The sequence below is a fragment of the Mauremys mutica genome, chromosome 1 (genome assembly GCF_020497125.1).
Source record: "Mauremys mutica isolate MM-2020 ecotype Southern chromosome 1, ASM2049712v1, whole genome shotgun sequence".
NCBI lineage: Eukaryota > Metazoa > Chordata > Testudines > Geoemydidae > Mauremys > Mauremys mutica.
Genome location: NC_059072.1, coordinates 47,835,399 through 48,123,756, shown reverse-complemented (window position 1 = coordinate 48,123,756; position 288,358 = coordinate 47,835,399). Strand labels below are relative to the sequence as shown.

Sequence of the window (288,358 nt, the reverse complement as noted above, 5' to 3'; positions counted from 1 at the left end):
CCCACTGCAACCCCAGGGCAGCAAGCATCCCAAACCCCTTATCCCTGGCCCCACTGCAGAGCCTGCACCCCCAGCCGGAGCCTTCATCCCTCTGCACCCCAACCCTCTGCCCCCGCCCTGAGCCCCCTCCCACACTCTGAACTCCTCATCCCCACTCCACAGCCCAAACCCCCAGCCAGAGCCTTCACCTCCCGCACTCCAACTCTCTGCTCCAGCCCTGAGCCTCCTCCCACACTCCAAACCCCTTGTCCCCACTCCCGCCACACATCACCTCCATATTGGTACACATAGCAAAATTCATTCCACACATGGATGGGGAAAAATTAGAGGGAACATTGTGTAGGACTGGAAGGGACCTTGATAGGTCATGTAGTCAGTCCCCAGCAGTGAGGCAGGACTAAGTATTATCTAGACCATCCCTGACAGGTGTTTGTCTAACCTGTCCTTAAAAACCTCCAGTGACAGAGATTCCACAGCCTCCCTAATTAATTTGTGTCAGTGCTTAACTGCCCTTACAGTTAGGAAGTTTTTCCTAATGTCTAACACAAATCTCTTACTGCAATTTAAGACCATTACTTCTTGTCCTGTCCTTAGTGGTTAAGGAGAACAATTTGTCACCCTCTTTATAGCAACCTTTTACATACCTGAAGACTTACCGTGTCTCCCTACAGTCTTTTCTTCTCGAGACTAAACAAACACACTTTTTCAATCTTCCTTCATAGGTCATGTTTTCTAGACCTTCAGTCATTTTTGTTACTCTCCTCTGGACTTTCTCCAATTTGTCCTCATCTTTCCTAAAGTGTGTCAGCCAGAACTGGACACAATACTTTAGCTAAGGCCTTGTGGGTGCTGAGTAGAAAGGAAGAATTACTTCTCAAGTCTTGCTTACAACATTCCAACTAGTACATCCCAAAATGAGCTTTGCTTTATTTGCAACAACATTACCCTGTTGACTCCTATTTAGTTTGTATTGTAGTTTATAATCCCCAAATCCTTTTCTGCAATACTCTTCCTAGGCAGTCATTTCCCATTTTGTATTTATGCAATTGATTATTTCTTCCTAAGCGTTGTGCTTTGCAGTTATCATTGAAATTCATCCTACTTATTTCATACATTTTTTCCAGTTTGTCAAGATCAAGTTCTAATCCTGTCCTGAATAGAATCAGACCCAGGACTGATCCCTGTGGGACCTCTCTTGATATGCCCTTCCAACTTGATTGCAAACTATTGGTAACTGCTCTCTGAGTATGCTTTTCCAACCAGTTGTGCACGCATCTTATAGAAGGTTCATCCAGGCTATATTTCTCTAGTTTGTTTATGAGACAGTATCAAAAACTTTACTAAAGGTGAGATATATCTCATCTACTGCTCGCCCCTCCCATTCACAAGGTTTCTTATCCTGTCAAAGAAGGATTTTAGGTTGGTTTGGCATTATTTGTTCTTGATAAATCTATGTTGACTTATACGTATCACTTTATTTTCTTCTAGATGCTTACAAATTTGTTTGATTATTTGCTCAATTATCTTTCCAGATATGCAAGTTAAGTTGATTGTCTATAATTCCCCGCATTGTCCTTGTTTTCCTTCGTGTAGATAGGTACTATATTTTCCCTTTTCTCTCCCATCCGCCACATGTTATCAGCGATAATTGCTAATGACTTAGAATCTCTTCAGCCAGTTCCTTATGTATTCTAGGATGTATATCAGGCCCTGCAGAGTTGAAGACATCCAACTTGTCTAAGTAATTCTTAACTTGTTCCTTTCCTATTTTAGCCTCAGAGTCTACCCCATTTACATTGATGTTTGTGTTAGAAGTCCAATTACTGCTAACTTTCTTAGTGAAAACTGAAACAACAAATGGTATTTTTGGCCATTGTTTTATTTTCTGTTATCTTTCCTTCTTCATTGAGTAATGGGCCTACCCTGCCCTTGGTCTTCCTCTTGCTTCTCATATATTTGTAAAATGTTTTCTTGTTAACATTTATGTCCTTAGCTAGTTTAATCTTTTTTTTGTTACCTTGGCCTTTCTAATTTTGCCCCTACATTGAGGATTTTTTTATATTCTTCCTTTGTAATTTGACCTAGTTTCCACTTTTATGTAGGACTCTTTTTTGGGTTTCAGATCATTGAAGATCTCCTGGTTAAGCCAAGGTGGCCTCTTCCCATACTTCCTATCTTTCCTATGCATTGAGTTAGTTTGCTCTTGTGCACTCAATAATGTCTCTCTTAAAAAAAACTCTCCTGAATTTTTTTTCCCTTAGACTTGTTTCCCATGGGATCTTACCTACCATCTCCCTGAGTTGGCTAAAGTCTGCTTTCTTTAACTCCACTATCTTTATTCTGCTGTTTTCCTCCTATCATTCCTTAGAATCATGAACTCTATCATTTCATGATCATTTTCATCCCAGCTGCCTTCCATCTTCAGATTCGCAACCAGTTTCTCCCTGTTTGTCAGAATTAAATCTAAAAGCCTCTCCCCTAGTTGCTTTCTCCACCTTCTGCAATAAAAAGTTGTCTCCAGTGCATTCCAAGGACTTGTTGGATAATCTGTGCCCAGATGTATTATTTTTCCAATAGATGGCTGAGTAATCGAAGTCCCCCATCACCACCAAATCCTGTGTGTTGGATGATTTTGTTCATTGTTTAAAAAAAAGCCTCCTCATCTCTTCTTCCTGGTTAGGTGGTCTATAGTAGACTCCTAACATGACATCATCCTTATTTTTTTTACCCCTTTTGTCCTTACCCAGAGACTTTCAACAGTTCTGTCTCCCAATTCTATCTCAACCTCAGTGCAAGTGTATACATCTTTGATATACAAGGCAACACCTCTTCCCTTTTTTCCCTTGCCTGTCCTTCCTGAACAAGCTGTATCCTTCTATACCAATATTCCAGTCATATGAATTATCCCACCCAGTCTCTGTGATGCCAATTATGTTGTAATTGTGATTATTCACTACTATTTCTAGTTCTTCCTGTTTTATTCCCCATACTTCTTGTATTAATATTTAGACATCTAAGATCTTTATTTGACTCCTCCTATATATTCCTACATGTCTCTCCTTTGTCCCTGCTATGATTGCCTATGTTCTCCCCAGATTCCGACCCTTTGCCCGGGTCTCCATGTTTTGGACTTACCTGTGGGCTTCCGTCTCTCCTGCCCCCATAGAACCTAGTTAAAATCCCCATCTCACTAGGTCAGCCGGTCTGTATCCAAAAATACTTTTCACCTTCCTTGATAGAGGGACCCCATCTCTGCTCAGCAGTCCTCAGAACAGCATCCCACAGCTGAGGAAGCCAAAGCCTTCCTGGTGACACCATCCACGTAGCCAACGATGTTAACTGGTGAAAAGATACAGAGACCACTCAATACCTGGTTACTGGTGTGAATCTGCCCCAGGCCAGTTATCCTTCCATTATGCCTTGCACATATTAGGCCAAAATCTGCTCTCAGATACACAAGTATACATTCAGAGAGATGCCATTGACTTCAGTGGAGTTATTGCAAATTTATAGCTGTATACCTAAGAGGAAGGGTGGTCCCGTGGTTAGAGAACTAGCCTGGACCTAAGAAGACCTGGATTCCAGCTTTCACAGGCTTCCTATCTTCAGCAAGTCACACAGGTCACCAGATCCTCAGCTGTCAATTGTTATAGCTCTATTTCACAGATGTGAAGCCAGGCAGCGAAAGTAAAAGGCTATGGATGCACATCTCATAGAATCATAGCAGTGTAGTTTGGAAGTGACCACAAGAGGTCATCTAGTCCAGTCCCCTGCACTCAAGGCAGGTTTCATCAAGCTAGCACAAGCATAAACAGCAGGGTAGCTGCACTAGCATGGGTAGCAGCTACTGAAGTACAACTTAATGTCCATGGGGTACAGGTGGGTTTGTGCTCACATGGCTCTACCATGCCTGTGCTATTGTGGCTATACTACTATTTATATTTTTCTAGCTCATTGAGAACTAGCACAAGTATGTGTACGCAAGCAGGGCTATTGTGCCCCCCAGCTCATAGTGTAGATGTAGCTTAAAGGGATGGATCCTCTGCCCCCATTGACTTCAACTGATCTGTGGCAATTTATATCAGCTGAGGGTCTTCCACTTAGGTTTTCTATGCCTCACTTCCCATCTGCAACAAATGTGTTGGGAGGATAAAGACATTAAAGATTATTGTAATGGGTACAAATAAGTACCTCAGATAGATTTATATTTATGAACTGTCAGTTTAGCTCTGCTAGGGAAATAGTTTCAGAACCATGTTTTACATGTGGAGGCTATTCTTATTTAAAAAGCATACTAACCTTAATTTGTCTTATTCTATATTTGTCCTTTAATATACAGAGGGCTTTAACCGACCTCCTCACATGAGTTGTTTAACACGGTCCTTTGCATCTGATTTATTGTAAAACAAATATTTTATTGTTGCATGTAGAAAGAGGTTGTTACATTTCTATCTTCCCCCCACCCAATGTGTTCTTTAATAAAACTGAGTTTGAAAGAAATCCTAACAGGAATATTGATTTACGACTAAATAAAAACCCCTTACACCCTCCCCTCTCCCCCGCCTAATGAGTATACTTAGGCACACATGGTTTTTTTCAGAGATAGCTGAAAAGTTCAGGACACTCCTGCAGTTCTGGCGCATTGGACCACACACTTATATCTTGTAGAAGCCAAAAAACGATAACACCATTATTTGTACTGGGTGTGATCTTCCCCCACCTGCAGGGATAAACTGTTGCTGTAAAGTCACATGAAAAATACATGTTGAAAAAGAACAGTCTTTGAGAAAAACAAGTTGAACAAGGTCAAACACTGGACACTTCCACCAATATTGTACACTAACAGAGTGAGCATAAGAAAGTTGGAGTTAACTGCAAGAAGTTACAGTAAATGCTCTCAACCTGCAATTATAAAAGAGGTGGCAAGTGAGGTGCTGTAGATGCACATTATGTTCTAGCTAAATCACCACAGCAAATGCCTATTTATTGATTTCAAACCCAGCAATTGGCAGGCCACCTAGTCTTCAGCTGAATGAAATGAATATGGTTATGACATAAATGTTTTAATACAAGAATAGCTTCCCCCTGGAGATGCTTGTACCTAAATGAGTCTTAAGTAACTACTGTAAAGATTTAATTGACTATTACTCTGACCTTGAACAACACAGAGTAATCACTTGGCTAGAGATAGGTATAAAATACAGTTTCCTGTTATGCAACATATCCTCCTCCCATTGAAGTCAATGGGACTTTTGCCACTATCTCCAGTGGAAATGGGAACTTCCCTGTCTGTATTCATTACTTTGGACCTGATGCAAGACAACATGGTATTTCTAGCTATTAAAAAAAAGAGAGAGAACTCTGCAGCAAACCTGAGAAAAATATCCCTATATTTTGGCCTGCTTCTGAGAGTGCCTAGAAAATGTACTTTTTTCCTTGGAGAGATTTTTCCATCAAAACCAAAAACCTTTCTGCTTCCCAGAATAATTGTGTTCCAGTCGAGGTGATGCTGACAGTCATCAGTGAAATACAGCTTATTTTGTCAGTTTGACCTCAATCTGAATACTATCAATACCAAGTATTCACCTTGTAGACTAGCAAAGGCTTGATGATATAGTGCAAGTGCTGAATGAAGTGTTGAAGGAAGCTATAAGACCAAAGTGGGTTAGCCAGTTGCATTATATAATTCATGCTACAGCAACTGTAGCAGCTCATCAGTTTATCATCAAGCCAGCAGAGGATGTGAACCAACAGAAAACTTGCTATATTCAAAAACCTCCATGGAAATGAAGGTTAAACAAGAAGATTAAGCTGTTACATCACAATATCAGCCTATTGGATGAATTTGGAAAAAAAACATTTAAAAATAAAAGAGAAGCAAACAGCCCTGGAGATGAAATGTGAATGAAAGGGATGTGAGAGTTGTGAAGGAACAATGTAAACAAAAACTGACCGTACTGAGTCACAGACTTGAAAAATATTCAGCATGAAACTGTCAATGTCAAGAGAACAGATACTCCATGACAGACCACAGAGATTCTTTGATCAGATCAACTTTAAAAGCAGAATAGGAAAATGTAGAGAGACAATCAATAATGTGGAAGAGTTTCAGTGCTACTGGAAGGAACTCTGGTCAAAGGATGTACAATATAATCCAAAAATGTAGAAAACACACAATAAGGGAACACACAGGAATATCAAAGAAAGAAATAGCTGAAATATTGAAGGGAATTAAAAACTGGAAAGCACCCAGACCAGGTGGGGTGCATGGATTCTGGCTGAAATGCCTACCAACTCTCCATGATTGTTTACCTGAACAACTTAATAAATGTTTGAAGAACAGATAGCCAAGATGGATGGTGATGGGGAGAACAGTCTTTATATAGAAAGAAGGCCACAGTGATTGTATGGATTATAGACTGATCACATGTTTACCAACTATGTGGAAATTTCTAATGGCTATTCTGTCCAAGAAGATCTGAATAGTGCTAGCTCCTGAGCAAAAAGGCTGCACAGTAAACATGAAAGGTACAAAAAAAACCTCAGACTGAACAGAAGGATCACAGAAGAGGCAAAACAAAAAAAAAGGAAATCATAGAGATGGTGTGGATAGACTACCATGATAGCATCCCACACTCATGGATAATTAAGACACTGAAAAGGCACAAAGATGATTTCCTTTCTGCAGCAATCTCTGGTTAACTGGAACACTCGACTCATTGATGAGGTCCAAATTAAAAGAGGAATCTTTCAAGGGGATACCTTATCTCTAATGCTGTTCATGGCAGCAATGCTGCTGCTGTCATGGATGCTCCATGAAATAAATTGTGGTTATCATATCAGCTAGGAGCAACTACCAGCTAACCATTTGTTATACACAGATGGTTTGAAACTATATGGACGGTCACAAAAGGAGATTTAGAGATTGATGACTTGTAGAAAAGTTTGGTGAAGATATAAAGCTATGGATTGACTTGGCAAAATGCGTGTCTGCATCTGTAGAGGGGCGCACTGGTACAGCCAGAAGGCATACAAGTTAACAAAGATACTATCCAAGATATCTCCCAGCATCATGGCCCCTACAAACTCTTTGGAATCAGGGAACTGTCAGAGCTACAACATAAGGAAACCAAAGAAGAAGTTTGGAAAAGAATATTACTCTAAGAACAAAATTCTGCTCAAAGAATTTGATCCAAGCTAGCAATCTTGGGCGATATAAGTAGTACAGTACAATACGAGAGTAATCTAGTGGAAACAAGAGAAGAAAACATCTGACATCCAAACAAGAAAGCTCCTGGTGATGCATAAAGTATAATGAATATCAATCAAGACTTGGGCAGGATGTACATAGGACAATGTGATGGGGGAAAAGCCTGCTATCTGTGGAGGAAGCAATTGACAATGAAGAATATCACATCAAAATATATGAGGAGTCAGCCAGAGTATAAGATGATCTGGTCTTGATAACAAGTGATAGGTGAGCCTACATTCCAGCACAAGGAGGCATAAAATAAAGGAGAAAGCAAATCACCAAAAAAAGACTTGAAAGATTTACACAGAAATCAGTGCACAGGTAATGGAAAAAGATCAAACCCATTAGTGAATGAAGATTAACAAACTCTTAGCTTGTAGGATACCTCAAAAGAAAGACAGGGAGTCTCGTTATCAGTGCACAAGAGCAGTCTTTAAAGCTTAACTACGTTTAAAACAAAATTGACGAGCAGAATTGCTCCCCAAACTGCAGAACACATTCCGAAAAGGAAGAGCCAGTGGAACAGGTATTCATTACCTGCATGAACCTGGCTGGGAGAGTCTATATGAACAGACACAATAAGATCACCAAGTATCTCCATTGGAGCCTCTGTGGCAAGTACAGATTTGAATGAACCATGTGGTATTATGATCATTGAACTCACAGTGCTGTAGAGAATGAAAAGGCTAAGATTTTATGGGATCTAGCCAGTGTCACAGACCAAACAGGGCAGGCAAGCAGCCCTGATATAGTTGTAAAAAAGAAGACCAACAAGACCATGTTAATTAATATCGCATTACCAGTAAGCAGAAACAACAAAAAGGAACAAGGAGAAGATAGTGAAGTATGAAGAATTCTGCTATGAAGTGGAACCATTATTAAAAACTAGAACAAAGATGATCCCAGTGATAATTGGAGCACTTGGAGCAATCCCAAAGGGTATGAATGAGCAGCTCAAGAACACGTTATGAGTGCAAGGCATCATGATCAGTGTCCTCTACAAGACAGTGCTTTTAGGCACTGTGAGAATTTTAAGGAAAGTCAAAGGTGAACGAGGCAGTTGAGCACCTAAAAGGCAGGAAATGCAGAAAGTTTAACAAAACTCTTGACTACCCAAATGAATGGAATAAGTTCATGGTCAGGATTTTTTGGTGACTCATGGGAATACATTTTAGATAGTAGCTTTCCTTTTTTATGCTTAAAGATCTTGTATGTTGTGAAGCCTATTTGGTTTTTAAAAAATCCCCATGATGTAAACTGAGGAATAATATATAGCACTTCTCATCTTTACATCTCAAAGCCTTTTACAAAGAAAGGCAGTACCATTATTCCCATTTTACAGATGAGGTGACATACCCAAAGTCACCCAGCAGGGCAGTGATAAAGCTGGGAATTGAACCAGGTCTCCTGAATTCCAGACCAGGGTCTTATCTACTGCTGTTTAGCAACAGCTCTCTCACTGGGGCCTATATATGTAGTATGGGGAGGGGAATTTTGGCAGAGGAAAGAGTCCATGTTGGAGTTAGAAAAGTAATCTGAAGAATGTACTAAAGCAGGTGCCTAAAAATGCACCTTCTTGAACTTTGTCAATTCTGCTTGTGTTGTTCCTTTAGTTGTGCTGCTTCTCTGCAAAAGCCATTGTATTGGCATGAGGGGAGGCTGTGACAGGGAAAATATACAAAAGAGAGTAAAAAAATAATAATACCCAGCAATGAGAAAAGAATAGGGATCAGAGAGCTAAAAAGAGGGTGGATGAGTTTGCACTTAGCAAAGACTAAGTTCCTCCTGGAAAAGAAACAAAGCAAAAGGCAGGAGCAGTCATGATCGGAGTTGCAGCATCTCTGTCCATTGTGGACACATCCAATACCTCCTTTAACTGCCTGTGACTCAGCTGTAATTCTTGTGGTAATGCAAAGACACAAGCAAATGGGAAGAAGGAAGCAGCCACAGCCATACTATCAGACCAGAGTGAATTTTGGAGAATTTCTGCAAGCAAGAGGGAGATGCTATATATTCCAGTTATTGTATCTGTCTGGGTATTTATAGTATTCTCATCCCCATGGCAGCACACAGGATGGTACACAGTTTTTGTTTTTTCATACATCCCACTGAGTGAGCAACCAATGCAAAATGATTTGCCTGATATCTTCCATTTGCCACACTGCAAAGTCACATTTGCTCATGAAGTTGTATAGGCCTACAGAAGCAGCTACAATTTCACTTAATATAGAGTCTGGCTCTATTATATTTGCAGCTCTCATAAACTGTGACTAACAGTATATAAACAGCTAAACTAAGAAGAATAGACAGAGCTGATCCGGAGAACAAAGGGTTGTGCTGTCTGCCGGGAGCTAAGGTATGGGATGTTGACCTGAGGAGGAAGAGGATCCTAATGGGAGCAGGAAAGAATCCACTGATTGTCTTTCATGTGGGAACAAATGATACAGCTAGGTTCCCACTGGAATGTATCCAGGGAGACTATGCCAGGTTGGGAAAGACGCTTGAAAAAATGGAGGCAAAGGTGATCTTCAGTGGGATTCTACCTGTCCCTAGAAAAGGAGAATAAAGGTGAGACAAGAAACTGATGGTCAACAGATGACTCAGGCGGTGGTGCTATAAGAAGGGCTTTGGGATGTTTGACCATTGGGAGGCATTCATGGACAGAGAACTGGTCTCATGGGATGGACTCCACCTGAGTAGGGAGGGAAATAGACTTCTGGGATGGAGGATGACCCAACTGATTAAAAGAGCTTAAACTAGAAACTTGGGGGAGACATTTGGAAGATTCTAATATAATCCTATTTTAACATTGAGAGGGGGAAAATCAAATAAGAAAGGATATAGCAATGGAGAAAGGAACAGCATTGGGTAAGAGAATGGACATTAAGAGGAAAGATAGTGCTGATACCAATGAAGCTAACAGTCAGATAGGTGATACTGGCAGTAGAATGACAATTCCTTGCCAATCAGGCAAAGAATGTGGGTGAAGCCAAACGGCAGCAATTAAGATGTTCACACACCAATGCAAGGAGCCTGGGTAACAAAATAGAGGAAGTAGAACTACTGGTGCAGAAAGTGAAACCAGATATTATAGGGATAACAGAAACATGGTGGAATAGTAGTCATGACTGACTGGGGTACAGGCATTGAGGGGTTTGTGCTGTTCAGGAAAGACAGAAATAAAGGCAAAAGTGGTTGAGTATCATTGTATATTCAAGATGAGGTAGACAGTAAAGAAATTAGAAGTGATGGAATGGATAAGACAGAGTCTGTTTGGGCCAAAATCACTTTGGGGAAGGAAGCTACTAGAGGTTCCCTTGGGCAAGTGCTCAGGGTATGCTACAGACCTCCAGGATCCAATTTGGATATGGATAGAAACCTCTTTAATGTTTTTAATGAAATAAATACTACTGGGAATTGTGTGATTATGAGAGACTTTAACTTCCCAGATATAGAATGGATGACAAGTGCTACTAATAATAGTAGGGCTCAGATTTTCCTGGATGTGATAGCTGACAGATTTCTTCACCAAATAGTCACTGAACCAACAAGAGGGGATGCCATTTTAGATTTGGTATTGGTGAGTAGTGAGGACCTCATAGAAGAACTGGCTACAGGGGGCAATCTTGCTTTGAGTGATCATGAGCTAATTCAGTTTAAACTTAATGAAAGGATAAACAAAAATAGATCTGCAACTAGGGTCCTTGATTTCAAAAGGGCTAATTTTAAAAAATTAAGGGAATTAGTTAGGGAAGTGGACTGGACTGAAGAACTCATCTGAATGTGGAGGAGGCTTGCAGAAACTATCTGAAGCCTGCATCCCAAGCAGGGGGAAAAAATATGTAGGGAAAGGTTGCAGACCTACCTGGATGAACAAGCATCTCAAACAGGTGATTAAGAGAAATCAGAAAGCCTACAAGGAATGGAAGATGGGATGGATCAGCAAGGAAAGTTACCTCTTGGAGGTCAGAAAGTGTAAGGATAAAATGAGAACTACCAAAGGCTAAGCAGAATTGGACCTTGCAAAGGGAATTAAAACCAATAGAAAAAGGTTCTATAGCCACATAAAAAAGAAAACAAGAAAAGAAGTGGGACTGCTAAGCACTGAGGATGGGGTGGAGATTAAAGATAATCAAGGCATGGCCCAACACCTAAACATATACTTTGCCTCAGTTTTTAATAAGGCTAATGAGAGTTTAGAGCTATTAGCAGAGTGGCTAATTGGAATGAGGATATGGAGGTAGGAATCACCACATCTGAGGTGGAAGTCAAACACCAACAGCTTAATGGGTCTAAATCAGGGGGCCCACATAATCTCTGTCCAAGAATATTAGAACTGGCACACGAAATTGCAAGCCCAATAGCAAGGATTTTTAATGAATCTGTAAGCTCAAGGGTCTTACCTCATGACTGAAAAATAGCTAATATAGTACCTATTTTTAAGAAAGGGGGAAAAGTGATCTGGGAAACTACAGAACTGTTAGTTTGACCTCAATTGTATGCAAGGTCTTGGAACAAATTTTTAAAAGAGAAAGTAGTTACGGACATAAAGGTAATTGTGATAAAATGCAACATGGTTTTACAAAAGGTAGATCATGCCAGTCCAACCTGATCTCCTTCTTTGAGAAGATAGCTGATTTTTTAGACAAAGGAAATGCAGCAGGATTTCAGTAAGACATTTGATACAGTTCCACATAGGAAATTATTAGTTAAATTGGAGAAGATGGGTGTTAATATGAGAATTGAGAGGTGGATAAAGAACTGGTTAAAGGGGAGACTGCAACGGGTACCAAAAGGTGAACTGTCAGGATGAAGGGTGGTTACTACTGGAGTTCCTCAGGAATCAATCGTGGGACCAATCTTATTAAACATTTTTATTACTGGCATTGGTACAAAAAGTAGAAGTGTGCTAATAAAATTTGTGGATGACACAAAGTTGGAAGGTATTGCCAATATGGAGGAGGACCAGAATATCATACAAGATGATCTGGATGACCTGGTAAACTGGAGTAATAGAAATGGGATGAAATTTAAGTGTAAAGTACAAGGTCATGCATTTAGAGACTAACAACAAGAATTTTTGCTATAAGCTGGGGACAAGCTATAAGCTCGGAAAAAGCAGAGGAGGAAAAAGACTTGTCTGTATTGGTTGGTCAAAGGATGACGGTGAGCCGCCAATGTGAAGCGGCTGTGAAAAAGGCTAATGCAGTCCTAGGATGCACTAGGCGAGGTATTCCCAACAGAGAAAGGAAAGTGTTAGTACCATTATACAAAGCACTGGTAAGACCTCATCTGGAATACTGTGTGTAATTCTGGTCTCCCATATTTAAGAAAGATGAGTTCAAACTGGAACAGGTGCAGCGAATGGCTACTAGGATGAGCCAAGGAATGGAAAACCTACCTTATGAGAGGAGACTCAAAGAGCTTGGCTTGTTTAGCCTCCCCAAAAGAAGGCTGAAGAGAGAGATGATTGCTCTCTAACAGTATGTCAGAAGGATAAATACCAGGGAGGGAGAGGAGTTATTTAAGTGCCAATGTGGACACAAGACCAAATAGATATAAACTGGCCATCAACAGTTTAAGCTTGAAATTAGATGAAGGTTTCTAACCAAGGGGAGCAGTGGGGGCAAAAAACCTAACTGGCTTCAAGACTGAGTTTGTTGAGTTTGTTAAGTTTATGGAGGGGACACTAGATGGGGAGGGTTCTGAGTTACTACAGAGAATTCTTTCCAAGGTGTCTGGCTGGTGGGTCTTAACCACATGCTCAGGGTCTAACTGATTGCCGTATTTGGTGTTGAGAAGGAATTTCCCCCTGGGTCAGATTGGCAGAGACCCTGGGGGTTTTTTCGTCTTCCTCTGCAGCATGGTGAGGTATCACTTGCAGGTTACACTAGTGTAAATTGGGGATTCTCAGGAACTTGAAGTCTTTAAATCATGGTCTGAGGACTTCAGGAACTCAGCCACAAGTTATGGGTCTATTACAGGAATGGGTGGGTGAGGTTCTGTAGGTTCTGCGATGTGCAGGTCAGACTAGATTATCATGATGGTCCCTTCTGACCTTAAAGTCTATGAGTCTCTGACTATAACCGTTGAGCACAATGGCTCTACATTCTTATAGTTTTGTAAGAAATATGGACAATATTATATTTAACAGGAATAAGAAGATGTAAATACAGCATCAGGGAGATCATTGCTGGAATACAGTGCTAGTTGTGGTGTCCACATATTAAAAATATGTTGACAAATTGGAAAGGGTTAAGAACAGAGTAACTAGAATGATTCAAGGTGTTAAAACATGTCTTACATGAGAAGCTCAATCTCTTTAGCTTATCAAAGAGACGGTTAAGAGAGGAATTGATCAGTGTCTATGAGTACCTCCACAGAGAGATTTGATAATAGAGGATGTGTTAATATAGCAAGGCACAACAAGTTCTAATGCCTGGAAGATGAAGCTAGAAAAATTCAAACTGGAAATAAGGTGCAAATTTTTAACTATGAGTGTAATTAACTGTTGAAACAATTTACCACTCATGTGGTGGCTTCGCCATCACCTGTAGTCTTTAAATCAAGAATGGATGTCTTTCTAAAATACATGCTCTAGCTCAATCTGAAGTTATGGCCTTGATGCAGGAATTATCGGGTGAAGTTCTATGATCTGTGTTATGCAGGAGGTCAGACTAGATGATCACAATGATTCCTTCAGGCCTTAACGTCTGTGCATCAGGGAATGAGACTACATTGTAAACAAATCCCCATGCTTCATGCCACATACCAGTTGGGGCCCCATATCCAAAAGAAAAACCCCATAAAGAAGGTATTAATGGCTGAGCTTCTCATCCATTAAAAAAAACACTAAAGCCTGTGCATAACTTACAGCACATGAATTGTCCCATTGAAGACATTAGAAGGTGGGATTCACACAGGTATTTCATTCCCAGGTGAGTTAGGCACCTTTGTGAATCCCACCCTAAATTACTTTAAGTGATCTTCTTATGAACCCTCTCCAAAGTGTTTGGCTTTTTTTAGTACTGCATATGCTGAAGGTTGCCTACCGATAGACACTGTTTTAGAAATGAAATAAACTGGCTAGCTTCTGTAGAAAATAAATTTAAAAGAAATACATTGCCAGCGGCTGATTCTGATCTCAATTACACCAGAATATATTAGGAATAGTGCAGATGATGGCACTGGAATTACACAGGTGTAAAATAGGTGTAAATGAGATCAGAATCAGACTCCTACTGGGCAGTTATACACTTGTAGTTAACTGTTATATCTCAGTCTCAGACATTGCTGCGTGGAGAGTATTTTACACTCTGGTACCTATTTGGTAGAGTAGGAAATCATGCTGGGTATTAATCTAGAAGCATATAACACAAGTGCCGAAAAACCTTCTGCTTCTAAAAATGAGAAGTACTGCCAGTGCTCGGCAAGTATTTTGTTCAATTCTACACTTAAGTTTCAATCTTTCGGAAGGTTTCCATAATGTTTATATATATATATATATATATATATATATATAGTGACAGACCCAGGCCAGTGGGGTACAGGAGTCTGGTAGAGGGCAAATATACTGGTCACTGGGTGAGTAGTTTTCTGTTCCCTGAGTGACCAGAGCAGGGGCTGCACTAGAGTAAACAGGAATCTGCTAGAACCAATTAAGGCAGACAGGCTGATTAGAACACCTGTAGCCAATCAAGGCAGGCTAATCAAGGCACCTGGGTTTAAAAAGGAGCTCACTCCAGTCAGGGAGGGGGGAGCCAGAGGAGAGGAAGTGTGTGAGAGGAGCTGGGAGCAAGAGGTGCAAGGATTGGGAGTGCTGCTGGAGGACTAAGGAGTACAAGTGTTATCAGACACCAGGAGGAAGGTCCTGTGGTGAGGATAAAGAAGGTGTTTGGAGGAGGCCATGGGGAAGTAGCCCAGGAAGTTGTAGCTGTCATGCAGCTGTTACAGGAGGCACTATAGACAGCTGTGATCCACAGGGCCCTGGGCTGGAACCTGGAGTAGAGGGTGGGCCCGGGTTCCTCTCAAACCTCCCAACTCCTGATCAAACACAGGAGAAGTTGACCCAGACTGTGGGGAAGATCACTGAGGTGAGCAAATCTGCCAAATAAGCGCAGGACCCACCAAGGTAGAGGTGGAACTTTGTCACAATATATATCTCTCTTCAGATAGTTTTTCAACAACAGATTGTCCCATCTGATGAACAATATAAACCATGCTGGTTGTTCTTTTGCTCAGTCATGTTGCATCTCTGGATCCACATTTGTGTTGGCTGGTTTGTTTGATTGATTCTTATGAAGGTGATGGTGTTATTGGAAATGGACACATTCCTTGGACCCTACCCATCCCTACAGATATGCCTCACACTCAGAAGTTGTTAGCATCAGTGTAATTTTCGCTTTGTGATTTATTCTCTCTTGGCATTTAGCTTTAAGCAGTAACTTGTATACTCACCAGATACCATAGTTCATTTCAACCCCTAAGTTCCTTGATCTGGAATTCATCTTGCAATGTGTATAAACTCTGCCAACTTTGAAAAATGTTTGTACTGCAGTGGTGCTGCAGTCCTACATGACTTCTTTACAAGCTTCCTAGAAACAGGTTTCTTCTGCAGAATGTAAGAACTCTGGGTCCATGTAGACTTTGGAGTTAACAAATGTATCTTTAATTTAGTCATCCTTAAGGTATGCAACAATGCTGCATAATGCTTCTAAAACTTCTGATACACATGTCTGAAACTGACTAATTTAAACATTCCTAACTTTTAAAACAATGACATGTTCTTCTTCAAATGCAGATTGGTTTTAAAAAAGTTTAGGCAAAGTTTCTACCCCAACGAATTATGCACAAAAAAAAATATATTAACAAGATCATATTTGAAATGAGAACCAATGTGAAGCATGGAAAATATCCGCCCTGAAGGAATTTGCTTGATAAAATTATGAGCACTTGAAAAAGAGGGGAGTGAAAAGAGGGATAATTTACCATTAACTGATGACCCGTCCCTCACTTATGACTATCACGATAGTATGTTTGAACTCTATTTTCATTTGTAGGTAATGAACTTTATAGGCTATTTTACAGCATTAAGCCAATGTTTACATCTAGTTTTCTTTGTGCAATACTCTGTTAAAGGACATGTTTTAAAAGGTCAGATTATCTCTGCAAACGTTTAACAGGAAATAACTGATCGTTCCAACACAGCGAAATCTTATATAGCAAAACAAGGAATTAGTTCCTAGCGGTGCAGTGCCTTTGTAACCATAAGCAAAGGCACTTCAGACCTACAGAGTGCTGAGCATTGTTGTTATTTATTATTAATAAAACCGAATCTCTCAGTTACCGTGGGGTTTCGATTATAAAGAAACCCCATGCTGAAAACATTACAGCGTTTACCTCAATATCTCGTCTTTAAAAATCCCGGAAGATAATACGCATGGCCAACAGGCTACAATATGTTAGCATGGATCATTCTCCTCTCAGAAAAAAATACAGTAAAAGCGCGGACTTGTTAAATATTTGCATAGCTGTGAAATGAATCACTCGGAACAATTTCCCTCTTGCAACCCAAAAGGACCCCAATTTTCCACAGTTGTTCTTGTATGTAAACTATTGTCAAAGAAAAATACAAACTCCTCACTTTGATTTAGATGTGAAATACAACTACTCTCATTACTTTCCGCTCTGAAACATTAAGGCAACCGTTTTAGTACACACTATCTGGTGATCTGAAACAGGATTCATGAAGGAAACGGGAGGCTTCTGACTGCGACCAGAGAACACAGAGACAGCTCCGAAGAGCTTGTCATCCTAGGGCTAATATTTGGTGCCTTTCCAGCACCACCGCCCTCGCAGCATGCCGACGTGCTGCAAAGTGAATACATCGATTTTCCTTTTCGAAGCAAGCAGCAGCCTAACTTGGATCGCTGTGTGGAGTGGTTGGCAAAGCAACCTCGCCCCAGGTTTCAAAATTTGTACAGGCAGAACAAGGTTGGGAAAGTCCAGTTTCAGGAATTTTCCCCCCCTTTCCACCCCCTGCTGCTCCCAGAGCTTTGGGGATGTGCCTAGACCCACCATTGCTGTCATCCCAGCCAAAAACAAGCAGAACAAACCCTGGCCGGCGGCCAGCTGTCTCACTTATAGCTACCTCCCCCTCGCTTGCTTTTTACAATACAGGATCTTCCTTTCTCAGCTCGTCTAAATTGTAGCGCAGTGAAACCTCAGCCAGACTCTCCACCAAGCCCAGGACAGCATGTCTGGTAGCCAATACGTAGACTCAGAGGTAGGATTTTCCTTGGGATCCTTTCAAAAGTCAGTTTCAGTTCAGATACTTCCCGTTCCTGCTTCCTCCTGCCTCCAAGTACCTGCTTCAGCTATCGCTGGCTTGGCTTCTCCGGGCATTCTTGGCACTTTTCTTTACTGATCTTGCTCTTGACCGTCCGTAACCCCTTCCAGCAAAGGAGATAGGCTGGGTGCTTGGGAGGGGTGATTAGAGATAAGGATAGCGATCGGGGGTTATTTGTCCATGTTGCTGGCTCTCCGAGGACACCCGATTATTATTCGGCACCTTTGGGGAAGTTCCTCTCCCCATCCAGAGCCGATCGCTTTCCCTCCGTCCGGCTCTTTAGCTGGTATTTGTAAACGTCTCTGTAGGGAACCGCGTCGCTCCGCAAAGCGAACGCGTCAGGTGAAGCGCTGACAGCTTGTTTCGTGGGCTGTTAATGAAGCAGCGCGGTGTTTTCCAGCCAGCACTAGTGACCTGTTGCACAAGGAGCAAAGGGCCCCACCTGAGCAGGCCGCTCGGCCCGCCGCAGCCCTGTGGGGAAGGGGTGTGCGCTGCCCCGGCAGCGGCTCCTTGGCGGCCCTGGGGAGGAGTATCTGACAGGGGCTCAGGTGCGATGCAACGTGGGACTCGCCCCAGGGGGCTGCGGGATGAGCTCAGGGACTCGGAGCTGCAGTGGGCTGGGCTGGAGATGGGAGCCCAGTGAGGGACCCGGCGCAGAGCCCCAGGTTGGAGATCGGCCTGAGACGGGGGGACAGACCTGAGATCCCGGGCTAGGGACTGAGGCAGGCCCCGGGGGCTGGGCATGGCCCGGCTCAGAGAGCTGGCGCTGCCGGGATGGGGGGGGCGGGGGCTGGGGCATGGAGCGGGCGCGGATGCAGCGGGGCCGGGCACATTGGCCTCAGGGGCGAGGGCGCGGCGGGCGGGCGGGGCGGGCTGGGCGCCGGCTGCCGGCACGCGCTGGCAGGGGACCCCTGGCGGTGGGAGTCGGTGCTCTGCGAGCGAGCGAGCGAGGGGTGGGGTGTGGGCAGCTTTTATCGGTTTAAAAAGCCAGCCGGGGGGCAGGCTCGGCGCTGAAGGGTCCCCGGCTCCGCGCACGCTGCAGCCCCGCCGCTGGAGGAGCTCGTGACACTCCCCGCCGCCGCCCAGCCCCGGGGAGTGCCTCATCTCTGCCGTCCCGTCCCGTGCCGTCCCCAGGGGCTGCTGTACACCGCGCCCGTCCGGGAGCAAGGGAACATCTACAAACCCCACAACAAGAGCATGGCCGAGGAGCTGAACGAGAAGACGATGCACGACGTGCACACCAAGGAGATCGACCTGGTCAGCCGGGACCCCAAGCGGCTCAACGACGACGTGGTCAAGGTAAGGATGAAAAGGCAGGAAACGCCGGAGATCCGGGGCTGGGGGCAGAGAAGCTGGGGCCGTTTCGTTGTTATGGGGGATTGATTGATTGATTTTGCGACAGCAGCGCCGAGTGCCGGGGGCAGGGTGTTTGCAGAGGTGCCAGGGACGGAACTGATACATTGGTGACAGTTCATTGCTTCCCTTCTCTCCACCACCTGCTGTCCCGGCGGGGGCACTCTAGTGCATCGGCTTAAATAGCCTCCTGTCAGTCAGTACGTTACTTGTGGCCATTTGGGCTAGCTGGGGAGCTTGCAGCTGGTGGGAGCGCAACAGACTGGGGGCGGGGGGGCACCCGCTAAGTGAATGAACCCGCGCTCCGTGTTCCCTAGCAATGGAACCTGTTGCGAGAACGCAGGGGAAGCAGGGCGTTCAGCACCATCCGCACCGCCTGCTGCCCAGCCAGCGTGTTTTCTGGGCAGCTCTAAACGGTAACCAACTAGCTACTCTAGCTTTCGAGCCAGTAGTGCAAGCTGAACAAAATGCAGCTATAACTGGAGTCGGGGGAGGAATGCCCCATTACAGAACTCACGGGCTGAGTGAACTGTCCTTCTGTTGCAGTCAAACTAGCTGCAAATGCTTGTTGGTAGTGGGTTGTGGTGTGGTGGGGGTGAGACATGGAACGAACATTACCATATTTAACCCAGGAAGGGAGATTTTACTGGCCAGCAATGATTCCTATAAATACCTTATAAAGGAATGGCCAAAAAAGAAGGGGGGCCAAAAATCAGGTGGAACTCAGATTACACTGTTAAGGATTTCTCTACACTGCTTGCCTGTGGAACAACTTTTCCCTGATCCAGATGCACACAGCTCACTTCTCCTAAGCCAATTGTTTGCAAAACTGTAGCTCCTGGTTATTTTTTTTCTGCAGTACTGAAATGATAAAAACAGGCAATAAACAAGCAAAAACTCAGTGTGACTGTGCCTGAACCTCTGGTCAGATTTTTAATTCCAATTTTGATCATTTCAGCAAATCTGGGACAATGGACATTGTTGCCTGGGCCCATCTGGGTCAGAGAAACCCTGGAGTTGATCCCTCATTAGCAGAGGAATGTCCTTCAAGTTTGTTGGAATCTGGGGAAACAGCAGATATCCACTCAATGCTAACCTGTTTCAGATCCAGAGTCATATAGTGCAATCCTAGTTCATCCTGCCTCTAGGATGGGAGGTAAAGCCTGTATATTCAGGTACTTTCAAGGAAACATTTCATTCTCTCTGTATCAGAAGAATTTCACTTTTGTTGATTTTCAAGACAGGTTGGTGAAATGATTTAGACCTCTAGGGCCGCTAATCCGGAAAGGTACAGAGCGCTCTTAAATCTCCCTGACTGCAACAACATTTGAAGGCACTCATCACAGCAGAGGCTCTCTGCCTTGCTGGATCAAGCCCTAAAAGTTTTTGCAGGCAGATGGTATGCTCATAGAGCTATTTCCATAACTTTGCCTTTACAATCTAGAAACAAAAGAAGTTGAATTCTGTACACACTGAAAAATGGTCTACAAAAGATACAGAATGGTGCAAATCTTAATTTACAAGCTAACTTGTTTTTATAAACTGAGAATTTTGTTTTCCTTTTGGTTGTGGAAGAGGCACTGTAGAGGGAGAGCTATGTGAGAGTTCAGAGAGGAGCATGCTAGTGCTCATGTAACTCACATACCTCCAGGGTGTGGTGTTTTAGCCCATCTAGTGGCACCCAGCCCACTTAGAGAGAGCGATTAATGAGTCTGTTCTACAGCCTTAGCTAAGGACCACATGACTTTTAGCTGATGTAGTAGAGGCTCATGCATTTAGCTCCAGAGGTCCCCAGGTTTGATGCTGCCCACCAATGACCAGGGACTGTCGGTGTTACACTCACTATGTGATGCAGCAGTGGTAGTAGAAGTCCCCTGCAACTAAACCTTCTGAGTATGAGTCATAGCCCCCAGGCAGGCTGGAATCTGGATATCCACAGTACAGAACTAAACAGAGAAAGAAAAATCCTACTGGGAAAAGAAGCAGATCGCTGATGGGGGGGGGGGGGAAATACATAGCTGTCTTAAAGGAAACTGAAATTTACAAAGCACATCCCTTCCACCCACCCACAGGGACAAGCCCTGCGGATGGTTGTTTGTTACTCCCAGTGACCCAAAATAAAGTTAGAACAGGGCCGCCCAGAGAATTCAGTGGGCCTGGGGCAAAGAAATTTTGGGGGCCCCTTCTATAAAAAAATTGCAATACTATATTCTCCTGAGGGCCCTTGTGGGGCCCACGGCAAATTGCCCCACTTGCTCCCCCCCACGGGTGACCCTGGGAAAAATAAACCTTCCGCATTTCGGCACAAACCCAGTTTTGAGAAAACTTCTTTACAAGGTATCACTGGTTCTCAGCATCAGCTAGTGCTAAAAGGCACTAAAGCTCATTAAAAGGATTGGACAAATATTTTCCATCAAAAATTTTTCTGGATCGAAAACTAGGGGTTTTTAAAAGGCAGAAAAAAATCACGGACAATGTCTGCTTTCCTTCAAAATTTGTTGTTTTTTTTAATTGAAAAGCTGAAATTAGTCTGCCAAAACCTGAACATGGTTTGAGGTTTCAGAAGTGTGTGGCCAAATATTTGCTACTTGCTGTGTTTGTTTAAAGAAACAATAAAAAAATTCTGCTTAAAAAAAAATCCAAAACTTTTGAACCACCTCAGTTTGTAACCAAACACCTGAGCCCATCCAGGCAGAGATTTTTCCAGGTTTCTGATACTCTGCTGGCTTCCTTGACTCGTATCTGTCTCCATAACTTTGGGTTCATTTAGGTTAGAACATAAGAACAGCCATACTGGGTCAAACCAAAGGCCATCCTGCCCAGTATCCTGTCTACTGATGGCGAATGCCAAGTGCCCCAGAGGGAGTGAACATATCAGGTAATGATCAAGTAATCTCGTTCCTGCCATCCATCTCCACTTTCTGAGAAAAAGAGGCTAGGGACACCATTCCTTACCCATCCTGGCTAATAGCCATTAATGGACTAAATCTCCATGCATTTACCTGTTTCCTAGAGACTGGCTCCATGTGGTCCCTCACAAACTGGAGACGGTTACTGTGGGTTTGTCTTTAGTATAGCTTATGTACATACTCCACGAACTGAGCATTTGAGCTTGTTCCAGAATCTGGGATGAGCCTATGTTGTCAAAACTGAAATGCTCAAAATAGCACATGCATGTGAATGGACACAGGGTGCTAAAATTAAATTAATCCAGGGGTTCTCAAACTGGAGGTCAGGACCCCTCAGGGGGTCACAAGGTTATTACTGGGGGTCGTGAGCTGTCAGCCTCCACCTCAAACCCTGCTTTGCCTCCAGCATTTATAATAGTGTTAAATATATAAAAAAAAGGTGGGGGATCACACTCAGAGGTTTGCTATGTGAAAGGGTCACCATGACAAAAGTTTGAGAACCACTGAATTAACCCCTCTGGAGCCTCAGGGAATGCAGGGGAGGGAGGCCTCCCTTGGTAGTGTTGGGAAGGATATTGCTCTTCTCATGTGATCCCTCCCCCCAGTGGCTAATTTTAAATGAAGCTACCCTCCCCTGACATGAATCTCCCTATGGCACTGAAATTAAATAATGATTATAATTTGGCATTTGAGAAGTGAAAGGGATGGTAGCCCTAATGGAAAAGCTAACAGCTTGGCTCTTCTGCAAGCCTCAAACTGCTGAATGAGCTTTAGGGTAGGGAAGGCTGTGCCTCCCCAAACAGCCTGGCCCTGCCCCCTATCCGACCCCCACCGACTTCCTGCCCCCCCCTCAGAATCCCCAACCCATCCTGCTCCTTGTCCCCTCACCGTCCCCCAGAGACCCACCACCACCACCATGGGACCCCATGCCTGCTCCCTGTCTGCCCCAACTCCTATCCACCACCCCCGCTGAGTCCTGACAGACCCGCCCCCCCGGAATGCCCACAATCCAACCCGCCCCATTCCCTGCCCCCTGACCACTCCCCCAACCTCTGCCCCCTCTCTGTGCCCTGACTGTCCCCAGGACTCCTTGCCCCTTAGCCAACCCCCCTGGCCCCAGCCTCTTACTCCCGGCTCCCTCCTCACCCAGAGCCTCAGTGCCTCGCTGAACAGCTGCAGCGTGTCTCCGGCGGGGCCTGAGCTCCGCCCTGCTCAGAGCCGCGTGGTGAGGGGGCGGGGCTGTGAGCTCCACGCCGAGCGGAGGGAGCTGAGCTCAGCCCGGAGCTCACAGCCCCGCCCCCTCACCACGCGGCTCTGAGCGGGGTGGAGCTCAGGGGCCCCGCCGGAGACACGCTGCAGCGCTGTCTGAGGACGCCGCTTGATGCGCTAAGGCTCCAGCAGAGGGTCGGAGGCGGGAGCCTCAGCTGTTCTCTTGGGGGCCCCTGCGGAGCCTGAGGCCCGGGGCAAATTGCCCCACTTGCCCCCCCTCTGGGCTGCCCTGAGTTAGAAAGTAAGAATTATAGGAATTTTAAAAAATCAAAACCTTTGGTCTCTCTCTGAAACAATCTGGATCCCTCTTATCCACAAATGTGCCACTTGCAAACACCCTAAAAGTCCCCACCAACCAACCAATCAGAAAACTGATATTGCTTTCAAAGTATGCCCATCCCAGTGAGTGAGTGACAGGCAATGTCAGTCTCATATCAAGACAGTGTTCAGATCCCCACTTTCAGTAACGTTTAGAGAGATAAGGTGGGTGAGGTAATACCTTTTTTTGGACCAACTTCTTTTGGTGAGAGAGACAAGCTTTCAAGCTACACAGGGTATCCAACTTTTGTTTTTTTTACTAACAGCAACATTTGCAAAATTCATAGGGCAATTGGAAAAACAACATTTTCCCACCTAGTTACAAAACAGGCAACAATTTATTTTGCTGTTTATTTCACAGATAGGTCCAATTTGCAAACTTTAGATCCAAATTTCCAGGTTCTTTGGCTACTGCTTTTTAAGGGGCAACCAGAAAGTTCATATCTAGATCAGAGCTTTCTGAAAGCTTCTGGAGAGGCAATGTAGTCTCGTGGACAGGACTTGACTGGGTGTCAGGTGATCTGGGTTCTGCTCCTGTCTCAACCACTAGCTGGCTGTGTTGCCTTGAGCAAGAAATTTTGCTTCTATTCCCCCTGCCATTTGTCCATCTCATCTACTTAGCTGTTCAGGGCAGAGAGTGTCTCAGGGCAGCAAATGTGTTTGTACAGTACCTAGCACAATAGGGCTGCAGTCTCAGCTGGGGTCTCTAGGTGCTACCATACAAGTAATAAACCATACAAGTAATATTACAATACAAGTAATACACAAATAGTACAATTTCAGGGATGTAAGGAGTCAGAGTTGTGATTCAGGCCTATCTCTACTTTGTTTAAAATATTTGTGTTTCACCAGATTCAGAACTTTCAGCCTTTTACTCAGCATCCATGCATCTCTTGCCACTGTGCTATGAGAATCAGAGAGTAACATGGGGGCAAGTAAATCAACCATGAAAAGTAAATGATTAGACAGAGAACAAGGAATCCGCTTTTTAAGCAGCTCTTAAAAAGGCCTCAGTGTTGCCTGCACTCAAAAAAAATCTCATAACAAGTTATAAAAATAACCCTAGCTTGTGAGAAGCAGGGGATGTGTTCCCCTGGTGTACATCATGCTGAGCCTGCCACACAGTTCACTGCATTTGCACAGTGTCCTCTGCACCAGATAAATAGGCTGTATGGAGCACAGCGGTAAAGCAAGGTGCTATCAGATAGGTAGGAATCAAGAAAAGGGCATACCCCTGCTCCTGATCTGTACTGACACTGGAGGATTGTAGGAGCTTGACTCTAAAGCTAAAGATATTGGTGACCTCAGCTTCAGTCACACTATGACTTTAAAAGATCTGTGAAATGGAAGCTAAGTGCCATACTAATTCATGAAAAGCTGACTAAATGACCTGATTTATTTTAGCATTGGGGTGTATATTAGAACTCACTGTACCTAAGGCCCTCTCAGTTAAGGCAGCAGGGTGTGGGATTCTATGTGGCAGCAAAACCGCTGGAGGAAAGGAGGAGGCGGCATTGAAACACCTCAGATTTGAGCCTCAGAGCCTAAGGTGATGTCCCCCTTATAAGTACCTTCAATAGTTAGCATTACCCCTGTCCAATCTCTGACTGTGGGGTAGGAGTGGGGGGGAGAAAGAATCTTTCAACATCTGGCATTTCCTCATGCTCACGAAAGGCCACATTCTACAAGATGCCAAGTGCCCCTGACTGGGCAACATAATGCAGTATGAGGTTCTAAATTAACTGCTACGCTCAAATCTCTTCATGTGTGTACAACATTGTGTATTCATGAGGCTGTGTGAGAGAAAAACAACTTGCTTTAAGCAGTGCCATGAGTTGCCTACACCGCACCATTTGGATTGAACTACCGCAAGGGGAATACTGCAAAACTTTTCCAGGGGTATTCTCAGTGTTGTCAATGAATTAGCTTCAGCCATGTGCTCAGCTCTCATGTCAGCTTTCAGCGAACATTCACGTGATCAAATTTTATTGGCATGAATGTTCACGGGACATGAATTTCATAGTTACATGCATGAGTAGTTCCCAAATTGAATTTGAAAACTGACATGCAGAAGTATTGGTGTGCTTCCACACTTGTCAAATCAGGGAAGAGAAACAATACCACATGACTTATTTCATAGACTTTAAGGCCAGAAGGGCCTTTAGGGCCTGCCCAATCCCCACTAACCAATAGAGCTCAACTAGTGTATACTCATACTAAGCTGTTTGATGTCCTTGGAGTTAAAAAATTGCCATAACATTCATAAAATATTTTCAAACAACAAATACATCTAAAAAAACTGCAACATTTGTGGATATTTCATGAGCAGAAAAATATCTGCGACATTTATCAAATATATTTGTTGTTCCAAACTTTTTACTCAGCTCCAAATTGAACATTGTTGTCTCATGTTATTTTTTGAAATAACAGTCCTTTACAAATAAAGCAGTCAGCACCTCTGCAATTTTATTTTTCTTATACACTCAGATACAAGTTTGTAAAGAGGGAGAAAATAAAAGTAATTGCGTTTGCTTGCCACTGAGTGCCAGATTTTCCTGGTTTATTTGCTGCACGGTCTACATTATAAAAAATGACCGCTAATTTTGTGTCCAGCCCCTGGGTACCCACTTGAGAGTCTAATTTATGAGTGCTGAGCACCTTTACCTCCTATTTGAAGTTGTGGGTTCTCAGTGTCTCAGAAAAACATGCCTTGATGTCTCAGGTTGGACACCAAAATTGAGGCACCAAAAACTAGTGGTTCTTTTCAAAATGTAGGCCTTCCCTAGTATCTATATTAAGTTCTTCTTCCATCATGCAGATCTATTACAATTTATTCTAAAGTTACAATTTTTCTGAGAGGATGTTTTTCATCCACTTAGAAAAAAATGGGGTAAAATGCTTAGTTACATGTGTGCAACCCCACTGAAGTCAATGGAATCACATACATGGAGGAGAACCAAATTTGGCTTGTCTTTGTTTATGCTTTCTTTTAAAAACTTAGCTCAATTTGCATAACGAATTTAAAAGTGAGTGTTGGTGCAACATTTTGATATATAGAGATATGAAGATATGCTGGAATCTCATGAGTATGTAAAGATGCTCTGCTTATCAGAATCTAGATCAGCTGAAGCCAGACTTTACATTTCAGCTGAAGCCAGACTTTACATCTACAAGAAGGCACTTTCTGAGGGTTAAAGCCTATACTAATTTCTTCAATCAGAAATCATTTGGGGGTAGAGGTATAGGAAGGAGGGGTAGAGTGTAACCTCAACCTCCTTGTGAGACCCACATAAGTCCAGGCAAAACTGTAGTCCTTAGCACCCAGCGGCAGGACAGAGAATGCTCCCTCTCTGTTTCCTCTGGGATGAAGGGGAGCAAGCTAGAAGATGGGGTAATGGCTCCATCTACCTGACAGTGGAATTGGCTAGCCAGCTGGAAGGTAGTAATGAGTTCTAGCAGCAGGCGTACTGCCTCTGCACCTAGGAGATACTGGGGACATTCTGTAGTACACAGAACAGCCTTACAGCTATATAGCTCATATATCACAATTGGCTCTGAGCTGTACTCTGTGCTTTCTATGCCATGTTCTTCACCTCTGTGAGAGGAGACACAACCGTTAATGTGTGTATCACAATAGTGACCTTTCTCACAAACCCCTAATTGTTCTCATCTGCCTTTTATCATTCCCCCAGGGGCCAATATTCACCTGTGGCTGGCTGAGGTGGGAGGGGTGCGTTCTCCATGAGGACTTTCTCACTCTCTGCACTTCCCAAAATTGTGCCCCACAACACACTCTGATTTTTTTTTCCATCTTAGGGCCAAATTATGGTCCTGAAATCCTCTGGAGTACTGTGGCCTGGGGAATACTTTGAGTGCTCCAGCAGTGGTGGAGGAAGACATTCTGCCTGCATAAGGCATAACGACTTCACTGGTGCTGGGAAAAGCATAGCGATGAGCAGGTTTCTTTGCACCTTTAAATATATGTAGCCTACCCTCCTCCAGCTATTCCTTGTTTCTGACACAAGCTGGGTGGGCTATGTCCAGCCTCCCAGCCCACTCAGCCATGCCACCTCAGCACCAGTACGCACTACCAGCAACGATACAGCTATCTGGTTCCCACTCCTTGGTCATGAGCACAACCAGCCAGATTATGACTGTCCCCTACAAGGGTGTGTTAGATAAGAAATGTCCATTGTACCTTCTGGAAAACCCATGCAAGGCCATCCACAACTTGGTTTTTATTTTGTTTTTAAAAAGCAATGACCACCAACTATTTACTGCCTGAGAGACCCTTCTTTCTGGGAAACATCTCCTGGCTTTACTACAGTTACAAACAACAAGGAGATTTTGCACCTAGTTTAATTTGCAAAAGTGTTTATCATTGTTGCTCAAATACAATTAAGTATTCAGTCCTTCCACTTCAACAGTTTATTCAGCTCGATGCAGTTCAGCTCACTACAGGATCAAACATATTCCAGAAACTTTGATCAGATGTGACCAAACATCACATACATCATTTACACTGGTATCAGGGAGGGCACTACTATTCAGTCTGTACAATGAGCCATGCTGGCCTGGCCCTCCCCCTTTATGTATCTTAAAACAAGACTTGGCAGAATTTGATTTTTTTTAGATATAATTTTGACAGATAATATCAGTGTTTATTTGTAAACATTTTTTCTATTTTTATTTATTAAAAATTTCACGGTTGTGGGAAATTATGTGTGGGGGTGTCAGGCAATAGGATAGGTCAGACAAGAATAATTTAATGACAGTAGACATTGATTTCAAAAAGTTAAAGCTGTATAACCATTAAAGTAGAAACTGTCAACATCACGTCAAAATATACAGAGTAAATATCCTTAAATCAAACTCTCCTAAGTTCTCGCTCAGCATTTTTCTTACTTTGCCTATCTGTACATTTCTGTTTATTATCAATGGAAATATTTTTCATTAGTTTGTGTGTGTGGTGAAATTGACATTTTACTGCCATTTACAGATAAAAATCTAATCCTTCCAAGCCTACTTAAAAACATTTATGACTCCCATCAATGGCTAAAAAGAGAGAGTCAGTGCTGAAGGCAATATTAAGTCAAAATAATCACCTCATCTAATACTTTGCATCTAGGCAGTCAGGCACCTTTGTGTTGAGTGGAGCATGAATACAGAGAGAGATGTCTAGACAGACAGAGCATCTTCCATCTAACGATTGAAAGAATATCTTAGTTCACAAACCTTCTGTGAAGAAAGTCAGTTTTGTCATCCATGTTTTACAGGTGGGAGAGCTAAGGCACAGAAAGATTGTGGCTTGTCCAGAGTCAGTGACAGAGCCAGGAATAGAATCCAGGGGTCAAACTAGATGAAATAAGAGAAAATCCAGAGCTCAGCCAGGACTTTTCTTCCATCAGGAATGGATGAGATTTAATATACAGTCCTTTTCCTTTGTTTCCGCACAGTGCTGACAGTTTCTTAATGTCAAATATTAACTTGCAAGTGTTTATTTGGTTCCTTAATTCTACATAGTCCCAGAAGTTTGGACAAACTTTGCCTACCCATACACTCTGGTGGCCTTGTTAAATGACGCTTCCCTAACTAGTTCTGGATTCAGGGGGTAGGGGACTGATTCACCACTGCAGTACTCTAGTGCTATATCAGGATACATACACTGGTTTGGAACTGGAGTAATGTAGCGAGGGAATCGAGGCAAAGCGCAGCTCTTTCGAAGCATCAGTCTTCCTTTACATGGAAAGCAAGGAAGTATTGGGTACTCTTTTGCTGGACTTGGAAGTTTAATCATCCGTAAGGATTACAGTGGTTAACCAGTAATTGTGTTTATTCTGATCAAAGCCTCTTTTTGAAATATTTTGTTTATATTTAAGCTCTCACCATAATTAAACCCTTATGCATTGGCTTTCTGTTTAACACCAATGAATATGATTCATAACTCAATAGGAAAATGTTTATTTGTTTGCTATGGCGACATAACTAACTATTCAGTACCGATGCTTATTGTATTAGCATTTTTACACTGCCCCAAATTATAGCAGGTGCTTCACAGAAGGCAAATGTTATAGCCAACATAATTTGACAGATTTCATGTAACACATGAACTTTAAAAACACATTGACAAGCTCAAGTTGGAATTATCAGTGGGTAAATGTCATTTTGGGGCAGAATTTCCTGTATGATGCATAGTGTTGAACTCTTTAGCTCACAATTCTTCATTAACAAAACTGGGAGTTCTGTTACATGAACATGTAAGGAGTATGCAATAGAGAGATCTCCACATCAGGTCCCAAAAGAGTATTTTACACTTTGACACTTTTCAAGCAATAAGAAGCAATACGCCATACTAAACTGGCTTGGATGAAGCTATAGAACTAGGAGCGCCTGCTAACTGAAGAAAAAATCCATATCAATTAAGTTAATCCCAGTATTTCTCTGTACCCTCCAATGGCCAGCCTCTTAATAACTTTAAATGGTAGCCCTTTTTATAGGCAGAGGGGGCAATTTCATCTGTCGTGTAACTCTTTGACTTCAAGGGAATTGTATGTGGGATGAGTTTGGTCCGTAGTCTTATGTTTATCTGGCACACATGCTATGTTTTCAGACAAGTGGGAACTGATAAATTCAGCTTCTCAAATAGAAAGCGAGAAGACAGCATCACAGCTTAAGGTGAAAGCATCACATTCCCTATTCAGACTGCTGCTGTGCTCAATTTAAACTGGGATTTTCAAAAGAGCCCAAGGGAGCATCAGTGGGGTTTGGGCACCTACTTCCCGCAGGCTCCTCTGAAATCCCCTGCCCTCACTCCCAACAAATAACAAGACGCACACTCCATTTGCACACCACACACAGTTACTATTTCCTATCGGCCCCATTTCTCTGCTCCCAATTCTTTTATGAGCTCCACACAGACAGATCTCTGTTCCTGTGCAGAGCTCATTGCAGGAGCAAGGCCCTAGACTCACAGTGTCATCTATAGGAATTATAGCAATATTTAAAAATAAATAGTTTAAACACTGTTACTTGAGGATCTGTAATTTAAGGCCTTCCATAAAAAAAAATTCTAACAGAAGAATGCAGAGACACGTATTTTTAAAAGGATCAGAAAAGTTAGACTTTAAACAGCTCTATGCACCTTGTATTAATGCTACCTTCAGTTCTAGGCATGGCAGGTGAAAAACAGGGAGGGGGCACTTGAGGGGAAGAAGAGAGAGAAAATTGTTACATATAATTATGGCAATCAAAGGGAAATTATTTATTTCAGTTGATGTAGTGTGGCTACCCAGTGGAAACTGGGTGTTGGGAAATTATACTTCCTGAAATCAATGGCAGATTTCTCATTGACTTCAGTGTTGCCTGAATTTTACCTCATAACTATATTTTTTCTGAGTAGGAAACATTTTCAGATATCCTTGGTGTAGGTGGTTGAATCAGATGTATCAAATGATGGAGTGTGAAACAAAATAATACAAAAAAAAGTTAAAGTTAGTTGAGAAAAGTTTCAGTATGGGGGAAGTGTAATGACCTAACCTAGCTTTCAGAACACCAGATTCTAGGAAGGGAAACAGCAGCTTTGTTACCTCTATGACAAATTTACTCTGGCAACATCAAAGTAATTTTCCTAGGGAATTGGCTGGTAGGAATACACCACCTGCACAGGACGTATAGCAGTACTTCAGATAGATTCAGATGACTCCTTGGATGGATATTTCATCATATCTCTCAAGCTATATTGAGACAGACCAGGTGAGAACTTGGATAAAGGCCCTCTAAAGAACGCCTAGTTGTTGCAAGAAATTATGTTGGTAAAAGCAGGTGGAATTCTCCCTGCATTCACATGCATAACTTTGCTCTCAAGAGTAGTTACAGTGACTTCAATGGGACCGCTCAACCTATCAAGTTAAGCATGTACTAAGAAGTGTATGCAGGCCTTGGGTTTTACTGAATTAATAACTCCACATAGTGTCAGGGAACAAGATGCTATCTTTTTGGCAGGACATACAATTGGACCTGGGTGAATTAATAGCAAATAATTTATTTGAAATGTTCACAAGCAAATCATAATTTTCTCAGATTTATTCATTATTCAAAATTACTTACTGAATGTATCTGTAGATTGTTTACAAGCAGCCCATTGGAATGATTTGATATTCAAAACTGAATATTTGAACGGTATTGGTCAGTTTTGATTGGTTACTTAGCATATTTCTCTTTGCCGACTGGAGGAGTGTCAACCTTATAATCAGGATTCTTATTTATGAATTCAGCATTTGCTTTCTGTGAATACTCTCAAGTACTCACTGAAGATTCATTATTTCCATGAACATTCTTGCCAGGAAACAAATTTACTAGACTAGTGTAGTGCAAGTGAACACAAAAAGGGAAGGAAACACAATCAAAGCAAACTCACTTACAAGTTTGAGCACATATTTGTGGGATATTTTTATTTATTTATTTGCAGCATTGGGCCAGTTTTATATAAAACCAAGATTCTGACTATTTGAGATCCTCATGTTTCTTTTTTTATGCAAAAGGAAAAGTGTGATCCAGGGGGGACCTGGCTGGCTTCTATGAAGGCAGTGGGCTCTGATGTACTGATTTCAGGGCTGGGAGCCAAAGTGTAATCTTGACTTTTGTACATATTGGTCGTGTGGTCAAAGGCAAGTTACCTCTTTGTCTCATGTGCTGGAAGAGACTCTTGATACATTTCTTCCACCAGATTACAGGTCCAGGTGATTTCCCTGTTTCTGATAAAAATTATACCATCTCTGGATACTGCTAGAGATTCCTAATCTCTAAACGTCCTTGTCAAAGTATGAGGGTCTGTACTTTTGAATAGTAAGATTTTTGCCTTTGTCAAGTACCAGATTGCACCAAATGGCCAGTAGTTAAAAGAGTTAGTAGTGGGAAGCAGGACACCTGAGCATACGCATGCTTTGTGTTTTCAGGGACAAAATATAAACATGTCCCCAGAAATGCAGGTGAATATGTTTGTTTGCCAGATGGTGCTGCCTCCGTCCTTGGTTCTGGTATGACAGCAAGTTTTTGTTTAAAATGGAAAATGAGTGAAAAAAATCCTCAGTTCCTCCTCCTCCCCCCCCCCGCACCCAGGCACTTGCAGGGGAATGTATTACAGGTCAAGGAGCGAGATATCTGTTGGAGTTTCTTGTAATATGAACAGCAGCTCACCATGCCTGTTTCCTTTTCATAAAGGCTTTGAAGCTCTGAAGTGCTATGTATTGTCAGTGCTCCAGTTTATCATAAAATCAAAATCAGTAAAATCACATGATTGCTAGGAGCCCAGGCAAAAGAGGGGAAAAGCAGCTCAATGACACATAACCCTACTCCATCTGCTTCAACCCCAAACCAACCCCATATCCCTCTTCTCCTCTCCTCACATTCTGCAGGGATGACCTAATGTGCTTTTCCAACTTCTCGGTTCCTACGATACATAGGAATAACTGTCAGGAAGGCAGTTGGTTCTGTGTGTGGAATCATGTATTTTGCAAAGGAAGTGGGAATGTTTGAGTCCGGGAAGCATTTAAAAGTTTGGATGCATTTTATCTGCAACTATCGGGAGCTTCTTGCATAACTTTTACCTAGTTCCCAACCACCTAACAATGTTCTCCAGATTTTGTAACAGTGAATTTTCAGTATCCAAAAAGTAAGTGGAAGTACAAATAGCTAAGAACAAAATCCTCTTGACCTCCCATTAACATATTCACCAGTCTGAACCACCTCTGGTAAAATTGCATCTGTCATGGAGCTTCTCTCCCCTCCCAAATGTGACTCATAATGCAGTGCGGGGCTATGGTCTTCTTGGGACTATATGCATCTTTGCTTCAACTGAATTGTTTTTAAAGGAAGTTGAGTACAATGGAAAAAATTAAATGATAAACTGAGCACAATAGGGAAAGATCTTATCTGCTTCCTGCTATATGCTTGTTACTAGTCTTGTAAGGATACCATATAATCTCGCAAAAATAGTGGGTTTTATTTAATGTGAGGAAAAACTTGCCCTAAAACAGCAGAGTTCTGGCATTAAAATCAGCCTCAACATTTCACATTAGACATGTTTTAAAAATATAAATAACCCATTTTATGGCTTATATAGAAATATATTCATGCATGTAAATTGCTCATTAAGCACCTGGCTTTTGATCAGGCCCCACAGCCCAGCAGAGCATTTAAGCCCATGATTTCAGTGGGACCATTAATGTGCTTGAAGTTAAGCACATACTTAAATGCTTTGCTAGACTGAGGGCTTAAGAGTTCAGTCATGAAAGGGGCTGAATGCTTCCATAAGGAGCTGAACATCCTCCCACTGACATCAGTGGAAAACTGAGGGCTTTTAGCACTTCATCATGGTGCTCAGCACCTTGCTCAGTTTCGGTGTGAACTAGCATCAGTGGCGTATGTAAATTGGATCTTTTGTGGACACAAGCAGTAATGCTTCAAAAACATGGCAGTGGTTTTTGGGGGCATGCATAGTTATACCTGCAGAAATGTTGGCCGGATTGAAACCTCTGTGAAAATGTGGCCTTTAGGTATCCTTAGTTATCTTCCTAGCCAACACCACATGGTAAAGTTTGCTTTTCAATGGGTGATGTCTCAAAGATCAAACTTTTAAAAGGAGCAGCAATGTTAGCTGGAGGTTTGGGATTGGAATGTGTAGGAAACGCCCCCTAACTCAGCAGCTTTTGATATATAGCTCACTCTTGCACCCATCTCTATTTTCACTTATAAAGAGTGCACATTTCTTCATTGAGCAGGCTGCTCCTTCGGAACAATAACTCCTATCTCAGACACTAATTAATAGAGGTTTTCTTTAAACAAACCTTGAAAGAGTAGACAAGTTCTTCATATCATTTGCCCCCTTGCAAATAAATCTTTGTTCAAACATACTTCACTCACTGATAAACTAGTTTAATAAACACATCCAGGGCAAATGAAGCTGCAGTATTTCTCTAACAAAAGCTACACGCAATGTAACAGCTGGCTTTACCAAACTGAATAGTAGGAAACAAAGAACCGCTGAGGTCAGGAAATTTATTGTAGACGTAGAACAGAAGTTGGTAATGTTTAAAAATCTTTGGCCTAAACAGAAGGTTATTTTGAGTTATTAGCACCCTTTAATTGGTCAAAGCCCATTTCCTTACCTTGTGTACTTGTCATCATAACATGCCTGTATTTTCATTAGCATTGCAGACATGTCATGGCCATGTCACAATACACCCTAGAGGCTGTAGAATAACAAGTACCCTGGTGTACATGTACTGCAGTGAGGGAGGCCTCTGCCTAAATCTGTGCCTGACTGCCTGGAGCTGCAACAAATTCTTTACAGGCTAACCTACGTTTGGTATATTTGACAAAAGTGGAACCCAAGTAAAGTTTATCTTATCCTCGTGAGCCAGTGAGTTCCTCTACTAAAAGCTATTGGGAAACTTTGCTGTATCTCCCCTGCCCTAATGTCCATATTTCGGGCCACTTCACTCCGATTTTTACATGGCTTGGTTCACTTTGGCTCTCGTTATCAGTCTGATGACACTCACCATCGCAGAGTGTTACTGGACTGATAACCAGAAGGGAAAGCTAAAAGACATGAACATGCTGCAGGAAGAGTGATGTAGTCAGAACAATGGAAATGATAACAGAACCTAGAATTGTTGATAATAAAATGCATAGGTTGCCTAGTGCATATGCTGCTTGTACAGGGTTGATCCCTATGCTACGGGCAGAATCTGCTCCTCACAGGAGGGATCAGGGTGATAGTTATGACTAAGGCTCCATGTTTGTCATGGCAGTCACACAAGTCACAGATTTTGTGACTTTCTGTGACCTCTGTGACTTCTTCAGCAGCCTGTGTGACTGGCCCAGCAACTGCCTGAGCAGCTCAGGCAGCCCTTGGGACAGGCGCACCATCTGTTGCTGTGGCTGTCTCGGGCTCCCCGCATACACACACCCCGCAGCAGGTGTTGGGGGAGCTCAGGACTGGGGATTGGCATGCCAGGTGGTGCTTACCTTGGGGGGGGCTCCCCAGAAGGGCAACAGGAACTCCCCTCCCTCAGCTCCTAGCTCCAAGTGCTGCCTCCGACCGCAGGCACTGCCCCCGCAGTTCCTATTGGCCACGATTCCTAGACAATGGGAGCTGCACAACCCAGCACCCGTGGTGCCTCTCTCCCCTCCCCATGGGCCATGCTCCCCCACGCCCTGAGTACCCACTGCACTCCCCAGGCTGTTCCCCCCAGCACCCGCGGTGGTCCCAGAGCCGCTCCCCTGAGCTGCCCCCCCCAAGTTTTAGTCAGGGGTATATAGTAAAAGTCCTGAACAGATCACGGCTGTGAATTTTTGTTTATTGCCTGTGACCGGTCCATGACTTTTATTAAAAATACCCATGACTGAAATGTAGCTTTAGTTATGACCCACTCCCTGATCCTGTGGGCTGATCTGCACTGGCTGCACTGTGAGTTAGAGCACCCTTGGGGTTGCTCTATGTTATGCCAGCTGGCAAAACTCCTAAGTGAACATATAGCAGCTGAGAATTGGTGGAGCCCTGCTGTGCTCCCTTAATAATAATACTTCCTTCCTCCCACACTTTGCCTGTCTTGTCTATTTAGACCATAACCTGCAATAACTGTCTCATCCTATGTGTTTGTACAGCACTTAACACACTGATGCTCCAGTCTTAGCTGAGGCCGCTAATCACTTATGTAATTTCACTACATTTGGGGCCTTGAGCAGACTGATGTCTATATTTATTAATACTGTACATGACTGAAAGTCCCCTAATTTGACATGCTGCTTATTGGTCTCTTCACTGTCAGGAGTCAGGTTAACATCCCTACTTAATCACTGTGGAGCAGCTTGGGACTTGTGGCCAGTGGAAAAGTGAAATGGGAAGATGTGGCAACGGGACACTGACTACAATTCATATGAGATGGTGTTTTCAGTATTGTGCAGTATAATCTAAAATTGATATAAAAGTTCCCATGTTTGTTAAAGCTAGTCTGGAACAGTAATCCCTCCCTGATCGTTGGTGGCATGAACTAATCATTGTTTAGCCTCTCACAAACATAACGGTTCCTATGTACTTTTAGGACATTTGTGTGTGACTTGAGCAGTGCCACCATGGTATAGCAAGTACCATGACTCCATGACATCATCTTCATCTCTTACACTTAGAACAGGCATGTCTGCCAAGAAAAGAAATATGGCCTGATTCTCCTCTCCTCAGGAGTCACTCCACAGAAGACAGTACAATTAGGCTAGTATTGTAATACAAGCAGTTACTGAGACGCAGGCCTAGAGAGAACATTCACTCTTGACTTTTCAGCCTGAAAAGCAATGAGATTGCTTTGGAGTCATATTTTTAAAATAAATATTTCACCATTGTAATGAATTATATGTAAATACATCTGAGCACATGGGCGATTCTAATAATTTACTTTAACAGCTTTATGAGTTCCATATAAACATATAGTTTCTTTTTTGGGGTGCCAGAAAGATAGTCTGTTTTTAGCAAAAGGGTTATGCTTGACTAAGTTAAAGATGCAGCCTCAGAAAGGCTAAAGGGCTTCCGTGCAAAGTTAGTTTCCCAGTAAGATTTAATGTTTCTACTATGAGCCAGTTGAAAAAATAAATTCTCCTATAAAACAGCCAGCCAGGACAAACTCAATCCTGTGGTCCTTCTAGATGTGTGTAAACACTTTTGGCCTAATCCTAAAAACCCTTTATGCACAGGACGACCACTGAACTAATTTGAGGAGTAATTCAACTCATTGCAGAAGCAAATAAATTTATGTTGCTGAATACATTTTGTGTTTCACCCACATTAGTATAATGTGATACAAAAGTGAATGTTGATGACAGGTTTTATGTGCTTAACTAGAAAATCCTTGTATAGTTTTGGGGAAAGGGCTACTATAACCTAAAACTTATCTTAACTATTGTAGAAATGTCTTTTTAACAGCATGTTTTTATGTTCATGAATGAGGCAATATACACATTGCATAGATTCACACCCATATTTTCCACTCTCTGTTAGGAAGATTAGCTCTAGAAATCAGTGTTGCAGGTCTTGGAATCACCTAAATTCCAGTACATGGATCACTAAACTCCAAGTTTTCTATTGAAACTGAAATATAATATCCAGACCCTGTCCTAATGGAAATGATGCTTTTTTTTTCACTTCTGCATGTATACATTGTTTTTTGTAATGTATTTGTCCGGATTCAACACCACCTTACAGTTCATGTTAGCTAAACAATGTCACAACACATCAAGCAAGGATTACTTTTCTTAATATATGTTGCTAGATTTTGGTTAACTTGTACTTACAAATTCATAGATTTATTTTATGGGCCAATGTGCTGCACAAAAGTATTCAGCACCATTTATAAAAGTCCAAAAGTATAAACCATTCAATCCTAACAAAGCTTTAATGGAAATACAGAGAAATTGGAGTATATTTCTTTCTTTCATGTCACTCACAAGATTGCCAGCATAGCAATATGTTTCATTCATTACAGTTACACAAATTTCCATTTTCCTATCTTTGATGGTATTGAACTTGGATGGCTGTATAACTTTACAGGAGAAAAGCCCCTAGTTTTCTATACTGATTTCACAGGGAGTTATTCTCTAATATGAGTTAAAACAAAAATGCATTTATATGAGCTACAAAACCATACGCTGTTTGTTAATTCTTATTTGAAGAAAAGACATTTGCCAATCCTACCTTTTAAAGTTGATATTTTTATTATTATTATATTTTAAACTAGGTCAAGTTACATTTTACAAACTCCTTATAAATTTCTGGCTCTGCACAGCTTCTATAAAAAATACATAGAGTTGTGTCTCCATTGCACGTATAACACATTTTCCTAATGGAAGATTGATTCCGTGGATGAAATCCTGGCCTCTTTGAAGTCAGGAGGAGTTTTGCCATGGACTTCAATGAGACCAGAATTTCACCCTATATGCTGTTGAATTGGTTAGAAAACTTGTTTTCATTTGGTGAAATAATTCTTTTAGAGAAGTACCAAATATCACTTTTGTGCTCTTAGAGCCTTCTTCAGATTGGCAGATGATCAACAAGTATCATTATAGCTTGCTATTTGCAGAACCAGGGAGAAGAATTAGGCTGGGAATGGAAACCTACAAGTAGCCAGGGCTGGGGAGAAGTCTTAGGCTTAATAACACACCAAATTAAGCTAAAATGATATTATCCATCCTTAACCGACACTACACCAGGAAGTTGTATCCATTTAAACAAATCAATTTAGAAACCGTTTTAAATGGTTGGAATTTCTGAGTGAAACCCTGGCTCCATTCAAGTGAATGGCAAAACTCACACTGATTTCAGTGGGGACAGGATTTCACCATCTGTGTGTAGATCAGCTGTTGGTTTGAGGATTAGACAGTGTTATTTTGGAATTTTCTTTTTGTGAATAAAATCAGATCCCCCATGGTGGTGACATGGCAGCTAATGACTCTAAGGCGAGAGTGTGGCTTGTGTCTGGAGCTGGGTGGAGACTGCACTAATTTACAGGGATTTACATGGTCTCCATGGAAATACAATTTTAGCTGGTTATCCATTTATGTACATGATTTGTCATCTTTACAGGTATTACAGAAGAGGTGAATGATTACATTCCCTATCCCATAAGGTGTTAAAAATATCAGACTCCATAACCATTGGGTAGAGTAGGATGCTGCTGAGAATAGTGTAATTAACAAATGTGCTGTGCCTTAGAAAAGCACATTGAAGAACTCTTGCTCAGTGTGTGGCATATTAAGCCTGATCCAGTAAACTCATACTCTTGGCAGCAGTCTCATTTGGAGCAGCTCCTATGAGTGTATTGTTCTTTCCACCAATTTATATAATTGTTTTAATTTCTTGCAGTGGAATACTATTGTGATGTTCATTTTTCCTGTTGACCTACTCTGCTTGGTTATGTTGGCCACACTAAATATCCTGTGCCATGGATTATATCAAACACATGTTTAGCTTCTGTGACATGGGGCTGAACTATTATGTCTCAACATGTTTCTGTTAATATTCTAATGGAAATGTTATGACAATTAAGCTTCCTGGATATTTTGGCATTTCAACAGAGACTTGTAAAATATGCATCCTTTATTGTAGCACTTCTTTCAAGTGAGTTTTTGCACAGGTTGGCTATAATAGTCAAAACTATGAAATGTGTACAAAAGGGTATTTCTTCTAAATATTAATATATTAGCCTGGCCAGGTATCTTACTAAGAGTGTCAACCCATGATCCGTATGGGCAAGAACCAGACTACAATGAAAAGATGTTCCTAATGATTAACTCAAACTGAGAACCCCCTGACACTTCCAGAATGAAAGAGATGAATCATTGGGTGCTGATATAAATATGGCACATTAACAACTATTTGTTTGGTTTTAAAGCACAAGTTTAAAAAACTGCCTTCCCCACACACTGACTGTGAAAATTCAATAAGGGTACTAAGGGTGACATTAGAAAATTCAGCCAAGAGTGCATGTCTTTAAGTTAGAGGACTGCATGATGTGGCATGAATGGATGTAATCACTATAGATGGCTACATACTTATTTTTTTTAGGAGAGCTCCCAGAAGGTTGTGTTGGGCACTCAACACACTGAAGATGCCATACTATGTCTCACAATTTCCCCCTCTCAGATACTTTGAATATGAAGGGGCTAAGATTGAAACCTGTGTCACTCCACACCCTTGGGAGGAAGGAGCTGCTCTATGTCTCCTTTTCATCAGGCCCAGACAGAATCATTTTCCTGGTCTGCTAGGTTCTGATTTCAGTAGGAGCTGGATCAGTCCCTTAGAATCTGGAGGAGAGACAGGTAAATATGAATGAAAGCCAGATAGATCTCTTAGACTCACTTTGGATAAGATAAATGTGATGCATGTTGGAGCAGGAAACATTTTGTAGAATTTGCATAGACTGTGGCTGCTATCTCTATTGAAGGCATCTGTCCACCTATTGTCACAATGCTTTTGCCATCTCAGTAGGCTTTAGTAGATTCCTCAGCTCCCAGAAGGTCAGAAAAATCATTGTCTTCCTCAACTGACTGAGACACTTCATTCTTTCCCTTGAGATGCAAACCTCACTGTAACCGTTCATGCCTTTATCATTTTAAGGTTGGATTTTTGTATTACTTTATCAGGGGATAGTCAGAAGGCCCATTAGACGCTTCTACTCCTGTAAAATGTGGTTTCCCATCTTCAGAGCAGAGCATATTGCATCTGTGGCTCATCATATCCACTGGCTGCCAGTTCTCTGCTGGGTGAAATATAAGGTGCTGGTTACTATCTATAAAGCCCTAAAAGTTCTAGAACCCTGTTATCACAAAGGCCAGCTGTCCCTCTGTTCCTCATCACACAATGCCAACATTTAACAGAAATGCTTTCCCTGCCTATCAAGGGTGAATGGGCCCTGGAGCTGAATGTTCCGAGCAGATGTTCCTCATTTCTAGAATTCACTCCTGCCAGAAGTGAGCTGGAGCCTGGCCACTTTTAGAACATGATATAAGATGAATCACATTAGTCACGTCCTCCACAGACTGCAGGTTCTGGAATCCCCTGATATATGGTTTACCAATTGGTCTTCCCCACCTTTCAAGAAGTTGGCTTGGTTACCATGGGGGTGATTATGTGTGTGCTTCACATGATTGGGGAAATGTTGTTTGCTCTTGATTTAAGCTACATAAAATGTGTCTAGATTCTGAATACCTCAAATACATCTAATAAAATAATAATTTATATCTAGGGTTTTTGGTTTTCAATTTACATTGAGCTGTCAACATTTTACAAACCATTAAATTGCTGTCATCTTAGGATGTCAAAATGACTGCCTGATTCAAATGCACCAGAAGACGTCCCTGTTGCACTGTTGAAGTCTGGAGCTTGGTTTCATGGTAACATATATGTCACGATGTGAAATGGCTGGAATTAAGGGTCCAGTCATTCAAGAGGTAGAATATGCAACATGATTCTGTTCGTTACAGTAGGAATTGAAGACAAGCAGCACCTTGCAGGTTAAACCCTTACATGATCAGGAGATATGAAAATGTTGGGTTGATATTTAATGGCTTAAATTTGTTTCTCTCAATATTTGCTCCTCTGTAATTGACTTCATAGGGAAAAAATGAGGGAAAGATGCACTATTATTTGAAAAGCTTTTACTGGGGTTTTTAACCTCATTCTATTAAATTAAAACAGATTTTCCAAATGCACTAAAATTGTCTAAATAATTGACTTGTATTAATTTCACATAACCACATAATGCTCCACTCACGGTGCTTTAGGAAAGCAACTATTTTGTTACAAAAATTTAGACTTTTAAATGCATAGTATTCAATTTCTCATTCTAAGAACATTTTCTTCTTTAACAAACAGATGAGCCCAGTGTCAACAGTGATGTTTTTTATTAGAATTCAAAGGAAATTACACAAAATGTATAACTCTTTAACATCAATACTTTGTCACTTTCCTAAACCCAAGAATAACTTGTTTCACTATTAAGAGGGGCCTGAAGAGACAAGACAGTAATTCACTGTCTAGTGTGATTAAGTCTAACATTATGTAAATATTCTAAATATTTTTGCAAAATGGAAGGCTTTGCATGGAAATCTTTACTACTGTTTATAAGCCATTCATTCTACAGTATTGCATATTGTGATTTTGCAATGGAGAACTGCTGCTCCTCTTTTTAATACTAGTTTTCTATTCCAGAACATTGCATATTTACATTAGACTATATGGAGCCTAATCTTGATCTCACTTCCCTGATCATATAAATTAGGAGTAACCTCAGTTACGTCTATGAAGTTTCACTGTTGCAAGTGGAAAGCAGATGTTTGTGAACCAATCTTAAAGAACACAAGAAGATACAGCAGACAGTCAGACAGCAGCATTTCTCTACAGTGTGATTCTCCATATATCCATCGGAGGCCTGAGAACGGTGTCCCCATTTGTTCTTCTTTTTACTCCTTCTTTCGGGGTCCATGACCCAATTCCCCTGTGTCCAGCATAGGAGGAAACTCCAGGCCACGAATCTGAGCTTCCATTCCAGTTACATGAACAGATCTGCTAGCCACAACTAGCAGAGACTTGTTTTATATTTTAGACACACTTACATGCAAATGCTTCACACAGCCCACAAGATCAGTGTTTCTCAAACTGGGGTCGCCATTTGTGTAGGGAAAGCCCCTGGTGGGCTGGGCCGGTTTGTGTACCTGCCCCATCCGCACAGGGGCAGCTCTAGCCATTTCGCTGCCCCAAGCATGGCGGCATGCCGTGGGGGGGCGCTCTGCTGGTTGCCGGTCCCACAGCTCCGGTGGACCTCCCGCAGGCATGCCTGTGGATGCTCCACCGAAGCCGCGGGACCAGCGGACCCTCCACAAGCACGTCTGCGGGAGGTCCACCGGAGCCACCTGCCGCCCTCCCGGCGACTGGCAGAGCGCCCCCCGTGGCATGCTGCTCCAAGCATGCGCTTGGCATGCTGGGGCCTGGAGCCACCCCTGCGTCCGCAGGTCTGGCCAATTGCGGCTCCCACTGGCCGCGGTTCAGCGCTGCAGGCCAATGGGAGCTGATGGAAGTGGCGCGGGCCGAGGGACTTACTGGCCACTGCTTCCAGGAGCGCCCATTGGCCTGCAGCGGCGAACCGTGGCCAGTGGGAGCAGGCAGGTAAACAGACGGGGCAGGTAAACAAACTGGCCAGGCCCGCCAGGGGCTTTCCCTACACAAGCAGTGACCCCAGTCTGAGAAACACTGCACAAAACTGTTCCATGCAATTCAGAGACTAAAGTCCTGATTCAGCAAATTATTCAGGCAGATGCTTGACTTTAATGATATGAATAACCCTACCTTTAGTCAGAAAAACTTAAGTACATGCTTAATGTACATATGTGCTTAAATGTCTAAATAAATGGGACTTGCATGCTCAAAGTTAAGCACATGCTTAAGTGTTTTGTTGAATCGAAGCCATAATGAGTAGATCACTGTTAAGACAAAGGGTATTTGGAATCCACACGTCTGTCGGTTGTGAATATCTGTCTAACCTGCTTTTGTCTCCTCTGCCTTCAGATTGATTTTGAAGATGTCATTGCTGAACCTGATGGAACACACAGTTTTGATGGGATTTGGAAAGCCAGCTTCACCACCTTCACTGTGACAAAATACTGGTTTTATCGCTTACTGTCGGCAATCTTTGGTATTCCTCTGGCTCTCATCTGGGGTATCTACTTTGCCATTTTGTCATTCTTGCACATCTGGGCAGTGGTGCCATGCATAAGGAGCTACTTGATTGAGATCCAATGCATCAGCCGGGTCTATTCTATCTGCATCCACACATTCTGCGACCCATTATTCGAGGCCATCGGCAAAATGTTCAGCACTATCCGGGCAACAGTACGAAAAGAAATATAAGTGATTCTTCAAGGACAGCTCTCTGTCTGGAGAGTCTTTTTGTGTGCCAATTTCAAGGTTCTTAAATCAATCTGCAGTAACCGCTGGTGAATATACTGGCCCAAAACAAAGAATCATTTATTCAGTTTTCATTACTAATATTTATCCCTACTGGATTTTTTTTCACTCTGCATTTTTCAAACTGATCTTGAATTGCTACTCTCCCATTCCAGCCGCATATCATTTTGCTGACCATTTGATAAACAGATTAATGTGCTTTTGTCGGGGGGTTTTTTAGCCCTCCATTCATTCCTTGCAAGATACATTCACAATGATATAATAAAGAACTGCAAAAATGCTTTTCAACACTGTCATGCCATTCATTTTATTGTGGGCAAACAGTATAAAGCTATTGCAGCAGAATGAACCTGACAAGTTGGCAGGTTTTAAAAGAATGTTCTTTTTTCAATTGTATTGTCAGTTGACTACAGCCATTTACTGTAATGGTCAGATATGGTCTACTATGAAAAGACAGATATAAATAAATTACTTAACTAATATATGTTCTGAAAATCTAATGCCTTATCAGATCAGAGACTTTGACACATAAAACATAAAAAATGCTGAATGTCCATAAAAAGCTACAGTTAATGCCTTCTTGTGTCATACTAGCTATCCTGAAAGTTTGCTGCCAACTGTTTGTCAACCCTTCACTATAATTACAGAAGCAAACTGAAGATCAAAGCTAAAAAATATTGTTATTAAAATGTTTTTCTGGCAGTGACTTATGATGTGTCTCTTAGCTAATATGTAGGTGTTTATCGCACCAGTAAATATCACAAATGTGTCTGAGATGACACTGGCTTAAAAAATGAATAATCCAGGTGCGCCAAACTCATGCCATAACATGCCAACTATGAGCTGTCTCTGAGAGAAGCCAGCTTTAAAAAACCTTCCTGTCAGCCGAGGTCAGCATGCTGTTAGCTCACAGATTATTTTCAGGAGAATTCACGCTTTGCTGAGTCCAAACTAATCCATCACAAGAGATGCTTTAGAAACTCCACATTGTGTTCCACTTTTTTAGCTGAGCTGCAGCCATCAGGAAGTCTTAATGGAGGGTATTGTGTGAAACTGTCAAATGTTGCAAAGCATGAGCCCTTGAAAATAAAGCATTTGCAACATATTATGCTGTGACCCCTGGGAGCCTTTGACCTGATGTTACTGAGTTTAGAGGATATCCTCATAAAGTTTGCATGAAGCATTTGAACCCTTAAAACCCGAAATGTACATAAAGCTGCCTGGTATAGTCAAAGCTTTATGCCTAGTGCTGAGATTCTGCATATTGCTTTATATGAGTCAGGGGTGCCTTCCATTCTATTTCTGCCATAAGTGCATTTAAAATCTGATTGGAGGATGCAGCTACTTCTTCTTCTCTCTTTTTTTTTTTATAGGCACATACATTACAAACCTATTAACTACTTTTGTTTTGCATTTAAAACAGACACTGGTATGGGAATAGTTTTATGTTTTTACTATGTACAGAACTGAGAGTGTACTATTATAGAGATTTTGCAGTATTAAAAACAAGCAAGATTGTAAACAAGAAATATTTTATCTTTATATGAGGAAAATCACTTTGAAAAGGCCTCCTTGATTTATCATGTAAACTGTGTGTCCTGACAGATGTCTGTTCACTTAGACTTATTAGTCCCTAATCCAAATACATTGCTGATCCAAGACATTTACATTGCTATTATATGCTTACAGATTTAACCGACACCTTTTTTTTATTTTGCATGTACTGCAAAGGCTACAATCTACGCAATAAAAAATGTTTAATGGTAGCTCCAGTCTGAATTATTCTTTACCTAAAAAGTCATTTTCACAAATCTCACATCCTTAAGAAGTAAGACCAAACATTTCCCGAGTAAAAGTCAAATAAATCCATGTAATGATTCTTGAGAAAGATCCTGTAAATAAACCTTGGGTGATGACTCGGTGTTTGTTATGAGTAGGTTTTCACAATAGTAAATGATGTTTCCCTCACTGTTATACATTGACATTATTTAGCTAGTAGATAGCACGCTGCACTGGGACTTGGGAGATGTGGCTTCTAGTCCCAACTCTGCTACTGGGTGAGCTTAGGTAATTCACTTCACTTTACTGTTCCTCAGGCATCGGGATAATGATACCTAAAGTGCTTTGGAGCTGTCCTGATGAAAAGTGCTACGTCAGAGCTAAGTATTATTGTATATTTCATTTGACATAACAGACATTGTGCCTGATCCTGCCACACTTGAGCCCTTTGGGAGTTCTGCCACTGACTTCAATGGGAACAATATTGGTCCTACCAATACCATTGTTTATCGTAACCATTTTTTGTATTATTAGGTACAGTACTATGTACTGTACCTTCTCCCCAAGCACGCCGTCGCCACTTCACTTCTCCTGCCTCCCAGGTTTGCGGCACCAATCAGCTTAGGCACCGCAAGCCTGGGAGGCAGGAGAAGTGAAGCAGCGATGGCATGCTCAAGGTGCCCGTGCATGGAGCAGGGGTGAGCTGGGGTGGGAGGGGTGCCTCAGGGTGGGGAGCTGCCACAAGGGGGCGCTTCAGGGTGGAGAGGGGGAGCTGCCGTTGGGGGGGGGCGCCTCAGGGCAGGGGGTGGGGCGCAAGGTGGAAGTTTTGCCTAGGGCACAAAACATCCTTGCACTGGTCCTGCAGCCAGGGCTTTGTCAAGCCTGACCTTGAAAACCTCTAAGGAAGGAGATTCCACCACCTCCCTAGGTAACCCATTCCAGTGCTTCACCACCCTCCTAGTGAAAAAGTTTTTCCTAATATCCAACCTAAACCTCCCCCACTACAACTTGAGGCCATTACTCTGTCATCTGCTACCACTGAGAACAGTCTAGATCCATTCTCCTTGGAACCCCCTTTCAGATAGTTGAAAGCAGCTATCCAATCCCCCTTTATTCCTCTCTTCTGCAGACTTCAATAATCCCAACTCCCTCAACCTCTCCTCATAAATCATGTGCTCCAGCCCCCTAATCATTTTTGTTGCCCTCCACTGGACTCTTTCCAATTTTTCCACATCCTTCTTGTAGTGTAGGGCCCAAATTCTTCCATCCTAAGTGCAGGACTCTGTACTTGTCCTTGTTGAACCTCATCAGATTTCTTTTGGCCCAATCCTCTAATTTGTCTAGGTCCCTCTGTATCCTGTCCCTACCCTCCAGCGTATCTACCACTCCTCCCAGGTTAGTATCATCTGCAAACTTGCTGAGGGTGCAACCCACGCCATCCTCCAGATCATTAATGAAGATATTGGACAAAACTTGCCCCAGGACCGACCCTGTATAATGTGGGACAGTCTGAACAGCAGCTAGCCAGCCAAAGAAAGAGGCTGCAAACATAAAGACTGGTCAGTTTGAGGGAGTAGACAACAGCCGATAGGCCAAGAGTCAGGGGTGTGCACAAGGAGGGTAAGCAGGGGCACAGGACTTCTCCGGCCCAGGGCCGCGGAACCAGGTAAGAGCGAGCTCCTGCCAGGGCCAGTGCTGGAGGGGAGGGTAGAGAGAGCTTCTGCCGGGCTGGATGGGGAGGCGGGAGAGCAAGCTCCTTGTGGGGCACAGCATGTGCTCCGCCAAAAGGGGCCAAATTTAAATTCCTCTGCACACCTCTGCCAGGAGTCAAACTTGGGGCCAATGCAATGTTACTCAGTTCAAGCACTGTATGCAGCCGCAGCCCCACCCCCAGTCTCCAAATAGCTGGATTGTCACAGGACAGCACTGGCTATTTCAGAAGGAAGAGACCAGTGCACCTGTGAGTGGTTAGCTGCCTCCCAGCTGAGGTTAAGGGAAGGCACCTGGGCCACATAAATGGGGAGAGAGTGAGACAGTGGGATCAACCGGGAAAAGGGGCCTGTGAGAGCTGCCTGACAACAGCTGAAGAGAGTCAGAAGGTGGACAGGTGAGTGCTGCCTGAGACCAGGAGAGTCAGGAAGGAGCAGCAGAGAATTACCCGAGGGAAAGAGTTGAAGGAGGGCAGAAAATATGAGCTGCTGGTTAGGAGCTTGGAAGAAAGCTGTTGGTGACAACTGGCCAGTGCTGGGGACCCCTAATTAGGGTGACCAGATCACCCAGGTCAAATATCGGGATGCGGGGGGGCGGGGCGGGGGCAGAGGGGGAAAAAATGGCGGCAGAGCAAAAAAAAAAAAAATCCCCCACCCCCGATTCCTCCTCCCTCCGCAAGCGCTGGAGGGAGGCCCGGGAGACTCAGGGGAGCACGGGGCTGGGGTGAGTGTGAGTCCGGCCTGGCCCCGAGCAGGCAGGACTCAGGCACGGTATCTGGAGGGAGAGTACGGGGTGGCCTGCGGGGCCAGGCAGCGGCTGTTCTCCCCACCTGGGCAGCAGGACTCGGGAGCAGCCGCTGCTGCAGCTCCCACTGCCGCAGGGGGAGGAAGCGGCCGCTGGCCAAGCTCGGCAGCTGCGGCTCTGGCGCCCACGAACCCCCCGAGCCCGGGCCTGCTGCGGGGACCCAGCGCGCACGCTGCGCATACCCAGCCCCTGGCCAGTCGCGTCTGGGCTGGCTGCCCAGCTGGTGCAATCCTGCGGGCGGCCTCGGAGTGGGGGCAGCAGGCCCCAGCCCCCCGCATCCTGCTCGGGTCCTGCAGGGGAACGAACGGGACTGGGCTGCCGATGCCTCCGCCACGGGATTGCACCAGCTGGGCAGCCAGCCCAGACGCGACTGGCCAGGGGCTGAGCGCAGTGTGCGCGCTGCCCCGCAGCAGGCCCGGGCTCGGGGAGTTCGGGCCCGGGCACCAAAGCTGCAGCCGCAGAGCGCCACGTGCTTGGCCACTTCCTCCCCCCGCAGCAGTGGGAGCTGCAGCAGCGGCTGCTCACGAGTCCCCTGCCCAGGTGGGGAGAACAGCCGCCACCTAGCCCCACGGGCCGCCCCCCTACTCTCCCTCTAGGTACCGCGCCCGAGTCCTGCCTGCTTGGGGCCAGGCCAGACTCACACTCACCCCGGCCCCGCACTCCCCTGAGTCTCCTGGACATGGCATGCTTGGAAAGAGGCGGGGATTTGGGGAGGGAGACAATGGGGCAGTGAGGGGGCGGGGATGGGGGCGAGGATTTGGGGAAGGATCCAATGGGGGAAGGAAGGGGCGGAGTCGGGGCAGGGGAGGGCGCGAGCCCTTCGGGCTCCGGAGCCTTTGCTTGTTTGTCCAGTGTCCCGACCTAACATTAGTCGGGACGCGGGACAAACAAGCAAATATCGGGACAGTCCCGATAAAATCGGGACGTCTGGTCACCCTACCCCTGATGAGCAAAAGGCTTGTGCAGTCCAGCTTGGTCACGCAAAGCTGAGTGGGAAGCAATAGGCTTGTTGTAGGAGGGTGGATCTCTGAGCAGGGGCAGGATCCCAGGAGGAGGAATAGAACATTGTTGGAAGGGGAGCCCTTGTAGTGCAGACCTGAGTGGAGGGTTGTGGGAAGACTGGTCTCTCTCTGGTAGGGAGGTCTGGAGAGTGGGACTCTGGCTCAGGGGAAAAAGGGAGGTGCTTACACTGAGAGGAGGAAAGGGGAAACTAAGGCAGGTGCACCTGTTGCACTCTGGCCTGCTGCAGGAGGTGGCCCCAACCAGGGACCAACTTGTGACATGGACAAATGTACTCAAATGATCAGCTGCAAAACAGGTCACAATGATGATAATTAAATTATTATAATTAGACTTCAGAATCAACATCCCACGGAAGTGACTGGTGGCTCACACCTCTCCTGCTGCTGGTATCTCAGTCAGTCCCTGGTAAGACAGGATTACACCCAATCAACATTTGGAAGGGGTTTTTTTTGCTAGCGTAACACCCTATAGAAAGTGTACTTTGCAGAAACTGATGGGGGCCCCCCAGAGAAGATCCCAGTATGTCATCCCTACCATAGGCTCCTTAGAAGTGTCCCTTTTTGTTGGAAACAACGATGGACAATTAGCTGAAATTTCCAAGCACAGATCCTTCCCAACCACTGATGCTGATAATGGATATAGCCAAAACAATAGATAAAAATATCAGTACCAACATGGTGCACAGAATCTTCCAACTCTCACTGTATCAAGTTATTGCAAAGACGGTATCTGATTGCAAGGCCTCCGGGGTGGGGACCAGCTTTTTGTTCTGTGTTTGGACAGCGCCTAGCACAATGAGTCCTGGTTCAAGAAATGTGGTTCCTAAGGGCTACAGTAATACAAATAATAATTATCCTCAGGTCCCGGAAATCTGATTCACATGTGCTACCCAGGCAGCCTTCAAGACCAGAATACCATGCTCCATTTGCTGAAAAACTCCCACTGAAAAATCTTACAGAAAAAAGTTTAAAAGCATTTCAAAAAAGGGCAAAACACTCCCTTTTCAGCCTGGAATGTTTTGAGTCTCCATTTTCAAATCATTTTTCCATTTTTAATTTTATATGCTGTCAAACTTTTGAAAAGTCAAAATTAGAATGAAATGTTTTGATTTTATCCAAACAAAACATTTCAACTGACTGGATTTTTTTATTTTGGTTCATGGGAATTTTGATTTTTTTTTTCATTCCATTTGACAACGGTACTTTTTTTTTTTTTAATTGCAGATTATCACACAAAACGAAAATTCCAGTTTTCATCTCACTCTTCTCATCGTCTCAGTATCTGAGCTCCTCCCAAAGAGTTAAAACTCAAATTCACAAACAGCCCAGGGCCTGCCTACTGACCCCCAGGCAGCCAGGCAATTTTGGTCTCTCTCTCTCTCTCTTGCAAGCTCTCCCAATCTCTCTGCATGATAATTACAAGTGATAGGCACAAATTATAATGGAGCATCCAGCTTGGACCTTGGCGTCAGATCCCGGCTCATGGTAGGAGTATACACACTGTATTAGCCCTGGAACTGTTGTATTTTGCGTTCCTCTGGGTGCCCAGCCCCACAGGACAGGACAGAGAAAACCTGGGTGCTGAGCTCATGGATGTGATTGTCCTTGGCCCTTGCGCAGGATATGCAATGTGAGGGAAGGTTGTTTGCACCTTGCAGGGGCCGGGAAAATCTGGCTCAATTAGCAAGTAACATAATATTTGGCATAATTTTGTGGATCTTCCCCACTTTTTGCAGAAATCACGCTGTGTTTGCCAGTCTTTTATTCTACCAGACCAAATCCGTTCAAGTGTATCGCACACATCGTGCAATTTTTCCATTTCCCTTGGTAACCACTAAAGAATTCAACTTTGCTTCTTCGGTCCTTTCTTCTTTTACTGATGCTGGAGCTGCTCCATCTTTCCTGCTGGTGACATCAGGTTGAAAAGTCACCATGAGCAACATCTGCGTAACGCTAGTACATGTCAATAAAATAGCCTGGACCTATTTTATCTAACCTACCAAGGAATTTATCACCCCAGATCTGAAAGCCTGACAAAAATTAGCAAAGTAACCACAGGCAAAAATATCCAGGGTTACGGATCCTCTTTAAAATCACACACAAATTCCTACATGGAACAAAAATTCCGCAAGCAAAGGGCTCTTACGTTTATCCTGCATTTTGAAAATGTGAACGGCTAGTATTCTTGTTTTGTAATGAAACTGTGGGGCAGCCATACTAAGTTCTCTCCTCCCTCCCTTGTATAGGCCAAAATCCAGTTCAGAAATAGCCAGCTTAGGTTATTGAACTGCCTGAATGCTCAGCCTACTGTGGTAGTGGAAGCAAAGTAATGACATGCAACAACTCCCAACTAAATCAAGTAAACTAATCTTGTAGGGAAGGGATGTTAGCAAAGGAAAGTTTCCTTTAAATGTCCCAGTGGTGAAAGAAGCCTTATTAAAGCAAGGATTAGACATGTTCACACATGTACTTTCCAAGGGGTGATCTATATGCATACATGCTGTCCAAGCTGACTCTAAAGCCCGGCTTCTGGTCAGCCAGCAGCAGCACAAGTTGACCTGTGAGCCTAGCGACATGCCTTCATCCAAGATCTCTACCAGCCTGCAAAAATCCTCCATTGTTCCCTAGCTTCAGCATGTGACAAAGATTCTGATAATAGGAACTGAGACTGAAATAGGGCCTGGTTGTAGAACAAGGAACAAATTATTATAGATTCAGGTGAGTTACTGGCCTACAGAAGAGCTTTTTCCATTCAGTTCATTTGGATTATTAAATCCCAGCTGTAGATTCCTGTTCAATAGCTTTAGGGCTCTTCTCAACAGAATTATCTCCTTTTCTTAAGATTGTGCTGTGAATATTGTTATAACTAGGGTCAGGCAATAATTAAACTGGGGTTGAAATCAGCTGAAGATGCCACCTGTTTCTTCTGTGCTGAGTAACTTGATCAGTCTTAGCCATGAAGAATCACAGATAGCAGATCTGACTAGTAACAAAAGCAAGATTTGTCATATTTGTCTGCATTAAGTTTTAACAGGACTGGGTCTCGGTGTAAGGTTGGGTAAATTTGCGCCCTCATTCCAATGGCTAAAGAAAAGAACCTGAGACCTCTCTGGCTTGGCATCTTTCTACCTCCCAACCTGTAAGCAGGACCATTTAAGATATGGATTTACCTTTATGGTTGGTTGTTCTGACATCTGACCCATAAGCAGCTGAGCTGAGCATTTCTCTGTAGTTCAGAATAGCTATTATGGAGTCTTTTTGGAGAATTCTCCTAGCAATCTATACTCTTCTCTGCACCAGTTCATTCCTTTGGGGATTGTAGGGGCTGGAACTATTACATTTGAAATTATACTGTACCCCAAAACTTTGAATTCAGAGCTAGAAAACTGTGGCCAAATCAACAAGACCACCAGTGGCACCGTAAAACAGATTTATTTGGTCATAAGCTTTCGTAGATAAAAAAAACGAGTGTTTTTTGTGGATACAGACTAACACGGCTACCCCTCTGATACTTGTGGCCAAGTCAGTGGATATTCCTCCAAAAAGACCAAAATAAGAAAAAATGTCTTTTAAATTTTCTATAACCTCTTGATTCATGGGTCTAGTGAGATGTAGGATTTCTACACATCACTTGTAATCCTGCTGCCGAGATTGTCAGCAGTAACAAGGGCTGGGTTCAAATGTCTATTGGGTTTTTCTTAAAACTAACAAACATGGACTACCTGAGCCCCCAGAAATCTGGTAAAAACTAAAAACCTGCCCTGGGCACCTTAACAGGCAACGTTTCCCCCGCACACACACACACTGGCAAGCAATGAGTTGGCATATACAACGAGCGAATACAAAATCAGCTTGGGAAAACAAAGCACCAATAAATTAACAGTACAGCTATATGAATAATAAAAACACCCACCCTCATGGTATCTTTGGCAGTAGTCCTTTAGCTTGTTTCCCCACCCACTGATGTGAATGTCCAACATGCACATATTTCTTTGATGTGTCTCCTCCCTCTGTTATACCCCACTCACTCTTTAGTGTCAGTGATTAGCATAGCCCCAGCGTCAGGAGTTTCTCCGGCTCTTAGACAAAGTGGTGCCTGGTCCAGTCCTGAGGTTCTATCACCTAACCCTGCCATTGTTGTTTCAGCTTTATAGGCGCTGGGTAGCAGGATCCTCACTGGACTTCACTCAGCTCCACTGCCGTTCTGTGCAGCTTCAGCAGACAGCCACGTCAGTGCTGCCTCTTGCTGTAAAGCCACCTGGGTTAGTTCTTCCCACAGTTTTCAGTGGGGGGGCATCAGTGCATATGGGGCCATTGAGCAGAATCCTTGCCACAGGGTTAGACCCCCTTTTCCCTCCCTCTCTGCTCATTCCTTTTACCCCACCAATTCAGAGTTTGTGTACAGCAGAATCTATACTCTGGGGCAGTTGTACATTAGAAATAGTTGTGTAACCAAGACTGGTAAAAAAATGTACTCTCCATACTTAAGTCCACATAAAGAACATGACTGTTGCAGGGAATTAGTCCACATCTTGTTTTTAATACATCTTAAAGTGGATTCGATATTCTTGAAAGATGGCAGAAGAGAGCTCTTCAGGAATGAGTCCTCTGTTTCCAGAACAAATATGGTACAGGTGAGACAGCAGAGATGCAATTTTCCCCATACTGCCTTACAAAAATGTCTAATGTCCGTCCTGGAGAAAGCAGCCTTAAGGGCAAGAGGATAATTCCATGGACATTCAGTTTTTGGCTCTGCTGAAACTGACAACTAGGAAGCTAATGCAAGTTCATTGTGTCGGTGGTTTCTGTGATATGTGTGGAGGTCTGGTCACTAAGAACTACTACACTGAGACCACAAATCCATTTCACACAGGCCATTAAACAGTGATTAGACAGTAATGTCTTTTTTCCTCATGAATCTAGTATAGATTTAAACCAGGTACCTAGAAGTGAAATTTTGCATAGAAATACTTTGGTTATTAACAAAAAACTTTTTTTAAATTAATCATTTTCAATTTGAGGCTTTTGAAAATGGAAATCGTTTTGGGTTTTAGAAATACATTTTCTGCAACAAAAAAAAAATGTTCCAAAAGAGGCATTGTAGTGGGGCGACCACCCGCTCCAGCCTGGAAAGGATTAGAAAAGCCCTGCTGGGGCTGGGCAAGGTAAAACCCTGGCTGATTGGGGGAAGTGGCTGCAGCTGGGGCCACACCCCAAACTGAGCAACAGGGCCTTATAAGAAGGCCAGGGAAGCCAAGAGCAAAGAGTCACTCTCTAGCTGTAGAGGGAGATGGGTCTGGCTGCAGGGAGCTAGACACAAAGTACCTGAGTGATACAGGGCTGGGGAAAGGCAGGGGAGCTCCAGCCTGGAAAGCCCCAGGATGTGGCCTAGCATTGGGCTAAAAGGTACTGGGGGTTGCAGAGGGCATCCCAGGGGTAGGCCAAGGCCGCAGGTCCAAACCCAGCCTTGCCAGTGATGCATAGGCTGATACTGCAGTCTGCCCCAGGGCGCAGAGGCTAGACAACAACTGGCAGTAGCCATATACTGAGGCAAGGTGGGGATAGAGGATGGGGTTTCCCAGGGAGGGGAGACCCAGAGAGAAAGGGGTTACTGCCAAGGGGCAGCACCCCAGGTAAAAGGGCATCGGGTCCAGGGAGGGACAAAGGGGCCAGAGGACAGGCGGATCACCCGCCTGCAGAGGGTGCTCCAGAGCTGGAACAAGCTAATTCCCAGGAGTCACCAGCAGGAGGGGCCACAGGGGTGAGTCTGCTTGTCTACAGGCATTTTTTTTCACTGAAAGAAGTGTTCAACTAAAAAATCTGGAACAGCTGTATCTAATACCAAGCTACTAAGCCATCTAAGTCAACATATAAACACTTTTTTTATAAGAATAACTCCTGTACTTGGTATCTTTTAGAAATCCTCTGTTGCCACAAATTCACTCAGTTGATCTCTTTGCACTTTACAATTTCTATCAGCTATTCAACCATTTCCCCACCAATATGCTGATTCAGCAAGGTACTTAAGAACATGTTCTACTTTAAGTACATGAGTAGTCTCATTGAGTTCATTGGGATTCTACACATGCTTGAATTTATGCATATGTGCGCTCAAGTCCTATCGGCCATTGGTCCCTGTATGTTAATGGTACCATACTTAATTCTGAATGAAAGCGGAAAGTGGAATTCCCATTAAAGTAAATGTTGCATCTATACAGATGAATGTCTTATGAACAGTGCTACTACAGGGCATGTTAAATACCTTTAAAACACATACTGAACACACTCTTATTAAGACAAATAGGAGCTAATCCAAAGTATCCTATGGTCCATTTAGTCATCTGACCAAGTCCTTTTGTAAAATGTAGTATCATTAGATGATATAGGTTTCTTGCTCCCATGAGAACTTGTGCTTTCTGTACTTTTATCTAATTATAAAATTTTCCTCCTGAGTCGTCTTGTTGCTGAAAATATACAGCCTGATATAACAAGAACATGTTTGATTCGTGTTGTTATCCTATATTTGGCAGACTGAGATATGAAAACAGTAGCGATCCATACAACTGGAAGTCAGGGCTGTAATATGGAGCCTTATAAGTGAACCCAGCATGTAATGTCCCTCTCATTTTTAATACTGGTTCTTTCTGATACACTTTTCAACTTCACTCTTAGGAAAGGAGGTAGACACTGAAATATACTCTTTACGTATAAATGGTGCTCTCTGAGATTTAATTAAAACTGATTTATCTTTAAACATGGAGTAAATCCTGTCTGGAATGAGATCTACAACAGTAGAAAGGGAAGAGGTGGATGATACACAACATGCCATAGTCTGAGTAAGGGGCAAAAAATTGGAGTGTAACCCTATGACTATATTTCATTTTGACATCTAAATCTTTGCTGGCCGAAACCCACCCCACATGGCCTGTGAGCTGGACATTTTTTTCAGACTGCATATAAGTAGAGCCCTAAGTCTCAGACAAAAATGTAGGAAGACTAAGACCAAAGAGTACAAAGTTTTCTTTCTTGAGGGAAACATTTTTTTTCTCAAATAGAGACACTTCCAGTCATAACTCAGCTTAGTGTGTGATTTTTTTTTTGTCAATTCACAACAATGATGACAAATACAAGAGCTGAAGGAACCTTTATAATTTCTGGAGTTCAACTGTACAAAATCAAACAGCTCTCCTATTTTTAAGACACCAGCGTCAGATGCTTGAAGACACTGGAGCTGCATTAGGGACACATTTGGCCCTTATAGACATTGTACCTTGTATTTTCCAACCTGCCAAAGCACAAATATCTGACTCTGGGCTGGTCTACACTATGGGGGGAAATCAATCTAAGATACGCAACTTCAGCTACGTGAATAACGTAGCTGAAGTCGAAGTATCTTAGATCAAATTACCTACCGTCCTCACGGCGCAGGATCGACGTCCGCGGCTCCCCATGTAGACTCCGCTACCACCGTCCGGGTTGGTGGAGTTCCGGAGTCGACAGGAGCTCATTCGGGGATCGATATATCGCGTCTAGATGAGACGCGATATATCGATCCCCGAGAAATCAATTGCTACCCACCGATACGGCGAGTAGTGAAGACGTACCCAAAGTCACAAAATGAGGGGGACAAAGAGTATCCATGTGGGATTCACTCCTTTAATGTAAACAGCTCTGTCTACAACCACTGTTTCATGAGTCTTTATTTCTGATGTAAATAATTTTCAGCATCAGAAGTGATGGGATAACATAGGGAACTTTGAGGAACGTCACTCATTTGAGTCCTAAAGTGAGAAACATTTCAGAGGAATCTGTATCTTGTATAGGGTGACCAAATGCCCTGATTTTATAGGGGCTTTTTCTTATATAGGCACCTATTACCCATCCACACACACCCACCCCCTGTCCTGATTTTTTACACTTGCTATCTGGTTACCCTAATATTGTATATCTATGGTGGGCATTTCAAAGTACCAAGGTTGGCCTGACTTCTCCCACTGAAGTCAAAAGAGTTTTACTGTTGACTATGGAAAATCAGACCCCAAAACTAGTAATTGAGCCAAATCTTGCTCACTTTACTGATGTCAGCTGAATCATTGAAAGGTGTTACTGGCATGAGTAGGGCAAGCACATTTGTCACACCATTTCTCCTCTGATTTGCACCATTGGCCCTGTTCTTCTGAGATTCAAGAGTTACACCAGCTGAAGATCTTGCCCTTAGTGTCCAAAAATGAGAACATAGATGAAACCGGTCACCTCATTTTTATTCCAGTGTGATTCCACTGACTAAATTGGAGTAACTCCTGATTTACAGAAACAAAATCAGGCTCATGCGGTTTAATTGGTTTCGAGCCATCGGTCTGTTTTTTCTTTGTGGTCTGAGATGAGATTTGAGGAAATCACTCTCTGGAATATGAGGCTCACAGCTAGTGGTGACAAAATGATAGATCACCTTATATAATAGAGCACTTTCAATTATTTTTTTCTCCTGAAATTCATTATAGTAAATGTTCTACAATGGAAAAATAACTACAGATTTTATTTTAATGTTCTGTAGTGTAAAAATAAAGGTCTTTTAGCAAAATTGCAGTTGAAAGGCATCTTCTAATGCATTTACGACTCTGTTAAATGAACTGTAGTTGTGATATTCCAGGAGCTGACAAAACAAAATTCTAAAGCTGTTTTTTGGTTTGTTTTTTTTAAAGGCTCCTATTGGATTATAATGCTGAGACTGCCATCTACTGGCTGCCTACAAACCAAATAATAACATCCCTGCAGATCAACTGGTTAGACATAGAGAACTAAACTCTAGAGTTAGATCTAAAAATGAATGTGTATTTATAGATTTTTTGCAACATTTATAGCAGTGGCTCTCAACCTTTCCAGACTACTGTACCCCTTGCAAGAGTCTGATTTGTCTTGTGTACACCCAAGTTTCACCTCACTTAAATACTTATACAATCAGACATAAAACTACAAAAGTATCAGAGCACACTATTCCTAAAAAATGGCTTACTTTCTCATTGTTATCATATAATTATAAAATAAATCAATTGGAATATAAATATTGTCCTTACATTTCAGTGTATAGTACATACAGCAATATAAACAAATCATTGTCTATGAAATTTTAGTTTGTACTGACTTGGCTAGTGCTTTTTATGTAGCTTGTTGTAAAACTAAGCAAATGTCTAGCTGAGTTGATGTACCCCTTGGAAGTTCTGAGTACCCGCAGGAGTATATGTACCCCTGGTTGAGAACCACTGATTTATAGTACAGATAAAACAATAGTTAGAACATGTTCATATATGTACCAATACAGGAAAATACTTACATGCTAACTCCCATTAATTTCAGTGGGACTTAAGCAAGCACTTTAAGATATGCACATGCTTACCTGATTTCCTGAATTAAGGATAGTTATGAACATACATGTCGGAAAACAGCCAACTTCACAAGAGAGTTTGCATTTCATCTAGTGAAACAAATGTTTGTGAGCCACTTTACCAATGGAATGGTGCCCTCGGCTTTCATCCTAATAAAAGTCTTCTTCCTCTGTGAGCGTGAAGAGGAGGCAAATCTAATCTAATTCTCCCCACAGTCAGGGGCGGCTCTAGGCATTTTGCCTCCCCAAGCACGGGAGGTCCGCCGAAGCCGCGGGACCAGTGGACCCTCCGCAGGCAAGCCACCGAAGGCAGCCTGCCTGCCGCCCTCGCGGTGCCGGCAGAGCGCCCCCCCGCGGCTTACCGCCCCAAGCACGCGCTTGGCGTGCTGGGGCCTGGAGCCGCCCCTGCCCAGAGTGCAGCGAAAATGGATACGCTGACATTCTGCTTTGAGTGGAATGCACCTGTACACAGAGCTTGCACACTAGGAAAAGGCACCCAGCAAGAAAATAAAGCATGAAATACACATAGGAAAGCAGAGCTCCTATCTGCACAATTGTTGATTGGGTAGAGAATCCAAGCAAAGCAATATTACCCTGGGTAGGAGATATTTCCTGTGGGGTTTCTTTTTAAATCCCATTTTGGACCAGGCTGACTGATGAGCGCTGGACATACAAAGCAGCTGTAAAGCAATCTGAACTGAATGGTTAACCCATAACTGAATTGCTTTGTATCACTGGAGTACTCTGACCAAAGTGGTGTTTAGGGAGTTGTAATGAACAATCCAAAAATAAAAGATTGTTTTTTCTTGTAGTAATTGTTTTAAAAATTAATTATTCTAAGAGTATCTAATTATTCTAATTAATAAATCTAAGAGTATCTTTGGGAAGCCCTGTCTTTTGAACAAGAACTGTAAATAATGATACTGAGGACAAAAATCCCTAGACAGTTCAACCTGAAAGGGGAGTGAGAAGGGGAGACTTTGCGCCAAATTCTTAGGCTGTGGCTACACTTAGCACTTCAAAGCGCTGCCGCGGTAGCGCTTTGAAGCGCTAAGTGTAGTCAAAGCAGAGCTCTCCCAGCGCTGTCCATACTCCACCTCCCTGTGGGGAATAACGGACAGCGCTGGGAGCCGCGGCTGGGGCTTTGACCACACTGGCGCCACCTCCCTGTGGGGAATAACGGACAGCGCTGGGAGCCGCGCTCCTAGCGCTGGGCTTTGACCACACTGGCCAAGACCTCAGATAGGTAGCTTCTGGCTGTTTTGTGCTTCTCTAGTGTTGCAAATCAGCCATAAACACAGTTTACCCAGCCAGTTATTCAGTGTACAGTTGCTTGACATTTCAAGAACAGGACAAAGCTGCAGGAGCAGATTGGTGCTTAATATTTATAAATAAATAAACGTAGTGCTTTGAATTTGTATAGGCTTTTTCATTTGCAAATCTCATAGAGATTGCCAAAGAAGGGTAAGCATTATTTTCCTCATTATACAAATGAGGAAACAGGTCATACGATACGTCAACAGTAGAGCCTTGGGCCCCACGCTAGACAACAATTGCCCTCCTTGATTAACTACCACACTCCAGCAAATCTACATTAGCCAAAGGAATGAGGTCCTCACCCAAAACAAAGCCCTTTAGGCCTGATGATCAAGAACAATGCTCAAAACCTACCCTCATTATCTCACTGTTTATCGTGGAAATAAATACAGTAACTCCTCACTTAACATTGTAGTTATGTTCCTGAAAAATGCGACTTTAAGCAAAATGATATTAAGCGAATACAATTTCCCCATAAGAATTAATGTAAATGCGGGGGTTAGGTTCCAGGGAAAAAATTTTCACCAGACAAAAAACTATATATTATATAGATATACACACAGTATACGTTTTAAACAAACAATTTAATACTGTTCACAGCTATGATGATTGTGAGGCTTGGTTGAGGTGGTGAAGTTAGAGGGTGGAAGAGGGTGGGATATTTCCCAGGGAATGCCTTACTGCTAAATCAGTGGTTCTCAAACTTTTGTACTGGTGACCCCTTTCACATAGCAAGCCTCTGAGTGTGACACACACCCCCAAAATTAAAAATACTTTTAAATATATTTAACACCATTATAAGTGCTGGAGGCAAAGCAGGGTTTGGGGTGGAGGCTGACAGCTCACGACCCCCACATGTAATAACCTCATGACCCCCTGAGGGGTTCCAACCCCCAATTTGAGAACCCTTGTGCTAAATGATGAACTAGCACTCGACTGAGCTCTCAAGGGTTAACACGTTGTTGTTAATGTAGCCTTTCACTCCACAAGGCAGCAGGAATGGAGGGGAGGGGAGATAGCATAGCAGACAGAGGCAGACACACACCTTGTGTGTGGGAGGGAGAGAGAGAGAGAGAGAGAGATGCACACTGCCCCTTTAAGTAAGGTGGCCCACACTTAAGTGCGTTGTCTTTTTAAGTGGATCAGGAAGTTGAGAGAGCAGCTGCTGCCCCAGGCTCTCTCTGTCTCTACCCTGCTCTATATAGAGAAGAAGGGGCATGTGGGGGGAGGGGGACGCCCTGACATTAGCTCCCCCTCTTTCCCCCCCCCCCCCGCACAGCAAGCAGGAGGCTCGGGGAGCAGCTCCAAGGCGGAGAGCAGGAGCAGCACATGGCAGTGGAGGGAGGGATAGCTGCAATTGCTAGCCTGCTGGCAGCTGCTGCACAGGGAACTTAGGGGAGCATGGAGCTGATAGGGGGCTGCCAGTCCACCCTGGTTCCAAGCCCCCACCAGCTAGCTGCAACAGGCTGCTCTTCCTGCAAGCAGGGGACAAAGCAGGTGGCTGCCACAGGACGTTAGAAGGGAGCATTGCACAACTTTAAACGAGCATGTTCCCTAATTGATCAGCAACGTAAGAGTGAAACAATGTTAACCAGGACAACTTTAAGTGAGGAGTTACTGTAAAACATGCTTTCTGCATATTTTTTTTTCCAGAACGAAAACCAACCATTGACATTTTTAGGTCAAAACATTTGCAGTTTCCCACTTTTCATTTAATTTCCATTTTCATTGCTTTTCAACACAGAGTTGCAAAATAATCCTTATCTTTGTTGGTCATGTGTTCAAATTTACTAATCTGATATATGGAGTGCGTGTTTTCATTGAGAGATGGCCCTTTTTAGAAAGTATTAAATCTGAACATTTGACTAGTGACATTATATGGATATACTTTAGGCTTAATCTTTTCAAGATGCCTTCACAACTATTAAAAACACAGCCTAACTGATAACAAGGAAGAGATGGACTGCATGTATAATTTGGTCATATTACAAGGTTTGAAGTAATAGCTAACAGAAGCTCTATGTGAGTCTGGTTATTGTATGTTAAACTATAAACTCAATGAATGTTTCACAAATTTTTCTGCTTTTCAATCTAATACATGAAGCTGGTGTCTTGCTAGAATCTCTCTGCAAAATATACATAAAGTGAATCTTAGTTACGTTGTTTAGTTCATTGAAATTCTTTAATACATACAATAGCATGTCCTTTTGGCATGCTTGCATTGTATTCCCTGTGTTTTTCTAAATGCAAGATATGGTGATATGCACATTTTACATTAGAATTATGTTTTTGTCCTCAAGGGGAGGAACACATTTTCAGTGTGTGCATGCAACTTCCATTCATGTTAGAGAATGTTACACACGCACACACATACACATGCATGTAGGGAGAATAAGCCTTTTATTATTCAATATTGGCATTCATTACCTGTGATGTTACACTCCATGTTCTTTATGAAAATATGCTTATGATATGGATATGACATAACAGAGATACTTTATGCAAGGTGCTCATGTAAGATATAATTGGAAAGGTTATGAATTACTGAATGTGATTATCCAATTTGTATGCCTGTATCATTTCTGTATCTGAAGTTAGGAATATGGACCATGTAGCTGTATTTCAAATGTGCTACTTTGGGTGTCATCCACAACTAACCTTCAGGTCAGGGGTGAAAGTAACTTAAAGGACTTACCAGTATGCCAGAGTCCTGAGCGGGGGCCTGGCCACAACTGGAAGAGACAGGGCTTTTCAAGTTTAAGGGCTCGGGGCTCCAGGCCCTTTAAATCACCACAGGGCTCCCTGCTGCCGCTACCCTTGGGGCTCTGGCAGTGATTCAAAGGGCCCCGGGGCTCCGGCAGTGATTTAAAGGGCCAGAGGCTCCGGCTGCTGCGGGGAGCCCTGGGCCCTTTAAAGCGCTGCCAGAGCTCCGGCAGCAGGGCTCGGGCGGCACTTTAAAGGGCCCAGGGCTCCCCGCAGGGGCCAGAGCTCTGAGCCCTTTAAATCCCCACCTGAGCCCGGCTGCTGGAGCTCCAGCAGTGATTTAAAGGGTCTGGGGCTCCCCATAGCAGCTGGAGAAGCCGGTCCAGTCCGGCACGGCGTACCGGCTTACTTTCACCTCTGCTTCAGGTACAACAATGAAAAAGCCAGATAGGGTTGATGGCCCATTAGCAAAGACAATAGACTGTAAAAGGGCTTAGTCTTCCTGTGGATGCTCCAGACAGCCTGTGAGTAATGGCTGCCACAGCCCTGCAGAGACATGGGTCTGGGTCACCTGGTATTGGACCCACTCCTTGGAATGCCAGTGTTTTCCCACTGGAAGACAAAGGGTTCCCACCATACACAAGAGCTATATAAGGCAGAGGAGTGACATCATCGTGGTTCTCCTCTGCATCCCCACCAAAAGAGATATCGAAAAACACCTGGAAGGAAGAATGGAACTGAGGGGAGAAGGGTTGAGCCCAAGCTGAAAGGGCATCTGGCTTGTGAGTAATAATACCTGAAGTCTCAAGCTGCAGGCCAGGGCAGCTGACTTTCAAGATTTTCTGTAATCTGCCTGTGACAATACTTCGAGGGTGAGAAATTACTATTTGTGGCCAATTTCTTTAGTGAATCAAGCTTAGTTTGCATGTTTTGTTTTATTTGCTTAATAATCTGCTTTGTTCGGTTTGCTATCTCTTTAATCACTTAAAATCTGCCTTTTATAGTTAATACAATTTGTTTTGTTTATTATTAAACCCAGTTTATGTAACTTCTAACTGAGGGGGGAGCAAGAAGTCGTGCATATCTCTCTTCACATTGAGGAAAAGGATGAAATTTTATGAGTTTGTGCTGGGCAGATTTTTCTATACAGTGCAAAACAATATACTTTGAGGTGTATCTCCTAAAAGCGGTGTGCACATGAGTGCTGGGTGAACCTTCTCACACAGAGCTGATTTCAGCTGTCTGTAGCTGGGTGTGGCCCTACCTGTGTGTGTGTGCTGCAAGATAGGGAGACGGAATCAGGCTGGTGGAGCAGGAGAGGCTCAGCTAAACCCCAGTACATCAGGTGGCATCCCAGGGGGAAGGAGGCTCCAACCTGTCACATTACTATCAGTCAACTTTTAGAGACGTATGGAAAATAGTGGAGTCAGTCCAGTTTCTAAGCCATATCATAACACCAACCATCCAACTAGAACCCAGGTTGGCAATCTCAACAGTCAAGCTGAGGACTAAATAGACAAGGATTCAAAATTACCTTTCCAACCTTTGATATTTAATAAAGCATATCATGATCTGTGGACCTGAAGTCACAGCCTATGTTCCCTGGAGAGGCTGCTATTGATGGGACACCAGGGAACACAGGAAGTTGGGCTGGAAGCAATTTAGCCACATGGACAAAACAGTGCACAGGGTTTAATAAAGTTCCACTTATTCAATTTATCCTGTATTCAGCTTATTTCTTTGCTAATGAAACAGAAAGGACTGAGGTGTATTCTCTGGGAAGGAAGACGTTGCCTTTTAGGTGCTAGACTTGCAGTGCCACTACTCTACTTGTTCTGTAAATACAACGAGGAGTTCGGTGGCACCTTAAAGACTAACAGATTTATTTGGACATAAGCTTTTATGGGTTAAAAAAAACAAAGTGAGTTTTTTACCCACAAAAGCTTATGCCCAAATAAATCTGTTAGTCTTTAAGGTGCCACTGGACTCCTCATTGTTTTTGTGGATACAGCAGGGCAGCCCACGGGGGGGGCTAGTGGGGCAATTTGCCTCAGGCCCTGGGCCCCACAGGGGCCCCCACGAGAGTTTTTCGGGGCCCCTAGAGCAGTGTCTTTCACTCGCTCCGGGGGCCCCGGAAAACTCTCGTGGGGCCCAGGCCCCCGGAGCTGCTTCTGCTCTGGGTCTTCGGTGGCAATTCGGCAGCAGGGGGGTCTTTCCGCTCCGGGACCCACCGCCGAAGTGCCCCGAAGACTCGCGGCGGGACCCGCCACCAAAGTGCCAGGTCTTCGGCGGCAATTCCCCGCTGCGGAAGACCCCAGGCCCCCTGAATCCTCTGGGCGGCCCTGGGATACAGACTAACACGGCTACCCCCTGATACATGTTCTGTAAATAGAGCATTTCAGTCTCCAGTGCTGGCAATCTGACAGCTTTTACATGCACTAAAGTTCATTTAAAAATGATACATTAAAGACAAACAATTAGGCACCTCATAAAGACTTTACTGATCCAATGTATTTTCATATTTAGAATATTAAAATCAGCCAGATCTAAAACACACTAATATTAAAGCCTGGAAATGGATTCAGCTCCATACAAAGTCTATCTAAAGTCCCCTCCAAATAATAAGATCAGCATCCAAATATAAATATTTCCAATTCTTCCCACTGAATGAGGTCATTTGGGGCACCCTTCACAATGATAATGATGTAAGTGGCATGACATGTCATTGATTCTGTAAAGAATTCATTTGGAACGGACAGTTTTAGTGCCCACCCTTGCCAATGTTTGTTCACAGCAGAGACTTGACACACATAAGTAGTCCCATTGATTTCCTGTTCTACGGATAAATGCATAATTGACTTCAATGGGACATTCACGTGCGTAATGTTACTGATGGGCTCACATGCAGGATCAAGGCCTAAAATTGCAAAGCTTAAATCTTCCTTTTGCGAGACATTAATTCAGGACATCAATTTTGGGTGCTATGGTCCCTTTCAGCTAAGTGCTTAAACACATGCTTGATTTTTATTTTTTTTAGCATCTTTTGAAGTCCCATTGATTTTAGTGGGAACTAAGCCCATACTTTAGTGCTTTGCTGAATCAGTGTCTACATCTGTTGTTTGTCTCTAGTAACATTCAAAGTGGCCAAGACATTCCAGGTGTAACTCAGGGCTGCCACCCTTCCTTTATCAAATGCCATAGTGGGTAGGGAGGCAAATGACATGGATCATTCACAAAGTCTAGGTCTTCATTTTTCATTTCCTGGGCTCTGTTGCTTTACTAACAATCTCTACACCATTTCTTTAAAATGAACTTCATCCTTGTGAATGATGTACCCCTGAATACTGAAGTCCTTTGTTTCTCGTGGAACAGGTGCAGCATACAGGATTGGCAGAATTCTGTTGGGTGGGGGGGAGGGGTCCTGTAAATTCAACTGTTAATATTGATGTTTATTTGTAACCTTTTCCCCCCAATTTTGATCAATATTAACAAATTTCCACAGTTTCAAAGCTGGGCTGCAGGGTGTACCCTGGGCTGTACCCTGGGCTGCAGGGTGTACCCTGGGCTGCCACAGGGTGCCATGTACCCTGGGCTGCAAGCAGTAGGTTTGGGGAAGGCTGCAATCCTGGAGTGGCAGAACAGAACCCCCCGGCAGTGCTGAGAGGAAGAGGATGAGCCTCCAGCCGTGAGGAAGGCCATCCAGTTGCTGAGCCAGCTCCTGCCAGGGAATGGCCCCTCACTCCCAGCCAGTGAGTGAGTTAGTGGGACCATAAGGCTGGGATACCAATCCCAGCAGGCACAAAGAAGTTATGCTCGCCCAGTGCTATTGAGGGATATTTTTCCCCACCATTTCTGTGTGTCAGGTGAAATGGATGTTTACAGATCACCACTGATTTAAATCAAATCCTGCCAAGCCTGAATATACAGCATCTTCAGCTCCACCCCATCACCCCTGGGTCCAAAACCTGTCTGGGAAAGAGCTCCATCATAGGTCACAAAATCTCTCTCCAGTCTCATGTAGGACCTGACTCAGAGCCCACTGAGTCAATAGGAATTTTTCCACTGACTTCAGTGGACTTTGGATCAAGTGCTATTTCCTCAGCTTCTCAAATGGCTAATTATGGCCTATACTGAAAAATGCCAGTGCTATTTGTAATTCATTTGTTCCCAAATCACTCCCTTTAATGGGGAAGTGGCACTGGCAGACCAGATGCCAACTCATGCTGAGGCCACTGGGCCTCACTGAACACTGGCTTCCAGCTATGCATTTGTCTATCTGGCTCCCCGTGTTAATGTTGTTAAAATAGATCTTTGAAATATAAGAATGTGTTTAGACTTTATGGAATGCTTGTCGGATGCTTCGTGTATTAATCTTACTTATAATATCTGTACCCCATGTTATAAGCTAATGTTTAAGTGTTTGCTCTGGAACTAAAAATGTTTGCTAAGGGCAGGTTGTGACGGGGTGCACTCACCACGCACTGGATGGGGCGGGATTAACTCCTCCCTGTGGGTTGAAGAAGCCACACCCCCACATCCCTACTGGGCATGCTGGAGCTGTAGCACCAGTATAAGAGGGAGTAGCCCTGCTCAGTCTGGGCTAGTTGCTGCAGGTGCCAAAGCCTCAGACTGCGAGACCTGGAGACACCAAGACTCGGGCAGACACCCAGGTACCTGAGGATGTCACTCAGAGGTTGGATCCCCCGGGATCAGCATATCCTGAGGAGATAAGAGACCCTGAAGATGTCTAGACTAGGACTGCATGGTAGGAAGTAGCCCAGGGAGGGACTAGTCATTGTCTCTTCAGCAGTCAGTGTGTTTCAGGCTGATACCTGCTGACTAAATGGTGAGCCCATTTGCCACTACCAGGGCCCTGGGCTGAGACCGGGTCGAGCAGGGCAGGCCTGGGTTTCCCTACCCCAGCCGCCACCCTTCTGGCAGTAGCCCAACCCTATTGACTCTGGCCACTAAGCCTAACTACCCTGTGGACCAGGGTGAACCTGTTGACTCTAGCTGCTAGGCCTCATGGCCCCGGGAGTCTGGGTTTGTGCAGTGACTCTACCTGCTATGTCTTACAGCCCAGGAAGTCAAGGGACCGCTGTTGACTCGGACTCCTAGGCTGCACAGCTTTACAGCAAAGAGCCAATCGGTGGACTTAAACCTTAGGCCTCACTGCCGAGAGGCAGAAGGCAGCTTGAGAGACAGGGTGCACTCACCCTGTACTGGACAGAGACCCTCCACCCACTCACATAGGTCTACACTTAAAATGCTGCTTTGGTGCTTTAGTGAACATGCGCCTATGCTGACAGGAGAGCATCTCCCATCAGCATAATTAATCCACCTCCCTGACAGGTGGTAGCTATGTCGGTGGGAGAAGCTCTCCCATCAACATAGCGTTGTCTACACAGGGGGTTAGACTGATAAAACTAAGTTGCTCAGGCATGTGGATTTTTCACACACCTGAGCAATGTAGTTACACCAATATAGGTCTGTAGTGTAAACCGGGCCTTAGACTCTAAATTCTTACAGTCGGGAAGAAGAATAGCCAAGTGTGAAATTCTAGTTTCCCACAAAAAGTGTTATCTCCTCTCCCATAAAAGGTGGCATATAGGCACCAGACAAGCCATTGTGGAACATCAGTGGACAAAAGACTTCGTTGATTGTTTCCCCCATATCCTGAGGAGGATACATGCACAAGCCCTTATCCCAGGGGTAGGCAACCTATGGCATGGGTGCCAAAGGCAGCAGGCGAGCTCATTTTCCGTGGCACTCACACTGCCGGGGTCCTGACCACTGGTCCGGGGGGCTCTGCATTTTATTTCATTTTAAATGAAGCTTCTTAAACATTTTAAAAGCCTTATTTACTTTACTTACAACAATAGTTTAGTTATATATTATAGACTTATAGAAAGAGACCTTCTAAGAACATTAAAATGTATTACTGGCACGCGAAACCTTAAATTAGAGTGAATAAATGAAGACTCGGCACAGCACTTCTGAAAGGCTGCTGACCCCTGCCTTATCCTATGACAGCTTGGATGCTGAGGGAAGGGAATAAAAATCCCTGTTAAGGAAAACTATCCTTCTGCTGCTTGAACTCTGAGGGCAAAGATTTCTAAGCACAAGTTTAGCTTGGGTTATCCCTAATGGGCATATAGAGCTTGCATATATAGGCGCTCCTGTCACCTTTTGGAACTTAAGACTGTAACTCGTTTGTGTGTGTATGTTTAGCTGCTTTAACCTTGTAAATGACTCATTTTTCTTAATGAATGAACCTTTAGTTAGTTTATTATAAGATTGGCTATAAACATTGTCTTTGGAGAGATCTAAGGTACAAATTGACCTGGGCTAAGTGACAGGTCCTTTAGGACTGGGAGTAACTGAATATTGATGTGACTTTCAGTGTAAGGGACTATCACAAAGGCACGTTTGCCTGGGTGCCAAAATAGACCAGAGAGCCAAAAGGGAGTGTCTGTGAGTCCATGTTAAGGTTGTTAATAGTGCTTGAGGAGTTCACACTTGATAGGTGAAAGCTAATAATAGAACTCACAACCAGTTTGGGGTTTGTTCCTGGGTTTTTAACAGTCTGTCCTGAGCCAGACCAGACACCTTGATGGGGCAGCAGGGGCAAACCCGGACTTGGAGAGCCCTGACTGCAGGGGAAATTGTGTGGCTGTGCAGCATGACCCAGAGCAGGATGCTGGGATCAGGTCAGCACCTCTTGCTTTTCTGACTTCATCATCCCCTGCCTTAGAAGGCCTCACTTCATCGGCCGAGGAGGGCGAGCTCTCCTACTTTCAGCAGATCTGGGGAGGTGACCTTCAGCAACCCCAGCTTCTTTCTGTGGTGCAAATATATGGTCCTTATATACACAGTGTCCAGAACCTGGCTGAAGACTCGAGAGGGCTAAACATGACATTATTCTAAACCTCACTAAACACACAGCTTGACAAAACAATTGTCTTTCATATTGCTGAGACATTGTCTTAAACTGATTTCAGAAATTGGAAATCTAAAATATATTTTTCTCTATTGGGAAACATTACTGCCCCTTAAGTGTGTGAGACTCAAATGGCAGGCTGATAATAAGTATTAACATTCATACAGATACATACACACTGTACATACAAGAACAAATGATAATATTAACCTGCATTCACTCTCTCACACAGAGAGAGATAAAATACAAGGACATATAAGAAGACATGAAATGATGACTTTCAAAGAAACAGTTGTACTAACTGGGGCATAGAGAACAGCCAGTTAAATTCTCTGAACAATGGAGCGGCTGCCTGGGTCCCAGCAGCTGGAATTAGAAAGCAGAAGTAAACAAATGGCATAGTGAAGTGCAATTGCAGAAGATGTCACCTTGATGTGTATCAGCTGAAATGAAACATGACAGCCATGCACTGACCGAAAAACCTGGAGAGCTTGTTCTGCCTCATAAGTCATAAGAGTACAAAGGCCACTCGAATTACCGCTTTTGGATAGTGAAAGCAATGTGCAAACTTTACTGGGCCATTGCAAGTTCACGGTGTTTGTGCTGGGTTTGAAAACTATCAGGTACAAAGAGCAAAGAGCTCAAGTATCAAATGGAAGATAATGGGAAAACTGTTAACTGTATCGTTAAACACACAGATGTGTGTTTACTGGGCCATGTGTGCAGAGATCCAGCTCCTCCATGCTGCTCCCTGGAGTCCCCATCTCCAGGCAGCATGGGTAAGTCCTTGTGTCCAGTGGAAGCCCAAATGCAGCAGAGCACACATCTCCCACTCTCTGAGAGGTGATAGGAATGGGAGTTAGTGCTGCTCTGAGCAACACTTGCTTCCAATGGATTTTTCAATGGAAAATGCACCTGTATGGGATAATACCATATAGAACAACTTCCCCACATGGTCCTCCTATATCTGGCTGCCTTGTGGTGGTCACACAGTGCAGCTTCTGTCTTGGGGTTGAGGGGGGCGCGTTCTACCATCCTTACTCACACTGAGTAGTACAACCCTCCACAAACAGTCCCCTGAAATCAATGGAACTATTTGTATAATGAAGCACTATTCAATGTGAGTAAGGGTGGCAAAATAGAGCCCAGAGGATAGAGGAAAGATGCCCCATAGACCCTACTTCCCTTTTCTGTGTTTCCTGGCCAAATATATTTCTGCTAGTCCCATCCCCTCTGTTTCTGGATGTGGACAGGTTGATGCGACCCCCAAAAGTTTGTATGAAAACATAGTGGGGTACCAAGAGAGTAGGTGAACACAAGACCCATTAAGGCAAAATTTGTTACACGCAGCTGCTGGAAATGCTGAAAGTGCTGGAAATCTCAGTTGTAATTAAACTGTATGGAAAACCCCAGTATTGTACCAAATGCATATGTATGGGTTTTCTAGGTGTGGAAAAGGGAAGATTTATGGTAAGCTGTCATAAAAGTGATGGACGTTTGTGGACTGAAAACAAAGTAGTATTTTCCAAATCAATCATAAAGACCTTTCATTCTGTGCTTCTGCCTGAGCAGATCAATAAAGGTTACAAATGTTTGGAATAAAGGAATATATAGCAGCTGAAATTCACTTTTTAAAATGTGAAAGGTTTGGACATACAGCCAGGATTAATAAAATTGAAATAAAATGTCCACACTCTGGGTAAGTCACCATTCTGGATTTTTTTTTTTTTTGCCAGCATTATAAGACTTCAGTGGTTATCATAAGTAGCACATGCAGGGCCTAATGCAGCACTGTTACTTCAGTTTTACACCAGTTTAACTCTGTTGCAATCAATAGGTAAAATAGTGAATCAGGCTCAATATCTGTAAAGTGAGGAAGAAAGGGAATATTAAGTGCAGTGGTCTTTAACCCCAAATCCCTTTATTTATTATTATTATTATCCAAGTGCTCTCCTGGATCAGGGCCTCATTGTGTTAGGCACATTGTTGCCAGCTCTTGCGATTTTTATCATGAGTGCTGGGATATTTGTTTTTCTTAAAGCTCCCCACTCCTGGAGTCATATGATTACATGAGAATCTCAGCATTCTTTTTAAAAGACGGTCTCTAGCCCTCATGGTTGGTAAGAAAAGTCTTGAAAACTTGAATCATAAAGGCTTAATCCCCACATGGCCAATAAGAATAACCCACAATGTATTTTTTCAAAATCACCTCATGCTTTTTAAGCCAATCTCATGATTTGGTGGGGGACAAGAGGTGGGGACTTACTCCTGATTTTTTTAACATGTTGGCAATACTATAGGCAGGAGCACCATTTCAGATTTTGGCGGGGGGCGGGAGTCAACTTTAACTGTGATTCCAAGGGCTACTTAGGCAGCTGAAAACTCTAGGGTTGGGTTTGTTTGTTTGTTTGTTTGTTTTTGCACAGATAACTTAGAAATTAGCTGATAGGAGCACTGTATCTAATTCCTATATATATAAAAAAGGATTTAATAAATATTAGACCCACTCAGCTCTAATACTAACATTCTCACATCTTGTGTCAAGTCACTTAAGTAACACTGGTTAGGTTTACAATTTTAATGAATATTCTTTGTTACTAACTCTTGAATACAACAAACTGTAGAAAAATGTTACTTTCTATCACTTTTTTGCAGTTCACCAAGCTTGGAAGAGATCGTTTAACTTTGGAAACATCTTACTAGGGCAAGGCCCTAGTTGCTTATACTGTACCTGCCTGGGGCTCTAGAGATGTTATCTACTACAAATAATAGACTAGAAACTAACCTTAAACAGGAGTTAAACTGACACTTTCAAGTCATTTTCATAGTATTGCCAGTCCCAAATGTTCATGAATCAGGTTCACCAAAAATCATGAGATTATATAAAAATTGATTTGGAGTTCTTTTTATTTGCCGTCTGCTTTTTGAGCCTTTAAGGTACACTGGGGTCACATTTTGAAGCTTTCTCCACAGCCATGAGGACTAAAAACTTCATTTTTCTTTAAAAATGAAGGCTGTAATCACTTGACTCCAGGACCTGGGGCTTTAAGAAAAACAATTATCATGACTCATGACAAAATCATGAGAGTTGGCAACACTGCTTTTACTTCTGTTTAAAGACTAGTTACTTTCCAGAAGGCTCTTAAACATAATACTACAGTGATTGAGTTGCAGTTCTCACAGGAGAATATTTTAAACTAAATACCAAGAAAATTCTATATTTTAGAGTTGAGGGGAAAAAACAGACATCAACCCACTTCAGCCTGGAAAGGAAAATAAACAGGCACTGGAGCTCTGGGCAGCTCTTCCTTTAGAAAGAAAGTCGGAGGGTCAAATCTTCTAGTCCTTAATCAACTAAAACTTCTATTGCCATCAGTGCCTCCACTCAGATATAAACATCACAGTAACCATGTGATAAAATGTGTGGTCAATAACTCTACACTTCATACTTAAATATCTAAGCCAGAGTTACACACCTTATATGCATTGGCTCAGACTGGATTTTCTGGCATATTCTGAACAGTGCTGAACACAGATGGTTCCCAGTAATAATGCAAATAATGACAATCATTGACTTTGTGGACTGTGGATGTAGTTTCTGTTCTTTATTCTGGAATTGGTCTGAATACAACTGAAACCCTAAGAATTTGCGGCATAAACACACCTGATACTTATGACACGCTCATTCCTTCCTTTTCTCAAACTCAGAACAAAAAAATGACTGAACAAAATGGCTTTCAGGTAAAAGGTAAAATTACACAGCAGCCATTGCTGTACAATGGGGCAAAACCTGCCACTCTTTGGGAGTTAAGTGATCTCCTCTTATCTAACGCTCATTCTCCCTAACCTCTGTGCTGCTTTTTATGTTGTCAGCCATGACATCCATCCTGGGACCATTTGCTGGAGTCTCAGAGACCTGGCTGCCTTGATTTTGCTCCCATCTGAGTTTTTTTTTTAATTTTATTTTATTTTTGGCAGCATGCAGCAGAGAGAGAGGCTGGTCAGGGAGCTAGCCCTAAAAGACCTGGGTTCTACTCCCCCCATGGACTTCCGTCTGGCCCCAGGCCAGTGCTTTAAGGACAGAATTTCAAAGGTTTTTAGGCAACCAAATGCAGCTAGATATCTAGTGGGGTTTACAAAGCACCAAACCGTCTAAGGGTATGTCTACACTACGAAATCAGGTCGAATTTATAGAAGTTGATTTTTAGGAAGCGATTTTTATATAGTCAATTGTGTGTGTCCCCACTAAGCGCATTAAGTCAATGGAGTGTGTCCACAGTACCATGGCTAGCGTCGATTATTGGAGCATTGCACTGTGGGTAGCTATCCCACAGTTCCCACCATCTCCACTGCCCATTGGAATTCTGGGTTGAGCTTCCATTGCCTGATGGGGCAAAAACATTGTCGTGGGTGGTTTTCAGTACATGTCGTCAGTCGTCCCTCCCTCCATGAAGGCAAAGGCAGACAATCATTATGTGCCTTTTTTCCGTGCAGACACCATACTGCTTTCAGCAGACGGTGCAGTAGGACTGCTAACCATCATCATCCAACCACCACTTCCACTGCAACTCTGCTTTCCTGGTGCCATGAATCGATCTTGCAGGTCCTCTCATCATTCTGTATAAATATATATTCTCATGGCATCTCATCGTCATCCACCGCTTCCGCTGCAACTCTGCTCTCCTGCTCGTGTCTCAATAGTGAATTTCTCCATGTTGTTTGTCATGGGCTCCCAGGAATGTGTGTTCTTCCTTGGGAAATGTACGCGATGCTAACCGTCGTCCTCCACTGCTTCTGCTGCATCTCTGCTCTCCTGAAGAACGCCATACCATAGCAAGCATGGAGCCCGCTCAGCTCACCGCTGCTGTTGTGAGCATTATAAACACCTTGCGCATTATCCTGCAGTATGTGTAGAACCAGAACTTGCAAAAGCAGGCGAGGTGGCAACGACAGCGCAATCACGATAGCGATGAAGACATGGACACAGACTTCTCTCAAAGCACGAGCCCAGGCAATTTGGACCTCATGGTGGTAATGGGGCAGGTTCATGCCATGGAACACTGATTCTTGGGACCGGACCACCTTGACAGCCAGTACATAAACCGCAAGGGGTACTTTTCAGTGGTGCTGCAAGCACTGGTGGATCACAAGGGACATGTCACCGACATCAACATGGGATGGCCAAGAAAGGTACATGACGCTTGCATCTTCAGGAACTCTGGTCTGTTTGAAAAGCTGCGGGAAGGGACTTACTTCCCAGACCAGAAAATAACTGTTGGGGATGTTGAAATGCCTATAGTTATCCTTCGGGACCCAGCCTACCCCTTAATACCATGGCTCATGAAGCCAACATAGGCACCCTGGACAGTAGTAAGGAGCTGTTCAACTATATGCTGAGCAAGTGCAGAATGGTGGGAGAATGTGCATTTGGATGTTTAAAGGCGCGCTGGCGCAGTTTACTGACTCGGTTAGACCTCAGCTAAACCAATATTTCAATTGTTATTGCCGCTTGCTGTGTGCTCCACAATATCTGTGAGAGTAAGGGGGAGATGTTTATGGTGGGGTGAGAGGTTGAGGCAAATCACCTGGCCACTGATTACGCCCAGCCAGACACTAGGGCGATTAGAAGAGCACAGCAGGGCGCACTACACATCAGAGAAGCTTTGAAAACCAGTTTCATGACTGGCCAGCTACGGTGTGACAGTTCTGTTTGTTCCTCCTTGATGAAAACCCGCCCCCTTGTTTCACTCTACTTCCCTGTAAGCCAACTGCCCTCCCCCCTGCGATCACCGCTTGCAGAGGCAATAAAGTCATTATTGTTTCAAAATCATGCATTCTTTATTAATTCATCACACAAACGGGGATAACTGCCAAGGTAGCCTGGACGGGGTGGGTGAGGAAGGAAGTACCGGGCGGGGTGGTGGGAATGAAGGAGGGAAGGACAAGGCCACACTGCACTTCAAAACTTATTGAATACCAGCCTTCTGTTGCTTGGGCAGTCCTCTGGGGTGGAGTGGTTGGGTGCAGGCAGCCATGGTAAGCCACAGTCTTTCAGTTTCTTCAACCTTCATAATATGTGGGAATGGTTTCAAACAGCAGCACCCTCCTTTCCCATACCAAGCACCCATTGGGTTGGCCATTTAAAAGGAGGGGCTATACTGGCCACGAATGCATCCCAAGTATTCAGGGCCAATTAATTACTAAACATGCTTGCTCTTAAACCATGCATTATATTTGCAAAGGTACACTCACCAGAGGTGCCTTCTCCGGCTTCATGGTCTGTGAGCCCGCTTTGGGAGGGTTGGGAGGGTATTGGCTCCAGGATGATAAACAGTTCCTGGCTGTCGGGGAGAATGCTTTCTCTGCTTGCGTGCTATGCGCTATCCTCATCCTCCTCATCTTCCTCATCCCCAGAATCCTCATCCCTGTTGCATGAGACTCCCCACTTGCAGGTGTCCATGGACAGTGATGGGGTAGTGGTAGGGGCCCCCCCTAGAATTGCATGCAGCTCATCATAGAAGCGGCATGTATGGGGCTCTGACCCGGAGCGGCCGTTTGCCTCTCTGTTTTTTTGGTAGGCTTGCCTGAGCTCCTTAATTTTCATGCAGCACTGCTGCGGGTCCCTGTTGTAGCCTCTGTCCATTATGCCCTTGGAGATTTTTTCAAATATTTTGGCATTTCGTCTTTTGGAACAGAGTTCGGATAGCACAGATTCGTCTCCCCAAACAGCGATCAGATCCAGTACCTCCCATTCAGTCCATGTTGGAGCTCTTTTATGACTTTGGCACTGCATGGTTACCTGTGCTGATGAGCTCACCATGCTGGTCAAACAGGAAATGAAATTCAAAAGTTCCCGGGTCTTTTCCTGTCTACCTGGCCAGTGCATCTGAGTTGAGTGCTGTCCAGAGCAGTCACAATGGAGCACTCTGGGATAGCTCCCAGAGGCCAATACTGTCGAATTGCTTCCACACTACCCCAAATTCGACCCGGCGATGTCAAATTCAGCGCTAATCCCCTCATTGCGGAGGAGTACAGAAATCAATTTTAAGAGCCCTTTAAGTCGACAAAAATGGCTGGTCGTGTGGACGGATGCAGGGTTAAATCAACCTAACACTGCTAAATTCGACCTAAACTCGTAGTGTAGATCAGGGCCTGTACTCCAGCTTGGCAAGAGGCGCAGGCAGAGTTGACAGGGGAGTGGCAGCAGTTGACTCACCGTGGTGAAGACACAGCAAGTTGATCTAAGTACGTCTAAGTTATTAATGTAGCTGAAGTTGCGTAACTTAGATCGATTCCCCTCCAGTATAGACCAGGCCTTACATTTCACACTAATGCTGTGCTGTATTTAAAGAGCTCCACCTGGAATCTTGCACACCTCCTGTTAACTTGTGGGGGGGGGGCTTCTGGGACCTCCCTCCATTGGCACCCTGACTATAGGCACTATACATACACCTAGCACAGAGATATTCTCTGTGCTGAAGAGGTTACACTTTCTGATGCATACATAGTGAAGGGGTTAATGTCATTTCAATATTACCTGTAGCCTGGTAAATCCGGGGATGGGAGTGGGGAAAGTTGCAGGGGCATGATATAAATAATGGTATCAGAGACCAACATGGAAAAAACGAGACAAATCAGGAGCATAGGTTTGCATCAGTGATTTAAAACCTCACTTTGCTGGATTTACTGCTGAGGTTGTTAACTGCTGTGCTCAACTACAAAAAGTAATGAGACAATTAAGGTAAAAACTAAGGAAAGAGGGAGACAGCTTGGCTCTCATTGTAATTTATAGCTTGTAAGTCCCTTGTGAAATCGTTACTTTGAGTATTAAATAGCAGCAGTAAGTTCAGTTACTGGTTTGGAATCTGCTAATTAATACAATGCAATGGAAGGAGCTGCTAGTTAATGCAATGGAGTGCTCGTTCAGCTCCAGAAATTAAGGGCCTGATTTTCATTTGTGCTAAGGCCGCTTTGCACCACTCTAGCACTGTAAAGGGGCATTAAAGTGTAATAGTGTAAATTGGCCTTAGCCTAAATGAGAAGCAGGCTCCAAGTGTTTAAAAATGTTTTGTATCCCTTTAAAAAATTGCCTCCTTGTTTGTGTACAAGATGTACAATGCATATTTGTTTTAAGATTCCTAGGTGTAATGACCAGGGCATGGGCATGGGCAGCCAGGCCTGATGGATAGTCAGGTGCCAAGCGAAAGGTTAGAGCCAGCATCAGGTGCCAAGCTGAAGCTCAGGGCCAGAGACAGCACCAAGTGTAGGAGCAGTGTGAGGCTGGAAAGCAGGAACAGATCCGGTCTGGGATAGGAACAGGGATGAAGAGCAGGCAGGAGGCAGGTAAGCAGAAGGAGACCATAGTAACAGCCAGACATGGATTCCTGTAGTTGCTCAAACAACTTCCTGTGCTTCTTACTGGTTTAAAAAGAGCTCCCCAGCGAATCAGGAGTGCAGATGTTTTCCCCAATTGGTAGCTCCAGGGGATGGCCCTTTGCAAACTAGTACTTCACAGGTTCCTTTCTCTGGTTGCTCAAGTAAACTATGGGCTTGTGGGTGGTTGTGGGCTGAGTACTGCCTGGGTTCAAGGCCCATATTCCCTCTCATCAGGTTTGTTTTAAAAAAAAAGGCACATAGTGAAGAGCATTCATTCTGCAATCAATGTATTTTGTATCATTGCCCTTCTACCAAGCAGACATCCAGGGCCTTGCAGGCTAGCTTTCCACAGAAGGAAAAGTCAGTAACAGGAGGTCTCTGGGTGTATTCTAAGAATAATTTGCCTTTATTTACATTCACACCAGTCCTGGAATGAGATGGTCACAAACAGTATGCCAGGCAAGTCTTTCTTTCGGGAATCTCAGCCCAACACCAATGCCTAGTTCTCAGGGAACAACTGACTCAAGACCTCATGCTAATCAGAGACCAAGGTAAAGATCAAACTCTCCCACAGCTCATGCAGCTCCCTCTCTGCCTTTACAGGGAGCCTTGCATAAATAAAACTGACACCAATACACAGCATGTCTTCCCATGACTGGATGCTTGTTTTCACTCCAAGACACAGAACTTGGAAAGCTCCGTGTAACAGCTCCACCTGGTGACACTTGCCATAACAATGTTTGTTTATTTATATGAGTTCCTGCTGACCCAGCATAGTTCCCACTGGCTTCAATTGGCGCAAGACTGCACTGTCTGTGCATAATACAGAGCCTGAACTTGTGATTGCTGAGCATTCCCTGTGAGGCTGAGCACTATCAACTCCCATTGGTTTCAGTGGAAGTTGAGGGCATTCACTACCTTGGAAAAAGTTGCTCAGCGCCTTGCAGGATCAGGTGTAAACTTTCTATGTACACAAATGCCGGCAGATTTCAGCAATATATAGGAGCATAAGGGTGATTAGTATCAATAGCCCAATCTTTCTCTCACTGAAGTCAGTGGCAAAACTCTCATTGATTTTACTGGGAGCAGGATCAGGCTCCTAGTCATGTTCTTTTGTTATGTTAAATCATTATGGGTTGGTTTTACATTGTCTTGTCATAGAAATTGTGTTGTGCAGAAGAAACTGACATCATAACACATTTGGACCTGTTAGTCCACATCCTGCACAGATGTCTCCAGCTTAAGCACACAAGGCTCATCTAAGCCAGGGCACATAAAGAGGTAAAAGGCTCATTGTGAGAGAAGAGAACAGGGCCTCCAGTGTCCAGTCCTGGATCCAAACTGGGCGACAGCTAAATTGGACAGATGTAATTACCCTGCCCAGTTTAGAGGAGGAACAGGAAATATGCACCTGACCCTCTCACACTGATCTTAAGGGAAGAAAGAAGGTTCCTAATACTACAAGGATTGCTAGGGAAGGTTCAGATCATATGGTTTATCAGAAAAATAAATGACTGTGCTAAAAATTATAGTATTGTGGGAAGCCACTGGCAGTGCTGTGTACCATGACATAAAAAAACAGTGTCAGCTCTGAAGTGTACAATAAGGAATGGAATGATAAGTCTGACAGTGTTTCAGAATTTTTGAAAATGTCAGTGTAAATATTAATGGTTTTGCTGCAGAATTAAATAAATGTGTAGTGATGCTTGAGTTAAAAATTATGACCTATTTCCCTTTGTAAAGATGTAATGATTGTTACAATATTTGAATAGGGGGGCTACATACTATTGGTATGACTCATCCATAAAAAAAAAAAGACAAGGTGGGTGAGGTAATATTTTTTTTACTGGACCAGCTTCTGTTGGTGAAAGAAGTTTGTGCTACCCCAAGGAGGAGAAGGAGAAGCAACCCCAATGTGGCCCTCGGGCCAAAAAGTTTGCCCATCCCTGTTCTAAACTGAAAATGAAAGATAGAGATAGGGAGGTTCTGAAGCAGGAAAGATGAATTATCTAGTCACAAATGTAACAACATAACCAGGGAAAAGAATAATCTGTCACCCATGCTTAGAGGGAATTTAGTTAGTGATAATCTGCTGCACAATGTTAGAGCTGGAATCTGAATGTGTCAGAATCATTGGCAGTTATCCCATTTTACTCTTGCTTGTACAACAATATGGATAGAAAGTATTTTCAGAAACTTGTTAATAAATAGGAAGTGGCAGACTGTGTGGATGGCTACATATTTATCTAACTGGAAAATATACTCCCGGAGGAATGATTCATCAGAACAGTCACACACAATGGAAGTCCTTTGAGGAGCATACACTGTATTAAAAAAAAATGCTTAGGGCCCAATTCTACAAGTTGTACTAAGCTCCCATTGATTTCTCTGCAGATTGGGCCTTCTGCAGCCCTGGTGTAAGAACCACAGACCTAGAACTGGTGTATGGAGGTGCAGAAGCTGTTTACCCATCACCACTAGGGGCTTTGGTAGAGTTACCATCAAGAGGAACTGAGAGGTTAAGTCCTGCAAGAAGCCCCGCCCAAAGGGACATGAACAATAGCCCTCTGTTGTTTCCTGATTGGCTGGCACTCATATAAAGTTAAACCAGGAAACCATTTCTGAGAGTTATCTGTGTAATTCAGGACTCCAGTGTGCTTCTACCTTAGCCCTTGCTTGCTATGATTTGCCTGAATCCCTGGCTCTGACCATGGCTCAGCTCTCAACCCTGCTCCTGGTTTCTGTCTCTGGCTTAAGACTACTGCTGACCCCAGTGAAAGATCCTGGCTTGACCCAACCCTGATTCTTACCTCATGCTCTCAGTTTGGTAACAGACTCTGACTGTTTTGAGCTGGCCTGGCCCTGGATTAATCTCTGGCCTTCAGCCCTGATACCAGGGCTGCCCAGAGGATTCCGGGGGTCTGGGGTCTTCGGCAGCGGGGGGCCCTTCCATTCCGGGACCCGCCGCCGAAGTGCCCCGAAGACCCGCGGCGGGGACCCCCCCGTCACCGAACTACCGCCGAAGCAAGACCCACCACTGAAGTGCAGCCCGGTCTTCGGCGGTAATTCAGCGGCGCGGGGCCCCCACCGTGGGTCTTCGGGGCACTTCGGCGGCGGGTCCCGGAACGGAAGGGCCCCCCGCCACCGAATTACCACCGAAGACTGAGCTGAACTTCAGCGGCGGGTCCCGCTTCGGCGGTAATTCGCCGGCGGGGGGGTCCTTCAGCCCCGGAGCGGAAGGACCCCCCCACCGGCGAAGACCGGGAGCGGAAGAAGCTCCTGGGCCCAGCCCCGCAAGAGTTTTCCGGGCCCCCCAGAGCGAGTGAAGGACCCTGCTCCAGGGGCCCCGAAAAACTCTCATGGGGGCCCCTGTGGGGCCCGGGGCCTGGGGCAAATTGCCCCTCTTGCCCCCCCCTCTGGGCGGCCCTGCCTGATACGGAACAGTTCACTCCATGACAACAGGTTGCTCACTATCTGGCCCTGACACACAGATTATTTAGAGATGGACAAAACTGCCTTGAGAGAAATATCAAATCTTATAATTTTTAGATGAAGATCTAGTTCAGAGTCACTATTTAAACTGAGCTAATATGCAGTTTTGCTTGTGGCCATCTTGAAAGGGTCTGAAGAGCTGGGGAGATGAGGGAATGACATTTTGAAAGACTTGTGTTGACATTAGCAATTGAATTTTGCATAGAACTCAGACACTTGTCTTTGTAGGGATACCTTGCCATTAGTGGTTCAGCATATTAAATGGACTACTGGCAGTGCAAAGTAAGAATTAATTTACACTCTAGACCAGGGGTGGGCAAACTATGGCCTGCGGGCCGCATCCGGCCCACCAGCCAATTTAATCTGGCCCTCAAGCTCCTGTTGGGGAGTGGGGTCTGGAGCCACTCCATGTGGCTCCCGGAAGCAGCAGCATGTCTCCCCTCCGGCTCCTACATTTAGCTGCAGGGGCAGCACCTGTGGACAGGGCAATGTGCAGAGCCGCCTGGCTGTGCCGCCACATAGAGCCAAAGGAGACACATGCCACTGCTTCCGGGAGCTGCTTGAGGTAAACACCACCCGGAGCCTGCACCCCTGAGCCCCTCCCATGCCTCAACCCTCTGCCCCAGCCTTGATCTCCCTCCTGCCCTCTGAACCCCTGGAGCATCCTCCTGCACCCCAAACCCCTCATCCCCAGCCCCACCCCAGAGCCTGCACCTCCAGCCAGAGCCCTCACCCCCTCCCACATCCCAACCCCAATTTCGTGAGTATTCATGGCCCTGCATGCAATTTCCCCACCCAGATGTGGCCCTCGGGCCAAAAAGTTTGCCCACCCCTGCTCTAGATGATACATAGGGGAGTCTACTAAGAAAAACTTGGCTGATATTGTATTATATGTCTATTCAGCTATAGATGTTAAGCTTAGGATATAGCCAATAAGTCATGCTAAAAAGATTGTGCTATTCAGTTACAGTCTGTGGTTATGTTTTCTGGTGATTTTTAAATCTACTTCAGTTATAGTGCCCAACAGGCACTAATGGGAGAGGTGCCTTTTAAGTTAAGATTCATGGTGTGATTTCTATACCTCAGCTCAATTAAAAATAAATTGATTTATTTTTAGTCTGAAAAAAGCTCTAGATAATTTGGAAAAAATGAAAAGAGCATGTAAAATAGTTTGAGATTTGTCAATCATTTAGATCTACTCCCTCTGTTAAGCAAAAGATAATGCTCACTGTGTGTAGTCCCAGGCCAGTGGGGTACAGGAGTCTGGTAGAGGGCAAATATACTGCTCACTGGATGAGTAGTTTTCTGTTCCCTAAGTGAGGGGCTGCACTAGAGTAATCAGGAACCTGCTAGAACCAATTAAGACAGGCAGGATAATTAAGACACCTGGAGCCAATTAAGAAACTGTTAGACTCAGTTAGGACAGGCTAGCTAATCAGGGCACCTGAGTTTAAAAAGGACCTTGCTTCAGTTTGTGGTGTGCATGTGAGGAGCTGAGAGTGAGAAAACATATTGCTGAAAGACTGAGGAGTGCAAGCATTATCAGGCACCAGGAGGAAGGTCCTGTGCTGAGGATAAAGAAGGTGTTGGGAGGAGGCCATGGGGAAGTGGCCCAGGGAGTTGTAGCTGTCGCGCAGCTTTGCCAGGAGGCACTCTAGACAGCTGCAGTCCACAGGGCCCTGGGCTACCTGTAGTAGAGGGTGGGCCTGGATTCCCCCCAAACCTCCCAACTCCTGACCAGACACAGGAGGAATTGACCTGGACTGTGGCTTTTACCAGAGGGGAAGGTCTCTGGGCTGTTTCCCCACCCACATGGTGAATCTGTGAGGTGAGCAAATCTGCCAATAAGTGCAGCACCCACCAAGGTAGAGGAGGAACTTTCCTACAACTGATATGTTGAACTGAACAAGCTAATAAACAAGTACTATCTAAAGTGCAGTTCTCTGAAAAGTAGTTGTATATAAAATGATACTTTTTATTCAATAGAAACTTTATCCCTGTCTGTATTTCAACAATCTGTTTTTTTTGTCTGACTACCGTAAGATTTTACTACTTTTGTCTTAACTGCAGTAGCCCCTGCAGAGCCAACACAGCTATGGAAGAATGAGCTGGTCTGTTTGTGTTCTGCCAGGCGCGGTGAGGGCAGTAGGCAGGTTGCCTTCGGCGGCATGGCTGCGGAGGGTCTGCTGGTCCCGCAGCTTTGGCAGACCTCCCGCAGGTGTGCCGCCGAATCCACGGGACCGGTGACCTCCCGCAAGCAAGCCGCCGAAGGCAGCCTGCCTGCCGTGCTTGGGGCGGCAAAATACCTAGCTGCCCCGGAAGTGAACAAGAGTAATTTGCCCCCATTTTTATTAGTATTTATAGAGTAGTGTAAGTGTTCCCTGTGTTTTGCAAACATGAAAAAGGACTGCTGTCCTAAAGAGCTTGCAGTCTTATTCAGACAGATGTCTAGGGGTGGGGATTCTGCTTAGAGCAGGGGTCTCAAAGTCCTAGCCCGCAGGCCATCCGTGGCCTCAGAACCTCCTCACTGTGGCGCAGGGAGGACAAAACATAAAGGAATGGGACAAGGCCACAGTAGTGTGGACAACAATATGGAAGTTTCACAGAAGAAGTGAGTTTTGAAAAGAAATTTGAAGACTGTAAGGGAGAGCACATGAACACATAGAAGGCAAAGCTGTTCTTATCATAGGGCAGACACACACACACACACACACACACGAATTAAAGAGAGGACTTAAGAGAGAGGACTAGAAAGGAATGTAAAGGAGTAAAAACAACAATGGGAGGAGAGATGAAGGCTGCAGAAGGTCATGCAGAGCTCTGCTAAGTACTGCCAGGAAAATAGCTACCTAAGTAAATCAATAAAATCCATTCAAGGTCTTTTTGTCCCTGTCCCTGAACCTTCCTGTGGAACTTGTTCTGAATTTTTTTTACCACTTATTTTGGTGTGTAAATGCTTCACATTTTCAGCCAGTTAAGATGTTCTGTTATCATACTAGTTACTACCTAACAAACTCTGACCATACATTTATAGGTGGGCAACTTATGTCACAACAACTCCTCCCGTTTATATAGTGCCTCTTCTCCTGAAAGAGTCACCTATGCCTTGTAAATTATCTACAGCTATAATTTCACACACCACAAATTTCATTAATATGTCTGATGCAAAATACAGCAGCTCTCTAATGGAACACAACAATGTTACAACAAAATATAAGCCAACTAGGGGTGATTGAAAATTTTCACCAGAATTGTTTTTTGATGGAAAATTAGATTTCTGGCTCAACAAATTTTGTCACAAAAAGTGTCTGCTTTTTGCAGAAAATTGTCTTTGTCTTAAAAAACCTGAAAATTAAAACATTTCAATTTGGAAATGGCACTGCAGAGCCCCATGGAAATTATAGTTCAGCTGTTTTGTGCCCCCATTCTAATCTATAGTTGAAGTTCCTCAGTAGGACTACATCTCCCATGATGCACCATCATGCAAGAGGTGTTGGAAACACTGTGATATATCATGGGAGATGTAGTCTGGCTAGGGATCCTGGTCCATAGAGGAGAATGGGGCATGAGGCACCCAAGCTAAAACTCTCATGAGGTACTGGGGTGGCATTTTCCAATCAAACTGTTAGTTTTCAACCAGAATTTTTTGGTTTCAATTTTTTTCCAAAATGTTGAAATTATCCAAGGGGAAAAAACATTCTGACCCATTTTAAAACCAACAGTGCAACAATATAAATAAACAATTCAATCAGGTTTAATACTTCCCCTCTTGGAGGAAAAGAACAAGAGGACTTTTGATGACCATAAGTGGTCAGGATCCCAGGAATTTACTTCATCCAAAACATGGCACCTCCAGTACTAAGTACACGTGGTAGGGGTGTTAATTCAGAAATGACTGAGGAAACATATAAACTAATAAATGGCTATTTTTGCCAAAGGTGTGCAAACCTTTGATTTCTTTCTCCAATCAGGGAAGGATTCATTATAAATAGCTTGTTGTCATTCCATATTAAGATAACTTCTCTATCATGATAGACAATGAACTTGTATGTCTGATTCCTAGTACTATCAATGAGCTCTGGATCAACAGATAAAATGAATATTTGTGAGTGTGGCCAGAAATTTATACCAGAGCAAACTGAAGCAACATCCTGATGCCCAGAAATGAGTGGAGCAAAGAACTCTAGAGAAACCTCTAAATGAGTTCTTCAGACATCAGGAAACTAATTGTTAGATTTATTGGCAGTTGTGAACTTTTAAAGCAAAGACCCAAGAGGGTGGACATTATGTTAGGATTAGATTGCAGCATCCTAATGAATCCTTCCCAGCCTCAGAATTGTTGCTGCACAATGGCTTCAGCATTAAGGACTCCACTTGTCTCTAAATAATTTTTTGAGATGCTCAGTCAGTACAGGAGGAGACTGATCAAAGGAATGGCATAGCTTTCACTAGGAAATGTCTAAAAGCAGTGAGAATAAAGCAGATCTATTCAGTTAGGCCCAAACCCACTCACCGCAACACCGTTCAAGTACCTAGCCTGGGTGCTTAGTACTGGGGAGATGCATGAGGGAAAGAGGAATCCCATCTCCAGTCAGGCCACAGAAAAGCTGTAGAGTTTGTCTGCCATTCCTACTGCAACCCTCATTGCAGTAGGAGGCTCATTAAAGCAGGGTTATAAACGGGAGCCAACAGATTGCCAAAGGAAAGGATTCTGTGCAGAAGAGGAAGAAGTGCTTGCTTATCCCAGGAAGCAAGGAGACCTAGGAAATGGAAGGACTTTGACAGTCAGGAACTCTTTGTCTTCCCTCTGGCTGAAGGAAATTTAAGCTTGTTGAGGTTTATCTGTTTCTTGCTGGCATTTTTGGACCAGGCTGAAGAAAGGAACAATTATGATTCCCTTTGTAAGCAGGGCCTGAACGAGCTCTCCCCTGACATCTAGTGACAAACAGAGGGAAAAGACTCCAGGAGCAACCTGTATTTGCATAAGGGATCATCAAAGAGATCTGCGTTTCCAAAGTAATCTATTTTGGCTGGTGTTTGGTTACTATTCAATTTCATATTGAATGAAGGGGTAATGAAGTGTTGTTATCCTTATTGCATGAGTAAAGAACTGTGTTTAACATGCCCTGCCTGAGGGGGGTCACCCTAACCTGAACCTCACTTGCTAAGCAGGGGGTAGGGATGACAAATCCTGGTGAAGGGCAAAGGGGGTTAAAGTAGGCATTTCTATCTAGGGGTGGGGATTCTGCTTAGAGCAGGGGTCTCAAAGTCCCAGCCTGTGGGCTATCTGTGGCTTGAGAGCCTCTCCACTGCATCCTGGGGAGAAGAGATGCATGCAGCCCCATAGCTCTTATTGGCTGGGGGAGAAGGACAGAGATACCATCACTAGTCACTGGGCAGAGTCAGCCATGGAGGCAGCGTCACTTTTTTCCACAATGAATATACACAAGTCAAAATACCAAACACAACTATCTGATGCACACCTTGCTGCAATCCTGAAGGTTTTAACTGCTCAATCACTGAACAGTTAAACTGACAGAACTGAAGCATTGCCAGGTTTCTGGCAAACACTAAAAACTTTCTGGCAGGTGAAGAATTGTATAAAGTTGTATGAGAGTTTTATTATTTCTAAGAAATTCAAAATAAAAAATACAAAATATGTTTTCTTTTCTGAAAACCATCTTCAGTGACGTTATTGGCCCCCTGGGAGCATCTGAGGACTGGCACTGGCCCTAAGGTAAATTGAGTTTGAGACCCCTGGCTTAGAGTATCCTAGTTCTGGAGAGAGGTATGCCTTAGATGTCATTTGAGCCTTAGTCCTCTGATGTTTAAAGACACAGCTCATGAGACTTAACTGATAGTCTGTTTTTATTCAGTGATGATCAGAGCTGGGTCACTGATAAGCAGGTGTAAGGCTTAAGTCTTAGAACTGGTGCAGGGATAATGTTGCAGTGAAAGGTGAGGCTAAGGCTGCACTAGAAGTGAGGTTCCCTGCTACCCAGTGAAATCACTGAGAGCTGAAATCATGAAGACTTTGCTAAGTGGTAGAATCTCAGAACACAGAAGTGGCAGTGAGAGCCAAGCCCCAGCAGGGAAAAACAAGCAGCAGCAGCAAGAAGCTAGTTGCAAAGGTGCACAGCAGCAGAGACATTGCTCCATGCTCACTCCCGCTTTCAGGGATGGGAGGTGAACCCATGTGAATGCACCTCTGAACCCTGGGTGTTCACTGACCAAGGACAACCAACCCTGAGTGCGGTGCAGTGGAAGGAAAGGGGAGTGGCATGTTAAAAGGGCATTCATTTGTCAGACATTCACACCACAAGGTAGGAAACTGAGCCAAAGGATGCTGCCAACATACGGTGAGGTGGGTGTTTGCTTACAGTAACGCGCTTTTGAATTATAGTTGTGGTGTTTTCACAAATTAATGCTGGGACCCCTTTCGCTTTTTTTGTTTTATGCAGACTCAGTGCTTGTGAGTAGGGAAGTATTGCCTCTTAGAACCACTCAGGGTGGTGTTTACTTTTCCCAGATTACTGGGTTAGGGCTTGAACCAGTTCTGTTTTGTAATGTTAAGAGGAATCCCTAGATATTGGCCCTTGTTGCTCCCAGCAGCCCCTGGCAAAATAGTTTCACCGGTATTAGGAAAAGGTGGTGAAATGTTCTGCAGAGACGCATGTTTCTTAAAATGGCAGGCTGCAATATTCTGATTCTTTTAGCTTTATTTTTTCTCCTTTCCTTTTATCTACATCTATAGTGCGGCCCGTCCTACCCTGGATGGAATTCACTATAGCCCAGGCCAGGCTTTTACAGAGCCATTATGTGGATATAGAGCAAGGTTTACATTTTTTAAACATTTGTAAATATAAATTGACCTGGCTTCATGCATGGATGGGGATAGGAAGGGTGCGGGTGGGAAATGTGGAGGAGACAGGGCGAGATATGAAGTGGACTGACTAGAAGGGATATGGACTCAGGTAGAGGAAGGAGTGGCATGGAAGCTGTGTTGCCTTGTCAAATCTCAGTGTTTGATCTAAAAGTTGCAGAAAGGAGCCTTATTTTCTTGGGTCTCATGATCTGCCAGAGTGGGACCCGCCTCCTACTAAATTAATGCACCAACCTGATTTGCATGTTTAGTGCTCATTCAACCCTCCCCTCCAAGACAGGGAAATTCATTAAGAAAAAACCCTTCACTCTAAAAGTTAAGATTGACAGCGTGTCCATATTACATACAACCACACAGCATTACTTACAAACAGTATTGCCTTCTTTTCAAAAATTCTACATTTAAAAAAAAAACCCAAATGTTGGACTGTCTGAAAATATAATTAATAACCCCAATCCCTTAGAATTTTGAAAAGCAACAGTTACTTTTAAGGGGGTTAAATATGTAGAATTTCCATAAAGAAAATACTGGTCCGGGGCTTGACCTTGCACCGTTAAAGGGAATGGGATATTTGCAATTGACTATGATGGGAGTGGGATCCAACCCTTTGAGTATTAGCTCCACTAAAACAGCATTCAGTCCTCCCGTCTAGTGGAATTCTCTTTTTATGAGAAACAGAAAAATCAAGCTGTGCATTGTGTTTGACCCTACAATAACAAGCTACAGAACTTGGAGGGAAGTGTGTGTGTGTGGGGGGTGTTTCTGTTTTTTGTTTGTTTCCCCATGGCTGCAGGGGCATATCTAAATGTAACACATATATGCACATAAGCCTTTGTTGCAGGGCCACTAGAAAGAGCAGGACGCTTAGGCCAAATTGCTGGCTGTCCAGCTTTTTGGTTTTGAAATATATTATTGATATTGACTTTAGATCTTGCCTGACTTACTTTAATTTGAGCAGGGCCTCTACAGAAACCTGTTGCCTAGGTAACAAATGCTATACACCATAATAAGGCAAATTGCTGTTGAAATAAATAGTAATTATGGTCCTGGCTTTAAAACTATTATCTTTCCCTTTATTTTATACCATCCCCAGATAAGATTCTAAATACAAGCTTTGTTCACCCCATGGAAGATGGGGGAGGGGAAAACTCTTATACCATCTTTGTTCCTCCTTCTGCCCCTCCATATCAGCTTTAGTTGTATTAAAAAAAATAGATATTTTAAAAATTTATTTTCTCAAGGATGCATCACTACGATGTATAAAGTCAATACAGCAGGAAGGAGCAGGTGTTGAGATTAGTCCTGTTTAATGTCACTTAGAATTGCTTGCAGAAAAACATCTAAGTACAAGTGCATTCACATTTGGCTTACTCTCAATTTCCCTTCTTCCCCCCCCCCCCCAAATGAAACCTACAGAGTCTTGTCCTGACATGGGACTTACATACCAATCCATGTTTATCTGCAATGGAATCTGTACAGCATATACAGCTTTCCATGTATTACTTCAATGATTTGCAGACAAGTATGAGCTTGAAAGTGGGCAAGGAGTGCATAGCAATGTGATTGCAAATGCTTTTTATATTGTTTACAAGTAATTGCACTAGAAAAGCAAATAAGGGAAGAGAATTTGGGTGAGTGCAACCCCTTTGGAGACCTATGTCTAAATCTTAGCTCATAACTGAAAAGGAGTGGGGTGGTCTCTTCCAGTGCCCACATCACAAAGTCACCATTAGTACAATTGACATTCTGGGCTGAACAAATGCCTCAGACCAAGCACTGGAATAATAGAGGGGTTGAAATGGCAGAGCTGTGTGGGGAAGCATTGATTTTAATGAATGCTAATTCACTGACATTTTAAAAAATATGTAAGTTACGGGTGTTTGGGACAGTCTGATTGGTATATAAAATTGCCCCATACTAGTCCCAGGTTCAGTCTCTATCTGCAGATCTGTAGGGCTCAAAAAGGCAATGGAACCAGTTTGGTCTATTGCAGGGGTTCTCAAACTTCACTGCATTGTGACTCCTTTCTGACAACAAAAATTACCACACAACCCTCGGGAGGACGGGACTGAAGCCTTGCTCAAGCCCTGCCACACTAGGCAGGGGGGCCCCCAAGCCCCATTACCTGGGCGGGGGGGGCAAAGCTGAAGCTCAAGGGCTGCAGGGCCTGTAACCTGAGCCCCGCCACCCAGGGCTGAAGCCCTTGGGCTTTGCTTTGGCCCCAGGTAGTGGGGCTTCAGCTTCAGCCCAGACCCTCGCAAGTCTAATGGCAGCTCTGGTGAACCCATTACAACGGGGTCACGACCCGCAGTTTGAGAACCACTGCCAAGAGATCACACAAGGGGTTCTGCATCCTGCCAAACTGTTTGGAGTGGCTCGGGAGCATGAATTCCAACATCAGGGAAGACTGTTAAGAAGCAGTGCACACACCGCAAACTGGCTGTGAGTTCTACTTAAATTTCAGCAACCAAGTACCAGGTGTGACTTACTCAAGCACTGTCACAGCCTTAACATGGAGCCACAGGCAGTCCCGTTTGGTACTGCAGTCTGTCTTGCCTCCCAGGAAAACTTCCCTTTGATAGGCAGTCATTTACAACAACATTCAGGTTATTTCAGGACAATTGCTCCTTAGATCCTACAGCCTATAATAAACTAACAATTTATTAATAAAGAAAGAAATGAGCTTTTACAAGGTTAAAACAGGCAAACATACACACCCAAATGAGTTAGAGTCTTAGGTTTCAAAAGGTGATAGAAGCTGCTGTGATATGACCTGTGCTAGACACCTGGGGATCCCTTTGCCCCTCAAAGTCCAAGCAGCATAGAGAGATCCAGTTTCTTCTTGATCGGGATTAATATTCCCTTTCTTTGGTGTTCAGACTGATGGGATGAGTCCACATGCATATCTCCACTCCAGGGGTATAAGGGTAAACAATTAACAAAGTCTTTGTTCATGGATGTGAAGGCTATGCCTACACAGTATCTCACTAGTAGACACATAGCAGCTCTTTGGCATTCCACAGCGGGACTGATGCTTCCATTCCCCCAGCACTAGAACCATATGTGGGTTGGAGGACAGAGGAAAGACTCCTCCTACCTTTCCCCCCCTGCACAACTGTGTAAAGAGCTAGTGTGATTGGGGTGTGTACCTGTAGCGGTGCAGACCCACCACTGCAGCACCTCCAGGGGCGGCTCTAGAAATTCCGCTGCCCCAAGCAGGGCGGCGCGCCGCACCGCTCGCGCCGCCCTTCCCCGGTCGCGCGGCCAGGGCAGAAGTGCCTGCGGATGGTCCCGTGGTCCCGCAGCTCCGGTGGAGCATCCGCAGGCATGCCTGCGGGAGCTCCGTCCGAGCCGCAGGACCAGCGCACCCGCCGCAGTCATGCCTGCGGGAGCTCAAGCGGAGCCGCAGAAAGAGGGGACCCTCCGCAGTCATGACTGCGGAAGGTCCGCCGGAGCCAAATGCCGCCCTGCCAAGACAATGCTGCCCCAAGCGTGCGCTTGGCGGGCTGGGGTCTGGAGCCGGCCCTGAGCACCTCCTGCTGGTTATGCTGGGAATTAGCTCTCCTGGGCCTTTTACTAGCTCTCTTGGGTCTCACTCGCCATTGCTTCCACCTCCTCCACCATCTGGACCCATGTCGCTCCCAGACCATGGTGTCTTTTTCAGGACACAGCCCTCTGTCTCCCTCCTTTTGGGGGACAGGCGGTCCTCAGTCCCTCCACTTGCCTCAGCAGCCAACTGCAGTCTCTAGTCTAGCCCCTGGATTTAGGGGCAAACTGCTGTCTGGATTTAGGCCATTCTCTGCATTGGCAAGTAGGGGTAAAGTGAGGGAACCCAGGCTCACCCACTACTGTGGGACCCTATAGCTGGCAGCCACTTACTGCCCCTTCTCCTATTCCCACTGCCTACTTTCCCTGAGCCACTTCCTGTGTAGTCCTAGCACCTTCCCTGCCCTTGCTTCAGGGCCTCAGTCTGACCATGGTCACCCAAGGGGGATGGGATGGTCTTCTTCTGAACCAAGAAGTCTGGCAGGAGGCCAGGAGTAAGATGCAGCAGCCATTGGGAGCAGGCAGTGGTATGCCCTGGTAAAACAACATGATTTAGACTTTTTGGGAGAGAGCTCTGGGAGGCATTCAATGGAGAACAGCAAGGGGAAATTAAGAGGCATGAATGGCCAAGCTTGAGGAGGGCAGAAGTTGGTTTAAGTTTGTACATTTGGTTTGTTAGGAGATTCCAGACCAGGGCCTGAGATTCCCAGCCCTGAGAAAAAGGTGAACCAATAGAGAAGGCTGGCTAGTAAGAAATCCACGGAGGAGCAGCAAAGAGCTTCATGAAGCAATCCTGGGCTGCTGGTTAAAGGGCCCCTTTTGTTGTTTTTAATATGTTTTCTTTGTAATACTTTTATCTTACGAATAAATGTTCTTTCTTATAAAGAGCTGTATGGTAACTTATAATTGCAGGCAATTAACCTCTGGAGAAAAAGCAAAGCACAGATGTTGGCCTTTTAGGCAATCTTGCTTGCAGAGGATATCACAGTGTAGGCCCAGAACTATGCAGACTGGAAATAACCCAGTCAAGAGGGAGAGAGATATAGGTCTCTGCTCCATGGACCTGATGGCTGAGGAGCTGGAAGCCTAAACTAGGTGCCTTTCATGGACAATGGAGGAGGAATACAAGTGCAGTTGCTCTGAACTGTGACAAAACTGGAGAAGGAGACAAGGATGACAGACCCCTGAGAAAAGAGTGTGAAGAACATGGGGTCCAGAGTTAGGGCTGAACTCCCAATACAAGGTTTTGGACTTTGATTTGTTTGATTTTAAATCCACCTCTTTCAGGTTAATAGAATTAATGACAGGACTGGAGGGGTGAGTCATGGGAAGTGCCAAACCATCAGAGACCAAAGCAGCTGTCAGCAGGGGAACCCAGATGGGGAGAAAGTCACTATGCCATGACTGGCCATGAGGAGGCGCTCCAGTGGTGAGTCTACTCTTTCACAGCTTGGCACAATCTGTTCCTAAGTATATTTACTGGCTGATGCTGAGATAGATTTGTTGAATTCTAGTGGAATAGAGGGATTGCAGTGTGTGCAGGACATACTTCATCTTAATGTTTCAGCTTTGATTTTTCTGGTACTTTCATCTATCATACATTTACTTCCTAGCAAGTTTATAGCTGTTCTTCTGTAGCTTAATATCTCTAATATTGCAGTACTCAGGGAAGTAATGAATATGATTTTTTTTTCCAAAAAATACCACTTTGTTTGCTGACACATTTTTTTTTCTTTGCTGAGCTAGGTCCTCAGATCTTGCTGAGCTTTGCTTGGGGTGGGGACAAGGTGTATGCTGCCTTTACACTCCTCTTATGATCTTGGTGCTAGCCAGAAGTCAGTTCAACCCCCTGGCACAAGTTAGAGCAACCTCAGACACCACTCTTAAAACTTGGCTCTGAACACCTTTTCATTAATTTTATTAATTTCATATTTTCATTAATGACTTGGATAATGGAGTGGAAAGTACGCTTATTAAATTTGCAGCTGACACCAAGCTGGGAGGGGTTCCAAGCAACTTGGAGGACAGGATTAGAATTCAAAACAACCTTGACAAATTGGAGAATTAACCTGAAATCAACAAGATGAAATTCAATTAAGACAAGTGCAAAGTGCTTCACTTAAGAAGGAAAAATCAAATGCACAATACAAAATAGGGAATAACAGGCTAGGTAGTAGTACTGCAGAAAAGAATCTGGTGGTTGTAGTGGATCACCAAGTGGATCTGAGTCAACAATGTGATGCAGTGGAGAAACAGGATAACATAATTCTGGGATGTATTAACAAATGTCATATGTTAGACACAGGAAATAACTGTCCCATACTCCTTGGCAATGGTGAGGCCTCAGCTGGAGTACTGTGTCCAATTCTGGGCACCATACTTTAGGAAAACTGTGGATAATTGGAGACACTCCAGAAGAGAGCAACAAAAATGATAAAAGGTTTAGAAAACTTAAGCTATGAGGAAAGGTTTAAAAAAACTGGAGGACTGTGATCAATTGTTCTACATGTCCACTGAAGGAGGGACAAGAAGTATTGGGCTTAATCTGTAGCAGGAGAGATTTAGGTTTGATACTAAGAAATATTTTCCAACTATATGGGCGTTTAAGCTCTGGAACAGGGAATTTGCAGAATCCCCATCATTGGAGGCTTTTAAAAACAGGTTGGACAAACACCTGTCAGGGATGGTTGAGATTCACTTGCTCCTCTGACACCACAAGGGGCTGGACTTGATGACTTCTTGAGATCTTTTCCAGCCCTACACTTCAATGATTCTATGTATTCCCAATGAGATTTGCAAACCTTCCCTTTGTAAAATTAGTCGTGAGGGAAACAGAAGATTAATTTTTACAAATAAACTGAGTGGGAGAAGTGACAGTGCCTGCACTGACCAGACAATGCTAAGAGAAAGAGATCATACCCAGAAAGGACCCCTCATGGAGAGGGCATGAAAGGACTCGTCATGGAAAGCAAACCTTCCTGCTCTGGCCTGCCTCTCTGCTGACACTGACAACAGGGCACAAATTTTGAAACACAGATTCACGAGGGAAAAATAAATCTACATGTTTATGATCTACCAAGATTTAATTGCTAAGAAAGACTGAAAAAACTCTAACTTCTGTTGGGAACTATATTCATAACATTCACCACCACAACTAGCTCTTTTGTTTGCATATTAATAGGGGGACCATTAGAGGACCAACGCAATGTCAGCAGGGGAATGGACATGGAGACTGAATAGCATCAGTATCCCTAAAGCCAAGGTGGTCTCTCCAGCTCAAGATTGAGGTATACTGGCCAGGCAGTTTGGAGAAACTTATACTGCCATCGCCTTTGATGTACTGTTATGTAGATAGAGTTTCACTCTCCAAAGCTATTGACCTAGCATCTTTCATGAGCTCTAAATTCACTTACAGTATGTGTAGGGAGGGGAATGGGAAGAGAATAGAGGTAATTATAATGACTTCTGATGTTAATTCAGAAAAACAAAATCTATTTACCATTGAGGTTTATACCACCACAACTTTATTTAATTATTCACATCATTTCAATGATAGCATAATATTTCCTGTGTTACAATCTAAAGAACATCATCTATCTGTAGACAAGAAGCTTTCTGTTATTTATTTCTGTTGAAACTCAAATCCTAGAGCCTAATCTGGTAGGAAACTGTTAGTCTTCTTGAATTTTAAGATGTAAACTACAACACACAGAGTTTGCCATTTATTGTCAGCCAAGTTACGTAGGTTTCAACCTCTTGGAGTGCCAAAATCTGTCACCATCCTGACAGCGAAATATGCCTCATTCTATTGTTCTGCAAAAGGGCAGAAGTAACGTCATCCTCTATTCATCTGTGAGCAGGGGCAATTTTCATGATACTTTGCCCAAAGAGCTTACTTCCTGGGATCGCCTGCTGTGATATGTACTCTGAATAATCTATAAATTTTGATAGGTTCCAGGTTTTTTTAAATCTCTATCATTTAGAACAACCTTCCACAATTCCAAGCCAAGCAATTATCCTGCTTTGTTCCATGCATGTGTGCATGTTTTGGGGGAAAAATTGTATCTTTGAGGCCCCATCAGCCCAGTGGCTAATCCGCCACTGACTACACACAATCCTTTAAGGTTTACAGTGATAACAACAGCCTGCTAACCTGTTTACACCTCTGTCAGGCTGAATGCCACAGCACACTGGTGGATTGCAGAATTAGCTGACTTTAACTTCAAAGTTAAATATTGTCCAGGGAAATCTAATGCGGGAGCAGATACTTTTTTCCCCAGAATTCCCCTTGATATGGAAAAAATATGAGAGAATGCACAGAAGATATGAGCAAAGATGTTGTTAATGCTGTCTTACAGTCCTGGATGTATAAAGAGATGGCAAAGTGTTTTTGTTAGCGGCTATTACTACCAATCTTTTGGCAGTAGAAGAATTCTCCATAAAGTCTATACCATGAAAAGACATTTTGGCAGCTCACAAGAAAGATCCAGCAATTGCTACAATTCACAAGCCTTCTGGGCACAAATCGAATAACCAAGAGAACACAGGAGGACGTGCTGATGTGTGAATAGTATCTGTTGCCTCTGGATACAGATGGAATTCTTTATTGGAAAAACCAGGTGACCAAATCAACTACAAAAGGCCAGGACTGCCCAGAGGATTCAGGGGGCCTGGGGCAAAGCAATTTCAGGGGCCCCTTCCATAAAAAAAATTATAATACTATATTCTCGCGGGGCCCCGGGCAAATTGCCCCACTTGCTTCCCCACCCTCCCGGGCGGCCCTGGGGAAAAATAAACCAGTTTTGAGAAAACTTCTTTACAAGGTATCACTGGATCTCAGCATCAGCTAGTGCTAAAAGGCACTAAAGCTCATTAAAAGGGTTGGACAAATATTTTCCATCAAAACTTTTTTTGGATCAAAAACTAGGGGTTTTTAAAAAGCAGAAAAAATCATGGACAACATCTGTTTTCCTTCAAAATTTGTTGTGTTTTTTTTAATTGAAAAGCTGAAATTAGTCTGCCAAAACCTGAACATGGTTTGAGGTTTCAGAAGTGTGTGTCCAAATATTTGCTGCTTGCTGTGTTTGATTGTTTAAAGAAACAATAAAAAAATTCTGCTTAAAAAAAATCCAAAACTTTTGAACCACCTCAGCTTGTGACCAAACGCCTGAGCCTATCCAGTCAGAGATTTTTCCAGGTTCCTGATACTCTGCTGGCCTCCTTGACTCATATCTGTCTCCATAACTTTGGGTTCATTTAGGTTAGAACATAACAACCATACTGGGTCAAACCAAAGGTCCATCCAGCCCAGTATCCTGTCTACCGACAATGGCCAATGCCAAGTGCCCCAGAGGGAGTGAACCTAACAGGTAATGATCAAGTGATCTCTCTCCTGCCATCCATCTCCACTCTCTGAGAAAAAGAGGCTATGGACACCATTCCTTACCCATCCTGGCTCATAGTCATTAATGGACTTAACCTCCATGCATTTATCTGTTTCCTAGAGACTGGCTCGATGGGGTCCCTCACAAACTGAAGACGGTTACTGTGGGTTTGTCTTTAATATAGCTTATGTACATACTCCACAAACTAAGCATTTGAGCTTGTTCCAAAATCTGAGATGAGCCTATGTTGTGAAAACTAAAATGCTCAAAATAGCACATGCATGTGAATGGACACAGGGTGCTAAAATTAAATTAAGCTAGGGGTTCTCAAACTGGAGGTTGGAACCCGTCAGGGGGTCACGAGGTTATTACTGGGGGTTGCGAGCTGTCAGCCTCCACCTCAAACCCCGCTTTGCCTCCAGCATTTATAATAGTGTTAAATATATAAAACAATGTTTTCAATTTATAAGGGGTGGCGGGGGTGTCGCACTCAGAGGTTTACTATGTGAAAGGGTCACCAGGACAAAAGTTTGAGAACCACTGAATTAACCCCTCTGAAGCCTCAGGGAATGCAGGGGAGGGGGGTCTCCCTTGGTAGGGTTGGGAAGGAGGTAGGTGGTGTAGGATATTGCTCTTCTCATGTGATTCCCTCCCCCAGTGGCTAATTTTAAATGAAGCTGACATGTGATTCCCTCCCCTGACATGAATCTCCCTATGGCACTGAAATTAAATATAGACTATAATCTGGCATTTGAGAAGTGAAAGGGATGGTAGCCCTAATGGAAAAGCTAACAGCTTGGCTCTTCTGCAAGCCTCAAACTGCTGAATGAGCTTTAGGGTAGGGAAGGCTGTGCCTCCCCAAACAGCCTGGCCCTGCCCCCTATCTGACCCCCACCCACTTCCTGCCCCTGACCACTCCCTCAGAATCCCCGACCCATCCTGCTCCTTGTTCCCTCACCATCCCCCAGAAACCCCACCACCCCCCTGTGGCCCCACCCCACTCCCTGTCCCCTGACTGCCCCGACCCTTATCCACCACCCCACTGAATCCTGACAGACCTCCCCATTCCCTGTCCCTTGACCGCACCCCCACAACATCTGCCCCCTCCCAGTGCCCTGACAGTCCCCAAGACTCCCTGTCCCTTATTCAACCCCCCCGGCCCTTCCCTCACCTGGAACTCAGCGCGTCACTGAACAGCTGCAGCGTGTCTCCGGCGGGGCCTCCTGAGCTCCGCCCCGCTCAGAGCCGGTAAGGGGGCGGGGCTGCGAGCTCCAGCGGGGCCTGAACTTCCTCCGCTCAGCATGGAGCTCACAGCCCCGCCCCCTGACCACGGGGCTCTGAGCGGGGTGGAGCTCAGGGGCCCCGCCGGAGTCAGGCTGCAGTGCTGTCCGGGGGCGCTGCTTGATGCACTGAGGCTCCAGGATGGGGGCGGAGGCAGGAGCCTCAGCCGTTCTCTTGGGGGCCCCTGCGGAGCCTGGGGGCCTGGGGCAAATTGCCCCACTTGCCCCCCCACCCCGGGCAGCCCTACAAAAGGCAGGTATATCAAGAACTACATAAAGGGATGGGATATTTAGGAGCAGTGAAAGTAATCAGTCCCACACAAGACTGCTTTTACTGGCTGCAGATGAAGAGGAACATTGAACATTGTCACAGAGCCTGTATATTCATCAAGCAAAAGAAACCTCACGAGCCTACCAGAGCTCCACTAGCTAACATAGTTGCAACAGAACCGTTTGAGCTTTTATCAATAGACTCCTTGCATCTAGACAGAAGCAAAGGAATATATGTACACATCTTAGTCATAGTGGGTTACTTCTCTAGGTTTGTCCAAACCTGCCCGACCACCACCAAGTCAGGCAAGACTGGGACAGACAAGAGCTTCAGTTACTTTTGTTTTAAAATTTGATTTCCCCAAAAGAATCCATCATGACCAAGGACCAGAGTTTGAAACAGTTTATTAAGAAGATTACAGCAGTACTGTAAAATGGAAACATCTTGCACAACCCCACACCACCCACAGGGAAATGGGAAGATAGAAAAGCTGAACCAAACTTGGCGGCTATGTTGGGAACCTTGCCAGAAGAACAAAAGTCAAACTGGAAGAACTCTCTTAAAGTCATTTATGCCTATAATTGTACACAAATGAAGCTACAGGGTTCTCACTCTGACTCACGTTTGCCCACTGACATCACATTTGGTTTACCTATAAACTCTAAATCCGCACGTGGGGATCATAAAGATTACATTGAGAAATGGAAACAGCAAATGAAAGAAGCTTATGAACTGGCATCAAAATGTTTTCAAAAAGCTGTTACTTGTGGTAACACTCCCTATGATCAGCAAAAAGCGCCATGCACTACCAAGTGACAGTATTTGTCAGGAGCCTTTCAGAGAGAGGGGGACCAGGTGAATTAAGATTTTACTGGGAAGATGAGCTTCTTGTAGTACTTAAAAGGAAAGAGGAAGTAAAAGCAGAAGGTAGAAAAAGATGTTAGTTCTTCACCACAATCTTTTACATCTTTTACAACCACCACCGCAAACTAGCATGGAAGAGATCAAAGGGAAGATAGAAATTTGGACTTCAGTGATACTGCTCATGGCGCAGAGACTTTGAATCCAGAGGCAGAGACATTTCATCCACATCTGGGAAATGAAGATGTTATTGATCCAGTAGACTTGGGAACTGCTGGTCAGACTGATAAGACATTCACACCAGCCGTAGAAAGACATGAATGCCAAAATAGAATATAAAACCAGTAGTGCAAAGGGGCAGGTCACCACAACAATCCACTGACACAGCAAGGTTATCCATCTAGAGACAGAAGAGACCCTCAGACACTGACATATGAACAATTAAAGACACCTACTTATCAGTGTCACAACTATTGGACTGGTGAATGCCCCATGAGGTCATCCTCGTATTTGTCACATGCCATACCAAGCACCTATTTCTGTACCTTATCCTGCATTCTATCCAAGATTGATGTAATATTGGTAAATGAAATGTTTCCTAGTTCTGGATAGTTTGTAATTGTTAGTTTGGTATACTTTCTAAATAGCTTGCCATATGCTCAGTAACTTGGAGTTAAATAGTTAACCATTGAGTACATATGAACTGTTATTTCATAAGATATTAACCTAGTTGGGGATTTAAGGTGTTCAAAACTGACTAGTCAGTTGAAGAATGGAACTAAAATTGCTGCAGAAACTTTCTGCTTAATGTGAAATAAACTGAAAAGAGATACAGAAGCCTCCACCATCAGTACCAGAACTTGTGACAGACGGGCGGCTCTAGGTATTTTGCCACCCCAAGCACAGCAGGCAGGCTGCCTTCGGCAGCTTGCCTGCGGGAGGTCCCCGGTCCCGCGGATTCGGTGGCATGCCTGCAGGAGGTCCGCCGAAGCTGTGGGACCAGTGGACCCTCCGCAGGCATGCCGCTGAAGGCAACCTGCCTACCGCCCTCGCCACACCCGGCAGAGCGCCCCCCGTGGCTTGCCACCCCAGGCACGTGCTTGGCGTGTTGGTGCGTGGAGCCGCCCCTGCTGACAGAGCAGAGACACACTCCCTTGAAAATGACTTTTATGAGCATATGAACTTGTGGACAACTGCTAATCAAACGGATGGACTATGTGTTATATTTTATTAATGGAAATGTCCCAACACTTCAAGAGGAGAGTGTAGAAATGCTTTCAGTCATTATTCAGACTTACAAAAGAACGAATTATGAGCAACTAAAAAAGTAACTACGAGACAAATATTACTTGTAATTAAAATGGATAAATGGAGCGAATAATAAATTAGCTGAAGTGGCGATTACAGAAAGTTAAATGCTTGATGTGAAATCTAAGTAGTTTAATTCCAGTTGTTAATTATTTCAAGTGCCTTTTGCAACATGCTGAGTCTAGTGAAAAAGTATGAATCATTGTCTGGCTTTAGGTTTCAGAGTGGTAGCGGTGGTAGTCTGTATCAGCAAAAACAACGAGGAGTACTTGTGGCACCTTAGAGACTAACAAATTTATTTGGGCATAAGCTTTCATGGGTTAAAACCCACTTTATCAGATGCATAGAGTGAAAAATACAGTAAGCAGTATATGTATTACAGCACATGAAAAGATGGCTTTAGTGTAAACTAAAAAGGAGCATATGCCAACAATTGGTGACATGGTCTATTATCCTATATATTTTGTACTAACTTGGCCTTCTAGCATTATTTATTTAGGAGTTTTTAACTCACCATGGCTAAGACCTCCAGTTTCTTCTTTGTATAGCATAATCTAACCTCCTTCCATAAGTGTCTTGAAATCTGATTTTCAAAGGAGTTGGTTATTACTCATTTCCCTAAAAGGCTGAGTTGTCTTGCCAGAAATAATAATTCTGCTACTTTGAGCATAGCAATTTCTTAATATGAGTTATAATCTTAAAACAATTCATGCTGCACATCATGCTGCAGCAACATTTTATAAGCAGCTTTGTTTCAAATATTCTCTCTCTCTCTATTATGGGAATTTGCCACTCTGGTTTGAATCTTAGTAAATACAAGTAACAACAATTCAGCATTTAGGAGGACAGAGTCTTTTTTTGAATACCATGATTCACTGGGCAGTTATTGAAGATGTGCTGAGGGAATGGCTCAGACATTTCTGACTGATTCCTTTGTGTTTCCTTTTATTTTCATGATACATTTGCTCAAATACTATTGACCACATCATGGCTGCCTTGTTTATGTACATAGCTACACTAGATCAGGGGACTCTTGAGCTGTGAAAGCCCTGGAAAACCTTAGAAGCCAGTTATAGAATTCTGATTGTGGCGCTGGCAAACCAGATGCCAGCTCTTGCCAAGAACCCTATGTCTCAACTGAACACTGACAAATACATTGCTGGAATTAGTCTGGCTCACATGTATGTTAGTATTGTTAAAATAGAGGTTACATTTATAAGAATGTGTTTAGCATTTAGACTTTATGAAAGGTTTGTAGGATGTTGCATGTAGTAATCTCACTTATAACACCTGTACGCCATGTTATAAAGTAATATTAAGTGTTTGCAGTCTAATCCTCTGTAATTGTGTAAGTCATCAAACAGGAAGGAAACATTAATTAATGTAAAATGCTGGCTTCCTACAGAAGGTGTTCGGTCTGGCCTACCAAGAAGGCCCATTGAAACCAAATGAGCCATTGTGAAACATCAAAGAACAAAAATGTTGTTAATTGAATTCCTCCCCACACACACATGCACCATAAAGAGGAGACGTGCTTGTGAACTTGTCCCATCACCGTGAACTCTGTGGAGAAGAGAATAAAAATCCCTAACAGGAAAAAACTGTATCTCTGTGCTGTTTGGACTTTGAGAGAGCAAGATTTCTAAGCATAAACAAGGGATCCCCAGCTGCTTAGCTCAGGTTAGGTCTAAAGGACATAGAAGCTACTGTAATATGCAAGCTCTATATCATCTTTTGGAACTTAAGACACTACTTATTTGTGTGTATATGTTTACCTGCTTTACCTTGTAAATAACCATTATTTATTTTTCTTAGTTAATAAATCTTTAGATAATTTATTATAGAATTGTCTACAAGCATTGTCTTTAGTGTAAGATCTAAAGTGAAGTTGACCTGGGGTAAGTGACTAGTCCTTTGGGATTGGAAGTAACTTGAGTATTGTGATTTTTTTTGATTTTTTTTTAATTTTTTTTTTTTGGTGTAAGGGACCATCTATCACAAAGGCAAGTTTGCTTAGGTGGCAAGATATACCTGAGCATCGAAAGGGACTGTCTGTGATTCCATGGTTAGGCTGTTATAGTGCCTGAGGAGTTTACACTTGGCACTTGGTTGGTGAAATCTAAGTATAGAACTCTCAGCCAGTTTGGGGTTTGTGCCTTGCTCCTTTAACAGTCTGCCATGAGGTTGGTACTCATTCTTACACCACAAAACCACAGAGCTCCATGAGGATATGCTCTCTGCTTCCTACATTCTACAACTTCTTGCTCTCGGGATCATAACCTATCCCAGACACAATCTGCAGGAGTCATGGCCACTCTAGGGTTGTGTTAACCTGCATTAATGGGATGTTGGGGCTGCATTAGTGTAGGAGTCATATCTAAACCAGTAGTGTTTTAAAAAACATTACATAGAAGAGGACAAGTCACCTGTTCACCTAACTGAAATAAAGGGCAGTTAAGCACTTCACCTGCTTAGGTGCCAACAGATGGTGATCTAAAATATCTCTGAAAACCTAGCCCTTAGAGTGTAAACTTCTCTGGGCAGAAACTGTGCTTTTTATTTATGCGTAAAGTGCTATGCACACTTGTATCACCATTGAAATAATAATCAATAATTGAAAAATACTATCTCGATATTGTAATAGAAACCACCAGATGGCAGTATCATAGTTATCTTGTTTCAGTATCATAGTTAACTTATTTCCTTGCGAGGAAAACATATTTAAATGATACATTCATAGCATTATCCTTACCTTGAAAATTAGTTTTAAGAATGTTCAGGAAGTATTTCCTGGTGCCTGTGTCCTTTTTATAGCCTGCCAGTTATGCAAAGTTAGTTGAAGATAGATAGAAGGAAGTTTCATTGAAACTAGCTGTGTAACTATATGAGGGTCTATGGCTTCTGCAAGATATCTTTCATGTCCCTAATTATCATGGGTTCAATAGGGGGAGGTTCTAAGAGCACTGTGAAGAGTGCTGAATGCTTTTAATTGCCACTGACTTCAATGGCCTTCAACACATAGCAAGATCCAACCACAACTGTGTCAAATAAAAACATGGTAATTCAGAACTCTATGTAACATATTTTGGGCCCAATCATGCTATATGTTCAGTATATCTCAGATGTGTAAATGCCCAGTTCTGACAGGAGCAGACCCTAAAACCAGCCAGTCCCCCAACAAGCACCCTGAATTTAGACCTAACCTGTTCGTCAGTATCCCTTTAATAAAAGTCTTCTGGGATACAGGATGTGCCTATTAATATGCCTTTTAAAAACATCTGTGTAATGTTTTCTTACAATTTATCAATGCAAAACAACTAACTTTCTTAAGGAAAAGATATCATCATCACATACAAGCCCACAAACATCAAAAACACACCCCCAGTGTGCACCCTGTGAAAAATAAAAACCTAACTGTACAATGGGTACAAAGGAAATAAGCATATGAGAAAGAGGCCACAACAAGCCTCAGGGCCTGGAAAGACTCTCAGTCACTACAATGGGCTTTGCCCAAGGTCTGTAAAAGGCTTGTGGCCACCGTGCTATTAGCCTCTCCAGAGAGGACAGGCATGGCAGCGCCATTAGTGAACCCAGGTGAGGGGAATGCAGGCTGCACCCTCCCCAAGACAGGCACAGTTTAGGCTTAAATTTGTGAACAAATAATGATATCTCAAGAAGCAATTTCTTATTTGAAATGTCAAATTTAAAACACTCCAATAGGTTCAATATAAAAGTAAGCACCAGTCATATCCTCACCAGAAGACACACATGGCTCTTTCCTGACAAATATCAAAAGTGAAACAATATAACCCTTAAACTAGCCATGTTATCTTCTAGAGCTCATTTAGGAACTATCTCCAAATGCACTCTAGCACAAACAGATTAGGATTCTAATTGCACCTGATTAGCCCTGCCTTTAATAACACTTGCTAAAACTTGCTTGTGATTCATATCATAGGCAATGATAATGTCCCCATCTACTTTCCCCTGCATTTACTAGTAAATAAGAGAGAGAACTCTGCATGGCGGTCTAAAATGTCTTCCTTTCATAGCAAGATCCAATATCTAGCGTCTTCAGTCAAGCTGGATAAGTCCCGAAGCTTTATAGGGTTGTTTGTTTGTTTTTTGGGTGGGGGATTGCCATAGAACAAGTTGTCACAACACTCAAGTAATTTCTAACTCCAGTCTTGATCATTGGAGATAACAAAGGTTATTAGAAATATTCCCCTTGAGACTTAATCTGATTCAGGGGGTTATAAACTTCCACCTGCTGATTTGTGGCTAGTTGTTTTCCTCTTCAGAACTGGAGTTGTGAAATCTTTTCAGCCAATACTAAATGTGCCAAAAAATGCATTTTGGGACCCGAAAACTATTTACAATTTTGGGTCTAATTTGGCAAATAGTTTTGGTTTTAAAAAAATGAAAAATCAATTCAGAAATGTTGAGACATTTCAGTCAACCCAAATGAAATTTCTTTGGGGTTGTTTTTGATTCAGTGAGGAAAAACAAAACAAAAAAAATAGTTTCAGTTGAGAACTAATCATTTTGGTTTTTTGGGTTTTGTTTTTTCTTTTGATTTGGCCGCTGAACTGAAAAATCAAATATTCACTCAAAATCCCTGCTCAAGCTGCCACCTAGGTTTCTGTCAGTGGGCACTTGCAAAGCACTTAAATCTTGGTGATGCAAAGTGTTTGGCACCCTAGTTTATGCCTGTGCCCTGGCAGGATTCACAAACTAGGTTTCCCCTGCCTGTCTCCCCAGCAGGTCCCAGTTTGCTTGGCATGCTTTTAGCACACCTAACCTGCATGAAAGACAGCCATGATGATGAATTATTCCCAGTAGCCAGATCACTTAACAGGGATGTGTGAGACCTAGGTTTAAATCACTGATCTGGAGCCTGAATTTGAATCTCCCCCCTCCAAAATGAGTGTCCTAATGACTTGCTAGAGCAGGGGTAGGCAACCTATGGCACACGTGCCAAAGGTGGCACATGAGCTGATTTTCAGTGGCACTCACACTGCCCAAGTCCTGGCCACCGGTCTGGGGGGCTCTGCATTTTAATTTAATTTTAAATGAAGCTTCTTAAACATTTTTAAAACCTTCTTAGTTTACATACAACAATAGTTTAGTTATATATTATAGACTTATAGAAAGAGACCTTCTAAAAACGTTAAAATGTATTACTGGCATGGAAAACCTTAAATTAGAGTGAATAAATGAAGACTCAGCACAGCACTTCTGAAAGGTTGCTGACCCCAGTGCTAGAGGGTATTCTGGAATTGGGCTCTCTCCTGTGGAAGATGTTCCACTTTTTATAAATAAAGAATCATTAGGTAAGTGTAACGGACGCTGTGTCTCCCGTTAAATGACTATTTAATCCAAAGTGGACTAGCTGAGGGAGCCTGTATCAAAATATCCCATAAAAATCAGTGACTACAGCACTCACCTGAGAGGAGGGAGACCTCTCTTCAAATCCGCTTTCCCCTATCAGGCAAAGGGAGGAACTGAACCCAAGTCTCCAACTTCCTGGGTAAATGGTTTAATCACTGGGCTGACAGTTTTCAGTAAGGTGCTAGTGCTACTAGCCAGATTTTTAATGGTGCTTCTGAGCACACCTACCAGATCAGGCTCTGCAGGCAAGATAGGCGAGAAATGTCTCTCTTCACTGGTTTGTGGATTGCGTTGGGGCTTAGGCCTGAGGTAGGCATCTAGATACTTGCCTGAGTCAACAGTGGGCACAGCTAAATGTAAACATATACATCTAGAACAAAGAACATTGGCCATGCTTACAGGATGGGGGAGCAATGACTCTGATAAAGATTTGGGGGGCGTAGTGGATAATCAGCTGAACATGAGCTCTGAATGTGACACTCTGGCCAAAAGAGCTAATGCGATAACCGGGATAATGCATAACCGGGAATCTCAAGTAGGAGCAGAGAGGTTATTTTACCTGTGTATTTGGTATTGGTGCAACTGCTGCTGGAACACTCTGTCCAGTTCTGGTGCTCACAATTCAAGAAGGAAGTTGATAAGAACATAAATTGGAGAGGGTTCGGAGAAGAGTCACAAGACTGATTACAGAATTAGAAAACATGCGTTATAGTGATCGACTCAGGCGCCCAGATCCACAAAGGTATTTAGGCTCTGAATGTCTTTTGATTTCAAATTAATGGAAGTTAGGAGCCTAAATAACTTTGTGCATCCAGGCCACAGTCTGTGCCTTAGATCCCCATCTGTAAAATGAGGATAATAGCACTTCCCTACCTCACAGAGGTGTTGTGAGGATAAATACATTACACATTTTGAGGTGCTTGATACTAGGTAATGGAAGCCAGATGAGTACATAAGAAAGAAATGACAAAACATTGTTATGGAGTCGACACTTGGGAAGAAGTCAGAGGTAGAGTTGGTTTGAGAGGGTAGTTCCAGCCTTTACAAGATCATTTAAATCTTCTAATAAACAAAAATCCTTCTGTATTAGAAGCATGCATAGGTGCCGACTCCATGGGCTGGAGCAGCCACAGAAAAAAAATTAGTGGGTGCTTAGCACCCACCAGCAGTCAGTTCCCTGTCCCTCCCCCCAATGCCTCCCACCCACCGATCAACTCATCCCCCACCCTCCCAGTGCCTCCTACCAGCTGTGATCAGCTGTTCCACAGCGTGCAGGAGGCAGTGGGGGAGAGGGAGCAGTGGGGACAGGGGTGCTCGGGGAAGGGGTGGAACTGGCCAGGAAAAGGCAGGTGGGGGTGGAGCAGGGACAGGAAGAAGAGGGGCAGGAGCAGGGCAGGAAGAGCAGGGTGGGGTTGGGGCTTTGGGAGAAGGGGTGGAGTCGGGGGGGGGCTGGGGCTGGGCGGGGGTTGAGCACCTCTGGGGAAAGGCGGAAGCCAGCATCTGTGGAAGCATGCTATTAATAATCAAAAGTCCCTTGCCAGCAGCATTTTAAAACTGCCATCTTGCTAGCTTTTAATTGGAGAATGTATGTTATCTGTGCTGTTCATCTCTAATTCTCCCAGTTCTAACTTATTTATTGTTTCCTTTTCTTTCTTTTTCTTTTTACTATAGACAATGAAATTGATGGTATTGGTGAAAAAGCCGAGTGTTACAAAAACATAAATTTTAACATGGAATTTTGCTTCAAGGCTACTGGCATGTTAGTTCAAAGTCCAAACACCTTAACATGACAGACATAAGAAAGTGAAAACATAAAATTTTATTTCAAGATTAGTAACCAATGCTCTGGCTTTAATATTATTTAGAAAGAGTTAAACATTTTTTTAGAACATATTATTTAGAAAGAGTTCCATAATCCTGTTTGACTTGAACGAGTTCCCAAACACAAAGTTAAACAATAAACTCTTCTGAGTCCCAGAGAGCTTGTTAAGCCTAGCTCTCTAATGACTATTATGCTGCAATGTTTTTGACTGCATGACAGGCTAGCACAAGTGATATGCTAACAAACAGAACTAGGGCAATTTGAAACTATTTTAATGTGAAAAAATATATTGCTATTAGTATGTTAAGGGAACAAATGCTTTCTGAATGCAGGCTATATAATATGAGTGTGATCTTGCCTAACTTAAATCAATGAGAGTTTAATATTGACTTCACTCACAGTAGAATTAGATCCATTATCAGCGCATGTCTAATTAAATTATGCAGTTATTAAAAGGAAGTTTCCTATAAAGATTCCTATGACTAGTTTATATACTAAGCCTGCCTTATGAAGAAAAGCTTTTGGCAAATACAGTATTGTATAGTTACATCTGTGCAGAATCAATAATTTGTTTTAAAAGTTAACCCAAACAGTGTGGACAATTAAAAGATAATGAGCCAAATCTAGCCATACACTTCATTGGTTCATTGCTGAATATATCCCATTATCTTTTAAATTGCATCAAAATAGGTAATGCAGAGAACACACTCCGAATTACATTTGGGAAGTACGTAGTATTTATGATATAAGGTAAAAAAAGCTAATAACCTTCTTCAGAGTTGTGTTCTTCTGACATGCACGAATGTGTTGAAATATATTTTATATACAGATTAGTATCTAAAGGGCCAGATTTTCCAGACCAGCAAGGAACTGTTTGGTGCAAGACTGTAAAGGTGAAAAAAGTCTTTGAAACTTGTTTACAGTTCCCCAAAACTGAAAATGCACGGCAAGTCCTCAGCATAAATTTGAGCAGCCCAAAGGCTGCTTCAATCTATACTGGTTACCAACAGCCTTCAGGGGCCACCTTGACAGCTAGGGATTGCTTGGATATAAGGCCCTGATCCTGCAAAAACATATGCACGTGCTTAGCTTTACCACAAGTAGTGTCATACCTTTTCCCTATCATTTAGTCTAGTGGGTAGGGTACTCACACAGGATGTGGGAGACTCATTATTTAAGTTCCACTCCCCACCCCCTTAGGTGAGTGCCCTAAACACTAGGCTACAGAGTTATTCTAATGCTTGCACTCTCCCAACTAATATTTTTCAGTTATTTAATTAAAATGGAACAACTTCATAGGAGAGTGTGAGGGAGTCACGCACTAACCTGTGAGGTGGTAGATGCAGTTCAAATCCCTTCTCCCTGTCAGGGGGTCTTCCCCTATTCTGGGTGAGTTCCCTGTCCCACAGGGTTATAAGGGAAATCCCCTATTCTTGGTCCCCTGCTCCTCCACCCCCCACATGTTTTATGTGAACTTGTCTGAGGAGCTGAATCCAGTAGGTTTGAGCATACCTACGAGTTTAGGTTGAAGGCCTATCTTTCCTGGTTTGTGAATCATTCTAGAACTTTGCTGGGAGATAGGCATCCGGACACCTCACAGGAGACAGCAGTGTGCATGCTCTGGTGGGAGATAAGCACCCAGGTGCCTAGAGTGAGACTGCAGCGCGCATGCCCAGAGGCAAAATCGTAGGCACCAAGTGAGTTTAGCACCTAATAGGGTTGCCAGTTTTGGTTGGCTGTATTCCTGCAGGTTTCATCACATGACATAATCTTTAATTGAAGATTAATCTTTAATTCCTGGAGACTCTAGGACAATCCCATGCAGGAGTTTTCTGGGTTGCAGTGTTGCCCAAAAACAGGACTTAGGGACCTAAGAACTTTGTGGATTGCACCCAAAGTGCTGCCAAATGCAAAGAGTAAATAAACGGAAAAAGAGAGCTGTTTATTTAATATCTGTAAGTTATACTCCTTCTAGGTGCTGCTTGCAGCACTAGTAATGTAAGCAGTAGTATGCTAAAATATTGTCAGAAAAAGGAGAATTTTTAAGTTGATGGTGTCTTTATAAATGTAGAGAGTGTGGTGAAGGCTCGTGTTTGGCAAGTGACACAATGAGGAACTGCATAGTCAAGCATAGGGTGCAGTACATAGGGTCGCCCAGAGGATTCAGGGGGCCTGGGGTCCTCGGCGGTGGGGGGCTCCCTCTTCGGCAGCTGGGGGTCCTTCCGCTCCAGGAGCCGCCACCAAAGTGCCCCGAAGACCCGCGGCAGGGGCCCCCGCCGCCGAATTACCGCCGAAGACCCAGCTCTTCGGCGGCGGGTCCTGGGGCAGAAGGACCTCCCACCGCGGGTCTTCAGGGCACTTCGGTGGTGAGTCCTGGAGTGGAAGGACCCCCCGCCGGTGAATTGCCGCCAAAGACCTGGAGCGGAAGAAGCTCCGGGGGCCCGGGCCCCGCGAGAGTTTTCCAGGGCCCCCAGAATGAGTGAAGGACCCCGCTCCAGGGGCCCCGAAAAACTCTTGTGGGGGCCCCTGTGGGGCCCAGAACCTGGGGCAAATTACCTCACTTGCCCTGCCCCGGGCGGCCCTGGCAGTACAGCCCAGTCCTGCAAACACTTACACATATGACCTGCATTAGCAAAGTACTTATGCCTAACTTAAGCACATAAGAAGTTCCAATGAAGATAGTGCCCCTTAATGTTAGGCATGTACTTATGTATCTTGATGGATCAAGGCTTCAAATAGTCCCACTAGTGCCAATGGGACTGCTCATGAGTGCAAAGAGATTCAAATGTGTGTTTGCACAGAGCCCTTACAATGTGCAACAAATGGGTTTGTGCGTGTGTAACTGAGAACACAATCTGCCCCAAAAGCTTTCAAATAGATAGATTTGTTATTTCCAGCCTGGGCAATGATCTTTATGCAGGCTATGAACTCTGTAAACAGTCACAGCAAACTTTAAGAAAAAAAATGCTGTCGCCTGAACCTTATGTATCAGACTAGAAAAGGCTCATGGACAATTTTGGAATAGTTGTCTCAAAAATAATCCCACAAAATAGGAAAGATCTTAATCAGAAAAACTTTAGCACATAGCTCCATACAATCTGCCTTGTAGTGAAAATAGATTAAAAAAAAATCCAGTGAAAAAAGGATGGCACTGAAAAAATGTCAAGGAATCAGGATGGATAAAAATCAATGATTTAAAAAAAATTAAAAATCGGATTTTCTAATTTAAATTGGATTTTTTTGATAAAATTATTTTTGAGGAAAAAACCTAACTAAAGATAGTTTTAATTAAGATACATTATAGCTCAAAGATGTATCTCATCATGGAATAGGGATTATAAATTCTAATTCTATAGTATGAGACAATATATTCATGTAATGTTTAAGGAAAGTTTTGTAAATGAGTTCCAATAGTTCATGGATTAGGGACCCAATCTTATGGGGTTCCTCAGGCTTCTCTATTGATTATTTAGGTTAATCTTTCTATCTACCTGATAGGGATTTTCAGGGACCCCACATACCCCAGATTGTGTTTACCTTGAAACTGTGTCTTGTCTGCCCCAAGCTAAGTTAGCTAAGCATAAGTAACAGAAGGCCACTGCAGGCCAATTTGACCTTAAGGCATAAGAAAGATTTGTAAGAGCTTGTGTGACACAATTAGAAGCCTGTATGGCATAATCAAAAGGCCAACAGGAGAAAAAGGAGAACCCACGCCTACTGGTAATTGGGTAACCTGACCTAAAATAACAGCTTATTAGCTATGGAAAATTAATAAAAGCAGAAACGTCTTGTACAATGGAAATCGCAAATAGGTGGGCATACAGTTAGGAAAGTGCTTATTGTACAACTCTATTGGAAAATAATTGCATTGGGTAATTTAGCGCTCAATAAGATAACGCAAGGGAAGGTAATGCAAGAAGAGGCACGTGGCGAAAGCAGGAGCCTCTAGAGACAAAAACAGGAAAACCCCTAGATGGTGCAGGGTCTGAGTCACGGCCCCAGAGGGGCTCTGATTGGCTTGCTGATAAGAAGTATACCAAATAAGGCTGATAAAATTTGTAATGTGTGATTACGCGTTGTGGTTTTTACCTTTATAAGCTTAGAGCAATGTAGCCTACGTAAGGCGGCAGCCCCACCCCCTTGCATGGGGACACGCCGACCTTCCCCTTATGCATAACTGTATTGTATCTTAATAAAGATTGCCTCAGTGTGTCTGGCCCAAAATCAACGGTGTGGTCAATTTTTCCACAACACTACCCAATGGGACTCAGTGCTCAGTCTAGAAGATACCATCAGAGATGCTTAGTTTTGCAGTTCTCAAACTGTGGATTTGTGTCTCCAGAGGTAACATGCTTGTTAACAACAATTTTTTTTTTAAATAAATAATATATAGAGGTGAGAAATAACAGACCTCAACTCTATTGTCCCTCTGCAAATTTGTGTACACAGAGTCAATCCCTTACCTCTCTCTAAAAGTGCAAAGTTTCAATAAATTCAATGAATAGAAGATTGTTGGGGGCAGAATAGATCTGGACAAGGAGAAGAAGTCTGGAGATAAATATGAGAAGTGAGGGACATATGCTTCTTTTGTTAAAATATTATATGTTTGCTGTTGGAAAAAAAATCCAGAATATTTAACGTTGTTGTTTTAGTTAAATAAAACAATTTAAATATCTGTCTGGTGATGTTCTCCTCCTACTACAGCATGGCAAGAAAATCCTCCAACTATCAATGATTAACCTGTTGAATTGGAGATAGTTCACCTCCCAACATCTTCATAAATATCTGCTTCAATTACCTTTGGTAAATGAAATAACCAAACAATCATTCATTTTCTGATATAGTTGTAAAACTAATCTGAAAAGTTTTCAAAATAAATCACAGTTTAAAAATGTATAGTGTGTACCTTCTAAAAATGAAACCTACATCTATCTCTGAGTTGTGAAGAATATGTACTAGGGTTATAACAACCAACAAGAATGCACTTTTATGTAGAAAACCATGATTAAATTGAGTCTTCCTGACTAGTGATTTAAATCATGATTTATACAGGGTAAAACGGATTTATTTGAGGTTTGGACCCCATTGGGAGTTGGGCATCTGAGTGTTAAAGACAGGAACACTTCTTAAGTTGTTTTCAGTTAAGTCTGCAGCTTTGGGGCACGTGGTTCAGACCCTGGGTCTGTGTTGGAGCAGACTGGTATGTCTGGATCAACAAGAGAGGGTGCTGGAGTCCCAGGCTGGTAGGGAAAGCAGGGGCAGAAGTAGTCTTGGCACATTAGTTGGCAGCCCCAAGAGGGTTTCTGTGATCTAACCCATCACACAGGCCCTCTGTCTGCAGGAGATATAGTATGATATATTTTTATACAAATGTTCATAGCCAATTTCTAATACTGAATGTAAGAATACGAAGTTAGGCAAGAAAAGCACTTAGGGCCCAATTTTGTCAGCTGTGCTTATGTTAAGTAATACTGTATTCTATGAGTACTACTTGGAATGAATAAGGGTGGCTGAATTGGGCCCTTATGTGTCACAGTAGTAACACAGAAGCAGGGGCGGCTCTAGGAATTGCGCCGCCCCAAGCAGGGCGGCACGCCACGGGGGGCGCTCTGGCGGTCACCGGTCCCGCGGCTCCGGTGGACCTCCTGCAGACGTGCCTGCGGAGGGTCTGCTGGTCCCGCGGATGTGCCTGCGGATGCTCCACCGAAGCCGCGGGACCAGGGGACCCTCCGCAGGCATGCCTGCAGGAGGTCCACCCGAGCCACCTGCCGCCCTCCCGCGACACGCCGCCCGAAGCACGCGCTTGGCGCGCTGGGGTCTGGAGCCGGCCCTGCACAGAAGTAGCAGTAGTAACTCAGAAATACATATTTTTGCATTTCATTCTCCATCTTTGACCCTGGAGAGATCAGCTTGAAAACTCGTATCTTGTGAGTCATTTGTCTAATCATAAAATCCTGTTCTTTGGTCAGTGCTTGTGCTTATTCATCCTACCTTTATCTTGAAGCAAGTACAGGTGGAAAGCACATAGCCAGGACTCTCTGACAGTACAATTTGTACATTCCACTTCTTTTATTTGAATAGATTGCACCAGCTATAGAACTGTTTTTCAGGTGGGGCCGCTTCCAAAATGCTCCACACCATCATATCTATGCAAGCCTTCTTTACAAAGTGAAGCTGTGGGCAGATGGCAAAAGTGAAGTCATTAGAAGAACTTGAAATAAATGGGAATCAAGCTGAGGTCCTGCTTACCTAGTTTTTTCTCCTGAAAGAGGTTTAAACCTCCGGTTACGGTGTTTATAAATCATCTCTCTGATTTTAGGATCAATACGTATCTGGGAACTGTTGATATCCTACTGTTCTGCAGCTCATGTCTCATACTGCTAACCTAAAATAACATGGCATTGGCAGGGTAAAAAATGGAAAGGAAACAGCTGTTTCTCCTTTTTATGCTGGGTGACAATCCATTTGTTAACTTTAGAATAGCACTGACTATAACATTAGTAACAGTTCTGGTGCTGGCTATTATTCAGCCAAAGCAGGTGCATCAGGAACTAGAGAGCAGATAAAGAAGATATGACTTGCTTTCTTACATGTGGGTGATCATTAGATTGAATCCTTTTTCTTTACCTTTTCCTTTTAAAAAGAATAAGGATCTATCCAAGTCTGATGTAGATGTTTATACTTCTTCCCTATTAGTGCCGGATGATGACTGGTCCTGCATGGGAGCACAAGGGGAATTGGGTGGGGGGAAAAGAGAGCCTTCCACACTGGTTGGCAGAGGGGTGCACATACTCCAACTCCACAAAGGAGTAGAAGGCACCTAAAATCATGTTTTTCACTACCCCTGGAAGCATTGTGCCTGCCTGGGAACACCACAGAATGCCTCTGGGGACTGGCATTTATGTGTTCTACCTCCCTATCCTCCTTGGAAGCCTGGTCCCTGTTCAGAGGCAAGAGACTAGAGCCTTTAATCTGTATTAGTATTTTGAGCACTAATGAAGGGCCTCATCACATTTTGTTACAATATAAGGGCCTGATCCAAAGCCCAGTGAAGTCAATGGAAAGATTCCAATTGACTATGAAACAAATTATATCAGGCCCTGAATCAATCAAAATTATATCTTTGTGTTGATTTTGTTTTAGGGGGCAAAGGCTGTTTTTATTTTTGTTTTGCACAGCACCATACACTTTGTCAGCATTTATTAAATAATGAGACAACAAATAAAAATAATCTTTTAGTTGTCCTGTAGTCAGAGGATTGTAGGCTTTTCTTATTAAAATATGAACTCCTTTATGTTATTTTTGGGAGTGCAAGATATTATAGAATGAGATTCCACCAATTAAGCAGATAAAATAAAAAGGGTAAAATTCTGGTTTGATGACACATTTGCTTTTGGCAATGAATCATTTCCCATCTAGGTTAGATGTCTCTATCACTAAAGCCAACAAGTTAGTATGAAACACAGACACACAAGCAAATTGTGAAAGTGATGATGATGCATATTAGTGGTAGGCTGGCCGACGGCTTTTTAAAAATAACCACTGGGCTAAAGGTTATGAGGGAATGCCTCTAGGCTTTGTGGGTCAGACTGTTATTGCAGTGATTTTTGTAGACACCTAAAAGTCAAGTGTTGCAAAGCTAAAGTTCCTTTGTAAAACTGAACCTTAATCTCTCAGGGTATGCCAGGACTAGTAAACTCAGTGTAAGCCCAGGACTAGTAAACTCAAGTTAGCAGATCCTGGGTTCATTAACACGGCGCGTGAAGATCTACAACCATTTGTAACCCCAGGTTAGGAATTTTTGAACTCTGGCTCCCAACCTGGTGCTCCAGCATTATGCAAGTCCCAATGCAACTATTCATATCTCCAGGGCTTAAATTCTCATAGAGTATTTCCTGGAGCTCCCAGTCCCCTGCCCCGCTCAGGGCTTCAGGCCCCCAGGGGGGACGCCCTGTACCTCAGGGCTCCAGGCTTCAGCTGTGGAGCCCCATGCACTCCCAGAAACCAGCCTGCAGACCCCCAGAGGGCTGAAGACCCCCAGCTGAAAACCAACAGAATCAGGCTGGAGTCAGAAAATATTTACCAGAGCTCTGCTCCAGACAGCTCCAACTGAATTTAAACCTTGTATATCTCAGACTTTCTAACACATTCCCAAACTATAGCTGCTCTAGCCCTTTATTCATGGTGCAGTATGGGAAAACTTGACTGTCCACCACATGTGACTGTCAAGAGAACAAAAAAAGTCAGCGCATGGGAGTATGGAATACTTCTGGTAGATTCCCAGAACACAAATCCAGTTGGGCTGTGTCTACAGTGCAAAGCCATAAGGCTTGAAGCCTGGGTCCCAGCTTCACTCAGGCTCAGCCTCTCCACTCCTCTGGACTCCTGGGACCCCTGGGTTAGCACAATTTGTGTGTAGATGGGAAGGATGGTTAGTTGCAAGTCAGTTCAAACCATGGTCTTACATTAAGGTGTAGACATACCCTCAGTGCCTCAGTTTCCAATCTGTACAAATGGAGAGGATACAGGGCCGGCTCCAGACCCCAGCGTGCCAAGCGCACACTTGGGGCGGCATTTTGCCGGCAGGGCAGCAGGCGGCTCCGGCAGACCCGCAGGCATGACTGGGGAGGGTTCGCTGGTCCCGCGGCTCAGGTGGACCTCCCGCAGGCATGACTGCGGAAGGTCCGCTGGAGCCGCCTGCCACCCTCCCAGCGCACCCTTCGCAGGCGCGTCTGCAAGAGGTCCCCCGGAGCCGTGGGACCAGCAGCGCACCCCCTGTGGCATGCCGCCCTGCTTGGGGCGGCCAAATTCCTAGAGCCGCCCCTGAGAGGATACCTACCTTACAGAGATGTTCTGGAGATAAATCCCCAGTACTTCGTATCTGAGCACTTAGTATCCCTTGCAACTCACATAGGCACCGTTACTGATAGATGGCTATTTGATTATCTATGTGGGATTATTTAAATCCATTTCCTAGAGGGCAGATGATCACAATACAATTCCCATCTCTGACACACCCAGTAGAGAGACTATGGACCGATTCGGTTCTCAGGGCTGCCTGGTTTATGCTGTAGCACAGCAGGGTGGGGACACTGGCACTGAGTTACTGGATGACAATTTAATATTTCTTCTGGTACCAATACTTTCGGGTAGTAACACGGGAGAAGCTCTGCTTTTAAATCCGATTTTTTTAAAGGCAGCCTAAATAGCACATCTCTGTCTGAACACGTTTTATCTTCCAGCCTTAGAGGGACCACTTAAGGGCTGGATCCTGCAAGTCTCTCCCGATGGGCTTGCAGGATCCAGATCAAGGAGTTCAGTGGCGGCTCTGCAGCTGCCGCTGGGAGCTAGGTGCAGGCTCAGGGTTAGGGATGAGGAAAGGGAAGGCAGTTTAGCTCTTCCCAGTGTACTCTGTGCGGTGCCTGGCACTTCGGGGGAAGTCCGGGTCCCCCGGGTGTGCCTGGGGCAGTTACACAACGAGGGAGAGGCAAACAGCGGCAAAGGGCTGCGTGGGTGGGGGATCGCGATGGGTGTCAGGGCCCAAAAGGCCACTGGGGCTCTGCGGGGCTGGCTAGTTTGGATCCCCACCCCCAGGGCCCCCTCGTCCGCTCCCCGAGCCAATGCCACGCTTGTTGTCCCCGCTGAGTCGGGCTCGTCGCTGCTCGGCAGCCCGGCCCGGCGGCCCGTCCCCCGGCCGCAGCTCCGAGCCTGCCTGGGCTGCTGACCCAGCTGGTGGGGGGAGGGTCCCGGGAAACTCCCCCGGTTCACCTGGAAAGTCGGGGCGCGGGGGGCGGAGCTGTGGGGCGGGGGGCTCTCCACGTGGGCAGCGCAGCCCGGCCACCGGCCGCACCCCCGGGAGAGGGGGAAGGGCAGCTTCCTCCGCGCTCCCGGGCCCCTGCGAGGCAGGCGGTGAGTCACCGGCAGGTCAGGACCGCGCGGGGCGGGGCGGGGCACTGGGGAGCCGAGGCCAGGCGCTGATTTACCGCTGGGAGCCCCCATAGGAGCGGGAGAGGCGCCTCCAGGTGCCCTGGGGAGCAGCAGGGCTGCGCCCGCCCGCTCGCCCCCCAGCAGCGACGTTGCCTCCAGGTGGCGGGAGCGCAGCGCGGGAGTCGGGGACCCAGATACGGAGCAGCTGCCTCGGCTTCCCCGCCCGCTCAAGGTACAAACGGAGAGTGCCGGGGACCGGCCTGTGCAGCCACCCGGCGGTGGGAGGGAGGGGGGTCCCCCCGCCCGGCTCCGCGAGCTGGAGCCTCAGTGCCCCGCGGCCAGATCCCGGCGAGGACTGGAGGACCTGGCCCCACACTCGTGCGAACCGAAGCGGTGGCGGTGGCAGTGGACTCGAGCCCGCGGCTGGGGGGTGGGGGTTAGTGCACTTGTAGCTGTCAGCAAGCCCGGGGACAGCAGGGGGCGGGCGGCACGCTCCTGGGGCTGAGTCAGGGGGAGCGCTCCGGGCGAGCCTGCATGACTCCGGAGTGAGTGGCTCTGCCGAGGGCAGGGGGAGGTGGTGAACGAAGGGGGGTGCGGCGCTTACAATCATCCACTCTGGACCAACCACGATCTGACTCAGCCTGACGGCAGCGCCGGGGAAGCGGCCAAGTGGCCGCTTAGCCGCGAGGAGCCCCCGCTCCCTTCAGCGCTGGAAGGGGAGCGCCTCGCCCTGCCCGCAGGTGCACGTGCACCTCTGCTGGTGTCCTGAGCGCCGCGCCTCCTGGCCGGCTTCTGCCCTCGCCTCGCACGTTCCCAGGGGGATGACCCCGCTGCTCGGCAATGTAGCGGGAGGCGTTGGTGTCCTGCTAGAAACCCCTAGAGCGGACCCCGGCTGGAATACCGCGCTGTTGGCTTTAGCAGAGACAGGTACTGTATGCATGTGGCACCGCCGTGGCGTGAGAGTCAGTTAAGGGGTTCAGATTAATTCCGACCAAGGGAAACGTCAACTCCACTCTGGTGTCTTCTGCACTCGTGTTTTATTTTACAGGAATCGCTGCTTTAGCAGCTGGAAACTTCCTGGGTTTGAGATGTAATAATAAAACCCTTTACCTCCTGTGTGTGAGGAGTGTCACAGAGTCTAATTTTGATAGAATCATGTCAGTTCTTCTAAACTTTCATCAGATGATTATCTATATTCTTTTTCATTTTTAAGATATCCTAGTCAATTACTACTAGGGTAATTGTTCCAAGTGGCATTAGAAAGAAAATGCCACACTTAGAAAGCACTCTCCGGAAATGTTGTAAGAATCATCACATTGTATAACACAATATTTAGGCTTGTATTTCAGTCCCTAGGAGCCAGCCACCTACCATACATATGTTGCTTTTAACATGTATCTTGTGTACTATTTTTCTTGTCAACTATTACGCTTTCTCTTTGTGACTGTCTATTTGATATGATCATATGGACCATTAGATGTGCTGTTGGGGCATAAGAGGTGCAGAAATGCAAATGAAGTCAAAGGCTTTGGGTTATTCAGACAGTTTTGTCAAATTTAACTTGAAAGTTCAATTTAGAAAAAAAATGTTTTAAATATTTGGCTATTGATAAATTCTTGCATAGTCAATCAGACTTCCATTAAGTTAGTATACTTTTTTTTTAAGCATTGATCTTCCAGATTACCAGATTATGTACTTTACAGATCTGGTGTATTTAAAATATTTCTTGCTGTTGTATTGTAAATTTTTTATTTTAAAGATGAAATTTGTCCACAATTAGGAATAATTTACAGTCTGTAATGAAACTTTAATAGTGTGCCCATATCAACATTAAGTTAGATGGTCTCTGTATAAATATTTATGTATGTTCTAGAAACTGTAAGTATTTAGGTTAATCCTCACCCCCTAAAATGTTAAATAATATTTAAATAATACAAACACTTTAATAACTATGCAGTTCTTTGGGATTTTTTGCATTTATAATCTACAGGATTTACTTTGAGAAGCTGCAATGTATGGATGTTTTCAGTTTTCCCAATAAACCTTTGCATATTGCAGTAATTCATTTGCTTTTGATATATCTCATTCAAAATGTCCTTTTGCATTGCTGGCAAGCACAAATAGGTGGGAATCATTTCTGAGACTTGAAAGACACAAAATCATACTTAGGCAAGGTACAAAATGTCCCACTTCTCTATAAGAGATGTTTAAATATTTGCAGCTAATATTTACACTGTGTGTTATCCAATAAAGACCACAACGCTGCTGTTTTGCAAGAGTCACAGATTAAAAACAAAATAACCTGAGAGAATAACTACTCATTACCTCCCTAAACCTTCTGTAGCCATAGATAATGTATAACAGGTCATTTAGTACACAATTGTTAATTTGAAGAAAGGTAAATACACCAAATTAGTTATGTACAACAATCTCTTTTAAATTCAGATCAAAATCTATTTCCAGAGGGCTGCAGAAGTTTTGTCTTGTCTTTTGTCTTAGTGTTTTTCAGAATTTATGACCATTCCATAACACTTGTTTCTCTTGACACACAACTACAGATGTTCTTTTTAGAGGGTTTATTTCTTTACAAAGGTCATTCTGAAGCCAGCCTATGGCTTACAGTTGATGGTAATGCAATGGGAAACAGAGTAATTAAGGCCTAAGCCAATTAGAAACCCAAAACTTAGCAGAGGTTCATTGAGAGGTTCATGAACAAAGAATTGTTAGCAAATTTTGGCCTCTTACTTCACCAAGTCTACAAGTCCCTAACATCCTCTTTCCCCTCCCTACTGGCTCTGAGACCCATCCTTCATTTGCAATCTTCTGGGGGCTTGCATGGTGACCTGCAACCCCCTTCTACTGTGTCCAGTGCTGTTGGGGGGCCAAGTGGCTTTTCCTCATCCTTATGTGATCCGCCAGGTGGCTGCTCCACATTGTTTATCTCAGAGGGGAAAGGGGATGGCCTCTTCAGTCTGCTGGACCCCAAATCAGAGTAAAGACATTCTGGAGATCACCCCATCCAACTGGCAGCTGTAAACATGCCTGAATCCACAGCAGCTGAGGGAACCTGCTGCCTGAAAGATACCTCAGAAATCTGGGCTTCCTTAGCTTCAGTGCAGACTCCAGGGCAGTGTCCACACAAGGAATTCTGAGGTCTCTCTCAGGACCCAGCACCCCTTTGTAGTAGGCACCTATCTTAACTCTACTCACTCAAGAGAGCACGTTGGGACAGACGCAGTGTCTTCACGTGTTTGTACAGTGCCTAGCACAATGGGATCCTGCCTGGGATCTCTGGGCACAATAATAATACACATAATAAATATTAATAATACCAATGATAAAATGGGGAGATAAAAGAGCAGTCACCTGGTATCCTTTGAAGATCCCAGGATGAAGACACGAAACACCAGCCCCAAGGAGCCTTAAGAATCCCAGTTCCAAGGTGTGTTGGCGGGAAGGGAAGAGAGCGGGGAATTCTCAGGGATATTTGCCACCTGACACTCTGAACAAATGCATATGGGTTTCTTGTCTGCAAACCAGCTCCTCTAGCATTAGTTCATGAAACCCAGGTGACCAGGTTTCCCACACTTATGGCCTCTTTGGGCTGCATTTGAAGCATTGGCACAGAGACCGAATGTTTAACAGCCCATTACCAGTCGGTGGAGCCATCATTTTGTCTGTAATTGCTACAGTCTATGATTGCCTCCTTCATACAGTTTGTAGCCACTGAATTCACGGTTTGCAGATTCTAGCCATGCTCTTTCTAGTTCGCTAGTCTACCCAAACCTCTCCACTCCCACATGGAGTGAGCCACTGTGGAGATGAGCTGACCACTGTGTAAAGTGTCGATCTACATGGCCTGCCCATCCCCCAATGTGCAGCCAAACCATCAGAGTTCTGTTTTGTTGGGCTTTCTTTCTAAAGAATATATTTATCTTAGCAATGGTTTTAACAAATCTATACCTCATCCACAGCAGCTAACACAGGCATATTAGGAGAAACCATTTTTAAAGCAGTTTTGTCACCCAGGGGAAATGTAGTGTAGACAGGGCCTTAAAGAAAGGAATAATTAGGTGACCTCTTTTCCCCAGAACATTGTGCCTGTTTTATGTAGAGCTGTTTGAAATCCCACAAATGCTCATTACTCTTAGAATTGCTAGCCTTGTGTTGCTTTCCTTGTTTCAAATACCTTTTAGGAAATCAAATCAGGGTTGCAATCTAATTTCTAAAGGCATTCACACACATGGTATGTGTGCTAACTTGTTTCCTTTAGCATTAACAAATCTCCCAAATTGCCAAGCTATTTGCCTTCAGGAATACTGTTATGTTGTACAGGAAGATAGAGCATTTTTCCTGTAATTTAAATATAAAATAAAAGGTAAAGTTATTGGGCCAGATTCATCCAGGGTGTAATGTCTGTGAAGGAAAAGATGTTGTTTTAAGGATGAATATTGCTCAAGGAGATGGAGGGCCATTTCTTGTTTTGTTTTTGAACTACACTATGATATTGTTATGCCACCTGATGTGATCAGATAGTGCCTGACACAAAGCCCATTGCAGTCTATCCTGTTGACTCCAATGGGCTTTGAATCAGGTGGGTACTGTTTGCACATATATTTGGGTTGAGACATGAAACTTAAGCAAGAGAATTTGAGGCACTTGGTAGTTACTCCTGAGGGAATTCTGCATCACTGCGTGTGCGCAGAATTAATGTCCCCCCCAGATTTCTTTGCTTCCCAGCAGAAAAATGACTTCTGATGTGGAAGCAAAGGGAAACCTCAAGAATAGTCATGCGCCCACTTCCCGACAGTGCGGGCAGGTTGGTTTGGACACCCACAGCAGCCAGTAGAGATGTAAATCACCACTGGTGGGGGGGTCTGGGTAGTCATGCATGTGAGAGAGACACTTTGTCCCTCCAGGGGCGGCTCTAGGTATTTTGCCGCTCCAAGCACGGCAGGCAGGCTGCCTTCGGCGGCTTGCCTGCGGGAGGTCCACTGAAGCCGCGGGACCAGCGGACTCTCTGCAGGCATGCTGCCGAAGGCAACCTGCCTGCCGCCCTCGTGGTGACCGGCAGAGCGCCCCCTGTGGCTTGCTGCCCCAAGCACGCGCTTGGCGTGCTGGTGCCTGGAGCTGCCCCTGTGTCCCTCTCAACTACTGTTGTGGCATGCTCGGTGTAGAGGGGCAAAGCTTTGGGGTGTTTCTGAAGAGGGAGACATGGGGCAGACTCTGTTCCCTCAGGCACACAAGAATGTAGCAGCCTGCCTGCTTAGTGAATTGTTCCCATTGTTCTTATTGTATTCCCCCAGGAGTATACAACAGGTGTAAAGTTGTTGTTTTTTTAATTTTACATTTAAATTTTACACTCCTTTTACATTGCCAGAGTGATGTAAAGGAGCCTTACTGTAAAAGACAGTATGGCCTTAAATGCTTATGGTGCTTTAGTGATTAGAACTGGTCTAAATTTTTGGAATGAAAAAATTTCCTATCAAAATGTGCTCCATGAACTGTTTGCTACTGATCTTTTTTGGAGATGATCAGTAGCCAGTATAAATTGTGAGTTTGAGTCCACAGCCCTCACTTGCTCTTCAGTTGCCTATGATGTAACACTAAGCATATGGCTGCATATATTTGTTGACTAATAATTAGAAGTAAAGGGTCAATACTAGCTACATTACTATTAGGCAGAGCGGGGTTGGTGATTTCTCCAATGCTCCCCGCTCCCATTCTCCATCCATTGTATTGTAGTTTAGATAAATTACAAAAATAATTGAAACCAGATGGATTATATTGCATTATTTTGACCAAAAAATATGCAGAATTTTAAAATATTGTGCGCAGAATTTTTAATTGTTTGGCACAGAATTCCCCCAGGAGTAGGTAGTGTACAATTTTGCTAGAAGATTTCAATGACAATGGTTTTCATAACATACCGATATCAGGAGTTCTCAAACTTCATTGCACTGCGACCCCCTTCTGACAACAAAAATTACTACATAACCCCAGGAGGTAGGGTGACCAGACAGCAAATGTGAAAAATCGGGACGGGGTCGGGGGTAACAGGAGCCTATATAAGAAAAAGACCCAAAAATCGGGATTGTTCCTATAAAATCGGGACATATGGTCACCCTACCAGGAGGAGGGACCAAAGCCTGAGCCCGCCCGAGCCCCATGGCCCAGGATGGTGGGCCAAAGCCTGAGCCCTTCCACCCTGTGCAGGCAGACGGGGGGGAGAGGGGGGCAAACTGAATCCCAAGGGCTTCAGCCCCAGGCAGGGGGGCCTATAACCTAAGCCCCCCTACACAGGACTGAAGCTCTCAGGCTTTGGCCCCAGGTGGTGGGGCTCAGGCTTCAACCTTGGCCCTGGGTACCAGCAAGTCTAAGCCAGCCCTGGCAACCCCACTAAAATGGGGTCACAACCCACTCTGGGGTCCCGACCGACAGTTTGAGAACTGCTGTGATATATAATAGTTGCAGAAGAACGTCAACAGAGAGCCTTTGAAGCATGTTTTACGGTTGTATGATACAGCTTCTTCTACTAGCCCTAGGGAAATCAACATGAAATAGATTTTTTTTTTTTTGTAGGGGAGGCAATCCTGGAATTCATCAAATTCAGATGAAACCTTATGTGAAATGAAAAATACTTAAATGCTGTGCCTTCAAAGAATTACTAGTTTATTCAGGTTCTTATACCATGCCCATCATTGTGGTATTTGATTCCCAGCAGCATTCTGTTGTGTATGCCACAGCTGCAATTCTTGTCTTATGAGCTATGTCTGGGTAATTTTTTTTCCTGTATGGTAAGGTACAAATAAAGATTCATATCTTAGTCACTCTTCTCTACTATAGCTCCTTCATATTAATGCCTATCCTACTAAACAGCATCCAACTCCTTTTGACATATGCTGGCATAATTTCTGCTAAGGATCAGTGATCTAGCTTGATAAATTTAAAAAAATAAGGCATATAACTAAATATATGACATTTATTGAAATTCATTTTTTACCACGGAGCTGCATCATTTCAAACATATTGAGAATAGTAAAGGATTGCAGATGTAATTTGATTAAATCTGCAGTTGTTACCATTTGCCTTCTGAAAATTGATTTCCCCCCGCAAAGCTTGACATGCTTACCGATTAAAAACCATGCACAGACTAAGACAGGTTTCATTTGTTTGTGTTTGTATGCCATCCATGCAAGTTCTAACAGGTTTTGAAATGTACTGTAAGTCTAGTATACTCATAACCTACTGGAAAGGGTGAACTTACTTAGCAATAGCCATTTTTGTTTTAAATTACATGATGACACATCTTTAAATTCTATTGTGTAAAGAAAAACACCTTCTTACTGTAGAGAGATTTCCTGTTTGTGTGTGTTTGCTGGAACTAAACCTTCCCCTGTGTGTTGACCAAACTTTTCTTCATAATCCAAAATGGTAGTTACAAGCTATCCCATGAGCTTACTTTTTTGGACAGGATATAGTACTTATTTTTATAAAATAACTGTTCATTTGGAGCTGATGACAAAGTATAGGGGCCAAATTATGCCCTTGGTTACACTCCCGAAACCTGACTGAGCTTATTAAGGTTGCACAGGTGTAAATCCAAGACAGACAGATTTAGGTGACTATCTTTTATTGATACAGTAACTCATTGTAAGTTTCTCATTTCCCACACTTAGTATTTGTCTTCAGTCAAAAGCTAATGATCCATAGTATGTTCTTCCAATGTTCCACTGGGGCTATGGTTGCCAAATTGTAATTGTTCAAAAAAATAAATAGCTGAAACCATAATTTTGGCTGTCACTAGAAAGTCACTTGAAAAAAACATACAGAAACTTTTCACTTTTTTAATATATATTATACTTATTTTTTTTATTAAATATATTTTATGGTTATTTGGATTCCTTCAAACAATGTTCATTTGAAACAACTCTCTGGGAGTGGGAGAACCAAGCCTGATGGGTTCTGTGCTCATGGTGCACCATGACTGTTTTAAACTAATGGTCACATTATCCAAAGTGTGGGGTTCCTGAACCATACTGTGCATGGATGAGTCCAGAGTAGAGCCCTGCAGCGGAACTAGGATCCCACTCACTGCCATAATAGTGGGAGCGGGTAAAATGTACTTTGATGGGCAAAAAAAAACCCCAACTGTGGTAATTTGTGGGAAAACATTAAATCTCTTGTCAGTTTGTCATAAATAGAATTTTAGCAATGTAAAGCAAGTTTTTCTTTTTTAAAAAACAATAAATGTTTTAATACTTAAATTTAAGTGAGGGATAGAAAGAGATCTGATGTCTGTTATAATAGGAGCCAAGGTATTTTTTATTCTTTTAATGATAAAAATTGTGTCTGAATTCCGTGTATGAGGATCTTGCGGGATCTAATGTTTTTGCAGGCGGGAATGGGGTAACAGTGCAGGAGCAGGTGGGAGTGGGTATTGCGGGGCAGGATCAGGATTAAAAAAATAGTCTCCGCACAGGGCTCTAATTCAGAGTCTGTCTTGGTCTGCTTTCTCCTCACCACAATTCTCCCCTAATGACTCATTGACTTTGTTAGAGCAGAAAGGTTAAAACTTGACTTTTACTCATTGATTTTTGCTCACTCAGAAGTGGTTTGCAGGATTGGGTCCAACAGCTCTCATTCAGTGCTGAGAATTTTGGGCAACCCCTCCACCATCAAGCCCCATTGGCTCCAGTAGTTAGGGCTTTTGTGGGTAAATAATTAGTTGTATTTTTTTCTATAAATAAATAAGACATAATGTTGGGAAATATGTATTTGGGTAAAATACATATTTAGAGATATTTTAAACAATGTGCAGCAGCTGCTTCATATCTTTTGAGAGGTAATAAATAGGCTATCACCCTCTATTCTTTTATATCTTTCTTTAACACTCATATGCCTCTAAGAAATCAGCCAATTTAATCCTGGCTGAGTTGAGCAGCAGATGGGGAAAGCTGATACTTACTTTTATGTATAATAGCATTTGACCAGAGCAGTTGTCAAAATTTGGGGTCCCATGAGTTATTTCTGTTAGGAGGACATAAGAATGGCAATATTGGCTCAGACCTATGGTCTGTGTAGGCCAATATCGTGTCTTCTGACAGTGGCCAGTGCCAGGTGCTTCAGAGGGAATGAACAGAATAGGCAATCAGAGTGATCTGTCCTCTGTTGTCCATTCCCAGCTTCTGGCAATCAAAGGCTACGGATACCCAGAACAAGGAGTTGCATCCCTGGCCATCTTGGCTAATAGATTTAGGAGAAATTGTTGGAGTCAGGAATATACAAAGTTTTGTGTCCCTGGACACAGTAGGAATCAAACAGGATAGAGTTCTTTGCTTGCAGTTTGAAGACTCGTTCAGACAATGGTCATTTGCAAAAGCTCTCGCTCGGCTTTTTTTCCCCCTCATGGCCACTCTCCCAGTGTTTGTCCAGGCTGTGTCATCTTTGGCTTTCTGCTTCTTCTCTTGGTCTGCTTCTGTGGTAGATTTTTTTGCTGCTTTCTCTCTTGCACACATATGCCCCATTAGTAGAACAATACTCAGTAAACCCCCTCCGCCTCCGTGTGCCTTGCATATATATGCCTGTTTTTTGGGTGGAGGCTGGTGCTGTTTCAGCTAGCTGGTTCCATAAAGGAGCTGAATGGTATCTTATCACTACTTTAAATGAAAGAGAGCTGTTGCACCCACCAGTTTCAACAAGGTTTAATCCAACCCATAAAAATAATTTTAAAAATTGCAAATATATATTAACATTGTATGTATTTGAATGCATCCCTCTTCCCTCATCTCTCCCCCATATGTCAATTGTTTTAGGGCTAAATTGAAGCTTTGCACAGCGTATGCAGCAGAACAAAGCTGTGCTGCCTTAGGAGGAGCCCCCAGGAGGCAGTCACAATTTCTCCCCGGTACCCACTCCTTTGCTCCTGTGAAGACGTCAGTCGCTATAGCCCTTTACCAGCTGTATGTTCCTTCTCTTTTGGACCAGCTCAGTTCTGCTGCCTAGTGCCTTGAGGAAGAGGGGCCTACTTGAAGTGGGAAGTACAAGAGGAATAGTCCCTGCTCTTTTCCCCTCCCTTGCCCAAACCCACAGTGCAGGGATCTGTAATCAGGGCCGGCTCCAGACCCCAGCGCGCCAAGCGCATGCTTGTGGCGGCGTGCCGCGGGAGGGCGGCAGGCGGCTCCGGTGGACCGGAGCCGCGGGACCAGCGGACCCTCCGCAGGCATGTCTGCAGGAGGTCCACCGGAGCCGCGGGACCGGCGACCGCCAGAGCGCCCCCCGCGGCATGCCGCCCTGCTTGGGGCGGCGCAATTCCTAGAGCCGCCCCTGTCAGTAATATGGCCATGGTGACTTACTTCTCCTTACTGCCCTATGTGGCCATGTTAGGAGCCAGGCACAATCTGACCCTTAAATTGTAACTTTTGTGGAACAGGAATCATGGGTGAAATCTGGCCCCATTGAAGTCAATGTAAGTCTTGCTATTGATTTTAATGGACTCTGGATTTCACCCCAACGCTTTGCATGTGTTTGTACAGTACATAGTACAATGGTGCTGCAATCTGCAATCTAAATAGCAGAGCTGGATGAATTTTTTTCATTTGAAATATTTCTCTGATGAGAAAAAAAAATCTTTTTGTTGTTGTCAAAATGGAAGCTTCCATGGAAAAGGCCGGATTTCTCAAATAAAAAGCTTATGGAAATAAACATTTTCTGCCCAGGTCTAATAAACAGTCAATAAGAACAACAACCTGTTACTGTTAGGCTGACCACCCATCCCAAATTGGGCAGAACAGGCCCAAAATGCAGGAATACTTGGAGATGAACCAGGATCAAAACTTTGATACTGCCCTTATTTTTATGGTGAAATCATGGAAAAGCCTAAATCTAAATATCCCCCTCTGAATCTGAAGTTTGTGACTTGGCCTATTTGTAGATTTTACAATAAGTGTAATAAAATCCTGTATTTCTAGAGGAACAAATTTTTGCACTCACACTGGTATAAACCTGGAGTAAAACCACAGACTTCAGTTTATTTCAAATTTATGCTGCTGTAGATGAGAGCAGAATTTACCCCTATCTATTTAAGACTAGATATTTATCTGAAGCAGAACTAGAATCTCTTCTTTGAAAAACACGGTTACCACATGTATTTTTATATAACCTGTACCCCCCACCTCCCAAAAAAAATCAGTTTCTGTAAATCAGTTTAGAGAAAGTATGATAAATACCAGAAGGAGAGTTTAATTAAAGACAATGAAAGGTGACAGTACTTGAATATATGTCATAAGTTGATTAATTACCTCTCCAAAATGTTATTGAAAATGATAAATGAATTACTGGACTAGTATTCAGGCTTTCTGGCAAATTCTAAATGGATTTTAATTTTAAATACTACAAAATACTGTGATTCAAATCCCTTGTTTTAAATCTTTAGATTCTTTGCATTTTTTCCTAAAAAAACAGAGCTCTGTTTCTTGTTGAAAAAAGTTGTTTGTATTAATGCTTTGTGTTTGGTGGCACCATAGGTATCATCCTTCCAAATGTCCCCAAAACTGTGGTTTAAAACTAAGACAATCAAACACTAATATTGTTTATGCACGTTCAGTGCTTACAAAATTGGGACTCGATCTTTTAATGAGCCCTTCACAGGCATCCTTGGGATACCCCGGAGTCTGTCTATCTAAAGCTCATTGCAACATTGTGGACTTTGAAATCCAATAGACCTCCTACTATCAGAGACTATAAGGCTAGGTTTTGCCTTGGACATGTGCTTAGCTCCTACTGAAGTCACTGGGAAATGCCTATGTGCATTTAATGATAGAACTTGGCCCATAGTAACTGATTGTTCATAATGGTTATCTTGATTATTGGTTAATCCTTCTGATGAGGGTAAACTTGCCTATGTGTTCCGCAACTACCTTTGGGCAAATGCGCAGGTGTGTTGCAGCTGAATAAATTTTTTCCTTGTTTGCATACATGCTGCTCCAGTTTACTAAATCCACATGCTCAGCTTATTGGTACACGGGCTACATCTGCCAAATTTAGGACCCCATCTACACCCAAACTCAGGTAAAACTCCCACCAACTTCAATGGGAGTGTTGCATGTGTACTGAGAGCAGGCTAGAGCCCTCATTTACACCTTGACCCCATTTTTTCTAATCTCAGTATTTATAGGTTTGCCAGGCGTCCAATTTTCAACCGGAACGCCCAGTTGAAAAAGACCCTAGCGGCTCCAGTCAGCACTGCTGACCAGGCCATTAAAAGTCTGGTTGATGGCGAGCAAGGCAGGCAAGGTCCTATTCCTACCCGGCTCCACGCAGCAATGGGAAGCGGCTACATGTCCCTCCAGCTGGGGGATGGCCAGGGGGCTCCGTGCGTGGCCCCCGCCCCGAGTGCCGGCTCTGCAGCTCCCATTGGCCAGGAACTGCAGCCAGTGGGAGCTGCGGGGGCAGCGCTTGCGTATAGGGGCAGCGCACGGAGACCCCATGGCCACGTCTGCACCTAGGAGCCTGAGGGACATGCTAGCTGCTTCCGGGAGGTGCTGAGGTAAACGCCGCCTGGAGTCTGAACCCCCTCCTATGCCCCAACTCCTTGTCCCACCCTGAGCCCCCTCCTGCATCCAAACTCCCTCCCAGAGCCTGCACCCCTCCCACACCCCAATCCCCTTCCTCAGACCGAAGTCCCCTCCTACACTCCGAACCCCTCAGCCCCACTCCCCAGCCCAGAGCCTCCTCCTGCATCCCAAGCCCCTACCCCAGCCTGGTGAAAATGAGCGATTGAACAAGGGTAGGGGAGAGTGAGCAACAGAGGGCTGGGGATGGAGTGAGTGGGGACCAGAGTCTCAGGGAAGGGTGTTTGGTTTTCGGCAATTAGAAAGTTGGCAACCCTAAGTATTTAGTGTTTAGTGTTTACCAAGCAGTTTCAGATCTGAATAAAAAATTTCTCTGTGACTATTTTGCCTGGTGTTGCTGGCATTTGCCCTACAAGTAATATGGGCAGGGGAACATAGCACAGTGACATTTCTTGGAGCTGTGTTATACTCTCCACTTATATGAGTGGAGGGTCCAAGGATCAAGCAGTTCCTTGCCTGGGGAGGCCCAGCTCCGCAACATTGCTCCTCCCTTCTCCTGACCCCACCAAAGTCCCTCTTTGAGGTCTCCAACCAGGCTTCCCTTATGGAAAAATCCTATAGGATTTCATATTAAATTAGAATCTTTCTATAGGTTTTTTGAGTAGTCCTTCTAGAATTTAATAGTGAATTATATTTTTGCTATAGAATTCTATAGATTGAAAACAAAATACCCCCCCACACACACACATACACTCACTGTACTATGGTTAACACTTTTTATTCAATTCCATGGAACCTCATGGGTTTCATGTTTCTCAAACTCTATAGGATTACTCCATAAGGGTCAGGATCTTGTGTTCAGGGAGGGGGCAAATTGCTGGATATGTGTCAGGATGAGGAGAAGGAAGATCATAGAAGCTGCACCGTCCCCCACCCCCTAATCCATCTCTTAGAACTTTTATGGGTAAGTTAATGCAGCCGGTGCTGGCAGTAACTTACTGGGTTTTCCCCTCCATTCTGTAGAACACTAAGTAGGAGGAGGTTTTGTAGGAGTCGCGCTGAGAGGAATCTGGAAAGCTGGAAGTCAGCGTGGAGATGTATAACCCTCACACTGATCTCCACAGATCACATGTGTATCCAAATTCTTCAGAGGTTCTGCTGCTTTGTGGGGCTGAACTCTCTGTTTCTTCTGCAGGGTGGGAAAGTGATAACATAGTGCTGGGTCATTAGCTGTCTGAAGGACTATTAATTCCTTGTGAATCTGTGTCATTTTAGTTTTTCTGAGAACGTGTTTAGAAGATTAATCACATGATTTTGTTTCATAAACCTTAAGCTATCATGATAAAATCTGCTTGTGAGTAGTTCAGTGTCATTGCTGCTTCCAGAGAAAATAACTTTTTTTTTTTAACTGACGATTTTTTTTGCTTAACATGCTTTCAAAAAATGTATTTTTCGGAAAGTAACACCACACTACTTTCAAACTAAATATGAGTTGGGCCAAACTGCCTTCAGATAAGCACACACAACTTCCATTGGCTTTGGTGGGAGTTCTTCCTGCTTATCTGACAGCAATATTTGAAGTTCCTTCTGGATACAACAGAAGCTAATACAACAAGTGAATTGTTTCTACAGTACAAAACCTCTTTCAGGAAACAACACTGAACAGTAAGAGATAGCTGAAGAATAAGAGACCTGTGTCCCTACTACTTCTTGGTGAATCTTTAGCATTTTTCAAATTCAATTCTGAACGTAAGTTATTGACTGAGAAATGCATGCGTATTGTTAATGGGGCTAAAAGCCAAACAGTCAAGTCTCTGACAAGTCAGTGTATTTATAGGTAAGGCTACGTTTTAGTCAGGTATTTTTAGTAAAAGGCATGGACAGGTCACGGGCAGTAAACAAAAATTCATGGCCCGTGACCTGTCCATGACTTTTACTGTATACCCCTGACTAAAACTTGGGGGGGAGGGAGCTCGGGTGCTGGGGCAGGGGGCGCGGCCTGGGGGTGCTGGCAGGGGCATGGCCCAGGGAGACGCTGCAGGTGCTTGGGGTGTGGGGGGGAGTCATGGCCTGGGGGGGCGCCACAGGTGCTCAGAGTGGAAGTCACGGCCTGGGGAGCACTGCAGGTGCTGGGGAGGGAGTTGAATTGATGGGGCTGGGGCAGGCTCCTGGGTAGCGGCGACTTCAGCTCCTAGCTCCACGTGCTGCCTCTGCTCTGCCCCAAACCCTGGTTCTGGAGCTCCCATTGGCTGGGAACCACAGCCAATGGAAGATGTGGGGGTGATGCCTGCGGGCAGAGGTAGCACATGGAGCTAGGAACTGAGGGAGGGGAGTTGCTGTTACCCTTCCAGGGAGCCCCTCCCCCAGGTAAGCACCGCCCCACCCCGCAACCCTGAGCCCCCTCACACCCAAACTCCTGCTGCTGAGGGGCGGAGGGCCCCAAGACTGCCCCAGCAGTAGCTGGTGTGCCAGGCCCGGGTGGCTGCCTGAGCTCAGATGACCCCCGGGCCAGGCGCACCGGCTGCTGCAGAAGTCACAGTGCTCATGGAAAGTCATGGAATCCGTGACCTCTGTGACAAACCCGGAGCCTTATTTATAGGGAATTCAAAGATATTTGAAGAAACAATGCCCATGTGCATTAATTAATGTTACTGGGAAATAATATGTTTTTTCACTCATTCATTAGAGAATAATTAATTTCTTCATTAAACAATATGTAAGATTTTTAAAGATTTATTGTTTTACACCCCCTATCATCCTTTTGACTTATGCCCTGCACATCTCATTGTTTGTCATGTATCAAGTGTTGCTCATTTTAAATGATGAAATATTGAGATTTTGTTATCTTAAAAGTTCTTCTGTCTCTTAGGATGTTTAATGGCCCAATTCTCCAGTCCTTACTCAGCTAAACTCTTACTGGAATCAGTGACAATGTTGTCTGAGTAAGGGCTGCAGGACTGGGCCTTTAGTTACTTGGAGAAGGTGGCACATTCACAATAAAGGGATATCACTTGCCCAGACAGGCATGTTGTTTACTCACTTCCAAACCCAGGCTCTTCTACAAATATCCAGGTGCGTAGTAACTTGGACCTGCCACTCCCCTATCCCCGGCAGCTGTATCCTGTGCAAGTTAAAAGCCCAACTCTGAATCCTTATTCTAGTGAGTAATTCTTAGTCACACAACCAGTCCAACTTGGGATAAAGGTCTGATTCACAGGAGTGCAGGCAAGAAACTTCAGCTTGACTTCCTCACCCAGTTACATGATCTGGGTCAGGGATCCAAAAGTCAGAACTCTTGGTACATCACAGGGTTCACTCACTGATGCCAGGGGCTGCTATTAAAGCATTGAAATCAGTGGTGTTACTTATTTGAGCAAGCATTACTCACAGGAGTAAACATTGCAGGATCAAGTCCTAAGTGATGCGCATATACCAAATGAGCATCTGCTAGTTTTACCCCTGTCACTTTATTTTGCTTTCAAGTTAGCAGGTCAAGTTAAAGACTAAGGGCTTGTTTACCCTGAAAATTTACATCAGCATAAGAGTGTGAAAAATCCACCTCCCTGAAAGAAGTAGTTGTGCCGAGCTAACCTTCGGTGCAGACAGTGCTAGAATTCTTCTGTCGACCAAGCTACAGCCTCTCAGGGAGGTGGATTAACTACAGAGATGGGGAAAACCCATCCCATCACTGGAGTAAGTGTCTACACTGAAGCACTACAACGGTGCAGCTGCAACACTGCAGCTATGCTGCTGTATTGTTTTAAGTGTAGATGTAACCTAAGGGGGAGCTTTGTCTCTAACTTGTCTTGCCCTACTCATGTGAAAACTACAAACTGCCTTGGCTTCATTAGGATTTTGCTTTCAAGTTAGTTAAACCTTTTTTTTTCTAGTGAAGGTGCAACCTTATTTCATGAAAGCTGAGATTCTGGAGCACAAGTTAGCAATCTGGAGTAGGTGCGTTATGCTGTAGTGTCAGATACAGGCCCATTCCAAGCCCTTATTTGGGACTCACCCGTACGTTTTGTAATCTGTTTATATACATGCAAAATCATGCAGATCCCTGAGGTTTGTAGGACTCTGTCAATCAATAACCACCAGCATGTCTCTGGCAGGATGTAACATGTGTTAGTTCATTGTTAGTTTATTGCTCCCAAATAGAGAACAGATTCCGTAATTAATGAATTGATGTAAAATATCCTCCTCATGAAGACTAACAGCAACTGAAACACATCACACACCTATATAGGTGCAATCCAAGCCCAATATAAGATAGGCCTTGGCCGCCTGAGAGAAAACCTCTTGTTCTGCCCCAGCAACTGCGAAGCAGTCTCTGTGCTGAAAGTAGAGTGCTTTTGGTGGAAAGCCCTCAACTCTGGAATGTTTAGTTCAGCAGGGCCAGAGTTTATTAGCACTTCAACTAACTCTGCTGGGCCTGCCTGTTCATTGTGGGAATGGGTAAAATCAAGGCCTTGATGTTGAAGTTTTTAAATTGATTGTACATGCAATTTTTTTTATAGAAACTGTGCTTAAGGCTAATCTCTGCCATCAGATCCAAGGCTACTCTCCAGTTTTTACTTGTAAGTAGTAATACTTAGCACATTATATTTTCAAAGCATTTTGCAAACATGAACTTACTTAAACTCATGTCACCCTTGTGTGAAAGATAAATTATATGAAATCTGGAAGCAGCCTCTTTGCTTATCTTACAAACTCCGGGAATCCTGCTTTTTCAGCTCCAAAAAGGTCTCCAAAACCAGACATGTTTTGGCCTAAAGAGTGAGTCTGAACAAGTCTGAAATTAAGTGAAAATCATTTTACAAATAACCCTTAGGACTACTGGTTGTGCATTTTAGCCTTCTCAGATATCTAGCCAATGGAACTGTCTTGCTTCAAGTCTTTCTTCGCAGCTCAAGCAGTATCAGGAGCAAATATTTTGTTTATTTCAGTTTTACTACTTTATAGACATCTATCCCAGGTGCTAGGTACTCAGATAGGAGCTTTAAACTGTTCCAAAATGGAGGGAGAAGCATAAACAAAATGACAGCAGATCCGATCCAACACAAAGCCAAACACTTAGCATGAAAATAAACCCACCCCTGCACTCTGACCACTCAGCATCCCAAAACTCTGCACCAAACAAATGGGCTTTTCAGATGATCCTAGGGTGACCAGATGTCCTGAGTTTATAGGGACAGTCCCAATATTTGGGGCTATTTCTTTATATAGGCACCTACTATCCCCCACCCCGTCCCAATTTTTCACACTTGCAATCTGGTCACCCTAGTGGGGCCTGAAGTCAGCAGATTGGGGGGGCTTTCAGAATAAAAGTGGGAATAAATTCTATAGCTGATGGACCCTCAAGAGAAAACCCTGCCAACAAGAACCAAGTTAGTTCCAGCTTAGCCATCTCCACTGATTGTAACAATGTTCCACAGGAGGGAGCTGGCCCATCAGATAGGCTAGTTCCAGGCAATTTAGGGATGTATAAATCATCACCAATACTGTAAAATCTTTCAAAACAGATCAGTAAGCACTAGTGTCATGCTCACAGCATGCTATTTTTCTTAACAAATGGGTCATCAGTAGCTCAGCTTCTAAACTCAGTTAAGGTGTGTGACCCTGTCTAGAGTACACTGTAATAAGCTAATCTTGTTGTGAGAAACAGAAGGTTAGCATTCAAAAGAGAAGGTCACAAGCACTGAGCCTAAACAGATGGAAAAAACATTGCACCTATTTGATCATCCAAAAGCTACTGGGAATCTACCTGGACAACTCAAATTATTAATTTTGGTAACATATGCTGTATATACACCACCAACCAACAGTGCATAGAAGATGGTAGTTCTGTTTTCATGAAAGATTTAGCAATTTCAGCATTTGGCTTTGTTCTGAATCAAAACAAACACTGAAAATGTTGAAGTTTTATGAAGGAAAATTCTGGGGGGTGGGGGAGAAATCATGTTGGGGCAATCAAGGTTTTGTTTCAACAAAATAGTTTTTTATTTCAACTTTATTTTGTAATATACTAAATTTAAAAATATTCAAAACAAAAAGTTGTATCCAAATGAAAAATTTAAATATTTAATTTTTAAAAATGTCAAAATGGGATGCTTCACCATTGTCAGAACTCTTTTTCTTGGTTTTCTTCCAAAAATAAAAATCTGGCAAAATCAACCCAATTTCTCAAATCGTTTTTATTTCAATGGAACCACATACTCTTACAGAATATGGTCCATTAGCATTTCTCCAGCCACCTCTAGATATCCGAGAAAGCGAAAATGCACAACCAGTAGTCCTAAGGGTCATTTGTAAAATGATTTTCACTTAATTTCAGATTTGTTCAGACTTACCCTTTAGGCCAAAACATGCCTAGTTTTGGAGGCCTTTTTGGAGCTGGAGAGCAAGATTCCTGGAGTTTGTAAGTAAGTAAAGAGGCTGCTTCTCCATTTCCTCAGGTTGCTTCCCCCAGCCCATCATTATCACCTTAGTCTTTAAGGCTCAACCTGATTAATCAGCTCAGACTTATCTATGCACCAATCTCATCTAGACCAGTGCTTCTCAAAGCCCCTGGTGGTCTGAGCCGGTTTGTTTATCTGCCATGTCCGCAGGTTTGGCCGATCGCAGCTCCCACTGGCCGCGGTTTTCCAATGGAGGTCAATGGGGGCTGCGGGAAGTGGCGCAGGCCGAGGGATGTGCTGGCCGCCCTTCCCGCAGCCCCCATTGGCCTGGAGCGGTGAACTGCGGCCAGTGGGAGCCGCGATTGGCCGAACCTTCGGACGCGGCAGGTAAACAAACCGGCCAGACCGCCAGGGGTTTTCCCCGAACAAGCGGCGGCCCACCTTTGAGAAGCACTGACCTAGACAGTGAGCGCAGTCAATCATCGTGTCTGGGGTAGATGAGATATTATATAAAGGAGGGTGGCAGCAGCCTATTGAAAATACCTGACTCTGTGGGCTTGTCGCCACTTAGCATGGATTGATGCTGCGGTGATCAATTCACCAGGGGTTGATTTAGTGGGTCTAGTGAAGACCCCTCTCCCATCAACTCTGGTACTCCACCGGAATAGAAAGCATAAGGTAAGTAGATGGGAGAGTTTCTCCTATCGACCCAGCCTGGTGTAAACACCACAATAAGTTGACCTAAAGTACGTCAACTCCAGCTATGTTATTCACATAGCTGGAGTTGCGTAACTTAGGTCGACTTTACCCTATAGTGTAGACCTGCCCTGGTTCTCCTCACTAACTCTCCTCATAGACATATTGAATAAGATGAGTGAGGACACAGACCATAGACAACCCTTAGGGCAAAAATAGCAATTGACCAACACTACTATAGACTCTCAGGGCTTGTCTACACTAAATGGGGGATAGATGCATGGCGGTCAATACATTGGCGGGGGAGGGATAGCTCAGTGGTTTGAGCATTGACCTGCTAAACCCAGGGTTGTGAGTTCAATCCTTGAGGAGGCCACTTAGGGATCTGGGGCAAAAATTGGTCCTGCTAGTGAAGGCAGGGGCTGGACTAGATGACCTTTCAAGGTCCCTTCCAGTTCTAGGAGATTGGTATATCTCCAATTATTTTTTTTTTTGGTGGTTGATTTAGCGGGTCTTAGACCCGCTAAACTGACTGCAAATCACGGTCCCATTGACTCCTGTACTCCACTAGATTGAGAAGAGAAGGGGGAGTCGACGGGAGAGCGTGTCCAACATCGCATGGTGTGGACCCCGCAATAAGTAGATCTAATCTACGTCGACTTGAGTTATGCTATTCATGTAACTCAAATTGCGTAGCTTAGATCAACTTTTCTCTGTATTGTAGACAAAGCCTCAGAGAAAATGATTAAACCACTTGGCTATTCTGAGCATTTGTGCTGCATCTTAGAGGACTTCGGGGCTCAGATATTATTATAATTAGATGGCATCAAACAGGCAAGTAGACAAGTAGCAACTTAATATATGTTGTTATGTTCATAGATTTTATCCTTTATGCTGGCTACATGTTCAGATAATATTCTATCTGTGAGCAATAAACATTGATGTGCAGGACATTTTTTAGAAATTAATAACTGGCTAGGAAGCGTTATTGGCTCTGGTACCGTTAAAATCATTAACTGATGACTAAACCCCAGGAAATGCCCTGCACCAGGATCATTCATAATTGCTATTGTAACATTTTGACCATCTCTGTACTTTCCCTGGGTTACTTATTATTTGCCTTTTTCCCTTTCATTTAATGACCAATTCCTTTCTCTTTATTATCCCAGTATGTAAAACTGTTAGCTTTACTACAAGTATGGAAAGGTGTACAAAACCTGCTTTAGTTCAATGCAAGAACTAGGCATATGGCAAGAACACAAATGGAGAAGTAATACATCAGGATAGTCAAATAGGTGGAAATAAAACTCTGCTTACAGCCAGGCTTGCCTACTTGGATCTTCAGGAAAGCAAGGATTGCATACCAACAAAGTTAGGCTGTCCCTGTTCTGTGCAGACCACCACAACATGTTTGCACTTATGCAAGCAGATCTTCAAAAGGACAGAATTTGTCAGGAACATTGAAGTATCAGAAAACTGTGTTTCCCTAGCCGGGTGACTTTTTTTACTTATACCAAAAGTGCTGTTAAAGGACACGCATCTTTACTTGAGGTTGTGTGCCTTGATCAGATATAGGAAAAGAAGTGTTTACCTATGATGAAATTTAGTGTTCTGGAATATGCAGGGCTCATTTATAGAAGACACTACATAGTCGCATATTTTTATCCCTAATGCCTTCTATTCATGAATCTCAAAATGCTTTACAAACAATGTATCTTTAGAATCATAGAAATATAGGGACTTTAAGAGGTCTTCTAGTCCATCCCCACTCCCTACAGAGGAAGGATTAAGTATATATAGACCATCTCTGACAGGTGTTTGTCTAACCCAGGGGTAGGCAACCTATGGCACGGGTGCCGAAGGCGGCACGCGAGCTGATTTTCAGTGGCACTCTCACTGCCCGGGTCCTGGCCACCAGTCCAGGGGCCTTTGCATTTTAATTTAATTTTAAATGAAGCTTCTTAAACATTTTAAAAGCCTTATTTACTTTACATACAACAATAGTTTAGTTATATATTATAGACTTATAGAAAGAGACCTTCTAAAAATGTTAAAATGTATTACTGGCACATGAAACCTTAAATTAGAGTGAATAAATGAAGACTCGGCACATCACTTCTGAAAGGTTGCTGACCCCTGGTCTAACCTGTTCTTAAAAACCTCCAGTGATGGGGCTTGTACAACCTACTGTAAGGGGTTGGGGCATAGGCAATCTGGCCTAGTGGTCACTGCTAGGCTAGTGTCAGAGTCAAGGATGGCCACGAGTGCTAGTCAATGAGCAGTAATCAGAATAATTGCTAGAGCTGGGATCAGTAGGCAAGAGTCAGGGTCAGAGTCAAGCCAGGGTTGAAGACTGGAGATTAGGAGTAGTTACCAGACTGAAGTGGGTAAACGAGAGTCAGGGTCAGAGACTGGAGACGAGGAGGGAAGGCAAGGTCTAGAACCACAGCAAGCCAGAAGCCTGCGTGGTTGCCCAGACAACTTCCTGGGCACTCCCCAAGGTTAAATAAAAGTGTGTCATCTTTATTTTATAGACACAGGGAAAAGAAACACACAGAGGTGAAGTGACATGCCTAAGTTCATGCAATAAGTCTGTGGAGGAATTGGGAACCCAGATCTCTTGACACCCCCTTCCTGGGCCTTAACCACAAGACCATCCTTGCTCTGTATTCTGAACAATAACGGATCTAATACTAAGCATGACCTCAAGTCCCCCACCCCCGCCCCCCCGCTTAAAGCTCCTATTACAGTTTTCAGGATGTAGGGCCCAATTTGCAACCCTTCAATTGAATGACACTGACCTATGTGTGTGGTCTCACTGAATAATTTGCTACAGAGACAGGTCTTGAGCCTGTGATAGAACTGGATTAATTTCAATGCTCCTGGTAGTGAAGAGCTACAAGAGCACCACAGTTTTTCTCATAGTTCAAAATGATTTGGACAAACTGGAGAAATGGTCTGAAGTAAATAGGATGAAATTCAGTAAGGACAAATGCAAAGTACTCCACTTAGGAAGGAACAATCAGTTGCGCACATACAAAATGGGAAATGACTGTCTAGGAAGGAGTACTGTGGAAAGGAATCTGGGGGTCATAATGGACCAGAAGCTGAATAAGGGCCAACAGTGTAACGCTGTTGCAAAAAAAGCAAATATCATTCTGGGATGTTTTAGCAGGAGTGTTGTAAGCAAGACACGAGAAGTAATTCTTCCACTCTACTCCATGCTGATTAGGTCTCATCTGGAGTATTGTGTCCAGTTCTGGGCGCCACATTTCAGGAAGGATGTGGAGAAATTGGAGAGAGTCTAAAGAGCAACAAAAATGATTAAAGGTCTAGAAAATGACCTGTGAGGGAAGATTGAAAAAATTGGGGTGGTTTAGTCTAGAGAAGAGAAGACATAACAGTTTTCAAGTACGTAAAAGGTTGTTACAAGGAGGAGGGAGAAGAACTGTTTTTTCTTAACCTCTGAGGATAGGACAAGAAGCAATTGGCTTAAATTGCAGCAAGGGAGGTTTAGGTTGGACATTAGGAAAAAGTTCCTAACTGTCAGGGTGGTTAAACACTGGAATAAATTGCCTAGGGAGGTTGTGGAGTCTCCATCATTGGAGATTTTAAAGAGCAGGTTAGACAAACACTTGTCAGGAATGGTCTAGATCAATGTTTCCCAAACTTGGGACGCTGCTTGTGTAGGGAAAGCCCCTGGTGGGCCAGGCTGGTTTGTTTACCTGCTGCATCCGCAGGTCCGGCCAATCGCGGCTCCCACTGGCAGTGGTTCACTGCTCCAGGCCAATGGGAGCTGCTGGAAGCAGCGGCCAGTACGTCCCTCTGCCCGCGCTGCTTCCAGCAGCTCCCATTGGCCTAGAGCAGCAAACCGCAGCCAGTGGGAGCTGCGATCAGCCGGCCCTGTGGACGCAGCAGGTAAACAAACCAGCCCGGCCCTCCAGGAGTTTTCCCTATACAAGCGGTGTCCCAAGTTTGGGAAACACTGGTCTAGATAATACTAGTCACGAGTGCAGGGGACTGGACTAGATGACCTCTTGAGGTCCCTTCCAGTTCTATAATTCTACAATAATGAACCTCAGCAAATAGTGACTAGTATATTCCAAATGAATGCTGTTCAAAGTCTATTTTCTATTTTCCTGCTGTCGTCAACTAATAACGCCTTTAAAAAGAAAAGCCATGTCCTTGTACCTCCGGATGTGGAAAACACTACTGTATTGTCAAGTCCCAGTCCATCTGAAAATGTTAGCAGTATCACAGATTAACAATATGGACTATCCATTCTTGTGTGTTGTTTTTCAATTATTCTTTCAATACTTTCAGCATCTTTCTGATCGTTTCTCATTATGGGTTTGGCTCTGCAACCCCTACACTGAGTAGCACTTCCTCACACGAGTAGTTCCAGTGAATCTCAAGAAACGCTGAATTCCAAATTAGCCCTTTTTGAACAATGTAACACTATCAATCTGATCATTTGGAATGTACCAGTCAGCTCTGTCATTATGAGAGCACTGGTACTGCCATTGTAGTCTGTCACTAGCAGAAGCAATTAAAACAAAAATCGTGCCACTGACTCAAAACCTGCCTTGTCCTTAGGATGTTAAGCACTACAGGAGGTTTCAAAAGAAATGCCAGAATTTGTATTCCATTGCAATATACTTACAGTAAATTAATATTAAACAAGTAAAATAATATATCTTTCTCCCTAGCAAAGGATAAATTGATTGTCTTGTGTTCTAGTGTGTGTTAAAAATAAACCTGGAAAAACAATGAACACTCTTTTTACTGTAAACCACTGTAAATTACAAAAATATATTGGACCTTTTAATGGACTGTGCATATCAATATATTTTATGTACTGAGTTTATAAATTTGTCTGATTTCTACTGTACTAGATTTTCATGTTAGAATGAATACAGTAAAGATCTTTCAGATCAGCCCAACACGCTAATGAATTCATCTCTTGGAAAGTCATTGCACGTATTGTTCAGATTAGCATTTCATTTTTAACATAAATCAAGACACTGATTGTTTTCCTATACTTTTATATCAATGTATATTAAAAATGTGCTTATCAAATGTTCTGGACACTTGCACAACAATTATATAAGCAATAGTTGAGCCAAGGTTCAGCAAACGAAACCTTCCCAAATTTTTGCAATGGAACTCTTCCTACGAGCAGGGAGAAACTAGTTAATGGTTTTCTACTGGCTCAAAAGTAGACACATTTACAGATACCTTGACCCCAGTTTTGGTTGCTGCTGATCAGTTATTTATGAAAAAAATCACAAGCAAATAGTTCCCAAAATCTGAAACTGAAGTGAATGCCATGCCAGTCTCAGTATAGACAGCAGTGGCAGAATACATCTTAACGTTATTGCCTTTACTTGAGTCTAAACTTGCTTCATAAATGAATAAAGATTTATTTGACAAGAGTGGGATCTCACTAATTTGCACTAATTACTCAGACATGTTGAAAACTTTCATTTTGAAAATTGGCAAGTAAGGAGTGAAGTCCAAAACTATCTCCCATTAAAGTCAACGGAGAGTTGGATCAGGCCATAATGTTTTATTCAAGTAGTTTGGGCTGGGAGCTGTGCAGTGGGAAAGGGGAAAGCATCCTCCTCCTTCCCCACGTTCATGGAGAAGTTCCACAGCCATTCCAGGGAGGCTGTTTCAGCCTAATGACTGAAGTAAACCTGCACTTCTCTAAGGTACTCCCCCTGAGATAGAGAGAGAGACACACACAATGATTCATTTAGCATGCCCATCCTCCGGCCTTGGCCTTACCTCCGTCCATCTCACCTTTGAGCCATCATCCGGTTTATTCTGCCATGTATGGAGCTTGCGCACACACAAACCTGCCCTACCCGGCTCCCACTTTACCACAGAACCAGTTCCATTGCTAACTGATTCCCCGCCGTTGGGGTGGACAGGCTGTATTTGCCCTCAGAGTAAGTCTAAGTTGAAAAAATGTGTCATGTTAGAAAGCAGCTTACCACAACCACCTAACACATTTCTTAATATGACTGTCTGTGATTATCCACACCAGGCATGTCCTCACTGTATTTTTGTACCTCAAATTAATTGGCAATCAATTAACTCAAGGTACTGAAGTTAGCGAAGATGAGCCCACTAAGAGCTAAGTCATGTTTAACATTCTGCTGGTTAACGAGTTACAGTGTGCTTTCCCCAAGTGAGTAAACAATATAAAAAGCAAGAATCCTGCAGCACAAAACATTCTTTGTCACTTGCCAGGGTATATCTCACTTAATCATTTCTCTGCCATTGCAGAGGCCTTGCACACTATTGCACCTGGGTCTCCTCTATTCTCTGCCTGTGCTACATAATCATCTAATCTCCTGTGGGTTTGTTGTTCTGGACAACAAAATTGGTCCAATTTTGGTGGTTCAGGTTGGTGTGCAGGTGCTGGGTGGTGTTGAAGGCCTTCGATGTGCAGGGAGTTGGACTGAATGATCTGGTGGCTGTAAATTCTATGACTCTATGTCTCTAGTTTATTTGCCAAGTGCAGTTTTGATTTGATTAGTTATGACAGTACTTCACCATGCTCTCTATTAACTGCTCTGCACTGTATTTTGTAGAAATCATGGTGTCTTAGTAATGTGAGACACAACTAATAAGATCTACAATCTCATAATTAATAACTAGTGCTCTATTAAATCTTAGCTAAAAATGGGAAGAAGCCATCATTTTTGTGTGCTAATTATAGGGTTTGCAGATTAGTGAAGTGTGAATTACCACAGCTCTGCTATATCCCACTGAAAAGGACCTATTTTAAGAATGTGTTTTCTAGTGTAAACTTGCCATTAACAACATAAGAATGGCCATATTGGGTCAGACCAATGGTCCATCTAGCCCAGTATCTCGACAGTGGCCGGGACAGTTGCTTCAGAGGGAATGAACAGAACAGGGCAATTTTTCAGAGATCAATCCCTTGTCATCCAGTCCCAACTTCTGGGCATTACTATGTTTGTATATGACACAAACAGGCCCCTATCATTTCTTGTCAGGTAATAAAGCAAGGAAAATTGAGATGTGCCAAATAACATACAAAAGCCAGGATTTGTAGGTTAAACAGTATCATTCTCTCTGAGGTTTCTTGAAGTGCATTGTGATCAAACTAAAAAGGAAGACAAAATTTTAACATTAATGCCATAAGACCAAGCACAGCTATGGCATTTGGCTTCCTCACATGTTGCAAACTTGACATTACCTAGCAACTAGCGCTGGTCTGGAATATCACTGCAATAAATGCAACATCCTCATGACCATCAAGAAAAGGTATTGCACTTGTATTCTTACAAATGATGACACACCGTGAATGAGGCTTGTCAATGGAAAAAAGCGATCAAGTTCCCAGTGATGGATGTTAGTCACTAGCACACAAACTCCAAGTACCAAATATGTATGGGAAGCATCAACCACAGCACTTACACTGCCAGCACCACGGGCTGACCAAAACCCAATTTCTCATGGGTAATATGAGCTAGTGTCTGCTGAGGGATGGAAAAATGGGGGCATTGTGACAGGACCTTTGAAAATATCCACTCACAAAAGACAGAATCCATCCACAGAATTAGCTTAATAGGAAGCACCACAGGTCAAAATAACTTAAAAGACTCATCTAGACAGATGACACAGATGGGGATAAACTGATCAAAGGGAGGTCACTAAAACACAACATAGAAACTAACAGATTAGTTTTTTTCCCTTAGCAACAGGAAGGTATTAACAGGGCCAGCTCCAAGTTTTTTGCAGCCCCAAGCAAAAAAATTTTCCCGTGCCCCTCCCGGCCCCGCCCCAACTCTGCCCCTTCTCCACCCCATTCCAACCCCTTCCCCAAATCCCCGGCCCCGCCTCCTCCCCCAGAAGCACCGCATTTCCCCTCCTACCCCTCCCTCCCTCTTAGGCTTGCCTGGCAGGGAGGGGGGAGAAACGGAGCAGCAGCGCACTCGGGGGAGGAGGCGGAGGTGAGCTGGGGGGAGCAGTTCCTCTGCCCCCCCCCCAGGGTTACTTCCTGCGACCCTCCCTGTGCCCCCCACCGCCGCAGCTCACCTCCGCTCAGGGCCGGCTTCTGGCTTATTGCGCCCCAAACAAACAAAATAAAAAAGGAGCCGGAGTGCCACCTCCTGGTGCCTAGAGCCGGCCCTGGGTATTAACTAATACCTTGACCTGCAGCAAGAAGAGAAAATGTAGCAAGTCCATAGCCTGGGTATTCTGGCACTGATTCAGCAAAGCACCTAAGCATGTGCTAAAGTCCCATTGAAATCAAATTAAAGTTAAGCACATGTTTAAGTGCTTTGTTGAACTGGGGTGCTCACACTTCTCAAGAGATGAGCTGCTGCATTTTTTACTAGCTGATGCTTTTGAATACTTTTCAAGGGTATCACCAAGTAAAGCATTTTGCAGCCTTGAGGTTATAACAAGATGGCTCCCTGTGCTGAAGTCTGCAAAAGAGGAATAGTGACAGTCTCCAGGCCAAACATTAGGAGAAAAGAGGCATTGTGTGCCATCAGTGTCTCCTTGAGATCCAAAAGCAGCAATGGAGATGATATAACCCCAAGGTTGAAATGCCACATATACACCTCCAAGAGTTAGTGCATTCTGAACCCTGCCCCCTGCCTATCAGCATCATTCCTATCTCACCAAGGTTGAGCCTACAGCAGTTTGCTTCTGCTTCCCACTCTTAGACACTGTGAAGCAGGAAATCCATAGTGTATGGGTTTGTGGGGAGCCATCTCCTTTTGCAACTGTATACATGTATTGACCTTGGGGGTTGTATAGATGGAACTCAGCAGGAGTCGGCATCTGAGACTTCTTGGCACATATCGCAAATACAAAGGAAGACAAGGTGTAAACATGATGGGAGGTTCTCAGACTGCAAAGCCTAGATGAAGTTTGGTTCTCATGTGTTGTTCATATTTTCCTTCCTTGCTCATGGAATTGAGAGTGGTACATATTATTAGTGCCCCCTGTTGCACTGCACTGAATTAAGGGAGCTATTTAGCTCTGCACCTTGGATCTGATGCTGTAAATCAACTTCAGTGGGAATTTGTCTGCTCCAGACTGCAGGGTCAAGCCTGGGACTTGAACTCCAGCAAGGAGATTAGTTAGCACCTGTGATTAGCGGCTCTTCAAGACCACAAGGCACCTGGGGAGCTGGGCAAAACTTTTTCCAGGGTAGGACCAGTTCCTGCCAGGAGCTACATAATTGCTAGTAGCAGCTAGTGCTGCCACACCTAGGGGGAAGTGGCGACAGTGACCCAGCTGGGGCTTTCCCTTTACCTCTGAGACCTGAACACCAGTGTGGCATGGGGAAAGAATAGTCCATGTCTTTACAGTTTCTGGGTCCTAGTGTCATTAAAAGCTGGTATTTTGCTCTTTTGGTCTTGAACACCCAGAACAACCTCTGCAGGAGTTCCCTGCACCTCTCAGATATCTGAGGGACCAGGAGGGTGGTTTGGGTAAGGGAACTGCATTCTGTAGGGGGATTTTAGGGGACAGAGTAGGGAGAAGGTTTTGTGTGTATTGTCTAATACATTGGAACAAGACGAGTGTATAGCAATCAAGTAACCTTTTGACTTTATTTTTGTAACTTTCATCTATCCACCCTTCAATTTCTCAACCTATTGTTATCAGCTCTCAATTCTTGTCTCATGTTCAATATTAGAACTTGATCTCGTTAGGGCAAGGAACGTGTCTGCCTATATGTTCTGCCAGGAGCCAGCACTCTGTAGATACTACAGCTAAATATTAAATCAAATTATCACTATTTTATAATGGTAATATCCCTGCTCTTTTTCCCCCCAAATCAAATTCTTTTTCTTCTCAATATTCTGCCACTGTATTGCTAATTAATAGCAGAAAATGCCAGTTGCTTAAAAAATAATACTCTCATTACTCACTACCACGAGTGGATTGTCTTTCCTAGCAGTTTTTCAGAGACTGTTGCTGATAATCTTTGATTTTTTTCTCCATTCTTGATCATGATTCTGGACAGACAGAGAGGTTTTTGGACAGGGGACAATTCTCTTGTTTGCAAACACTAAGTGTATAGACTAATGATGTAAGCCACAGAAAGAATGCGATATACATTGAAATAAAGGAAGAATACAGCAGAATTATTTGTGTTGTTTAAACCAATCTAATGAAAATATAAAAATTATATATTTGTTATATAAAATTTTTGATGACTTGTAAAATTCTGTCATTTTAGCCAACATTTTGCTTTTAAAAAAAAATCAGTACAGAACTCCTGTTTATTATATTTTGTATTTTCAAGTATGTATTTATTGTGAGCATTTGTCTATCAGAAACAATTGTTTAACTATAGCCAAATTATAAGCAATTTTTTCCATAAAATCTTCTAAACAGCATGTAATTATATTTCTTTTAGAAAGTATAATTGTTTTCCCCATAAGGAAGCCAAATTGAGCTTAGCAATTGTGGCAAGATATTAAGAGAACAATGTCTGGTATGATTTATGGTATAATGTAGACTCTTGACCAAAATACACAGCAACCACAATTCATGTACTTGGTCAAATGAGAGAGTTTTAAATATCACACCAGTCATAGGCTTTTGATTTTTAAAGCCACATCAAATAAATGGGGAAAATAAGTAAGAAAGAAATGTGCTACGTTTGTTGATTTCATCACTTCATGGCTCTAATTCATTTGATCTCTCTTTGTTTACAACACAGTGCTTTGCCTGTATCTTCTGAAGGTTCTCCCAAGTGACTTACTGCTGTGGTACAGGGCCTAAAATTAAACTTGCACATGTCTAGAACCACAAAATACATAAAGTGTTTTAAGGATATATTATAATGTCTTGTCTACTTGAGAGAAAATGACCATTCCAAGAACTAGAACTGGTTGAATTCTTTTCAGACAAAACATTTTTTGCCTTTTATGGAATTTGCAGGGGAAAACAGAATGGTTTTCTGGTAGTGAAAAATTTAATTAACCTTTTCAATAATGATGTTGATAAACATGTTGTGAAACACTGAGCAAAGAACAAAATGAGTCCAGTTAAATGCAAACGTCAACATTTTTTGTGATTTTTTTTTGACCAGCTGTACTAAAAATCACTCCAACCCCTAGATGTTGCAGAACACCTCTCTTCCACACAAAGTTCTCCAGCCACTTTATATGTGTTTCAAGAGCTGCTCTGATGAGAATTGCTTTCAGAGTATTTAAGGACTGGGTTGATCTAAGCCATTTCAGTCTAAACTGTTTTAGCATCAATGTGGAATTAAAATAGCTGATATTATCAGCTCCCCACAATGCACCAGTGGTCTTTCAAAATCCATTGCTACTGGGAAGTGTGCTGGGAGCTTTGAGATAGGTACCCATTAGACGTAATGGCAACAGTTTAGAACAGGATACGACAAAACTGCAAGTTTTTCTCAAGCCGGATTAGAATGGCTAATATACATACAGCATAGAAGCAGATCTTTGATAATAGATAAACTGAAGCTTTACCATATGAAATATAAACACTATTTATTTAAATATATTTTGACAGGTTAAATCTATAACAATGAAGACTGTTGCTGCGTTTACTTCTGGGATTATTGTATTCCTGTTTTCTTTGGTGCAAAGGACCAGTGGACAATGTAAAGAAGCAGCTATAAAGTCAGAGATGAATGTGAGCATCAATTATCATCTTCCTCATTTTATCACAGAAACGCCAATACAGAATATAGTTTTATATAAGCATCATATCTATATCGGAGCAGTCAACAAGATCTATGTCTTAAATGAAAATCTCCAGAACATTTCTGTGTACAAGACTGGACCCGTGCTGGAGAATCCTGATTGTGCACCATGTGAAGATTGCAAAGAGAGAGACAATTTATCCAATAGTGTTTGGAAGGATAATGTCAACATGGCTCTGCTCCTAGAAACGTACTATGATGATCAGCTCATCAGCTGTGGTAGTGTAACTCGAGGTGTATGTCAACGTCACATCATTCACCCCGACAACCCTGCAGACATAGAAAGTGAAGTGCACTGCATGTACTCAAAGCAGAGGGATGGTGAGTCAGACAGCTGCCCTGACTGTGTTGTAAGCACTTTAGGAACCAAAGTTTTGGTGACCGAAAAGGACAGATTTGTAAACTTTTTTGTTGGGAATACTGTCAAGTCTTCATTTCAACCACAACATGCACTACATTCAGTGTCGGTTAGAAGGTTAAAAGAAACCCTGGATGGTTTTGAGTTTCTCACAGATCATTCTTATATGGACATTCTCCCACAGTTCAGGGACTCTTATCCCATTAAGTACGTCCATGCCTTTGAAAATGACCGCTTTGTCTACTTCCTAACAGTCCAGCGTGAATCTCTTGACTCCCAGGCTTTTCACACAAGAATCATCCGTTTCTGCTCTTTTGATTCCGAGTTGCGCTCTTACATGGAGATGCCTCTTGAGTGCATTTTCACTGAAAAGCGGAGAAAGAGGTCAATTCGAAATGAGATATTTAATGTTCTGCAGGCTGCGTATGTCAGTAAGCCAGGTGCAGTTCTGGCCCATGAAATGGGGCTTAGCGTGAACGATGACATTCTGTATGGTGTGTTTGCACAAAGCAAGCCAGACTCTTCAGAACCAACAAACAGATCTGCTGTCTGTGCAGTCTCTGTCCGAACGATCAATGAATTCTTCAACAAGATTGTAGACAAGCAAAACATGAAATGTCTTCAGCACTTTTATGGGAAAGATAGCAAATACTGTTTGAAAAGGGTAAGTGAAAATTACTTTGTCACATATAAATTTGATACTGTATCCTGCCACCCGTTACTCACATTGACTACTCCATTACTGTGTGATTGTCCCATTGATTGCACTAGTGAGATGCAAGTCTTTGCTGGCTGAGGCCCCTAATCATTTACAGGTTATTTGAGTTGTCCATTTAAATAAGCAATGATTAGCACTAGTTCCGATCAGCTTTGCCAATGATTCATCTTTGCAAGAAGCAATTACAGTAAATCGACCGCAGGAGTCAACGAGGGGCTTAAGGATATAAAATAAAATATTAAAGGGACTGAAAAAACTCTTTTAAAAACAACTAATTTGTTTTCTGGTTTTGTGTTCTTTTGTTTCTAAGGATCTATTAGACCATAGATGGAACAATGAGGGAATTAGATTTCCTGCTGCCATTAAAAAGGGTTCACTACTATCAGTCCCCTTGTGCATTGAGTCCCCTAAAACTAAAACTCATAGAGAATGTTAAAGGTGAAATAAAGGTCTGGTGGGTTTTTTTAAGAAAAAAATCTGTTTCATAATATAAATCATTAAGGGCCAGATTGTGGTACCCTTACTCATGTTTCATACACAAGCAGTCCCACTGAAGTCAGTTTAGTTAATTCAATCGATGGGATTTCTTGTGGAGTGAGGTGCTATTTACTGTGAAAAAAGCTATCTGAATCTCACCCTACCCAAATGCTGTCCCAGTCCTGCAGTGAGGACTAAGCAAATGTACTCTTGTCTCTGCAAATTTCTCTGCGAAGGATTGGGTCCTAAAGAAGTAACCTGGAAGCTCACTTTTTCTGAGTACAATGTAGGGTTTATTAGATAAATGGGAATCTGGGTAAGAGGGGTTTTTTGTGGTAAATATTGTCTACCAAAAGATGCAACCTGAATTCAGATAATGAAGGGTTCCATATCTTTACATCTGTGCTTTCACAAATCTGCTACATATTGAGGGTTTCCCCGATGGTGCTGGTGGCATCCCAAGCAATTGGAACAACAAAGAGGAAACAAAAGAAAAACCCATCCTACCTCTCTGTTAACTGTTAAGTGGTCTGTGATGATGTCAGTGGAAATATGAAATCCTGTATTCAGGACTGGACAAGAAGGATTTTATAAACAAAATATTTAAAACATAAACATATTTGTAACACATTCTGTTGAGGACCTGAGACCTTGCAGACTTTGTGCTGTCCCTCCCGGATGGCAACGGATGTTAGGCGTTCAGCACCAGGATGAGGCAAAGGTAACACTGGGCGAATCTATCACTGCACAGATCCACTGGCATTTCCCTTGTGGCAGAGGCATGCTCCACCGTGGAGAGTGGCATAGCCATTGGGCTAGAACAGTGGTTCTCAAACTGGGGTTCATGAAATGTTACATGGGGTTCTCGGGAAAAAATTCCCTAATGGTGGACAGAGCTGTCCCTACAGGCCCGGGGCCAGCAGCCTGGAGCCCCTGGACTTTAAAGAGCTAAGCAGATCAAAGCAAGCATATCTGTCACACTGAGGAGATTTAAATTTCAAGACTCCTTATAAGAAATGGAAAGGGAGCTGGATATTTTTTGCTGTTTTTAAAATTAAATAGGCAGCTAGTATTGTTTTTAAAATTATTATGAACAAGTTTAAGCTTTGTTGTAATGTGCGTTGTTTGCCTGGACTGCTCAAGACCTGAATGCTTGTGTAGGAGGAACTCTTTGAGTTGGCTTCTTAAATACCTTCATGCTGTTTCACATCTGATACTCCTTGATGAAACATAGGAGCTTTGTCTTATAACAGGCTTATTCAAAGTGATACAAGCTATGAAAGTGAGATCTTGGAAGTGTTACCATTTTCATAATATAATAAAAATACTGTAATGACAAATAATAATTAATAAAGTGTGTAATAAGCATGTCATAAAAACAAATTTTATATTTCCAAGATCACTTGTTTTATAATTTATACTCTGGTAAAAGAGAAAATCCCTGGAAATATTCATTTTTAGGAGGAGGTTTGCGAGACTTGACATTTTTGAGAAAGGGGTTCAGAGGTTGTTAAAGTTTGAGAACCACTGGGCTAGAATACTCTCTAAATAGGCTCCATTATGATTCTGCAGCCTTCAGTGGAAGATTCCTTGCTAGAGATTCCCAGAGCTGAGCTGAGATATTGCTGGCACTGTGAACATGTCACACTCTATATTTTACTCTTTTTCTTTCTAATTTTCAGGAAAATAAATACAGTTTAGAAAATTCTTAATATAGTAGCTTCTGTTATCTGTTTCTAGTGCCTTGTCCTCGTCTTTTCTTAGACCTTAATATTCCTTCTTTGTTTTTCATTTTGTGTTTCACTCTGAGTATCCATTTTTATTCTCTGAAAATAGGTTTCTTCCTTATTCTCAGATTATTTATTTGTGGGGGGGAGGGTTAAGATCCTTTTGTCCTTTAACTTATCTCATTCTCCTGTTACCCAACCAAATCTCTTTAATAAGATGTTCTTTTCACTGCAAAGTGTCCCTTTAATATATTGATGGAATAATCTGTGAGTTTTCACACACTAAGAATTTTTTTACTGCTTCAAATGCTTTCTAGGCTCTGCCGCTGTTTTGCATATCTGAGCTGAATGTATTATGGCTACAGAGGGTTTATTACAGTTGCACGTTTCCAAGAAATGTCATCAGAATTGCAGATTTCTGCTCTTATTTCAGCTATATAACATTGATAAAGGATTGCTTCAAAGGGAGGAAAATGGGTCTGTGCCTTTTGTGCGCCTTTATTTTGTATAAAGAAGGCTTGAATGTACTTCTGATAGTTTTTTACCATGGAAATATCAATGCTGTCAAGATTGACATTCCTTTTTTGGTGGAGAACTCATTGGAAGCCTTAAATATCTATTGTGAGCTTTCTCAGCCCTGGATTGAAGGGGTAGGTGATTGGCAAAGGATTTTTAAAAACTGGGAGTGTGCCCTTTCATTGCTTCGTTATGATGTATAAAAAAGACATAAAAGGTTTTGGTTTGGTTTTGGGAGGAAAGTAAATATATTTTTTTTCTTTTCTTTTAATCTTAGAAATATCAAGAATGTCAGATCCCAGATTTTGCTGGAGAACCTCTGGGTGGTTTTAGGGATGTTTACTGTGAACATCAACACCTTAATTGAAGAGATTGGGAGTTTGAATATTTATCTCACGGTTTCCTTTATCCGGAGTGTTCTTTAATCACTGAAGTTCAATAGGAGATTATAAAAACAAACAAAAATCAAAGCGTTTTAAACAGTCTGGCTGAAAATCTCTTCCCTGTCAATTACTCAGCTTTCATTTTCTTGACTCTTGTAATATCACCATTTCACATATTTTTCCAGTCTAGAAGGATGTAAATTTCTAATGTAAAAAACAAGCAGAGAAAAAATTTCCTTTTAAAAACTGATCAAACAAAAGCACTTTTCAGGCGTTCTTTATGCGTCATAGAGAAGTTTAAAAGGCCACAACCCAACTTTTCCCTTTGTAGGTCACCTTTCACTTGATATAAAACTTTCTGTAAACTATGACAATTTGTCATAGCTTATTTTGGCGAATCAGAATGTTATTTTGTGTAATTTAGCCAAAATGATGTCTCTCTTTAATGTTATGAGAGATGCAAACCACAGTCCTCTGATGCAAGAGAAAATGTACTGACTTCTACAGGATTAAGTAATAAGAAAGTTCAAACAGTACCGCAGTCATGGAAGTGTCATGTTAGCAACATCCAAACCAAACGCTGTGTCTTTGGCACTGTTTTCAAGGCAATCCTATAATATTTGATCATTTACTGTCAAAGGCTGATAGGTGAAGTACAAATCACATAAGCTGACAGAGTTGCAAGACCACATTGCCTTTGTTTCTGTTACGTTAACGGATAACCCTTTGAATGACTATTCCTCGGTGCTTTTGTTGTTTGGCGTGAAGCAGCTGAAGCTAGAAATGGGCCCAAACCAGAACAAATTATCCGAAATTTTCCCTCTACCCTTCCTTCCCTAATTTGGGTGTTTGAATTAAAATGCTTCAGTTTACCTTGGTTTGGTTGTCAGTTTTTACAAAACATGAATCAAAACTGACTCCAGTTTTCCCTGTCTTTCAGAAAAGCTCACACAAGACCCAGCCCATAAAAGTCAGGGGGCAGATCCACAGCTGGTATAAATTGTCATAGCCACGTTTAAGTCAATGGAGATACGACAGTGTACACCAGATGAGGATCTGCTCCAGTTTTGACATTGATTTCAATGGGAACAGGAGAGCAATTAGAATCAGCTTTGAATCAGAAATTAAAAAGTAGAGTAAAACTAAGGGTTTTCTAGTGCCCAAGCCAGGGCAAAAAGAGTGATGTGAAGTGGTTGCAAATCTCTCCTGGAGGTTTTCGAATCATTGCTCTGGCATCTCCTCACCCACACCCGCTGTGGAAACTGGGTGTCGGTTTTAGTGGATTGAGCCTTAGTCACTGGCTCAAAATTAGTCATGTTCAGCTACTAAAATAGATGAAGATTCAGATCAAGAGCCAAATCCTACTTGCCTTTCCTCACTTATGCACATAGTCCCAAGGTGCCCATCTAAGTTCTGACTTCAATGAGACTCCTTAGGTGCGTGAGATGAGCAGGGTTTGGGCTCAACCGGTACCGATGTATTATAAATGATAATATTTTTACTGAGCAGTAAGCTTAGAATTTTTTTATTTGGAGTTTTTTCACACTGATTTTTTTTTTACGTAGTAAACAATTGTGAGCCAATTTGGCTCTCAGTTACGTGGATCCAATTCCCATGGAGGCGTGCCTGTGGAAGTGCAAGCAGAATTCAGCTCTAGATTTCCTGTGGCAGGGGGATTCCTTTTGTTTTGTTTTTCCTGTGAGTTTTCACATCCAAAGTTACGCCATACAGTGTCTTTGATCCAATGCATGGCAAAATGCTTTGCAACCATACAAAGAAACCATAGGCTGTTCTTTGTCACCAAGTACCCTGGGATGTGGCCAGACAAACTGGTCACCACTCCTATCAAAGGAAGAGCACAAACAGATAAAAATAATTTTGAAAGAAGGTGAAATGAAAACAAAGTGAAAAAAAACAGTAAAATAAACATGCAGTGATGTTTCTTTATTACTGTTGCAAAGATGATAGATGAGTTAAATTGGGTTATGCTTATATTATAATGGAAGAAAATAATTGCGACCTTCCATCAGGAAACCACAAAGACCCTTATTGATCTGTCATCCTCAGGGTATGGCTAGTAATATTTAATAAAATAAACAGAGACAAATAACTCTTTAGAGGCCCTGTAATCTCCCACACCATTTGGATTACAAATTTTTGGCAGAATTAAAAATAGCCCCACATCTCTGTGATTATAAAGGCTTGGAGGGGCTCATTTAAACAATCTCACACAATACAGGAAATGGATTTTCTCTTACAAGTAGAATACAATATGGGCTGAAATTTTTCTCCTAAGAATCAGGCACTAGTATCCTGATTTTTTCATTAGTTGATGCTTTTGAAAATGCTATATATTAAAAACATAAAAATATCATCTGAGATCCTCGCTCGTGATGCTAAAAAGAACTTTGGGCATGTAACCTTCCTTAAGGTTGGTATGCCATAGCAATCCAAATTAAAAAGCTGTAAAAGTTAAGGGCCTGATTGTATCTACTAAATCTATGCATAGAGGGTACCAGCGTATGCTGCAGCATCCCCTCCCGTCTTTACAGCATCTGTAGAGGGTTCTCGGTAGGTCATCTGTTGGTTGTGTAAACAGGCTGCAATGGGGCAGTGGGAAATGTGCATTGTCCTCTAGGAAAACATGCTTAGCTCACAGCAGAAAGATAATACAGTCTAAAGGTGTATTATCTCTGTGTGATCATTCTCCATGGATGCCATTAAAAGGGAGACCCAGGGAAGGAACCAGGTATAGAAGTCCTGTCAGTCCATTGGAACCACACTGCCAGGGAGTAGGAGGTGACTTTTGGAGACCCAGATGTGGTGCAGAAATGTCCTCCTGCTGATCCCTGGGATCCATGGAGTTTGGGGCTGCTGCTTGCTACCCTGATGGGGAGAAAGCTCTGCAAAGAGAACCTTGCTGAACTTCCCTCCTCCTGAGCTCCCTGCTGGGGGCTGGTCTCTGTTTATCTCCTACTCTGTTGTTCAATATGATCAGGATTTTTTTTTAAATAATTTTCTTTCTGAAAGTCGGGTTATTCTGTGAAACTGACATTTGTTCTCCCATCATCTTCTAGCAACGATGCTGCTTTCTCAGGAAAGCCAACTAATAATGCTCACTTCCAGATTTTTAAATCAGATCCTTTGATTGAAGAGAAGGCTGCCCATTGGTCACTAGTGTGGCAAGCGAATGTACTGCATACTCTGAAAATGCACAGCCCAAACTTCTAGTAGCTCAGTGAACAGTTTCTAGATGTTGACCAGTGGGTTGAATTTTTTTTTTATGTCTCAGATTTGTAAAATGCCTTTAAATGTCTCTTAAAGCATGTGAACATCATTAAATAACAAAATAACAAGTTTTTTCATGTCAGGCTGAAGCCAGTCTCCAGGCTTGCCTCCTTCAAAGTTCCTCCTCTATCCCCTCCATTGCACAAATGATGCCATCCTTTGTCCCATTCCTGCCTCTGACCCTTTTTCCATCCCATCCCTTATGCCTGGGACACTCTCCCCAGGTCTGTTTCTAAAGTCACCTCCTTCTCCTAAGTCACATCCCTCCTAAAAACCCACTTTTGCTGTGTCACCTATATGAAGCAAAATGAACAAACATAATAACGCACTGCATTGTCCAAATGTCACATAGGCCTTACTGCATAACCACATTGTCTGAGTATACAGTCATAGAGTTTAAGGCCAGAAGAGACCACCAGATCATTTAGTCTGATCTCCTGTACATCACAGGTTACTGAAACCACCCAGAACCCGCATATTAAATCCAACAACCAAAATTAGACCCAAATATTACAGCCTCTAGCAGACTAGACTATTATATGCCACAGGAAGAGAATATGAGGGATCAAGGTGCACCAATGCCCAAGGACGCTGCGCTATTAGGGGAATGATTAAGTGAAATATATACAGATAATCCTGGCAGGTGACCAGGACCCACACACTGCAGAGGAAGATAAACCCCTTCTCCCCTCCCCCCCAGTTACTGCCAATCTGACCTAGGAGAAAATGATTTCCCAACCTCACATATGGTGATCAGTTAGACCCTGAACATGTGAGTAAGAACCAGCCACCTGAGAGAGAGAGAGAAAGCTCACTCTCACCTCAGAGCCCTGGCTCTCCCCATCCACTGTCTCCAGTCATAGACACCATCTCTTCTGATGCTAGAGAGGAAGGAGATTTAAAAAAAAACCTACCCAGAATATACTTGGGGGGAGCCCCTTCCTGACCCCAGGTGACCAGCAGAGACCCTGAAGCATCAGCTTTTAGGAACATTATGGAAGTGAGCCCAGCCCTCTCCCATCACAAACAACCCCATCATAAAATTGCATGCATAATTGTCCCGCTCTCTATTAAAATTAACTGTTGTTTGCCCCTACAATTCTCAACAAGAGGCTATTCCAGAATCTCACCCCTCTGATGGTTGGTATTATAACCCATGTCTCTCCACTCCCAGTTCCCCCTTTTTGTCATGTCTCAACTGAAAGTCTAAATCATGCAAACACGTATGTATGGCACTTTAACTCCCTCAGTACCTGTCCTGCTTCAGCTGTCCTCAGCATTGCTTCCAGTCAGGTCCAGTCCAATTTGAGTTGTAGTTTTATCTGAGTCGGTGACCCCTTGGCACTTTCACAAATGCCAGCCCTAGAGCAGCAATAGGAAACTGGGCTTCAGCATCAGGAGACTTTGAAGGAACCTCAGTTCCTTAGTCCAGGTCTGTCTTCAGCACCTTCACAGTAAATGCATTGGCTTGTCACAGAAGTAAGCAATTGTGTAACGTATGCTTTGGGACAGATTCTGCTCTCACACGGGTTTGACATCATTGTAACTCCACGACTCCTGGTTTACACCTGATTCTGCGAAACCAGAATCAGATCCTGTATTTTATAAAGAATACCATTACTGTAAACAATCGGCCAAATTTATTGGTGGCTTAAGCAGTGACATAAATGGATTAGAAGACAAATGCAGGTGGCAAAGCAATGCAAGCTGTGCAATTTGGCTTGCAGCAGGTGAGCAGAATGAATGGTTGTAGCAAGGAAAGTACTGAGGGAGCAGAAGAAGAGATTGCAGCCAAAAAAAAGAACCCAACAGGAGGATGTAATATAAGGTGTGTTCTGCCACCTCTGTTTGTATGTCAGGGTTCTCAAACTGAGGGTCGGGACCCCTCGGGGGGTCACGAGATTATTACATGGGGAGTCACGAGCTGTCAGCCTCCACCCCAAACCCCACTTTGCCTCTAGCATTTATGATGGTGTTAAATATATTTTAAAAGTGTTTTTAATTTATGAGGGGTCACACTCAGAGGCTTGCTATGTGAAAGGGGTCACCAGTAAAAAAGTTTGAGAGCCACTGGTGTATGATGTATGTTGTTCTGCTTTTGCACACTTACTGAATAGAAATATGTACAAATTATACCACTTTACCCTTAAACTCATACCCATTTTCTGACCTACTTTCATCCCACATGTCTCTTACACCACTGTTTAAGGGCTTCTCTAAACATGGAATTATTCCACAATAACTATTCCATTGTAAATTCACACCTTACCTTTTTCTGCAATAACTTTCACAGATAAGCCATAAGGCACAAATGAATGCATCCTAGAGACTTCCATGGGAGAAGCACTTTCTACACCAAGTCTGGATATTTTACCAACATCCTCTGTGTCTTATTTTTAATTCATTAAACTGAATAATGAACCAACACCTCCACAATGATAATGTGTGTACTGAGTGAAACGTCATAAAATTAGTATAAAGGAAATGGATAAAATTCAAAGATTGCATAGGTCCATTATATCTGACTGAATCAATAGTATTTACTTATTGCTAATGCACTAACTGGATTACAAGAACTAATGCAACAGTGGTCAATGACAAAAACAAATAACTCTTTGAATGATCTTGACAATAGAATGTGCAATGTTTTTAATTTGTATTAACTAATTACACTAACGTATGTCTTTTCTACCTTGTTACCAGTCTCACCAGTAACCAGTCTCACCTCTTTTTTTCTGTTATTCAGCAGTGAAATAGACCAAAGCAAAAAGTATTAAGAGTTGATTGAAATGATGCTATTACTATGTGAAATGTACACCAGTGACTTTTTTCAGAGAACTACCTTTTTTGGGGGGTATGATTAATTTAAATAATCTCTCTATTGACTTCAGTGGATTTGGGATCAGGTCTTTAAAGTGTGTGTGAAATGTAATATTTCCTTCCAAGCTTTTTGTTTTGTTTTGTTTTTTTGGTTTGCTACAAGGTGCTGTTTCCATGTGACTTTTTGCATGTGTAGTTGTAATTATAGGGAATGCACATAGCATCACTTATAGCTAAGGTTGCCTAAACATTTCCTTTCTAAAGGATTATTTTCAATTGTTTATAGCTTTTTCAGAGGTTTACCTTTGCAGCCAAAATATGAGATGCTTGCTCTCAGAAAGGGAGTGTATTTTTCCCCTGAAAGTTTCATCAAAAATATTTGAGTCATTTTCAAGGACAAAAGAAGTGGGGGATGCAAACAATTTTCTACTTTTAAAAAATGCAACTTTTTATATATTTTAAAGAAAAGCTCTAGTGCTTCAGTTGAAGCTTGTTAGAAACTTGATGTTTGAAAAAACTAGAGGGTCCAATCCAAAACATTGAAATCTGTAGGATTCTTTCCATTGACTTAAATGAGTGCTGGATCAACCCCTTAGTTCTTCAGTCATAAATGTGGCTTTCATTGGTTCATAGAAACTCAGATTTGAGTTGTCCAAAGATAGTGGAAGATGTATCAGTTTATACCAGGGATGAATTTAGCCCAGTGGATTTGCTCAGGTGTATGAGAATAAAATCTGTCCCATTCTGCATAGTTTTCTCTGTTTCACCACCTCATTTGTCACAAGGAGCAGGGCTGGGTTTAGGAGGCAAAAGGGGCAGTTCGGCCAGGCCCCATATTTGAGAGAGTCCCCAATATTACAGAGGGGCCAAACTAGAGTGGGTGGGATTGCAACCTGGCACACTGCGTCACAGTGGCACTCAGGTTTGGTGCCTGCCTTCAATGTTGCATGGAGTGACTCGCCTGCCCTAGCGGAGCTCAGATCCCATCATAGCCACGGCTGCCATCATTGTGCCAAGCCTGAGGCAACACACCAGGCCAGGAGCCCAGAGGCAGGAGCAGTTTGGGGGATACTGGTCCTACCAGCAGTGGGGCCAGAGCTCAGGGACAAGCGTGCCCCTGGCCCAGGGGCGGCTCTAGGCACCAGCAAAACAAGCTGGTGCCTAGGGCGGCAAAATCTAGGGGGCGTCCCCTGCGGCCGGGGGGGGCCGGCAGGCTGGGCCGGCGGACCTGCCGCAGTCATGCCTGCGGGAGGTCCACCGGAGCCCCGGGACGACTGGACCTGCCGCAGGCATGACTGCGGAGGGGGTGCTCGTCCCGCGGCTTGGCTGGACCTCCCGCAGGCATGACTGCGGCAGCTCAAGCGGAGCCGCCGGACCCGTGAACCGTCCGCAGCCGCGGGAGGTCCAGCCGAGCCACGCGGGACCAGCGGTCCCTCTGCAGTCATGCCCGCGGGAGGTCCGCTGCTCCCGCGGCTCCGGGGCGCCTCCCGCGCATGACAGCTTGGGGCGGCCAAAAACGTAGAGCCGCCCCTGCCCTGGCCACATGCAGGGTAGAGCCCCACTCATCCCAGTGAGGAGGGCAGCAACTCCACAGGCCTGGGCTCTCTTTGACTCTACTTTTTCCTCCTCTTCTTAAAGGCTTTTACCTCCATGGTAATTTTTTGGATGGGGGTGGGGGAACCTCAGTTTCAGATTTTGACCCAGGCTTCCAAAACCCTCTGTACAGACCTGACAAAGAAGCGTGGGGCCTGATGCTGCTTTGTTGAAGTCAAGGAAAATATTCCATGTGGTTTGATCCCCATTTTGAAAATGGACATGTCTCTAATCCAGTGGTTCCCAAACTGTGGTTCCCAAACCCCTGGGGTTTCGTGAAATGTTACAGGGGGGGTCTCGGGAAAAAATTCCCTAATGGTGAACAGAGCTGTCCCTAGGAACCCTGGGCAGCACGGGGCCAGCAGCCCGGAGCCCCTGGACTTCCAAGAGTTAAGCAGATCAAAGCAAACATCTCTATCACACTGAGGAGATTTAAACTTCAAGACTCCTTATAAGAAATGGAAAGGGAGGTGGATATTTTTTGCTGTTTTTAAAATTAAATAGATAGCTAGTATTGTTTTTAAAATTATTATGAACAAATTTAAGCTTTGTTATAACGTGCATTGTTTGCCTGGACTGCTCAAGGCCTGAATGCTTGTGTAGGAGGAACTCTTTGAGTTGGCTTCTTAAATACCTTCATGCTGTTTCACATCTGTTACTCCTTGATGAAACATAGGAGCCTTGTCTTATAACAGGCTTATTCAAAGTGATACAAGCTTGACATTTCAGTAAAAGGGGTTCACAGGTTGTTAAAGTTTGGGAACCACTGCTCTAATCCCAACAGACAACCAATAAATTCTTCCTGGGTGGAATTCACCTGTGACGGGGACACATGCAGAACAATCAGGTCCTGGATTGGAGCCTTAAGCATAGGTGCTGGAACTAGAGGTGCTAGGGGTGTGGCAGCACCCCCTGGCTTGAAGTGGTTTTCATCGTCTACAGGGTTTACCGTTTTGTTCAATGGCTCTCAGCACCCCCACCATACGTATTGTTCCAGCACTCCTGGCCGTAAGTGCCTGGTGGCAAAAAGTCTGTCTGGCTGAGGGAGGGTACGACATGGTACAGGGCACCACAACTCCTACTTTGCCATAGGAATGAGCAACAGTCCAGTGCTACCCCAAAACCGAGCAGCATTATTAGGTCATGTACTAATTCATTGAGTCCCCCAGACAGCCTCTACTGCACAGGTGTCTATTAAGTCTCTGTTGCAAATTCAACCTGTCCTATCAAGCCAGGATACCCAGGAAGGATAGTGCCTGCCCCCCATTGATATTTAACCCCCACAGCAGCCCATCAGTGCAAGGAGGGGGCAGTGTACCAATGGGGGTGAATCAGTGCCTTTATTCATAATATTTTGTTGAGAAAGCCAGATGGGAGGATATGAACATGAAGTTAGCACCAGCAATAACTTAGGTACCAACAAGTTACACTGTTCTTATCATAAGCATTTACTCTGAATTAGTGAAAAACAAACAAAACCCAAGTATTGTTTGTATGGCATTTCCTGCTTATTTACATGCAGCAGCTTTTCTTGGGAGCACAGCAGCCTCTTCTTGGAACATGCATAAGTTGTTGTGCAATATTTTACTAAGGAGCAGAACTGGACTGGTTACAGTATTGAATGAGTGGAAGGGTCTGCACAGGGCATGTGCCCCGTGCATGACATAAATGATGGCTCAGCACGAGTCCTTTCCATGGCTGATATGGAGGGAGGTAGCTCAGGGTTAGGATCAGGGAAAGCAATGTTTCATGGATCCTTCTGTCAGCATAGGTTCCCCCCAGAGATTACATCATCAGTTGGGCACAGGTAGGAAAATCTCATCTCATTCCCCAGTGCATTTCACAAGTGCTTCACCCAGCTCCTTGGACTGGGTGCTGGATCTCAATGTGCCCCTGAGTGAGGATTTGCATACATTCTAGAAGAGGACCTTGCAATTGCCTCTGTTACTGCAGAATTTGCATGTCTCATTTATTTATTGTACTTATTTCTTGAGGTTTGGTCTATTGTACTGTTGATGTTTGTTCTATAGAGATTTCTTTTAATCTGCTTTCTTCCAAAGCAAATCATGTGAATTAGTCATGTGAGTAACTTGAAAGGAATTCAGACCATGAGTGCCAGCTTATATACCCGCAGAGGTAGGAAATCTTCAAGATTTTAAACAGCATTTTGTCCAGTTTCCCAAACAGTCTGTACTACTTAATCATGCAGAAAAAATTCATCCTTCTGCCTTTGAGGGATGAAAGGGGAAATCCATTTACATGTCTGCTTTAACTTTTTCCTTGTATTTTATTCATTTTGTCCAACTGTGCCGTGGACACCACTTGGGAGGTGAAAAAGGAGATTGTTCCTTTGTTAAGGAAATAGGCTTGAGAAGGATGAAGCAAATAGGGTAATTGTGCCAGAAACAGGAAAGTTTGGCATTGTTGTTTTTCCCTTCTTCTCATTTGGTTGCAGAGTTATAACTACAAGAACTGAGTAGTTGTCTCTACCAGAGCCCAGAATTAAACAGATTGGTATGTGACAGAAGTGGAGATTTATGAGTTATGTGACACCTCAGGAATAATTCCTTCCAAAGCTAGCAATGACCAAAAGTCCAGTTCTTTGGGGCACTTTTGTAATGGGTTTTGGATTCTGCACAGAACCGGGAAACTGGAAATACGGATTCTGTTCCTCAGCCTTCCAACAGACTTCCAGTGTGACATTGGGCAAATGTTGTAAGCTCTCTGGGTGAAATCCTGGCCTCTCTGAAGTCCACAGGGCCAGGTTTTCATCCTTTGTGTCTTGGTTTCATCATGAAACATGGGGGTAATAATACTCAACTACCTCACTGGAGGGTCATGAAACTAAACTAAACTAAGTGTTTGTATACTGTCTTGAAATCTCAGATGGAAGGCATTATAGGGGAGCAAAGTATTTGTATTTTATTTGTGTTTGTATTTTTAAAAATATACAAGACTGTTTAGAGAGGGGAACCACCACGGCTGACCTATTTTCCCCATCTTTGCACTTTCTCTTGAGACTGTGTTGATTGCTACTTTTTCTTAACTGTATTCCATGAGGGCAGACACTCTTGAAAACTGTATTCTATGGTGACAGTACTATTTTGTTTATCACTAATCCTAATTCACTGACCCCCCCTGGAATCATAAAGACAAAACGTTGTTTTGGAGAGTTGTCTCTACAGAAACCTTGGCCTTCTCCCTTCCAAATAGGCTAGGAAATCAGTCCAATATCTAAGACTATCTATTCTGTGCATTTTACACCAAATTTATTTTTTGAATATTTATCCTATCATTGACAAATTTCCAGACCCTCTAAGTGCTGGGGATCCTGCCCACTCTCTGTGTGGATGGGAGTGCCTGATTGTGGAGATGTTATTGTGAGACAGTACTTGTGTTGATATAGATTGCTGAATCAAAGCCTATATTTTTAACAAAGAAAAGGCAAGGAAAAGTTTGCAAAGTGCTTAAGCACATTTATTTATTTATTTATATTACTGTAGTGCAGAGTGGTTCTCAATCTGTGGCCCGTGACCACTTGCAGCCCAATCAGCACACAGCTGCAGCCCATGTGACATCCTCAGTGCCATACAGGTAGTATATATATTGTGTGGGTACGGCCTATGTTATAAATAGAGAGCCCACAATGGCAAAGAGGTTGAGAACCACTGCCATAGTGCCTAGGAGGCTCAGTCATGGACCAGGAGCCCATTGTGCTAGGAGTTGTACAAACAGAGAACAAAAAGGCAATCCCTGCCTGAAGAGCACATGTCCATCCCTAGTCAAGAAAGCATTTGAACAGGTGCTTAATTGGACCATTCGGTGGAACATAATTCAATGGAACATAAAGAAGCTGTTTTCTCGATGGGGGGGATAGCTGAGTGGTTTGAGCATTGGCCTGCTAAATCCAGGGTTGTGAGTTCAATCCTTAAGGGGGCCTTTAGGGATCTGGGGCAAAAATCTGTCACGGACAGTACTTGGTCCTGCTGTGAAGGAAGGGGACTACTGGATTCAATGACCTTTCAAGGTCCCTTCCAGTTCTATGAGATAGGTATATCTTCATATAATACAAAAAAAGAATTAGCAAAATGTTTAGATCTTCAAAGACTACACTACCATTTGTGCTTAATGAAGCTGACCTCAGGCTGCATACTGCAGACTGCACAAAGATGCAATATAACTGATTGGTTTCATAATTTTAACTAATTTTAGTTAAATACATAGAAATATAAAGTCTTCATATCTGCCATGTTCCAGTTATGTTTTTTGCCCCTTTTCAAAAATGTTAATCCATTTCTCTCTATCAAATTAAAAACCTGGATATCCACTTACTTGTACCTAAAACTCTCCATTACTTCAGAGAGAGCTCCAGATTTCTCTGATTCAAGTTTTACTCTGTGGAAATGCCTAGGTATCCATTTTTTTTTTTACTTGATGAAAAAGGTCATCCTTCCCTGCCCAACCGTATGCTCATCCTGTACCTCAGTTTCAGATTCCCCAAACCTTTAAGTACTGCTACCTGCACATTGATTATTTTACTTGTATATTGAAAAGTAAATGTGATTTTTTTACACATTCACTATTCACTTGAATCATGAGACCTGCTGCCATGATTAAATCATTCATTTCTAGTTCATTCAAGATATTAAATATTATGTCTTTTTCTGATTGAGAAACTCACTTAATTTGGGAGCAGGATTTTGGATGGCAGAGGCCAGAAGAGACCATTAATGATTGCAGATTAGAACATAATAAGAACTTAAGAATGGCCATACTGGGTCAGAGCAAAGGTCCATCTAGCCCAGTATCCTGTCTTCCAGCAGTGGCCAATGCCAGGTGCCCCAGAGGGAATGAACAGAACAGGCAATCATCAAGTGATCCATCCCCTGCCACCCATTCCCAGCTTCTGGCAAACAGAGGCTAGGGACACCATTCCTGCCCTTCATGGCTAATAGCCATTGATGGACATATCCTTCATGAATTTATCTAGTTCTTTTTTGAACCCTGTTATAGTCTTGGCTTTCACACATTCTCTGGCAGGGAGTTCCACAGGTTGACTGTGCATTGTGTGAAAAAATACTTCCTTTTGTTTGTTTTAAACCTGCTGCCTATTAATTTCATTTGGTGACCCCTGGTTCTTGTGTTATGAGAAGGAGTAAATAACGCTTCCTTATTTACTTTCTTCACACCAGTCATGATTTTATAGACCTCAGTCATATCCCCCCTTAGTCGTCTCTTTTCCAAGCTGAAAAGTCCCAGTTTATTAATCTCTCCTCATATGGCAGCCGTTCCGTACCCCGAATCATTTTTGTTGCCCTTTTCTGAACCTTTTCCAAGTCCAATATATCTTTTTCGAGATGGGGCGACCACATCTGGATGCCGTATTCAAGATGTGGACGTACCATGGATTTATATAGAGGCAATATGATATTTTCTGTCTTATTATCTATCCCCTTCTTAATGATTCCCAACATTCTGCTCTCTTTTTTGACTGCCGCTGCACATTGCGTAGATGTTTTCAGAGAATTATCCATAATGCCTCCAAGATCTCTTTCTTGACTAATTTAGACCCCATCATTTTATATGTATAGTTGGGATTATGTTTTCCAATGTGCATTACTTTGCATTTATCAACATTGAATTTCATCTGCCATTTTGTTGCCCAGTCACCCAGTGTTGTGAGATCCTTTTGTAGCTCTTCAGTCTGCCTGGGACTTAACTATCTTGAGCAGTTTTGTATCATCTTCAAATTTTGCCACCTCACCATTTACCCCATTTTCCAGATCATTTATGAATATGTTGAATAGGACTGGGCCCAGTACAGACACCTGGTGATTGCAGGATCTGCAGCTATCGCAGAGACTTAGTAGAAATCCTTAACTAAAGCCTTTATTTCTTCCAGTCTGGTTTATATTGGATATTTTGAATTCTGATACTTGTCTAATTGGGTAGCTTCATAAAAAGGCACTTTTGGAGGAGTTGGAGGGAAGAGAGTGGCAAATATTTTGAGGCCATCACATTTTGGACATTTGGTTTCAAATATGCAACTTTATGTCAAGAAATTTTAATTTTATGTCAGCTAAATTGAATGTACAAACATCAGTTAATCTTCAGGCAGTGACAATTCTTGCTAGCCTAGCTCAGAGACTTTTTTGACCAGCTGGCAACATGTATTTTGCAGACTGGATTCAGGGCAAATTCCAAGTAGTTACAATTTCCCCTTTGAGGAAATAGGATTATTACCTCATGTCCATACTGGATATGGGCAGAATTCAACACTTGCCTCCTACACCTCATCACATTCCAATGGCACACCTCTATCACATTAACATTTTTCTTTCTGAGTCATATACACCACTTTCACTCCTAGTCATTCATAAGAAACAATGTAAGCAAACCCAAACACATATCAGCAGGGTCCCTGGCTATTTCAATATTTGTGTGATTTGTCACTAGGATTTGGCGTAATATTGTAAATGTGTAACCCAGAGATCAGTTATTTTCCATATTACCACAGAATACTTGGCAGAGTATTTGTGTCAGGAAGGGACGCAGTCTTCACAGGGTCAAAGGGTTAAAACAACAGCACCTCCTTTTCCCAGTAGTATTTTGTGTTAGCCCAAACAGTGATTTACTTTAGGTTGCCTAGCAAGAACTAAGAGAAATGGGTGAGACCATTTAAAAATTTCCGTCCAACTCCTTGCTCAAGTTTTTGGGATGGCTTTTTTTGCCTCTCTGCTCCATTCAAAGAGCAGCTTTGTGTTTATCCCATGCAGAGCCAGGATTTGTGGAAAGGTCTTGTGTTCAACATGTCCTTGGAGAGATGTCCAAAACCTGGACATCTGGGAGGAGGGTCAGTCTGGTCACTTCTGTCTTTAGGAGGATACAGGAAGGTGTGATCTGTTAGGAGCAGGAGGGAAAATATAGGCCACTTGCTTTTAGTAAGGGATTGGAAAATGTTTAATGAGGACTGGCAGGGTGTTCAAATTGCAGAAGATGAGGTTTTGATGTACATTTTGTGCCCCAGAAGGGAAATCTTCAAAGGAGGTCAGCAGCACAAATGCAGAGGAGTCCAAAGTTCCTCTCTCAGTATGGGAAGTTCCTCTCTCAAGGGAACAGAGGCTGAGATGGATACATGTTCAGAGGGGGTACAGCTGAGCACTCTGCCCCAAAAGTGCAAGGGTAGGTGTATCCTCTGCTGGAACTATTTGTGCTCATTGCATCTCTGTGCAGATGTTTTGCAGACACTTCTAGACTTGCCAGACTAGAACTGCAAAATAACCCTGCTTTCGAGGACAGAAGAGAAGAGAGGCTAAATTTGTTATGTATTAATCAAACATGAGTTTTAGAGGAAGTGTAGTGGTAATTACCTAAAGTCATTATCCTCTGATGATTATTTGGTGGTCTATATGAAATGAGCTCATTGTCCAAAACAGTTCTTAGTGGGCAGGTGTCCACATCACATCACAATAACAGCACTAAAACCGATCCAGCAGAGCACTTCAAACATACAAACAGTCCCACTGAAATCAGTGCTGGATAAGTGGGAGGAATCAACAGCCTTGAACCTGGGCCCATATGTCCCCAGGGAGTGCTCAGACCATGGTCACTTGAATGACTGGAGAAAGCGGCCAGCAAAGCTCCAGCTTGCAAAGGGCCCCACCCACAAAGCTCCTGACTGGGGGAGACGTCCAACCCGATTGATTGGCTAGGAAGCTCTACTTAGGTCAGAAAGAGGCACAAGAAGTTGCCTGAGCAACTAGAGGAGTCCTTGGCTAATGGCTGCTATAGAGCCTGCCTACTTGACTCCTGAGCCCTGCCTCCCAGCCTGTTCTTGGTTCCTCCTTATTCCAGACCCCCATCTGTTCCCAGTTCTTGATTTCCTGCCTCACTCCGGGTCTCTGCTCCTACACCTTACCCCTGATGATGACTCCAGCTTCAACCCCTGGCTTGGCGCCTGGCTTTGATTCCGGCTCTGACCTTCAGTTTGGCACCTGACTCTGGCTCTTACCTTTGGCTTGGGGCCTGGCTCTGACCCTAGCTCTAGTTCCAGGCTGCTGATGCAAACCATTAGGCATGACTGCCCATGCCCCATTCCCTAGACCAGGCCTAATTTGGAACCCCTCCTTGGCAGTATTGCTGTAGAGATCCAAACAGTTCTACATGGATAAACTACCTTCCATCACCCCTATATGTGGTTGTTTCTTCAGGTCACAGTTAAAACACATTGATTGGGCAGCAGGGGAGGAAGTTGGCACTGCTACAACTTGTGCTAGAATTGTTCCGAGGATCAAGAGAATCTTAACTTTCTAGTGCTGCCAATGAGGGTCTCTTCATAAACACTACAGTGAATAAAATGTTGGGTAGGTTGGAAAAGGGCCTCAAATGCCTTTGACCATTTATCCAGCACTGACTGACTGACAAGCCTCAGGGAACTAGCTTATTTACGTATTTGGTTGCTTTCTCTTTGATAATATTCTGTTCATAAGTAATATAAGGTAAATCATCTGCACCATGAGAATTAGAATAACTATGTTGTAGTAAAAGCTTATTCTGGCTTGCTATTGAAGTCAGAATAGATGGATAAAACTTTAATATCCCCCACAAAAAATTGCTTTTTTTAAAAAATCTGTAAACAAAAATTGAAAGAAAAAAACACAAGCTCAATACTGGTTTCAAAAGAGAGATCCATGATATTGTGCTTTCTTTGTATGTGTAGTCATAGAACATGTTCCAGTAGAAACACAGCTAGACTATTTCCAATTTTAAAGTGGTTATAGATCATTTAAGGGATCCCTGTTTATTATCTATATTATTTCACCAAAATGGAAGATGAAACATCAATAGTAATGGAATTATCAGTTAATAGATTACTATTGAATTGTCAGTACAGCGTAGTTATCTTTTCTAAAGATTAACTTAAAATATATTGTTCAAGAAATTTTTCCAATGGAAAAAAAAATCCATGTATTCTCCATTAATAATCAGAAGATAATTTTTTTAAAAGTCTGCAAATGCAGCATCTATTCTAATAATGTTCATGATAAATATAAAAAGAGATTGAAAAGAATAATGTATGAGCAGTAGATGATCAAAATAATCTCAGCCTAAGTAGTTATATTGACCTGGTTTTATTTTTAATCTGAATCAGGACACAGGTTCTATCTCTCTCACTTCCTCTCTTGCCCTCTTTCCCCCCCCCCCCCTTTTTTTTTTTTTTTTTTTTTTTTTTTTACTTTTTGTCACTGAAAAAGGAGGAAGGAGAAAAATGGGGAGGGAAAGAAGGAAAAATCAGAGGGAAAGGGTTGAAAATTTCAAAATGTTGTGAACACTCCTTCCTAGTTTTTTCTGTATATTTTTGCAAAATATACTATATTTGGGGCAGATCTAAGTGTAAAGCATTTTTGAGACCTTCAGATGAAAAGCACTGTAAAACATATTACGTGTACTGTACTATATCTTAATGTAAATGCTTACATATATTTACTTATTCAATAGAAAAACCATCATTATCTTCTGGGCATCCAGACAAAACATATTAAAACAAATGGGAAATATTCTCATAATGTTAAGAAATCATTATCTTCCCCATGGAACGTGATAACTAGTGAAACAATTACAGTTTGAAACCTCTAAGTATTTCTGATCCAATGCATTTGTGTCCACTTGCCAAATGACTTTTTTCTGACAAAGAGCTTTTCCCGCCTGTGCCCTGCTGAAGAGACACTATTCACGTCTACTTTATTTTCTGACAGACATTTTCAAGAAATGCCTCGTACTGTGAAGCACAAGATGATGAATATCGTCTAGAGGTTACGACTCCTTTGCAACGGGTTGACTTGTTTATGGGGCAATTCAACAGTGTCCTGCTAACTTCAATATCCATCTTCACCAAAGGGAATCTTACTGTTGCTAATCTGGGAACGTCTGAGGGCCGCTTCATGCAGGTAAATATAACTGTGACATTAGCACACTTTAACGTGAGCACAAAGAGTAAGCAAGATAAATTAGAGCCATAAGAAGCTGACTATAGATAAATGGGGTTGGGGAAAGAGTGGGGACAATATAGCCACAGATTAATGCAATAATGGAAAATCAGGTGAGCTGAATGAATTGGAGCATCTGTAAGGAAACATAAGACAGAATACCCGATACAGCATCTCTGAAGGAGTTCATCACAAGACTCCAGGGTTCTATGACTTTCTTATTTTTAGCCCTATAGCCATGGCAGTAAGGTTAGTCTGTCCCCTTTCTGGTCTCACTGAGTGCACCCCCTTGGATCTTAGGCCTCTTGCTCTTACCTTTTTCTGTGTGAAATATCACAATTCTCCCGCTCTTAGACTGGGACCAGGGTCAGGCTGCTCCACCTATATTAATCACTTAACACTCTGCAGGACTGATTGGGTTTTGGGCACATGAGTTTCCTCCTTTCTGTGACCTGTGATCAGTATTATAGCACTGATAGTTTTCTTAAAACAAAATATTCTTATTTAGCAGTCAGAACAAAGCATTAGAGGAAAAAAGGAGGTTAAAGCAAGAGAGAGCTTGTACCAATAATGGCAACCTAGGTCAGGCTTAATGACACCCCCTGCAGGTTCCTGTGTCTGCCTGTGTCTCAGTCAGGTTCCCCTGCCCCCTAAAACCCAGAGAAAATGTCCTTTTAAACCCTGCCAGTGTTCTTTGTTCTCCAGGAGGGCTTGTCAATTGTTGGTGGACTTTGGCCCCTCCTGGTTAAATTAGTTCCATAGGCTGTCTGGGGACTGAACTGAGTCATCAGAGCTAATAGTTCTGGCATTTTCTGTTTACCATCCTTAAGTGGAAGCTTATCAGAGGAAGTGGAAATGGATCTTGAGCCACTTTCTCCTTCCCGTCTGGCCCATCCCAGATAGGAAGCATTTTAATCAAAGATATTTGTTCAGAAAAAAACCATACATTATTAACAGATTGTTACAGGGCATTCATGTACCTGTCATACTTGCTGTCCTGCCCCTTTCATGGGCTGAAGGAATCTCACCACCCTACCAATGTCTCCTGCAGGGGTGAATGCTGCTGCTGCTTATCCCTCTCTGCCCTGTGGGGGAATTAACAGATGGTACACCCTGATATTCCTGCAGAGAGGTGAAGTTGCTCCTGCTGGTCATCCTTTAAAGAGGGGATGGGAAGGGAGGTCTAGGAAATAACCTACTGGAAAGAACACATGGGACACTTTACCAAAAATCAGTATGAATCTCATTTGAATTTAGCATAGGATGACTGGAAAGCAAGTGTGAAAAATCGAGATGGGGGTGAGGGGTAATAGGAGCCTAGATAAGAATAAGACCCCAAAATTGGGACTGTCCCTATACAATCAGGATATCTGGTCACACTAGCAAAATATGAAGTGATTACGCTGTAATTTTTACTAGCAGTCCCCACGATGAACTCACTGCCTTAAGGATGGAGATTGCTTTCATACAGGGATTCTTAGTGGTTAGAGCAGAGTCCTGCACGCCATGGGACCCAAATTCTATTCCTGAAGGTAACCACTGACTCACTGTGTAATCCTGAGCAAGTAACTTAACCTCTCTGCCTCACTTTCCCATCTATAAGCATGGACAATAATGCTTACTGCCCTCTTTGTAAGGGTTCACTGTGGGACTTCAATGGGCTTTGGGTAAAGCTCTTGGTGATCTCTGGAGGAAAATACAAGGCAGTACTTTTATTTATTTTATTTTTGTTATGCATTCATGTCTTGAACCAGACTTTTTATTCAGGATTCTGTCCATCTCACAGAACAATAAAATATAACAATTAAAATACTTCCAGTCTACATTTCTCATTCTAGAGCCAGGCATAGATGAAAAGAAAGGCTATTGTGTGAGCTGCGTATTGCCATTAGCAGAAATATTCACATCATTGAATTAGATTGGCTTGAGTTACAGGGGGAAGTTATCATGAAGATCATAGTATAATAACACTCTAAGCCTTTCTTTATCCTGAACAGCCTTAGGGTCTAGTACCTCCAACAGCAGAGTGAACACTCAGACAGCCTTTAATGACTGGTAACAGCACATCTGTATAACCAAACTTAATATTTCTTGCCTTGAGAAAAGGTACCATGTCTCCAGGATACAGGAATTACAGCATTTTCCAGAATGTAATACACGCAAATTAAATCTTTTTTTACCCCACTAATAGTTGTCTGGGTATTACTTCCAAACGTGTTCATTAGTAAATTTTCAACTAAAACAGAGTTGCAGTAGAGTTTCTATAGTAATCTGTCTGGTATCTGCAATGAATAGAAATAAATTCATAACGTATGGGCCGCTTATTTTAGCGTTGCTGGGATATAATTGCTAAAAATCAGGATAACCTCACAATGCCAAGGGTTATTGTTTTTGGGAGAGAGTGAGAATGATTCTACAGTCCAGCGGTAGAGCACTCACATGGGAGACACAGGGTCCAATCTTGCTGTTCCAATGATTATTTAATTATTTATCCCAAGCAGAACAGCTTTAACAAGAAAGATTGAGGGAGCACCCCACACTGTGTCAGAATATCCGATAGCCCATTGATCAGAGCACTTTCCTAGGAGGTAGGATTTGAACAGGGGTCTCCCTTCTTCCTAGTAGTGGGGGAGAACTTGAACCTAGATCTACCAGATCCTGGGTGAGTGTGCTAGCCACTGGGCTAAAAGGCAATAAAGAGAGGCAGCACCAATACCTCCTTCTTCAGTGTTTCTTACAAGAAATGGCTTAGGTACCTAGGCAGCCCGACTCCAAGAGAGGAGTTTCTGACTGTGGATCACAAGTAGAGACAAGTGCCTCCCTGCAGCATGGATCGAGGTGCCTAATTTCTTGAAAGAGGTTGCGTTTAAGACATACTTCTCTCATTGGCATCTCCCACTGGCTAACTTAGATAATGCCCTGCCTACTGTGGTGGTTTTTATGCATCCCATTCTTAGGTGCTGTCTCTCCCCATTCATTGTATAAAGGCTCCTAACTCAGGCTTTGGTGGTTCCCATTGTTTTTCCTTGTAATTTTCTACATGCCTAAAAGTTAGGTGTTTCAATGCCAGAGCCTCTTTGTGGATCCAGGCCTTAAATTCATATTGAGGTACCTAAATAGGTGGCCTAACTTTCAGACCTGCTCAGTACCCATAGTTCCCACTGACATCAATAAGAAGTGTGGCTACATAGCACCTCAGAAAATCAGGACCAGTTTATTTGAGTGCCTAAATATTACAGCTGGTCAAAAACCAGGGGAAATATTAGTGAACATTTTTGTCAACTTTTTTCAGTTTTATTTCTTTTTGAAATTTCAATGAAAATTTTTGTCAAAATTTGACAAACGTTGGCCGGCACTAACAAGGATGGAGGCTCTGATCCTGCACCATAGAAGTCAATGGGAGTTGGATCAAGCCCTGAGGCGCTTAACTTTAGATACCTGCATTTGAAACCATTTCCATCAGTCTCTTGGTAACCAACCATGTTATTCTTACTCTCTTTATTTCTTTCTCTTCCTCTCTCTCAGCCCTTCACTATTTCCTCTGCTTGCTCACTCACACTTTCATATGTATCCTGTGTCTCGACCTCTCTTCTCTCTGATTCTCCATTTCTGTCTCCATCCACCTTCCCTCTGCTCTCCACACAATTGTAGTAGAACACTACTACTACTACAAAAAAAAGGAATCTCTAACACACTGATTTTGTGGCCCAAATTACTATATAATAGTGGTGGTGGTTGCTGCATGTATTTATTTAGGGATAGAATCTGATACCTTTACTCACAAGGTACAGTACCTTATAGTAACTCCTCACTTAACGTCCTCCCGCTTAACATTGTTTCAAAGTTACATCGCTGCTCAATCAGGGAACGTGCTTGTTTAAAGTTGTGCAATGCTCCCTTATAATGTCGTTTGGCTGCCTACTCTGTCCACTGCTTGTAAGATTCTGTGGAAGAGCAGTAACTTTACAAGGGAGCATTGCACAAGTTCCTCTTCTCCGCCTTCTCCCCCTCTCTCCCAGTGCTTCCCCCACCACCAAACAGCTGCTTGGTGGTGCTTAGGACTTTCTGGGAGGGAGGGGGGGAAGCAGGGAAGCGCTGTATCTCCACTCCTCCCCCTCCCTCCCAGAAAGTCCTAAGCACCACCAAACAGCTGTTTGACTTTCAGGGGGGAAGGAGCGGGGATGTGGCATGCTCCGGAGAGGAGGTGGAGTGGGGGTGGGAAGAGGTGGGTCTGGAGTGGAGCGGGGATGGGAAGAGACAGGCCTGGAGTATTCCCAGCAAAGTCGGCTCCTGGTCTTCTCCGGGGAAGCTGCCGCTTCCTTACCTAGCGTCCTTACCTGCAGCAGGCTGTGCCTGTGTAGGGTAAGCCAGGGGCACTTCCCAACCACAGAACTGTACAGTATATAATGCCTTTTGTCTTCCCCCCAAAAAAATCCTTGGAACCTACCCCCCGTTCCCCATTTACATTAAATCTTATGGGAAAATTGGGTTTGTTTAACACTGTTTCACTTAAAGTTGCATTTTTCAGGAACATAACTACAACATTAAGTGAGGAGTTACTGTACTTCCTGAGTGGCTCCATTGAAGTCAATGGGATTACTCATGGAGTAAAGTGCTACTAAACTAGAGAAAGAGTATCAGAATGTAGTCGTATTTTGTTTGTTTAAAAAATGCATCTGCGTGTGGCCCAAAAGCTTATATATTTGATTGCGTCAGTAAAAGATATCCCATTCTTTACCTTCTGTGATTTTATTTGAGGATTCACTGGTTGAAAAGGAGACACATTCTCCTGCACTAAATGTAGAAAGTTGTGCATTTTTACTCAGCCAACTAAGATTCATTAAATTGATCTGTATGGTCTAGATACAGAAAACTCACAAGTTCTTTGAAAGCAAGTAATTGGGGTGGGTGGGAATTCCGTGTTCTCAAACAGAGAATTCACAGCCCGTTGATGCACTGATAATGTTTTGATCAAAAGTGTTAAACCTGTGTTGGGCCATGAGTACTTTGGAGTTCATAGTTTACTAAATACTATGGAGTTTCTGTTACAAAACAGAACAGTAATAATTTTTCTAAGACAGCTGCCACGCATGAGAAGGAAAAGAAAAATGGTTTGACTTCCTTCCTAAGCTAGAGTCTGACAACAAGCTTTATTTAACAGGTTTTTTTTCTTCTGAGTGGTTGCAGCTGTTTCTGCCTTTCCTATTGTCCTTGTTTTGAGTGTGTGGCTGGGAACACAAGCCATAAGTACAGCTGTTGGGTGCAAAGTGAATCAGGTATTTCACAGTGGTTATTTGATTATAAAGTCACATTGGAGATGCTATAGTTATGGAGCCAGATTCTTAGCTGCTGTAAATCAGTATAGCTCCACTGAAGTCAGAAGAGCTACACCATCTTTCACCCCCTGTAGATTTGGCTCATTACTGAAAAGACTCTTTCATTATAAATAATTTGATTTTCTTTTTATAATTTCTATGGATAATATCAGTGTTTATTTTTAGTCTTTTTTCCTATTTTTATGTATCGGTATTTCAGTTTTCAGTTGTTGGACATTATGGGGGGAGGGGCCTCAGAATAATTTACTGTCTTTGGATATTGAGATTCAAAAAGTTAAAGCTTTATAACCATTAACTACACGTCAATATCAAATGTCAAAATATACAGTGTAAATACCCTAAAATCAAACTCTAATAAGTTCTCAAGCAGCATTTTTCTTTTTTTGCCTATTGGTAAATTCTGAGTAGTTTGTGTGTGTATGGTGATATTTACCGACATTTACCAAAAAAAATCTAATCTTCTTAAGGCTAATAATAAGCCTCTATTTTCAGGCAGTTAGAGCTTGTCACAAAAGTTACCATAATAAATTGGGTTGAAATTTCTGGACTACAAAGACAAACTTTTTTCCCTTGAGTATGATAATGTTCTGTTTGACCATTTTTGAGTTCTCAGTGTGAACAGTCCATTTCACTGATGGGTGATTTTGTTGATTTTTGGGGCCGTGGAGGAGGGCATAAAAATGACTTATTTTTAAATGCTCAGTGTAGGCTGCTGGCCTGTTTCCCCAGCCCAGGAAGGAGTGACACCTGTCACAAGTCTAGTTCAGACTCTTAGCTTTATTTCCTCCAAATAAGACAAATTCAGCATATCAATCATCAATTCCCTTGGAACCCTGGAGGATCTGCTGCAGGGATCAGTCTGTTCCCCACAGATTGTCTCTCTACCAGCCACTTGCCTGAGAGTCACACAGCCACCGAGCCACTCTAGTTCCTGTAGTGCTTTCCCCTTGCCCTCTCTCCACCGCACTCCACCCCACCACACCTCACCTCCCCATGCTATCCCCCCCTGCCCCAGGGTCTCCTGCAGGAGTTTCCTGGTCCTTGCAGGTCTCTACTGCAACTGTGGTGCTTGCTATCTTTTAAACCACCTGGTTCCTAGCTGATCAGACTCAGCTGAGAGGTAGCTCATCCATCACAAGGGAAGGACCCATCTTCACGTAGAGGGCCAGCCACCCTATGATATTCAGATTTGCAATGGACTTAATTGTCAGTGAGAGGAATATGTCTTTGATGTGCCTGATGAAATCTGTTTTGGAAACAATGAGGTTCCCAGTGTTTGGAAATTGCACACCTAGCATGCTCACTATGAGTGAAATTGACCTCACCTGTGTGAAGCCCCGGAAAATGAGCTTCACATAGGTGCCCTACATGTGGAAGCACATGACGGGAAACCTCTCCTTACAGTTCATACAACCTCTCAGGGCAGTAGGAACAGCTGCAGTTCCCTATCCTCCCTCTATATGGGGCTTTGGCAGAGCAGCCATATCATTCATGGATCTACTGACCCTTGGTCTGCTGACAAACCCCACTCCATAGCTGAGAGAGAACCACGGCAGAACCCTGCCCTCTGGTGCTCATGGAACGGAGAGATCCCGACTGCAGACTGTCTGCATTCTGCCTGCTTCCTGCAGAGGAACAGCAGCAGTGCGGCTGCATAGTAAGCTCTCTGGGGCAAGGAACATATCTTCTGATAGGTTTATGCCACACCAAACACACTGGTGCCTTGACCCTCATTAGGGCCTCTCTGCGCTACTTTAATACAAATAGTTAATAGTGGGCCCTGGGCAAGGGGGAATCTTTTTTGATATACATTTTCCACCATATTTTTGATAGCCAAACAAGAGGTGGAGTTTCCACATGCTGATCCCAAACCTGTTCGTTTTCAGTTCAAAGCATGTGGCACTCGTGTTTGACAAAAGCCTTTTCCGAGGACACCACCCCAGGTTAAAAACTAACAAACAAATGAAAACCCTTAGCACATGCAGGTCTTGCTCTCCGTACCTGAGGAGCAGAGAACTGTTATGGACACTGCATGCTTGTTTTCAGTGCTTAGATACCTACATGCAGGAGAGATACTTCCGGAAGAAAGCTAGATAGAAATAATCACAACTGTGTTTAACTCAGTGATTACACTTGAGGCCTGGCCATGTATCCACTGAAGTCAAGAATTGCCACAGAATTCAATGGGAGCAAAATTGGGCCTTCAACACTTAGCATCTCACAAGCTGTGATCTGCTTACATTGAAGTAAGTCAGTGGCAGAACTGCCATTACTTCAATGGTGAAGGCAGGCCCATGGTATATATTCATAAAAGGCAATGGTTCAGAGTAATGATGTACAAAGCCTTTCATCTGTAGGTCAGTCATTCAAATCCAATGCATATGTAAAGTAACAGGAAATCATTACCATCTTTTGGCTGATCAGTGGCTTTTGAGTTCGTGGTCTCCATTCTTTTTCTACTGGTCAGGTGTACATGTAACAAAATCCACCAGTATGAATGGTAACCTCTGTTAGAAGCATTGGCAAAGAGACCAAGGAATGAATGAACACAGAGTGTAACAATGCCGGCATCCCTAGAAGTGGTCCCTCCAGAAAGGGGGTTAAGGCAGTTTGCTGGAGCCATGGAAAAACCTCCCCCCCGCTCAAAGCGAGCTTCCTATATTACACCTGTTTGTTATACCATGTTTTGTGGCTAGAGGACTTAATTTTCCAGAGTTGGCAATCTGGCACATTAAAAAATAAATATAAAACATAAATATATGCATTTATGTGAATGTGTAATCAATCACAGTGCTTTTCTGTTTTTAAACCAATGAAATTAAATGTCATAATCTATACTAGTAAAGAGTTATTAATATTTGAAACTTACTTCTTAATATTTAATGTGGTTTTGAATAGTAGTTCTTGTTTCTATGGTAGAGAGCATGCCTAGCTAATCCCAAAGTAAACTCAAATAATAAGAGAAAAGAGAGGAACTCTTTATACTGAAGTTTAAAATTAACACCTGGAACCAAGTTACTGTTTGGAGAGAACACATGTTTTACTGTTCAGTTCCAGTAGAAAAGCTTATGCCCTTCAAAGTGGATCCATTATACTCAATGGATTACAATGATATATATACAGCATCCAGAGAGCTACATGTGTGCCCTTTACAAGGCTATGCTGCATATCCTGGGGCGCTTGGGGGTTACATAATAACATTAACCCTGAACCTATCTCTGCTGGATAATGGCCTACACCTGCCAGACATCTAGGGAAAACTAACAATATGATACTGAGACTGGCTTGTTTTAAGTAGCCTCTGATTTTTGCAGAAGATATTCTGACATGCATACAGTAACATTTGTAACTCAATCCTACTGACTAGCAGGACGGATCATCAGAATGAGTAAAATATATATTACATGCATGCTTTTGTGCTGAAGTTATTATCGTCTTAATATGCAAAGCTGTGTATAAATTAACCAAACGTCAAGGCTTCTGACTGAACATTGATTGGTTTGTGATAATGAAATAGAGTTTAAAAGAATGCACCTGATATCGATGGACATAAAAATGATGATTCATTTCCAGTATAAAGGAGATACTAATTAATCTATTGACTTCCTGTCTTCAAAGCCTATCATCTTTAAAGCCAGCATCACTGAAATACTCTGGGCTGTACTGGAAGGCTACTACATATATTTTCAGTGCCTATGGTTCCTTTTGTGTGTGTCTTTTTGAATATTGGAAGTAAAACATAACCACCTTCAAAGCTAGCAGCGTAAATTGAAGTCTATAGTTCAGTCAGTGTACTGGTGAATTATCCATATCCTTCAAGGATGGAGGGGATAAAATGTTATGTATTTGTATTTGTCTTGAGAGGCATGCCAAGAATTGCACTGCTTATTGTCTATGAATGTGCTTTTCTGGGATGCAGCTGGCACACGTGTTCTCCTGCTCTTTGTGTACTCTGGGGAGATGTTTGATTTCTTATGAAAATGGTATATGTGTCCCAGGAGATAGACAATCAGATTTGTTATTTTTAGGGAGTAATCCTACTCTTCCACTACCCCGCTTCCCAGGGTCATACCACAACCGCACCTCCCCGTCCCACTGCATAGGGAAGAGAGGTGCTGAGTAACTGCACAGGAATACCATGCAACCCAGCTGCATGATGCAAAGCATGCCTTAAGAGTCTGTCTCTCTTGTTGTCTCTCTGTAGGATTATGTAAGACAAGGTTAAGGCAGGCCAAGGAGTTGCTATCAGGTGGGTGCACAGCTGGGTGAAAGAAAGTACTCAGAGTACTTATCAATTATTTACAGTCAAACTGGGAGGGTGTATCTAGTGCTGTCTCCCACGGGTCAATCCTCATTCTAGTACTATTAAATATTTTCATTAATGACTTGGATAATGTAGTGGAGAGTATGCTTATAAAATTTGCGGATGACTCCAGACTGGGAGGATTTGCAAGAACTTTGGAGGACAGAATTAGAATTCAAAACACCCTTGACAAATTAAAGACTTGGTCTGAACTCAACAAGATGAAATTCAATAAAGTGCAAAGTACTTCACTTAAGAAGGAAAAATCAAATCCCCAACTACAAAATTGGGAATAACTGGCTAGGTGGTAGTACTGCTGAAAAAGATCTGGGACTTAAAGTGGATCACAAATGAATATGAGTCAACAATGGTTGCAGTTGCAAAAAAAGGCTAATGTCATTCTGGGGTATATTAACATGAATGTTGCATGTAAGACATGGGAGATAATTATCCCTCTCTACTTGGCACTGATAAGGCCTCAGATGGAGTACTGCATCCAATTCTGGTGCCACACTTTAGGAAACATGTGGACAAAGTGGAGAGAGTCCAAAGGAGAGCAACACAAATTGTAAAAGTTTTAGAAAACCTGACCTATGAGGAAAGATTTTAAAAAATAACCTGGACATGTTTAGTCTTGAGAAAACAAGAATGATGGGGGACCTGATAATCTTCAGATATGTTAAGGGGTGTTATAAAGAGGACAGTGATCTGTTCTCCATGTCCACTGAAGGTAGGACAAGAAGTAATGGGCTTAATCTGCAGCAAGGAGGATTTAGGTTAGATATTAGGAAATACTTTCTAACTATAAAGGTTTTTAAGCTTTGGAATAGGCTTCCAAGGCAAATTGTGGAATCCACATTTCTGGAGGTTTTTAATATCAGGTTGCATAAACACTTGCCTGTCCTGGATAGTCAAGGTTTATTTGGTCCTGCCTTAGCACAAGGAGCTCGACTAGATGACCTCTTGTGGTCCTTTTCAGACCTACATTTCTTTGATTCTATGGACTTGGCCAGTAAGATCACAAACTACACAGATATGTTGGCCCCAATTTTTTATTTATTTATGTATTTTGCATCTCTTGGCTACCTCTACAGTTCCTTAGTTACAGGCTTGGTCTACGCTACATTGGTGAGGAGTGTGGAAAAACACCCCTGACTGACAGCTGTGCCAACAAAACTCCCAGTGTAGATGCTGTCAAGAATAGTTAGTAAAGGGTTAAAAATAGTACCTGGTAGGCACCTGACCTGAGGACCAATCAGGGAAGAGAATTTGAAATTCCTAGGAGGGAATTTTTTCCCTCTGTTGCTGTGTGTTTTGTCTTAGCCGTTTGGAGTTACAAGAGTCCAGATGTTTTAATCAAGTCTACAAGTTTCTACCTTTCTGAACTAATTTCTTCTAGTCAAGATAGTGAGTATTAGAAAGATACTTTGTGTCATTATCTAATAATCCTATGTTTGCAATTCTGTGTGTTTGTTATTGATTATTCTTAATTCTGCCTGTTTTTGTTGTACTGAGAAAGAGAGAGGATTCTCTCCAGGACTTAGCAAGGTTATACCCTATGAGTGTCCAGCTTGGACTCATAGAGATTCTGTATTTTCTTGATTTTCTTTTAATAAATTCTTTCTATAAAGATTTGATTAAATCCCTTCTACTGTGGATATAGGGGGAGGGGCTAAGACGTTCTCTCTCGGTGGTGAGACAGCTTATCTCCGGGCAGAGAGGGGAGGGGGGAGGTTCCTCCTCTGTGAGTTGATCTGTGTTCCCCAGGGAGTGTCTTTGGAGGGAGACGGGGAAAACAGGGGTGTCCCGGCCCACGTAATTGACCGAGGTGGTGGCAGCAAAAGGGAGACCTACCCTAAAATTTTGGGGTGGGGGAAGACATGCGGGTCCTCACCTTGAAACCCCCCAGTTTCAAGTGAGGGTAGACTCTGACAGATGCAGCTATGCCAATGGAAGAGTGCTTCTATTGATGTAGCTAATGTCATTGAAGTAGCTAATGTTCCTGCACCTGCAGAAAAACTCCTGTGTATACTGTGTTTACACTGGAGGCAGTGGTGACATAGCTATGCCAACATCAGATCTGTAGTATAGACATAGTCTTAATGTTGGCTATAGATCAGTTGCATGGGTATTTCACACCATAGTCCCAAGATTGGGGAGGGGGGCATATTTCTATTCCTCCAATCTCAGATCACGTCACCAAGTAGAAAACCATTTTACTCAGGCTTTGAGCAGCTGATGTGAATTTTATCTGTGGTGAATAATAGATCGTTCAGTGTTTTAAGTACTAAACATTCTCTAGAACCATAAAAATAGGGTATTATTTACTTGGGATATGTCTACTTTCTGAGCTGAGGTATAATTTCCAGCTCCAGGACACATACCTGCACTAGCTCTGATGGAGTTAGCATGCTAAAAATAGAAGTGCATTCATGGCAGTGCAAGTGGTGGGAGGGGTTATCCACCCAAGTACATACCTAGCGTTTCAAACAGGATCATACTGGGAGCAGCTAGCCCCTCCCACCGCTCACACTGCTTCAGCTACACTCTAATTTTAGCATGCTATCTCAATCAGAGCTATCACGGGTATGTCTCCGCAAACTGGAAGTTACACCTGCAGCACGAAGTGTAGGCATAACCGGAGATTGTAAGCCCTTGAGGCAGGAACTGTCTTTTTGTTATGTGTTTGTACAGTGCGTAGCTAGCACAAACAGATCCTGGTCCATGACTAAGACTCCTCAGTGCTATCGCAATACAGATATTTAATTACAGTAATAATAATACCATTTCTTATATTGTTCTTTGGCTAAAACCCAGAAGTATTTAAGGGTTAACATTGTTGCTCAATCAGAAAGAATGTTTGGCAATAAGAAGCCTGGATTAATGATAGAAAAGAATTCTTAGCATTTTATAGCAGTGGGTATTCGAGAGGAGACATGGCTAATGATCAACTAAAAAGGTATTTGCAGCTGTGGTGTTACCTCTGCTCGTATAATACTAACATTAATCAAGCTTTTCCATGCAGCTTTGCAGTTCATTCCATTTTTCACTCTGTACTGCATATAAAAACAGAGCTCATCCCCTAATATATTGTGCCAAATATCATAGCTCTGTGTCGCAGAAAACCATCAAACCTTATTGATTTCTAAAAACTGCATTTTTCTGTGCTGTGAATCAAACCTGAATGGCAATTCTTTACCAAAAAATAGCTTTACCTTAAAAAAAAAACTTCCCCTGTTATTTGTTTCCGCCCAAGAGTCTAAACATCCACAGCGTGTGAAACACTTATCACCATGAATTAACTGGGAACATATTTTATTGAAGTTTTGAATTATAGCAAAGTGGGCATTTCTATGGCTAGTTCTGGAGTTGGCCATCTTGCTGAAAGACAATGGCAGTCCTTGAAACCCATGTCCTAGCTCAGGGGTGGCCACCCTGAACCTGAGAAGCAGCCAAAATTTACCAATGTACATTGCCAAAGAGCCACAGTAATACGTCAGCAGCCTCCCATTAGCGCCCCCACTCCCAGCGCCTCCCGTCCACCATCAGCCCCACCGATCAGCACCTTTCCCTCCCCGCACCTCCCGATCAGTTGTTTTGTAGGGTGCAGCTGGCTCTGGGGGTGGGGGAAGAGCAAAGGCATGGCAGGCTATGGGGAGGAGGTGGAAGGGGTGGAGTGGGGGCAGGTCCTGTGGCAGATCCAGGGGTTGAGCAGTGAGCATCCCCCGGCACATTGGAAAGTTGGCATCTTTAGCTCCAGCCCTGGAGTCGGTGCCTATACAAGGAGCCGCATATTAACTTCTGAAGAGCCGCATGTAGCTCCAGAGCCACAGGCCACACCGTCCTAGCTGTTTTAGGATTGGCTTAGCAATCAGGTGAAATACTTTAATAGTCACAAAATAAACATTTTGTGTATTAGGTATTTTAAAGATTATCAGACTGCTCTAAATAATGAAATCCGATGAGTCTCACTTTCTTATCAAATACTGATATTCTAAATTCCTCAAATAAATAAATAACCTGAGGTGTAACTTTTGGAAACAAGTACCCTTGTAATCTTTGTTTAAATGAGCCTCTGCCCTTGTTGCATGATGGTATCACCTTCCAGCTCATGCCATATATAACTATGGGCCCAGTCCTACACATTTTTGCTCTCGGACATGGTGACTGAAATCAGTGGGGCTACTCATGGTAGTAAAGTTAAGCATGTGCCTATGTTTTAACAGGATCAGAACCATAGACCTGGATTGTCAAAGGTATTTAGGCACCTAAATGTGGAGCTAGGCATCTAGTGGGATTTTCAAAATCACCTAGGTACCTAACACCTGTTGAAATTCCCTGTGGTTCTACTCAGAGTAAGCTGCATGCACCCAAACAGCAGAGATAACACTGCACTGCAGAAGCATGTCACCAGATCAGGAATGGATAGCAGTGACATATGAACATGAGGTTCTAACCTCAAACACACTTGTAGCCCTATCCTGGGAGGATCTTACCTACTTCTAACAGATACCTTTTTTACACTTTAGCAATTCTTTTACCGCTTATCATGCCAATAGAGTCTCACTGAACTAAAAACAATGAGGAGTCCTTGTGGCACCTTAGAGACTAACAAATTTATTTGGACATAAGCTTTCGTGGGCTAGAACCCACTTCATCGGATGCATGAAGTGAAAAATACAGGAGCAGGTATAAATACATGAAAGGATGCGGGTTGCTTTACCAAGTGTGAGGTCACTCTAATGAGATAAATCAATTAACAGCAGGATGCCAAGGGAGGAAAAATAACTTTTGAAGTGGTAAGAGAGTGGGCCTCCAGACGTTTTAATCCGGCCTTTGAGCTCCCTCTGGGGAGCGGGGTCAGGGGCTTGACCTGCTACACATGGCTCCCAGATGTAGCGGCATGTCCCCCCTCCGGTTCCTATGCATAGGGGCGGCCGGGGCTCCACACGCAGCCCTCACTACAAGTGCCGCCCTTGCAGCTCCCATTGGTTGGGAACTACAGCCAATGGGAGCTGCAGGGGTGGCGCCTGCAGATGGGGCAGCACACAGAGTGGCCTGGCCATGCCTCCGTGTAGGAGCCAGAGGGGGGACATGCCGCTGCTTCTAGGAGCTGCTTGAGGTAAGCGTCCCCCAGAGCCTGAACCCTGACCCCCTCCCATGCCCCTGCCCCAGCCTTGATCCCCCTCCCACCCTCCAAACCCCTCAGTCCCAACCTGGAGCACCCTCCTGCACCCCCAACCCCTCATCCCCAGCCCCACCCCAGAGCCCACACCTCCAGCCAGAGCCCTCATCCCCCCCTGCACCCCAACCCCCAATGTCGTGAGAATTCATGGTTCACCATACAATTTCCATACCCAGATGTGGCCATCGGGCCAAAAAGTTTGCCCAGCCCCCGTTATAAAGAGTGCCTTTATTGCTTCATAATGTATTTCAAGGGGATTAGTGCAACAGCACTGGTTAGTACTAACCATCAGACAGAGAAAATAGTGGGAATGTGGGATCACTGTTCAATATGCACACAAGTAACATGCAGCCTATTTATTGATTTTGAGAGTTTTTCTTTTTTAGATAGTGATTTCCCGTTCAGAAGCTACTCCACCACATGTGAATTTTCCCCTGGACTCCCACCCAGTCTCCCCACAAGTTATTATTGGCCATTCATTAGTAGCAGATGGCTATACTCTGGTTGTCACCGGAATGAAGGTGAGTGGTTCATAATCTAATCACGCTTTGTATTATGTAAACCTACATTCATAGTATCAGCTTTACATAAGAGTGGTTAGTCAGTACAGTATTTTGAGTTCTCATAACATGCAACCTTTGCATCCTTTCCAGTCTCTTGGGTATGTTGTTTGTTTCCTCAAAAGCTTTTTTTTTTCTATTAAACCAACAAGTAAATTAACATTGAGAAATGTGCAAATAATGTGAGAATTGTGATAGAAACCGACAAAAAGCCAGGAAATGCAAATTTAAGGCTGACACCCTGTCCTGAATTCAAGCTCTTGTGAAGAAAAATACACAATGGCTTGAGTAAAGAATAGTGTTTAGAATTTCCTGGTCTTTGTAGATTGGTATTGTAACATTATAACACTATTTAAATGGGGGGGGGGGGTTGTGGGTGTTTAAAAGCAGGGTCACAATTCATATTAAGATTACATTTAGCAATAGCTTGTCAAAGATTAATGAATGAATGATTAATAGATTATATAAGTATGTTACAGGCCTGAGTACTTTGTGTTATAAATGGTTGAAAGCACATCAGCAGAAGATGTTACAGATGATTATAAGGCATGGTTATAGGCAACCTCTTGACCTGTTGAATTCTCTAACAATCTATAAGAGTTGATTAACCATTTATTGAAATATCTATTAATCGTTTACTAATCCTTTAAGAATTATGGTAGATATAAATGTAACCTTAAAACAAAGTATGATCAAAATAGGCTTAAATGTGGCATGGAAATATGGTGAAGTAACTGTATATTAATGAAAGTCATAAAATGAAAACCACTTGCAGAGCATCTTTGCTCTAAAGCTCTTAACATGGGTTACAGATAACAAGTAAGCTTCACAACATACCTGTGAAGTAGATATTATGCTCATTTTACAAATGAGTAAACTGATTTACACTGGCTGATTTTTCAAGTGAGTTAATGCAGAGCTGCGAGACGAAACCAGGTGTTCTCCTGATACTCTGTCCAAGTTCTAATTACAAGACGGTAACCCCTCTTTGTAAGCAACAGCTGTTTGTTGTGACTATCGATATTATCAGTATGGCTTTAGGGTTTAAGAGTGAATTTAGGAATGTGCCAATTAAATTACTGTAAATACTCATTCATAAGCCAAATAGTTTTGGTAAAAAAGTGATGCATCAAAGAGCGGGGGTCTACACCAAAATTTGATGATTGTAAACTCTATGGAGTCATTGAATTGACTATCTAATACATTGTCGTTTTGTTTACCTGGAGTGTCTGCAGGCATGGAGCCCCTCAGGCTCCCTGTGGCTGCGGTTCACCGTTCCCAGCCAATGGGAGCTGCAGGAAGCCCCATTGGCTGCAGGAAGCCCCATTGGCTGGGAACGGCGAACCGCGGCCACATGGAGGTGAGGGGCTCTATGTCTGCAGACGCTCCAGGTAAACAAAACATTCTGACCTGCCAGCGGCTTACCCTGATGGGCCGGGAGCCAAAGTTTTCCAACCCCTGAAATATAGGGTTGGCTTATGAAAGGGTCATACAGTTTTTGCTATTTTTACCTATCCATTTTGGGGAGTTGGTTTATAAACGAACGGGCTAATGAACAAGTATATACCTTACTTATCAGATCTTATTACTGAACTAAACTACAGTAGAGGAGTAATTTTCACATTTGAAACCAGAGTAACATCATCATACTTTGCATAAATAAGGGGTTTCTCCTTGCTAGTTAAGATATGTTTGTAACGGTCTGTGTATAATTCTCTTATCAATAGATAACCAAGATTCCCTTGAATGGACCAGGCTGTGATCACTTCAAGTCCTGCAGTCAGTGTCTTTCAGCACCTCCTTTCATGCAGTGTGGCTGGTGTAGTGATCGGTGTGTGAGGTCCTGGGAGTGTGATAAAAGGATGTGGACCCAGGAGACATGTTTGCCAAGAGTTTATGAGGTAAAAAAAAATTTCCCCCAAACTTATCTCAGAGGTAGGACTGCACATGTATTTCAAGCATACCTGTCCAACAGAATGTATCTGAGGCTTCTTGAGTCTTCTGAGCCATGGAAGTCTGCAGATGCTAGCTTTGCAGCTAGCCAACTTATGCAGTAAAAAGGGCAAGCGGCCTTTTCCCCTTACAAAATCTCAGAGCTTTTCAAGACCAGGAGTCACAGAGCAGTGTGATGAAGAGAATTTGTGTTAATGTAGTTGTTTATTCCTGTTTATGCTGCATTCCAACCGTATCAGGATTGGTAATGTATTCGCATTAGGATCTGTATAAACATATAGGAAGGCATGGCCCTGCCCCAAAGAGCTTACAGTGTATGAATTCAAATTATACGTGGACTACAACCAAATAGATAAATTTTTAATATACTTTTTTTTCTCTTTTTAAAATTATGATAAAGTTTCCACTGTCTTTATCTTCCCCTCAGCCTAATTACCCTTAACTGGCTGCTGACCTCATGTAAATAAATTCCCCACAGTCTGTGCTCCACAGCTCTCCCATTCTGGATTTGTCCCTCTGCCCTCTGCTGGGGATCTGTGGAGGAAGCCTTGGTCTTCAATAACTACCGTTTACTGTCTCAAATGTGGAACTGGGACATGGTTTCAACTGATCTGTTTGTGATTTTAAAAAAGGAAATTCCCTTCACCTGGTGGGGAGAAGGAGGGCAAGTCAGCTCTCAAAGCCTTCCTCGTAGGGAGAATGGGTAGGAAGACGCTTCCTGCTCACAGATGCTGGAGATGATGTGGAGGAGTTCCCCATCCCATATCACATTTTGATGGATGGCTCTGTCTCTTCTTCCCTCCCACCCACCAGGGGCGTCTCCAGGCCCCAGCACGCCAAGCGCGTGCTTGGGGTGGCAAGCCGCGGGGGACGCTCTGCCGGCGCCACGAGGGCGGCAGGCAGCCTGCCTCCTGCGGCTTTCCTGCAGAGGGTCCGCTGGTCCCGCGGCTTCAGTGGACCTCCCGCAGGGGTGCCTGCGGAGCGTCCGCTGGTCCCGCAGCTTCGGTGGACCTCCCGCAGGGGTGCCTGCGGGAGGTCCGCCGAAGCCGCGGGACCAGCGGACCCTCCGCAGGCAAACCACTGGAGGCAGCCTGCCTGCCGTGCTTGGGGTGGCAAAATCCCTAGAGCCGCCCCTGCCACCACCACTGCTGCTTTTTGGTTTGTGGCACTGATAAGAAAGAAAGGGAACATCTTTGGCCTGATGGCATCCTCTCTCTTCCTTACCTAAGCTCTGTAACAGAGCTTCTAACCAAGGAGACATCTTTAGGCCAGGTGCTTTTTCAAACATCTCCCCAGCCTTGACAGTTTCTTGAGTGTCATTCCCATAGGCCTGGTTGCCATTTGCATGGCCTTGGGGTAGGGAAGAGTCTGTGGCTCTGTCCCTGGGAAAGAGGACAGCTGAAAGCCGCTTTCAGTTGTAGAAGACCCCATAAATGTTAAAAAGTACACAAGAGCAAAATTACACTGATAATCAAAGAGCCCACTAGCTCGTTGCTGTTTTCATTTAGCTATGGTTAAGGCAAGATTTGTATTGGCTGACTGTGCATTTAACCAAATCATTTTGTGTTAAGTGTGACACAATTATGAAGGCCTTGTTTCATGGAGCAGTTAATACACTAGTAAATGGAGCAGAGAACAAGCATAAAACCTGCTTGTAGCATTTATAGCCGTTGTTTTACTGATGTATACAGTGTTAAATTCTTATTCCTTTTGCACATCTGAACTTATAAATAGGGATGAAACTTAGAAACTTGAAAGACTAAGCACAAAGAGAGAGAGACTTTTTAAAATAAATAATATTTTACTAAACCCAGAAGAGATGGGTGATTTCACATGCTGCAACTGCTTAAACATAATATCCAAGCAAAGCTTCTGAAAGAAGTTTTAGTTTTGTTAATAACCTATAAAAAAATCATTTTAAATGGTTGTTTTTCTATTCTACATTTGTGTTTCAAATACAAAGTCACTCTGGGGGTAAAGTAGACAAAACCCAATCAACAAACAATGAAATTTTAATGGGAACCAAACCTACAAAAGTTTTATTTATGTTTATAGTAGGATTATGAATTCCAAAATTATTATGGCACTGCTTCTCCACTGTCTTGTGCAGTCATTTACATCTGTGCAAAGGGCTGTAAAATAAGAATGAGAATGCTTTACCCTCGCTTTGTACAAGTGCACAACATTCTATGGCCTGTGTTATACAGGCCAGACTAGATGATCTCATAGACTCATAGACTTTAAGGTCAGAAGGGACCATTATGATCATCTAGTCTGACCTCCTGCACAACGCAGGCCACAGAATCTCACCCATCCACTTCTATAAATGACTCTCTGACCTTAAAAATCTATGAATTTGTGAATCACACATGTACATGGGTGCATAACACTGGATACAAGGCAGTGGAGAATCAAGCCCAGAGAGTCTCCATTGCCATCATAATTAAATATATACATATGATGTTTCTACAAGACCAAACTGTTCAAAGCTATACAACATAGCTTATTTTGTGCATGGGTTCTGATTTTCAGATATGCTGAGCACGTACATTGACTTCATACAGAGTTGAGTGTACTGAGCCATTCTTAAAACCTCTCCTGTAGAGCCCAGTTCTGCAATCCTTATATTGAGTAGTGCTGACTCATGAAGGTAATCCCTTTGAGTTCAATGCAATGATTCCTCTCAATAAAGTGTTTCTCAGTACAAGTGGGGATTGCAGGATTGGACACCTAGAACTTTAAAGAGTGCAAGATTTCATAAGTTTTTTCATACTTATTTATAATTTAGTGCCCTGTGTTCAAATGTGTATGTGTGTGTATTTTAAATTTCAGTAAATATGTGGCAGTGATTGATCTTTAAAGTGACTCTCCTAAAGGTTTACATTTCAGCATGCACAAGTTTGTGAAACTTGTTTCTAGAAGGCTTGGAAGGAAAATAATGCAGCTAAGTGCTTAATTCCCTGTGGATTGCTAGCTGTTAAGGCAAATTTCTTGCTCTGCTTGACCATGACATTTAACATTATTACTGAAAAAATATTTTAAACAGATTATTAATCTTTTCCTGTTCTATCTTTAAACCCATGTGCATAAAATACAAGAGTTAAGCATGTTTTGTTCCTAACAAATGGAGGAAACCTGCTTTGCATGATATTTGACATTCAATCCTAAAATCCCACAAAAAGTAAGCAAGATTTCAGGGAGGCAGAGGGTTTAAATATGTTATATAATATCTTTCACCTGAAGCAGATGCAAGAGATGCTTTGAGGTCCTGATCCAAAGCCCATTGAAGTCAATGGTAAGACTCCTGTTGACTTCAGTGGGATTTGGATCAGGCTCTGAAAAAAATCTTTCCTAGTGTATTCCATAGCGTTTTATTCAATGAAAAATCTACTGGGGGATTTTCTCCCTGTAGAGAGGAGGAAAGGAGTCCAATATTTTTCCACTGGAGCCTTGTAGATTTCCCAGTTGTAGCCCCCTTGCTTTAAATACCCCAGCTCTTCACTTGAAGTTTTGGGCCACAGTGACCATTCTCCCAGCTGGAGAGTTCTCAGCAGGATTCTTGCACTCCAAACTGCTGCTTTCCAAACATTCTCTAAATGGTAAAACCAGACGGAATCCCTCCATCGTGCTGTATAGAAAAACACAGCTAGCTGTTGGTGAGACAAACAACTCCAATTCTCACAGACAGGGTTTCTTTGAACACTCAACTGTTTGGCACAGTACACCTATCGAAATGCTTTGCAATTATTGCTTATGCCAACAAAGTGCATTTTCTCAGCCTGGACACACAGTGCTAAATCAAATCTGGGAGTCTTGGATGGGTCTCATCAGAGATAACTTGGTAATGGAACAAATTGCAATGCTCTAATTGTGGAATCCAGGTCACTATGGCAGGTGAACTGCACAGGAGAAAAAATAGGGTTGTGTCCAATCTTGCTTGTTTACTGTGTATAAAGAAGCCCTGAGAGGTTTTGTTGCTGTTTTTAAACAGGGTGGCTTTTTAACTTAGAATTATCAAGAATGTCAGGCCTTTTGTTCCCTGTTTAATAGGAGGACTCATTCAAGGTTTCAGATGTGCATTGTGAGCTTTCTTGTCCCTTAGTTGAAGGGATGGAGCTGTTGAATCTTTAACATCTTTTCTTCCAACAGTTTATAGGGCATTTGAGTTAAACATGGTGGCTGTTAAAACCAAGTGGAAAAACTGAGTTTTAAACTTTCTGCATAAAAATTACTTCTGCTCTCATTTAAGGCCTGATCCAAAGCCCAGGAAAGATGATGGAAAGACCGCCTTTGACTTCAAAGGGCTTTGGATCAAGCCGTGAATTGGGTTTCATTGTTGTTATCTGTGATGTTTTCTTACTCTTACTAGTTCTCCACTCCTTCCATAAATTCTTCTAATTAAAACAGGTAGACAAGTCCTGAGTTTCAGACTGTTTAGAACTGTTTGTTTTTTGTTTACTTTTGTTAACACCTAATTAATACAAATGCAGTATGAGAGTTCTCAGAAAAGACCTGTTTGTTAAACACCCTTCAGAAGGCTTACAATTCAGTTTCTGTGAATCCTCCAAGAAAAAGTCTGGAAAACAAGGCTGGACTCTTGATATATTTAAGGTACAAAACAAACAGAATAAAAATAAATAAATGAATTAAAACTCATTTCAGGCCCTTTTATTCAACATAAAGAATCACACAAGATCAGAAACTTTTTTTATCCTTTAATATCCACTTCTAAAACTTACCTTTTAAGCTTGTTTTGCAGGATGTAATGGCTAGATTTGTTATCCCTTGATTCATGTCATCCCCCAGCATATATTATATGGCTGATGTCACACCCTACCTTTGAGGAATAAGGCAATTTGAGAGGGGTCAGGTAAGTCCCTTTGCTTACAATATTGCATAGTTTTGTAAAGTTTGCTTTTAATTTCCTTATTTGATAGCTGACTGGCTACAAATAGGGATATTCAAATGGTACTGACCTGTGCATTATTGTTCAGACAATGGGATTTCCCTCACCTCTACAAAACAATTTCATTCCCTGCTAGGGCTCCATGGTGAGTGTTACCCCAGAGGCAGAGCGCATGCTGAGTTACATGGAGCAGGGGCAATGATACAAAGTCAGTCTCTTTGGGGACCTAGAAACAAAAAACAAATAAGGAAAATGTAACTCTGAGAACCAGTGAACACAAACCCCTTGTGGCCTAGTGCCCCGTCCTGTAGAAGGTGTAATACTGGCTGTAGTATAATGTGCTGAGTGGCTATGTGGGCATCTCTGGTTTGCTCTAACTCCATTCCCCCCAACACTCGGATAGGTCCCCTGTGCTTTGCTCAGTCACAGCCTGATCCAAAGCCTGTTCAAGTCAATGGAAAGACTCCGACTGCTTTCAATGAGCGTCTTCTGTTTTTTGATGACAGTAGTAAATTTCACAGTATAGAATATATGATATAATTCCTGTGAAGTATTTCTCAACAGCTTTTTACCTACAGTTTCATTTCTGAGAATCTTCATTTATAGCTACTAGGAGAGTTGAAAGGAAATGAGCCTGTCTTACTGGATTTTAGATGAAATAATAGCCACATAGTTCTTAAGCAGTTTTCTTTCAGATTGAGAGTACAGAAGTAGAGTTTATGAAAGGCACACTTGTATTGGATTTTAAGGGCAAATGTGCTATCACTAGGAGCATTAAGCCAAAGACATTTAACTACTATGATCACAAGTGTAAGTTAAGTCTTTTGTTCCCCGTTGATTATCTGGTAGTGACTGGAATGTTTGCAAACTTAGGCAGTATTGTTAAAAGCCCACATCAACCCTAACCCCCCGTGTCTTTTAGACTTTTATTGGCAGTGCTCTGCTGAATACCTTAACTGAGGTTTGTACGACTTCTATAGTGTTCCTACATTTTTCCCACCATTGTTCTATTTTACAACACAATTTACAATATACAGAAAAAAAGCATTTCCTTTTAGATTGTCAGTATGTTGCTGAGAGGTAGTTTATTTTTAACTCGGAATTAGAAGTAACCAAATGTAACAGATTTTAGTCAAAGAATAGTAGAAGTCTCATTAACTTTGTAACTGCCAAAGCAATATCTGATTAAGATGCCTTTGAAACTGCTCCATTGTGCATACCTGCCCTTTCATCAAGCTAACAAAAAAGTTACATGGTCATTTTTGGACTCTTTTTTGTTCAGCATTCAGCTTGTAATAAAATATCTACATTGTATGTTTAACACACCAGAAATGGGACGTAAAAGACAAGATCAGGAGGATTAAAAAGATTGTTACAATGCACAGCTTGTATAGTGCCCCTAAACACTATCCCTCAAAGCTTTCTTGCAAAGGTTTTGTTATTTATTGCTACTGTCTGAGGAAGCCCATAATGTGATGAATGAAAGGTGATGAACAATTAAGATAAATGGTAGGATACTGTCTACCAGAAAAAGTGCTTCTATAAAACTATTCTTCTCCTTTGCACATTATGTAAAATTCGTCTGAAGTTCTAGCAAAACTGATATAACAGTATATGTTTTTCTTATAGATTGTCCCAAGGAGCGCTCCATTAGAAGGCGGAACAAGACTTACAGTGTGTGGCTGGGACTTTGGATTCAGCAAAAATAATAGATTTGACTTAAAAAATACAGCAGTCCTTATAGGAGGAAAGCCTTGTACTCTGGAAGTAAAAGTTAGCAACAAAAACAAGTAAGATACTTAAAATGTCCTGCATAGTAAATCCCTTAGAGTCTTCCCTTGCTGGATTGTAGCTCTCCAACAGCATCTGGCTTCCTCCAGTTCCCAGGTTTCAGACCCATATGTCGAAGAAAAACTCAGTTCTCGCTTTTTGTTTGGGTGCAGCAAAATCAAATACTTTATTGTTTCTCCAGTAATTACAATGGAGGGAGAGAGTGCCATAGGACACAGGGTCGCCCCAGTCCTGGACAGGTCTCTCAACTGGTAAACAATTACATCAAGCCTTTATACCTTTGTTACAGACAATTTCTAGCAATCATGGAGACAGTAAAAAGCAACAAATACATTTTGTTTATACATAGCAGAAAGGCTTATCTTATTTGTCTCTCTCTTAAGAAAAGCAAGCCTGCATTTTGGTTAGTGATTGCAAGGTCGTAATAACTTTGTACACAGTTCTTGTCCTGTCGCCTCGCACTATCTTTGCTCCTACAAGTCTCACGTCATTAGGGTTACAGTATGGCCTGACTCTTGCTAACTGACTGACACGCATTAAAATCCGCTTCAAATCCTTATTGAAGCTTTCCCTGCTTCCACACATACAATAGTATAGAAACAGCATTAGTCTTAGGCAACAATTTCCTCAGAAAAGGGGAATCCATTGAGGGCCTACATGTCGGAGGTCTGATATCCTAAGGCTGATAGTTCTTTCAGTAGTCTTTACTGCGATTGACCATGAGGTGCGCTGTCACATCTGTGGGACCTGGCAAAGGTGAAAGGGTCTTAGGAAAGTTCTGCTTGTTACTGTTAGTGAGATCCAAGAAGGTGGTAATGGATAACTGCTCTTCATAACTAAGATGCCTTAGTCAAGGTCCCATAGGACTCGGTTTTGCCATCTCTCCCTTTCGAATTTGAGAAGCTGCTGGGGAGATGATGAGGGGATACATGCATTATTGTCATCAATAGTCTGATGACTCTTTGTACATCTCCTCTGCCTCAGACACTAACAAAAGTGTTTCTGTATTTTCCTGATATCTGGCAGAGGGACCAGGATGAAAGTCTTAAGCTCACTGTGGCCAAGACAGAGATGTTGGTTAGCATCTGGCAAATTCTACGAATATTCTCTTTCAGCTGATTACATATGCCAATATATTGATAAAGCAACCTGCTGTCTCAGGGTCTTGCTAGATACATCACTACCCGTCTAGTTCCAGATAGAAAATGCCATGTATAGCCACTGTTGCTATCTTAAGCTGTGCAACGATGTGCTTTTTCCTTTCTAAAGAGATGTCACTGCTATGCCATGATAAGTCTCCTGAATAGTTTAACATGGCAAATAAAACAATTTAATGAAAAGAAATTGACTATATATATTGACTATATATAATGTATTGATGCATATTGCCATCACAATCTAATTTATTTTTTCAGTAAGGTTTCAATTAAAACAAGAAGCTAATAGTTGTACAATTTTGTTGCCTGACAAAATTCAGATATAAAGAGAAATTTTTAAAACAATGTAACCATTACATGTATAAGATACATTGGTTTTCTGTCACATGTTCAGTGTTTTCAGAAGTATAATATTCAATATATCAACACAATTTTCCCTGGCTAAATACAAACACTATAATGATGTGAAGTTTAGTGTGATACTAAATAACTACAGTTCATTAGATTGTTATTTCTAAAGTATCCATCATTCAGATGGATTTTTTATTTTTGTTTAGTATGGATGCTATATTTTTGTGAGTTCATGTGACTTCATTTTCATACGAAATAGTCCAGAAAACAAAATAGAAACCATCTTGATCTTTGTTTTTCAAAGGCTAGAATGCACTGTTGCTGCTGCAAAGAACCCCAGTTTTAATATAACAAGCAGTGTTTCAAGTGGACATGGCATATCTTCCTTCAACACATTTTCCTACGTGGTAAGCACTCTGATTAAAATTGTAGTGCCAAAATTAATTTAATTATTCATTAAAACAGGAGACAGGATACTGGACTAAATGGATCATGGATCTGACCCAGCACAGCAATTCCTATGTTCCTATTTGTGTCATTGTTGCCTCATTAAAGTGCTAAGAATACTATGATTATAAATTTTAATATCCGTTTTTAAAGATATTGAAGCACAATTTCATAAGACAAATTATTCTTTTTACCCCTACAGAATCCTGTAATAACAAGTATCTCTCCCACCTATGGTCCCAAGTTTGGTGGAACATTATTAACATTATCAGGGAAATACTTAAAGAGTGGAAAATCCAGAGAGATTTACATTGGTGGAAAACCATGCATCTTAAAAAGGTATTATACTCACAAGGCTGTGTTTGCTTTGTATTATGAACTGGGTTTGATTAAATGTTTTGGACATACAAAGTAAATGAACCCGTCTCCTAATGCTATGTAGAAGTGGCACTGTAGTACATATGCAGAGTATTTGAATGTGCTAGCTTTCAGTTCCAGTGTAGTCCCTGTGCCCTACAGGTCAGGAGAAGATTTCACCTCTTCTGTAATGTGTACATTTCACTACAGCCCGAGAGGAAGTAAAAAGGTGATGACAAGTTGTGATAACAGCTCCTGACTGTATAAGAATTGCACACATCCTATTATTTTTGTCTGCCCCATCCCCACGCCAACCCATTTGTTCATCTGGTCCATCTGTTATATCTTGTCCTTAAGACCGTTGAGGTATTTGCTATATGTTTGTACAGCATCTAACACAGGGGGGCCTGACCTGTTTGAGGCCTCAAAGACTTCCCACCGCACCAGGGCTCAGTTGACTCGAGTTCTGAGACTGGCTGCTGCAGGTTTTGTTTTGCTGTGTAGACGTATCCTACATGCTACTTCCGTGTAATCATTAAATAATAGCTATAGGTTTGGGGCTGAGAAATGTCGTGAAATTGCCGGCTATTTTGCTAATCTACAATAATAATATTTGTATTATTGTAGTGCTTAGCCCCAGTCATGGGCCAGGACTAGGCGCTGTACTAACGCTGATGTTGCAGTTATTTTTACATACATTGTGTCCAGTCCTGTCCTGGGTTAAATGGGTGTGATGCATACTTCAGGTAATGGGGCAGAATTGGTCTAAATTTTGAGTTTTTCCACATGGTTATGGAGAAACCTAATGGCAAAAACTCACACTAGTGGGACACATGAGAGAGCAATGGTCTATGCGTTAATGTACAGGACCGAGAGTTAGGTGGGCTGTATTTCATTCCTGGCTCTGACATTGATTTAATGTACGTTCTTGACCAAGTCATCTGAGCTCTCTGAAATTCCATTTCCCAGTCTGTAAAATGGAGATGCTTACCTTGCAGGGAAGCAATTGGATCTAAGATGCAAAGTATTGTATCACGTAAGGATTTTTGTAAATTATGAGAATTGCTCTTGCAAAATAATGGCATACCTCCTCTGCAAATGTGACTGCAGGAAGAATGAAAAACACTTCAAAATAATGAAAATATTGTTGCCCATCGGGAGCCTGTTTCAGTTTGTTAAGGCAATGAGTTTGATTCTCCTCACACCCGTACTTGTTTTACACTAGTGTAACTCCACTGATTTTGGTTAAGTTATTCCTGAGTTTCATTGGTCTAAGTGAAAGTGATAAGCCTTACATCCACTGATCTCTCAAACTACTGAATACATAAAGGCACAAGTTGATTCTCACCTCCTCCCCAAGACAAACTTAGATAGCCTCCACTGCAGCCAAATCATAAGAACATAAGAATAGCCATACTGAGTCAAACCAAAGGTCCATCCAGCCCAGTATCCTGTCTACCAACTGGTCAATGACAGGTGCCTCAGAGGGAGTGAACCTAACAGGTAATGATGAAGTGATCTCTCTCCTGCCGTCCATCACCACCATCTGACAAACAAGACTAGGGACACCATTCCTTACCCATCCTGGCTAATAGCCATTAATAGACTTAACCTCCATGAATTTATCCAGTTCTCTTTTAAACCCACAACCTCCTCAGGCAAGGAGTTCCACAAGTTGACTGTGCGCTGTGTGAAGAAGAACTTCCTTTTATTTGTTTTAAACCTGCTGCCCATGAATTTCATTTGGTGGCCCCTAGTTCTTATATTATGGGAACAAGTAAATAACTTTTCCTTATTCACTTTCTCCACATCACTCATGATTTTATATACCTCTATCATATCCCCCCTTAGTCTCCTCTTTTCCAAGCTGAAAAGTCCTAGCCTCTTTAATCTCTCCTCATATGAAACCCATTCCAAACCCCTAATCATTTTAGTTGCCCTTCTCTGAACCTTTTCTAATGCCAGTATATATTTTTTGAGATGAGACCACATTTGTACGTAGTATTCAAGGTGTGGGCATACCTTGGATTTATATAAGGGCAATAAGATATTCTCCATCTTATTCTCTATCCCTATCACCACCACGTGATTAAAATATGGTCTTTTGTCCTTATTTTTTTTTAGTATTGGCCTTTGTTCATTCTTCCTTCACCTTTTGAAAGGCCCTGTGACCTGTGCTGGGTGACAAACAATCATCTTAGGCCACTTCCACATGTACAGTATTAGGTGACTTTCAAAACCTACCTAGTAAAAGCCCTTTGCCTCATTATTAAAGGCTATGGGCCAGATCCTCAACTGATGTAAATCAGGATAGATCCATCAGTTTCAGTGGAGCTATGGCAATTTACTACAGCTAAAGTTCTGGCCTTGTGTGGCCATATATATGCAAGGTAGTTGGAATAGGCTTAAAATGCTAATATTCTCCAAGAGCAAAATCCCAGTTTAACTTCACAGAGCCAGTTTTTGGAGGGCCAGAGTCATTACAAAGATTGTACGTCAGTCTGTTCTCATCAGAGCAGGACTGGGATGACAACAAGGAAACCACATTTCAAAGACTGTTTAGCATAGATCACATTATTGTGTCATCCTCATCTCATATTTGCTTTTGAGGCCCTGATGCTGCAATGTGAATTGCTTGTTTGGGCCCCGGTGGCAATTTGTGCTAGTGGATCCTCCTGCAAAATCAGGGCCTAATTTAGGATTGTGTTTTAAACAGATTATGTGTTTTGTGATTATTGCAAGACAAGTTCCCTTCTTCTTTCCTTTCAGTGAATCTGATAGCACTGTCGTGTGTTACACACCTGCACAAGGAACTTCATCAGAATATCCTGTTAAAATGGAGATTGATTTAGCTATTCGAGAAGCTAAGGGTCATTTTACGTACAAGGAAGACCCTATTGTTTTTAAAATTCATCCAGCTAAATCTTTTCTTAGGTGAGTAAAAGTGTCTCATAGATACAGGAAAATAACAAATGGGAGAATGACACCTTTGGGCAAAAATCTGTCAAGAGAAATTGGATGTTTTATCTCTAGCTGCCATGCCAATTGCTTCTATTATGGTCTGGTTGCAGAGGACGGATCATTTCCTTACAAAGGTGAAGGGGTGGATTTTTCTGTCAATTTTTGAACATGATTTAACTTCACTGCTGCTGAGTGTATCTTCAATGTCCAGCTGAACTACATGCATCCAGCTACTATGTTCAGACAGTCCATTGATGACAGTGGTAAATAATTTTAACATGACAGTTCAGTAAGATGCAGGGAAGTAAGAGGGTCCTAAGGCAGCACAATTCATTCATACATATCTCTGTTTTCACGATAATACTATTTTTGCGTGTGCACACATGTAGAGCCCTGCGCCATACAAAATGTATATCTGCATCTGATTCGCGATCCGCAAACATGGTCTGCAGATATAAAGCACATATCTGCGGATTTGCAGGACTGTACATATATATATCTTATTATCTATCTTGAACACAACCATCTGTCTGCAAACAAGTCAGCAGTGGAAAGGAAAGCCTTTATTAAGCTATGCTTTGAAAGCAATGTGTAAAATACGCTAGCAAATACTTAGGATTTTTTTTATCTTCCTTTTAAATGCACATTTCCTTGTTTTGTTCTGGTGTATCAGAAATTAAATACAATTATTCAGTTTTTTACATTATTTTTTTCCTGTTTGTTTGTTTTTTATCTTGAGTGTGAAAGAAACTTAATTCCCAGAAATAAATATCACTACTGTAAGCTATATTTCAGCTTGTATTTCCTATTCAGTTTGTATGTCTTTGATTTTGTTTCCATGCTGTAATTTGATCTAAAATATATTTGATTATATGGATTTTTCTAGAATAGTAATGATTCATTTTTAATTTTTACCAGCGGTGGGAGCACAATCACAGTTTATGGAATCCACTTGAATTCAGTGTATCTTCCTCAGATGGTGATCACTGTACCTAAGCTAGGAAAGAACTTCACTGTGGTGAGTCAGCCTCCTGGATGATAAAATATCATCTCATTATCATAACCTGAATGACTCTGTTCTCTTTGGTCAGCCTGGCTTATTTGTACCTTGTACTTTAGGGGCTTGATTCTGCCCCCATTGGAGTCAACAGAAGTGTCACAGGGGAATTGGTCCTTGTGAGTAGAACTGGGCCCAGTGCCTCTGTCAGAGCAGGTAAGCCCAATCCAGCCAACTCAAGGGGGTAGGCTACAAGTGGGCCTGGAAAGGGCTGCCCGAGGGCAGGAAATGAGAGAGGGAAGAGAATGCGTGGGACAGGCTGTGTCTGGTTCCCTGCAGCAATGGGCCAGGTGCTCAGGGAAGCAGCCCTGGGGCTACTGCCCCAGGAAGGAAATAGAGGGGACCCAAATTGGGAAGCTGCCAGGAGAAGGAGGGCCAGAGACCAGTGGAATCTGATGCTGGGGGGGGAAGGAGTGAGTTAAAAGACTGTTGTCTTTTATGGTACTTGATCGGGGTCAGAAAATGAACCTTCCCAAAGGAGACTGGGCATAATAGTGAGTGTTTGGAAGCTGGGGAGAAGCCCCTCCTTGTTACAGGGAGGTTTTCCATTGACTCCATTGGGAACAGGATCAGTCCCAGATTTTATTATCTGCATAATTCTGATTGATTCCGCTACATGCAGCAAAGCTCAATGATCATTTGAAAACTAGATTTTTTAAATCTGTTTAGCACTAATAATAATAGTATTTTATAAAGCATGCTGTAGAGGAGTTTTGCAATTCAAGAGCAATAAAATAGTGCAAAGTAAATAATTAAATAATAGGGACAGATTATGCTCCAGTTGAAGCCAACTGCCAAACTGCCTTTGACTTTAACGGTGTGGGACTGGACCTGTGCTTGAGACATGAGTGATGATTCAACCCAAATTAAATTGCAAGTTAAATTGCAAAGCAGAGTTCAAAAAAGCAAACATAAAGATAAGCACAAATAAGAAATCACATCACACTTTTTTTTTTACATTTTAAATTAAATAATTGAAGAAGAATAAAACATTGGAGTCTGTTGCTATGTTCCCTGGGTTTTTGTGCTTCTGTGCCGGCCTACCTCCTGTTGAGTTTCACAGCCAGTCATTCCGCCACCAGTCTCTGCCCCCAGATTTATTCCTCATGGCAGGTTCCACATTGCAAAGGGAGAAGAAGGGGGAGTTAATATTGACAGGGTCAGCACTCAGATCCTGCAGGGTGTTACCAGATTTGCCCATTACTTTGGGGTATGTTCATTTATTCAGGTTACTTTTCTGGGGCAGAGAGGTTGTCTGTAATTCTGTCAATGTACTGCTTGTGTATAGGCGGCAGGTTTGTATAATTTTTGGTGGGGCCCAAAATGGTGGTGCCCCCCCACTCCCGCCCTGTAAGCTGATATAAAATGAAGCTACAACACATCAGTGCCACAAGATTACGAGGTTGGAGAAGGGGTAGGGGGTTCCAGGGGCCAGTCAAGGGACAAGGAGCAGGGGGGGTTGGATGGGCAGAGGTTCGGAGGGGCAGTCAGGGGACAGGCAGCAATTGGATAGGCATGGGAGTCTAGGAGGTTTATCAGGGGACAGGTAGGGGGTGGGGTCCTGGGGGGAAGTTGGGTGGGGTCTCAGGAGGGGGCAGTTGGGGACAAGGAGAAGGGAGGCTTAGATAGGGGCTGGGGTCCCTAGGGGCAGTTGTCTCGGGAGTGGGTAACGGGGGACAAGGACCAGTGGTGCTTAGATAGGGGGTGGGGGTCCTGGGGGGCAGTTGGGGCAGGGGTCTGGGGAGGGGGCAGTCAGCGGCCAGGGGCTGGGATTCAAAGGGCTCTGGGCTCTCTGCCCCTGCGGGCAGCCCAGAGCCCTCCGATTCCCAGCCGCGGCTGAGATTTAAAGGGCTCTGGGCTCCCCGCTGCTGCCGGCAGCCCAGAGCCCTCTGATTCCCAGCCGCGGCTGGGATTTAAAGGGCTCTGGGCTCCCTGCCACAGCGGGCAGCCCAGAGCCTTCTGATTCCCAGCCGCGGCTGAGATTTGAAAGGCTCTGGGCTCCCCGCTGCTGCCGGCAGCCCAGAGCCCTCTGATTCCTGGCCGCGGCTGAGATTTAAAGGGCTCTGGGCTCCCCGCTGCTGCCGGCAGCCCAGAGCCCTCTGATTCCCAGCCACGGCTGGGATTTAAAGGGCTCTGGGCTCCCTGCCGCAGCGGGCAGCCCAGAGCCCTCTGATTCCCGGCCGCAGCTGGGATTTAAAGGGCTCTGGGCTCCCCGCGGTTGCAGGCAGCCCAGAGCCCTCTGATTCCCAGCCGCAGCTGGGATTTAAAGGGCTCTGGGCTCCCCGCGGTTGCAGGCAGCCCAGAGCCCTCTGATTCCTGGCCGCGGCTGGGATTTAAAGGGGCGAAACCTAGCTCCAAATATTGGTGGAGCAGAGCCCCTGATTTTGAATATTCCTGGGGCTTTAGCTCCACGAGCCCATATAAGTTGGCGCCCATGTGCTTGTGTCACGTGTGTTTTCATATGGAGCTCTACTCCTCCCTTATGCAAGTCCCCTCCCAATGGAGCTATCCTGCAGGACCTAGGTTCCCTAGGGCTGGGTTCCTCCAACCCCAGAACTGGATGAACACACACACACACACACACACACACACATACATTAACAGAGCAAGTCTGAGTGGACTGGGTCGAGCTGCATTCCTATGCTGCTACCCGTATGTGTCCCAGATTCATCATGTCCCTATCCCCACTCTCACATCACAATTGTACTGGCAGTAGCCTACTTGATGAGCAAACCCCACAGTATTTTGGATGCTGCAGGGATCTTTAGCTTAGGTAAAAGAAGCATTGCTGCAGAGTAAATGGGGGAAGCTAAAATCACAAAAGAGTAAAGTTCAGAGAGAGAGAGAAGGAACCAGCTTAACCATAAAAATTATTTATTGAATAATAGTGATAACTACACAAGGATCGCCTAAACCAACATAACATACATTATTAAAGGTTAATACCTAAGATAGAAAGGAAAAAAGAGAACAAGAAAGAGGGAGATCTCACCCACTCCATGAGGCTTGAACTGGTCGGGGTTCTCAGGCAATGGTGGTAGCTCAGGGTCCTGAGTGCAGGAGACAGGCAGAGCCCCCAGAACAATCAGTCAGGAGAAGATGGAGTCCCAGTGGAACTGATGCATAGTTTGGATCTAAGCATCAGAACACTTACTTGAACATATGTAGGGTTTTTTGTAGAGAAACAGCAATGATTCAAGGAAAAACACTAGTTTTGTTTATGTGTAAACTGATGACTCAAGGGTTTTCTTTAGGCTAGACAATAGGAGCTGAGTATCAGAGGAGTAGCCGTGTTAGTCTGAATCTGTAAAAGCAGCAAAGAGTCCTGTGGCAAAGTGGATATTCACCCACGAAAGCTCATGCTCCAATACAATAGGAGCTGATCGCTCTTGGCTATGGGTGGTGCTTTCTTCTAGGGAGCTCACAATGCAACTATTGCTTCAGTATTTTGGATATCAATCAAGGATTCATTACTAGAATTGGTCTGATAACTGCTGAGTGTGGGCAGGTGTAGGTTCATTAACATCTGGAGCAGAGATTCCCACGATGCAGTGCTTCCCTGCTTTTCTGGTCCCAGAGTTCAGTGCGGTTCTCTGTTCTTCATTCTGTACGCTAATCCCTGTCCCATCTTTCATGCAGATGAGGCTAAAGTTGTCTCTGCTCTCCATTCTGTATGCAAATAGAGATGTCTTAATCTTGTCACCCTTGTCAGGAGAGGTCTAGGTATGTCTCCCAACTCCCTTCATTGCTCTCTGCAAGCCTTGTCTCTAATCAGTTTTGGTTCAAGCAGAGACTGTTGTGGGGGAGAGGGGGTCTTTCATGAGTCAGATAGGCTAAATACTGCACCCTGTTTCCCCAAGAACACAGAGCTGACTGGTATCAAGTGGTTGGTGGTGCAGAGTGGGCTTGGCTGCTGCCTACCCCATCCCACATTGTGAACTTTGAGCCCTAAACTATGAGGAACACACACAGAGGAGCTACAATAGTGTCAAGAGGAGGAGATATTACTCTTCCTTCCATTTCCTTCAGCTAGGATCCAGAGCATCCAAGTGCCCTGCATGTATATGACATAGAGCCACAGCTCCATGATGGGCAATATGTGTGCACAGAAGTTGACTTCCCCAGTGGGAGCTGCAGGAAGTTCTGGGCAGCCTGAAGCTTTAGGGAACACAGCAATTAGCCAGCTTTGGAGAGAGTTTGCTCTGCTGTGCCTGTTCTCCTGAGCCCTTTGAAGAAGTCAGTGTTTGAGCTGGTCAAAAAAAATTAGTGGAATAGTTTTCCATCAGAAAATGCTGTTTTCTCAAAATCAAAATATTTCATGACAATTTTTGACAGGAATCATTTAGGTTTTCTCATTTCTTTTTTATGTCAGAACATTTAATTTCAGTAGCATGAAAGTGTTTCATTTCCACTTTATCATTTTCATTTATTTCACTTAGACTTTCTTATATTCAAGTGTTAATTTTAATATTGCAGATATTGTATTTACTGTTTTATATTAAATATTATAACACTTTGACATTATCAAAACATATCCCCATATTATAACAAAATAATTCTGCATTATTGAAATGAAACATTCTGATGTTTCCAAATTGAATTTTTTCAGAATTTCTGTTCTGTGATGTTGAAATTTTGACCCTTCCTTCCAAGTCAGATGGAAATCAGATTTTGAAAAGTTGGAATTTCCTTCCAAAAGGAAATTCCACTGTCTAACCAGCTCTAGTTAGTTTCAAGAATAGCACCAGCTCTGCAGAGGCCTTGCATTCCCTAATGAAGCGCTCTCGTATGTCCCATCCCAGGCTGAGGATACCAGGAGGAGAGAGGCTCCTTCTTTCTTGTGCGGTTATATAAAGGCTTTGTATAATCTGGCCTTACCATCTGGAAACGAATTTTGAGCTCATGTGCCTGCCTGCAAAACAAAGTCCTTCTAACCTCTGCTGTAAGTCTTATTAATGGATCTCTTCTGTCCCCTATGCATTTGAGGTCAATATTTTCTCTTTGAAAGCCTGTACTTTGCATTGATTCCCTAAAAGCAAACAAGTGGTCATTTGGGAATTTTCTACTGTAGAGGTCTGGCCCACCCTCATCCCCATCCATTGATTTGGACAGTATATTCATACTCTTAACTTCCTCTATAAAGGAATGTCCCATGGTGTCTGAGGTGGAAAATTAGGAAGTACTTAGATTTTTAGACAAACCCTCCTCTACCTCCACAGACTGTAAAATATAGTCAGTTGTCACATCTATGATCCAATATGGATTTGTCCTGCTATCATGCCAGGTATTTTGTGGCTTTGGCATTGTAACAGCATAAAATCATCTCTTTTCTCATTATTTTTTTTTCATTTCAAGCATTTACAAAACTGGGCCCACAGTATCTAGTCCCTTCCATTGAATAGCCTTGAGAACCTTTTAATTGCTCCCCTGTGATGCTGCTCTCTCTCTCTCTTCTATTCCCAGTCACCTCCCATGAGATTAAAGGAATAGTATAAAAGCTTTCTCAGATTTGGGATATCCTGAATCTATCCGTGTGTGTAGTACCCATCAAACCCTAAAGCCTGAGATCATGGGGGTCTAGGGTAGCTTCGAGATAATGTTGGAGGTAACTTTGCTGGTTTATTCCATTCCATGGAAATCACAGAAGCTCATAAGAACATAAGAACGGCCATACTGGGTCAGACCAAAGGTCCATCTAGCCCGATATCTGTCTACCGACAGTGGCCAATGCCAGGTGCCCCAGAGGGAGTGAACCTAACAGGCAATGATCAAGTGATCTCTCTCCTGCCATCCATCTCCACCCTCTGACAAACAGTCTAGGGACACCATTCCTTACCCATCATGGCATCATTTCCTCTCTTGAAAAACTTTCTGCCTGCCCCTAACAGATACTGAGGGGCAGATTCTCTAGCTGGATTACCTCAGTCATACACAGCGGCTTTAAGCCTGCCACAAATGCCCAGCAGAGAATTCCCTTGTTGGAGAGGAACTCCCTGCAGATGCTGGTGGGCCCTGCATCTCTCCTGGTATATGGACTGTGCAGGATGGGCAAAAGGCGGGAGTGCTGAAGATACACCAATCCTCCAATGATGTAGAGTCCATTAAAGACCCTAAGCCAACAGTAGAACTGGTAGCAGCTGAAATTTATATTGAGGCCAGGTCTGACCTTCAGAATCAGGAAACCAGAATCAGGTGAGGCTGTAGCTCTGTCTACTGTTTGGCGCAGAGATCTGACAGCTTGGAGTTTGTACCATCTGGACCAGACACACTGTTTTCTGTGTTTTCATCCAATAAGATGACTAGAAGAGAAATAGGGGCAGATGCCACTGAATCATTAATACCCCTGGTGCACCAGCCTAAACAGCAGCATCTGTCCTTGCAAAGGCTGGCGCATTTTGTGACAGATCTTCATGACCAACAGACCAAGTAAGGTTACCTCTGATGTTCTCACCAAGAGAGAAAATCCTGTTGAGATCGGAGATTGCACTCCAGAAGCTGGCCATTGAATTCCTATCCCTACCTCTCATTTTGTCGTCTACCAGATTACTAAGAAATCACCCTTTGGACCCTGAGATACAGATATCTAGGGGAGCAGAGACAATATAAAAGTCTCCCAAATTGCTGTAGATTTCATCCATCTTTCATTCATCATTGGAAAACTCCAAAATTTTAGACTCTGTGTCAAAGGCGAAGTTCTCCTCTCTGCCCCTTCTGACAGTTTCAAATCACATTTGCCCTGTGTTATTTAGGTCAGCTGCTGGGTGACCCCTTAAATGTAGAGAAATATTTCTGCTCTTTATCCTGTTGTTAAAAAAAATCAAACTGTGGATTGAAGTTCAGGTTCTGTAAATCAAGCTTTCATTAATTGCCACAAGAGTCACATTTTATGAAGGCAAAAATACATATCTTTAAGTGGTGAGTCAAATGGATTAAGTGAAGGGTCATTAGTCTCTGCTGGGTAAACTTATTTGCTATATGCTTGTGAAACACTCCACATTTTTGGCATCTTTTCTTCCTCATTTTCTTCTGATGCAGATTATAGTCACAAGCAGAACACAGGTTCAGCTTTTAAAGTAAATGTATTTTAAAACCTAATTAAATAAAAGTTAAAGGTGCTGCCTGATAGGCAGTATCTTAATTGAGTAGGCAATTGATTGAATTATAATTCTTTCCTTATAGATTCTCAATCCAATATTTCTTGAAAACTAAACCATCATATTCTTCAATTGCTAAAACCAATTTCAAGGTAAAAATGTCATGTCAAATCACGTAACAAAAAGGGCACTGCAAATAAGATTTATCTTGACCTTACCAATCAGTCACATTGCATCACCTCTAAAGAGTATTATTAGATTTTTATCATTCTCTGAGAGCATCCCCTTCAGAGACCGGCCTGATAAAGTAGATGGCTTCAGAACCAATTCCAACAGATAGCCACAAACAAAGTTATGAATACCACTGCTATTGATTTAAAAGACATCACTACTGTACAGTAGATAAGATGTGTAATGAATTCACATTAATCAAATAAGTATAATGATTACCTAAGACATATTTGGTTGTATAAATATATGTATTTTAGTGATGACTTGCTGACCAGCACAATGCTATAGGAATCTTTTAAAAGGTTAGTCATAAATAAGGAAAAAATAGCTTGATTCTATATTTTCATCATACATTTGTTATTAACACATTGACTCAAATTATCTTTTAGGTCCATTAGACACAGTAAAACTTGAACTCAGCATCCAGAAGTAAACATACCAGAGTACATCCTCAGCTGGAGTAAATTGCTATGACGATTTACATGAGCTCAGGATTTGACCCCACCTTGTTTAATAGTTTTTTTTAACAATTCATTTATACTAGGCTAGTCAGTTTAATATATTAGGGTGCGTTAGACCTGAGTTCATTGATTTGAGTTAAAAAGAGAATCCTACAACAGTGTTCCATTGGGCCAAAGAAACTTGGCTATGTTGCAGGAGACAAGTGAGCTGGACCTGTTGAGGACCAGACAGAGATGGTAACCACTGGAATAATTTACTAAGGGTCATGCTGGATTCCTCATCACTGACCGTTTTTAAATCAAGATTGGAAGTTTTTCTAAAATATCTGCTCTATGAATTCTTCTATGGCCTGTGTTATACAGGAGGTCAGACTAGATTATCACAATGGTCCCTTCTGGTCTTGGAATCTATCATGAATTATTAACTCTCTGAATGCTCCTAGCCAGCTGAATTTGAAAAGACATTACAGGGAGGAAGGCACCTGTATGTAGTTAGGCCCAGGGTGTTAAATAATATATGGAGATGTACACCTATCTCATAGAGCTGGAAGGGACCCTGAAAGGTTATTGAGTCCAGCCCCCTGCCTTCACTAGCAGGACCAAGTACTGATTTTGCCCCAGATCCCTAAATGGCCTCCTCAAAGATTGAACTTACAACCCTGGGTTTAGCAGGCCAATGCTCAAACCACCGAGCTATCCCTCCTCCTGTTCTTGCTAACATTGAAGTCGATGAGAGTTTCGCAGGCCCTTCAGTTAAAGCTTGACATGGCAAGCAGTAAAGCCCACACCTAAATATCTGCAGGGAGGCCCACAACAGCAACGAGAGAGAGAGAGAAGCACCCATTTAAAATATGTTCCTGCTACGTGTATTTGCATTAATCTTCAGCATCCCAGATTGTCTTAGCAGCAAGAAGAGCTATCTCCTTTCTCCCTACAGCATGCATACAAATTTAGTTTTGAAATTCTGCTCTGCCTTAGACTGACCCGTAAATCAGAAAGAAGGGGGTCTGAGCAGGATTTAAAACTCAGATCTCCATGCACAGGAAAATAAGCAATATGGCAACACTGGGACCAACACTGGTCAAAAAATAAGGGGAATTTAAAATGTATCCTGTTAAATTCTGAGCAGCTCTCATTGGGACATTTCTGCCATCTGTTGTTTTTTCAGAAGAACACCAGGATAGTTCTTTTAAAAAAATCAAAGAAGCCTGTAACTACCAGAGAAACTGGGGCATTTCACTGCAGAACTGAAGTTCAATAAGTGTTATACTGTTGGTTAAAATGCAGTTTTCACGGCAACAGCAGTAGGTCACCTTGTGACCAGGGAGCCAAGTAACAAATGCAACTGAAATATAGAAAAGAGCATAGTTTAGTTGTACTATAAAATTATGGTGCCTGATTCTACCTTCTGTTGCACCCCAGAGATCACACTGGTGTCAACAGGAATGTGTAGGTTTATCTCAGTGTTTCTCAAACTGGGGTCACCGCTTGTGTAGGGAAAGCTCCTGGCAGGCTGAGCCGGTTTGTTTACCTGCCCCGTCCGCAGGTCCGGCCAATCGCAGCTCCCACTGGCCGCGGTTCACTGCTGCAGGCCAATAGGGGCTGCTGGAAGTGGTGGACAGTAAGTCCCTCAGCCCGTTCTGCTTCCAGCAGCTCTCATTGGCCTGCAGTGGCGAACCACGGCCAGTGGGAGCCGAGATCGGCCGGACCTGCGGACGGGCAGGTAAACAAACCAGCCCGGCCTGCCAGGGGCTTTCCCTACACATGTGGCGGTGGCGACCCCAGTTTGAGAAACACTGGTATATCTGAAGGCAGAGTATGGTCCATAAAGCCAAATAGCTCTTAGTTATATGGGTGCAATTCCCATTATCTTCAGTGAGAGCTGCAGACATTTAACTGAGAGCAGAACTGGGTGCATAGTCCGTAACTAAGTAAAACTTGTAGTACAGATTTAAAACTCCAGTGTTCCTTTCCAGATCCTTAAAAGTATGTTTTGCTTGGCAAGGCTAAGATTTCGCACTGCTATGTATGAAAACATGAATTATTGTAGTGATAAGAAAAAGTGCTGATCTATAGACAGATAATTTAATCCCACTTTTCAAGCTAATGTGAGTAAATAGCTTTAACCATTATTATACTAATTTGATATAGAGCTAAATTGTACTGCATTAACTTGGAAAGAAACAAATGGAAATTAATTTCAAGGCAACATTCAGATTGGATTTTATAATGAAAACCAATATAACTAAAAAGGAGTATTTTGGCTCTATTTATATATACCAAGTTATTCAACAGTAATATTGGTTTTCTAAAAATAATGAGGAGTACTTGTGGCACATTAGAGACTAACAAATTTATTTGGGCATAAGCTTTCGTGGGTTAAAACCCACTTCATCAGATGCATGCAGTGGAAAGTACAGTGAGAAGATATATATATATATATTTATACACAGAGAACATGAAAAATGGGTGTTGCCATACCAACTATAACAAGACTAATCAGTTAAGGTGGGCTATTATCAGCAGAAGAAAAAAAACTTTTGCAGTGATAATCAGGATGGCCCATTTCCAACAGTTGACAAGAAGGTGTGAGTAACAGTAAGGGAAAAATTAACATGGGGAAATAGTTTATACTTTGGGTATAAACTCCCACTCCCAGTTTTTATTCAAGCCTAATTTAATGGTGTCTAGTTTGCAAATTAATTCCAATTCTGCAGTTTCTCTTTGGAGTCTGTTTTGGAAGTTTTTTTGTTGGAGTATTGCAACTTTTAGGTCTGTGGGGTAGCTGTAGGGCGACCAGATAGCAAGTGTGAAAACTTGGGGTAGGGGGGTAATAGGCACCTATATAAGACAAAGCCCTGAACAACGGGACTGTCCCTATAAAATCAGGACTTCCAGTCACCCTAGCTGGTAGTGCTAAGAACCATCATTAATGTCCCAACTGTCAGCCATGCTACAGACAAGTGTAGTCTCTATGAGGTGGCTGCTGAGCTGGAGGGTGCAGGGCACTTGCTTACCTTTGGGGGACTTCTTGTGGAGCTGAAGTAACCCCATCTGCTTATGAGCTGCAGGCAGCAGAGGGAATGGACTCTAAGTAGAGAATACAGGCCTTTGTAGGACTGACACATATTAGAGCCTCAGAGACAGTCATTATGCCCCCTAGATTCATTTACTGTAGATATAGGCCTTCCTTGCTTCCTCTGCCTCTTGACTAGGCCAAGCAAAAACTGGGGGCTCTGAATGGAGGGGGTGCTATGTGAGACAGTAGGGTTGGCGGGTGTCCGGTCGAAACGGGAAACTGGCAAGATCCTGACCGGACACTAAAAGTTCTGTTACCTGCAGTAACTGGCCTCTACTACAGGGGGGTCGAGGTGGGAAGAGCTGTAGCTGCTTCTGGAGCCTGGAGAAGTAGCTTTGTTTAGCAGGTGCTGCTTTTCCCAGCCCCCAGCCTGATGGAGAGAACTGGCTGGCTCTCAGACCGGGCTCCAAAGTAGGTGCTGGCACCATCCAGGGGGGTAACCTGTCTGCCCCCCACCCCACTGTGCCCTAATTTCCCCAGCCCCTTGCTCCAGGGATAGAACCTCCACCCTCCTGTGCCCCAATTTCCCCTCTCCAGCCCCTCGTTCCAGGGACCGACACCCCCCCACTCTGCTGTGCCCTGATTTCCCCACCCAAGCCCCTCATTCTGGGGACTGACACCTGCCGTGCCCTGTTGTGCCCTGATTGGGCAGGCTCTGCATCAGCTCCTCCCAGCCTGACTCTTCAGGCGGCAGGTGAGTCCCAGGGCAGGGCCTTGGGGGAAGGGGTGGGGCAGGGTGTTGTCTTTTCAGGGATTAGAAAGTTGGCAACCCTATGGGATGGAGGGGATTTTCTGATGGGGGGTTGTTTTGAGTCATGATCAGATGGGAGGGGTTTTGTGTGCATAGCAGGGCATTGCCCAGGATGAGGGTTTAGGGGAAGGAGATTTCTAAGAAGTGAGTTAGGTTTCTGGGAGGGAGTTGAGGGGGAAGGTTTGGCTGAGGTGGGAGAACGGAAGGAATAGGGGTGGGACTGAGGGAACTGGTGAATGATAGTGAGTGTAGATGAGCCAGTGATATACAGTAGGGAGCAGGAAGGAAAGAGTACAAGCAGTCCCACAGAGACAAATACTCCTTTCCCTGTGCCCTGCCCTTTACTGTAATGTGCCCTATGTTTTCATTCTGAAATGAGAAGGATGCAAAGGAGGGGAAGAGAGGGCTCCTTTCTTTCTATTTTCCAATCAACCTCCCTCATCCTCCACCAAACCCCTCCTTGTGACATCCACCACCAGTGTCCTCGTTTGAAAATCTGGTCAACATATCAGAGGAAGCACCACCTATTTTAGCAGCAACTGCTACTGCAAAATACCAAGTATTTTGTTAAGGTGAATATTGAAATAAATATTTAAGTGCTGTGCTTTTTGTATTCGTGTATTTCCTACCTCAGTGGAAAGAAATTGTGACCTTTCAAAAAATATTTGCGAGAAAGACCCACCCCAGAATAGCCAATAAGTCAGTGGTTAGGGTACTCACCCAGACCCAGGTTCAAGTCCACTCTGAAGCTGTGGGCTATCTTGGGGTGGGAGGTCTCTCTCTCTCTTTCTTACCAGAAAATTCCATCTTAAACCTGAGAAACCTTCCCAACAAATCAACATGTTCCAATGAAAATTTTTTTTGTCAAAAATATTCCTGACCAGCTCCAGTGGCAGCTCTACCATCTTCTCTAATTTCTTTCTTTTTTTTTTTTTTAAGAAAAGATATAACTAAAGACCCTTCAAAAGCTCATTGTGGGATCATTTTGTCTCAGCTGCTGTCAGGAATACAGGTTGAAACGGATCCTGTAGCATACAACATGAGGGCAGACTGCAGTGGTGCTCTGCATGGGCACATTAGTCCACCTGAGGATTGTATGTTGCAGGACTGGAGCCTTAACTATATAATTTTAAAAGAAAATTAGTGAATTTTTGGCACAGGTTCTCATAGCATTTTTGGCAGCCATGTTCTGGTCAATTCATGTCACTTTGGCAGTATTAAGGGAATGGCACTCCAGCAGATCTCCACATGGGAGTCCCTCTGACAGAGACTAGTTATTCTGGGTTGTGGCTGGGTTGTGTCACTGGAGCAGTAACAAAGTAGCCAGAATATAGTATACTGATGGTCCTTGGCTTGAGATTTACTTACCATTAATTATCTGCAAAATATTTGCCTAAAATGTGCACACTAATGTTAGGAAATATGTTTGCTAATATACTTCCTCAAAAGTGTGCAAATGCATCAGAGTGAAGTTTTTGCACTGATCACTCAGATCTAAGAAAAATTCTGCATAAGATGCATGATAATTTTACTTTGATTTTTATATAGCAAGATACCTACTGCTCTGCAGCTTTTATAAACTTTATTTGAAAAGAGTTGGCCATTGAAGAATATATTTTAATGTAAGTATTTATATGGTGTTTGAAAATGTTTATGCACCTCCAGTATATTAAATGCATCTGTCTGTTTTGTACCCCTTTCTTATTACAGACATGTAACCATCGTTCTAACACAGAGATAATCTGTTGCACAACTCCTTCACTGAAATCATTCAGTCTGCAACTACCCTTTGCAACAAAAGTGTTTTTCATTTTTGATGGAGTCAGCAAACAATACTTCGATTTTGATTATGTGAATAATCCTGTATTTAAACCTTTTGAAAAGCCAGTGGTGATCTCAAGGGGCAATCAAAATATATTGGAAATTAAGGTAAGAAATGTTTAGATGGTCTTTTAAATCATTGGCTTTGATCTACTAGACTTTACGCCGATAACTGAAACACTGTTCAATAAACAATATTATGCAATAATATTTCAGCTTACTCCAGCAAATAGGTACTAAAACACAAACTATCTGTCATAACACTTACCTGTAATAGGGGGCTGATGTTTAATGAAGGTTTGGAGAAAAGATCTAAAGGATTTCTGCAGAAAAATGTTCAGCAGGGAATATCTTGAGAGCATTGTTCTCTACTTTTACCACATTCTTCTGAAGTCCCAGTTGTCATGAACTATACATAAAGAGCTGATTTCACAGATATACCAGGGAACACTTGGCACACTGGGTGGGAATGCAAAGGTGACTTTCCTGGTCCTCAAAGGAGCCAGGGGCTAATTCAGCCCAAATGCAAGTTAGAGCAGCCTCAGGAGTGTTCTAAATTGCACCAGCTTTTAACAGCCTGTTACGAACACTTGGGGAATCTTCAGCTGCACACTTAAGAATTAGCAGGAGTACAGATCTAGCTCAGAATTTTAAATGGTTGGTCTGTAGACTCACTATTCCCCCTCTATGGTTTTGTGTCCTTTCCACTGGAGGAAAATGAAACTGTCTTAGCAGCACTGGCATTCTTGATCTTGGATCCAGGAAATACTGGGTGAAATTCTGTGGCCTGTGTGATGCAGGAGGTCAAACAAGATGATCTTAATGGTCCCTTATGGCCTTAAAATTTATGAATTTATGAAGGGTTCAAACTTGATAATGAGTGCATGTTCTGAGTAATCAGGCTGTGTGCACTGAGGAGTGGAATTCTCAGTCCCAACCCAGCACACAGGGTTAATGCAGGGTGTGGGTGTACTAGCAGACACAGCCCACTGTGTCCAGGCTGCATGCTTGGAACTAGAGCGAGGCAAAGAAAGGTAATTCCACGGTGCGGAGGATTTTGATAGAGCAAAGTCTGGTTTCATTCTGATTCAGAATGAAAACCAAAAATTTCAAAATTCTCCACAAAAGGGAGGGTTGGGCTGAGCTGTGAGGCAGCCCACCTGCCAGACTGTGCTGGAGCCATGAATCCTGGGAGACCTGGAGTTCCTGACTCCGCGACAGTCCAGCAAGTAGGCTGCCAAGGAGTCAGGTGAGCAAGCTGCCAGGAAATCAGGCAGGGTTCTGTCAGACCCATGTCTAAGTTCCACTGGAACTTCATCAATATTGAACCATGTCCACAAAATGTTTTGATTTCGACAAATCAGCAAATTCTGACAAAAGAGCATTTCATTGGCATTTTCCCAACCAGCCTCACATGGAACTCCAGCCCACACAATCCTCTCTCCTTCAGCTGGAGAGACCCTCAACAGAGTTCAGCTATGCAGCGTACAGAGAGAGCATGGAATCTCTCTCTGCCCAGCTTCTTCATGCCATGGCATTGTCATTGCACTCCAGGTCTTGCACACTGACTGCATGGGGGACAGGTTGCTATCATAGGTGAAGATTTGGGATTTGGTGCTTCTCCATTCACTCCATGCTTTCCTTTGCCCACCTAGCTTAGTCTCCACAACTATATTTACCATTTCCTCCTCCAAGAGGATGTTCTGTTTCTGCTTCGTTGGAAGCAGTGATGATGGTAGAGGAGTTTGGTTAAGAACTGGCTTATTGGAGGGTGACCGCAATGACACTTCAGCCTTGTTGGTTTACCTTGTAGTCATGGTGCCATAGGCAGCTGCCTTCTGAAGCCTAATGCCTGGATGATTTCCTGGCAACCAACTAGACAATGATGTTAGTCAAAGCTGGTCTCCTAGAATAAAGCATGAACAGGCAGCAATTTAACATCTTCCTCCAAATAAAATTAGTTATAGTGGGATGTGTCCATTGAAACACTGAGGCGACTTTTAGAATTTATGTTCAGGAGCCAAAAGATCAATATAAGCCATACTGGCAAGACTTTCCCCTCACCCCTACACACAGACAAAATTACACACACGTAAGTTTACATGCCTCATGGTCTTATTTTGAGCAATAATTAAGCAACCACAGCATGAAATTAAATGGTAATTTGCTTCAGTGAGCAAACTGTTCTACCAAACCAAAGTTCTTTTATCTTTTTATTAATTAGTTTTAGAAGGGGGGAAAGCTTTTATCACGAGTTTTTCAGTCAGACTAATCTAGTGTGACACATTTGGCTTTCAACAAATGACTGGATACTGACTGAAAGGTTCTCTCTGGTTTCCCTTGATGAACACAAGATGTTTTATAAGAAAATATTGCTCAGAACTATATTTATTCAACTGCTTTATCTAGGACTTTGTCCATCTGGGCATTGTGTTCCTGAAGTCCCAGATGTTTTTTGTCTTCAGTGGAGGGCTTCCAAAACTCCATATTACATTGTGTCAAGGTCCCTCATCACAACCATCTTCCATTGCCAAGTATGTGACTCTCTTTGAAGTCTTATCAATGCTACTCATAGGCTGGTCAGAGGGGTCATGGCAGAGTGACACAAGGCACTCTCTTGATCAATTCCCACCCAATATGCTGAGAACACTGCTTCTGAAATGCTCCCATCTCCTGCCAACTTGCAAAGCACACAAGTTAGGATAAATCTTATTGTCTGTCAATCTAGGACAACCAAAAACTCGGTCTGGACAAGAAAATGTAATTTACTTATTGCCTGCCAAAAGAAGTCAGTGACCCGTTCTTCTGAACTTTGAGCCTGCTGACTGCCTAGTGCATCCTAGCTGTAAATGAAAAATTACCTCCTGTCCAAGTTTGCTTGTGAACACCACCAAACTGCAGAAGGAATGGATGATTTGTCCACATGGCCGGCTCCTTTGTTGAATTCCTTCTACAGCAGTACTCAACCAATTGCCCCATACCATACTTATAGGCTAATTATACAGGTTTTTATCTTCCAGCCTCCCAAATACAATATCTGTCTGTTTATTCTTGGGTATTTCTGTCATCCATTATCATAGTACGTAACTGCAGTCCAGTGGCATTCACAAGGAAGCCACTGGAACAGATCAATGTTTGTTTTAAGCAACAAGGAATTTTAACAACCGATCAGATCAGGTCAGCAGCTTGTCCCAGCATGTAGGAAGTGATAGGCAAATACATAGAAGTAGAAGAAACAGCTGCAACCGACTCCATAGCAGCTCTAGGTCAGAATTATCAGTGAGACACTTTAACTTGTCTTAGCTCTGCATGTGATCATTACTTAAGATTCTCTTGAAAATGCCTATCAATGCTGTCCTGAGTCAGAGGCAGGCTGTTTAATTAAGTGCTGCTGCATCTGAGCCCCTACAAGATTGTGCACAAGTGCACTACAGTGTCTGGAGCAGCTGTTCTACAGGGGTCCTTCAGCTTAAAGAACTAGACAATTCAATTAACAGTGTAAATGGGACAGAGAACTGGGCCGAAGGTAGTTTTAATTGACTCCTGTTGTATCTCTGTAGGGCCAGTCCCCCAGATTCCAGAGTATTGTCTGAGTCCACTGTCCTCACCACGAACATGGATCCCTCTCATGCTCTTACTGCAGTTTTATATCAACTTCAGTCCCCATTTCCATTCAATCTCTAAACAGAGACTGAGCAACAGGCCCCAAGGCTTTGCCTGATCAAAGCTCATACACACATACCAAACCAGAGACAGACTACAAGTATTACTGATATATAGCAGGACTTGATTTTTAAACAGAACTCATTCTGGCCATGGAAAATATTGGGACCATCACAATTTCATGTCAAACAATCAAACTTGACAAGTCTGCCCTAGAAATCAAAGATGGAAGTGATCTATTAAGCCACCTTGTCCATTCCCAATCCAGTATAGGATGTTCCCTGTGGGGTAATCTTAAGTGTCACTGCCTCTGGTGTGGTCTTTTTAGGGGTCTCAGCTTCTGGCTGACCCGTCTGAGCTTAGTCTCAATCAGGTCAGTTCCTGGATCCTCACATCCAATTAAGTTTATCAGCCCTTCAATTGTAGGGCTTGCAGTCTCCTTCTGTCTCCTGGCTGTTTTCTTGGAGGCAGTCTCGTGTAGGACTGTCACCCCTTTGCTAGCTCAGGCCTTTCTACCTCCCCTTCCCTTCTCTGTGCTCTCCCCTTTAGCAGATCTTGTTTTCTCTATTGGTTGTAGCTGTGGGTTCCTGCCTCCAGGACTGGTAGTTCTTGTAGCTATGTGGGGGTGTGAGCAAGCTGCTTGCTTGTAAATCAGAGAGACTCTCCTCCCCCGCTCTGTCTCTGCTCAGTATGGAGTTTGTAGACCCCATTACATTAAGAAACTTGTCCAGTCCATTTTGAAATGACTATTGATCCATCTCCTTCCATGTCCTTTAGCAGATTGTTACAGTCTTGAATCTCCCCATTAGGAATTATTCTGATAGTAAGCCTGCATCTTCCATTCTTAAATTGTGTTCCATCATTCCTGCTTATGATCTGTAGGACCATTCTAAGCCTTCAGTGCTGTTCAACATGCTTCAGATACTCAGAGTTGTGGGAGCAGATGGTAGATAGAGTTGATCTGTGATAGCTACTCCAAGTAGTAACTAACTGCCCCCATCTGGCTTGAGGGGGAACCAACTGTTAAAAACAGGGTGGGGATGGGTAACAGATTCTTTTTAAAAAACGAAAGAACTAACATGAAAGGGAATCTTATTCTGCCACCTCGGTAGTAATCAATAGGCACTCCCTTCTATCCCTAAAATATCTGACACATTCTGTGATCTTTAACTGAGCAGAATTCCCATTGAATAAGAGGCTTGATTTAGGATTTTAGAATTTAGTCCTACAAAACTATCCTATATTTATTATGATCTGCTTTGCCTGGGTATAGGGATTTGCTCCCATGGAACTCATTGCAGGGTCAGGGCTATGTGGTCTTCAGCACTCCTTTCTTAGGGAAAATAATAATAATAATTAATAAATCCATAGCCAGCCAATGGTAAAGTGTGTTCTTATTAGTGTTACCCTCAGCCTGCCTGCCCCACTTCCCTCCAATTGTTTATTAAAATTACTCTGTGTTTTGTCTGAAATTAGATTGAAAGGTCTTCATGGCAGGAGCTATATCTTCTTAAATATTGAATGCTGCCTAGCACCAAGGGGACACTAATCCTAGACAGGGTATCTGTCTGGTTTTAAGCTGGACAGCCCTGTTTTTAAATGGTTTGTCCCTGTCGGTACAGAGACAAAACCGGTCGTGGTTATGTCTGCTACCAGGGATGGGGGAGTATGACAGGACGGAGTCCCGATCCTGTCCTTTTTCTAGCCACAAACCACTCATAGACTTTCTTCTGGTCAAACACCTTTGCAATTTATTTAGTGTTCTCCCCACCAACCTAACAAATTTGCACAGCTCTGTATTTACAATAGCATACACTCCTTAGCAGGTATCTTCCACCTGAGAGCTCTCTCTCGGCTCTGATTCTGGAAAGGCTACCAGTTTTTCTTCCCCCATGGGCACTTCCTTCCTGTGCCCTTCTACCTTCTGGGCTAAATAGCCTTGCAGCTCTCTCCTGCCCATCCCCAATCTATTAACTAGGCACAGCTTTGCCCCTCACGTTCAGTCTGGGGCAATTTAATTGGTGATACAGCAGTACAGCTGCTGTTGCCCAGCACGCTATCACAGGGACACCATTTCGAAGAGTGCACCGCTCTTCCCCCACCATCCTGACTTTGTACATGTGCGTGCAAGGTCACACTGGCGGGGTGGAGTCTCACAGCCGGGGGCAGGTCCAGGCTATTTCCAGAAGTACCCAAACCCGAATGTCCAGTATTCTGAGGATGCAAGAGTGGCCACCCTCCTTAATCCTGAACAGGGCCTTTGGGCACTAACACAATACAAGTAGCAATAATAATCAGGGGTGGCTCTGGGTATTTTGCCGCCCCAAGCACGGCAGGCAAGTTGCCTTTGGCAGCTTGCCTGCGGGAGGTCCCCGGTCCCGCGGATTCAGCGGCACGCCTGTGGGAGGTCCACCGAAGCCGCGGGACCAGCGGACCCTCCGCAGGCATGCTGCCGAAGGCAACCTGCCTGCCGCCCTCGCGGCAACCAGCAGAGCGCCCCCTGTGGCTTGCTGCCCCAGGCACGCGCTTGGTGTGCTGGTGCCTGGAGCCGCCCTTGATAATAATAATGATTCACCTTAGTCTGGGTTGTAGTCAAGGGCAGTTTTCCTGGGTAAGGAGTGCAGAATGGAGTCCTTTTAATGCTGTCATTGTTACTGGTTAATGCTCATCTTTGGTTTGTTGAACATGTTTCTTTTTATCCAATTTACTGGGGTGACCATATTTCCCAAAGAGAAAATGAGATACCCCGAGAGGCTGGCCCGTGCCCTCTCCCACCCTGCATGGAGCTGGCCCAAGCCCCCCTCCCCCTGCACAGGGCTGGCCTGAGCCACTTGGCATCACTGCTTGCCCAAGCCCTGGCACCTCGGGCTGACAGCCTGAGTCCTGGCACCTGGTGTTGCCACACGTCCTCCTGACTGTTCCTCTGTACTTTCCCAAGGGAGGTGTGCCCTGCGTTTTTGGCAAAACTGGGCATTTGTCCCATTTGCTCTTGCCAACTGATCATCAACAAATGCCTAGTTTTGCCAAAAAAGTCAGGACATCCGGGATAGGACTTAAAAAGGGGACTGTCCCAGCCAAAATAGGATGGGTCCTACAATTTGCCCAATTCTACGAGAGCAGTTCGCTGTCAGATTTCACTCACATTATATTTACAAAGGATCTCCCCATGCCACTTACAAAACAAAATGTTTGAGATGCCTACAGTGTAGTGGATAACAGAATGCCAGTTTTGTATAAATAGGGCTATATAATGCTTCCTTTCTCATGTGAATTATGCAAAAATGTGAGACAGTAAAAAAAACCCAGCAGAATATGTTCCTTGGATGTTTACATTTTTAGAAATCATATGGGTTGCATGAGTGTAACTGAGAACAGAGTTTGGCCTTAAACATTTTACTTCCCTTCTTGTTTTTCTGCCAAACTGCCATTTACATTAACAGAAATTAAACATGTACATTGGCTAGGCAATAGATGACTAATTTGTAGTATTTTGTTTGATTTCATAATTGTTGCTTTTGCTACCTTAAAATAATGTTTTCTGAGTCAACAGTAGAGCATCTCCTTAAGAATTATACTAAATGATTGTTAACATAATATATTTAAATTTTTTTCTAGGGAAATTACATTGATTCAGAAGCTATTAAAGGCGAAGTGCTAAAAGTTGGAAATAGAAGTTGTGAGAGCATCCGCCTACAGTCTGAATCAGTTTTCTGTATGGTTCCCAGAGATCTGCTGAAATCCCACAGTGAGCTAAATATAGAGGTGGGATGCCCTCACTCCATATATGATATAGCTAATAATGACGCCATTGGAATTATGGTGCCTGCAAACTTAAAATGCAACTCTAATCCTCATGTTGGTAGTGGTTTCAGTTCATGAACTTTCATGTGTGTGTGTGTATGTGTCTTATTATTTCTAAGTTCCAGCTTTCTTCAGAAAAATGTGAACATTATGTTAGGTGCTGTACAGACAAACAACAAAAGATGGTCCCTGCCCCCAAAGAGTTTACAATCAAATTGTAAGACAAGAGACAACAGGTGGATGTGGACAGATAGACAGGGAAGCATATGGAAATGATGAGGCAATAGTTTTGGTCCTGTTCCTGCAGGCCTTCCTTGGAGTCAATGGGATCAAGCACTTTGTGTAGAAAAAGCATGAAATAACCTGTTCTCCACATGCACAATTCAGTTTTATTAGTTTGATAAAATGCAGATATTTAGAACAAGTACTTGAATCCAAGTCCGTCACCCTCTATGAACCCAAACCTGGTCCCACTGAGTTACTGAGGGTGTTGCCACTGATTTAAATAAGGCCAGGATCTGACCCTGTGGTGATTCATGTGGCATTACAAGCATCTTTCATAATTGTTGATAACGTTGTTGAGAAAAGACAAAAATCACAAATGATGTTCCTTTAAATTATGCAGCTTGTACATTATGGGCCTTGTCCTGCTCCACTGAAATCAACAATGACTTTAGAGTGAATAGGATCTAAACCTACAGTATGACTTTCATTTAGATCGGTGGTCCCCAAACTTTTTATGTCATGGCCCCCACTTACCCATAATGTAATTTGTCTGTGCCTTGCCAGGAGCAGGGCTGAGACCGCAGCCAGAGCCGCAACCGGGAGCAAGAGCCACAGGCAGGAGTGGGACCAGGGCTGGGAGCCGGGCCGCGGTTGGGGGCCGAGGCCAGGGCCGGGCTTCGGTCGAGGCCAGGAGCCAAAGCCAGGGCCTCAGCCGGGGCAGGGGCTGGAGCCGAAGTGGAGCTGGGAGGCTCCCTCCCCACTTCCTGTGGGGGCTGGCCCAAGCCCTGTCACGCCCCTCTTAACGTTTCTCCATGCCCCCATAGTGGGTGCGCCATGCAGTTTGGGAACCACTGATTTAGATGGTAAGCTCCTTGGGGCAAGGACAGTTTGTTTGTCGTGTGTTTGTACAACACCTATCACAGTGTGGTCCTGGTCCTTAAGCTGTATCTCAATACAAATAAAATAATTATGAGAGACAATTTCTGTTAAAAGCACAGGTGCTAATTCCTGGATATAGAGCTGACAAACTATGAAATCAAAGGTTCTCCTTATGCTTTCCCTTTGGCAAATACATTTTCATAGAAGATTTAAAATGCCATGTCTCTCATATTTTATTTATGTATCTATCATATTAAATGCACACACACTTTTACATTTATGTTGTTGGTTATGTAACATATTTAATCAGTTCTATTATGTCATATTTCCTTAATCCTTTGACTCCTAACCACCAGAGGTGTGGCACATTCTACGTGTGGAAGCAAAGAGTTCAGTAGTGAAGGGGTTAATCATGTTGTCTACTTGTTTACTGGCAAAAAGTCTTGGAAATTGTTGTCTGCTCAGCAAAGAAGAAATTTTGCACTTTTGATGGACAAAACCTTCATTACAGTACCCAAAGGACTGACTTCCACACAAGAAAGACGAAGGATTGCCAGTGCATTCCAGTTGACTGAGATAGTGCCATGTGTCCTAAAATAATTTTGCCCTGGTAGCTGGTCAGTGTGTGTTTGCTTGTTTTTTTCAAACTTGTTGACTAGCTAAAAATTGGCAAGGATAGAATCACATGACCTTGGGAACTATACTACAGAACCTGCAGCATATTTCAGCCAGACGGGCATGTACTAGGGCTGTTTTAAAATCAAATACAGTGGTTTTTCCTATAAACCCCCACTTTTGCCAGTGCAATTTGAGTAAAAGGTGATTAACACAAAGTGGCAGTTTAGATTGTAAGCACTTCAGAGCTGGGACTGTCGTCTTTGTTCTGTGTTTGTGCAGGGCCTATCACCATGGGCGGCAGGTATCGTAGGCCTGAGGAGGCTAAGTCTCCCCTAACCCAGGCCTGTGGCTCCACCTACACTCTGCTCTGAGGCCCCGCCCTCAGTCCATCTCTTCCCTGAAGCCAGCAGTGGCTCTGCTGTGGCCACCGGCCTGGGGCAGCTCAGTCCAGCCAGTGGCCCAGTGCTCACACCAGCCAACAGCCTGGTGCTCAGGCCCACCGGCGGCTCAGTGCTTGGGCCCACCAGCATGGCTGAGACAGGTGGGCCAGGGTTCCTCCAGCCACGGGGGGGCGGGGCTCCTCCAGCCACGGGGGGGCGGGGGCGGGGCTCCTCCAGACATGGGGCAGGGGCGGGGCTCCTCCAGCTGCAGGGGGTGGGGGTGGCTCGGGACTCCAGCTGGTGAGGGCAGGGCCTCAGGCAGAAGGGGCGGGGCTGGGGGCTAGCCTCCCTGTCATAGGTCTTCTCCCCCACTTGGAGCTGTTGGGTTCCAAGATGGGGACCTGCATGGACTCCTCTAAACTAAAATCCTAGTTTAGATCTGGTTCTCGCTGCCACCAGTCAGTTTTCTAAGTGTCTGACACACTGCCTGTCCCCCAAGGTTCCCCTGGGGAACCCAGATTCAAACCCCTTGAATCTCACCAGAGAGAGAGAAACAGCCAGTTCCCCTCCCCACCTTCCCTCTCTCCAGCCTGCTCCGGAGAGATTACACACCGAGTCAAATCCTTGACTCAACACAAAGAGGGACTCCCCTTCCCCTCCCCTTCCCTAGTCCTTGGGAAAAATACCTTGATTCAAACTCCTTGAATCAAACAAAGAGGGATTCACCTCCCCCTCCCCTTCCCTTGAAAATGCAAACAAGAGAAGAATCAATCAAGTCCTAAAAAGAAAAGATTTTATTAAAGAAAGAAAAAAGTACACTTTCTCTGTATTACCAGGATGCAAAAATACACAGAGTCTAACCTATAAACCTGGAGAGGCTCTCCCCCCTCCCTCCTTTCTCAGAATAATCAAAGTAACAGCAAACAGAAATAAAGATATTTCTCCAGCAAACACACAATTGCAAATATAGAAAGCAATTCAAAAGACTAATCCGCCTTTTTAACTAATACTCACTATACTGGATAGTAGGAAATACTCCAGGAGAACTTGGAGACATGTCTGGCCTCTCTTAGATCCAAAGAGAGCACACAGAGCAAACAAGGTACACAGACAAAGCCTTCCCTCCACAGAGATTTGAAATTATCCTGTCCCTTGATTGGTCCTCTGGTCAGGTGTTTCTCAGGTTACTGAGCTTGTTAACCCTTTCCAGGTAAAAGAGACCTTAACCCTGATCTGTTTATTTATGACACTCCCGAAAGGGGAGGTTCACCTGCTGCCTATGCCTATCGCAAAGGGGTTCTGGTCCAGGCCTGTGGCTCCTATGCGCTACATAGTGCAAAGTGTGTGTGCAAATGCTGGGTTTCTTGTGTACAATATCATTTTGTGGGTGTGATACTACTTGGCTTCTTGAAAGGATGTGATGAACCGCAGAGGACCAGATTCCAATTTCATTTCCACCAGTGCAAATTCATTACTCTAAACGTCTCTCCATGGTGTAACCTTTCAGGCCAGGATTTAGCCCATAATGGGTATTTCAGTGCTAATATGTATTATCTATTTTTGATGGATTTTTTATTTTAAATCTTCACAGAATTACAATATATTTTTCTTTCTGTTAGTGGAAGCAAGAAGTTTTGTCAACGCTTATTGGGAAAGTGCTGGTTCTGCAAGATCAGAATTTCACAGGACTGATTGCTGGAGTTGTCTCAACATCAGTGTTATTTTTATTGTTGTTGGGGGGTTTTCTATGGATGAAGAAGAAAAAACAAATTAAAGGTGCATCATTGTTAACTTCATGGAGTAATTTACAAAATATGTGGGTTCTTTTAAAACTTAAACTATTTTATGCACTGCCTACATGTAATGTAATATCCTTCTCATATACCCTGCCAGTAGAAATTGCAAAAAATAGGTCCAATCTTTGCTTGCATTTCAGCACCTTTTTGGTGCCAGGGCTGTGTGAAGGGCCAGCAAGCAGATCTGGCCAGCTGAGAATTCCCCTGTGGTGGGGCAGCTCTCAAGGGGGTAGAACCCTAGCCAGTCCTCTCCCCCAGTCAGTCTTGGCCTAAGGGGCAGGAAGAGGGCATGGCTGGAGTGAACTGTACTTCATCTATACTCAACTGTTGTGGGGTCCCTTAGGGACTATAGCCAGCTGGTATAAATTAAAGCAGCCCCCAAGCTGCTCTAACTTTTGTTGCGGCTCAGGACAGCACATTTCCCTGAATTTCCCTGGGGCCACCCCTTCTCAGTACAGCCAAAAATCTAGCCCCTATACGTGTTCCAAATTAGGACTAATACACACTGTACATGAGTGTTTGACTCTGTTTCTTTCAAACCCGCTTTCAGATCTGGGTAGTGATTTAGTTCGTTATGATGGAAGAGTGCACACTCCTCATTTGGATAGGCTTGTGAGCGCAAGGAGCGTAAGTCCAACTACAGAAATGGTTTCTAGTGACTCTGTAGACTACAGATCAACGTTTCTAGAAGGTGCGTCTCTGTTATTAATCTGAGCAGACATTGCCATATTTTAACTTTGTTGTTTTTCAGCTATCTTCATATGACCACCTGTTTTGAACTATATCTTATTGCTCAATTTTTCATCAGACCTGCCTGTCTTTTGTTAGGGATCTTCACCTGCTTTTTTATAGAAGGTAGATTTCAGAGGTATTTCACCAGGTTAAACTGAGGGTTTGGTGGGTTTTTTTAAATTTTTACTATAGACTAAGTGGCAAAAAGAGATTAGTGAACACATAAAATCAGTGTAAAAAAATTATAGAAAAAAATACCATATTCCAAACCTTAATGAGGAGCTGTGGATTTATGAATTTTTCACTCTTATATGTTTATGTAGGTCTACCAGGTAAAAGGTGCAATTCTACTCCAAAAAGATCCTGCAAGGATAACTTTGAGTGTGTCTCAATGACTCCTGCATCAGTTATGCTCACTTAAAAATGAAATGACGTATATTCTAACTGGCCAACTCTGCAACTCAGCTGATGGTTCAAAAATCAAGCTATACGATTAAATCTGCTTATGTGGGTCTTCTCAGTCTCTCCTGTCAAAGTTGTTCCACTTTGTACAAAATGCTTGAATAGTCACTGGGATGGAGACTGGCCTGATAGGGCATTCACCAAGGGAGACATACAGGAGAAATCAAGACCACCAGATCACAATGACTAGGGCACAGCAGCGCCAACTTTCTCTGGCACCGGTGGGAGCCTGCATGTCCTGCCCCTTTCCCCACTCCTGGCCCGGCCCTGACTCCACCCCATCCCCACCCCTGGCCCCGCCCACATTCCAACCCCATCCCCAAAGTCCCCACCCTAACTGCACCCCCCCTGCCCCTACTGGATCCCTTCCCCAAATCCCCCCCCCAGCCCCACCTCTGCCTCAGCACGCGGTGTTCCCCCTCCTCCCCCCCTGCCCTGCAAATCAGCTGTGTCGCGGCACAAGGGCTGGGAGGGAGGAGAAACAGGAGGAGGCAGAGGTGAGCTGGAGCAGGGCGGTGGGGCGGGGCTGCGGGGAGCTGCCAGTGGGTGCTCAGCACCCACCAATTTTTTCCCGTGGGTGCTCCGGCCCACGGAGTCGGCGCCTATGCTAGGGCACTCTCCTGTGATGTGGGAGACCTAAGTTCAGATTGCTGGTCTACATCAGGGAGAGGGGGGAATTGAATGTGGGTCTCCCACATCCTTGATGATTGCCCTAACCATTGGCCTAAAGATACCGCCTCCTCCTCCTCCAGCTGTTTGGTGAAGCTAGCCCTTAATTTCCTTTGCTTTTATGTTATAAAAATGTCCAGAAACAGCACCAAACAGTTCATTATGGGTCAAAGTAAATGCTTTGTTCAACCAGAAAATAATTTTTATGGACTTTTTTGATTTGCTGAAATTTTTCAGAATTTTCTACTTTGGTTTGGGTCAAACTGATTTTTCCCCTCCTCCAATTTTTTTTTGAACTTCCAGCAAACTGAAAAATCAGTTATTCACCTCGCTCTGTCCAGGACATGTTTGCCATGCTCTCCTACAAGGCTCCTTCATCTTCTTGATATAAAAGAAAGCTACAGCTTATTCCTAGAAAATCACAAGAACTAAATTAATATTGAATATGCCTTTGATATGCATCTCACTTACTGTAAGGAATACAATGAAAAGAACATTGGAAAACTTGGAGGTACACTGATAACAGCTATTAACATTATTTTACAAAACTGGAAAGACTCACCTCAGTTACATAGGGATAATTGGATACATTCCCTCCTTGTGCAGCATAATGTGAGGGATTTGTGTTTCTTAACATAACAGCATGGAGTTAGTATCTGGAATCTAATGAATAATTTTAGCACTTTTTGCATTTTATAATTTCATGTAACATATCTATGTCCAATTCCTTTTTTCTCTCTGATAAAGTAGCCTCATCTGTTAGGGGTTTTCTTTGACAGTGGGCTAAATTCTGCTCATTGACTCTGCTGGACTCATTCCATATGTAACTGAAAGTAAAATTTGGCTCTTTGACTCTATTATACAAAACGGTAGTAAAATGTTTAAGAAACAATACCAACAAAGTGAATGTTATATTGATTTAAACTATTCCTAAAGCATTTACTATGCTTAACTGAAACATTGCAATTGCTGTAATTTAAAATCTGTTGACAAATTGGTTTTTTTTCATGTTACACCAACTGTATTATCTTTGGAAGCTACAGGATATGACTCACCTTTAGGCATTTCCCTGGTTGAATATTGACCGTTAGATAAATATAGCTTGTCACAGGCAGTTTGGGAATTTAATCAAATTTCATGAAATGTAAAGTTGCCTACCAGATTATAATCTGACAATAACCCAAAGTTTTGTACTTTGAATCCTTTACTACTTCCTACTTGCATCTGTGTTCTTCTGCAAATTTACTCCAATGGCTGCATAGTCTAGATATACTACATTCAGAAAAGAGCAACTAAAATGATTAGGGGTTTAGAGAGGGTCCCATACGAGGAAAGATTAAAGAGGCTAGGACTCTTCAGTTTGGAAAAGAGAAGACTAAGGGGGGACATGATAGAGGTATATAAAATCATGAGTGATGTTGAGAAAGTGGATAAGGAAAAGTTATTTACTTATTCCCATAATACAAGAACTAGGGGTCACCAAATGAAATTAATAGGCAGCAGGTTTAAAACAAATAAAACGAAGTTCTTCTTCACGCAGCGCACAGTCAACTTGTGGAACTCCTTACCTGAGGAGGTTGTGAAGGCTAGGACTATAACAATGTTTAAAAGGGGACTGGATAAATTCATGGTGGCTAAGTCCATAAATGGCTATTAGCCAGAATGGGTAAGAATGGTGTCCCTAGCCTCTGTTCGTCAGAGGATGGAGATGGATGGCAGGAGAGAGATCACTTGATCATTGCCTGTTAGGTTCACTCCCTCAGGGGCACCTGGCATTGGCCACTGTCGGTAGACAGATACTGGGCTAGATGGACCTTTGGTCTGACCCGGTACGGCCTTTCTTATGTTCTTATGTTCTTATGTACATACTTCTCTTTTTTTTTTTTTTTTTTACATTGGCTAGAAGTGGAAGGGCCTGGTACTGTTCCTTCTGACGTAAGTGGCAGTTTTGCCATTTACTTCAAAAGAAGCTGGGTTGGACCCAGAGTAAATTTCTGTCTTCGGTGACGTAGTTGAGCTTTGGCAAGGCAGCTACCTATATTTTTCTTTTCCCTTTTGTGACGGAGTGTGTTGTAAAGCAGGCTAACTTCCAGACTGATCGAGTATAACTGACTTTGCACAAGTACCAGTTAAATACACCTCTTGATCTTCCAGTGAGCACAGCAGGAAGCTTAAAAGAATTAAAATAATTTCTGTTCATCTTGCAGATCAGCTCCCAAATTTGTCTCAGAATGGCTCATGCAGACCAGCACAGTATCCTCACTCAGACCTAGCATCCTTTCTGTCCGGTGGGGACTCAGATTTAGCCAGTCCACTGCTGCAAACTAATGTCCACATTGACATCGGTGCCTTAAATCCAGACCTGGTCAAAGAAGTTCAGCATGTAGTCATTGGTGCTGACAGCCTGATTGTGCATTTTAGTGAGATAATAGGAAGAGGTAAGTATTTCAACTCTTACCTTGCTAACTAACATTTTTGCACAGCCATTCATCATATTCCTTTCTGAAGACAGCATCTAACCGATCACTGAAAGATATTGCAATCATTTAACTAGAGGCTTGCACACTTTGTTGTTTTTATAGGCTGAGCACATTGGTCCTACCAGGGACATCTTGCATCCCTCCATATGCACCCCAACCCCAATCTCTCTGTGTGCTACCCACCATCTCCCTCTATTTCAGGGACCCCCTGCATTATCTCCCATGCCAGGGGCTCTGTCATCTTCCCCCATTCCACCATCTGCCACATGGAATGGGCTCTGTGTCCACCATGTCCCTCTCCCCCATTGCTCCCTTCCCCTCCATGCCAGGGGCTCTGTGTCCCCTCATTCTCCCTTCCCACTATAAAAATGCCCCCATTCTTCCCATTAATGACGGCGATTTTGTGTGCCTGACCCACCCCCATCTCCTCCTTTCCCTCACACACCAGGATCCCCCATTCTTCCTGACCCCCATGCCAAGGTCATTATTTTTAGAGGTGTTCACTCATTTTGTGCACTTCAATATACCTGGATGACTTAAGTGAAAGTTTTGGGTTTTCAGCACCTCTCAGACTCAGGCATAAAATGTCTCCTGTTAGCGCGCACAAAAACTGAGAGGTAGAAAACCAGTGAACAATGATGGAAACTTGGCTGTAAACCATTTGTCCAATTTCTGTGGTGCAGGAAAATAGTCACAAATCAAACCAACAGACACTGTATCCCCCTCAGTGCATTATAGTTAGACTGGGGACGATTGGGTTCTAAATTCAGAAATGTTGATTTCACCGCACCTCACAATATTTCCATTGATAATAATCAACATTTACAGATGAGCAAAATAAGAAAAATGCTGCTTGAGAACTTAATAGTGTTTGCCTTATGGATGTTTGTTGTATGTTTTAACGGTTGTATAGCTTTAACTTTTCGAATCTCAATGTCTGTCATTAAATAATTGTTGTCTGATGCCCCCATCATTTCCCACAACTGTGAAAATTTAAATTGATGATAAAAAAATGCTTAAAACTAAAATATTAATATCTGTTGAAATTATTTTAAAAAATTGAATTCAGCCATCCCTAGCTATAGATCATGTTTCCCATAGCAAGAGCAGGGCATTATTTTTTCCCCAAACAAACATAAAAAATTCCCTACATTTTTTTTAAATATTGGAAAACGGCCAGAAAATGTCACTGATTTCATTTACTATGCGCCCTCGTCCCCTTTTTTAAATTGCCCCTTTCGTTGGTAGAAAGGGCCAAAGCCAGAAAAATTTAACTGGCCCATTCTTGAGGGCTTGCATAAAATGTGCCCAGGTTCCAAACTTGGGACATTTTGGTTGCTTTTGCAAAACAGACTCCTGACCAATTCCAGTTTGCAGGACCGAAGCCGCCTTTGGTTTTGCCCAGAACTTGTGACTCTGGATCCTAAGTAGAATTCCTCAGCCTTATTTTCTGAAGTGCTAATGCCTGGAAAAGTGCTTCAGCTCTGTGACTACAAATGTTAATATTAATTTTAAATGATCCTTTACCTCTCGTGCCCAGTGAATATGCATTCATGATGTCAGCAGGCAAACCCTATTGTTAGACCTATTTAAGAACATGCAACCTCATTGATTGGGATCCTCCAGGGTATCTATTTTTATTAACTGTGATAAGTGTTCTCAGAAAATGCACAGCCCTGAAGCTCTAAGTTCTCTGTTGATCCCCAGAGCAGGTTAGCATGGGCTGTGACAGGGTATGCTTCTCCAAGCTGCCCCTTCCTTAACCCAAAGGCCCCTCTCCAGGGATGAGAGAGGATTTCAATCTGCTCTACACACCTATTCATTTCTCTGCTGAGATTGCCGGCAAGAAGGCAAATTGTGATTATCATTTTTCGGTGACACACCATTTGAAAACTAGGGTCATGTTCCAAAGCCCATTAATGTCAACGGGAAGATTCCAGCTGACTTCAGAGAGCTTTGACTCTGACCCTATGCAAGATGCCCAATTTATTTTACAGAGACCTCTGATCATGCCCTACTGACTGGATTTTTAACTGGTGAACTGCAGATAAAATGCTCAGTTCCCCCTTATCACTCCCTTGAGCCATTCAGTCCTTCCCTCCAGAACACATCAAATAGCAGAGTAGGGGGGAGAAGGAATGCTGTTTTGTTTTTTTTAAATAGTCATTGTAAGAATATTAGGCAGTTGTGGAGCTAGCCTTGTGTCATTTATTTATTCTTTCCATCTAAATCAAGAAATATCAATTATGCTTGAAATAGAGTTTTAGCTTTATGTACTTGCAGCCTAATGTGTTATAAAGTATATATTGCAAATGTCTGAAATCAGAGTCTATAATGACTATGTTATAGCATAATCTCTAGTCCATAAAGTAAAAAGTAATATAAAGCTAATCTTACTTATTGAGATGGAGGTTAACATTACTCATTCTTCACACAGGGCATTTTGGGTGTGTGTACCATGGGACATTGTTGGATAATGATGGCAGGAAAATTCATTGTGCTGTGAAGTCCTTGAACAGTGAGTTACATTTTTTAATAGTGAGATATCATCATAGCTCGTAAGGCAGCCAGAGTAACCCAAAATAGGAAATTGCACTGTAGAGTTCCACTTTCACCTATAAAAGATTGACTTCAGCTGCAACTACTAAGAACCAAATTCATCCCTGGGGTAAATCCACTGCTTTCAATTCAGCTACAGAAGGGATCAATTTGGCTCTGTAAATTTGTCAAAGCGAACATTTACATCTTCCCCAAATACAAACATGGGCGTAGGGGGAAGAGGCAGGGGAGGGGAAATAGCATTTTGCACACCATTAACTTGGCTTAGGTTTGGTTTTTATAAATGAAATTGAAAACCAGCAGAAGGAAGTTCATACATAGTGTAGTAATGATTCATTCCTGGCTTTATCTTCTTCATTATTTAAAAAAAAAATACTATAAAAAGGGGGGAATAAAGTATTTGAGCGAGACAGATACATCCAGATGATGGATTATTGAATATGTTCTATAACACAGCTTGCTTTGAACCAGACAGTGTTGAAAACTTACTGGAGTATACTCTAAATATAAATATTAGTATGCAGTTCAAACTGAGCCCAAGCCTGAAAACACTATACATATGGATAACTGTGACCTCAATGCAGCAAAGAATCCTGTGGCACCTTATAGACTAACAGACGTTTTGCAGCATGAGCTTTTGTGGGTGAATACCCACTTCATCACTTGCATCCGATGAAGTGGGTATTCACCCACGAAAGCTCATGCTGCAAAACGTCTGTTAGTCTATAAAGTGCCACAGGATTCTTTGCTGCTTTTACAGATCCAGACTAACACGGCTACCCCTCTGATACTTGTGACCTCAATGAAGCTATTCACATGAGTAGTTCATGAGCATGTTCGTGAGTAAAGTCATGCTTTATGGCAGTAGTTCTCAAACTTTTGTTCTGGTGACCCCTTTCACACAGCAAGCCTCTGAATGTGACCCCCTTTATAAATTAAAAACACATTTTAAAATATTTAACACTATTATAAATGCTGGAGGTGAAGCAGGGTTTGGGGGAGGAGGCTGACAACTCATGACTCCCATAAAATAACCTCGTGATCTCCTGAGAGGTTGCCACCCCCCAGTTTAAGAACCCCTGCTTTATGGGATCAGGTCCGCTGACTTCAATGTGAACCATGTGTCGAACTCCACAATCAGATTTGGATCATTGTTTCAACTATACCTCCCTGGTTGGGGAGTGGGAGAAAATGGCCAGTTTTCAAAATTATATCTATCCCCTCTAGTTTCTGGTAAGTTAGAATTTATTGCACCTGAGATATATTGCAGTTTGATTTCTCTCTCTCTCCCTCCCCCAACCCCCCGCTGCTGGATCTCTCAGGAATTACAGACCTGGAAGAAGTAGCTCAGTTTCTCAAAGAAGGGATCATCATGAAAGATTTCACTCATCTCAATGTCCTGTCACTACTGGGAATTTGCTTGCCCAGTGAGGGGTCTCCTTTGGTGGTGCTTCCATATATGAAACATGGAGATCTTCGAAACTTCATTAGGAACGAGACTCATGTAAGTACATTATCAGATCTGTTAAATGGTGACATTTGAGCACTCCTTGTAACAGTATTATAAATCTGACAGCTACATTCTGTTTATAAAATGGTATTATTTCTGTATATTAACCACTGTTCTGAGAGTCCTATATTCTTTTTCAGAATATATTCCCGAAACTTAACAATAAAGATTTACCAATGCCATCCATAAGCCCCTTTTTATAAACACATTTTGTTTCTTAGATTAAAGTTGGTGTGCGAGACCATCCGGTGCTATAAATTGGCACTGTTCCATTAGCTTCAAGGGAGCTGTGCCAGTTTACAGCCACTGCAGATCTGGCCCTGTCTGTTTGATGCAAAGGGACTATCGTATCTGGCTGCTATTGCCAGTGCCATACTCACAACAAAGTCTTTGTGATTTTTTTTTTTTTTAAAGAAATGAGAAACAGAGCAATGGTTGGTACAAGTTCAAGTCTCTCCAATTTGCACTAAGAGTACAAGTTAGCAGAATGTGTTTTAGCACTTTTACCAAGTATAAGATAATGGACCTGATTTTCCATTCTGTTAAGGCTCCTTTACACAGCTCTGGTGCATTTTCGCCCACTTATAGCAGTGTAAAGGAGCCTTTGGGTAACTGAGGCTGTATATGTGTAGCAAGATACAGTTAGTAAATAGTCAGTTCACTTAGTAAATATTCAGTTAAGCAGTGACCTGTGCTAGAATGGTAAGCTCTTTGGGGCAGACTTGTTGCTCTGTGTGTATGCAGCAGCCAGCACAGTGCAGTCCTGGTCCGTGTCTGGGGCTCTTAAGGGATACGGTAATACCAATGATAATATAATAAAGAAACAAGCCAGTGGAACAGTATTGTTTCACAGAAAGAACTGTCCAGAGCAAGCTTAACCTCATAGAAGCCTGGAGGGTGTTATAGTTGTATAACAAACAGTCATGCAGTCAGATACAGAATTTATACATTGGTATTAAACTTTTGAGTCTATGTAATTTCTGATTGAATAAATTGGATTGCTGGCCTTTGCATCAGGTCTGCCTAGGCAATCAGGGCCAGCTTTAAACCGATTCCCCCGATTCCCTGGAATCGGGCCCCGCGCCTAAGAGGGGCCCGTGCCTTAGGCGTCTTTTTAATTTTTAATTTTTTTTTACTCATGCGGGGGGGGGCACTCTGGGTCTTTGGCGGCATTTCGGCGGTGGGGGGGGGGGTCCGCTCTGGGTCTTTGGCGGCATTTCGGTGGCGGGGGGTCCTTCGGTGCCGCGGAAGGCCCAGAGCAGACTCCCGCCGCCAAAGTGCCGCCGAAGCCCCGGACCGCTGCCAGGTATTCAAATTGGGCCCCGCCGTTCATAAAGCCAGCCCTGTAGGCAATATGTTCAGACTGAACTGAAAATAATGACTGTGACAATCCCGGCTGAGCCCCCAAGTGGATGGTCTCCAGTCTTCTGCATCAGTCTGAACCTTTGGATCCCACATACTTCGAGGTTAGCTGGGTCTGGGCAGTGTCCAGACACTGTTGCTAGGTCTGGTCTTCAAGGCACACTCCCAGAGGACATACTCCCCATCTGACACCCTCCTTGAGATGTGGGACCCTGCAGTTCAATTGTCCTAGGCCCTGAAACCAGTGCTGGACCTCCCAAGCCTTCCCAGTCATTTATGCTAGGGTGACCTGACCAGACAGGAAATGTGAAAAATCGGGACAGGGGGTGGGGATAATAGGAGTGTATATAAGAAAAAGACCCAAAAATCGGGACTGTCCCTATAAAATTGGGACATCTGGTCACCCTAATTTATGCAGACTCCCCCCAGAGCTCTACCCCCATGGGCACGCTGGTGTATGGTTTAAGTCTTTGTGAACACATGGCAGGTAAAGTAAGGAACACAGGCTTTGCACAGGAACTTCTTTAACATACACACTTTACTCTCAGCACAGGAGCAATATTCCTGTAGGCAAATCTAAGCAAAACGACATCTTGAATGCACACCCCCCCACACACACACACCCCGAGTCCTTATCATTCCTGAGTGTTGCTGGGATTTGGTCAGTTGGCATTGGGGGAATGCCAGGTCCTACTTCCCCCACTCGTCCAGCTATGTCATGTTTCTCAGGTTGGAATGACTCTCCTTGCTTGGAGAGCATGTCATTTTCAAAGCTGCATGTGAAGCCTTTTCTCTTTCTGCCCTTCCAGTGGGTATTTTCCATGCTCCAACCCCCACTGGAATTGCTGTGGCAGAGTCATTAAAAGTCAGTGGTTGTGTCAGAGCAACCCTATTGTTCTGCCAGGGCTGAACTATTCAGTTGTTGATGGGCCTGTTTCAGTCTCCCAGCCATAGTCTGTTCCTGCCCCCAAAACAGAGGTTCTAATCCACACTGAAGGTTGCAATCCTAATTGTTGTTCGTAAAACAGAAAAGAATCCATAAATTGCTACAGTCACTGTGACAGGGAACAAAAGGTTGTAATGACTATGCGGGCGATATTGGAAGTGAGTATGTAAAGAGAATGGGGCTAATGCTGTTCTCTTACTGATGTGAACTTTACATTTAATCTGCTACCTGGGGATTCCTGGTGTAGGGTTGGCATAGTAACGCCATGTGACCCCAGCCCCAGCATTGAGGATGATAAGGCCAAGTGTGAGTCCTCTTCGCTCTGGGGACCTCCAGTTGCTGGGATAAGCCTTTGGGACCACGGCAGCCAGGTGTAACTTAATGCAGCCTAAAGGCTGCTTGAAATTATACTGGGGGTCAAACTGGCCCCCTGCCAGCCTTTGCCTAACCCATCCCCTTGGTACTGCACTGAGCTTGACTAGCCCAGGGGTTCTGGTCCATTATATTGTATATTCCATGAACCCACAGACAGGAAGTTTTGCTGGTTTTACTTGCTGCTACTTATGTTGTCTTCCTATCAAGATAAAAATTGTTTTTAGCTGCTATTAGCTGGAGCCTGATCTAAGTTTGTACCTGGTTTCATTGCCAACTTCTGCCTCTCACGGGGAGTTTTTAATACAAATTGAAGGCAGGATACAAAGCCCCAAAACATTAAGGTCATGGCAAACTGTGACAGTCTAGATGGCCAACTGCATTCCCAATCAGTACTCCCCATAATGTACTATATCCTTTTAACGCCTGTAAATGTCCATGTTTTACAGAACCCAACAGTTAAAGATTTGATTGGATTTGGCCTTCAAGTAGCAAAAGGTATGAAATACCTTGCAAGCAAAAAGTTTGTCCATAGAGATTTGGCTGCAAGAAATTGTATGTAAGTACAATACTCTAATTCCATGCCACATTATCACATTATTGTGGGGAGAGTAACCCTGTAAATGTAAAGCTTCCTGGACTATATATTGCAGCAGAAATGTATTTTTTATGTTATACTGATACTATTAATCTCACATACAAATGAGCTGCTTTAGCCTGTTAAAGATCTAAGGTTACACATAAGCATGTTGTGTGCAGGCAGAAGGAAAAGGAAAGGGAGGATGGCAGCTCTCAAAGATGGGCTGCCAGAGAATTAAAAAGGAATCTTTTGAGGGAATTTAAACTGTGTTGTCTCAGCTTGCCTCTTTTAACGCTGTGCTTTCATCCAAGCTACCCATAAACTGCCTTTCTATGCTGCCTCACCTGGCAGTAAGGAGGTAAATATGGTGACATTTTGTGGAACACAAAATGGGGAAAACAAAGAAACAGTAACAATGAGAGTGCTTGACAGTGGGTCTTTCATTGCACGGACTTGACATCATTTTGGCTTGATTTGCACAAAAGTGCATGAAACAAAATTATGCAAAGAATCTTATTAGTGTCTGGGTGACCAGACAGCTTAGTTCGCACAATGACTGACATAGTACTTGTCCATATTATGCTGATTCATCACCTACAGTAGGAATTAATGTGCTACAGTATTAATCATTAGAATTTACTTTCTGTACGTGAGAGGACTTGGAGCCCTGGTAGCAAAAAGGTTATTCACCCTTGCTATATAATATTTTTAAGTGGGCCTGCTGTGGAAAGCATCTCCTAATTCAGTTATCCTGCAGATCCAGGGATTTGTAATGAAGAATGAGGGGTTACATATTTTTCAGGCTTTTTATGAACACAGGAATTGCTAGACTGGATCAGACCCAATGGTCCATCTAGTACAGTGTTCTATCTCTGGTGCCAGAGGAATGTGCAAGTAACTTTCCCACTTTTGGCAGATATGAGATAATTTGCCCCATAAAGGTCTAATCCCAATCACTAATAATTAGAGATTGGTTCAAGCACTGAGCATGAGGTTTAATGTCCCTTCCTTTTTTAGCATTATCTATTAGAATTCTGGATGGTTTTGTTATCTCTATAAATGTTCAATCCCTCTTTGAATCTTACTAGTAAGATCCCTCAATGACATCATGTGGCAATGAGTTCCACTGTCTAAGTAATCATGTGTTGTGTGAAAAATAATTTCTTTTGATCAGTTTTTAATTTGCCATGGTTCAGTTTTATCTAATGTTCCCTTGTTCTTCATGAGGAAGGAAGAACAGAACTTCCTCTGTAACATGCATTAGTTTACATACTTCTGTTTTGTTCCCTCTTATAGGACTCCTTCTTAGGCAAACAATCTCAAGTTTACTCCAAAAATTGATTTTAGTTACAGTGTAAGGGCTAAAATGTCTCCCTTCATCCTGGTGGGCTGTAGGATTGTCCTTCTCCCTCAGATGCAACATGGCTGTTACTGTAGCCTTGAGGTTGTACTAGTTACTGCTGCTCATCCACCTCCATTCCATACAGGGTAATGGCCAGTGACTCTTCTCAGCAGCTGGTGGGTCCACCTTCACCCCAAATCCTTCCCTACCCCAGGCCCTGCTTTATGAATAACCTGGAAGCCCACATAGAGCTGGGCTTCACAGGGCGCAGGAAACATGAACCCCCTATGCGGGCTTTCCAAAATGCTGCCTTCCCACCCAATAAAACCACACCAATAATACTGTGCCTGGGACCTTCCAAAGCCAGGAAGGAAGGGGGAAGGATTTGCCCTATAGGCCCTTTTCCATCTAGTATTACTTATCTATTAAATAACAAAAATACACCAACCAATGGATCCGCTCTGTCTATTTCAATATGTACACCTAATACCTCCTTTGCCTCATCAAATTGAACAATTAGTGTGATAAAGAGGAGTTGTCTTGTCTAAACTATCAGTGAATGGGAAAGGTGGTATCTCAATATGAAAACTAGTAGATTTCCAGGTAGCTGGAAGAAGAAGCAACTATATAAGAAATGGTGCAGCATTCACTGTCTGGATGTACAGGGCAGTATTAGAGACCTTTTTTATGATGCAACTGTTTTTAAATTGTAATTTGAATGATCAGGGCAACAGCAGTAATATTCCTGAGTTCATTCAATTTGTTAAATGGATATCACATGTCTTTTGTTTCAATTTAGCGTGAGTTAATAGATGCAAGATAGAGTGCTGACTTCAAAAATTACGGTCTCAATCACACAAGACACTTATTATAATTTAGAGAATATTCACAGTCATTGTAAATCCTGTCTACTCAGCTACAGATAATATTTTTTGTCATTTTCATAGGCTGGATGAAAAATTCACTGTCAAGGTTGCTGATTTTGGTCTTGCTAGAGATGTCTATGATAAAGAATACTACAGTGTGCACAATAAAACGGGCGCTAAACTGCCAGTGAAATGGATGGCTTTAGAAAGTTTGCAAACTCAGAAGTTCACTACAAAATCAGATGTGGTAATGTACAGCCTATTTATGTATATTTACTACATTTCCTCATTTAAAAACACTCCTAGAAATACCACCAAAGGCATCTTTATCCTTGGTAGTCCATTGATCTGATGATGACAAGAAAGACAGACTTTGAAGTTCTTGGTGAGTAGTTTATCACCTGACCAGGGACTTGAACCCTCAGATTAAGAATCTGATGCTCTACCAACTGAGCTAGCCAGGCTCCCTATAGCATTTGATTAATCCACTAAGAATATATGTCCACGCCAAGACTAGGGTGGAATCCTACTCCAGCTCATAAAAGAATATGAAATTGGTGTTATCGAAGTACAGAGAGGACATTTGTGCTCATCACAAAGCAACAGCAGTTTGGCGTGTTTGTCAGTCACTGGTCAGGAAAGAAACGGGGGCCTAATCGCACTCCCAGTGGAACGGAGGATAAATCTGTCACTGAGTTTACTGAGAGCAGGATTGGATCCTAGGTCTGCAGCTGTAGAAAACACAAAGTTAGCTTTCACATTCTTAAAAGCTAACAGCTCTTGAAGAGGCTTTACTTGCTTTATGAATACTTTGACCATTGTGACCAAATGTTACCTGACTACATATGAAGAAAAAAAGTTACTAGCTGAAGTCACTAGTTGGCTGCATCACTTTGCATTTTAGCCTAAATTCGGTTCAGATTCAGATTAGTCTGATGTATAGAATTTCAGCCATTTGTATTCTCCAATATGTATTTATATAGCATTCGCCCAGTCCTCGGTTGCTGTAAATTGGTGGAGCTCTGTTGACCTCAAAGGAGCTCTGCCAATTTCACCGGCTGAGTAGCTGACCCATAGACTTGTATTTTTCTTTAACTTGCTTAGTTCAGTTTCTCTGGTTCTGGTTTAAGTGGTTCCTCGATTCTTTGCAGCATTATAAGCTGCATGTGGTAAAATAGCTTGTTTCACAGGGAAAATGGATATGATCAAATCTGTCAGACCACATTCTACAACTCGAGTTCAAAACCCTCTCTCCCTTGTGATTTACTATTGGTTTGTTTTATTAGTGGTCCTTTGGTGTGTTGTTGTGGGAACTTATGACGAGAGGAGCACCGCCCTACCCTGACGTGAATTCTTTTGATATCACTGTTTACTTATTACAAGGAAGAAGGCTATTGCAACCGGAATACTGCCCTGATCCACTGTAAGTAAATAGTTTGCAACATATCCTGCAAACGTTATTGATTCTGGGTTGTTGGGTTTATTTTACGTATTTCATAGATGAGCACTTACTGTCTTTTTATTTCAATGGCAGGTATGAAGTCATGCTAAAGTGTTGGCATCCAAAACCTGAAATGCGCCCAGCATTTTCTGAACTGGTTTCAAATATATCAACAATCTTCTCCACTTTTATTGGAGAGCATTATGTTCATGTCAATGCTACATATGTCAATGTGAAATGCGTTGCTCCCTATCCTTCTCTTTTGTCATCACAAGATAACATAGACAGGGATGTGGATACATGACCAGGTTTGTCTACCATACAGTGTCAGAGAGAAATCCATTAGTAGTACTATGAACAAAAGTGTGTTTTGTCCACTACTTTTTCACTGCCCAGTTTTTGTGAAAACACTGTTGCACATGTTTGATGTTGTCCAAACTGCACTGTTGATGAGATGATATGTTGTTTATAGCTATGGGATGCTACACACTACTGTGGTAAATCCCAAATATTTGGGGCAGCTGTATCTGTTTACCAGACTACATCTACCACCATCTAGTGCTAGTACCCACCAGCTCTCATTCATTTGTGAAATGAATGTGCTCACCATTTGCAGCCTGGGTTCTGTTGTAGTTTAGAGCATGTACAACAGAATGAGAGGTGAGCAGCAGGGATGTACAGAGACTCACGATTAATGCAAAGAAGGGAAAAGCTAGAGTACCAATCGCTCAAGCTTGATGTACCATTCCTGTTGCATGTACTATTGTGCAGTGGGCAGTGCAGTAACGGTTTTCACACAAAGACCAGGCCAGATCATGAGAATTCCAAGACTGTACAATGTCTCCTGTTGTATAAAGTGGACTCTACCTTTGTTCTTTGTTTGCCCATTATATCAATAAGGTTCCTTAGAGCCAGTCTCATGGCAAGTTTCTAAAATGATATTCAACATTCCAAAATGCCATGAAATAAAATGAGTGTGTCAGCTTTTGAGGAGCAGTATATTTATAAAATGTAAGGGAACACACCCAGGAAAAAAGCTATCTCAATGTTAATGTCTCTATCATTCCAAAATTCAGTCGCTCCTTTGAGAAACTGTATGTACAGATTTCTTACTGAAAATTGTGAGGCTTCTCTTCTGTCAATAAAGTGTTTTAATTGTTCCATGAGAGTAAAAATTTTAAGAGTCCATATTAATCTAGGATGCAGCAGTTTTGGAAGCACCATTTGGAGAGACAGTCAAGTAAACAGTGGAGCAGTAACAGTGCGAGGAACCAAGTGACCCTGAGGAGCTGCTGGCTAGTATGACCACATGTTTAGTAGCTGCAACTATGCCAGCCAACCATGCAAAGGAGCTGCCGCATAGTGTGTGTAAGGGGTTGAGAAGAGATGCTGAGCCAGCTGAGGAAAGCCAACTCTGAACCAAAAAGGTTGCAGTGTGGTGGGATTGCTGCCAACCTTTGCATGCCAGTATTGAAGGATTAAGAAAACTGGACAAAAGAAGAAACATTTTTTTAGCGCCCATAGTTGCTCCTTGAGTTAATCCAGCCCAGTGAGTTATGATACATAGTATATTCCTAAATCATGACCAGAAGTGATTTTCAAAAGAGATACTAATTAAAGTTTTTGTTATTTAGGGAAGAGTACTGTAGCTTTAGGGTAAGCATCATGTGTCATTTCTGTTCCTGTGGAATTCTGTGTGTATTACTGTATAGCTTGATTGGTGTAGGATATAACTGGTTGTTAGTGTAAACACTTAAAGTATTCTATTTTTATAAAAAATGTTTATTTTTAATGGCATATACCAGGTTTGGTCAGACCACAAAATACTGCACTGTGAACGTTTCGGAAAATGTATGTCAACGTTTGAGTCATACATTGTAACGAGGTTAAAAATGACTGTGTAAATATTAAGGAGGAAAAGAACTGATTGATACTCCACCCTAACTATAATATAACCATTGCTGGAAGTCAAACATGTTAACATGTGCAAGGTGAGGTAGTGATTAGAATGGAGCTGATTATGAGGGAGATTTATTGTTCTTCAGAAAGAGCGTTACAACTGAAAGGTTTCTAATGAGGGTGGAGTGTGTGGGCAAACTACGAGCTGATAATACTGTATTGTATTACACCCCACTTTCATTTCAGATGCAAACATAACTATAAATTGCTAAAGGACAAAAGATTCTACTGCAGGAAAAAAAATCATCTCTACAGTCATTACAATGGCTAAGAAAGTTTATGACACAAGGATTTGGGGAAGATACTCCAAAGCCGTACATCCATGCTCAAGGAAGGCTGCAATGTGGAAAAAAAAAACATTTTTACTATTTATGAATTTTGCCTAATATAGTTAATGTTGTGTCTGGGACACCTGTAGGAGTATGTGATTCTGGTAAGGATTTGATGTTTGTCAATTCATGCATTTGCAAATGAGCTGAATGGTACTTATGGCGATAGTTGTTGGTGTGACCTAATAAAAGTTATTAAAATGCAGTATTGTAACATTCTGTGTGCTGATAATTCATGTTACTACTATTTGTATTTGACTGTTAAGCTGACATAGGCCTTTATGTTCCCTTCCACTAATATGAGCAGGGGGATTGGAAACTTGTGGAACTGGATTGAGGGAGCAGATGGGAGGGAACAGTTTAGACACACAAAAACATAGGGATTGCCACAGTGGATCAGACAAATGGTCCATCTAGTCTAGTATCCTATCCCTACGAATGGCCAGTACTAGGTGCTTCAAAGTAAGGCATAAGATTCCCTATGATGGACAATTGTGGCACAGCCTGTCCATTAGTAAGTCTCTTCCAGAAAGCAGGCATTTGGTGCTCAGCTTCTGTTCTGGAGCAAGAAGGTTTGTATCTTTTACATTTTTGTCCTATTTAATGTAACTAGATTTCTCTAGTCCTGAATCCCTCTGAGCTCCAGGTCTCACTGACAATTTGTGTCAAGGAGTGCCAGAGGTTAATTAGGCATGATTGTAGGTCAGGGGCACGGGAGAGGATTTCTCCTGCTGCATTTCCCCCCCTCATTCCCCAAGTCAATGAGAGCTCTGTGAGGTGGGAGGAGGGTGGCGACAGAGGGAGGGCCACATTTGCACTACACTTTCTAGCATGCTCCTCTCTAAGCCAGGTGGCTATCTGAGTGGGAGTTAATTCTGCTCTAAAATGGGTGGAATCAGCTGAAGTGCTGTCAGATGCACAAAGCAGAGAAACAAAGTGTTTTTCCCCTTAGATTTCTCCCAGTTGCAGCAATCTCCAGGATGACTGGGAGCATGGGCAGGAATGCAATATTCAGCAAGAGGTAAGTGCTTTGGTCACTAATTCGGTGGCATTGATTCTGGTTCTGATCTCACGTATGCAGTGGTGAAAGTGCTAGTACTGATAAGGCACCAGTGGCTGCCAGCGTTCTAACCCCTATGTTGTGTAGACCTGGCGCAACAGTGCCTGAGATGCCAATGGTCCCTTGGCCTGTCTATTCTATATTGCACCTACCAATGCTGGAGCTGAGCTGGTGATAGCATTGGTGGGAAATGTTTGGCAGAAAACAGGCTGGGGTTGAGACATTCAAAGGGGAGACGTTAGGCAGCTCTTTAAGTGCTATGTGGCTTGCTCTGATGGGTCTCACAGAGTGCTCACAGACGAAGTCAAGGCCAGGGTTTAGCCCTATAACCTGTAAAACTGGATATCTAATCTGAATCTGATAAATACTGAAGAAGACAGGCAGCAAGAGAACATACAGTCTGTGGTGCTGTGCCCTGATTTCATTTCTTAATACACTCCTTATTTCTAAGACACTTCTACTATCTAGCTCTATCCTCAGTATTTACATAGCCCCATTACCACAGGATCTGAGCTCTTCACAATCTTTATGGTGTTTTTCCTCACAAAACCCCTGTGAGGTAAGGAATTACTGTTACAGTACTAGATACCATTGTACAAGTGGGAAACTGAGGCACAGAGAGACTATGAGCTAGTCTATGTGGCAAAGCAGTGATACTCGGACTGGCTCGCGAGCTGCAAGTGGCTCTTTAATGTGTCTCCTGTGGCTCTTTGCAGCACATGATGTTAAAACACTGTGATTTAATTATTAACCAATTAGGCTGCTTTTACTATGTTATTAACCAATTGTAGAATTCTTGGTCAGTCATTTTGCTGTGATTTATAGATATATATATAGCTATGAGAGAGACAGAGTAAGTAAATGAAACAATTAATTCACACTACTGTGGCTCTTGGATAATGTTGATCGCTAATTTGGCTCCTGAACCATTGAGGTCTGAGTATCACAGCTGCAAAGGTTTTGCTGGTATAGCTAGCTATATACTGTTATTTCTATACCGGCAAAGCCCCCTAATGGAGATGCAGCGTATACTGGCCAAAGGAGTGCTTTGGACAGTATAGTTAAACCATAAACCACCTTCCCAAAAGACATATGCTGCCAGGTTCTTTTGCCTGTATAAGCTGCATCTGCATGGGGGTTTTGCCACACAGCTGTTTCTCTTATTTTCCACACCCTTTACCAGCATAGTTATGCTTGCAGAACTTTGTAGTGTAGACCTGGCCTAAGTGACTTGCCTAAGTTTTAAATCCAAACCATTTTTGAGTTAACTAAGGGGTTAAAAATCAATGTCTAATTGGTTGAAAACAACATTTGTGTGTTCTAACTCAGAAATATCTGAAGAGTTTGTTTGGAGAAAATCTGACTTGTTGACTGAGGACAAGAATGAGCAACTTCAACCCCTAAGGTAATTTTGAAAACAAACAAACAAAAAAGTTATCAAAAATAAGGGTTTAGAATGAAAGTGCACTTTTGTTATGTCATAAGCCCAATACAACTAATAGTGTTGCCATTTTTCATATCAGTGAATTATTCTCCATTAGAACATCTTATATGTTGGGACTGAGGATTGCACGGGAAAAAGTCATCTAAAACTTCTCGATGAGCCTGGAGATTTTACTGCAGTCAAAAATCAGTGGCAGTGTCATCAGTCTGTTGCATTACAATTTATAGCAGAATGAAGTACTTAGTTGAAATACCAGATTTGTAATGCATTCCTCTGCTTTCTTCCCATGATTTGTTAAGACTTGAAGTTTGCTGCTCTGCTAAAAGGACACCAGAATCACAAGACTAACACCCTTGGTTATGTGCTCTAGTAACTTTCTTTATATCATGCACATAACATAGTGGGGCAGATCTTCGGCTGGCCTAAATTGGCATAGCTCCATTAAAGTTAATACCATCTGCAGTTCTGGCACATTAGTGTAAAAGCTAACATGAAAGCAATACTAAGGTTTGGGAAATCAAGCCCACAAAAGCCAAGAGATTAGTAACCAAGGGGTGAAATCCTGACTGCACTGAAGTTTTGCCATTGACTTAAATGGTGCCAGGATTTCACCCATGTTTTTAATGTAATGTTTACTCAGCCCTTTTACACAGCTTTTATATTTTACAGTAGACACTTAATAAATGAAATAAAAATACAATAAAGTTTCTACTAAAAACAAGGGAACCGGCAATACTCTACCACCACACTGAGCTGGCTAGGTGTTGCACGCTGATATTTCTCTCCCTTCCACTGGTATTCTTGCAGGTTCATTATTGTTGAAATATTAATTTGATAACATTCTAATTGCCTTATATAACTTAATTTATATGAGAATGGATGCCAACATTTCTATTACAGTTTCCTGGATTAGTAAGGTTTAGGAATCTTTAAAACAGCTTAAAAATAATTTAATCTATGCAACAAATTCTACCCTCATAAATCATATGAGTAACTTGAGGTGAAATTTGGCCCCATCTCTGTAAATCAGGAAAAGATAGGTGTTCAAGGATGTAAGATATATGAGGAGAACGTGGCCAGAGACTGAGATGGAGTTTGGACTTTGTGTGGTCTTGGATGTAACATAACATAAAAATAAATGTGAACCCTCAGAGGAGTTTTGTGAAGTTTCTCTTTAGGGGCATAGACCTTGACCCTGCCACAGCCTTTCAGGGAAACTCTGTGGAACTAAAAGGTCATGTGGAATCAGGGGTAATCCTTGCACACTGGGCTACTGTGCCATGATCTGGCTTCAGTGATGTGTGAGGGATCTGTGTCTTCCTTTGTTTGAACCCCCTATCAATTCCAGGATAGGAGGTGGCTCCCAACAGAATGATACACAGGAAATTCCATGAGTTGGCATAACCAAATAGGGATGATTTGACCCTAAATCTCTCCCTCCTTGAGACCAAGAGTAGAGCTAACATGTCTGGTTATGGCAATTTGACTAAAGATTCAAATTTGCCAGTTTTAATTACCAAGTAATTTGAAGCCCTCCTCGGAATAAATGAGATTTGAAAATGCTCCCCTAGAGTGTAATAAGTGCTATTGTCAAAAACTTTAGGATACGGGGCCTGTGCCAAAGGGAATGCATTGTACACATTGACAGGGGGGCTTACTGACTTATTAAGCCACAAAAAAAGTACTTCAGGCTAGGGAGGCCTCTACTCGCTCATCACACTTACGGCTCTAAAACTGAAGCACAATTTAAATAAGAAAGCTGAGTGGAAGTTTGTAATATGAGTATGGAGACCGTATGAACTTAATAGTAAATAGACATGTACATTATTATAAACATATAGACACTGACAGCAAAACTGGTCAGAATGGAAGTCACATCAAGTTCCAACAAACTGGTAGATGGTTTTCCAAAGCCTGGGATGTTATTGTGATGCTTCCAAGGGGTATGTAGGGTTGTGAGGCACCTCACTACAACTTGGCCTTACTGTGAGGATGTCTGTGGGTCAGCTCCCGGACTCCACCAGCCTCTGACAACACAAGCCCTACCTTCCAGGCCTCCACAGGCCTCACTCTCTGTACAAGTTAGCAATAGGCACATACCAACTCCCGAGTTCTCCAAGCGTCTCTCTTGCACTGAATGCTCACAGAACTCTCAGCTTCTCTACTCCCAAATGAAAAATACTCACCAGCTTGCTAGTTTCACCTCAGACTCACCACTGCACTTAACACCCATCACTTAGATATAGCGAAAACAAGAATGAAGTTTATGAAAGCACATGATACTAACTCAGACTACTGAAAACGAGTTACATATAAAACAAACTCACGGCACTCATTCTATAGCCTAAACATAACACACAAGACTTTCCTCTGTCTCCTACAGGCTAGCTTATTCCAAGTGTTTTTCCTAGCATTCTCAACCAGGATGGCTGAGACACTCCTTTCATAAGATCAAGCCTGCTGACAGCTTCTCTTCCCACACCAAAGGATGAAATCTTGTCCTCTCTCCACTTCTCTTACGCAGTTACAGAACATGGCCCCTTACCCCAGGAGGTCCCCGCTTCAGAGACACATCTTGGGGTTCCTTTGTCTTTGTAAATGCTCAGGTCTGTACTTGGCCCGGACAGCAAACATACCGTGTCTCCAAGAACAGTCATTGTTTTTACGCCAATTGAGTTGGCTCAGAGGTATACAATACACGAAGGTCTGCCAGACAGATAAGTGTTTAGTAACCCCTTCCTACCTGGAATCTGTTTCTCACCTAGTTACCTGTCTTAATTTACCTACTTTAAGAACATAACTTTCAGTAGACATACATAACTCCTTACACATTATCTGCACATCCACTTCACAAGAATCATGATTAAGGCTACAATTTAGTCACAGGTACTTTTAGTAAAAGTCATGGCCAGGTCATGGGCAATACACAAAAAATCTTGGGGGGGGGCTGTTCGGGGTGGAGCGATGGGGGCACTGCTGGCGGGGGCACTTGGGGCCAGCAGCACTAGCTGCCAGGGCCTGCTCTGGCTGGCCGGGGACCACTGCCCGGGGCCATCGGAGCAGCAGCTGGTGTGACTGTCCCCAGGGCTGCTCTAGCAGTGGCTGGTGTGGCTGTCCCACGGCCACCTGAGCAGCTGGCTCTGGTGCCAGCTGCTTGAGCGGGCCTGGGATCAGCCACACTGGCCCCTGCAGAAGTCATGGAGGTCACAGAACCACGATCTCCGTGACAGACACGGAGCCCTAATCATGAAGACCAGTATGGCACATGCTTTAAATAGAGCCCTTACATAATCTCTTTTGGTGCATCCAGGGGATCCTTGTACCCCCGTGCCAGTTGGTACCAGGAGGTTTCTGGGTCTTAATTATTAATCCTGGCCTGCCTCTCCATAAACTCAAATCCCCAGCCCTGCATAGTAGTAATTGTGCCAAAGCAGCTCTCCCCATCCATGGGGAGAGGAATAGCTCAGTGGTTTGAGCATTGGTCTGCTAAACCCAGTATTGTGAGTTCAATCCTTGAGGAGGCTGTTTAGGGATCTGGGGCAAAAATCTGTCTGGGGATTGGTGCTGCTTTGAGCAGGGGGTTGGATTAGATGACCTACTGAGGTCCCTTCCAACCCTGATATGCTATGGATCTCCTGCTGGGATACACAGGATTTTATCCTTCTCTGCAGAGGATTATTTGGTCCTATATTTTGCAGAATAAAACTCCAAGGAGGTTAAAATAATAATAATTAATAATACCTTCATGCCATTGAAAAATGAATGTCCATTAGGGGTTAATGGCCCATATTAAAAATACACTAGGAAATATCCAGGCTTTATGCAATGCTTAGTTTAGATAATATCTGCAATATTTATGTGCTTGTTCTGCCGAGTAGATATTATAAAACAGAGACTCATTCATAAAATGTGGCATATGCTAGCAATGTAATCACTGTGATAGTTTTCAGCATGAATTCAGTTTATAGAGTTGTTTCATTTGAGTGAAAACTAGCCCCCTCCTCCTTTTTTTTTTTTTAAATGCCTGAATGATGATATAGAATCTTTGTTCATTGTTCACACATTCAGCCACAATCAGGAAATTACAGAAGTAGATGAGATCAGAGGTTTTCACTGCTTGAGATGCCCGATGTCATCTTTTGTAGTTTAATATTGTTGCTTTTTTCTATTATGTATTTATTTACCATCACTAATGTTTAGGTCTCGGTGGTCACATACTGGCACAGAAATATTAGCAGCTATAAAAGTTGCTGAAGGAACATTCTCTGTAAGGATCCTTTCCTTTGGAATGCTCTACTTCCCTGAGATCTGAATAACTCTCTTCCTCGCTCCCCATTCCCCCTCCTAGCCCCAATCTTTTGATTTTCTGGATACATTGTAAATTCCACATGTCTGAGCATGAAGTGGTGGACATACGAGGTTGAGGGTGGGAAAGTGCAATGTTGATTTAAGCTGTACTGGTCACATGAATGGTAAGTAAATGATGGGTGGTAGGAAGGAGAAGCACTGTTGCATTGGATGCTTTATGTTTTGTAATGCCTGTGATGGTGTTTTTAAATGTACATCAAAAGCACTCAGAGGAAGGGTGCAAGTCATGTAGAGTGTCTTTTAGCATTCCCTCAATATCTGAATAAATAAATAAAACATCTTGAGGAGCAGAGCATCATTGGTTCTGCCAATAATGTTATGCTGGAGCATGGTGGCTATCTGCAGGTGTGTCTTTGATCTATAGCCAATCACAGACAACTCTGAAGCTGATGGGAATTCTAGCCACCATTCAATGAAGATAATGGATCAAGGACGACTACGCTTGGGTGCGTGGGACACTTAAGGAAGTGGAAGCTCAGGTGATTTTCAGCAGAATGCTTCCAGTCCCTAAAGAAGGAGGGCGAAGGCATGATAAGATAATGAAGATCAATGGATGGCTCATGGATTGGTGCTATGAGGAAAGTTTGGGATGATCAATCATTGGGAAGCATTCACAGAAAGAAGACTCTTCTCGACTGATAGATTCCACTTGAGTACCTGGGGTACTAATCTTTTGGGATCAAGTCTGGCATGACTGATCAGGTCTTTAAACTAGGAGATGAAGGGAGAAGTTTGGGAGAGACTCCTGAACTCTCCACTCCTGCCATCAATACACAGGAGGAGGAAAATCAACTAAATGAAGCTATAGTAAGAGACATTGGAACACCTCCGAAGTAATAGCATGGACAGCATGGAGAAAGAAAATACAAATATTGATTGGACAAGTAGTCACAGTTAGTGAAAGGACTACATCTAATCCAGCTAGAAAACTGGGTGAGGTCCAAGGGAAACAATGTACACAAATGCAGAGTTTGGGCAGTTAAAGAAAGAAAGAAAGAAAGAAACGTAATGGTGGTTGAGTAACGTACATCAAAGATACAATAAACTGTAAAGAAATAAGCAATAATATGGACAAAACAGTATCTGTTTGGGTCAAAAATCACTGTAGCGAAGGATTGTAAAAGCTGTTCTATTGCGCTAATGTTAGGGGTCTGCTATAGGCCCCCTCTCCCACCCCAGGATCAGACCCAGATATGGATAGAGAGCTCTTTAATGTTATTAGAGAGAGAAGTACCACTGGGGATTGTGTCATAATGTGAGATTTTAACTTCCCATCTATAGATTCGAGACTATATGCTACTAATAGCAATAGGGCACACAGTTATTCCTGGATGTGATAGATGACAGTTTTCTTTATCAAATTGTTACCAGATGAGCTAGTAGGAGGAAATAACCTTGGATCGAGTGATCACAAGTTCATCCAGTTTAAATTAAATGGAAGGATAATCAAAACCAGGTTGTCAGCTATGGTCTGTTAATTCAAAATGGCAGACTTTGTAAAATTAAGGAAATTAGTTAAAGAAGTCAACTGGACTGAAAAGCTCAAGGACTTAAAAGCAGAGGAAGTTTTGAATGTCTTCAAATCAACTATACTAAAACTATCTGAAATTTGCATCCAAGCAAGGGGGAAAAACACATGTAGGGAAAGGTTCCAGACCAAGCTGGATAAATAACCATCTGAAAAAGCTTACTAGGAGTAAGCAGCAAGCCCCCAGAAAATGGAAAAAAGGGACTGATCAGCAAAGAATGCTGTGAAGGTTAGAAAATGTAGGAATAAAGTGAGAATTGCTAAAAGTCAAGCAGAATTAGCTCTTGCCAAGGAAATTAAAATAAATAAGAGGTATATTATATAAATAAAAAGAGACTCCAGAAAGATAAGAGCAGTGTGGATGGAAAGGAGATTAAAGATAATCTAGGTATGGCCCAAAAACTGAATGGGTATATCTCACTTGATCATTGCAGGGGCCTCGGGCACAGAGGCGGATTAAGATTTTGTGGGGCCCTGGGCCACAGCAAGTTGGGGGCCCCTCCCCACACCTTCTGCCTGCATTCCCCCTTCCACCACCACCCCCCAGCACGCCTGCCAGGGTAATGGGGTCAGGGTGTGGGGGCTCTCCCTGCCTGCCCAGCGCTCCTACCTGGGAACGGGCTCCTGCCAGGGAGCGGGGTCAGGGCACAAGCCATAACAATATTAGAATAGCCTGCATGCAGCTTGTAAGCGGCGATATTTTTAGGATAAGGAATCCCTTCCGAGCCCAGAGCCTGTGCCCAGCTGCATGGGGGAGGGGGTGTCTCAGTGCCAGGGGGTTACTGCTCTGCTTGAAGGGGCCCTGTAACCCTGTGAGCAGAGAGAGAGAAGGACAGTCTCTCCAGCAGGGAGGGAAGGGAGCAGCCCTGTTCTGGCCTGGCCCCCTGGGAGAGACTGGCGGGATCCTGTCAGGGCTTTGCCCAGCATCACCAATCTTGTTCCCTGGTGCTGACTTCCCAGCTTCCCACTGGAGTGGGGGTCACTGTCCTGCCAAAGCCTCTACTAAGGGAACAGCCACTGGGGCTGGCAATCGGAGGAGGGCTGGAGCCGGGCTCTGACAGGGACCACTCCCTGCTGAACCTGCAGCAACGCGGGCAGCTGGTGATGGGACGTACCCTCAGCAGAGAGGGGACGGACTAGGAGCAGACCCCCAGCAGGGACAGGTGGCCTCCGTGCTTAGTGCAGTGGGAGATCAGCTACAAAGCACAGAGATGCAACCGGCTGACACTGGAGAGGGGTTACCATACCTATGCTTGGCTAGGAGTGGACGGGATGCACTGGGGTGGGAGGGCACTGGGGTGGGGGCAGCACACCAGCCCCCTGATGGGCTGAGTCCTGCACCTGGACCAAGGGTGCTGTCTGGTGGCTGGAGCCTGCTCTGTACCCCACCCCCACCACAGGATGCTCGCCCACCCTCAAGGGTGCTTGCCTGCTCCACCTGCCCGGCGCTCCTGCTGGGGAGTGGGGTCGGGGCACAAGGGCTTCCCTTGCTCCCCGTCAGGAGTGCTGAACAGGTGGAGTGGGACAAGCCCCCACACCCCCACCCTGCTCTCCAGCAGGAGTGCTGGGCAGGTGCAGGGAAGTGGGGTCAGAGCATGGGGTCACCCATTTTTCCAGGGCCCGCAAATTGGCTGGGGCCCCTAGGCACAGGCCATGGTGGCCCAGTGGTTAATTCACTAATGCTCAGGCACTGGTGCACTTCAGTCCCTCCTATTCTCTTCCTGTGGCATATAATAGTCTAGTATCCTGTGAGCTGTAATACTTTGGTCTAATTTCTTAGCTATCAGCTCTATGTTCTTGGGCAACCAGCGTGCAGAATCCAGCCTGTCTGACTCATGAAAGACCTTGCCCCCCACCCCAAGCCTCTGCTTGAAGCAAAGCTGATCAGAAGATGTCCAAAAAGCAATGAAAAGGTGGTGGAAGACAAACCTAAACCGCTCCGGATAAGGTGGACAGGATTAAGGAAACTGCCCTAGCCTCATCTGCATCAAAGACAGGACAGGGAGGCATCTCCATTAGCACACAGAATGGAGAACAGAGATTCCAAGGCAAGAACCGCACTGAACTCTGGGACCAGAAAAGCAGGGAAGCAGTGCATGATGGGGATCTCTGCTCCAGATGCTAATGAACCTATGCCTGCACACACCCAGCTCAGCAGTTATCAGACCAATTCTAGTAATGAATCCTTGATTGATATCCAAAATACTGACGCTTCCTAATTGCATTGTGAGCTCTCTCCAAGGAGCACCGCCCATAGCCAGGAATGATCAGCTCCCATTGTCTAGACTGAACAAAACAACTTTGGTGTTCTCCCTTATTTACACATAAACAAATCTAGTGTTCTCCCTTTCCCTACAAAAACCCCTACCCAGGCTCAAGTCAGTGCTCTGATGCCTGGATCCAAACTCTGCATCAGTTCCATCAGGACTTCATCTTCTCCTGACTGATCATGCTGGGGGGTCTGCCTGTCTCCAGCACTCCAGACCCTCAGCTTCCACCACCACCTGGGACCCCCAATCGATTCAAACCATGTAGTGGAGAGAACCTAACTCTCTCTAAGTACAGGCTTCTGATTCTGACTTGTGTGATCAGTTATGGTTTTCTAAACCTGACTTTTGTAATCAAATTTAAGTTAGATTTAATATTGTAACAGTTTTGCATGTTTGGCTCCTCTCGTATGGTTATTACCTGGCAATAAATAACTTTCATAGATTCATAGATTCTAGGACTGAAAGGGACCTCGAGAGGTCATCGAGTCCAGTCCCCTGCCCTCATGGCAGGACCAAATACTGTCTAGACCATCCCTGATAGACATTTATCTAACCTACTCTTAAATATCTCCAGAGATGGAGATTCCACAACCTCCCTAGGCAGTTTATTCCAGTGTTTAACCACCCTGACAGTTAGGAACTTTTTCCTAATGTCCAACCTAAACCTCCCTTGCTGCAGTTTAAGCCCATTGCTTCTTGTTCTATCCTTAGAGGCTAAGGTGAACAAGTTTTCTCTCTCCTCCTTATGACACCCTTTTAGATACCTGAAAACTGCTATCATGTCCCCTCTCAGTCTTCTCTTTTCCAAACTAAACAAACCCAATTCTTTCAGCCTTCCTTCATAGGTCATGTTCTCTAGACCTTTAATCATTCTTGTTGCTCTTCTCTGGACCCTCTCCAATTTCTCCACATCTTTCTTGAAATGCGGTGCCCAGAACAATACTCCAGTTGAGGCCTAACCAGTGCAGAGTAGAGCGGAAGAATGACTCCTTGTGTCTTGCTCACAACACACCTGTGAATGAATCCCAGAATCACGTTTGCTTTTTTTGCAACAGCATCACACTGTTGACTCATATTTAGCTTGTGGTCCACTATAACCCCTAGATCCCTTTCTGCCATACTCCTTCCTAGGCCTTGTCTACACTACAAGACTATTTCGAATCTACTTAAGTCGAATTTGTGGATTCGACCTTATGAAGTCGAATTTGTGTATCCACAGTAAATACACTAATTCGAATTTCTGAGTCCACAGTAACGGGGCTGGCGTCGACTTTGGAAGCGGTGCACTGTGGGAAGCTATCCCACAGTTCCCACAGTCCCCGCTGCCCATTGGAATGCTGGGTAGAGCCCCCAATGCCTGCTGGGGGGAAAAATGTGTCGAGGGTGGTTTTGGGTAACTGTCATCATTGAACCGTCAATCACGCCCTCCCTCCCTGAAAGCTCCGGCGGGAAATCTGTTCGCGCCCTTCTCTTGTCAGTTACAGCGCGTACGCCACAGCACTGCGAGCATGGAGCCCGCTGCGATCATCGCTGCACTTATGGCCGTTGTCAACTCCTCGCACCTTATCGTCCACCTCTTCCACAGTCAGCTGCTGAGAAATCGGGCGAGGAGGCTCCGTCAGCGCAGTGAGGACAGGAAGTCACAGAGTGGCGCAGACCTCTCACAAAGCAGGGTACGCCGCGCCGTGGAGATCATGGTGGCAATGGGTCAAGTTCATGGTGTGGAACGGCGATTCTGGGCCCGGGAAACAAGCACGGACTGGTGGGACCGCATAGTGCTGCAGGTCTAGGATGAATCACAGTGGCTGCGAAACTTCAGGATGCGTAAGGGCACTTTCCTTGAACTCTGTGACTTGCTGTCCCCTGCCCTGAAGCGCCAGGACACCCGGATGCGAGCAGCCCTGAGTGTGCAGAAGCGAGTGGCCATAGCCCTCTGGAAACTTGCAACGCCAGACAGCTACCGGTCAGTAGCGAACCACTTTGGCGTCGGCAAATCTACCGTGGGGGTTGCTGTGATTGAAGTAGCCCACGCAATCGTTGAGCAACTTCTCTCAAAGGTAGTGACTCTGGGAAACGTCCAGGACATCATAGATGGCTTCGCCGCGATGGGATTCCCAAACTGCAGTGGGGCTATAGATGGGACTCACATCCCTATCCTGGCACCAGCCCACCAGGCCAGCGAGTACATTAACCGAAAGGGCTACTTTTCTATGGTGCTGCAAGCACTGGTAGACCATAGGGGACGTTTTACCAACATCTTCGTTGGGTGGGCGGGCAAGGTTCATGACGCGCGTGTGTTCAGGAACTCTGGTCTGTTTAGACGCCTCCAGGCAGGTACTTTCTTCCCGGACCACAAAGTAACGGTTGGGGATGTGCAGATGCCTACAGTGATCCTCGGGGACCCAGCCTACCCGCTAATGCCCTGGCTCATGAAGCCCTATACAGGCGCCTTGGACAGAGAGAAGGAACTCTTCAACTACCGGCTGAGCAAGTGCAGAATGGTGGTGGAGTGTGCTTTCGGACGTCTCAAGGGGAGATGGCAGAGCTTACTGACTCGCTCGGACATCAGCGAAAAGAATATCCCCGTAGTTATTGCTGCTTGCTGTGTGCTCCACAATCTCTGTGAGAGCAAGGGCGAGACCTTTTTGTCCGGATGGGAGGTTGAGGCAAATCGCCTGGCTGCAGTTTACGCTCAGCCAGACACCCGTGCCGAGAGAATATCCCAGCGGGAAGCGCTGTGTATCCGGGAGGCTTTGAAAGCTAGTTTCCTCGGAGAGCAGGGTAACCTATGACTCTCCACTTGCTTTCAAGAGAAACTGACCCTGGGCCTGTGTCTGTATGTGTCGATTTCGATCTGCGGTTACATACCCCGTTCTCCAAGTTTCCCCCACTTCCAAAGCACGTTTTAAATCAAATTAATTGTTACACTCATTATTAATAAATCTTTGTTTTACTTTGCATTTCTGTTCAGTTGCTGAAACATGGACGCATACTGTGCTGGGCACGGTGTGCACTGATGTACAGACCACTTGTTCCATAGAGGAATGACATCCTCCTGCTCCTACATAGGTCTCTGGGGTGGGGGACGGTTGCAAGTGGTTGTGCATCAAGGGGAGGGATTGCAGGAAGGGGTGGGTTTGCAGGAAGGGGCGAGTGGTGCCTTCTTTGGATAGGGGTTTGGATGACGGCAGTGGGCTGCGGGTTTGGGCGTAGGAAGGGGTGAGGGGTGTGGGGGAAGGGTGAGTATCTGTCCGTGGATGAGGGCTCTTGCTGGGGCTCAGGGCAGCGGAGAGGCTCGTTGCTACGGTGGAAGTGCATGGTAAGGGCAGCGTGCCTTAACATTAAGGGGGTGGCAGGCGCTAGGACCCTCGACAAACATACACATCACAGAATGACACGGGGCAGCATACACCACACAGAGTGACCCTGGTGCCTACTGACTGCAGTGTGTGTGTGCCCTGCAGTTGATCATGCCCCCAAGTCTGTACCCTGGTAATGTAGGCTATATCGTGCAATTATAAATCCCCTCCCCCCCCCATACAAAAAAAAATCCTCTGACACGAAAGACGTGACCGAAACAGTGAATAACAGCAAACAGCTTTTAATAATCTAATACACAGTCGGGGGATGAAACTTGGATTTGGGACTGGGTGAGCCTGTAAGGGAAGCACTTCTACAAATGTATAGTGTGAGAGGTGTGTGGTACATTAGCGCTATGCAGTGGTGCAGTGACAGTTCTCACGGCCCCTACCGCCCCTCCGTCTTGTACTTTTGGGTGAGGGGGGGGCAGGACTTCTTGGCGGGGGAGGGCGGTTGCAGATACACTGCAGGGGGGCTCTGTCCTCCTGCCTGCGGTCCTGCAGAACATCAACAAGGCGCCGGAGCGTGTCCGTTTGCTCCCTCATTAGCCCAAGCAGCGTTTGAGTCGCCTGCTGGTCTTCCTGCCGCCACCTGTCCTCCCGTTCGATGTGTGTGCGATGCTGTTGACATAGGGTCTCCCTCCACTGTGTCTGCTCTGCCGCCTCGGCTCTGGAGCATGCCATCAGTTCCGCGAACATCTCGTCCCGAGTCTTTTTCTTTCGCCGCCTAATCTGCGCCAGCCTCTGCGAGGGGGATGCCGGGGCAGTCCGGGAAAGAGCCGAAGCTGTGTGATGGGAAAAGTAACTGATTTCCTTGAACAGATACATGTTTGCGAACAGTGAACACAGTCTAGTCAGTTTCTCTGAACAAGACCATACAGGGCAACAAGTCTCACGAGATCTCGGGCCAAGTTCGAGATTTCGGAATACGCTTGTTGCATCACATCAGGGTCACGCTCTCATTGGCTGCGGCATTGCACAGGAGAGCGGACAAGTGGGGAGAGACAGCTGAATCCATCTAGCAGACAGTCCTGGTAAGCCTTACAGTACATTCTGCTTATCAGTTAATGGATAGCTGTGCCCTCCCGCTAAAGGCAATCTGGAAATCATATACTCTGACCCTTTTCCAGCCACTCCCGCCAGTGCACGGGAAAGATCAATGTATGCTTTTCCTATGTGGCCTACAACACGTGGCTGTTAAGCGAGGGTCATTGTTATGCAAAGTAAAAGTCAACCATTCACAACAGTAACAATACACTAATTGCCCTAATTAGATGCAGCATTTCATGAACGAGATCACCCTGATGCGGGTCCCTCGGAGTCACAAAGAGCGGATGCTAAGGGAAGCCCTGCAGAGACCAGGACCATATGCGGCCATGCTTGTGGAGGCGATGATTCCCATCTACATAAGGATGTCCTGGCGCTGAAGAGTGTGCTTCCACGGAGCACCCAACAAGGCACCTCTCCCCAGGAACCTCCTGCGGAGGCTTTTTGAGGACCTAAATGAGACCTTTCTTGAATTGTCCCTGGAGGATTATTGTTCAATCCCTATATGTGTGGACCTACTTTTCATATAGTTTTTCATTGAAAATGTTATATATAGTATTTCTATTTTTTTATACCTGTTTTATAAAAAATAAATGTTTACATGTTTCTAGCACTTACCGCCTGATCCTTCCCCTGATTCAGAGTCCGGGTTAACGGCCGGGGAGGGTTGGTAGGGGATCTCTGTGAGGGTGATGAAGAGATCCTGGCTGTCAGGGAAAGCGGTTTTGTGTTCGCTGTCGCCTGCGCCGTCCTCCACAGACCCTTCCTCATCTTCCCCATCGGCGAACATCGAGGAGGAACTGTCCAGGTTCACTATGCCATCCACTGAGTCCACGGTCACTGGTGGGGCAGTGGTGGCAGACCCACCTAGAATGGCATGCAGTGCCTCGTAGAAGCGTCATGTCTGGGGCTGGGCTACGGAGCGTCCGTTTGCCGCTCTGACTTTTTGGTAGCCTTGTCTCAGGTCCTTGATTTTCACGCGGCACTGCATTGCATCCCGGCTGTATCCTTTCTCTATCATTGCTTTGGAGACCTTCTCGAAGGTCTTTGCATTCCGCTTGCTGGAGCGCAGCTCTGACAGCACAGACTCCTCGCCCCACACACCGATCAGATCCAGGACTTCCCGGTCTGTCCATGCTGGGGACCTCTTTCTATTCTTGGATTGGCCGGACTCCTCTGCTGGAGAGCTCTGCATCGTTGCAGGTGCTGCGGAGCTTGCCCCGATGTCCAGCCAGGACGTCAGATTGAAAGTGCCCAGACAGGAAAATGAATTCAAATTTTCCCGGGTCATTTCCTGTGTGGCTGGTCAGAGAATCCAAGCTCGGACTGCTGTCCAGAGCGTCAACAGAGTGGTGCACTGTGGGATAGCTCCCGGAGCTACTAAGTTCGATTTGCATCCACACCTAGCCTAATTCGAGCTAGCCATGTCGAATTTAGCATTACTCCACCTGTCGGGGTGGAGTACCAAATTCGAACTAAAGAGCCCTCTAGTTCGAATTAAATGGCTTCCTGGTGTGGACGGTTGAGCGGTTAGTTCGAATTAATACTGCTAAATTCGAATTAAAGTCCTAGTGTAGACCAGGCCCTAGACAGTCTCTTCCCATTTTGTATGTCTGAAACTGATTTTTCCTTCCTAAGTGGAGCACTTTGCATTTGTCTTTGTTATACTTCATCCTGTTTACCTCAGACCATTTCTCCAATTTGTCTAGATCATTCTGAATTATGACCCTGTCCTCCAAAGCAGTTGCAATCCCTCCCAGTTTGGTATCATCTGCAAACTTAATAAGCGTTGTGATGGGGCAAGGCCAGATGGCTACAGTAAAGTAGTGAGGAACAGGCTAAACAAATCCCTGGTACCATGGTAACCAAATGGCAGTTGCTCCAGGTTAATCAAGATACCTGGGGCCAATTAAGATCTTTCTAGAAGGCAGTGGAGATAGCTACATTGATTGGAACACCTGAAGCCAATCAAGGGCTGGCTAGAACTAGTTAAAAGCCTCCCAGTTAGTCAGTAAGGGTGCGTGTGAGGAGCTGGGAGCAAGAGGCGCAAGGAGCTGAGAATGAGAGGGTGTGCCGCTGGAGGACTAAGGAGTACAAGCATTATCAGACACCAGGAGGAAGGTCCTGTGCTGAGTATAAAGAAGGTGTTGGGAGGAGGCCATGGGGAAGTAGCCCAGGGAGTTGTAGCCGTCATGCAGCTGTTCCAGGAGGCACTATAGACAGCTGCAATCCACAGGGCCCTGGGCTGGAACCCAGAGTAGAGGGCGGGCCCAGGTTCCCCCCAAACCTCCCAACTCCTGATCAGACACAGGAGGAGCTGACCCAGACTGTGGGTTCCACCAAAGGGGAAGATCACTGAGGTGAGCAAGTCCGCCAATAAGCGCAGGACCCACCAAGGTAGAGGAGGAACTTTGTCACAAGGTACTTTCTATGCCAATATCTAAGTCGTTGATGAAGATATTGGACAGAGCCGGTCCCAAAACAGACCCCTGCGGAACCCCACTTGTTATATCTTTCCAGCAGGATTGGGAACCATTAATAACTAGTCTCTGAGTATGGTTATCCAGCCAATTATGCACCCACCTTATAGTAGCCCCATCTTTCATGGTTTAGCTGGTTGATTCTCTCTCTCTCCCCCTCTTGGGTGTTTGTTGGCTTCCCCGTTTGCTCTGCAGCAACTCTCCTCATACCTAAGCTAAAGATCCCTGCAGTGCCCAAAAATCCTGGGGGGTTTGCTCATCAAGTGGGTTACTACCAGAACAATTGTAACAAGAAAATGGGGATAGGGATGTGCTGAACCTAGAACATATGAGGCTGGCAGCGTGGAAGTGCTGTTTGACCCAGCCTGCTGAGTCCAGGAGCATATAAGGGTGGCAGCTTGAAAGTGCTGCTCAACCCAGGCTGCTCAGGTGTACTCTATTCTAGTGCAGTGCCCATGGCTTATGTGGGTGGCAGCTTGGAAATGCTGCTTGACCCAACCTATTGAGTCCAGGGACATATAAGGGGTCAGCTTAAGAGTGTTGATTAACCCGGTCCTCCCAGACGTGCTTTGTTAGCGTGTGTGTGTTCATCTGATTCTAGGACTGGAAGAACCCAGCCCTGGGGAACTTAGGCCCTGCAGGATAGCTCCATTGGGAGGGGACTTGCAGAAGGGAGAAGCAGAGCTCCGTATGAGAACACGTGACACAAGCAAGTACATTGATAGAATTACCAACCCCCCCACCCAAAGAGCAACCCTAATAAATGAGCATACCCCAAAGTAACGGGCAAACCTGGTAACACAACACCGGGCATGGGCCCTGGTGTAATTCAGTCCCTCCTATTCTCTTCCTGTGGCATAAAATAGTCTAGTATCCTGTGAGCTGTACTATGGTCTAATTTCAGTGGCGGGATTTAGAGTGTGGGTGCTGGGTGATATTGATGGCCTGTGAAACACAGAATGTCAAACTAGATGATCTGGTGGTCCTGCTGGCCTTAAACTCTACAAAGTAATTAAACTTCTTTAAGGAATAAGATAACAAACAATAAGATAACAAGAAACTAGGTTGCATGCAAGGCTGATCAGAAGCTGAGCTATGTGGTCAGAGGGGTTTCCCTGGGAACTGATTGCAAACAGGGCAGCTGTGTGTGCCTGTGTATGAAAGAAGTAGAAAAAAAAGCTAGAGAAAGCCAGGAGACAGTGAGAGAAACACTGGTAATTGGGCACTGAAAACAACTTGAGAGAGAGAGAATAAGATTCTTTTAGATAGAATGCTGGTTGGAAACAGGTTTGAATTACTGAGCAACGAAACTGCATCCTATAGTTTGTTCCTACTGTGTCAAGGAAACAGGACTTTGTATACAGTCTTGGTAAATAAGCACCCAAGAAATAATCTGACTCCATCAATTTCTCCTAACAAAAACCGCTAACAAGGTCTCAAATATTGGTTAGCTGCTCGGTCTAAAGGGGTAACAATAATTTTAATTCATTGATAAGGGGAAATTGATAAGAATATTTTAAAATAGGCAAATCCATGCTACATCTGGGATTAGCTAAGATCACATGAACACATCCAGCATGAAGGCATGATCCAAGAACAATGTCTAAGGAAGTGGAGATCAAAATTGGCTGTGAAATGCTGAGCTTGGAGAAGGAAAGGTAGGGGAACTCCCCAAGGTAATTAGGAGACATCAGGGTAATATGATGAACAACGACTTTTTCACTTCCTCCAATTAATACTCCTGACCAAACTCTCCTTTGTGTAAACGTTGATGCAACTGTGACAGGTATGGCAATTTCCCGCAATATCCTGGACAAACTGTATTGAAGTAAATTAATGTGGGCCAGGGGTTATATGTAATTGCATAGGGGAGAATAACCATGGCTCCTTCAGGAACCAAGAACCCTTGGGGGGGGGTGATTAGGCAAATTCACTCAGGCTGTAACACAGGGTTTCTCAAACAGGGGTCACCACTTGCATAGGGAAAGCCCCTTGTGGGCCGGGCTGGTGTGTTTACCTGCCCCATTCGCAGGTCCGACCAATCACGGCTCCCACTGGCCATGGGTCGCTGCTCCGGGCCAATGGGAGCTGCTGGAAGTGGCGGCCAGCAAGTCCCTTGGCCCAAGCCGCTTCCAGCAGCTCCCATTGGCCCAGAGCAGCGATCCACCGCCAGTGGGAGCCGTGATCAGCCGGACCTGCGGATGGGGCAGGTAAACACACCGGCCCGGCCCACCAGGGGCTTTCCCTGTACAAGCGGCATCCCCTGTTTGAGAAACCCTGCTGTAACACCTCCAGAGAGATGCTACCTCCTGGGGATGCTTTCCTATACTGGTTCAAACTGGATTCTCCAGAAGCCAACAGACACAGAAAGGACTTTTGGATAAATAGCCTGAGTTTAAACTGACCCAGGGCCTTCTATCTCATCCAGCAAATGGACAGGACCTTCTCCCCAACGGGCCCATTCCTTAGGGAAGGGTTGGAAGAACTCACTCCTACCAGAGCACTTGTTGGAATTGGAGTGATCGCTGGTAAGCTTATTAGCATGCATGCATGTTCTTTTATTGTTTTTAATATGTTTTCTCTGTAATTCTTTTACTTCAAGAATAAACGTGCTGTCTGAGAATGAGCTGTGTGGTAACTTAAAATCATGGGCAATTATGCTGTTTATATCCTCTGACAAGACGACAAAGCAGGCCTGCTTAGGCAGTCTGCCTTGCTGGGGAGTTATGCAGTGTTGTTGGAGCGGTGTCAGTCCCAGGATATGAGAGAGACAAGGTGGATGAGGACCAACTTCTGTTGGTGAGAGAGACAAGCTTCTGAGCTTATACAGAGCTCTTCTTCAGGTCTAGGAAACTTACTCAGAGTGTCACAGCTAAATACAAGAGAGATCAAGGATGATGAGAACAGAGTGCAGGCCCTGACACCTGACAGGAAATAGATTGTTGGAACCCATAGCATGAGTAGTTTCAATATAATTCAGAGAAGATCTAGAGACAACTAGAAGAGAAGTCAATAGCCCATTCGTTGTTACATAGTTAACTTACCACCATTGTCAGGGTGTGATGTTGCAGGGGTTTTCATCTGTGGTGCAGGCCATCTGTCTTTGTGCACCACTCAACCCTTTAGCTGAGAAGCAGCTAGTTGAAACCCTTTCCAGGCTAACAAATGTCCAGGTATAGTCCAAAGTCCCAAGGATTCATCCTGTCCTCTGAGCGCTGTGCTCAACACTTTTCTGGGCTTCTGCTGCCTTTCCCCAGCTCAGGTATCAAGAATTGTCATGCCCAACCAAAGTCTTCCTGCGATCTACAGCCTCCAGCCATCTCTGGCTCTTCAGCCTTTCACAGAAGCAAGCAAGCCTGTCTCCTCCCTGTGATTTCTCCCTTCAGACTGAATTATCTCCCCTTTGATAGAGCCCAAGCGTCCATTAAGTTATCACCTGGTCCTTCCTTAATTCCTGTGGCTAATTTTAGTACTCCTACTGCACCATAATTAACTTTTAACCCTTTTCCAGCCCATGATGCTCTCACCCCATCACACATCTCTCCCCCACCCCTATCTCTAGACAGTACCCAACTGGGTACTCTTCAGGGTACCTCGTCAAGTGGTCCAAACCACTGTTTCAGCTTCCAGTTCATGCACCCACATAAACAACAGGTCTTTTTCCTCCAGGATCTCTTGCTATATCTCCAGCCATTCTCTTTCTTGTGTGACCTTTTGTAGGGCCTGACTGGCAGACACCAATCTTTTCTGCGGTTTCCCAGTCTGTGTACCCTGAGCCTTTCCCTCAGCCTTCTCTGGTTTCTCCCAAGGTTGAGAATCAGGTTCTATGGTTAGTGCAGACTCCTCTGCCCTCTCACAGAGAATGTCCTTTTCCCAAAGGTCTGCCCAATTTTCTTCCCCTTCAGAGCCCATGGAGGCTTGTTCCTGACTTCCTGAGTCTTGGCACTTCCATTGATGGATAAACTTCTCATGATCCAATTTCACCTTGGTTTGTATCAACTCCTGTTCCCATTTCTCTGCTCCGAACATAATCTTCGGCCGGGAGGCTTTCACTTATCCCATCTCTGGCCCTCACCTCTTGTCATTTCACCCCCAGGCTTTGAAGATACTGTAAAGCTTTCTCTTTGGCCCTTTCAACATCTCCTGCATGGACAGTCAGGTCTCTCTGATCACTTCCCTTCTGTTCAGCAGGGCTAAGTGACCCCAAGCCTGGTTCCTGGGCCAGGACTGACTTGTCACCTAGCAACTCAGGAAATACTGAGTGTTGCCTCAGGTTTGGAAAACCCCACCTGTCTCAGCCCACAGTCATGGGCGGGGAGCTACCTTACCACCCCCACCCACAGCCAGCACCGCCAACCTCGTACTTCAATATCTGCCTCTGCTTTCCGGTTCACATGGCTCTTCCCATGCACACAAGAAATGTGTACCAGCAAGTGTCTGTCCATCTTTATTAATAGAAGGCTGTTGCCCCCAGACTGATGTCTGTCCAGAGCCCAAGTCGACCACGTGTGACCCTTCTCCAGGGTTCCGAGGGCAGCGAGGCACCTTGCTACCACACGTCCTTAGCATGAGGAAGCCTTGTCTGTGCCTGGCGTGCATCAGCACCCTGACTCCACCAGCCATGAGCCCCACAACCAGTCCCATCTCAGCCCATGCAGGTTCCTTTGCAGGTTAGCAATAGGCACACTCCAACCCCTGACCACTCCCTGGAGTGTCCGGCCTCTGTTCCTTTGGACACTTACAGTATTCAGACTGGCTGTTCACAGCCCCACTTAACCCACAGCATCTCAATATGTTTATAGTGAAAACTAGTAAAAGTTTATTCAACCAAGTATAGAGATTCAAGTCACAGCAAGTAGAAATATTAGAAACAAATGGTTACTTATAAAGTAAAATCATAACACGCATTCTACACCCTCGACTTATTTAGCTAGATATTTTCATGTCTTAATGAAAAAAGCTCACTCAAAATCCATCCAGAGTTTTTCAGCCAGGCTTGGCTGTGATCTTCTATTCATAAGACAAGTCATGATGTCAGCTTACTTCCTAGGTGAAAGATCCAGGGTGTCTTTTGGTACCTTTTAGATATATAAGAACAGTCCTTTTGTGTAAACAGGTCAACCCCGCTGCTATTTTTTTTCCTGTGGCCTCCCTCTCTTGTTGACTTTGCAACTTTTAATCAGCATCTGGTTCCATGTGCAAATAGGCATACATGTGAGACACACAATACACAATGACCAGACAGAGAGATAAGTGCCTGCTATCCCCTGCCAGAACAGAACCTGACCGAGGCAGGTCATCTTCTGGTAACCTGCCTTTAACTTCAAGGCATGACGAACATAGCTTTCACTATAGATAAAGTTTAAGAAGTTATGTATCTGTACATTCACTTGGCAGTTATTATGATGACCAGTGGGCTCTTGGCAGAGATCTTACATGCCACCCTTTGGTGAATTGTTGTACATATACTTGGCCCAGGGGATTCCTGTAAGACTCTATGCCACCCTTGGCACAGAGAGGTTCCTGGGTCACACCAAGCCGTTTGCTACTCAGTCCCATAGTCTAGTGGGTACTACATATGGTGGGGTTTGACCACCCCATCCACAAACTTGGCTATAATAGCACCCCAGAGAGCTGTATTCCATAAGGCAGCAGATAAGGCTGACCACAGCAGAAGCAGACCATGTAGTGTTCCCAATTGCCCTCTGATGGTCCCTTGCAGGCCTGTGGGAACTGTTGGGGTGTTTTTAGCACCTCTTGTCCCTAATACTTAGAAATCTAGAAGTGTCTTTCCTCATCCATCTCCCTTACTCTCTGGAGTTTGGAGTTCTCCTTCATCCTTCCTCCCTTGGTAAAATATCTTTAATTTAGGCCATTGCTCAGGCTGTTTTATGCCAGTGGCTTCTAGGTAGGCCTTTGTCCTCTCTACAGCTCTTTGGTGGATTGTGGTTGAAACCTTCAGACCCAACTTTAGTCTGCAACAGGCAGAACTTGTAAAAACTGTTCTAAAACTACAAAATCCAGCACTTTATCCAATGAGTTCATTTATGGACATAACTGCTGTTTTGCCAGGTTCTGTAGGTGCTGAGCCACCCGTGGGAAAGCTCTACTCTCAAGAATAGTTTGTGGCCTTGCACAGTTAGTCTCCTTTCTGATAACATATGATTTTGCTTGTTCATCTGAGAGGGCACAGGAAGTGGCTTGTACCTCTCCCGAGAGGAACATGGCCACCCAGGCTGCCCGATGTAGGAACTTTACACTTCTCAAGCACTAAGGGGGTTGGAAAACCGCCCCCGAATTTAGAGCGGCTGAAGTGGTTCCCACCCCCCCACACTCCGATCAGGAGACACACTGATTAAGCGCCGACTAGGTGTGTACCACTGGAACACGCAGTGCATAAAGCACCAATCGGGAGAGGGGGCGAGAAGTTGGCTTGAGCTAGTACATGCGCATAATAGAATGATTTATGTAACCATTATAATAAAAGGACGTGGAAAACCCCCGCTTGGGGCGCTCCACTGGAACAGACTGACGGACTTGGCTTCATTTATTGCTACATCTGGTGACCCCGACGTGATTCCCCCTGCTCACCGGCTGGAATAGCCTTCGATGCATCGACCCTCGCTGAAAAGCCCCGTTTCGTGAGTATGGGGGGGAAACTGTCAGCTCGGCAGAAAGTTCATGCGAAAGAGCTGCAGGCTATCATAAAACAGGCTGGCAGGCCAGTCTCCCTGGGTCAGTTAGAACAGCTACTTGTTGAAATCGATCGCCAATGTCCTTGGTACCCGGATTACGGGTCACTGTCGGTAGATGATTGGATAAAGATAGGGGCGACACTGCACGCGGAACCTCGAGCCGCGGTGCAGTGGCTCCTGCTTTGGCAGCGATGTACAGAGGCTCTGGAAACAATCAGGGTTGGAGCGTCATCCAGGGCTATCCTTCTCGCCCCCGCGCCTTCGGCCCCTCCTCCTTACCCTCGGATCTTGCCCCCTAGGCCGCCTGAGGCGGTACCCGAAGGCCATGATGCATGTCCGGGTACGGATGGCTCTTCACAGCCGAATTTTCGGCTGTCCCCTTTTCAGGCAATGATACAGAGGGAGAAGGAGGAGGGAAGCCTGAGCTCCGAAGAGATAAGGGAGTTATTGGCTGCGTTCCCAGTGACACATCGCCCTGGCAACGCAGCGGGAGAGGCTGAAGTGAAGATCACAGCCCTCCCCTATTCCGTTCTCCGAGAGGCGAGGCGAGCGGTTACTGAGTCTGGATTGAAATCCACCTTCACCCGAGGCATGTTAGAAGGGATTGCTAATGGGTATAGCATGCTCCCCCAAGATTGGAAGGATCCTTGTAGGATGCTTTTAAGCCCCGTGCAGTATGTTATTTGGGATAGTGAATTTCAACAGGAAGCATTACAACAGGGGCGGGCATCAGGGGGGGGCTATACTCCCGAGCAGCTGTATGGAGCGGGACAGTTTGCCAGCATACGGGAGCAGGCTGCGAATATCCCTCTCGCAACGCTTCAAGTTGTGGGGCATTGTGTTTTAATGGCCCTGCTTAAAGTACCGGTGACGGGGAAACCCTCCCGGTCCTTTACCGTTACCCGCCAGAGCCCTCAAGAGTCGTATGTGGAATTTTTTAACAGATTACAGGAGGCTATTCAGAGGCAGGTAGATAATCCTGAAGCCCAGTGGGAATTAATGAGGAAACTCGCTTATCGGTATCCCCCTTGAGGGGCTGGTGGATACTGGAGCTGACATTACAGTCATCTCCGCTCGGCAGTGGCCGTCCACCTGGGACAAATCCGAAGTGCCAGCCATTTGGGGAGTGGGCGGATTGCAAGCTGCTCAACAAAGCACCCGATGGATTGCTATAACTCCGCGAGAAGGGGGAAAGGAGATTCTCCTTAAACCCTATATCATGGATATTGCTGTATCCCTATGGGGAAGAGATTTGTTGAGCAAATTTGGATCACATCTTACCATTCATGACTGTGTTTACTGCCCTCCCCCTTTTTGGCTAACACATTTTGCTATTGCCTGGCCGAGTCCTGCTGTTTTCATAGCAGCTTTTCTTGGCTGTCCACCAAGTTCCCCTTCTTCTTGGCTGTTCGCCAAGCCCCCCTTCTTCTTGGCTGTTTGCCAAGTTTTAGTTGCAAGCGGTGCCCTTGACTGTGGCCAGTTTTTTTTCTTTAACTTTTTCAGTTAACTCATTCTGTTCTTTTCGGATCCCATTGATAGTCATGCATTTTTTCATCAAAATGCTAAATTCTTGGCGAAGCATTTTATGATCCCCCTAATTCAGGCCCAACGTATTGTTCAAACCTGTAATCATTGTGCAAGTCTTCATCATTATCCCGAACTGGGTGTTGATTCCCGCGGCCTTCAATCCAACCAAATTTGGCAAATGGATGTCACACTTTATCCCCCTTTTTCTCCTTGGAAATATTTACATGTTACCATTGATACCTACTCTCATTATGTTTGGGCCACCCCCCAACGGGATGAATAGGCCAAACATGTAATTAATCACGTTCTTGTTGCGGTGGCCGTAATGGGCCGCCCCCGACAGATAAAAACCGATAATGGCCCCGCCTACATTTCTCACAAGTTTGCGGATTTTTGCACGCAGTGGCAAATTGACCACGTCTTTGGTATTCCGTACGATTCCACTGGTCAAGCAATTGTGGAACGAACCAATCGTACACTTAAAGAGTACCTGAAAAAGCAAAACAAAACAGTGGGGGATGATGGGCCAATCATGGGAGCCAAGCAAAATCAATTAGCGATAGTATTGTTTACCCTAAATACTTTAAATGTTTTTAAAAATTTTATAGCCACTGAATGATATTTTAAGACGGAAACCCCGCTCCCACGCCCATCTGTCAAATATAGGCAGAGCCCAGACCCTAATTGGTATGGCCCCGTTCCATTGATAATCTGGGGATGGGGGCATGCCGCTGTGCTTACTCCCACAGGTTTGTTGTGGGTCCCTGCCAAAAACGTGCGACCGTGGCACGATGACGTGGCATCAAAGCCTCAAGAACCCGATACCCAATTTCAATCTGAACCTAACCGAGACCTTTCAGCGTGCCGAGCCACAAAGACGGCACCAAAGGTTACCTGGGGGCAGATGAAGCGACTGGCGCAGCAGGCTCAGCAAACGCTGGAGAATAACAAGGCCGAGCCTACCCCCGAAAGTTTTATTGCTGCTATTTTTGGCTGTTTGATTGCTAATTCTTTGTTTATATTGTTGTGTTGTTTTTGTGTGTTACCGGCTAGAGCCGAACCCGAATTGCATAGCCGCATGCGTTATAATATATGGGCTCGACTTGCGATCCTTGCCAATCAATCCTCCTTTTGTTTACAGCAGGCCCCTGAGATGCATGGCCTGTTGGGCACTTGCCTGGTCCCAGTATGTAAGGCGCCAGGCAGTGCTGCACATGCAACGGGGTTGTCTAATTTTATAAATGCCACCGAGATTCAATATTCTTCTATGAGCCTATGGGGCCAGGCCACTTATGTGAAACCCGCAAGTGCCTTGTCCCTCTTTACCCCACGGGTAGCCAATCACGCCAATTTGACCTGTGCACGGATGGTTAATTGCACACGTCACAAGCCCCCAAAAGGATGTTTGCGAGTGGGTACCCCAAAATGGAATTGTACGCGCTTTCAAAATGTGTCCAGCAATTACGGGCACATCATGTTACCAGAGGGTTGGTTTTTTACGTGTGGTCAGAGGACCTTTAATTATATTCCGGCCAATATTTCAGAAGCTCAATGCTGCCTAAGCAGGCTCACATTGATACTCCCCACAAGGTCAATGTTGACTGGCTCCCGAATTAATGAGGCCCGCACCCGACGCCGGCGAAGCTCAACCCCCATGAGATCAGAATGTAATGCCAATGTCAACCTTTTCAGTCGGGCTGAGTACATCTCTCTGGCTGTTTCCTTGGTGGGTCTCCCTGCGTTGGGAGTGGCCAATCACCAACAGCTTAGTCGATTGGCATGTGCCTTAGCGAAAAATATTAATCATACGTCTGTCGCCTTGGCCTTGCTGAATCAAGAACAGGAGGGGCTTCGCAATGCCATTTTAGATAATCGAGCGACAATTGATTATTTGCTATTGCTCAGCCATGTGGGATGTGAGGAGGTATATGGCATGTGTTGTTTTAATCTGACAGACAATTCTACACGGATTCAAGCACACATAGATAACCTCCAAGAACTGGCACAACACATTCAGCAGGACAGGAACCCATCATGGTGGGATGACCTCTGGGCGTGGCTGCCATCCATGGGATGGGTCCGAACTGTTTTGCAATATGCTTTGATTGTTATCGCCTGCTTGATTGGTTTTTGTTGCTTTGCTCAGTGTATTCCTAATATAATTAGGATGTGTTTTACACCCTGTCGGCGCAAACCCCTGCCTACACCCCAAGCCATCATGTATGCATATAAAATCATGAAACATGCGGACCAGGCACGGGTCGACAAAACAGAAAAGGAGGGGATGTAGGAACTTTACACTTCTCAAGCACTAAGGGGGTTGGAAAACCGCCCCCGAATTTAGAGCGGCTGAAGTGGTTCCCATCCCCCCACACTCCGATCAGGAGACACACTGATTAAGCGCCGACTAGGTGTGTACCACTGGAACATGCAGTGCATAAAGCACCAATCGGGAGAGGGGGCGAGAAGTTGGCTTGAGCTAGTACATGCGCATAATAGAATGATTTATGTAACCATTATAATAAAAGGACATGGAAAACCCCCGCTTGGGGCGCTCCACTGGAACAGACTGACGGACTTGGCTTCATTTATTGCTACATCCCACTACTTAGGCCCAATCTGACACTATTGCCACTCATTTGAAAGCATATAAAAAATGTCTCCATGTCATCTCCAGGTAGGGTGACCAGATGAGAGGAAGAAAATATCAGGACACATGGGGTGGGGGTGGGGGTCACCAGGAGAGGGGGAAAAAAAAAGGCGGAGTGCCGCCAGCGGAGCAAAAAAAAAAAAAAAGGCAGAGTGCCGTGACATATCAGGACAAATTGCGTCCCGACCTAACATCGGTCAGGACGCGGGACAAATGCCTAAATATCGGGACAGTCCCAATTTTATTGAGACGTCTGGTCACCCTATCTCTGGGGCCTACTTTTGATGGGATCAGGACTGGTCTACTAGGGTCCTCTTCCCATGGAGCTACCCATCTGTCAGGTCCCCATATCTCAAGGCACTGGAGAAGATGTTCTTGCTGTAACTGTTGGGCCTCTTGCTGGTTCTGCTGTCCTTGTGAAAGTCATAATAAGGTGAGTCTGCTCCTGTTGTGCAGCCAACATGAGGATGTTTTTCTCCATTTGGCTGGCTACCTCTGACAATAATAATAATAATAATAATAATTAATAATAATAAAACCCTTACGCTGTCTCTCTCTTTCCTCCTTTCCCAGAGTGGGGAATGGTTAATCCCATTTTTGGTATCATGTATCACATAGCTACTCACTACCAGGGCACCCCAGTGCATCAGGGTGTGATGTTGCAGCGTTTTTTGGCTCTGGCACCCGTTGCAGGCTATCTACCTTTGCATGCCAATCAGCCCTCTGGCTGAGAAGCAGCTAAAACAAATGCCTTCTTGGGTAACAAATGTCCAGGTATAGTCCAAAGTCCCAAGGAATCAATCTGTCCTCTGGGACCTGAGTTCAGCACTTTCCTGGCGTTCCACTGCCTTTCCCTGGCTCTGGTATCATCAAGCACGGTCCTGCCCAACCAAAGTCTTCCAGAGGCCTCCAGCCTCCAACTGGCTCTGGCTCTTCAGCACTTCACATGAGCCAGCCCGTCTGTCTGCTCCCTTCAGACTGAATTCTCTCCCCTTTTATTTGGCCCAGGTGTTTAAGTTCCCACTTGACTTTTCCTTAGTCCCCATGGCTAATTAGGTACACCTCTTGCACCTATGCCATCATTAACTATTAACCCTGTTTGAGCCCATAATGGGTTTTACCCCATCATAGGCCCCTTCACTGATCTTAGTGATGAAGGGGGAAAGGGAGAAAAGGTAAGTGGATAAACAAGTGGAGTTGCGGATTACTGGATTTTTGTTTGTTTGATGATGAGAAATGCTAGAGCATGCCTGACTGCTGAAGAAAGGGAGCCAGGGCACTGGAAGAGGTTAGGGATGAAGACAAGAGGGGGGGGAATGAGAATAGGAGCAAGGGAGATCAACAGAAAGGACAAGACAAAGTCCAGGTGGGACGGAAGGAAGCAGGGAATAATCAAGATACCTCAAAATAAGGACTGGGATGACAGATTGGGAAAGAATGGGTGAAAAGGAGAAGGGGGAGCTTGATTAAGTTAGGGTGGCACAGTATTTTAATGGTATTCCATCACTATACTCACAGGCGCCGACTTTCTTTTTTCTGGGTGGGGGCTCCCCGCAACCCCCACTCTCCCTTGAGGCCCTGTCCCCACTCTGCCACTTTTCCCAAGGCCCCACCTCGTTCCACATCTTCCTGCCCCCTTCCCACCCCCTCCCCCAAGCATGCTCCACCTCTTCTTGGCCCCGCTCCGCCTCCTCCCACCAGCACCTCCCGCCCACCACAAAACAGCTTATTGGCGGGGCCCATCAAACAGCTGATCGGTGGGTGGCTGGTGGGTGCTGAGTACCCACTATTTTTTTTCCCGCCCCAGAGCACCCACAGAGTCCGCACCTATGACTATAGTGACCATGATAGTCAAAGGAACCAAAGTTGTTTAAAAGTTCCAGAAAATATGATTAGAGAAGGAGATTGATAGTAGATGTATTACAGTAACTTTATCAGTATTGCAGCACCCAATCATTAATCTGAATCTGTTCTAATAATGTTAGTTTAAGGTTAGCTCCATTATTTCAAAGCACAAGGTCTCATGTAACCCTAACAACTAATTGCAAACTCCTTTTTCAGCTATTCAGTATCTTTGATTCAAAAGAAATTAAACCATCTCCACCCAGTGACTTCACTGGCATTTGATCTACAATTGGACTGAAGTTAAAAATTAATTATTCTTCCAACATATTGATTACATGACTATAAACATAAAAGCAGCAGCCCAGAACAATGTACACTGACCTTCTGTTGAAACACCATGTTTATTTTCCAAAGGAAGCTAATTAAAGTTTCAAAGACCAGCTCTTTCTAGCAGAGGAGAAAGTAGTAGTTAAACTAAAACCAACAGTGCCATCTAGTGCCTCAACATGTTCTTAAATAATAACCAACCTTTATGTATTAGATTCTACATTTCAGATGGTGCTCCTAATACTGAATAGAAATAGCTAATGACTGATAAATGAAAATGACTCAGTGGGCTTAAAGTCCCCGTCCCCCCGCAAAGTCCTTCCAACAAAAAATAAATGGCTTCTAGGCTGACAAAATCTTTGGTTTTGTATTATTAATAATAGCTTTTATAAGAACATAACAACTTGTCTATTTGATTATTACTGCAGCTGTGAATTAACTGCTATAGTTAACAACTCTACATTAACAATAACTTTTCAGCCAATTGGATTACATCTTTACAGAAAACTGAAATTGAACTACTCCTTGTTGTCTATTTTAGATAGTGTAATTATATTACACTGAACTATTTATTCCGCACTGCAGTACTATCAGTTGGAGTTTTATGACTGGGGTCCCCCTAAGACTCTTATGATATGGAGATGTGTATCTTGAGAAGCTTTCCCAGGGAGTTAAAACAGGAAGGGAGAAAGGAAGGCAACATTTTCTGATCAGTAGTTCAGTGGATAATGAGATCTGTTAGACAGATTTACCTTTTGATCCTATTCTCTAGCTATTATCATAGAGGGTTTTATGGACCAATTCTAGATCAGAAAAATTAAGTAATTAAATAAAATGATTTCATTTTATATAAAGTAAATGTTGTTGATTTCATAGAGTTTAAGGCCAAAGGGATCATTATATCATCTAATCTGAACTCCTGTGTATCACAGGCAATTAAATTTCACCCAGATACTCCTAAATTGAGCCCAATAACTTTGGTTAAACCAAAACAGTGTTGATAAAAATGACAAGGCCCGATCCTGCATTTAGTCATGTGCATAGCCCCACTGACTGACTCAGGTGAAGGCCACATGCATGAATAACAGGTTTGCAGGACCGCACTCGTGTCTTTTGTTGTCGTTTTGTTTTATACTTGATTTAAGACGCACTTGTTCGAATGACTAATTCAAGGTGTCTCCTATTATAAGAATGCTGCCTTTCAAGAACACTATACACTAGTTTTGCTTCCCTTTCCTGATGTTCTGCAGTTCTCATGAAGCACAACATGGAGATTATATTTGGCGCCTCACAGTATATATTTATTGTCTATTGTTAACTTAGAGTGACTGTACCATAAAAAGGAGCCCAAGGTAAAGGTTGTAAATCCTGTAACAGGAAGAGAGAGATTATAATCTTGATGCCAGTTGCCTCAGATTCCTTTCTACCATGAGGATTCATATTTCACAGTGTTTTTTAGTCACCCTTCTTGACTTTACTAATCTTACGCCCATAGGCAGTAGTGTAAGGTAAGACTCAAATGACATCAAACATATTGCTGTATATGGCAAATGACAAAAAGAAGAGTCAACTGTGCATTATTTAGGTTTCATATTTTATTCTCTAGGCAAGATTGCAATTCAAGTCTCTCAAGCCTTCTGTCTCTCAGGCTATGTCTACACTTATGGTAGCATATAGAATACAGACACTCCACACCCGCCTAGCAGTGTAGACGGTGAGGCACTGCCTAGGCATGCAAAGTAAAGATATTCCAGAACCATAAGGTATAAATCGGGGTGGCCAAACTTACTGACCCTCCGAGCTGCATACGACAATCTTCAGAAGTTCAAGAGTTGGTGCGAACCTGCGGGGGCTCAAGGCTTCAGCAGAAGTGGGGCTAAAGTCCTGAGCCCCAGCAGGTGCTTCCCACAGAGCTGAAGCCCTGAGTCCTACTTCCCAGCTAGGCAGAAGCCAGGGGCGATGAGTGTGTGTGTGTGGGGTGCACATGGGATCACATGACCCATCCCACCCACCCCAGATTTTTTTTCCAGGGTTTGCTGGCCCCGCTCAGTCACATGGTGCCTCTGAGCCCCACTCCGTGCATGGCAGCTGCTGGACCTGGCAAGCTGGGAGCTGCGGCCATGGGGAGAGGCAGCGGCGAACAGCTGAGAGCTGCAGGGTGAGCTGCTGCTTTTGCTGCTGCCTCTCCCTGCAGAGCTAACACCTGGGAATTGTAGACAGGGGCCACTGAGGGTAAGAAGGGGTCCTGCCTGGGGGGGCCTGTCTCAAGCTGTTGGGAAGGCCCAAACCTTTAACTTGTGTTCCCAGCCATGCTCAGCAGGCACCAGTCATCTCTGGCAGAAGCCCCTAGCCCCACCACCTTCCCTGTGCCCCCCGGCCCTCCGTCTGGTAGGTGAAGAATCGGGGGGGGGGGCATGAGGGTGCTCCATGAGCCACACTTTAACTGTAAAAGAGTCACATCCGGCTCACGAGCTGTGGTTTGGCCACCCCGGTATATATCCCACATGGCTCTCTACATCCCCAAGCAGTGCCTCCCTCATCTACACTGCTGTTTTCACACTGCATTGATCCAAATCCATGTAACAGAGCACTGAAAAGAAATCACTACCTGCTCCCAGAGTTTGAGGATATACTGCCTGATCTAACCAGCTTGATCTAACCAGCACACAAGTATTCACTGTTTGTGGTGTCAAAATGGGTTCTGGCATATTGAACTTAATGAGCAGGTACGAATGCCTATGGGCATCAGCCCGGCTGCAGAGGTGTTCCAGTGTAAACTGAACCAGGCACTAGAGGAACTCTCAGGCTGATGTAGATGATGACATTCTATTGTAGGAGAAGCAGATGACAAAGGAGAGGCAATCCAGGAGCATGACTCCAATCTGTGACATTCCTAAGCAAGTGCCAGGAGCCAAATAATAGGTTGAATGCAGACAGGCTGAAGCTGAGGAGATACCTGTTAGCTTCTGAGAGACTCCAGATGGACCCTGAGAAACTGAGAGCTTGTGATGGGGTGTACAAACCCCGCACTTGGCAACAAGGGGCTAAGGAACTACTCTGGGCCCAGCCAGCTCCACCCCGCCATACCTGTAGGAAATGCTCCAACTAGAGGAGGAGTTAAAAGGTAGGGGAACAGCTCATTTGGTGATAAACCAGGAAAGAGAGCAGACCTGCAACCTGCAGTGCCCAGCCTCGGTGGACGTCTGGCATGACCACCACCCGGATGACGTCTCGACGTTCACCTTCGTCCGGGTGGAGGCCCATCGGTCGCACCACTCCCAGTTGGACTGCATTTACTTCTCATGCTGCCACCTTTCATGGGCTCACTCCTCCAGCATCTGGCCGCCCCGTTCTCAGACCACCGCCTAGCAACTGTGATGGCCTCTCTTTGCACGAAGAGGCCGGGGCTGGCCTATTGGCACTTTAATAACAGCTTGTTGAAGGATGTGGACTTCGTGGCATCCTTCTGGGAGTTCTGGCTGGCCTGGCGAGGGTAGAGGCGTGCCTTTCCCTCCGCACGGCGGTGGTAGGACGTGAGGAAGGTGTGCGCCCAGCTCTTCTGCCGCAACTACACCCAGGGTGCCAGCCGATGGAGAGATGCGATGATAGAGCAGTTGGAATGGGAGGTCTTAAAGCTGGAGAGGCATCTGGCCACCAGCCCTGAGGATCCATCCCTCTGCGGAGCGTGCCGGGAGAAGCGGGAGGAGCTCCGGGCCCTCGAGGACCATCGGGCCCAGGTTGCCTTTGTTCGATCCCACATCCACCTCCTTTGAGAGATGGATCACAGCTCTCACTTTTTCTATGCCCTGGAGAAGAAGAGGGGGGCTGAGAAGCATGTCACCTGCCTCCAGGCAGAGGATAGCATCCCCCTCACAGATCCGGCGGAGATGTGCGGGAGGGCCAGGGCCTTCTGCGCAGGCCTTTTCTCTCTGGATCCGACTGATCCTGATGCTTGCAAAGTGCTCTGGGACAGGCTCCCGACGGTCAGTGCGGGCGACTGAGACCGGCTAGAGCTGCCTCTCACTCTGGCCGAGTTCTCGGAAGCCCTCTGTCGCATGCCCACCAATAAATCTCTGGGCATGGACGGACTGACCATGGAGTTCTACTTCGTGTTCTGGGACATCCTTGGCCCGGACCTTGTCACCGTCTGGGCCGAGTCCTTGGAGAGCGAGGTCCTCCTCCTGTCATGCAGGCGAGCCATGCTCGCCTTGCTCCCAAAGAAGGGGGACCCCCACAACCTTCAGAATTGGCATCCCGTCTCGCTCCTCAGCACGGACTATAAAGTCGTAGCGAAGTCCATCTCGCTGCGGCTGGGTCCATGCTGGTGAACATGGTCCATTCAGACCAGACCTACACCGTCCTGGGCCATACTATCTTTGATAATCTCTATTTGGTCTGGGATCTCTTGGAGCTCGGGTGTAGGGATGGTCTGTCGTTCGCCCTCTGTCCCTGGATCAGGAGAAGGCATTTGACAGGGTGGACCATGGGTATCTCCTGGGCACTCTGCAAGCGTTCGCTTCAGAAACCAGTTTGTGGGTTTTCTCCAGGTTCCGTACGCCTCCGTGGAGTGTCTGGTCAGGCTTTGGGCAGTGAGTACGGCAGGGGTGCCCCCTCTCGGCCCAGCTGTATACTCTGGTGATCGAGCCCTTCCTCTGTCTCCTCCACCGGAGGCTGAAGGGGTTGGTGCTGCAGGAGCCAGAGCTGTGGCTGGTCCTGTCGGCGTATGCCGATGACATGCTCCTTGTGGTCTAGGAGCCGGGCGACTTGGTGCAGGTGGAGGCTTGCCAGGCCGTCTACTTGGCAGCCTCCTTCACCCGGGTCAACTGGGTCAAGACCTCTGGCCTGGTGGTCAGGGATGGGTGGCAGGCGAGCTCCCTCCCACCCATGCTTCAGGCCATCTGGTGGAGTGCAGGTCCACTGCTCTATCTTAGCGTTTACCTTTCTGCTACACATCTGTCTCTGCCAGAGAACTGGCAAGGTTTAGAGGACAGGGTGGTAGAGCGGTTCTGGAGATGGACAGGAGTACTCCACTGCCTTTCCCTCCAAGAGAGGGTGCTGGTGCTCAGTCAGCTAGTCCTGTCCATGCTCTGGCACCAGCTCAACACCCTGGTCAACGCCCGCCCACTTTCTTGATACCAACAGGTATTCTCAGCGTCCCCGCTCTCTCCAGGGGTGAGGTGCTGCCAGACAGTGGCAGAAGGCAAAACCCCAGCACAGGGAGGAGCAAAAGGGATAACAGTTACCCCAGATGGGGTGAGCCACCTGCCATGCTTGCAAAAACAGGGTGTCGGGGAGCCAAGGGCCTTTTTTTTTGTATTTCCCCTTGCACAGGACATTACATCGCAGTATGCGCTTCTCTGGTCTGTGTCCTCAAAGGCACAGGGCTTCCAAAGGCCTAGACAAAGCAGCTTCTCTTTATCTGATATAACGTACTGAGGTACTACAGGAGACGATTCAGTGAAGTAGTTTTTGGAGGCGTATGTAAAAATATGTGTGTCAGATTTTGAGCGTTTAAATGAATCCCTTGTATGTTTGCATAAAGTCTCCTAGCAGCTCACAAATTTACCTTATCTGCTGCTGATTCCTTGAATTGCACTCCCTTTCTGTCATCCATTTTAAATGTCATTTTGCTCCTTTTAACTTTTTTAAATGCTATTTTTATTATTCTTATTGCTCTTAGCTCTTCATCATTTACCTGTCTCAACATTGTGCAGATGGATGGCATTGTGCTATTTAATTTATATTTTAATAGCAAATAATCACTGAAAATATTTATAAGTAAATAGTTGCTAGTAGTTTTAGCAATGTCATCTGATTCTAGTATAGCACTTCCTATACTTTTACTGTGATTTTTAATTTGGAATTTTTAATTCCAAATTTTTCTTTTTCTTTTTTCTAGCATGAGCTTATTGTCTTGGATTATGTCTTTTCTAGTCTGACTGATTTTCTGGGCTTCTTCATTTTCATTTGATCCACCAATGGGGATTGCCTTTCGCAATGGTTATTTTGTGTGTCAATCCAGCCCTTACCGCTTTTTCACACGTCATTGCCTTTGTGTAGAACTTGGTTCCCAAATATTCACTAAGGGCACTATATTATATCATATTAATGTAAACCCTTCGCAAAGGCAAAATTCGCAAAGGCAAACATCTACTGTAATTTTTACTGAACATAAGAACAGCTATACTGGGTCAGACCAACGGTCCATCTATCCCAATATCCTGTCTTCTCACAGTGCCAGGTGCTTCAGAAGAAATGAACAAAGGTCAGTCAGTCAACAAGTGATCCTGTCATCCACTCCCAGCTTCTGGAAGTCAAAGACTAGGGACACACACACCCAGAGCACCCAGGATTGCATCCCTGACCATCTTGGCTAATAGCCATTGATGGACTTATCCTACAGGAACTTACCTAATTCTTTTTTGACAGCTACAAGAATTCAAAAATCATGAGTTATACATCCCAAATCATGAAAGTTAAAAAAAACAAAAGAAATACATGATTTGGGGTTCTTTTTATGTGCTTTTTTGTTCCTAAGATTTTACGGTGCAGGAGGCCCAGATCCACAAAAGTAGGAGCCTAACCCCCTGAGTGAATCTTGGCTTGGTCTCATACTTTTGCTGTTATCTCTCCCAAATTATTCATATACCTAAGGCCACGTCTACACTACAAATTTATGTTTAAGACTACGATTGTTTCACAGAGATCGCAGAATCCATGACTTCCAGTGACTGCCATGAATTCAGCCCTGGTGGCCAGGAGCTGCAGGGTCCCCCCGCCAAGCGTGGTGGCCGGGAGCTGTGGAGTTCCCCTGCCACCCAGTGGGGGCCACCTGGAGCTCTGAGCCACCAAAGGCAGTGGGACTGTAGCTCCTGGCCTCCGCAGGGGGCCCCGGAGCTCTGAGCCACTGTGGGCAGTGGCAGTACCCCAAAGCTCCCGGCTGCTGCGGGCAGCAGAGACACCTCCCCCCCCGAGTTCCTGGCCACTGAGGACAGTGGGGGTACCCCAGAGCTCAGAGCGGGCCCCCGCAGCTGCTGCAGGCGGTATGGGGACCCTGCAGCTGAACTCCCCATTTTTAGTAAAAGTCACAGACAAGTCACGGGAGTCCATAAATTTTTCTTTATTGCCTGTAACCTGTCCCTAACTTTTACTAAAAATATCCATGACAAAATTTTAGCCTTACTTATATTAACTCAAGTTATGCCAGCATAGAGTCATGTCAGTTAGTATGTCACTTGTGCATGTGCCTACCTGGCTCTTTGTGTTGCTGGTGAGTGTACTCACCAGGAGTGCTTGTAATGATTGAGTGCAGTGCATCATGAGTACGTATTAGCCATCTGTTACAATTTGCTCTCTTTCACCTTTGTCATCCTTTGTCTAGGGGTAGCAAATTACATTGGATGGTTGAAGCTCTGCCACAACTTGCTACTCCTGGACTAGAGGATGACAAAGGTGAGAGGTAGCAAATTGCGACCTGGCAGCAAAAGAGAGCATCCATGGGTGTAAGTAACTGCTACTAGTAGCAAAACCTGTCAGTGCAAGGTTTTGATGTTACATCCTGGCTCCTGCCAGCCAGTGATTACTCCTGGGGGAATTCTGCACCACTGCACATGCACAGAATTTATGACTCCCGCAGATTTCTTTGCTTCCCCACAGAAAAATTATTTTCTGATGGGGAAGCAAAGGGAAGCCACAAGAGTGGTCATGCAATCCTCCCCAGAAGTATGTTTTGGGTGCCCAGGGCAGCTGGCAGAGAGGTAAATCACTGTGGGGCAGGAAGCGAGACTGGGGAAGACCTGGCTGGTGGCTTCTTCTGCACTAAGCTCAGTTGCTAGTCCCAGCTGTGCTGGGGAGCATGGGATTTCCTCTTCCCCTGCATGGCATCCGGGGCTGGGTTAGACCCACCACCAGGTTTCTCCCTGGGCTGCAGGAAGCTCTGCAAACTTACCTCTTCTCCCCCACCCCCTCTGACTTCCTGCACCCATCGCTCCTCAGCTGCAAGGGGATGGATCCTGTACAGGGAGCTGCTCCCCATCCACCCAACCCCCATGCATCCAGACCCCCTCATACCAAGACCCTCCCACCGAGCCTTGCCCCACACACACACTCAGAACCCCCCCCAAAGAGCCCCACTGCTCCTGCACCTGGAACCCCACCCCACTGAGCCCCAACCAGCTGCACCTGGATCCCCACCCCCACTGAGCCCCACTCGCCCAACATCTGGACCCTCCAGTGAGCCCCCCACACCCAAGCTCTATCCCCCCACACTGATCCCCAACCACCTTCACCTGGAACCCCCCGCAGTCCCATTACCGTTGTACCCAGAACCCCCAACAATCCCTGCATCCAGATCCCCCCTGCACCCAGATCATCCACTGAGCTGCCTGTACCCAAATTACCCCACATAGAACCCTCTCAACCCACATCTGGATCCCCCCACACTTGGATCTTGACTGCCCACACCTGGTGCACCTGGCATGGAGGGACAAGGCACTGGGATGTTTCTGGGGCAGGCCCAGTCCTTGCACTCTGTCAAGGTTGGGTGCAGCCTCACCGCTGAGTCCATGTCCCAGGTTGAACAGTCATCACCTACCTCTCTGCAGCCAGGGGGCTGTGCTCCCCAATGCCATGCTGGAGCCTCCACATTAATTTGACAAAAATTGCAGAATTTTAAAATATTGTGCACAGAATTTTTAACGTTTTGGTGCAGAATGTCTTCAGAAGTAGCGATGGTTTTCAAACTATGGGGTGCATCCCCTTAGGAAGGTGCACCCCCAGAGTTTGAAAACCTCTGTGCGAATTAAAAAGCAGAAATCTGGAGGAGAAGGGGCACATGACCTTGCATGCCCCCCCACGCATCATCTGCAGGGGGCGCAAATATGCTTGCTCACCCCGGGTGCTAAAATGTGTAGTTATGGTTCTGTAGCTTTTATTGGACCAACTTCTGTTGGAAAAAGAGATATACTTTGGATTAATGATCACTATTAGCAAGGTATATTCAGTGCTGAAGCTTGGAATGTCACTACATCATCATCTGCAGGAGTTCAGATGAGCACAGGTTCACAGAAGGGAAAAAGAAATCAAAAGTTTATAAAGAATTGAGGAACTAATTTATAGTAATTGTGGATAACAACATCATTCCTTTTCAAGATGTATAAGACATTTGTTAAGTAAAACAAATATTGACTGATAGTCCAATAAGTTGTTGAAAGTCTCTGGTGCAACTATTATAGGGTTTCAAAGAGGAAAATTGCAGTGATTCCTGCTAGAACTAGCTTTAAGGCTTGTTCCTGTGTGCATTCTTATAGCAGGGAGAAAGAAGCAAAACCAACACAATTTGTCCTCCTTAACAAAAGTCTATGTTCTTGGCTGAACTGTAATGAGATTTATTTCCCCTTGGTTTGCATGAGACCTTTGTCAATTGCCCTACATTCCTTTTAGAAGCTAGGGAGAAATTTAGATTACAATCCCAACAACACAGTTTACCAGGACAAAAAAAACCAACACTTTTATTTTCTTTAATTGTTCCATTGGCTATAGGATGAATTATAATCTTAATGAAAACTGTCCTGATATAGATAATCATCATTGGAAATACCTTTAGAGCTGCAAAGAAAAACAATAAAGAGCTGTCAATATAAAACCTACAAAACAAATCAGAATGAAGCATCATTGAGGTACAGCCGTGGAGTGGACAATTCTTACAACTGGCCTTTTCTTTTTTATTTGCAGATCTGAGACAGGTCTAGGCCTGCTCAAAGCTAAAGGCCTACCCAGTTAGCTTAGGGGGAGGAACCACTAAGCCCAGGCCACAAGTGAATACGTGAGCCAACAAATGAAAAAACAGGAATGGGAGTGAGGTCAAAGGTTGAAAATCAGGGAACCAGAAGAGGACAATGAGCAGAGAACCCCAGATAGTGCCCACCACTCCTCAAAGGTGTCTAAGGAGTCAGTGAACACAGCCCAGGGGAGACATAATCAAACAAGGGAATGGAAATAGGCCCCACAGTCACAGAGCAGCCTCTCATTCATCTTCCTCCTGGTATGATGGATGGTCGTCTTGGCCAGCACCAGGAGGAGGTTGACAAGAGGTCCCACAACTATGTGGGGCCACAGATGGGGTGTGCATAGGTCAGGAGATGCAGGGAAGAGGAATCGTAAGAGGGGATGTCATCAAAGGGTAATTAATTCACACACTGCATTCAATCAAAATGATGAAAACTTCTTTATACCCAATTGCTACTTTAAATGTTCTCTGGTGACTAGATCCTGTGAAACAGAGCTTAATTCTAGAACATGCCTTTCCATATTTGGATTATGGAGAGGAAGTGCTTTGATTCCATGGTGGTAGCTGCTATATTAAAAATAGAGAGGCAAGATTGATTTAGAAATAAAAATACAAGATCTAATCCTAGGATTCTTTGCAAATCCCATGTATCTGAATATTTGGGCTCATACAAAGGAAGTTGAAGTTGTAGCTGATTTGAGCTGCCCTAATTTCTTCTCTGGCAGGCTTTTTGTCTTGGAAACCCTGTGCCTGAATTTATCCAGTGGAAACGGGTGTAACCCTGCTTTGAATCTGGCCATTTCCATTGTCAGCATAGTTAACTCATTTTAAAATAAAATAGATATGATTTTTTTCCCCTTCCTTTGATGCAAAACTTGTAAGCATCCCATAAAAATGAATTACTGTCATAAAGAGCTGAACAGAATCTCATGCTGGCATGTGAACTAAAACACCTTTTCTGCTCATACATGAAAACTATGAGTACTGATATCAGAAATCTCCAACAGCTTCAAGAACTTCCCCTTGCATCTCACTCTCAACAGAAAGCCAGGTAATCAATAGTGCTCACCAGTAGTTGTAGTGTTATACCACAGTTATTCAGACAGCAGAGACACGCCCAGTCTGTATTTCTTAGCATTACCTAAGTCTCACTGTACAGTTCCTGCATTTTCTGGTATTGATTCACAAGCCATTGATCAGCTGAATTGAGGATGTCACTTTATTCTTTTCCTGCCCATCCAATGTGAATGGGAGCCTCCTCCTCTTTGCACAAACACTAAAGTTGCGGGACTCAGGCCAGTTGGACTTTGTTGGCATCCCCCTGTAGAAGGCAATATTTTTAAGTACATTGTATATGTCCTCATTGCTTTGCTCATTCATATTCTTGTCCACCAAGAGAAACACCTATGGCAAAAGGCCTAGCTTTTCAAATGTCTAGTGATTTTTGGGTGCTGCAATTGCAGGGTGCTCAGCCTGAGACACCTGAAAAGGATCTGATTATCATTGCTGAGCTCCTGCTCTTTCTAAATCAGGCCCCTTTAAGGATCTAACTGATCGCTATATGTGGGGTCAGGAAGGAAATATATCTCAGGTCGGGGGTTGCCTTCCTCTGCAACACATGTACAGATGGTCATTTGCCAGGCTTATCTGGGTATATCTCATGTAATCATTTCCATGCCATTTTGGGGGCCTCGGGCACTGGAGCACCTAAATCCCTCCTAGTCTCTGTCTGTCACACATAATAGTCTAGTCTCCTGTGGGCTGTAATATTTTGGTCTCATTTTGGTTGTTGGGTGTAGTGTGCAGGTGTTGGTGGTGGCCTGTGATATACAGGAGGTCAGACTTGATGATCTGGTGTGATCGCTTTGGCCTTAACTCTATGCCTCTAGATTGCCTCAGATGGGGTACCTTGAAACTGGGGCACTCAGAATCACTAGTCATTGCTGAAACTCATAGTTTCAAAAGTAGAAGCCTAAAGTTAGTCTTCTGCATCCATATCTGCACTTGATTTTCAGCAGTCCTTAGCCCTAGCACCTCCCACTGAGTACACTGGGAATTTTGGGTGCTCGGCACTCCTGCAAATCAAGCAGAGACCTAAATGTGTATGTAGAAAAATGACTTTAGGCTTCTGTTTTAGGAAATCTTGGCCTTTGTGTTCTTTGATTTCTTGTAAATATGTGGTGCACAATAGTCTCTCAGTTAGGACCAAGACCCATGTTCCATAGGGTACGCTAAAGCTGAATTATGCAGTAGGGGGCCCTGAATTATGTAGCTCTGTTCCCCAAGCCCTCTTCCTCTAAATTGAGGAGCTCTATAGAGAACAGGCGTCATTCAGGAACAACCTTTAGTTCATTCATCTGCCCATGTAGGGAAGTTAGCTCAAACTGTGGTTTCTATTTGTTGTTCTATTTGTTCTATTTCATCTTCAGATGAAAGTAAACTCCAAGGAGGGCAGGGAGAGAAGAATTTTGGACTCCTGTTGTGGAACCCTACTGGGTTATACAAACCAGGACATTTTCAATATCCTGTTGAAAAAAAGTAAGATTGCCAGGCGGTATTCTTTCTAAAACACCAGCTGAAAAACTATAGTTTCTCTTTTAGAAACCAAACCAATTTTTGTAAAAAAATCAGGTGTGGTGAAAGGGAAAGAAAGCAGTTGGTGTGTTTTGTTTATGCAACCTGTGAAAACTAGGGTGGTTATATTATTTAACAGATTAGGGACTGGGGAAAGCCTGGCCAGCCCTGCTCCTGCCTTGCTCTGCTTGTTTCTCTTTAGTCTCTTACAGCTCCTTGATCCTTTTCCACTTCCTCCAGGTTTACCCATAGGGCCAGATTCATCTTGGTGTAGCAGAGATGGGGAAAGGCAGCTGGTGCATCCCATATTCAGGGACTGTTAGGAACTGAGTCAGCCCTTGACTCCGGCTACTGGGAATGTTTGTAGCTTCAAGTTGTGCTCCTACTTTAATGGCCTGATGAGACACTGCAGGGGTTCAGGACCACCTTGGCCATGCCTCCTCCCACTCCCAATCTGCCCATTCCCTCTGATGGCTTTTGCCTACTCCCGCTCCTCCTGTAATACCTCTCTGCTTGTGTGGGGATTGCTGTAAAGATGGCACAGAAATACATCTAGGTTGGTGCAATGGAGCCCTAGGGGAGGCATTTGCCCTTCCCCACTCCAGTGAATACCTCTAGAGTTAAAGAGTCCCTAGATGGCATAGGACTAACGGCCAAAGTCAGCATTGTTCTGTCTCCTTTCCACTGGTCCTTCTCCCTCTCTTGGTCTGGTTTCCCTTTTCTCCTTGATCCTTTTTTCCCACCCTTGGGTCCCTTCTCCTCCTGATCCCTTCTTGAGTCTTTCTTCTTGTCACTGAATGTTCTGTTTCATACACACGCCCCTCGGATTCTTCTCCAACTTTCCGCTGGATTCTTCCCCATCCTGTTCCATTCCCACCTGAGTTTCTCTCCATTGGTAGCTGTACTGGGGTAAGGGAAAACCCCAAAAGGCTCAGGCTACCACCTCTGAATAACTGGATATACAATGGGAACTCTAATAGGCCTTCTAGTTTCTATTGTACAGTTAGGACACATTGCTATCATCTCATTCACTTCAAAAATACCTGTCATCGTCAAAAAGGCCAAAGCCCATACTGGCAAGTTTTCAGAAAGGCACAGTGAGCAATCCTCATACTAGTGGGAAAGTTTCCAACAGTCTTGCCCTTAGTCCAGGTAACACTGGTGCTGGAATTTCAAGCCTTATCATTTCTCGATACA

The 288,358-nt window shown here is 43.8% G+C and overlaps 2 protein-coding genes across 5 annotated transcripts; both read left to right on the top strand.

Moving 5' to 3' along the window:
* The first annotated feature begins 17,255 nt into the window (after positions 1-17,255).
* CAV1 (caveolin 1) lies at positions 17,256-45,724 on the top strand. 3 transcript variants are annotated; one of them, XM_045032805.1, is made up of 3 exons: positions 17,256-17,537; positions 18,735-18,899; positions 43,560-45,724. In XM_045032805.1, the coding sequence occupies exons 1-3, from the start codon at positions 17,508-17,510 to the stop codon at positions 43,899-43,901; spliced, it is 537 nt and encodes a 178-aa protein (XP_044888740.1). In that variant the 5' UTR covers positions 17,256-17,507; the 3' UTR covers positions 43,902-45,724. The 3 variants fall into 3 exon arrangements, with proteins under 3 accessions (XP_044888740.1, XP_044888750.1, XP_044888732.1); XM_045032815.1 differs by lacking the exon at positions 17,256-17,537 and adding an exon at positions 18,026-18,148; XM_045032797.1 differs by lacking the exon at positions 17,256-17,537 and adding an exon at positions 18,170-18,265.
* A 73,137-nt stretch (positions 45,725-118,861) lies between these two features.
* Positions 118,862-244,405, top strand: MET (MET proto-oncogene, receptor tyrosine kinase). Of its 2 annotated transcripts, none has more exons than XM_045031575.1 (21): positions 118,862-119,083; positions 149,370-150,584; positions 171,198-171,389; positions 186,639-186,773; positions 188,540-188,713; positions 195,301-195,461; positions 197,275-197,377; positions 197,620-197,756; positions 200,544-200,708; positions 201,654-201,753; positions 215,119-215,337; positions 222,508-222,654; positions 226,415-226,571; positions 227,142-227,282; positions 230,662-230,892; positions 233,372-233,452; positions 234,816-234,997; positions 238,133-238,242; positions 240,553-240,718; positions 241,758-241,894; positions 242,006-244,405. In XM_045031575.1, the coding sequence occupies exons 2-21, from the start codon at positions 149,385-149,387 to the stop codon at positions 242,214-242,216; spliced, it is 4,149 nt and encodes a 1,382-aa protein (XP_044887510.1). In that variant the 5' UTR covers positions 118,862-119,083; positions 149,370-149,384; the 3' UTR covers positions 242,217-244,405. The 2 variants fall into 2 exon arrangements, with proteins under 2 accessions (XP_044887510.1, XP_044887517.1); XM_045031582.1 differs by lacking the exon at positions 118,862-119,083 and adding an exon at positions 132,460-132,477.
* The last annotated feature ends 43,953 nt before the right edge of the window (positions 244,406-288,358 follow it).

Bases quoted from the DNA above. Each gene is read 5' to 3' on its own strand.
- MET (XM_045031575.1), top strand. From the start codon at position 149,385: ATGAAGACTGTTGCTGCGTTTACTTCTGGGATTATTGTATTCCTGTTT. The intron at 197,378-197,619 runs GTAAGCACTCTG...TTACCCCTACAG, and splicing joins TCAACACATTTTCCTACGTG to AATCCTGTAATAACAAGTAT. The intron at 238,243-240,552 runs GTAAGTACAATA...TCATTTTCATAG, and splicing joins TTGGCTGCAAGAAATTGTAT to GCTGGATGAAAAATTCACTG.
- CAV1 (XM_045032797.1), top strand. From the start codon at position 18,188: ATGAGCTCAGGGACTCGGAGCTGCAGTGGGCTGGGCTGGAGATGGGAG. The intron at 18,266-18,734 runs GTTGGAGATCGG...TGCCGTCCCCAG, and splicing joins GACCCGGCGCAGAGCCCCAG to GGGCTGCTGTACACCGCGCC. The intron at 18,900-43,559 runs GTAAGGATGAAA...CTCTGCCTTCAG, and splicing joins TCAACGACGACGTGGTCAAG to ATTGATTTTGAAGATGTCAT.